Source organism: Ovis canadensis, chromosome 6 (genome assembly GCF_042477335.2).
Source record: "Ovis canadensis isolate MfBH-ARS-UI-01 breed Bighorn chromosome 6, ARS-UI_OviCan_v2, whole genome shotgun sequence".
NCBI lineage: Eukaryota > Metazoa > Chordata > Mammalia > Artiodactyla > Bovidae > Ovis > Ovis canadensis.
Window position 1 is genome coordinate 81,126,180 of NC_091250.1, and position 288,358 is coordinate 81,414,537.

The following is a 288,358-nucleotide window of genomic DNA, read 5'->3' on the forward strand; positions in this document are numbered from 1 at the left end:
TTAAGAAAACTAGATTTCTCTGGAATGTCCAAGAATAACGAGAAGAATATGGGTGTAGGATTTTGTTCTTGTTCAATCACTAAGTTATGTCAACTCTTTGCAACCCCATAGACTGCATCATGCCAGGCTCCCTTGTCCTTCATTATCTCATGGAGTTTTCTCAGATTCATGCCCATTGAGTTGGTGATGCTGTTTAACCATCTCATTCTCTGCCACTCTCTTCTGTTTTTGGCCGCAATCTTTCCCAGCATCACCATCTCTTATTCTCTATTTTCTGATCCATTCAAATGTATCATTCAAAATAAGCACTAAGAATCATAGAACTAAGACAAGGGACTATTCATTTAAACATTGGGGCGATGAAGGCAATAGCAACCTGATTTTTCCCTCCCCACAGTTTCCCAATCTCCCAAGGCAAGAATCTCTCCAGGAAAAAGCATCATCTCCCACAGTTGTTTTTGTTGTCAATAGATGCTGCTGCTGCTGCTGCTGCTGCTGCTGCTGCTGCTGCTGCTGCTGCTGCTGCTGCTGCTGCTGCTAAGTCGCTTCAGTCTTGTCCGACTCTGTGTGACCCCATAGACGGCAGCCCACCATGCTCCTCTGTCCCTGGGATTCTCCAGGTAAGAATATTGGAGTGGGTTGCCATTTCCTTCTCCAATGCATGAAAGTGAAAAGTGAAAGTGAAGTCGCTCAGTCATGTCTGACTCTTCGTGACCCCAGGGACTGTAGCCTACCAGGCTCCTCCGTCCATAGGATTTTCCAGGCAAGAGTACTGGAGTGGGGTGCCATTGCCTTCTCCACAATAGATGCTAGGGCTATGAATCATTTGAACCGCATTTTGCCGCTTAACTCTCATTTCATTGGTTTGCTATATGTGGCTAACTTTTCTTCCTCTAGTTATAGTAAGAACTATTCGCATGGCTATTCCTAATCTAATTCTTTCCTTTGACAGTTACAGTTTGAGTTCAAGAATGTGAGTGATTGGCAGTCTTTTACTTCCCTACCCATGAATAATCTTAGACTCCATTTCTTGGTTTAACCTGAAGATAGATATGGCAATTTTACATATTGGTAGTCACGGAGGATGAGCAAAAGTGGTATGTGTCACTTTCTGAAGTGACCTGTAAACTTCTCCTTAACAGTTCGTCTGCTGTTGTAACCATCAGATTGATGAAGACAAGTGTAACAAATGTGAAAGGCATGCGCTGACAGTAGCGTCACAGGTGACAGACAAATCCTGGACACCAGATTACCTTATAGAGGGCCATGATTGATCAAGAATATGAATGTTGTGCTTCATATGAGTAAGAAATATGTTTCTCTTGTGTTTGAGATATTTATTTTGATACGTTGGTCTTGGCAGTTATTGTTATCTCAGGGAAACAAGTATTTTAATTCAGAAAAAGAAGACATGGAGAAATTAACTTTTCTGAGGATCAAATGAAGTGTTCTAAACAAAATCAGAAAGGGTTTTTATTTTTATTTTATTTTATTATTTTTGGTTGCACTGGCTCTTACTACACACAGGTTTTCTCTAGTTGTGACACGTGGAGGCTGTTCTCTAGTTGTGGTGTGCAGGCTTCTCACTGCAGTGGTTTCTCTTGTTGCAGAGCACAGCTATAGGCACATGGGCTTCAGTAGTTGCAGCTTATGGGCTCCGTAATTGTGGTGCATCATGGGCTTATTTGTTCCACCGCATATGGAATATTCCTGAACCAGGGATCAAACCTGTGTGCCCTTCATTGACAGATAGATTGCTACCCACTGCACCACCATGGAAGCCCAGAAAGTATTTCTAAGAGGATCTGAAATGTCTAAGATATTAGACACATCATCTTTCAGTGAAGGCCTTCCTTTAGGAATAATAAATCTTCCACACTTGCTGGAAAGTCATCTTAATTATCAGGTCATTGACTGTCGAGAGATTTAGCAGGAACTGATAAAATTGGGTTGTCAGAAAAGAAAAAATAGAATAAAATTATTAATAACATTTGTTTGACTAAATGAGAGAAATATGTTCACATAACTAAAAAAAAATATGTTTTGCTTTTAACATGCTTTTAAAATCATGGAATCCTGATTTTACATTTTGGGATAATAAGAGATAAAGTCATGTTTATCTGATTATATTCAATTAAATATTGTCTATGATATTACAGATTTACAAGAGGCATTTGTGATATTCAGTGAGGTACATTATATGCTTACTTATTTGGGCTTTGAATTGAAATTTACTCAATATACAGCCCACACCCAGTTCCATCTAAAAGCTAATATCTTACATAAAAACAAGGAAATAACATAAGAAATCAATAGAAAGAAATGAGGATTACAAGGAGATTAGAACCACAGATTCCAAGTCAGGTGTTCTGGAAAATATACAGAAGTAATATGGTTCTTCTTTTCTCACTAGCATGTCACAATTTCAAAGAATAGAAAAGTAAATCAAAGAATAGAGCATAATCAGTTGACACAAGATTACAAGATTATATTATTTTGTTTGGGAGAAGGACCAGTGAAGCATCCAAGAGGTAATATAACATAGGAATTAACAAAGTTTCAACATTTGAATGGTCTAGAATGATTCTGTCTTTACAATTTATTTCACATCATTAAAGTTTACTAATTTCGTATATAATATTGACTAGAAATGATACATATCTCATAATATCTGTGAGATATGAATGATAAAATGCAGGCATGATACACAAAGAGCATTTGTACATTGCAAGCTATCAACAAATGTTAGACATACTTTCTAAATAATTTTTTTTTCTAATTACAAACTTAATACAAAAAAGTTTATAAAATATAGAAAATACATAAAAACACAGTACAATAATAGTAATGATTCCTTGTTGAACATTGTCAAATTATCAGACTCTTTTAAAGAATTTTCCATGTTTAATTCATTTAATCTTTAAAAGATATTCAATACAAGTACTCTTGCCTGAAAAATCCCATGGATGGAGGAGTCTGGTAGGCTGCAGTCCATGGGGTAGCTGAGAGTTGGACACGACTCAGTGACTTCACTTTCACTTTTCACTTTCATGCATTGGAGAAAGAAATGGCAACCCACTCCAGTGTTCTTGCCTGGAGAATCCCAGGGACGGGGGAGACTGGTGGGCTACTGTCTATGGGATCACACAGAGTTGGACACGACTGAAGCGACTTAGCAGCAGCAGCAGCATATATGGTTATATATTTTTTTATATGTATTTGCTCTATGTACAAAACATATTGTAATACTATACTACAATTATTTTATCCACTTATATTTGAATATTGAACATATTATACCTAATGACTCTCACAGCTCTGATTTTTTAAAGTTAAAATATGTATTTAATGAATATTCTTAAAAACTGTAAAACCTCATGTATGATTTGAAATGTATGCAGTGAAAATAAATGCATTGCAAATAGTGGAATGAATCTTGACAAATCAGTATTTTGACATGTAGAAATCACAGTTCTTTTGTACAATCTTCTACTTCAAGCATTTAACAAATAATTGTAGAACTTCTCCAAGGTATTCAACTTGCTTGACTGTTAAAGGGCTTATTCTGACATCTTATTCAGAGATGCTATATTATTCATGATATGTGTAGAATTCCTTGTCTTTGCCCTGAGGGATTGTAAGGAATCATGCATCATGATTAAAGAGAAATTGAACAGTTAAATCCTTAAATGCATGTGACAAGATGTAAGACTACTCCTCTACATTATCCAGACTTGGCTGGTTGCCAGTGATATTCAATCAGATGGAGACTTCTGGTAAGATGCATTGCCTCTGAATTAGAAGGTCCATATTATAGCTCATGATGAAAATACAAATGTCAGTTGAAGTGATCCAAGTCTTCTACGTTGCTGACATTACTTTTCCTTTATGATTCAAGTAATATTAATAGCTCTTCATCTACTCAGTTGGGCATTGAAGACTCTTCTTTTATCTTCAAAATGCCTGGAAGCCTGCTGTAGACTGAGAAAGTTGTTTTTCTTCTCATCACCTCTTCTCACCACCTGTCTCTTCTTTAAGGCCAAATTGGACCCATCAAAATATTTTGCTTAAACACAAGTGCTCCGTGCCCAGTCACTTAGTCATGTCGGACTCTTTGCAACTTCATGGACTGTAGCCCGCCAAGTTCCTCCCTCCATTGGATTTCCCAGGTAAGAAAACTGGAGTGGGTTGCTGTTTTCCTCCTCCAGGGGATCTTCCTAATCCAGGGGTCGAACCTGTGTCTCCTGCATTGGCAGGTGGATTCTTTACCACTGAGCTAGCTGGGAAGCCCTTAAACACAAGAACATTTGACTTGAAAGAAAAACACCAATACAGTATACTAACACATATATATGGAATTTAGGAAGATGGCAATGACGACCCTGTATGCAAGACAGGGAAAGAGACACAGATGTGTACAACGGACTTTTGGACTCAGAGGGAGAGGGAGAGGGTGGGATGATTTGGGAGAATGACATTCTAACGTGTATACTATCATGTGAATTGAATCGCCAGTCTATGTCTGACGCAGGATGTAGCATGCTTGGGGCTGGTGCATGGGGATGACCCAGAAAGATGTTATGGGGAGGGAGGTGGGAGGGGGGTTCATGTTTGGGAATGCATGTAAGAATTAAAGATTTTAAAATTTAAAAAATAAAAAACTAAAAATAAAAATAAAAATAAAAAAATAAAAATTAAAAAAAAAAAGTAAATAACACTTTCCATTAGTCCTGTAAGCTGATTATATTTAGCAGTTTTAAATTACCATTTTTCTTTTTTGCTTCCTTTCTCCATTGCATTGCTTTTTCATAATCCTTTATATTAAACAAACAAAAAATCTATAATATAACTTAAATTCAGCCACAAAAGTACTTATTGCTTTCTTTAAGGTTTGTTTACAACCTATCTTCCCCAGGGTTGATGTACTACTGTGGGGATTTAGCTATGTGCACTTCAAAGACCTAAGAACTCTTAGAATCATTTCTAAAATACTATAGTAAATGTATTACTTAAGAGGCCTATGGTCCTGACACAACTTACTTGTATTGAATGTCAATTATGCTATTCATTAGCTGATGACATTGGCAGATTATTTAAATTTTCTTCCTTAGCTATGGAATAGAAATAATAGGATCTATATGATAGGGCTGTTGTGAGTTGATTTTTATAAAGTACTTAGTGCATGGCACATAAGAAACACCTGTGTGTATTGATTATTAATATTATTATAATAATAAAATTATTCCTAAAAACTATGTATAAATATTTTTATGAAGTACCAAAATAAAGGAAAATCAGAGTAATGTGGTCTTGGAACCAGGAGGGTTTTGAATCCTAGCCCCTTTACATGTGTGAGAGTTTAGGCTATCATATAAGCCTGTTGGGCTTCAATTTCCTCAATTATAAAATGGGCACATTATTTTTACCTTAAGTATTGTTTCAGGGGTCCAAAGATGTACTTACAGGCATGTTTCACAAGTAAATACACTGAAAACTCCCAATAAATATGCTTCTTCTGTTTGTTTTGAGACCTGAGTGGAACTTGTTTTTTATAGCCTATAGTCACTTGACAAGGGTAAAATAACCAGTGTTCAAGGAGCTAGTAGATTAGAGGTAGAGGGACAAAATGAATTATCTCACCTAAACATGTCACATTTTATTTTACACTCCTGCTCAACAAAGCGACAGAAAAGCACAGTGTCGAATCTTTAAAAGAATGAACTCTATTGCACAAATAAAACATGACACATTTTATTCCTGACAGTTTCTCTACCACAGCAAGATTTATCCAAAAAGATGAATATAACTCAGGTTGATAAGATTTACCCTGGTGACACTGGATTAAAATAAAAGTTAAGCCATAAGTTGTAATCACAAGGATTAAATGTATTTCATTTTAGGAAAAGACAGTTGAAAATATAATTTGATCTTCCAATTATTTATTTACTGATAACTTCAGTCGTTGTGAAAGATATGATTGGAGAGAGCCAAAGAATGGTAAAAATTCAAATCACATTATTTACTTTTTCTAAAATAATATTTTTAATTAAAAATACATTTCTAGATATTTCAGAACTTTTATCTATTTAATCATTTGTTGATTATTTACGCTAAAGGAAAAGAGAGAGATTATATCAAATATCATCTAAAACTGCATTTAAATACTAACTTTTTGCAAGAGAAATAAAAGGATGATCAAACATTCACAAACACACATTTTTGATGTTAAACAGATACAACTGAAAATCAGGCTCTGTTGTTTCTTTAAGATTCAAATAATGAGTCAATGAATGAATGAATGAGTATAAGCTGAAACCCATAACACTACTTTTCTTTTTTAATTTCTAAAATTACACCTAGTTTCATTTCTGAATGAGAGAAAGAAGAGCAGGAATATCTTTGGGGCTCTGAAGTTTCTAAAAATTCTGAATAAGGAGAAATCTTTACATCAAATTGCCAACATCCATTGGATCATAGAAAAAGCAAGAAAGTTCCAGAAAAACATCTACTTCACTTTACTGACTACACCAAAGCCTTTGACAGTGTGGATCACTGCAAACTATGGAAAATTCTTAAAGGAATAGGAATACCAGACCACCTTACACACCTTCTGAGAAATCTGTATGCAGATCAAGAAGCAACAGTTAGAACTGGACATGGAACAATGACTGGTTCCAAATAGGGAAAGGAGTATGTCAATGCTGCATATTGTCACCTTATTTAACTTATATGCAGAGTACGTCACGTGAAATAATGGGCTGAATGAAGCACAGCTGGCATCAAGATTGCTGAGAAAAATATCAATAACCTCTGATTACCAGATGGCACCACCTTATGGCAGAAAGTGAAGAGGAACTGAAGAGCTTCTTGATGAAAGTGAAAGAGTAGAGTGAAAAACCTGACTTAAAACTCAATTCAAAAAACCAAGATCATGGCATCTGGTCCCATCACTTCATGGCAAATTGATGAGGAAACCACAGAAACAGTGACAAACTTTATTTTATCGGGCTCCAAAATCAATGCAGATGGTTACAGCAGCCATGGAGTTAAAAGACGCTTGTTCCTTGGAAGAAAAGCTATGACCAACCTAAACAACGTATTAAAAGGCAGAGACATTAACTTGATGACAAACGTGCATCTAGTCAAAGCTATCGTTTTCCCAGTATGGGAAATAATATATGGATGTAGGAGTTGAACCATAAAGAAGGCTGAACACCAAAGAATTGAGGCTTTTTGAACTGTGTGGTTGGAGAAGACTTTTGAGAGTCCTTTGGACATCAAGGAGATCCAACCAGTCCATCCTAAAGGAAATCAGTCCTGAATATTCATTGGAAGGACTGATGCTGAAGTGGAAACTCCAATGCTTTGGCCACCTGATGAGAAGAGCTGACTCATTTGAAAAGACCTTGATGCTGGGAAAGATTGAAGGTGGGAGGAGTAGGGGATGACAGAGGATGAGATGGTTGGATGGCATCACTGACTCAATGGGCATGTTTTTTAACAAGCTCCAGGAGATGGTGCTGGACAGGGAAGCCTGGCGTGTTGCAGTCTATGTGGTCACAAAGAGTCAGATGTGACTGAGCAACTGACAGACAAAATATTTATCTCCCTTTTGTGAATAATAGGCTTCCCTGGTGGCTCAGAGGTTAAAGCATCTGACTGGAATGCAGAAGACCCAGGTTTGATCCCTGGGTTGGGAAGATCCCCTGTAGAAGGAAATGGCAACCCACTCCAATACTCTTGCCTGGAGAATCCCATGGAGGGAGGAGCCTGGTAGGCTACAGTCCATGGGGTCGCAAAGAGTAGGACAAAACTGAGGGACTTCACTTTCTTTCACTTTGTGAATAACACTATTCCTCCATGATAGAACCTAAGAATTCACTTCTTTCTCTGACATATTTTCTTTTGATGTCATCTACTTTTATTGTTTTAGGGAGTACTGATTTTCTGATCATTTCCAAATCTCTAACTCTAAGATTGTTCAAACTCTAACAGACCTCAAATTTAGTAAGAACAAATCATTACCTTTCCTTTCCAGTCTATGCCAACTCCAACGTCTTGCTACTAGGAGCCCTTTCCCGAGCCTTGTTCTCCATTATCGACACAAAAATCAGTGGTATTAGAGCAGAGTAGGAAGTTCAGTCCACAATTTGCCTTAGACAGCTATTAAAAAGTGACTAAAATGACAGCCTAAATTTACTGTTAATTGAAGATAACTAAAGAATACAATAAATAAAACAATAGAATGGGAAAAACTAGAGATCTCTTCAAGAAAATTAGAAATACCAAAGGAATATTTTTGCAAAGATGGTCACAATAAAGGACAGAAATGGTATGGCCCTAACAGAAGCAGAACATATTTAGAAGAGGTGGCAAAAATACACAGAAACTCTACAAAAAAGATCCAGATAACCACGATGGTGTCATCACTCACCTATAGCCAACATCCTGAAATGCAAAGTCAAGTGGACTTTAAGAAATATCACTATGAACAAAGCTAGTAGAGGTGATGGAATTCCAGTTGAGCTATTTCAAATCCTGAAAGATGATGCTGTGAAAGTGCTACACTCAATATGCCAGCAAATTTGGAAAACTCAGCAGTGGCCACAGGACTGGAAAAGGTCAGTTTTCATTCTAATCCCAAAGAAAGGCAATGCCAAAGAGTACTCAAACTACCGCACAGTTGCACTCATCTCACATGCTAGCAAAGTAATGCTCAAAATTCTCCAAGCCAGGCTTCAACAGTACGTGAACCACGAATCTCCAAATGTTCAAGCTGGATTTAGAAAAGGCAGAGGAACCAGAGGTCAAATTGGCAACATCTGTTGTATCATCGAAAAAGCAAGAGGTCCAGAAAAATATCTATTTCTGCTCTATTGACTATGCCAATGCTTTTGACAGTGTGATTCACAACAAACTGTGGAAAATTCTTTAAGAGATGGGAATACCAGACCATCTGACCTGCCTCTTGAGAAATCTGAATGCAGGTCAACAAGCAAGTTAGAACTGAACATGATACAATAGACTAGTTCCAAATAGGGAAAGGAGTATGTAAAGAGCGCATATTGTCGCCCTGCTTATTTAACTTCTATGCAGAGTACCTCATGTGAAATGCTGGACTGGATGAGGCACAAGCTGGAATCAAGATTGCTGGCAGATGGGAGGTGGGAGGGGGGTTCAGGATTGAGAACTCATGTACACCCATGGCTGATTCATGTCAATATATGGCAAAACCAATACAGTATTGTAAAGCAAAATAAAGTAAAAATTAAAATTAAAAAATTAATAAATTAAATTTTAAAAAATGCTTGTCTAGCTTAGAGAATGATAGACCTTTTTTAAAAAAAAATTTTAATTAAAATATAGATGAGTTACAAAAAAAAAAGATTGCTGGAAGAAATATCAATAACCTCACATATGCAGATGACACCACACTTATGGCAGAAAGCTAAGAACTAAAGAGCCTCTTGATAGAAGTGAAAGAGCAGAGTGAAAAACTTGGCTTAAAGCTCAACATTCAGAAAAACTAAGATCATGGCATCCAGTACCATCACTTCATGGCAAATAAATGGGCAAACAGTGGAAACAGTGACAGACTTTATTTTGGGGCTTCCAAAATCACTGCAGATGGTGACTGTAGCCATGAAATCAAAAGACGCTTGCTCCTTGGAAGGAAAGCTATGATCAACCTAGACAGCATATTAAAAAGCAGAGACATTACTCTGCCAACAAAGGGCCATCTAGTCAAAGCTTTGGTTTTTCCAGTAGTCTTATATGGATGTGACAGTTGGACTATAAAGAAAGCTGGGCACCAAAGAATTGATGCTTTTTAACTGTGTTGTTGGAGAAGACTCTTGAGAGTCTGTTGCCCTGCAAGGAGATCCAACTAGTCATTCCTAAAATAAATGAATCCTGAATCTTCATTGGAAGAAGTGTTGCTAAAGCTGAAACTCCAATACCTTGGGCACCTGAAGTGAAGAACTGACTCACTAGAAGAGACCGTGTTGCTTGGGAAGATTAAAGGTGTGAGGAGAAGTGGATGACAGGGGATGAGATGGTTGGATGGAGTCGATGGATATTAGTTTCAGTAGGCTCTGGGAGTTGGTGCTGGACAGGGAAGCCTGGCGTGCTGCAATCCATGGGATGACATAGAGTCAGGTATGACTGATTGACTAAACTGAACTGAAAGAATACAAAAATCTTTGAAACTTGAAATATATTTTATTACAAAAGAAGATTTTAATGAACAGGAGTCACCATTTTTTTTCAACACACCAGGGAGTTGACTCTTACATGATTATTTTAAGTGACTCAAATATCATCAAGCCTGAAATAACTGAGGAGGAAAATATATATCTACATGTGTAGATATTAATTTGTATGTATTATTTGTTAGATATTCAAATTCCAACTTCAATATTTACTAGCTCTATGAATGTAGGAATTAACTTTTAATTCATTTGAATCTTAGTGTCCTTGCCAAAAAAGCAATAAAAGGTGATAAAAAATGATAAAAATATTAAAATAAACCAGGGGAAAATATTTAGAACTCAAATCAATTTTGTGTTTGTATTCAATTTTTAAGTTATAAATGTGTCATTCATATTAGAAAGAATAATTTAATTATGAGAAAAACCAATAAGTAATACCAGAAATATATTTAATATATTAAATAGTCAGCAATAATTAAGTTTTAGCCATATGCTCTATTGGAGTACTATGCATTATGCTCTACACACATTGCCTCATTTAATTCTTTTAATAATCCCATGAGGATAGATATCATTATTAACCTTATTTTGTAGGGGAGGAATCTGACTCTTCCTGAGGAACAGAGAGGCTAATTAATTTGTTCAACATTAGACACATTAGTATTAAACATAGATTAAAACTAGGAACTGTCTGAATAAAAGACCTAAATTACTCTGGTAGATTGACAATTCCAATAGAAAATTTATAAAGGAAAAAAAAATGCAATTTTAAAGAATATCCCTCTTTTCCTTTATTATTTTGACACACTTACTTGCAAAGCCACAGCTTATTTAACCGGAAATCTCCACCAGGTCTACTCCTGATCTTGTGCAGCTGAATACATTCTTAGTTGTTCAGTGGCTCAGTCATATCTGACTCTGCAACCCCATGGACTGCAGCCTGCCAGTCTCCCTTGTCCTTCACTATCTCCCAGAGTTTGTTCAAAGTCATGTCCACTGAAGCAGTGGTGCCATCTAACCATCTCATCCTCTGTCGTCCCCTTCTTCTCCTGCCTTCTGTCTTTCCCAGCGTCAGGGCCTTTTCCAAGGAGTCAGCTCTTCATGTCAGGTACCCAAAGTATTGGAGCTTCAGCATCAGTCCTTCCAGTGAATATTCATGGTTGATTTCCTTTAGGATTGACTGGTGTGATCTCCTTGCTGTCCAAGGGACTCTCAAGAGTCTTCTCCAGCACTAGAATTCGAAAGCATCAATTCTTTGGCACCCATGGTTCAATTCTCACATCCATACATGACTACTGGAAAAGCCATAGCTTTGAATATGCAGCCTTTGTCAGCAAAGTGATGTCTCTGCTTTATAATATGTCTAGGTTTGTCACAGCTTTTCTTCCAAGGAGAAAGAGTCTTTTAAATTCATGACTGCAGTCCCCATCCACAGTGACTTTGGAGCCTAAATAGTCTATTCACTGTTTCTATTTCTCCCCCATCTATTTGCAGTGAAGGGATGGGACTGAATGCCATGATCTTAGTTTTTTGAATTCTTATCAACATACAAATGTAATGAAATTTCTCCCATCATTTTTTTTAAAATTTTGATCTTTTTTTCTTAAAGCTCCTTTTCTTTCTCTACTTGTTTATGTCCCATTGATTGGTACATCTTTGGAAACAAAACTCTGATGATAGATATTCCATGTATCCAATTTCTTCTTTAATGTTTTCTCTCTTGAATGTATTCATCTGGCTCTGACATTTCCACTCTTCAGAAACTACTTATCCAGGTTGACCATAACCTTCACTTGGCTAAATTCAGTGTCACTATATTAGACCAATCTGTATCATTTAAGAAAGTACTCCTTTTCTAGATAAATCTTCTATTGGTTTTCAGGATACATTACACTCTTGATTTTTCTACTTCTCCTAACATAATTTCTTCTAATTCTCTTTGGTTTCTTCTTCTTATTATCAGTCACTTAATGGTTGAATGCCCAAAGGCTTAGTTTAGGAACATTATCTTTTCTATCTAAAGTCAGCCTCTTGAATATCTCATCTAGTCTCATCATTTATATGCTGAAGGCACTCATTGTGCTTAACTGCAACTTTATGCCCATTAATTAGTAATTTCCCATTTCCTTCTTCTTTTAGCCCCTAAAATCATCATTGTACTCTTTGATTCTATGAATTTAACTTTTTGATACTTCATTTAACTGGAATCATGTAGTAGTTATTTTCTGTGTCTCACTTATTTCACTTAGCATAACATTCTCAAGATTCATGCAGATTGTCACATATTGCAAAATTTCCTTCTTTTTAAAGAATGGATGTATACATTCCATTATATGTATGTATCACATTTTCTTCATCTGTCAACAGACATTTAGGTTGTTTCCTCATCTTGTATATTATAGTGCTGCAATGACCATGAAAAAGTTAGTATTTCTTTGAAATCTTTAATTTGATTCCTTTGGATAATTTCTCAAGAAGAAGTGGAATCGCTGGAGCATATGGTCCTTGACTTCGTTTCTCTCAAATCCATCAAGGAACCTATCAGGAAATCCACTTAGATGTATCTTCAAAATATACTCTGAGATTTGGGACATGTGAATTTACAATTTTCATCAAATTTGGAATGTTTTCAGTCACTGTGTCCTCAAAAATTTTTTTCTGACCCTTTCTGTTAGATTTTATCCCATAGCTGACTTTTGCTCTTTTAGTTTTTAAATTCTGTTTCCCCTGTATGTTTTATTTGAATTAGTTTTCACTGCTTTGTCTTTAATCTTTTTAAGCCTTTTAATGCTGTTAACCCCATCCAGTGTATTTTTCATCTCAGATAGATTTCTTTATATCTAGAAGTATGATTTGAATTTTATGTATATCTTCTGTGTCCCTACTTAACTATTTGACATGGACATGACAGAAAGTTCCATGGACAGAGGAGCTTGGTGGGCTACAGTCCATGGGGCTGCAAAGAGTCAGACACAACTGAGCAACTGACACACACACCATAGTTATAATGTTTCTTTCTGCTGTTCTAAAATTCATGTCAGTTTTTATTGGTTGATTATTCTCTTCACTATGGGCTGTATTTTATTGCCTTGAGAAATATTTGATTGAATGCCAGATATTTTGAATTTGTTAATCAAAATTTCAGAATCAAAAACCTGATTGAAATAAAGAGGCATTTCTTTGGGGTTTGTTAAGACCACAGCCTGGGAGATAAAGCTTCAAAAAGCACTTAAATTTTGTTCTGTGCTGTGTTGTTCTTAGTTGCTCAGTCATGTCCAACTCTTTATGACCCCGTGGACTGTAGCTCACCAGGCTCCTCTGTCCATGGGGATTCTCCAGGCAAGAATACTGGAGTGGGTTGCATGCCCTCCTGTAGGGGATCTTCACAACCCAGGGATCAAACCCAGGTCTCTTGCACTGCAGGAGAATTCTTTACCATCTGAGCCACAAGGGAAGCTCAACAATATCCTAGTCTTGCCTGACTCTTTGTGACCCCATGGACTGTAGCCCGCCAAGCTCCTCTGCCATGGGAATTCTTCAGGCAAGAGTACTCGAGTGGATTGCCATGCCCTCCTCCAGGGATCTATCCAACCCAGGTCTCCTGTATTGCAGGAGGACTCTTTACCATCTGAGCCACCAGGGAAGCCTAACTGGACTACAAAATGAGAAAGGTTATAAGGGCAAAACCCCTAAAGCCACAGTTACTTGAGTTGTGTATAACAAATTGTAATTGGAACGGGCAAGAAGTAAGAGTGCTTGTTAAGCAGGGATTATACCCATGTATGTATGCTCACTTGTGTCTGACTCTCTTGTGACACATAAACTGTAGCCCGCCAGGCTCCTCTGTCCATGGGACTTCTCTGGCAAGAATATGGGAGTGGGTTTCTGCTTCCTTCTTCAGGGGATCTTCCCAACCTAGGGATCAAACCCATGTCTCCTGCATTGGCAGTCAAAAGCAGAAATTGGTGGCAGCTTAAATGGTTGCTGTTATGAGTAAACAACCTTGAGACCACAAGACTGCAGGTAGTAGATGTTCTTTTAAGACCAGTTGTCAGTGTCCTTGACTTTGGTACAGTTCACAGAAAGTTCGAGTTCTCAGTGGTGAAGGGACATGTCCAAGACCAAATGCTCAATGGCCATCCAACTCTGTTTTGTATTCCTGAACCATGATTACTCCATTATGATTTCAGTCTGCCTCAATTTTCACCTTGTGAAGTTCTGGATTCTTTTGCATTCCTATAAACCTTAAGCTTTTTTCTGGGATGTAGCTAATTTATTTGGACACAGTTTGATTATTTCAAGTCTTGCTTCTATGATTTGTTAGGTAGTTATTGAACAGAGATCAATCTATAGCTAATTATCTAAGTACTAATGCAAGACACTTACTTCTTGGAAGAAAAGTTATGACCAACCTAGATAGCATATTGAAAAGCAGAGATATTACTTTGCCAACAAAGGTCTGTCTAGTCAAGGCTATGGTTTTTCCAGTGGTCATGTATGGATGTGAGAGTTGGACTGTGAAGAAAGCTGAGCACTGAAGAATTGAGGCTTTTGAACTGTGGTGTTGGAGAAGACTCTTGAGAGTCCCTTGGACTGCAAGGAGATCCAACCAGTCCATACTGAAAGAGATCAGCCCTGGGATTTCTTTGGGAGGAATGATGCTGAAGCTGAAACTCCAGTACTTTGGCCACCTCATGCAAAGAGTTGACTCATTGGAAAAGACTCTGATGCTGGGAGGGACTGGGGGCAGGAGGAGAAGGGGATGACAGAGGATGAGATGGCTGGATGGCATCACCGACTTGATGGAAGTGAGTCTGAGTGAACTCCAGGAGTTGGTGATGGACCAGGAGGCCTGGAGTGCTGTGATTCATGGGGTCACAAAGAGTCAGACACGACTGAGCAACTGAGTTGAACTGAACTGAATGCAAGATCTTCCTGAGTTCTCTATTCAGTGCTCTGAATTATGAGTTTTTCTGGTTCAGCTTCTGAGAATAGGCATTGAGACCATCCTTGTATGAGAGCTGGAAAGTGTTCTCTCTATTTGGATCCTCAAGCTTGAGTGATTTCTCATACATTTGCTGTAATGAGTAATTCTCAGAATACTCCAGATATCCCTCTGCATTTCTTTCTCGCTGTGCAGCTCTCATATTTTTGGTAGTCTACTCTAAGAACTATAGTTAGCTTGTTTTTTCTGGAATCTCAGCTCTTCTTCAATTCACAGAATTCTCAAGGCTCAGCTTTAGTGGTCCCTCCTACACTATGGCTTCTAAACTCTCTCAAAGCTATAGAGCTCACCTCATTTCCTTTCTGTCTCTCAGGGATTACTGTCCTCCATTGTATAATGTCTAATGTTTACAAAAATGTTTCTGTGTATATTTAGTCTGATTTTTTTTTTTGGACATTTCAGATATGGGAGCAAATCACAGCCCTGTTAACTCCAATTTCAATAGGGACTGACATTACCCTTCGACTTTTGCAAAAAAAAAGAAATAAAAAGAGGGATGTAATATTTTTAAATATAGTCACAAAGAACATATATGTGTTTCTTAATACAATACAGACTTTTTGTACATCTTAAAATTATTTCATATAACTTCATTTTCATATTTATTCTTACACTGTTTATATTATTTAAATCTTTATAAATTATATCAAGAAAATTTACATTACTTTGAGTAAGTTAAAGTAAATTAGAAATAATAAAATTATATTTTCTTACCTTTATTGGATAGACCAATTACATTTGGTCCTTAAGGATAGAAAGGAAATATGTTATCACTTGCAATCTGAAATATTTAGATAGAAATTGTTTTTTAGATAATTAAAATTAGCTTTCATCAAGATATGGACTCTTGTCAACTAATCTTGATATCTAATATTGAATGGCACTTGGGCAATTTACCAAAATCATGCCCAATTTAAATTATTTTGTAAAATCCCAGCTGACACTGATATGAACAACTATGAAAAAGGATGATTAATTTTCAGTCACCAACAATATATAATGTCTTGCTTTATTTGTCATATTACTGACTCAAAAAAAATTTAAAATGACTTCATTTAATTTTCTTATTCTTATGTAAGACCATTTGGAAAATTATAAAAGAACTAAACAATACAGACAATCAAGAAAAAGGAAGTTAATTGTCTATTTTGATTGGTATTGTCAAGACAAATTAATATTTTATAAACTAAAAATGAATGCTTTCTGAAGATTCAGTGGAAAGTCCACTTAACTTGGAAGAGAAAAATAAATTTGAGCACAGTTTGCATTTGAGCTTTGGCAGATTACTTAAATATTCTGAGCAGAAGTATTCTCATCTATAGCATCACATTGATTGTTTATATAAATTTGCTATGAAGAGTAAATAAGATAATACATTTTTCAGAGCTTTACTCATGCACATTGATATAATCACTTTGCATTGTTAAATATTACAATATTTATATTGCACTATTTAACTTTAATTAAATATACTATAAGCCTGAAGTTTATATTTTCTGTGAAAGATTAACAAAATTCCACTTATCCAGGGTTAGTTTGGGACTTTGGAAAGGTCACGTATGCACTGCTATATTTAAAATGTATAACCAACAAGGACCTATTGTATAGCACATGGAACTCTGCTCAATGTTATGTGCCAGGCTAGATGGGAAGAAGATTTGAGGGAGAATGGATATATGTATATGTATGGCGGAACCCCTTTGCTGAAACTACCACTACATTGTTAACGGAATATACCATAAAACAACATAAAAAGTTTAAAGTTTGGAAGAAAATTTATACTTCTCCAATTAAAAACAGTTCTTTGTGACATGAAGTTTTAAATATAATTCTCAATGTCAATGAATAGTAAACAATACATGTTCCAGTTTTGAACTGTCATTTACATTTTAACAAATAAACAATATTCAACATTCTGCACTTTACATTGGAGGTTATTTAGGCTCTAAATATATATGATATATACTGCTATAAATATATTTTAAGTATTGTTGAATATTTCTAGATGCTAAAACTATAACTTGGATGGAAATAAAGACCATAAAAAGAAGTAATTCACAAACAAAAGACAACCAAAACAATATGGGACAAATTTGCCTGGGGATGTAATAGGCTAAGGAATTTTAATATAACTAGAGGCTACATTAAACATTATTTTAATGCATATATGGGCTCCCAAGAGGAAGAAAAATTCCTATGTAATATCTTCCCTACATTAAAAGCAAACACAAATAAAAACCAGTCAGCTAAAAGGTGAGGTAGCTTAGAAGAAATACTAATACCAAATCAGAGACTCAACCTTGAACTTGGGTTAAGGTGATGACACTAAACCTGTGTATTTTATGTTTAGTTCTTTAAAAGAATCAAAGTTATCTCATGAAAGTAGTATACTTGGAGGCCTGCAGGAGCAAATGCAAACTTTCTCTGGAAAATAATAATACCCAACCTATGTCCTCTGTGATCCCACAGATTAAAATTAAAATTGTTGAACTCATAAACAAAGATCACTAAACACTTAAGAGAACATGAAACTATCAGAGTCAGAAAAACAAATTGAATATTCCTATTAATTTATATTTCTATAACACTTCAGATAATAGAGTATAAAATAGATAATAAAAGTAATTAAATAGAAAGCAATAGAAAGTAATTAAATTTTCATTCTGAAAATAAAAGATAAGAAAACACGCAAAAAATAAGTAGAAAAACATAAATAGAAAATTTCCCAGAGATATATAAAAATAAAGCAAGAAAAATTAAAAAATGTAACCCATAAACATTGATATAAAAAAATTATTAGATGAAAAAACTGAAGAAAGCTGTAGTGAATTGAAAGATCTAAGGAAATTATCCAGAATTCAGTGCAGAGAGGCAAAGAGAGGAAATTATGAAGTAAAAACAATAATGTAAAGAATAGAGTGTGATATTCTAATGCATATCTAATCAGACTATTAGAAAACTTAGAGAAAATGAAAGAAATCTGATATTTGAAAAGAAGATAACTGTGTATGCTGTAGTAATGATGAAAGACAAGAATCCACAGCCATGGGAAGTACAAGATATTCTCAACAAGGTTAAAAAAAGAAAAGAAAAACATGTATAAACTAGAGAATATTAAATGCAAAGAGATGGTCCAAGAGAAAGAAGTAATATTTTTTAACATTGTTTCATTTATTTATTTGGCTGCATAGGGCTTTAGCTGTGGCACATGATGTCTTCACAGTGACCTGCAAGACCTTTTGGTGCAGCACATGGACTCTAGTTGTAGCGCACGCGCTCAGTAGTTGTGGCGCCCAGGCTTAGTTGCTCTGTGGCATATGGGCTCTTAATTCCCAACAAGAGATCAAACCTGCGTCTCCTGCATTGCAAAGTGGATTCTTCACCACTGAACCTCCAGAGAAGTCCCAGAAATAAGTAATATTGAAATCAGACTTATACCAGAAACCGTGTAAGCCAGAGAACACAGGAAAGATTATGAAAGTTTGAGAAACATCTTTAAAGAAAAACATATATATACTAATAAAGGTGATACAAGTATATTTTGGGGAAAGTTACTACCAACAGAAATACATGATAAAACTATCTTTTCAAAATTTAGAAAAAAAAGAAAATGAATTAAGATATGAAATAGAAAAGAAGAAAAATAGAATGCATTAGAAAATAAAAGACATAACTATGAGCAAAGAAAGAAATCATTTAATAGAAATTTAAAATGAATTATAATGAAATTATTACACAGAAAATTTGTGGACTGCAGTAAAACAATATTTTGAAGATAATATATGACCCTCAGTGCTTACATCAAAAGAGCAGAGAAACTCAAAGTTAAAAATTCCAATGTTTAAACAAAGAAGGTAGCAAAAAAAACAAAACAATAATACCTGAGAATTACTGGGAAAAAATAAAATAATGAAGATAATACCAAAATTACAAAAAAGAAATATAGGTGAACCTCCATTTTTAGCAGATGGGAACCCACAGATATGGAGGACAACTATAGATATATGCATGTAAATAGACATGATCTCCAAACCCGAAAGGTATTTGTTCTTATAAAATATTAATAAAATTAGAAAACTTCTGGTTTAGATTGCTATCATAATAGAATCCTTATTATTAACTAGGTATTTGGTTAATAATTGTTACCTTTTTCAGCATCTCTGGCAGCTAGTTTTGCCCTTGAGATTAAGTTCTGGGCAATTTCATGAAAGCAGAATCTCCCTTAAAAGACGGTTGGCACCGAACAAATGTCCATTTTTCTTCCTCTTTTTTGCTTCTCTTATGGCTAGAAGGAAACACGATGGCTGGGGATGAAGGAGCTATCTTAGTCGATGAAGTGCCTTTGGAGTTAGAGACAAAGGAGGAGTACACAGTGATCTAGAAGAAGATAAATGCCTATGGACTTGGGGAGCAAAGTTTATATCTGTACTGATATACTTGCATTCCAACCTAAACAGAAGTAAATTACTATCTTTGTCTCATTTGAATCGCTGTTATTTTGTGCCTGCCTAGTCAGTCACTCAGTTGTGTCCAACTCTTTAGGCCCCATGGACTGTGGCCCACCAGGCTTTTCTGTCTGTGGAATTTCCCAGGCAAGAATCCTGGAGTGGGTTGCCATTTCCATCTCCAGGGAATCCTCCCAATTGGATCTGCCTCTCTTGTGTCTCCTGCATTGGCAGGCAGATTCTTTACCACTGCACCACCTAGGAACCCCCATTATTTTTAGTCACTGCTAACTTGCTGACAAAGATCAAATTTTGCAGGAGGGAAAGACACTTACAGGAAATTGTTGCCGTAGTTGCAATCCCATGGACTGAAACTCGTCAGGGCCCTCTGTCCCTAATGGTCTTCCAGAGTTTGTGCAAATTCATGTCCATTGAGTCAGTCCATCTAACAATCTCATGCTCTATTGTCCCCTTCTCCTGCCCTCAGTCTTTCCCAGCATTAAGGTCTTTTCCAGTGAGTTGGCTCCTCACATCAGGTAGCCAAAGCATTGGAGTTTCAGCTTCAGCATCAGTCCTTCCAATGAATATTCAGGGTTGATTTCCTTTAGGATTGACTGGTTTGATATCCTTCTTGTCCAAGGGACTCCCGAGAGTCTTCTCCAGCATCACAGTTCAAAAGCAAAAATTCTTTGGTGCTCAGCTTTTTTTATAGTCCAAATCTCACATCCATACATGACTACTGGAAGAACCATATCTTTGACTATATGGAAGTTTATTGGCAAGGTGATATCTCTGCTTTTTAATACACTGTCTAGGTTTGTCATAGTTTTCCTTTCCAGGAGCAAGCATCTTTTAATTTTATGGCTGCAGTTACCATCCACAGTATTCTGGAGCCCAAGCAAATAAAATTTGTCACTGCTTCCACTTTTTCCCCTCCTACTTGCCGTGAAGTGATAACAAGAGATACCTTCTCTTTTTTCAATTAAAAATAAGGTGAATCATCAATTAAGAGTTAATTGGGTTTGAAAGGATGAAGTTAAAGTTCTGATCAGAAAGGAGAGATCATCATTTCAGAAATTAAACATATCAGGGAACAAGCTAGTACTGACAGAGAATTTTAAGTGGCCTCCTATAGTGGTGACAGTTATTTAAAAATTGCACCAATTTGCCAATAACTTTTGTCCAACATGTGTTAAGTGTTCAAACTGAAGTACAGAGAAGGCTGATAGTTGGGGGGGGGGGGGGAAATATATATATATATATATATATATATAGTTTTACCAGGAGACTATTAAGGATAGAATTGTGACAAAAATTGAAAGTATTTGGCGGATATTTATTATAATACATGGAACACAGGAACTAGATCAGTATAAGGGAAAAATAAGAAGCGAGGAAATGATGGAACTTAATGAAATCTAGGAATTTTGTAGATATTCAGGAAGAGATATGCACGTTTTGAAGTGCATTGTCCAAAAGTGAAATTATTTCATTCAAGATGTTTTAACTTCTTTCCAAGTGCTCAGTTCAAAGACTTTCCCTCCTGTCACCTGTAACTGGTGAAAACAGGACTGGAAAATTGGAGAATAATTGCCGTAGGCAATTACAGATAAAAGCAACGTAGTTTAATAAGAAAATTTTGAACATTTTCAAAAACTAAGGAAAAAAAATGGTCTTCAAAGAACCTCTTTTCCAATATCTATATAAAACATCTTCTAGAGGTATAAAACTACTCTTGCCCAAAGAATTATGCTAGAAATTAGTGTGACTACACATAATATTAATAAAAATATAAGCATTCTCATTATCCAAAATCTCTTTAAGTGAACTCACAAACCCAGTAGACTTGGATATATATTTTTCAGATTCTTATGGAGAAAATTGTATCCCTACCTATCTAAACTCTTATTCCTTGAACTCTCTTTGATATTTGAAATGGGGGCCAAATATATCTCCATATTAAGGGAATCCATTTAGGTATATGTGCCGCATTTTTCTTTCAATCTTCAATCTAAAATTGTTATTCCAGATGGCGATCCTAAGATGGCAGAGAAATAGGATGGGGAGACCATTTTCTCCCCTGATAAATTCATCAAAAGATCATTTGAACGCTGAGCAAATACCACAAAACAACTTCTGAACGCTGATGGAGGACACCAGACACCCAGAAAGGCAGCCCATTGTCTTCAAAAGAAGGTGGGACAAAATATAAAAAGTAAAAGGAAAGACAAAAGAATTAGGAATGGAGACCGGTCCAGGGGAGGGAGTCGTAAAAGAGGAGAAGTTTCAAAACACCAGGAAACCCTCTCACCAGCGGGTCTGCGGGAAGTTTTGGAATCTCAGGGGGCAGCATAACTGGGAGGAAAAAAATAAATAAATAAACCCCACAGATTACGCACCTAACTGCAACCCTCAGTGGAGGATTAGCCCAGATGCTTGCATCCACCACCAGCAAGTGGGAGCTGAACAGGGAGGCACTGGCTGCATTGCTTAGGGTAAGAACCAGACCTGAATGCCCTGAGGGCAATCTGAGGCAACTAACCTGAGATAGCAACACAAACCATGGGATAGCCAGAGAGAGAAAAAAAAAAAAAAGGAAAGAGAGAGAGAACTTTCCTGTGAAAAGCTCTAACCTAAGGCATTGCTGCAAGAGGCCATCAGAGGGCAGACACACTGAAACCATACTCACAAAAAACTAGTCAGTCTAATCACACTAGGACCACAGCCTGTCTAACTCGATGAAACTAAGCCATACCCGTGGGGCAACCCAAGATGGGCGGGTCATGGTGGAGAGGTCTGATAGAATGTGGTCCACTGGAGAAGGGAATGGCAAGCCACTTCAGTATTCTTGCCTTGAGAACCTCATGAACAGTATGAAAAGGCAAAATGATAGGACACTGAAAGATGAACTCCCCAGGTCAGTAGGTGCCCAACACGCTACTGGAGATCAGTGGAGAAATAACTCCAGAAAGAATGAAGGGATGGAGCCAAAGCAAAAACAATACCCAGCTGTGGATGTGACTGGTGATAGAAGCAATGTCTCATGCTATAAAGAGCAATATTGCATAGGAACCTGGAATGTCAGGTCCATGAATCAAGGCAAATTGGAAGCGGTCAAACAAGAGATGGCAAGAGTGAACGTCGACATTCTAGGAATCAGTGAACTAAAATGGACTGGAATGGGTGAATTTAACTCAGATGACCATTATATCTACTACTGCGGGCAGGAATCTCTCAGAAGAAATGGAGTAGCCATCATGGTCAACAAGAGTCTGAAATGCATTCAGTTCGGTTCAGTTCAGTCGCTCAGTCGTGTCCAACTCTTTGCGACCCCATGAATCGCAGCATGCCAGGCCTCCCTGTCCATCACCAACTCCCGGAGTTCACTCAGAGTCACATCCATCGAGTCAGTGATGCCATCCAGCCATCTCATCCTTGGTCTTCCCCTTCTCCTCCTGCTCCCAATCCCTCCCAGCATTACTTCGACGCAATCTCAAAAACGGCAGAATGATCTCTGTTCGTCTCCAAAGCAAACCATTCAGTATCACGGTAATGCAAGTCTATGCCCCAAGCAGTAATGCTGAAGAAGCTGAAGTTAAACGGTTCTATGATGACCTACAAGAACTTTTAGAACTAAAACTCGAAAAAAGATGTCCTTTTCATTATAGGGGACTGGAATGCAAAAGTAGGAAGTCAAGAAACACCTGGAATTAAATACAAATTTGGCCTTGGAATGCGAATGAAGCAGGGCAAATTATAGAGTTCTGCCAAGAGAACCTACTGGTCATAGCAAACACCCTCTTCCAACAACAAAAGAGAAGACTCTACAAATGGACATCACCAGATGGTCAACACCAAAATCAGATTGACTATATTCTTTGCAGCCAAAGATGGAGAAGCTCTATACAGTCAACAAAAGCAAGACCAGGACCTGAATGTGGCTCAGATCATGCACTACTTATTACCAAATTCAGACTCAAATTGAAGAAAGTAGGGAAAACCGCTAGACCATTCAAGTATGACCTAAATCAAATTCATTATGATTATACAGTGGAAGTGAGAAATAGACTTAAGGGCCTAGGTCTGATAGATAGAGTGCCTGATGAACTATGGAATGAGGTTTGTGACATTGCACAGGAGACAGGGATCAAGACAATCCCCATGGAAAAGAAATGCAAAAAAAGCAAAATGGCTGTCTGGGGAGGTCTTACAAGTAGCTGTGAAAAGAAGAGAAGTGAAAAGCAAAGGAGAGAAGGAAAGATACAAGCATCTGAATGCAGAGTTCCAAAGAATAGCAAAAAGAGATAAGAAAGCCTTCTTCAGCGATTAATGCAAAGAAATAGAGGAAAACAACAGAATGGGAAAGACTAGAGATCTCTTCAAGAAAATTAGAGATACCAAGGGAATATTTCATGCAAAGATGGGCTTGATAAAGGACAGAAATGGTATGGATCTAACAGAAGCAGAAAATATTAAGAAGAGGAGGCAAGAATACTCAGAAGAACTATACAAAAAAGATCTTCACGACCCGGATAATCACGATGGTGTGCTCACTCATCTAGAGCCAGACATCTTAGAATGTGAAGTCAAGTGGGCCTTAGAAAGCATCACTACGAACAAAGCTAGTGGAGGTGATGGAATTCCAGTTGAGCTATTTCAAATCCTGAAAGATGATGCTGTGAAAGTGCTGCATTCAATATGCCAGTAAATTTGGAAAACTCAGCAGTGACCACAGGACTGGAAAACATCAGTTTCTATTCTAATCCCAAAGAAAGGCAGTGCCAAAGAATGCTCAGACTACCACACAATTGCACTCATCTCACATGTTAGTGAAGTAATGCGCAAAATTCTACTAGCCAGGCTTCAGCAATAAGTGAACTGTGAACTTCCTGATGTTCAGCTGGTTGTAGAAAAGGCAAAGGAACCAGAGATCAAATTGCCAAAATCCGCTGGATCATGGAAAAAGCAAGAGAGTTCCAGAAAAACATCTATTTCTGCTTTATTGACTGTGCCAAAGCCTTTGACTGTGTGGATCACAATAAACTGTGGAAAATTTTGAGAGAGATGGAATACAATACCACCTGAACTGCCTCTTGAGAAATCTGTATGCAGGCCAGGAAGCAACAGTTAGAACTGGACAGGGAACAGCAGACTGGTTCCAAATAGGAAAAGGAGTATGTCAAGGCTGTATATTGTCACCCTCCTTACTTAACTTATACGCAGAGTACATCATGAGAAACGCTGGCCTGGAAGAAGCACAAGCCGGAATCAAGATTGCCAGGAGAAATATTAGTAACCTCAGATATGCATATGACACCACCCTTATGGCATAAAGTGAAGAGGAACTAAAAAGCCTCTTGATGAAAGTGAAAGAGGAGAGTGAAAAAGTTGGCTTAAAGCTCAACATTCACAAAACGAATGTCATGGCATCAGGTCCAATCACTTCATGGGAAATAGATGGGGAAACAGTGGAAACAGTGTCAGACTTTATTTTGGGGGGCTCCAAAATCACTGCAGATGGTGACTGCAGCCGTGAAATTAAAAGATGCTTCCTCCTTGGAAGGAAAGTTATGACCAACCTCGATAGCATATTCAAAAGCAGAGACATTACTTGCAGACTAAGGTCCGTCTAGTCAAGGCGATGGTTTTTCCAATAGTCATGTATGGATGTGCGATTTGGACTGTGAAGAAGGCAGAGCGCTAACGAATTGATGCTTTTGAACTGTGGTGTTGAAGAAGACTCTTGAGAGTCCCTTGGACTGCCAGGAGATCCAACCAGTCCATTCTGAACAAGATCAGCCCTGGGTGTTCTTTGGAAGGAATGATGCTAAAGCTGAAACTCCAGTCCTTTGGCCACCTCATGCGAAGAGTTGACTCATTGGAAAAGACTCTGCTGCTGGGAGGGATTGGGAGCAGGAGGAGAAGGGGACGACAGAGGATGAGATGGCTGGATGGCATCACCGACTCGAAGGACATGAATCTGAGTGAACTCCAGGAGTTGGTGATGGACAGGGAGGCCTGGCGTGCTGTGATTCACAGGGTCGCAAAGAGTCGGACACGACTGAGTGACTGAACTGAACTGAAGGCACTGCTAGGCCTGCTCACAGAAAAAAGGGCTGAGCAAATACCAGAGGAAAGCTAGCTGGCAGTGGACCAGCCCATCCCCCGCTGGAGGCAGGGAGAAAGGCTGGCGTTAACCAGAGCTGGAAGGCTAGGGGCATACCTGGCTCCAGAGATGGCATCCTCTACCAAACTGCAAGCAGGTTCCCAGTTGCTAACCAAGTCTTCCTGGGATCCTCGATGGTTGACATCTGCCAGAAGGGTCGCAGCCAGAAATCCGTTCCCCAGAGGAGACACACAGCACACCTGAAACAGTGCTCCTGCCGAACACCCAGGAAATGGAGTGGCTGGGACAAGGGAGGTGATAAGACGCACCACCCTACCTGGGGAGAGTGTGCCTGACAAACACCTGGTCACCTGAGCTGCTTGGACCTGGGAAGGGCACAAAACGCAGGCCCAACCAAGTCTGTGCCTTTGTGGAATACCCGACAACCTGAACATGAGCGGCTTAGACCTGGGAAGTGCATGTAACCCAGAATGCTTTAGACATTTCCCCTGCAGGGCAACCTGGACCCTGAGCAGTGTAGACCAGGAAATCACACAAGCCGGGAGCTGGGACAAACCCAGTGTGGCCCAGACACTGCAAGCACTTCCTACACATGCCAGTGATATTTGTTTGCAGTGTTTCTCCCACCCCACAGCACAATTGAACAAGTTAGCCGAAATAAATGACCACCTTCATCCCCTTGTGTCAGGGTAGAAGTCAAATACTGACGAGCCTTGCAAACAGAGGAAGCCAAAATAAACAAAGAGGGAACCACTTTGTAAGTGACAGATGCACCAGATTAAAACCCTGTAGTTAGCACTGGCTACACTGCAAGGGACCTATAGACCTTGAGAAAAAGTATAAGGTGAAACAAGGAACTATCTGAAACTGAACTGACTCCACACTGCCTTCAACAGCTCCAGAGAAATTCCTAGATATATTTTACTATTATCATTTTTTAATTCTTTTTTTAATTTTTAAGCTCTTTATTACCCCTTTAATTTTCATTGTTAAAACCTATCACCTTACCAAAAAAGACCCTATTTTTAAAGCAAATTTCATATATTTTTTAAATAACTTTGGTGATTTTTTTAAAATATTGTATTTTTGAGAGACTAGATTTTTAATCTTTGCTTTTTGGTATTTGTTATCAATTCTGAACCAATAAGAATCCAATCTTCAGTACTCATTTTTACTTAGGCGTGTGATTACTGTCTTGATTGCTCTCTCCCCCTGTTGACTCTCCTTTTTATCCTCCAGGTCACCTCTATCTCCTCCCTCCCCATTCTCTTCTCTACCCAACTCTGTGAATCTCTTTGGGTGTTCCAGGCTGTGGAGAACACTTAGGGAACTAATCACAGGCTAGACTGATCTCTCTCTTTTTGACTCCCCCTCCTCTCTTCCTGGTCAACTCTATCTCCTTCCTCCCTCTTCTCTTCTCTATGGAACTCCATGAACCTCTCTGAGAGTTCCAGACTGTGGAGAGCAAATAGGGAATTGATTACTGGCTAGATTGCTCTCTTCCCTTTTGACTTCCCCTCTTCTCCTCCTGGTCACCTCTATCTCCCTCCTCCCTCTTCTCTTCTCCATGTAACTCTGTGAACCTCTCTGGGTGTCCCCCACTGTGGAGAATCTTTTCACCACTAACCTAGATGTTTTATCATCAGTGTTGTATGGATGAAGACGTCTTGAGGCTACCGTAAGAATAAGACTGAAAGCCAGAGGCAGGAGGCTTAAATATAAAACTTGAGAACACCAGGAAACTCATGACTCCAGGGAACATTAATAGACAAGAGCTCATCCAAAACCCTCCATACCTACACTGAAACCAAGCTCCACCCAAGAGCCAACAAGTTTCAGAGCAAGACACAACAAGCTAATTCTCCAAAAATGCAGGAACATAACCCTAAGCACAAAAATACAGGCGGCCAAGAGTCACACCAAACCCACAGACACCTCAAGACTCACTATGGACACTTCATTGCACTCCAGAGAGAAGAGATCCAGCTCCACCCCCCAGAACACTGACTCAAGCTTCCCTAGCCAGGAAACCTTGACAAGCCACTCATCCAACTCCACCCACAGGGAGGAACATCCACAATGAAGAGGAACCACAAACTTCCAGCATACAGAAAGGCCACCCCAAACACAGCAACCTAAACAAGATGAAAACGCAGGGAAATATTCAGCAGGTAAAGGAACATGATAAAAGCCCACCAAACCAAACAAAAGAGGAAATAGGGAGTCTACCTGAAAAAGAATTCAGAATAATGATAGTTAAAATGATCCAAAATCTTGAAAACAAAATGGAGTTACAGATAAATAGTCTGGAGACAAGGATTTGAGAAGATGCAAAAAATGTTTAACAAGGACCTAGAAGAAATAAAAAAGAGTCAGTCAGTAATGAACGATGCAATAAATGAGATCAAAAGCACTCTGGGGGAAGCAACAGTAGAATAACTGAGGCAGAAGATAGGATAAGTGAAATGGATGATAGAATGGTGGAAATAAATGAAGCAGAAAGGAAAAAAAAATAATTAAAAGAAATGAGGACAACCTCAGAGACCTCTGGGACAATGTTAAATGTACCAACATTCGAATCATAGGAGTCCCAGTACAAGACAAAAAGAGAGGCCATGTGAAAATACTTGAGGAGATAATAGTTGAAAACATCCCTAAAATGAGGAAGGAAATATCCACCCAAGTCCAAGAAACCCAGAGAGTCCCAAGCAGGATAAACCCAAGGTGAAACACCCCAGTTCAGTTCAGTTCAGTCACTTAGTTGTCTCCGACTCTTTGTGACTCCATGAATTGCAGCATACCAGGCCTCCCTGTCCACCACCAACTCCCGGAGTTCACTCAGACTCATGTCTATCGAGTCATGATGCCATCCAGCCATCTCATCCTCTGTCGTCCCCTTCTCCTCCTGCCCCCAATCCCTCCCAGCATCAGAGTCTTTTCCAGTGAGTCAACTCTTCGCATGAGGTGGCCAAAGTACTGGAGTTTCAGCTTTAGCATCATTCCTTCCAAAGAACACCCAGGGCTGATCTCCTTCAGAATGGACTGGTTGGATCTCCTTGCAGTCCAAGGGACTCTCAAGAGTCTTCTCCAATACCACAGTTCAAAAGCAGCAATTCTTCAGTGCTCAGCCTTCTTCACAGTCCAACTCTCACATCCATACATGACCACTGGAAAAACCATAGCCTTGACTAGACGGACCTTTGTTGGCAAAGCAATGTCTCTGCTTTTGAATATGCTATCGAGGTTGGTCATAACTTTTCTTCCAAGGAGTAAGTGTCCTTTAATTTCATGGCTGCAGTCACCATCTGCAGTGGTTTTGGAGCCAAAAAAAAAAAAAAAAATTAAGTCTGACTCTGTTTCCCCATCTATTACCCATGAAATGATCGGACCGGATGCCATGATCTTCGTTTTCTGAATGTTGAGCTTTAAGCCAACTTTTTCACTCTCCTCTTTCACTTTCATCAAGAGGCTTTTTAGTTCCTCTTTACTTTCTGCCATAAGGGTGGTGTCATCTGCATATCTCACTTGGAGAATTTTGAGCATTACTTTATTAGCGTGTGAGATGAGTGCAATTGTGTGGTAGTTGGATCATCCTTTGGCATTTCCTTTCTTTGGGACTGGAATGAAAACTGACCTTTTCCAGTCCTGTGGCCATTGCTGAGTTTTCCAAATTTGCAGGCATATTGAGTGCAGCACTTTCACAGCATCATCTTTCAGGATTTGAAATAGCTCAACTGGAATTCCATCACCTCCACTAGCTTTGTTCACAGTGATGCTTTCTAAAGCCCTCTTGACTTCACATTCCAGGATGTCTGGCTCTAGGTGAGTGATCACACTATTGTGTTTATGTTGGTCTTGAAGATCTTTTTTGTACAGTTCTTCCGTGTATTCTTGCCACCTCTTCTTAATATCTTCTGCTTCTGTTAGGTCCATACCATTTCTGTCCTTTATAGAGCCCATATTTGCATGAAATTTTCCCTTGGCATCTCTAATTTTCTTGAAGAGATCTCTAGTCTTTCCCATTCTGTTCTTTTCCTCTATTTCTTTGCATTGATCACTGAGGAAGGCTTTCTTATCTCTTCTTGCTATTCTTTGGAACTCTGTGTTCAGATGCTTATATCTTTCCTTCTCTCCTTTGCTTTTCACTTCTCTTCTTTTCACAGCTACTCGTAAGGCCTCCTCAGACAGCCATTTTGATTTTTTGCATTTCTTTTCCATGGGGTTAGTCTTGATCCCTGTTCTTGTATAATGTCACAAACCTCGGTTCATAGCTCATCTTGCACTCTATCAGATCTAGTCCCTTAAATCTATTTCTCATTTCCATTGTATAATCATTAGTGTTTTGATTTAGGTCATACCTGAATGGTGTAATGGTTTTCCCTACTTTCTTCAATTTAAGTCTGAATTTGGCAATAAGGAGTTCATGATCTGAGCCACAGTCAGCTCCCAGTCTTGCTTTTTTTTTTTTTTTTTTTTTCTTTTTGACTGTATAGAGCTTCTCCATCTTTGGCTGCAAAAAATATACTCACTCTGATTTCAGGACACATGTTAATCAAATTAATGAAGATCAACCACAAAGAACAAATATTAAAAGCAGCAAGGAAAAAACAAGAAATAACTCACAAGGGGGTCCCCATAAGGATAACAGCTGATCTTTCAATAGAAACTCTTCAAGCCAGAAGGGAATGGAAACACATACTTATAATGATGAACGAGAAAAACCTACAAACCAGATTACTGTACCCAGCAAGGATCTCATTCATATATGAAGGAGAAATCCAAAGCTTTACAGACAAGCAAAAACTGAGAGAATTCATCACCACCAAACCAGCTCTTCAACAAATGCTAAAGGATCCTCTCTAGATAGGAAACACAGAGAAGGTGTATAAACTCGAACCCAAAACAACAAAGTAAATGGCAATGGAATCATAGTTATCAATAATTACCTTAAATGTAAATGGGTTGAATGCCCCAACCAAAAGACAAAGACTGGCTGAATGGATACAAAAAACAAGACCCCTATATATGCTGTCTACAAGAGCCACACCTCAAACCTAGGGACACATACTGACTGAAAGTGAAGGGCTGGAAAAACATATTTCATGCAAATGGAGACCAAAAGAAAGCAGGAGTAGCAATACTCGTATCAGATAAAATAGACTTTGAAATAAAGGCCTTGAGAAGAGACAAAGAAGGACACTACATAATGATCAAAGGATCAATCCAAGGAGAAGATATAGCAATTATAAATATATATGCACCCAACATAGGAGCACCACAATATGTAAAGCAAATGCTAACAAGTATGAAAGGGGAAATTAAAGTAACACAATAATAGGGGGAGACTTTAATACCCCACTCACACCTATGGATAGATCAACTAAACAGAAAATTAGCAAGAAGATTGATAAATAGAAAATTGATATCTATAGGACATTTTACCCTAAAATAATGAACTTCATCTTTTTCTCAAGTGCACAGAGAACCTTCTCCAGGATAGATCACATCCTGGGCCATAAATGTAGCCTTGGTAAATTAAAAAAAAAATGAAATCATCACAAGCATCTTTTCTGATCACAATGTGGTAAGATTAGATGTCAACTACAGGAGAGAAAAAAAAACTACGAAAAACACAAACACATGGAGGTGAAACAACACACTTCTGAATAACCAACAAGTCACAGAAGAAATCAAAAAAGAAATCAAAATATGCATAGAAAAGAATAAAACTGAAAACACAGCAACCCAAAACCTATTCAGTAAAAGCAGTACTAAGGGGAAGGTTCATAGCAATATAAGCCTACCTCAAGAAACAGAAGAGAAATCAAATAAATAATCTAACTCTACACCTAAAGTAACTAGGAAAAGAAGAAATTAAGCACCCCAGGGTTAGTAGAAGGAAAGAAATCATAAAAATTAGGGCAGAAATAAATGCAAACGAAACAAAGGAGACCATAGCCAAAATCAACAAGACTAAAAGCTAGTTCTTTGAGAAGATAAATAAAATAGACAAACCATTAACCAGACTCATCAAGATAAAATGGTAGAAGAATCAAATCAACAAAATTAGAAATGAAAAAGGAGAAATGGCAATAGACAACACAGAAATACAAAGGATCATGAGACTACTATCAGCAAATATATGCCAATAAAATGGACAACTTGGAAGAAATGGACAAATTCTGAGAAAAATATAACTTTCCAAAACTGAACAATGAAGAAATAGAAAATCTTACCAGACCCATCATAAGCACAGAAATCAAAACTCTAATCAGAAATCTTCCAACAAACAAAAGCCCACAACCAAATGGCTTCTTAGCTGAATTCTACCAAAAATTTAGAGAAGAGCTAACATCTATCCTACTCAAACTCTTCCAGAAATTTGCAGAGGAAGGTAAACTTCCAAACTCATTCTATGAGGCCACCATCACCCTAATACCAAAACCAGACAAAGATGCCACAAAAAAAGAAAACTGCAGGCCAATATCACTGATGAACATAGATGCAAAAATCCTTAACAAAATTCTAGCAAACACAATACAACAACATATTAAAAAGATCATACACCATGACCAAGTGGGCTTTATCCCAGGGATGCAAGGATTCTTCAATATTCTCAAGTCATCAATGTGATACACCACATTAACAAATTGAAAGATCAAAACCATATGATTATCTCAATAGATGCAGAGAAAGCCTTTGACAAAATTCAACATCCATTTATGATAAAAAGCCCTCCAGAAAGCAAGCATAGAAGGAACATACCTGAACATAATAAAAGCCATATATGATAAAGCCACAGCAAACATTATCCTCAATGGTGAAAAATTGAAAACATTTCCTCTAAAGTCAGGAACAAGACAAGGATGCCCACTCTCACCACTAATACTCAACATAGTTTCAGAAGTTTTAGGGAGGGAGGGAAAGATGGCGGAGGAATAGGACGGGAAGATCACTTTCTCCTTCACAAATTCCTCAAAAGAACATTTCAACGCTGAGCAAACTTCACAAAACAAATTATGTAGGCTGGCAGAGGACATCAGGCAACCAGAAAAGCAGACCTTTGTCTTCAAAAACAGGTAGGATAAAATATAAAAGACGAAAAAGGAGACAAAGGAGGTGGGGAGGGAGCTCCGTCCCGGGAAGGGAAGCCCGTCCTGGGAAGGGAATTTTAAGAAGAGAGGTTTCCAAACACCAGGAAACACTCTCCCTGCCGAGTCTGTGGCGAGCCTTGGAAACACAGAGGGCAACATAACAGGAAGGAAAAATAGATAAATAATTAAAACCAACAGATTACAAGCCCAACAGTAACTCCCCCAGCGGAAAAGCAGCACAGACGCCTGCATCCGCCATTGGGAAGTGGGGGCAGGGCAGGGACGCGCGGGAGGCGCGGGCTGCAGAGCTTTGTAAGAATCGGGCAGGAACGCCCCACGCGCAACCAGAACGACCTAACCTGGGCTAGCAAATCAGACTGTGGGATAGCTACCACGCGAAAAGCTCGAACATAAGACCCCGCCAGGACCGAGCACAGAACAAAGGACGGAACGGAAAAAGCCGGCTGCAGACCATCCCCCGCCGGGGACAGGCAGCCAGAGCCGTAAGGTCTGGAAAGGGGCAACTGCAGGCCCGGAGAGACTTTGCTTACCTAACTGCAAGCAGGCTCCTTTGCTAAGACTTCTGGGGGAGCTGGACAGTCACAATTTGCCTCACGGGGTGCGCCAGCAGTCCGCCCAGAAAGCTGAGCAGCAGCGGCAGAAAAGGTGACAAGCCGCGGCGACCGCGCTCGCCAAACTCCTGAGCTACTCGGACCTGGGAAGGGCACAAAGCGCAGTTCCAGCCGAATCTGTGCCTCTGAGGGCTGCCTGAGCGCCGAACCTGAGCGGCTTGGACCGGGGAAGTGCACGCAGCCTAGGGCCGGCCCCAGACGGTTCCCAGCTGAGCATCGTAGAACCGGAGCGGTTTGTGCGCCGCGAGAAAGGACAGGTCAAGCGGAGCAGAGATACTGTGTGCACACGACAGTGCTATTTGTTTGCAGCATCCCCCCTCCCCACAGCGCGACTGAACTAGTGATCCTAAAAAACCAGCAAACAGAAGAAGTTAATCAGAGGGAACCACCTTGGAAGTGATCCCACACGGCCCATAATACCAGAAAGGGCAAGATATATATATATATATATTATAATATTTTTAAAAGCACTCCTTTTTTTTTTTTTGCTTTTTTTTCTAACTTTTTTTTAATTGTTGTCTTCTATTTCTCCTTAAATTTTTATTTCTATAACCTATTATTACTAATTTTTTTTTAAAGACCTTTTTTTTTTTTTTTTTTTTTTTAAGGCAAACACCATATATAGTCTTTGGATGGTTGTTGATGGTTTTTTTTTTTTTTGATTGTCTGTTTGTTTGTTTTTTAATAATTCTTTTTTTCTTTCTTCCTTTTTCCTTCTGCTTCTCTTTAATATTGTATCTTTGAAAATCCAAACTCTACTCTAGATTTTTAATCTTTGCTCTTAGGTGTTTATTGCCAATTTTGTACATTTAAAAACCCAAACTTCACTACCCCAGTTTACCTGAGAGCGAGATTACTGGCTTGACCACTCTCTCCTCCTCTGGACTCTCCTTTTTCTCCACCAGGTGGCCTCTGTCTCTTTCCCCCCCCATCTCTCCTCTATCCAACTCTGTGAATCTCTGTGTGTTCCAGACGGTGGGGAACACCTAAGGAACAGGTTACTGGCAGGATTTGTCTCTCTCCCACTCATTCCTCTCTCTGATCCTCCTGGTCACCTCTGTCCACTTCCTCCCTCTCCTCTTCCCCGTATAACTTTGTTAATACCCCTGAGCGGGCCAAACTATAGAGCGCACATAAGGAAGTGACTACTGGCTAGTTTGCTCTCTTCTCTTTTGATCTCACCGCATCTCATTCCAGTTACCTCTAACTACCTCCTCCATCTTCTCTTCTCCTTATAACCCAGTGAACCTCTCTGAGTGTCCCTCAATGTGGAGAAACTTTTCATCTTTAACCTAGATGTTTTATCATCGGTGCTGTATAGATGGAGAAGTCTAGAGGCTACTGTAAAAATAAAACTGAAAGCCAGAAGCAGGAGGCTTAAATCCAAAGCCTGAAAACATTAGAGAACTCATGAATTCAGGGAACATTAAGCAATAGGAGCCCATCTAATGCCTTCATACCTACACCAAAACCAAGCTCCACCCAAGGGCCAACAAGTTCCAAAACAAGACATACCACGCAAATTCTCCAGCAACACAGAAACAATCCCCTGAGCCTCAATATACAGGCAGCTCAATATTATCCCAAAACCTTTGATGTCTTGTAACCCATTACGGGTTACTCCACTGCACTCGAGAGAGAAGAAACCCAGCTCCACCCGCCTAAACTCCAACACAAGCCTCCCTAACCAGGAAACCTTGACAAGCCACTGATAGAACCCCACCCAAAGTGAGGAAGCTCCATAATAAAGAGAACTCCACAAATTACCAGAATATAAAAAGGCCACCCCAAACGCAGCAATATAACCAAGATGAAGAGACAGAGGAATACTCAGCAGGTAAAGGAACAGGAGAGCTGCCCACCAAACCAAACAAAAGAGGAAGAAGTAGGGAATCTACCGGAGAAGGAATTCCGAATATTGATAGTGAAAATGATCCAAAATCTTGAAATCAAAATGGAATCACAGATAAATAGGCTAGAGACAAAGATTGAGAAGATGCAAGAAAGGTTTAACAAGGACCTAGAAGAAATAAAAAAGAGTCAAAATATAATGAATAACGCAATAAATGAGATCAGAAACACTCTGGAGGCAACAAATAGTAGAATAACGGAGGCAGAAGATAGGATTAGTGAAATAGAAGATAGAATGGTAGAAATAAATGAATCAGAGAGGAAACAAGAAAAACGAATTAAAAGAAATGAGGACAATCTCAGAGACCTCCAGGACAATATGAAACGCTCCAACATTCGAATTATAGGAGTCCCAGAAGAAGAAGACAGAAAGAAAGATCATGAGAAAATCCTTGAGGAGATAATAGTTGAAAACTTCCCTAAAATGGGGAAGGAAATAATCACTCAAGTCCAAGAAACACAGAGAGTTCCAAATAGGATTAACCCAAGGCGAAACACCCCAAGACACATATTAATCAAATTAACAAAGATCAAACACAAAGAACAAATATTAAAAGCAGCAAGGGAAAAACAACAAATAACACACAAGGGGATTCCCATAAGGATAACAGCTGATCTTTCAATAGAAACTCTTCAGGCCAGGAGAGAATGGCAAGACATACTTAAAGTGATGAAAGACAATAACCTACAGCCCAGATTACTGTACCCAGCAAGGATCTCATTCAAATACGAAGGAGAAATCAAAAGCTTTACAGACAAGCAAAAGCTGAGAGAATTCAGCACCACCAAACCAGCTCTCCAACAAATTCTAAAGGATATTCTCTAGAAAGGAAACACAAAAAGGGTGTATAAACCCGAACCCAAAACAACAAAGTAAATGGTAACGGGATCATACTTATCAATAATCACCTTAAACGTAAATGGGTTGAACGTCCCAACCAAAAGACAAAGACTGACCGAATGGATACAAAAACAAGACCCCTCTATTTGCTGCTTACAAGAGACCCACCTCAAAACAAGGGACACATACAGACTGAAAGTGAAGGGCTGGAAAAAGATATACCACGCAAATAGAGACCAAAAGAAAGCAGGAGTGGCAATACTCATATCCGATAAAATAGACTTTAAAACAAAGGCTGTGAAAAGAGACAAAGAAGGCCACTACATAATAATCAAAGGAACAATCCAAGAAGAAGATATAACAATTATAAATATATATGCACCTAATATAGGAGCACCGCAATATGTAAGACAAATGCTAACAAGTATGAAAGGGGAAATCAACAATAACACAATAATAGTGGGAGACTTTAATACCCCACTCACACCTATGGACAGATCAACTAAACAGAAAATTAACAAAGAAACGCAAACTTTAAATGATACATTAGATCAGTTAGATCTAATTGATATCTACAGGACATTTCACCCCAAAACAATGAATTTCACCTTTTTTTCAAGTGCTCATGGAACCTTCTCCAGGATAGATCACATCCTGGGCCATAAATCTAAACTTGATAAATTCAAAAAAATCGAAATCATTCCAAGCATCTTTTCTGACCATAATGCATTAAGGTTAGATCTCAATTACAGGAGAAAAACTATTAAAAATTCCAACATATGGAGGTTGAATAACACACTTCTGAATAACCAACAAATCACAGAAGAAATCAAAAAAGAAATCAAAATATGCATAGAAACTAATGAAAATGAAAACACAACAACCCAAAACCTGTGGGACACTATAAAAGCAGTGCTAAGAGGAAAGTTCATAGCAATACAGGCATACCTCAAGAAACAAGAAAAAAGTCAAATAAACAACCTAACTCTACAACTAAAGCAACTAGAAAAGGAAGAGTTGGAGAACCCCAGAGTGAGTAGAAGGAAAGAAATCTTAAAAATTAGGGCAGAAATAAATGCAAAAGAAACAAAAGAGACCATAGCAAAAATCAACAAAGCCAAAAGCTGGTTCTTTGAAAGGATAAATAAAATTGACAAACCATTAGCCAGACTCATCAAGAAGCAAAGAGAGAAAAATCAATAAAATTAGAAATGAAAATGGAGAGATCACAACTGACAACACAGAAATACAAAGGATCATAAGAGACTACTATCAGCAGTTGTATGCCAATAAAATGGACAACGTGGAAGAAATGGACCAATTCTTAGAAAAGTACAATTTTCCAAAACTGAACCAGGAAGAAATAGAAAACCTTAACAGACCCATCACAAGCACGGAAATTGAAACTGTAATCAGAAATCTTCCAGCAAACAAAAGCCCAGGTCCAGACGGCTTCACAGCTGAATTCTACCAAAAATTTCGAGAAGAGCTAACACCTATTCTCCTCAAACTCTTCCAGAAAATTGCAGAGGAAGGTAAACTTCCAAACTCATTCTATGAGGCCACCATCACCCTAATACCAAAACCTGACAAAGATGTCACAAAAAAAGAAAACTACAGGCCAATATCACTGATGAACATAGATGCAAAAATCCTCAACAAAATTCTAGCAATCAGAATCCAACAACACATTAAAAAGATCATACACCATGACCAAGTGGGCTTTATCCCAGGGATGCAAGGATTCTTCAATATCCGCAAATCAATCAATGTAATTCACCACATTAACAAATTGAAAAATAAAAACCATATGATTATCTCAATAGATGCAGAGAAGGCCTTTGACAAAATTCAACATCCATTTATGATAAAAACTCTCCAGAAAGCAGGAATAGAAGGAACATACCTCAACATAATAAAAGCTATCTATGACAAACCCACAGCAAACATTATCCTCAATGGTGAAAAATTGAAAGCATTTCCCTTAAAGTCAGGAACAAGACAAGGGTGTCCACTTTCACCGCTACTATTCAACATAGTTCTGGAAGTTTGGCCACAGCAATCAGAGCAGAAAAAGAAATAAAAGGAATCCAAATTGGAAAAGAAGAAGTAAAACTATCACTGTTTGCAGATGACATGATCCTCTACATGGAAAACCCTAAAGACTCCACCAGAAAATTACTAGAGCTAATCAATGAATATAGTAAAGTTGCAGGATATAAAATCAACACACAGAAATCCCTTGCATTCCTATACACGAATAATGAGAAAGTATAAAAAGAAATTAAGAAAACAATTCCATTTACCATTGCAACGAAAAGAATAAAATACTTAGGAATATATCTACCTAAAGAAACTAAAGACCTATATATAGAAAACTATAAAACACTGATGAAAGAAATCAAAGAGGACACTAATAGATGGAGAAATATACCATGTTCATGGATCGGAAGAATCAATATAGTGAAAATGAGTATACTACCCAAAGCAATTTACAAATTCAATGCAATCCCTGTCAAGCTACCAGCCACATTTTTCACAGAACTAGAACAAATAATTTCAAGATTTGTATGGAAATACAAAAAGCCTCGAATAGCCAAAGCAATCTTGAGAAAGAAGAATGGAACGGGAGGAATCAACTTGCCTGACTTCAGGCTCTACTACAAAGCCACAGTCATCAAGACAGTATGGTACTGGCACAAAGACAGACATATAGATCAATGGAACAAAATAGAAAGCCCAGAGATAAATCCACACACATATGGACACCTTATCTTTGACAAAGGAGGCAAGAATATACAATGGAGTAAAGACAATCTCTTTAACAAGTGGTGCTGGGAAAACTGGTCAACCACTTGTAAAAGAATGAAACTAGATCACTTTCTAACACCGTACACAAAAATAAACTCAAAATGGATTAAAGATCTAAATGTAAGATCAGAAACTATAAAACTCCTAGAGGAGAATATAGGCAAAACACTCTCAGAAATAAATCACAGCAGGATCCTCTATGATCCACCTCCCAGAATTCTGGAAATAAAAGCAAAAATAAACAAATGGGATCTAATTAAAATTAAAAGCTTCTGCACAACAAAGGAAAATATAAGCAAGGTGAAAAGACAGCCTTCGGAATGGGAGAAAATAATAGCAAATGAAGCAACTGACAAACAACTAATCTCAAAAATATACAACCAACTTATGCAGCTCAACTGCAGAAAAATAAACGACCCAATCAAAAAAATGGGCCAAAGAACTAAATAGACATTTCTCCAAAGAAGACATACGGATGGCTAACAAACACATGAAAAGATGCTCAACATCACTCATTATTAGAGAAATGCAAATCAAAACCACAATGAGGTACCACTTCACACCAGTCAGAATGGCTGCGATCCAAAAATCTGCAAGCAATAAATGCTGGAGAGGGTGTGGAGAAAAGGGAACCCTCCTACACTGTTGGTGGGAATGCAAACTAGTACAGCCACTATGGAGAACAGTGTGGAGATTCCTTAAAAAATTGCAAATAGAACTCCCTTATGACCCAGCAATCCCACTTCTGGGCATACACACCGAGGAAACCAGAATTGAAAGAGACACATGTACCCCAATGTTCATCGCAGCACTGTTTATAATAGCCAGGACATGGAAACAACCTAGATGTCCATCAGCAGATGAATGGATAAGAAAGCTGTGGTACATATACACAATGGAGTATTACTCAGCCGTTAAAAAGAATTCATTTGAATCAGTTCTGATGAGATGGATGAAACTGGAGCCAATTATACAGAGTGAAGTAAGCCAGAAAGAAAAACACCAATACAGTATACTAACACATATATATGGAATTTAGGAAGATGGCAATGACGACCCTGTATGCAAGTCAGGAAAAAAGACACAGATGTGTATAACGGACTTTTGGTCTCAGAGGGAGAGGGAGAGGGTGGGATGATTTGGGAGAATGGGAATTCTAACATGTATACTATCATGTAAGAAGTGAATCGCCAGTCCATGTCTGACGTAGGGTGCAGCATGCTTGGGGCTGGTACATGGGGATGACCCAGAGAGATGTTGTGGGGAGGGAGGTGGGAGGGGGGGTCATGTTTGGGAACGCATGTAAGAATTAAAGATTTTAAAATTAAAAAAAATAATAATAAATAAAAATAAATAAAATAAAATAAAATAAAATAAGGCCTTTCATTTGCTATTCAAAAAAAAAAAAAAAGAAGTTTTAGCCACAGCAATCAGAGAAGAAAAAGAAATGAAAGGAACCCAGATTAGAAAAGAAGTAAAACTCTCAGTGTTTGCACATGATATGGTCCTCTACATAGAAAACCCTAAAGACTCCACCAAACAATTACTAGAGCTAATCAATGAATACAGTAAAGTTGCAGGATATAAAATTAACACAGAGAAATCCCTTGCATTCCTATACACTGACAATGAGAAAAGAGAAAGAGAAATTAAGGAAACAATTCCATTCACCATTGCAACAAAAAGAATAAAAAAAAAAAACTCAGAAATAAATCTACCTAAAGAAAAAAAAGAGCTATATATAGAAAACTATAGAACACTGATGAAAGAAATCAAAGATGGCACAAATAAACGGAGAAATATACCAAGTTCATGGATTAGAAGAATCAATATAGTTAAAATGAGTATACTACCCAAAGCAATCTATAGATTCAGTGTAATTCCTATCAAGCTACCAATGGTATTTTTCAGAGAATTAGAACAAATAATCTCACAATTTGAATGGAAACACACAAAAAAACTCAAATATCCAAAGCAATCCTGAGATATAAGAATGGAACTGGAGGAATCAACTTGCCTAACTTCAGCCTATACTACAAAGCAACAGTCATCAACACAGTATGGTACTGGCACAAAGACAGAAATATATAGTTCAATTGAACAAAATCGATAGCCTAGAGATAAATCCATGCACCTACGGACACCTTATTTTTGACAAAGGAGGCAAGAATATACAATTGGGAAAAGACAATCTCTTTAACAAGTGGTGCTGGGAAGACTGGTCAACCACTTGTAAAAGAATGAAACTAGAACCCTTTCTAACACCATACACAAAAAATAAACTCAAAATAGATTAAAAATCTAAATGAAAGACCAGAAATTATAAAACTCCTAGAGGAAAACATAGGCAAAACACTCAATGACATAAATCACATGACCTACCTCCCAGAGTAATGGAAATAAAAGGAAAAATAAACAAATGGGACCTAATTAAGCTTAAAAGCTTTTGCACAACGGAGGAAACTATCAGCAAAGTGAAAAGATAGCCTTCAGAATGGGAGAAAATAATAGCAAATGAAGCAACTGACAAACAACTAATCTCAAAAATATACAAAGCACACCTGCAGCTCAATTTCAGAAAAATAAGCAACCCAATAAAAAAATAAGCCAAAGAACTAAACAGACATATCTCCAAAGAAGACATACAGGTGGCTAACAAATACATGAAAAATGCTCAACATCACTCATTATAAGAGCAATGCAAATCAAATCACAATGAGGTACCATCTCATGCTGGTCATTATGGCTGCTGTCCATAAGTCTACAAAGAATAAATGCTGGAGAGGGTGTGGACAAAAGGCAACCCTCTTACACTGTTGGTGGGAATGCAAACTAGTACAGCCACTATGGAGAACAGTGTGGAGATTCCTTAAAAAACTGGAAATAGAAGTGCCTTATGACCCAGCAATCCCGCTGCTGGGCATGTACACCAAGGAAACCAGACTTGAAAGATACACATGTACCCCAATATTCATCTTAGCACTGTTTACAATAGCCAGGACATGGAAGCAACCTGGATGTCCTTTGGCAGACAAATGGATAAGAAAGCTGTGGTACGTATACACAATGGAATATTACTCAGCTATTAAAAAAAATTCATTTGAATCTGTTCTAATGAGGTGGATGAAACTGGAGCCTATTATACAGAGCCTATTTTACATCAGAATGAAAAATACCAACACAGTGTATTAACACATATATATGGAATTTAGAAAGATAGTAATGATGACGCTATATGAGAGACAGAAAAAGAAAGATAGATATAAAGAACAGACTTTTGGACTCTGTGGGAGAAGGAAAGGTTGGGATGATTTGAGAGAATAGCATTGAAACATGTATATTATCATACGTGAAATAGATCGCCAGTCCAGGTCTGATGCATGAGACAGGGTGCTCAGGGCTGGTGCACTGGGATGACCCTGAGGGATGGGATGAGGAGGGAGGTGGGAGGGAGGGTCAGAATGGGGAACACATGTACACCCATGGCTGATTCATTTGAATGTATGGCAAAACCCAGCACAATATTGTAAAGTAATTAGCCTCCAATTAAAATAAATTGATAAAAAATTAAAAATAAAATTGTTATTCCAAAGATATTGTACTATATTACTGAAAAAGTTTATAAAATATTTTACACTGTTCTCCACAGTTTTTCTTCACCTTTCATTTCTAATATGTGATTTATTCAGAGATATCCTGCTGGGTTCAGTCTTAGAAATTTTCTGCCTCTTCAAACATTTCTAAGCCATTTCACTTAGATTCTTCATTTGGCTATTTTTTATAAGGCAATCTTGAAAAAATATTAGAACTACAAAGAAAATCTGTGATTCTGATTTTTTTTTCATGCAAAACGGCTCATCAGATTTTCAAATAGCCAATATGTCAGAAGTCATTTTCAAAGAGTGGTATTTAATGTGTAGAGGTGGTCAGGTTTGGCTGAGATTGCTACTATTAATCAGTACCTATATCTCTTTTGTATTTCCCAGGTGGGGTTCATTAGCATCGCCAAGTGATTTAAATTGTATAGGTTATTATGAGCATAATTCCAGATGGTTGAAAATCTGCAGACAAAGGAAGATCATAAATTTGTAATATATGATTGTGGGAGTTAATTTCATTCCAAGTGGAATTAGGATTCTTGAAATTGACATAAGCTTTAACCTTTTGTTATTTCCATTAAAAATAGAAGGAAAAGCTCACTTATGCATAATGTATAGATCCTGAAGAATTATGGACTTTGAGAATTTATTAAAGGCATGATTTAAAATGAGCTACAGAGATCACAAGCATCCATAGGAACTTAGCTTCAGATACATTGGACAGAGCCTAAAAGATAGTTAGATACAAAATGAATACACTTCACATCAATAGGCATTGTCCTGTGCTTTTTAGATATAATAACTTATTTAATGTTAATGAGACTGGAAAGACTCAAAGACAAATAACTCTGGAGAAATGTAAAAATAATTCACAGAAGAGGCTACAGGCAAAGCTGTATCTTTAAGTCTGAAAGGAGTTTCAGCAGGTAGAGATGGATGGAAGATAGGGCACCTGCCAGGGAAAAAAGAATCATATTAAAGTCACAAAGAATGAATACATAAACCCATTTGGAGGTCAGGAAATTATCCACTGCAGATAGAGGATAAAGTGCTTGAAAGAAAGAGTGAAGAAAAATAGTTTAAGAAAACAGGGTCTGTAATTTAGGATGTGGTCATATTATGAAGGACCTTTATGTTTAGTTTGAGTGCTTTCCTTGAAATGCATTAGCTATTAGGCAGCACTCTGACATGATTACATTTAGATTTTAGAAATAATCCTCTGCTGGGGAGATAGCAGGTGGAGAGGAATGGAGAGAAACATGGCACAGAATTTGTTCAAGAAGCCAAAGGAAGGAGACAGAAACCTAAGTGAAGGCAGCAGCATCAGGGGTGAAGGAAAGGGAAGGTCTGAGGCGCACTCCAGAGAAAGAAGCAACAATTTTTTTTCAACGGGACTCAGGATATATTTTTTTGTTGACAAGAATTGATGATGTGAGCAGGGAAAGAAAAAAATATACAGAAATAACAGTGACTAAGCATTTCCTTGACCTACTCCAATATTCTTGGGCTTCCCTTGTGGCTCAGCTGGTAAAGAATATGCCTGCAATGCAGGAGACCTGGGTTTTATCCCTGGATTAGGAAGACCCCCTGGAGAAGGGAAAGGCTACCCACTCCAGTATGCTGGCCTGGAGAATTCCATGGACAGTATAGTCCATGGAGTCACAAAGAGTCAGACACAACTGAGTGACTTTCATTCACACTTACTCTAACTACTAGTGTGGTCATGGCTTCCCAGAAGGTCAGTAGATCAGCACCTAAGATATCTTTCTGAGTAGGTGGCTCTGCACTCAGGTATTTGTATTTGTTAGGTGGTACGTATAAGAATTTTCATACATTTGAAGGTATTAATGCATATGTTTCCAAAGAAAATTTCAAATGCCTTTCTCTTAGAAATAGCTTAACAGAACACAAAATAAAACAGAACAATAAAACTAATTGGGCAGAAATAGGGTGAATACAAAAGTCACTTTACATTCACTGGCAAACCCTGGCAGTCAATCACATGTTGCTCAGGCAAATCTATTTTGTTAAATGAAGACATTGACTATCAATATGGAGGTATTCAATATATATGATTTCCCCCCTAGACTCCACTACTATTACTTATTAAAAAAATATTTCTAGAACACTTGCCTGTGTATAAAATACTGGAGATTGATCACATACATTAGTCAGACTACATCTTCCAGAAACTACCAAGATGAAAATCCTTATGAAAGAACCAACAACCTTCTGAAATATTTCTCCTCAGTGAATTTGCACTGTGACCTGACATTTATTACTGACACATCAGAGATAGATATTTTGGGGTTGATTTATAAGTAAAGTGCCTCATGCAATCCGTCTTGAAGTTTATAGATCCAAACTCAAGATGCCAGAGCAATTATTGCCAAAATCTTCAAAAATTACACTGATCAGTTTATTACTTTTTGATTTTCATCTATCACAGGAACTTTGGAAATTAATGAAATGATAATGCTACAGAGTTATGCAAATATCCCTTGAAAAGGAGAGATCTAATGGGTGAATCATACACCTCAAGGGAACCACAAATACTCTTAGCTTATTAGTCATTCCTTTATAAGCAATTGTGTTTCTGTAAATTAAAAATGATTTTTGTTGTGTACTGAAAATTTTTCTCTCAGTATACAACAAGATGATATTAATGAATATAAAACAAAAAATTAGATCATCATATTTGCATTTGTTCCCAGGTTTTGCTAACTGCTGTGTATCTCTGTAAATAAATCTTGAATCTACTTAAGTGCTCTTTGTAACAGGAAAAACTTTTAATAATGTCAGTGTATTTTTATAACAGCTTCCAATGTACAGCTAAATAAGTTAGTCCTATTAAACATGAGCACTTTGTTAAACTTTTATTAAAGAGGAAGATACAGCAAAGATTATACCCTACTCAGAAACTTGGGCAAATCAGTAAAAATTATTTTTCATATAAACTTATTTATATCTTATACTTATCAAGTTTTATTTACTTATTTATATTTATACTTATTAATTTTACTTCATATAAACAAACTTATTTCATATAAACAAACTTATTTAATAAAGAATTTAGTACAATATGTGGTTGTAAGTATCTAGTATAAGTTGTGATTGAATTTTAGTTTGAAGTATTTAATAAATGTTTCCTGTATATCCCTTCTCTCAGACATGTTTCCTTGTCCCCTTTATATATCGTAGATTTTATATATCACTTCATAAGCAATCAGAAAGACTATACATGGACAGAAATCCACGTGTCCAAGCAAGATTTTCCACCCTCAGGAAATAGGGCTGCAGAGCTGGTGCTAAAGTCCCTTCTTTACCTCTTGCTTGTATGACACTGGGAACATTCTTAACTGCATTGTGCCTCAGACTTCCTACTGGTGAAATGGGCATAATGTTAGATGTTATCGTTCAGTCATTAAGTCATGTCCAACTCTTTGTGACCCCATGGACTGCAGCAATTCAGGCTCCTCCATCCTTCACTATCTCCCAGAGTTTGTTCCAATTCATGCCCATTGAATTAATGATGCTATCTAACCGTCTCATCCCATGCCTCCTCCTTCTCCTTTGCCTTCAGTCTTTCCCGGCATCAGGATCTTTTCCAATGAGTCAGCTCTTTGCATCATGTGGCCAAAGTATTGGAGCTTCAGCTTCAACATCAATCCTTCCAGCAAATATTCAGGGTTGATTTCCTTCAGGATTGACTGGTTTGATCTCCTTGTTGTCCAAGGGACTCTCAAGAGTCAACAGCATCACAGTTTGAGGATGTCAATTCTTCGGTGCTCAGCCTTCTTTATGGCTCACCTCTCACATCCATACATGACTACTGAAAGAACCATAGCTTTGACTATAAAGAACTTTATTGGCAAAGTGACATCTCTACTTTTCAATGTGCTGTCTAGGTTTGTCACCGCTCTCCTTCCAAGAAGCAAGTGTCTTTCAACTTCATAGTGATTTTGGAACCCACGTCTGTCAGTGCTTCTGATTTTCCCCTTCTATTTGCTGTGTATAATATTAGTACCTGCCTCAGTTTTCTATGATATGAAATGAGGTGATTCAATGAAAATTCTTTGTAGAAGTGACTGTTCAAGTAACTCTAGGTTAATAAATGTTGGCTATTGTTGATAAGAATTGAACTATGGACACAGGAAAAGAAAATGAAAAACCTAAAAATCTAAATAATGGGATGGATAAATTCCTGGTAGACCAAGAAGACCTCTCCATCAAAACTACCTGAGAGCAGAATGGGAAGTCTGCTACCTGAAGGTAGAAGCAAAACAATTTTTTCTTTTACCACTGAAATCTCCTCTGAATTAGAAATAAAAAGTCTGTACTAGTATCATTAGTCCATATAGGAACTCCCCAGAAAGTTGATTGGAAACTGGAAAATGGAAATGATACCTGTACATTGCATCTTGAAAAATTTAATTCCCAAAACTTGAGTGTGGATAAAGAGAAAAAGACCTTGGGTAAGAGTTCCTCCTGGTGATTGTATAGCAGTACCAATACTTTAATACAATATAATACAGCAATACCAAAAATTCTAACATTTATTAAGCAGTCAATATATACTGGATGCTGTATGATACCTAATTCAAGAAGTATATGGTATTAAGTATGTAGGTGCTATTTAGTCCTGAATATTCATTGGAAGGGCTGATGCTGAAACTGAAGCTCCAATACTTTGGCCATCTGATGTGAATAACTGATTCATTAGAAAAAGCCCTAATGCTGGGAAAGATTGAAGGCAGGAGGAGAAGGGGATGACAGAGGATGAGACGGTGGGATGGCATCACTGACTCGATGGAAATGAGTTTGAGTAAACTCTGGGAGTTGGTGATGAACAGGGAAGCCTGGCATGCTGCAGTCCATGTGGTCGCAAAGAGTTGGACACAACTGAGTAACTGAACTGAGCCGAACTTCCATCTGCAACCTTGGTAATTTACCTATATCCAATGATACTGTCAACAGATCATTGAAAATTCTCTTGGTAACAGACTCATACAATCTAAATGTGAAAGTGGTTAATAAAATAAGAGCAACCACGATGCTAATCTATGACAACAAAAATTATTTATAGATGCAAGAACATTCCTAGTGTATACATCCAGCACCTTGTCTCATTTTAGGCAAACTTAAATGAAAAGCCAAAAACTGATGAAGAGTTAGCTCAGTGTGTAAGTGCAGTATTGTGATGTATAAGAAAAATAAATATTTGATCTTCAGAAGACCAAAACATATTTCACACATGTATTTGGTCTTTTCCCATAGTTCCTGGCCCAAAACCCTTGCAGTTTCCTAAATGAGCCACGAATTTGTCTTTTTTTTATGTTAATAAGGTGACTTTTGGACCCCCACCTAAGTATGAGGGCTGGTTGCCAGGGGAACCAATCTTGTGATTAGAGGGTTGGAACTTTTGGTCTTATCTCCCTGACCTCCAGAGATGGGAGAGGGGGCTGGAGAGTGATTTGATTGCCAGGGGCCAAAGCTGTAGTTAGTAAAGCCTGTGTAATGTAGCTTCCATGAAAACTCCAAAAGAGAAATTTTTGAGAGCTTCAGGATTGGTGAACACATGGAAATTTGGGGAGAGTGATACCCTAGGAGAGAGCATGAAAGGACCCTGCCCTTTCCTCATACCTTGCTCTGTGTATCTCTTCCATCTAGGGGTTCCTGGACAATAGTCTTTCATAATAAACTGATAATCTAGTGAGTAAAATGTTTTTATTATGTTCTTTGAGCTGTTCTAGCAAATTAATGGAATCCATGGAGGACGTCATGGGAACCTCCAATTTATAGTCAGTTGATCAGAAGTATAGGTAAAACATGGACTTGAACTGGCCACTGAAGTCCAAAGAGGGGGTCACTGAAAGCTACAATCTATAGCAGTTTCATCAGAAGTACAGATAATAACCAGAGCTTGTGATTGGCATCTGAAATACAGAGAATGGATGAGGGGGCACTCTTGCTGGACAGAGCACTTAACTTCCAAAATCTGAAGCTAACTCTGGGTAAATAGTGTCAGAATTCTGCTAAATTCTAGGAAACCTGCCTGGTGTACCAAGTATTGCTTGTGGGTGTATGAGGAAACCACCCCACAGCTAACAAACACATTGGAACTGGTATCAAAACACCCAATTTAGTGTGGACACAGAACAAAGGAATACAATATGTTGACTATTAACCTAAATTAGGCTTACTTTTGGAGAAGGCAATAGCACCCCACTCCAGTACTCTTGCCTGAAAAATACCATGGACGGAGGAGCCCCGTAGGCTGCAGTCCATGGGGACATGAAAAGTCAGACATGACTGTGCGACTTCACTTTGACTTTTCACTTTCATGCATTGGAGAAGGAAATGGCAACCCACTCCAGTGTTCTTGCCTGGAGAATCCCAGGGACGGAGGAGCCTGGTGGGCTGCCGTCTATGGGGTCACACAGAGTTGGACACGACTGAAGCGACTTAGCAGCAGCAGCAGACTTACTTTGCTGCAGCCATATGACAGTAGGAATGATTTTGCCTATACTCAGGATATTCAGATATAATTGCTAAGTTTCTCTCTTTTGCAGTAGAACAAGGATGTGTAGATGTTTACTTCCATAGGGTCCACTTCTGTAAGGCTTCATTGGCAACCAACAACACTCTGATTGAAATTTGTTATTTTGTTATGCTAAAACTTGCAATCAGGTTATATTCTTGTGCATACAGTCTGAAAGACAAAATATTTTGTCTCTTAAATATGAACTTGGGACTTCTTTTTTGACTTTAGAGTTTAATTTTCAGAGGAAAATTTTAATTCTTTGATTCTCAGTATCTAAGAATTTAAGGTACATACCTAATTGAGTTTTTAAAGTTTTGACTTGATGCAAAAAAAAAAAAAACTCTAGACCTAAAGTAAAATATTGAGTTAATCATCTGATTAGCAATATGCCTTCAATTAAGAAGCTTATTGTGCCCTATGTGAATTTACTATGCAATTCTTAGAATAGCCTAAGAATAATAATTATAATCACATAAAAAGTAAAAGCAAATGCAGCTGTGATCTGTTTCCTTAGAAGCTCAGCAAGACATATCCCATTTTTCTTGACTTTTAGTCTACGATTTTTAAACCATAAATAACTTCTTTTTGTACATTAGATTTAAATATGCATACTCATTCATCTCATTATTCTTAACCTGCATGAACAGCTGGATTTTTTACAAAAACAGAACTCTCTTTTTCTTCTACCCCAGAATGAGATGAGGGGATAATTTAAACATTTACAACAATATTTAAATGAAATGGCAAATAGGCAAGACGTAGATGCCTTTCTGAGCCTTCTACTCGAGCAGCTACTTGTTTTTCAGTCGGCAGAATGCTGTGCTCCTCTTAATGAAGCCCAAGTGTTTTGTATTGCTTGCCCTATAATTTTCTGGACAGCGTGAGTCAACAGAGAACTACACACTTCATTATCTTTTCAATGGACCTGAAAATTATTTGTTTAAAAATCTTTCCCACTGTCATTTTTAGAGGTGTTTGCAAGAATGATTGTTATAGATTTCCCTGTAATTATAATTTAAGAGTTGCTTCACATTCATTCTCTCCTATATATCAGTAAGAAACTGAACTTGAGGTTTAAAAATCACATCTTCTTTGGCTTTGTTTCTTTTCCCAAGAGTAGTCTGTTCTTTATTCATCAATATTTTGGTTCACAAACTACTCCCTTCTCATGAATTCATTATTCCCTTTTCATTCTCATAAGAGCACTTCATAGAGCATCTTCTGAGGGACAGATCGTACCATGCCCTTAATTTCTCTCTTCACTACCCACAAAATCATCACATAACAGTGCTGGAAATTTATCTAGTATGTAGAGCATTTCACTCCTGATGTCTTTTGATCTTGAAGAAGGCTATCGTTCTGGGGTCTTTTTTCTTTTTTGCCATACTTGCCCAGAGTACATTTCTAAAGTATTTTGCAACTCAGTTCTCCAAATATTTCTACTATTTTAAGAGTTTTAAAGAAATTCAATCATGGTCTATATATACAAAATATTTAAACCCTAGCCCAGAGTATCCAATCCCTTCTTTATTCTATCTAGATCTACACAACTGCTAATGAAATAAACCAATTTGAAATACCGTTGATTCCTAACATTATCATATTTTAATATCTGCTGCTGCTGCTAAGTCGCTTCAGTCATGTCTGAATCTGTGCAACCCCATAGACGGCAGCCCACCAGGCTCCTCTGTCCCTGAGATTCTCCAGGCAAGAACACTGGAGTGGGTTGCCATGTCCTTCTCCAATTTTAATATCTAGTACATTACTTTTTCTTCTCACAAAATAAATTCCTCTTCCTGTTATCATCTTTCCTTTCCTTATCTTTCCACAATGTGGCAGATAAAAGTTCTTGTCCCTGCCTTAAAGAAACTGGCACCCATCATCTCAAATCACTTTCTTTGCCATACCAATTTACACTAAAGAGCTTAAAAGGCAGCACCAAATTCACCTACCTACATTAGGATAGCAGGAAGGTAACAGGAAATGAGTAGACATATAAGTGAAAACCTTTTTTTCTGATGCTTATCAGCTTTTAATTTTCAAAAAAAAAAAAAAAAAGAAAGAAAAAGACCTGTTTGCATTAAAAAGTTTGTGATTTTTTAAATTCTGTGTTTTATTTGGAGCAGCCTTTATTTATACTACAGTAGAATTTAATGCTTTATCAAATTTGATGGAATTGTTTCTCAACATCTACTCCGTTATCCTCTGATCATCATTTTCAGACTCTCAACAGCTAGAGTTCTAGATTTGATTTAGATTCGGCCACAAGCAGATAAACTTGAAATGTGAAAACCAAAAGAATGAAAGGCATTTCCTGCTCCGCTGTTTATTCCAGTGAAGCACATTCCAGAAGATTTGGGATTTTTTTACAGTGATATTAGCAGTAGTCCCACGCTTCCATCTTCATAGGTCTGGAAAGCGTGTCATAGATATTTTCCTGATAATGATAATAATAGTGATAATTAATGATAATGGCAGTTACTTGGTTATGATAGTTGATTGTGGTGGTGGTATTAGTTCTGGCACCTGTCACTCTCTGCTTATAGATGAAGTGACAGCTCCTTGGGCTTCGCTTGTGGCTCAGCTGGTAAAGAATCTGCCTGCAATGTGGGAGACCTGGGTTTGATCCCTGGGTTGGGAAGATCTCCTGGAGAAGGGAAAGGCTACCCACTCCAGTACCTTGGCCTGGAGAATTCCATGGACCATGTAGTCCATGGGGTCCGAAAGAGTAGGACTCGACTAACCAAATGTCACTTCACTGCAGCATAGCTCTGAGAGAATTTACTAACCTGGAGCGTCTTTCTACAGTCTTCCATTGAGTCTCTATACAATTCATATATGATAAGAAATCCATTTTTGTTTTCTTTGGTCTGCATCTTAATAGTGACTGATAAAACAACTTGATGGCAAGATGGTTTGAAAGTAGCAGATTCTTGAGGGAATGAAAAATTATAGTTGATTAAATAACCTGGTTTAATTTTAAGCTGGCAGTGTTCCTACTAACATGAGATAGCTATGGGTAGTCTATGTCATGCAGTGTTAACGGGTTACTTGAATTATGAGAGGTAGTATACAAGATTATTTGAAGTAATAAATTTTAGAGCTATACAGCTTATGTTTGAATTCAGGTTCTACCATAAACTGGCTGTGTGGTTTGTAGTAAGTTATTTCATTTATCTGCATCACAATCTCCTTATCTCTATGATAGTACTAACTTAAAATTTTGTATGAAGATATATATATATATATATATATATATATGTATATATATATATATATATATATATATAAAGTGTCCAGAAAGATGTCTGGTAGGGAGTGCTTTTTATTAATTAAAAGTATTATCATTACTATTACTTTTTGGTAGTTGTTAATTGTCAATAATTGTGAGCTCTAAAATTATATTCTACATCCAAGCTAACAAGTTAGCCAGCCAAATTTTCTGAAAACTAGCAAAAAAACAAGATTCCTGGGTCAGAGACAGTTTTTTACTGAAAGCAAAAGCAACAGCCAGCATGTCCTGATGTTTGCAAGTGTTTCTTGAGGCCCCAATTTCTATAGAACAACAAAAAGAGATTCAAAAAACACCTGCACAGTGGGTTACATTATAAGAGAGGAACTTCAAGCTCAGAGGCTGAATCTTTTTTAATAGGCAATAAACCTGCCTGACTTATGCCTCAGAGAAACATATTATCTTTATCATACTGGGTTGTAAACAACTTGACTGTGCTACTATCTTTATCTTCCAAGGCTGTTTGTTATACAATTGTATTTGAAAAGAGTCTAGGACAAAGGCAGCCAGTGTCTTTGCTGACAAGATGTAGTGAAATGTGAATGACTCATGGAGAATTGTTTCAAAAAGATTTGCCTTTTATTTCTACACCATCTTGGCTTCTGGTGAATTTTTCCATGAGTATATGCCACTTTGTTGATAAATTTAACTGATCAAGGCTTGGATTATATCTGTTCAGTTTGTCTCACACAACATTTAAGAAGGGCCATCACCAACTCCTCTTTCAAGACAGAGGATGAAACAAACTTGCACTCCTGACCATAACCGTGGTCTCCCAGGTTCTCAAACACAATCACTGAACAAATCCCCTAAACCACCAAGAAAGCCAGGAATTTTTTTCTCTGTAAATGTTTGTATTAACCTCTCTCCTTGTCTTGAGCAGTTTATCTATGTAGAACAGAGTGTGTTAACAATTGCACAGACTCTGGCTTAACCCTCAAGGGGGCAGTAAAGTTGAGGATTACCTGAATGTCCTTTTGAGTCAAGGAAATGTCATTGATCATTTCAGGGAAAGTCAGGAAACAAACTTCCTACTACCTTTTCTAATTGTATGCCTCCCATTATAGGAATAAACTGTCCTCAGGTTATCTATAAATAATGAGCTGGTTCTCTCTCAGGAAACCCCTCGAACAATCAAGGATAACCTCATTTTGGAAAGAGCTCTATAATCTGAGGGCTAAATGATCTACTGGCAGTGTTTCCTAAAATACTTGAAGGTCTCTAAAGTACAATTCACCATGTTTTAAGGAGGAAAGGAAGTTAGTGTCTGGTTTCCCTACAAGAATTATAGTCCTGGAACACATTTGGTCCATGTGGAAAGAAAGTGTGATTTGCAGTTGTCAGGACAGTCCAACTGGGACCTATGTAAACTGAGGGGCACAGGTTAACAATGCATCCAGTGTGGCTGAGAACAGAAGAAACATAAAATGTTTAGAGGAACAGAAAAGTTATAAATATGAACCATAGCTTCATCATCAGTTAGAAAACAATGAACAGAAATACTTACTCATAATTTCTTTCTTGATCTGTTACATATAGATATACTTTCTTGCTTTTTTCTCTTCCTTTGGATCATATTTCACATAGCCTATGGTTGTAGGCATAGGCTTTATGCCATTATAGAATGTCAATATAGAATTTTGACTGTATTAATGAATATTGTGAAGAAGAAAATGGCAACTCACTCCAGCATTCTTGCTGGGAAATCCAATGGACAGAGGAGCCTTGTGGTTACATCACAGGGTCACAAAGAGTCAGACACAACTTAGCAACTAAACAACAATAAGCCATCTCTGGGGCTTCCCAGGTGGCTCAGTGGTAAAGAATCCACCTGTCAGGCGGAGACATGGGTTCAATCCCTGGGCTGGGAAGATTCCCTGGAGAAGGAAATGGCAACCCACTCCAGTATTCTTGCCTGGAAGATCCCATGGACAAAGGAGCCTGGTGGGCTATAGTCCATGGAGTTGCAAAGGAGTCAGATATGACTGAATGACTAAACAGCAAACAAAAAAATGAGTATTAACACTGAACACCTTCCAGAGAAAGTTTATATCACTGCTGGATTTTTTTTTTTTTCCTTTTAGAAACGTGCTGAAAATATTTTTTCCTGTTCAGTGATATTTATTGTTTGGTCGCTGAGTTGTGCCCCTTTTCAACCATCCGGCTCCTCTGTCTATGGGATTCCCCAGGCAAGAATACTAGAATGGGTTGCCATTTCCTTCTTTGGGGAACCTTCCCAACCCAGGGACTGAACCTGTGTCTCCTGCTTGGCAGGCAGATTCTTTACCTCTGAACACTAGGTAAATCCTTTGTTTGATGTTAGCTTGTTATTTCTATTGTATGGTTTCTTTTTCTTTTTGTGTGTGTGGTAGAGTTAAATATGGAAAGAAGAATACTTTTGGAATTTGAATAGTCAAATGGGTAACCTGACAGTCAAAGACTTCCTATATTTTCAAGTGTGAAAGATAAACATTATACAACTCAAGTTCTGGCTGATTTAAGTTTGACAAATCAGATGCAATTCTGTGAGATTTGGAAGACTGATGCAGTCTGAAGAATGTGCTTCTGTTGTTTCAGCTGTTTCTGTTAGCAAGCAGAGTGCTAATGGCAGGTGATTTTACTGTGGCAATGTTAGCAAACGTCCCAGTCACTAATCTTACAGATATTAAAAAGGAAGCAGGACACAACATCAATTTTCCATTAAACACTGTATGTGGCACAATGTGGTTCTGGACCAAAGAGCATCATATTAGCTTCCTGATTGAGATATTCTTGATGTGGTTGTGGTGTTTCACAGGTTAGACCAGTCATTTCTTAATCATAGAAGAGACAGCAGCTTAGCTGGCCTCATACTAGAGTGAAGATATTGAAAATTTTCCTGTACGTTTATCTCATATTCTATTTTATTAACCTTCTGAACAAATCTGTAGCATCTTTCTAAAACTCTATAATAAATTATTACCTGCTTAAAATGGGTATAGTGGGCTATTTTCTACAACTGAAATTTGATTACATAATGGTTAATATATTTTCTGTAGACACCTTTAATGTCTTATAAGTACAGCTCATAGAAGGTAAATACCTTTCATGTTCCTGTATATTTTCTTCTAAAATAATCTTCAGTAATTCTAGTTCCTTCAAAACTAAAATCAAAATAAAGCCATTACATTTGATTGCTTTGAGTTATCATCCTACTCAGCCACTGGATTTTTTTTAACACTTTCTTATTTCAGAAACAAGCACAACGCTTATAAAGATATTTTCAGTTTTCCCATGAGTAGTTAATTACAAATAATTTTTAATAGCAAATATGAATGTGATGGCCACAGCTACATTTTGATGTCTGCAATCTTAAGATGTTTTCTGTGATTCTGTCCTATTATTCAGTTGAATAAAAGAAGGCACAACTATCACAGACAATGATGGCAGATTGAATGTTGTTGCCACGTCGTCAAGATGAAGCCATTCCCCTCTGAGCTTTCAAGCAAAATCTGGCTGAAGTCAAATGCTAGCTTTTCTTTTTAGAGACTCTTCCAGTCAGGTAGTCTGCTAACATGTACTGAAGACATTGTGTATACAGAGAACTGAAGTCTGCAACAGAGCACAGGAAAAGCTGTTACAAGAACATTGTTTTAAAATGGTGACTCTGACTAGACCTTACTCTTTTATATGACTGAGGCTATATGCAGAAAATTAATCAAACAAAATCTCAGGGCAGCATCTGAAGGCATTCACTTGATTCAGATTCCTGGGGTTCCTTCCCTACTGCTCTGCCCCAGAGCATGGCGTTTCATCCTGGACCTTTCAGGGGATTAACATGTGATATTTGTGAAGTTTTACTAAATATCTAAATAATTTATGCTCATATGAATTCTTTTCAAGGCAAGATAATTATAGAATTGCTGTGTAATTTAATGGAAAGACTATGGAATTTAAAATTCAGAATATTATAAATGTGGTTTTAGGCATGTTACTTAGCCTTAGCCCCAAAGAAATTATCCGGAATGCAGGACAGAGTTAAAGGCATGGAAACCATAAGAAGACATTTAATGAAAATGGAGGATAAAGTAAGATGATATAATATATATCTAATGGGCACTGTGGGTCTTCCTAACTGGTGCAGTGGTAAGGAAACCTCCTGCCAGTGTAGGAGGCACCTGAGATGCAGGTTCTATCCCTCCATTAGGAAGATCCCCTAGAGAAAGAAATGGCAACCCACTCCAGTATTCTTGCCTGGAGAATCCCTAGGACAGAGGAGCCTGGTGGGCTACAGTCCATGGGGTCAGAAAGAACTGAAAACAACTGAGCAACTGAGCATGCATGCCATGGGCACTCCAGAAAGAAAAGAGAAAGAGGATAGAGAAGAAAGATAGTTGTTTAAAGAGAGTATAACAAAAAAAAAAATTCAGAACTGATAAAAAGTAACAGTCCTCAAATTCAATGAATCTCACTGAATTTCAATTGAAAGTTTTGAAAATGATGGGCATAATCCTCATGGATAAGAATATTATAGACTAATGGGGAAAACACATATTGAGTAATCATGAGCAACATAAGAGCCCAGTGATGAGCACAGGGGCATGAAATCAGGCACAAGTGTTCAACAAAGGTGATATGTATTTTCATGCAAAGTCCAGGTCAGTGGGAACAGTGTGGAAATAGTACTAGCTTCACTACATAAATAGGGTATGCAACAGGACTTCTCTCCTTCAGTGCAATGCCTATTAGCATGATAGTTGAGAAAAGCAAGCATGAAATAATGTGGAGCTTAATTTTGCCTGACATAGTTTTATAGTGTTAGCAAACTTTGTCTATGCTTTGCTCCAATCAAATAACAAATTGTTACCTCATATTTCAATTCTATTGTTATTACAAAATTAGCTATAACTCTATCAAATTCAAAGTACTAAAGTTCAATATTATAGAAATTGTAATAATGTATGCTTAATAGCAAGTCATTAATAATGACATCCTGTATAAATAGAACTTCATTCTTTTGAGTAGAAAGTGAAATTATAAAATCATTATTTCAGAAATTAGTACTGTAACACTTTGAAATATGCTAATCAAATGAGCTTATATTAGATATGTAGGATGTGATCACTATTCTAGTATCAAAATTTATTATGTGAAATTCTTTGAATAAAGAAGCAGTAATATACTGAATGCACATTTAGCTATAAAATTTATATTAAGGGTAAATGGCAAATCTTATTTTTTGGAAACAGGGAAGACCAAGTCATCAAATTTTAATTGTTATTTCTCTTTAGTCAATTTCAACTTTATTTCATCGATTATGAAAGTGTACGTGTTAGTCTGTTCATAGAATTCTCCAGGCAAGAATGCTAGAGTGGGTAGCCATTGCCTTCTCCAGGGGATCTTTCAGATTCAGGGATTGAACCTGGGTCTCCTGCATCGCAAGCAGATTCTTTACCATTTGAGCCACCAGGGAAGCCCTCAACCATTACACCTAATATTACTGTTATGAAGCATGCATTATGAGCATAATGGGTAATGAAGATAGGAATATATTCTAGTTCCATGCTTGGTAGTCAACAGGAACTTGATTTCCCTCATTTACAACACATGTTTCAATTCCACTCCAGTTCTGTTCACCTCTTCACCCTCTTGTTCTGACCTTGTTCCTACAGGTTTGAATCTGTTGATTGTTTGTAATTCTCCTGCAATATTATTTGCCGGAATAATTTCTGTTTGATGCTAATCATCAGTATCTTTCCAGTCCTGGATCATTCAAGACAGGAAACAGAGAAAGTAAAACTTTTAACTCCATAGAACATCCTTTGAAACCTCAGTTCCTCTGTTTCTGAATCTGTTAGATTTTGACTTATATTTGAAATGTAAAAAAAAAAAAAAAAGTTTTTAAAAGCTGAACTTACAGTAATGGAAATAGAATAGTGGTATCATAGTCTTAAGCATAGTGGGAAAAGGGAAATAAATAAATAAGAGTAATGGTTGTGACGGGCTGGGAGCGGGAGTCATGAGGAGCTACAGTTTAACTGGCTACGGTTTCAATTTGCAAGATGAAAGGTGTTCAGGAGATAGTGGTGTGATGACTGCACAACAATATAAAAATGTACTTAATACTGCTCAACTGTACACTTAAACTGTTCAGTTCAGTTCAGTCACTCAGTCATGTCTGACTCTTTGCAACTCCATGAATTGCAGCATACCAGGCCTCCCTGTCCATCACTAACTCCTGGAGTTCACTCAGACTCACGTCCATCAAGTCAGTGATGCCATCCAGCCATCTCATCATCTGTCGTCCACTTTTCCTCCTGCTCCCAATCCCTCCCAGCATCAGAGTCTTTTCCAATGAGCCAACTCTCCGCATGAGGTGGCCAAAGTACTGGAGTTTCAGCTTTAGCATCATTCCTTCCAAAGAAATCTCAGGAATGATCTCCTTCAGAATGGACTGGTTGGATCTCCTTGCAGTCCAAGGGACTCTCAAGAGTCTTCTCCAACACAACACTTCAAAACCATCAATACTTCAGCGCTCAGCTTTCTTCACAGTCCAACTCTAACATCCATATGTGACCACTGGAAAAAACATAGCCTTGACTAGACGAACCTTTGTTGGGATAGTAGTGTCTCTGCTTTTCAGTATGCTATCTAGGTTGGTCATAACTTTCCTTCCTAGGAGTAAGAGTCTTTTAATTTCATGGCTGCAGTCACCATCTGCAGTGATTTTGGAGCCCCCCAAAATAAAGTCTGACATTGTATCCACTGTTTACCCATCTATTTGTCATCAAGTGATGGGACCAGATGCCATGATCTTCGTTTTCTGAATGTTGAGCTTTAAGCCAAATTTTTCACTCTCCTCTTTCACTTTCATCAAGAGGCTTTTTAGTTCTTCTTCACTTTCTGCCATAATGGTGGTGTCATCTGCATATCTGAGGTTATTGATATTTCTCCCAGCAATCTTGACTCCAGCTTGTGCTTCTTCAAGCCCAGTGTTTCTCAAGATGTACTCTGCATATAAGTTAAATAAGCAGGGTGACAATATACAGCCTTGACATACACCTTTTCCTGATTTGGAACCAGTCTGTTGTTCCATGTCCAATTCTAACTGTTGCTTCCTAGCCTGCATATAGGTTTCTCAAGAGGCAGGTCAGGTGGTCTGGCATTCTCATCTCTTTCAGAATTTTCCACAGTTTATTGTGATCCACACAGTCAAAGGCTTTGGCACAGTCAATAAAGCAGAAATAGATGTTTTTCTGGAACTCTCTTGCTTTTTCCATGATCCAGCGGATGTTGGCAATTTGATCTCTGGTTCCTCTGCCTTTTCTAAAACCAGCTTGAACATCTGGAAGTTCATGGTTCACGTATTCCGGAAGCCTGGCTTGGAGAATTTTGAGCATTACTTTACTAGCGCGTGAGATGAGTGCAATTATGCAGTAGTTTGAGCATTTTTTGGCATTGCCTTTCTTTGGGATTGGAATGAAAACTGACATTTTCTAGTCCTGTGGCTAATGCTGAGTTTTCCAAATTTGCTGGCATATTGAGTGCAGCACTTTCACAGCATCATCTTTTGGGATTTGAAATAGCTCAACTGGAATCCCATCACCTCCACTAGCTTTGTTCATAGTGATGCTTTCTAAGGCCCACTTGACTTCACATTCCAGGATGTCTGGCTCTAGATGAGTGATCACACCATCGTGATTATCTTGGTTGTGAAGATCTTTTTTTGTACAGTTCTTCTGTGTATTCTTGCCACCTCTTCTTAACATCTTCTGCTTCTGTTAGGTCTATACCATTTCTGTCCTTTATCGAGCCCATGTTTGCATGAAATGTTCTCTCGGTATCTCTAATTTTCTTGAGGAGATCTCTAGACTTTCCCATTCTGTTGTTTTCCTCTATTTCTTTGCATTGATTGCTGAGGAAGGCTTTCTTATCTCTTCTTGCTATTCTTTGGAACTCTGCTTATAATTTTCCTTTTCTCCTTTGCTTTTCACTTCTCTTCTTTTCACAACTATTTGTAAGGCCACCCCAGATAGCCATTTTCCTTTTTTGCATTTCTTTTTCTTGGGAATGGTCTTGATAAGCCTTAGGGTGACCCTATACAGGGTCATTGTGAAATCCTTCTGTAAATTGGTTAGGGGACAGGCACAATGACTTTTCAATATTGATAAACTCTTTCATTGTTCTATTTATCTGGCATTCCATGTATATTTTAATTAGAAAATAAAACTAGATTTCAAACAGTAAGTGCATGAGCAATTCAAAATTGATATGCTTCAATTATCAGTTTACATTTTTTCATTATACTACATCTTAAGACATGATTTAGAAATTCTCTATATTGATTTTTATTGATTCATGGAAGAAATGTTGTAACATTTCAATCATTTATGGAATAAGGTATTTCACAGAAGTGAATTTTCCAAGTAAATAACCCTAAGCAATTAAGTTCCAAATTTTAATCAAGCTTAGAATTTTAAAAATATCCATTTCGCTGGTTTCTCAAGCCAGAACACTGGATAGAATTAACATTTTCTCAAGTGCTATTTTTACTGCTTACATCAGGTTTTCAATTTTTCTAGTTTTCTATCTGTAACTGAGAACTTCCAAGAGTTAATACTGGCCAAAGAATATAAAACATTTTCCATCTGAGTGCAACAGTCTTCAAGGGCTATCAATTTTTGAATCTTACTGCTTTGTCAGCAGTTTCCTTGATTTTACAGTTGAAAGGTGAGGCAAAACTTCTAAGAAAACCCTTTGTAACCTCTGTTTTCACTTTCTGAATTGTTGAGGGCAAAGATGACATAAATGCTTCCATCCATAGCATGTTTTAATCTACATGAATTTGACAAAGCTTGGACAAGAAATTTCTATTGGGGAAACTACTTAGTGGTATTGACGAATGGGATTTTATACTGGCTATTATTTAAATGAGATGTGAATTTGAAGGTTAAATATTCACCTCATTATTTAAGTTGAATATACTTCTTTTCAGGAAAAACGTTTAAAAAATGTTAGGATAAATAATTTTTAAAACATTTAATTAAAATTATATGCTGAAAATGACAATTAGAATGTATCTTTTTAACATATATACTCACATTGTTTATAACTAATTCCAGGTCTACAGGGTACAAATTAAGATTAAGACTAATTTTAATTAATTGATTACTTTGGCCACCTGATGTGAAGAACTGACTCACTGGAAAATCCACGATGCTGAGAAAGATTGAAGGCAGGAGGAGAAGGGGATAACAGAGGATGAGATGGCTGGATGGCATCATCAACTAGATGGACATGAATCTGAGCAAATTCCGGGAGTTGGTGATGGACAGGGAAACCTGGCATGCTTCAGTTCATGGGATCGCAAAGAGTTGGACACAACTGAGTGACTGAACTGAATTGACTAGTTAATTGATTAAATAGTAAAAGAATGAATACTTTATTACACAAGGTTTGACAGCTTCCTTTGAATTCATTATATTATATAAAAACCTAACTTGTAACATTCATTACTTTTATGTTTGTTTTCCTTGATTAATATAGACTAAACTAAAAGCTACAGAAAAAGCAAGAAGTGTTCATAAAGAAACAGATTAGAAAAAGTCCATGATAGGTTTATAAAATGAAAACGTATTCATTCATGGCTATAGAGCAGAATTATTTGGGGAGTCTCATAACCCCTCCTCTCTCAAGATTCTGACTAGGGTAGAACCAGTGCTTTTGAAAAGTCCTCAGGTAATTTTAAAGTGTGGCTAGGGTTGTGAAATACTGTATGAGAACTTACCATACTAATAAAAACTGCCTTGTTATTTTAACTTTCTGACATTTAAAAACATTTAATTTCAGTGATATTAACAATAATAACAATGATTTAAAGAAGAAATAATTTCCATAATATTGCATTAAATTAAGGGAATAGATTCAACAGGCTGCAAGATTTCTGGTTAACAAATGGAATGATGAACTTGAGTCTATCTAAATAAAAGAAAATCATTTATTTTATTTAAGTTTCATGTAAATGTGACACATTTATGATAGAAGGGAGCTAATTATCTGGGTGAACTTTCATGTTTTCCATAGCACCGCTTTCTTAAAGTGTTAAACAAATCAATGTTAACTATTCATGATCCTCCCCCCTAAAATTTCAAAGAAGATTTGGACTTTTTATCTCACCCTATAACCTTTTTATTTAAAAAAGAAGGTTAAGAAACTGATAACATTTAAAATCACTACTATACAATTTTAGTGTTATATCCCAATATAAAAAGTCACATTTACAGTAAATTCAATTCTTATAAGCAAACATGTAATGAATGATTAGAGTACAAAAAAAAAAACCACAATTTTCAGATCAAATATATTTAAATTAATTTTAATAAGTACAAAAAAGATAACATTTAGCATTAATCTGCATGTGATTAATTAGGAATTTTTAAACAGCAAGCCTACTGACACATTCAATAAAGGTCAAATTATTTTACATACAAAAAATAGTGACTTTTCCCAGTTACAGCAAGGTCACAAATTACAAATATTATTAGCTCTAGAATGACTTTTTTCAAACTAGAAAACCTACCATACAAGCATATTGTCACCTTAAAATCTCAGATTAATGAATGCTCAGAGTTTAGTGTTGGAACCTTGTCATGCATTCTCTATGCATGTAGTTGTATTTTTAATATGTAGCAAGAGGAAAGCATTCCTTTCCATTTTGTTTTTTACTTTTCTGATTTAGCAACAAATATGAAGCTTTCTTGTTTCCATGCATGTGACCTCTAATGGGAATATTTCATGAAAGGTCACAATCCTATTTGGAGCACGCTAAAACCTGAATTTTTATCTGCTCAAAAGAATCTTTAAAAAATTAGATACCAATAAACTTGAAATCAATTGTGGAGCAGGTGTCCAAGATCTATAATCTAGCACTTATCCATGGATGGTAATGTTTAATTCATGAAAATTGTAACTCAAAGTTCAGTTTCATTTAGGTCTTTCCAATCATATGTTAAACTTCTTCACATATTATGCTGGGTTTAAAACACAGCCAACTGCTTCAACTATTGTGTTGAGTATTTAAAAGTAAATAATTGGGGACAAATCTTTAAGTCATCATCCCTAAAGTAATTCTGTGTCTAACACCTTTGTTTTGCTTTCCTGATACCATTTGTTTTCACAAATCAATTTTGTTAGAGTTACACTTATTTATCCAATAATATAAGCCTACTTTGGCAGCATGTTGTGGTAAACTAAGTCTTATAAACAAAGCATAAAAACCATTTTTTTATACCAACTAAGCTAATTTAACACAGTGCCAACACCAACATTTATATGGTGTCAGACTAGACTTCTTTCTATAAATAGTAATTTGTAACAAACTGATGAAATCAATAAATAATCCTTGAAGTTCAAGGACTTTGAATGTCACAGAACCAATAAGATAGCAAATAAATTATCTCCAACCCCTAAAGTAACTGTCATTTTTTTTTAAGAAATGAGAAAATAAAGGGGGAAGTGCTTAGTATTTTGTGTGCTTAATCAACTTCAATCTTTTTTTATACATTATTATACCTAATAGACCAACAAAGATAAATATAATATATTCCCAGAAACTAAACTGCAACCAAGGTTAGAGAATAGCTACTTTCACAAAAAATGGATTCTTAGTTGCTTTACAATTCAAAAAAGATATAGAACTAATCAATCACATATATAGATGACTTGTTATTTGCAAATGATCAACAGGATATTAAATGTAATAGAGGCTTTAACAAACTCCCATTGAGAAACTTGAAATTCAAAGATTTTTTTATCTTATCTTACAAGCACAATTGTTATATTATTTTAAATTTAATGGCTCAAAAGAGCCAACCAAAAATACATCAGAAAAATGTTTACACCTTTGTAGAAAGGATATTTCTAACTATGTGGGGCTCAAGACTAAGTTCCAGTGAATAAATTTGTTGGATCTATTGAAAAAAAAAATTCTATTGACTAAATTAATTACCAATTTAAAAAGAGCTACATTTGGAAGTACATTCATTATAAAAGAAATTGTTTCTATTTCATAAATTTGTTTACATTTCTCAAAATATTCTTTTATACTTGGAAAATACACACACCACATACACCCCTATTTCTAATCAAAGCTAAGGCCTTTTTAAAGGTTCTTTGAGAGTATTACTATAAACTGACACCTAAGCCTATTCCTTGGCATTTCCTACTGGCAATCTTAATTTATATATTAACTTCATCATAGAGAAAATGATTTGAAGTGGAGTATATAAGTATTAAAAAAAGTTCTTTATATAAACTGGCAAAATAGAATATTTGACCTAAATAAGGTTGAAAACTGTGATCTAAATATGTTGGATAATTAAGAATTTTTGAGAAAGTGATATAAACTTATAAGAAGTAGATTTTAATTACCTTTCCAAAATGCCTTTCACATGAACTTAATCTATCTTAGTATTTTGATCATGATGCTTACCTTGATAGACTCATGATTGTTAAATATCTCTGTATATACTTATGTATGTATAATTTCTCACTTTTCTTAGGACTTAAAAAGGGAAAGAGCCTCATTAGGTTTAACTAGCAATAAACATTTTTCAAGTAGGTTTTTCTGTTTGAATTATTTTCCCTTTTTTTGAGGTCTTAAATTCATTTTTGAATTTGATGAAAATATGAGTGTACAAATATTAATGAAAAAGATTAGTATCTTTCATATAAATGTTGAAAATGCAAGATTATGGATATTAAGTGTTTTATTAAATATTGAATTTCATTTTTAAAGCATGAATTCAATAGAGAAAAATATCATTATTTGTCTTATCCATACTGTTATGAGTGATTTTGATACAGTGTCTCTGGTCTCTAAGTATGCAAGTGTTAAAAAATAACCACACCCCTTCCCAGTTTTAATTTTATGCTTCTGGATACTTTGGATTAAGAAGAGGTAAACCCAAGGTTGCCAGAGACCTAAATTAAAAGGAAAATAAGTGCATTACAGGGTAGCAATCAATCAACTCATAATTTGAAATTCTGATTCTTTTCTATAGGCAAAAAAAAAAAAAAATCTGAGAATTGCTTCAAAAATATGCAGATGGATATAGGAATGCCAGAAGACTCATAGCAAGAAAACCAATATAATAAAGCTATTAATAAGGTCCCAAATTTCAAATAAGTCATAAATATTTTGGTATTTCACAGGCACTGTCTGAGTGTAATAAGTATGAAGCATTTGAAAAAAAAATTTTTTTTGATAGATGCTGAAGAAACATGACTTTGCAGAAGGTGGACCTCACATTAGAATGGTGACAGGCTATGTCAAAGTACAATATCAACAGACTCCATATAGCTTTGGGGCCCTTTTAGGATCTATGACATCATGGCAGAGTTGAGTTCCTTCAACCAGCCATATGAAAAGAGCCATATCATGAAAATTTTATATATATGCCAAAAAAGTATAAGTGAAATGATAGCTTTTGTGCTCTTTTTAAATAAACAATGAACTAATTAAAAAAAAAATTGGAAATGTGGCAATAGGGGATCACTTATCCAAACCTGAGATAAATTCGAAATAGATCCCTGAAAAGACTGCTAAATATTAAGACTGGCACTTTAAAAATCACTGAAGTTTAAAAAAATTATTTAATGGTTTTAATGGAAATATATTTATATTATATATCCATTTTCTATTCAAACAAATATAAACATAAATAGAAGAAAATAGCAAAACAGCCACCATCTTAGCACACTCATGATCTCATAATTCATTAATCAATTCTCAGTGATAAATTAACTTATATATTATATTTGGTCTTTGATTTAAAGTCTTTTACAAGAATGAGATGCACTTTGATTTTCAACTAAATTCTATGTACATGATATGAGTGGTATTAACATCATACCCATGGAATGGAAAATAGTAGCAGGTAAAAAATATTTGTTGAACAAATATTAGCTTAATCAGAGCAGTAACTATACAATAATGAGATTGTATCTCTCTATATGTACATGTATTTATCTACATTTTGTACATACCATAATTCTTTATGTTAATATACAACTGTATAATGATATTATGGGCCAAAAGATATCATGGGCCCAAAATATCATGGGCCATGATATTATGGGCCAAAGAGACCATTGTTACTTTATTTAAAATGTTTTCTGAATTATGAATCTTATTTTTTAATCTTATTTTTAATAAATCCATGTCACTTTTATTTTGTGTTTTTAAAAGGATTCATCAAAGGGAGAATAATTGTAAAGACCCTTGTTCTATAATTTAAGATCCTTTACCATGGTGCATCCTCCCTCTCTCCAGCAAGACTAAAGCTTCTGCAATTTATCTAAACTTTAAAATGCTAAGAAATGTGTTATATAAAAAAAAATAGAAAGTTAAAGAAATAATAGAAAACCCTGATCCACATGACTGGACTATCTCAACTGTCAGGATGTTATCAGGCTCAAATAAGATTTTAACAATTGAAACTAAAAATAAAAATAACAGTAATGATAACTTTTCTGGTCAATCTACCATAAATTTTAATAAATAGGTACCATCAATGTAGGAGCAGCCTTTTGCAAAGGTATAGATGAGTTTTTTCCTGTTGTCCTACAGAAACTGCTATTTACAAATATTTTTACATATGTACATATTTATAAATTTATAATGTATAGTCACACATTAAGGGGGAAATGCAGAACTTATAAGAACAATATTTTAAAATGTTTAATAATACATACCATACAAAGCATTTTTATTGCTTGCCTTCAAGCATTGTGTACTGTCTTAGACTACTGCACCCTTCCCTAAACCACCTGGAAGAGCTATGATATATTTAAATGTGTAAGAAAATAGGATAACTTCCATTGCAGTATATGAATAAAGTACACTTTAAAAAACTATTTAGATGACCAAAACAGTGCTTTGGAAGGGAATTAAACAAATACATTTTTGGCTCATGTAACAAGTTTATTTTATTAAAGATTATGGATTACCTTTTGTGAGGGCAAATTTTTAATGTCAAGGCTGTCTTCATGGCAAATTCTGTTAATAAGATGCATTTGTGACCTTGGTATTAATACAATCATGCAAAGCACATAACAGAATCACACTGAAACAAAAAAAAATGAATAAAATAAAAATTATAAATGAGGCAAAGGAATAGCAGTTTTGGCTATGATTTTGCTTGTTTCCATAAGATAACTCCTTTTATTGATTTTATGAACATACCTATTTATGCACTATACTGAAATACTGTACAAAACTGCAAGAAATGCCACTATTTGACTACTTATGTCTCTACAAAAACACCATCATAAAGGTGTATCTATTAGTAAAAGTCAACTAATAACTGCTAATGTATATGTGAGTCAAGAGGATTTTAAGTTTGCCCAAAATGTTGAGTCTAATAACATGAGACACAATTAATAATTTCTGTAACATATATCAGGGGCATAAAGAGTATTTTAAATTCTAAAAGGAAAATGAATTTTGCTCATTAATAATTAGTAATTATATAAAATTGAAAACTGTGGTTTCTAATTTAGCTAAATATTTGTGTATATATCTTAATTGAGCTAATTGTAGGTGTGTGTGTTTTGTTTGTGCATGTGAACTAATCCACAATCTGTTGGTGATGCTTTAAAGTTTCAGTTTAAAAATGTTCAACTCTTACCAAAACCTCTTCTCATATACAAAGCTGCAAATTTGAGTCAGAGAAATTTAAAGTTGCAATTTACAAAAGCAGAATTTACATTAATTCTTATCTGAAAGAGCTGCTTTCAAGACAGAAAAATGTGCCAATTAACTGCCCTGTTCTTTGTAATTAGTTGGCTTCTGAGTCCTGATGAAAAGAAGCCTTAAGGCAGAATTTGCAGTAAACAGGAAAGGAGAGAATCGTATAAGTGCTCGTATATACTCTGTGACACCTATGAATTCTCACTGATGGGAGTTTTTGGCACAATTTTCTAATCCAATATGAATGTTGCTCCACAGCAGCCAAACTGGATGTCTTTTCCAGTTTCCAGCACCAAGAAAATTTAGCTGATCAATTTCAATACAACACATACCTGGAAATACTAAGACCTATTTATCATCTTTTTTTTTTCTAATTTAAGGTAGTTTCCAATGATTAAAATAATCAGGAGGATTTCAATTATTACTTTCAAATAAACTCTGATGTGAAAAATGTGATGACCATGGCATTTCAATAGTTATTAAATCCTAGGCATACCGAACATCTTGTCAGGGTGATTCATAATTATTTGAATTTGTCATGCCGTAGTATGTACACGGCTATAGATACTAAAGAGAGTAATTAAAAGCTAATTTCAAATCTCTAGTTTTTCTTCAGATGTGTGCTAAGCTTCCAATTATATTAGCGGGGATTCTGAGCACTCGAGAAGGGAACTGACGTTGCAGATAGGAGGTTCTGTTATTTAGAGGAATTCATCTTGGAAAGACAATGTTATTTTACTTTATAATTAGGTAACAGTAGAAAATACTCCTATGTAAGACCTAAATCAAAAGGGTCCATAAAGGGTGGTATAGGATCTCCATTTTCATTGCTGTTAGAATAAGAGGAAATAAATCAGATCACCTGAAATCTACTTTAGACCAATTTTGAGGGTAAATCTTTTAAAAAGGCAATGGCTCATTGGGCATGGGGTGCCTTCTGCCATGAGTTAGCAAATGCGTGTCTCCATTAGAGGTCTATAAGCTATGATGCTATATACATACTGTACATGTTGGTTCACAAATTAGCAGTTATTAGTCAGACTGTACAACGCAAAACAAAACAAGTTTAATGTTGCTATACATCTCAAAGACAACCTGTGCCTAGAATCAAGGACTGACTCCTAATACAGGTTCTCTGTTTAAATATGTGGCCCAGTAAACTAAATTAAATGTACCAAACAAAACTGGGAAAACTATTCTAGACATTCTGTCAATTTTGCTGACGCTATTGAAGGTCTTCTTGGCTTCGGCTGGCTTGTTTTCTGGTTTCTTGTTGGGTTCTGGCGTGGTTGCGCTCTTGGAGATGGTGGAGAGAACCGGGTCTTTTGAAAGATTCGGGGCATAATTGGCAACAGCCACTGCATAAGCGTTGTTCTGTATCATCACAGAGGCTTTTTCTTTTTTCTAGTGAAAAAACACAAGAATTAACAGAATGTGGATTAAGACTTCTTAATATTTTCCAAACTCCAGTTTCAAATCCTGAAGAAAAGTATTGCGATAAGCATCATTATACATTAGAAAGAAGGAATTTAGGGAAATAAATGAAGTTAATTAAGTCCTAAAACCACAAGGGTGAGGAAATCCCCTGAGTAAATCAACAGTACCATTTTCCTGGAGAACCATTTCTTGTTGTTTACATAGAATACTTAAAAATACAACTTTAACAAAATGATACAACATTTTTGACTCTTATATGTTACTGAAATATTTGTTGAATTAATGAGTGAATGAATAAATGAAATATAGAAATAATTTAACAAGAGGAATGATCATCTGCAGTGAATGCTCTCAAATTTTGCACTGAAATTTAATTTCTTTAATTTCATAATAGGATATCTTCCCTTCATATCAAAATCATATTGGAATGCTTTTACTCAACGGTAGAAAATTGTATCCATATACAGATGGTAGGGTAATAAATACTAAAGACATTAAAGGAACATGAAACACAAATGTTTGGATTTCTGCCTAGCTCACCTACATCCTGTTTCTCCTTAAATTTCCCTGTCCAGTTCTCACCCACTCTGGTCTGGGCCACAGTTTTCTCCTGCCAGAACCAAATAGCATTCCTTTGTGTTTTTCCAGTTGGGAGATAATTAGTCAAACTACAGCCCCCATGGGGATTTTTTGACTTAAATTGGATGGTGTCATTTCTGAGCTTAAGTCTCATTTAAGAGACCGTCTCATGGAACTTAGAATGAAATCAACACTTCCTACCATGGTGTATTTTTTTTATTCATTATACATCAGTCTCATAGAAATCACTTGTATTCAGAGGATTTTTTTGCTTGGTGCCTTTAGCTATACTACCTCTGATAGTGACAGAGTATAAAGTAAGTAATAGGGATTTACTATTTACTAGTAAGACAGGGATAAAACAAGTAATTAAATAGTTAATCCCACTAAGGAATTGTGAGTAAAGAAAAAAGTGTGAGATCCCTGCAAGTTAATGATCACTCTAGAAAGCAGGTTGGCTTAACCACAAAACCAACCAGGCTTGCTTAGCAAAACCAAGCAACAGAAGGAAGAGACATGCCCCCAAACAATTAAACAATTGTGGCATGAGACCCACATCCTGCCCAGTGAGCTTAATAAATTCATGATTCCCAGGACACACTCCTCTGAATACACTAAAAACAAAAATATAAGGAAAGGGTAACATTATACTAAAACCTGAGATGAGTTACCATTTTTAGCTCGTGTTGCCAGCTTTTATCCATTTCCACTGTGCCATGACAATCCAGGCTTGATCATGTAGGGACAAGAAAACTCCCCTTCTTGACATGGAGGAGGAACTAATTACGGAAATAACATGGCTATTCAAAAAATGAGGAATAAGGTGACCTTCACCCTCTCCCCACTCTTCCTTTGATTATAAAACTAGCCCACTAAGTCCTTGGGGTATGGTACCCTCTCACCTGCCCACTTTTAAGTCTCATGAACATCTTATTCTAATGAATCACTTCTTATCTATCACTTTGCCTTTCACTGAATTCTTTCTGGACATAGACATAAAGAACTGGAGCTCCTCAGAACATCTGAAATGCCACCTACTGGTTTTACTTCCTCATCCTGGAATGGCTTCTCTCTATCCCATTTTCCCTATGATCAGTCTCCTCTCATATTATGGTCTTGGTTTAAATGTTATTTCCTCCAAAAGGATCCTCTAACCACTCTATCTAATGCCATCCTTGCTCCCCATCTATACTCTTTCAGAGCACCTAGTTTATTTCCATCATGGCATTTTTCGAAATGAGTAAATTCTTTCTTCAATTGTGTGATTATCTGATTGACACTCTTCTTTTCTTATTAGAATCTAAGGTCAGTGGAAGTTGGTGCTGTATCTGTCTTCTTCACCATCATAACCTTAGCCTGATTCCTTCTATGAGGTAGGCACGTAGCATATCCCCAAATTAATGAAACCTGAAAATATTTACTCAACATTAAATAACACTATTTAATAAAACCTGAAAAGCTATGTAACTGTAGCTCTGTACTAATATAAACACACTATTAGTTACCTGAATGCAAACAAATTTGAGGTAGCAATGAATTAAGCAAAATAGTACATAGTTGACCTAGAACAATTGAACTAGAACAGAATTTTGAGTGTCAATATTTTGAATAAGTGAGTGAAAGTCACTCAGACATCTCTGACTCCATGACAATACAGTCCATGGAATTCTCTAGGTCAGAATACTGGAGTGGGTAGCCTTTCCCTTCTCCAGGGAACCTTCTCAACCCAGGGATCGAACCCAGGTCTCCTGCATAGCAGTCAGATTCTTTACCAGCTGAGCCACAAGGGAAGCCCAAGAATACTGGTGTGAGTAGCCTGTCCCTTCTCCAGGGGATCTTCCTGACCCAGGAACTGAACCGGGGTCTCCTGCATTGCAGGCGGATTCTTTACCAATGGAGCTATCAGCGAAGCCCATTTAGAGGACCAATTGACCTACAACAGAATTTTGAGTATCAATATTTTGAACAAGAATTCTCTAAATGTTCAAGTGAAATTAAAAAAAGGTGTCTGAAATTTCAGGAGGGTCTGTAAACAGGCCTGCATTTTCTGTTCTTCACTGTCTGGTTTCTCCCTCACCTCTTTCCCTTGCTGATAAGGCATTCTTCCAGACTTGCTAGGAGCATAAAAGAAAAAGGCTGAGAGATTATCATTCGTAGCTTTATGAAAGTTATAAAATGTCTTTTCCCATGTTACATATGGGAAAGCATATAACTGTAGTAAAGATAACTAACACCTTATGAGCACTAGGATATGTCAGGTTGAGTGTTAAGCCTAACATATCATTGGTGACAAGATTCACTACTGGCTAAGAAACAAGTTCTAGGTTGTAACTCCAAGTTACACAATCAGAAATGGAAGCTAAAGAGGCTTTATGACAGGACCAGGTCTCCTGTCTAACAAGTGACTGAAAAAGTACACAAACTTAAATGGGTGTGGTTTCCAAGTCTCTGCTTTCAACAGCCTGATATGTGACTTTATCTTTGGGGAAGCTGTGTGAACCCTGGGAGTGCTTCTTCTCAAAACATTTCAACTGGAGTTTATATCACTAGGTCAGTATTCTAAAAGACTTTAACCCATATGTCTTTAACCTATGAAGTTCTAACATATAGTGTTTATATTATTGCAATTATATCTCAGTATCACTTCAGATGACATCTAATTGCAGTTATACAGAATTTGGACCTTGGGAATGTTTTTTAAACTCTCCTTGCTTCAACTTCTAGTTTTAAAAGAGAGATAATTATACCAAATCCATACTGAACTGTTGCGAGGATCAAATTTAACTAATGTGCTTTTGAATTACATTGAAAACCATAACCATTTAGTGGAGTGTGGAGCTGATTATGGGCTTTCCAGGTGGCTCAGTGGTAAAGATCTGCCTGCAGTGCAGGAGGCTTGGGTTCCATCCCTCAACTCAGGGTTGGGAATATCCTCTGGAGAGGGAAATGGCAACCCATTCCACTATTTTTGCCTAGGAAATCCCAGTGGAGCCTGGTGAGCTACAGTCCATGAGATCGCAAAGGATAGGACATGACTTAGTAACTCAACAATAACAAAGATGATTTTGCGGAAGAGAGATGTTCAAGTTGGGTCAGGAGTTATGGTATAGGGTTAGTCATTTATACAACAAAAACATAAAATGTAAAATATCCTTTGTTGTAAGAGGAATCTATAGATAGAAACTGTACTGCTGTTGCTGCTAAGTTGCTTCAGTAGCATCCGACTCTGTGTGACCCCAAAGCCGGCAGCCCACCAGGCTCCCTTGTCCCTGGGATTCTTCAGGCAAGAACACTGGAGTGGGTTGCCATTTCCTTCTCCAATGCATGAAAGTGAAAAGTGAAAGTGAAGTCTCTCAGTAGTGTCCGACTCCTAGCTACCCCATGGACTGCAGCCCACCAGGCCCCTCTGTCCATGGGATTTTCCAAGCAAGAGTACTGGAGTGGGTTACCATTGCCTTCTCTGAGAAACTGTACTAACTCTTACCAATACCATTCCTGCCCTCCACTTGAATTCCCTTCAATTGTACATAAATACACAGGAGACACTAAAAATATTTAAGAAACTCTAGAGCAGAAGCATCAACAAATCAGAACAGATGCTCTGACCAGTCTGAATGGACATCAGCTATAAAAACCCATAAGGGCTGTATTAGTCTATATCAGCCTAGTTTGAATTTTTTATATCTGTATGTTGATGTTTTTTTTATTTTATCCCAACCAGTGATAGACATTAAAATAAGCAGTGTTAAAAATCATTTTAACATATGTTCAAAACTTTTCTTATCATTCCAAAGGACAGAATTTCATCATACTCTCTCTACACTGTTCAAAGCATAGCTTCAATTTCTGAATGTCAGTATAAACTTCAAAGGTAGACTCAAGAGCTCAAAAAGATGATGGGTTTTGGCTTCAAAATGTTCCCTTGTAACTTGGAAACTTGAGTATTTTCAAATCCAGTAGGAAGGAAAGTACAACAGCCATGAGTACTATTTCTAGTTGAAACTCAGTAGCTGGCACCTATAATTTCATACCAATTTACTGAATGAAGGTCAGGGCATCTCATAGGGCTAAACATCTATTCCTAGCCACAGCTCTGTTAAGCCTTTCTAACTCAGACTCTTACAAGACCTTGTTTTCAAGGATATAATAACTCCCCTTCATTACATTTGAAAATGATTATCACAAATCTTTCTTAAAGCAGATTGCTCCTACAGATTTAAACTTTAAAACATGGGTATGGGGCGGAGGGGGGGGGGGTGGGGAACTGTGAAAATCATAGCTGACTTCTACTAATTCGTAATTTAATTCTCCATGCAAGATAAGTTGCTTCAGTCATGTCCAATTTTTTGCAACACTATGGACTGTAGCCTGCCCAGCTCCTCTGTCCATGGGGATTCTCCAGGCAAGAATACTAGAGTGGGTTGCCATGCCCTCCAGGAAATTTCCTGACCCAGGGATCAAATCCACGCCTCTATATCCCCTACATTGGCAGGTGTGTTCTTTACCAGTAGCACCATCTGAAGCCCAACTTAATTCTAAGATCTTCTAAAGCAGAGTACATAGATTAAGTCCACATAACATGTTCTATTATTGTTATTTGTAAGACACAGATCTGCTAGAAATAGTATCAAAGAATATTCATACCCTAGGCCATTACTAGTAGATATTACCTTGTCCTTTTCATTACTAAGTGAAAGTGAAGTCACTCAGTCATGTCCGACTCTTTGTGACCCCATGGATGGTAGTCTGTACCAGGCTCCTCCATCCATGGGATTTTCTAACTTCTATTTAAAAGAATCAAGTTTACAGACATCATGCTATGAAGTCTTCTTTGAATATCAGGCAAACCTCTGATCAAGCCAGATGATCAGCATGCTAACTACTTGGGCCACATCATTTTGACCCCACATACCAATTTTACTTTATTTATTTCAAGCCTTGACTTATGCTAAAATCCTGAGACCCTTGAAAACAAACAGGGCAATGAATTCTATTGTTACATGAAAATACTCACTGCCACGAGATATATTTTTTAAGCTTGTGTCCCTAGATAAATTTTGTTTCGAGAACTAGGTCAGCCCTGATAGCTCATATTATCTAATTGCTTACAGACTAATTTTACTAATTCCATATGTCTACTCTAAGGTTCTTAGGTAAGTCACCTATACATTTTGATGAATAAGGCCAGATATGGCTGAAAATGTAGGTAAAGAAAATAAAGTTAAGTGTGAAGAATAAAACCAAATGGAAGCAGAATGAGGGAAATGAAGGCAATCTGGCACTGCTCATTTCTATTAATTTTAAGTGACTTCATTCATTTTGCCACCAATACAGGGATGATTATCTCACCAGAATTCTTACCCATTATATTTCACCAGCCTTCTCCACCTATATATGCCACATATACTTAAGACATAAAATATCCAAAAATGAAATCAGGTTACTTTCACTCCCAATCTAATCCTGTACATCCTCCTAATCTGTGAATGATACCCTAAACTGTATTTCCTAACCTGTGAATGATACCACAATTGAGCTAGCGGCTGATAATCAAGCCACACCGGTCCCCTAGTAGGGTCTGTTTTATACTGTCTCAGCTCAAAATCACATCTATTGAGACATAATAACCTACTGCAAAAGCACCCCTTCTGTGTGCTTCCACACACCTCAGTGCTTGTCTCTATAGTGGCACATGAAACACTTTCATTTCTTTTCCTCTTTTACTTAATTGTAAGCTCCTTGAAGGCAGAGACTGGGCAATGCAGAGCTTCTAGCAAGTTCCTGGCACAGTGCAGGCTCAAAAAAATGTTTGCTTCATGATAAATGAATGACATCTACTGGAATGATATACATAAGTATATTCAATGCATATAACCATATATTTTGTAGAGTACAATAAGTATTTATTAGATTAACAGAAATGGATTCTAATAGTGTGCTCAACAATTATATTATCTAATTATCCCTAAAGTCCTCAATTGCACCATTTATAGATGTAGAAGACTAGGAAATTAATAAAATAAGCTCAATTGAAAAATGACACTCAAATTTCAACATATGTGAGGAAATTGTTTTACTTGTGATTGAGACATATACAAGAGAAGTGGGAAAATATGGTTATACACTAAAGCAGTAAATGATTTATTTTTACACATTATCCAGGGAAAAAAGAAAATTATGCTGCTATAGAGTCTGTTGATGCTGTTACTTAAGTGGAATGAGAAGGAATTATAACATATACTATTAAACTTTCTATTTCTTAAAGGATATTTTATAAGAATCAGAATATCCTGAGGTTATTACTTATTAGAGTGTCCAAATAAATACTTAAAAGTTCAGTCTGGGAAACTCCTGATTATAAAAATCAAAATGTCTCACACCATTGTGGCAAATCAATCTCAGTTTTCTTAGAGTATTAGATAAAATGATGCATTAGTAAATTGAGTAAACACTTTAGCTAAAATGTAGACACTTAGTACTGAAATGACCTGCATATAAATGAAAATAGCAATCACAGTTTCAGAGTCGGAAAGAATCTCACAGAGTGTTCCTTAGCATAAGGAAATGGAGCTCTCATAAATATAACACTAAATACAAGAGTTTTTTGGAGAAAACCCCAAGTTTCCAAAGTGGCAAATCTATGCTCTTTCTATATACAATGTTGCTTTCTTACAGTCATTGCGGCTACTAGAAAGCCCATTATTTGTAAAAAAACAACATGCTCGCTGATTAGATAATGGTATTGTTAACTGTCTGCTAACCATCCTAAGAAAAGTGATACTTACAGAAGATTGTTTGAAGGTTATACAGTCCATCCACTTCTCTAAGTACTCTAAAGTCTTTCCTTGGATAAAATTGTGCCATGGGAAAGCTATATACTTGGACCATATTAGCTTAGCTCCTTGAAGAATTGCCTTCACTGAGTTGTAAGTTAATGTAATGCCTTCAGCTTTTATTGAAGGGGACTACAAGAAACATCAATATGAAATTAATTACTGCATTTATTGGGAAAATGCTGACATTACTTGCAATAGCACCTGACTTTTTCTAATATAGTGGTGGCTTAGTTGCTAAGTCGTGTCCGACTCTTGCAACCCCATGAACTGTAGTCTGCAAGGCTCTTCAGTCCATGGAATTCTCCAGACAAGAATACTGGAGTGGGTTGCCATTTCCTTCTCCAGGGGATCTTCCCGACGCAGGGATTGAACCCGGGTCTCTTGCATTGCAGGCAGATTATTTACCAACTGTACAAGGGAAGCCTTTTTCTAATATAAAATCCATATTATATTGTTTCAAACAGAGAATTCAGTATAGGATTTTTTTTTTTTCTGAAGAAATTTATACTTCTATTTTTTTTTGTTAAAGGGAAGTAAGCTTCCCCCTATGGTTCATTCTCATAGCCAAAAAGCTTAGAATTTGAATCTTGGCTATTCTAGCTATGGACTGGGCTTACTGGGTAGCTCAGCTGGTAAAGAATCTGCCTGCAATGCAGGAGACCCTGATTCAATTATTCTGGCCTGGAGAATCCCCATGGACAGAGGAGCCTGGCGGGCTACAGTCCATGGGGTTGCAAAGAGTGGGACACGACTGAGTGACTAAGCACAGCACACAGCACAGATATGGACTACAGTTAATATTCTGGCCCAAATGGTGGACATATTTGCAGTCTATTTTCCTTCACCCTGATTTTCTACTTCTATTTATATAATATCATAATAATTTAAGTACATACATTCGTTTGATAGACTGTCTGAAATGCTTTTGGAACAAAGGAGGATCTTAAAAAATACAAATAGATGAATAAAAACACTTGAAATATGATGCAATGTGATTACCATGGAGTGAAATCCAAAATAATGGCACAGTTCAGGTTAGTTTGGATATTATGGTGCTATGCCTGTGTTTTCAGTAATTTAATATATAGTGTACATCCAAAGAATATGCTTTTCTTGGCCAGTGTAGAACCACTGACTCATATTTAGAAATAAACACAGTCTTAAGAGAGTAAAGGTATATTTTAAAAGTTAATTCAAAAAGTTATGTGCTAAACACTATGTTAGGTATCAGCAGAGAAATAGCAAATAAGACAAAACCATTCTCCTCTATATCATATAACTTACTGATAGCTTTGTTTACAATAAAAGTATAATGAGGTTATATGAAAGGAATTTGTGGCAAGCACTGTAAAAGCATAATCAGTTCAGTTCAGTTCTGTTCAGTCTCCCAGTCATGGTGGCAATTACACTCAATTGGATAGATCTTGGGGAATAAATAGTTACTCAGTTAGGAAAGAAAGGAGAGGGCATTTTAGCAAGAGGGATCAACACATCTGATGTCATGGAGATAGGAAGAGGCATGGATAGTTGGGGATGTTTTTAATGGCTAGAGGAAGAATGAGCATGGACTTCAGATCTGTTCAGTCTTGGATTCGCTATTTATTAGATGTGTGATCTTGAGCAAATAACTTTACTTGAGAATCCTATATTCCTCATTTTGACATGGAGATATTCCCAGGCACATAGTAGTAAGTGTACAATAAACAGCAAAATATTTTCTTATCATTCATGATGTAAACAAATGTATCAGAAAGCTATATATTTGGGCCATATTAGCTGAGATAGCTTGAAAAATTGCTTTCAGCAATTCACTAAAGAGCTAAAAAATAAACGATCATACTTCTGTTTTAGAAAGATACCTCTGGAACTACTGAACAGAACGGATTAAAACGAGACATGATTAGAGATAATGAGGAATAAACAGACTGAAAATAATGAAAGGTGGTAAGGGCATGGCCTATGGACATACACATAGGAAAATGGACATTTGACAGCTGGTTAGATCTCAAGGGATGCTTTCAAGTTGTCAGTATGTGAAACTAGGTTTTGCCATGAACTGAGATAAATATGAAAAAATAGGCACTTAGGACATTTTATTTTTTGGTTGCTTGCTGTTTCTTTCATCTTTTAGAAGAGATATGCAAAGCTTGAAAAATCATGTTCATGAAGAACATGGGTACCTATCGGATACATGAACCTGAAAGTTAAAAGAAAGGGTATAATAACTGTGGAAAGTAAGATAAAGGTGTAGGCTGTGGTTATGATTTGGTTATGCTTAGTTATTTTACACCACATTTATTGAAAACTAATATGTATAGTAAGCCCTGTACAAAGGGCCAAGGATAAATGATTTATTAAATTAAATGTGGTCATTGTTACCATAAACTGTGAAGGAGCTAGGACTTAAGCATGCAATTATAAGCTGTAATAAAGAATGAAATGTAAAAGAGCAGGACACTATACATACTTAAAAAATGATCTAATTTTTCAGGGGTCAGGGGAGCAAGTGTTCAGAAATTTCCTGAGGATCGGGCTTCCCTGATAGCTTAGTTGGTAAAGAATCTGCCTGCAGTGCAGGAGACCCCAGTTTGATTCCTGATTCAGGAAGATCCCCTGGAGAAGGGATAGGCTATCCATTTCAGTACCCATGGGCTTCCGTTGTGGCTCAGTTGGTAAAGAATCTGCCTGCAAAGCAGGGGACCCAGGTTCAATCCCTGGGTTGGGAAGATCCCCTGGAGAAGGGAACGGCTACCCACTCCAGTATTCTGGCCTGGAGAATTTCATGGATACTATAGTCTATGGGGCAGCAAAGAGTTGGACACAACTGAGCAATTTTCAATTCACTTCACACTGGTATTGGTGCTGAGGATGAGTAGGTTTTATCTATTTAGAGATAATAAACAGTAGACAATGCATAGTGTGGCTGACATTCCCACAAGCATTTACAGTAAAATCCTTAAAATGAGAATCACGTAGTAATAGCAAGAACAAAAAAATAAATTTAAATGACCATCTTTGGGGATAAACAAGAGCAAATGCTAGGTGGACTGGACATACTCCAAACTTAGGTAAAGAATCTCAAAGAATAGAATGAATAGTGGCAGCTGTCAAGATTTAAGGAAGGAAGGTGATATTCTAAGCCTTTTTTTAAAGGCCTGCCAGAAGAGAAAAAGTTGCTGATTTGGACTTGAAATAGAGTCTAGGAGTATAACAGTATTCAGTGGGTTCAAAGGGAATCCCTTGAGAAAAATGAAAAAAGTATCTGATTTGAAAATGTAGAGGCTGGAATCCTTCAGCTACAGGACAATAAATGGAAAGATAACCTGGTTACAGTGAGCTGAAAATTAAATTGAAAGTGAGAACATACATTTTACAAGCAACGCTTTCAAAAGCTTGAATGGAAAAAGAAGAAGAATGGGGAATCTGAGGATCAGGGAATGGGTGATAGAATCTGGAGAGAGTTTTGCTTTTGCCTTTATGGTAAATTAAGTATATTAGGCATCATCAGAAATTTACAGGAAGCAGGTGAAAAAGAGAAGATGGCTTTGAAGAAGTAAGAGAAGAAAATAATAACTGATGGCTTAATACTGAAAAAAGAACAAGAGGAAAAGGAATCAAGAGATAAGGTAGCAGAATTAGTCTTGAGGAAGGTTCCGGAAGAATTTGGGAAGTTGAAAAATTAGATTCTTTCATATATGAAAAGGCATAAATAAGTGAAGTTGAATTATTTGATCCTGAACTAAATTTTTAGATCGATAAAGTTTTGTTAACTAATTTAACACCTGAGGCAAAAAGTAGTGTACAATCTTGTGCAAGATCACAGAGCAAGATAAGCTTTGTCTTCTAATAGAGGGCTCAAATGTAGCTTGAAAATGAAGCAAATGAGTTTATTTATCTGTTTGCGAAAACTAACCTTAAAGATCATCAGAGCACAATCTATATATAAACTGTATGTTAAATACATATTTCATTTTTCAAACATACAATATTAATATGAATCTCTGAGTGATTATCCTCAGAGACAAATTGATACTTGCCAGTTAACAAACCTTAAATAACTTTTTATATATGCTTTTCATTGACAGATCATTAAGTGTATTTACTCATGTTTACTAACTCCAAAAATGGCTTTCTCCAGTCTGGTTCAACTAAAAGCATCCCATTTTGGCCTATGGATAAAACCTTTGTATTTCAGGAAAATTACTGTTTTCCACCTAATTAAATCTAAGGAAAACTAAAACAGAGTAAATTGCACTGATTTTTTTTTTTTAGGCAGATGTGCTAGTTTGAGGCATTCCACTACGTATCCTTTTAGTTTTAAGAACCTGGTTGTTTCCAATAGGAAAAAACCTCCCAAAATGTATTTGAATCATGAAAATGGATGAGTACCCCCTGATAAATTTACCACTGTAAAGTATTAAAAGATCTTCCATGTAGGCAAAGAAGTCTTGCCATTGGTATTACACTGCCAGATTTAATGGCAAAAATCAATTTATTCTTTTATTCAACAAAACTTTCTGCAGTGCCTACTAATTGCCTGACACTGTGTTTGGCACTCTAGCTATGGAAAAGTGGTTAACAACAAGCAAGGAGCTTGATGTAATGTTCCCTTTAATTTAACCACTGAACTTGAAATACTTATAACTTAAATAATACAAATTTTGTTAGTTGTTTTCCTGCAAATTAGGTTGGAGCATAAATGATTTCAACCAAGATTTATCTGCACTATATGTGATCTAATATGTGGGTAAACAAATCTAGTATTTGTCTGTCACACTATTGCTTTTAGAATGCATTATCAGGAATCTGATTTTTTACGCATTTATAGGTACTTGTATTTTCCAAGTTCAGGGGTTGAGAAGGCATATTATTTGATATGCCAAATCACAATGTCAATTTGATTGGCACCTCAATGCATTAAAAATAAAGCATCAATATATTTTTACATGGATTTACATCACAAACTGCTATTTATCTTTTTTGATGTATTTGCAAAGCATTTTATCTTCAAAAAATGTTAGTATGAAAGTGCATGTGTAACTTATATAACTTAAAAGAAGTAACTGCATAGATAGCAATGAGAAAGCAGTATACTATATAGGGAATGAAAACATAAATCAACAATAAAATGTGATGGGAAAGGTGAAATAACCTAGAAGTTAAAGCATAGAAAATTAATCAGATTTTCTTTACTATTTACTCATTGACTATTAGTATACAAGATATAGCTTATAAAATGAAATAAATCAGCACTTGTTAAAACTTTTACAGTTTACAAAGTTAAGGGAAAAGACTATAATATCAATGGCAATATCACATAAATTAGAAAAAAAATTATATTCAAATAACTGAAAAGGAAAATCAGCAAGTATATTGTTCCAAACTTAATGGAAGGGTATTCAGGTAAATACTTTGTAGAAAAGAAACCCTCCAAGTAGAACTTTTTATTATTATTGAGAAAACTTTATATCTCATTGTGATGTATACAAAGGCTCCTCTTAAGGCTATTTATCAATGCACAAAATTCACACTTCCTTCAGTACCTGAAACCGAAAAATAGACATCAATAATTTCCAAATCGCTTAATCTTAAAGATAAATATTTTTTTTCTCTTGTGGACTAAATGAGCAACTGAAAATGTCTACGCATTCCTACCTACTTACTTATTCCATACAACATGGGAGAGATTACAATCCTGTGAGTTCTTTTACATCCAAGCAACAGAGATGATACCCCCATCTCTGAAGAGTAACTCTGAAGAGTAACTCAACCCACTGATAGGGCCTGAGATTCTATAATTGGTAAACTTAGTGCCCACTTTTCTTTTCCAGATCTTTTTACTAGAAAGTGGTGTGGTTAAAGGCATGAACTTAATGGTCAGGCAGATCTGGGTTTAAGTAAACATTAACTTGTGTGAACTCGGGCAAGTAAACAACTTCACTAAGCTATACCTTCTTCATAAAAAAAAAAAAAAAGAGAGAGAGAGATTAAAAAGAGATCCTAGTTAAAAAGTTGTAAAGATTATATGAGAGAGCATATGTAGAAAACTTAGCAAGTGCTTGACACACTGTCAGAGCTCAACTGATGCTAGGAAGTGGCTTTAACAGAAGTAATAATACCAGCACTCCTAAAGGATTTCAGGCAAGAGCATACTTTAAAAGAAAGCTTTATGTTTGAATGTTCTTAATGTCAAATTTGAGGTACAGTATCTGTTACAAGCTAAATGGGTTGAGGGATTCGCTTAATCACAGTTAGAAGGAAGTTCTCACTTACCTTGTCATTTACTACACTCTTTCCATCCCAAGCCCATCCTCTTTTGGTGAAGTAATTGACAGTTGCAAATTCAATTAGGGCAGAGAACACAAATGCATAGCAAACAGCAATAAACCAGTCCATGGCAGTTGCATAAGCCACTTTGGGGAGGGAATTCCGAGCACTGATGCTTAGAGTTGTCATTGTTAGAACAGTTGTTACTCCTGCAAAAAGATAGGAAGCAAAAACATCAACAAATACCAGCACGACAGCACTGGAAATTTTTTTTTTTCCAAAAGGTACTTTCATTGCCACCTTTAGCCACTAGAAAAGCAAACAAACAAAAGTTTCTGAAAGAAAATACTGCAAAGTTAATTATCATAAATGGTTATTATATTTTTTTGAAGTGATGACTCTGAAATGCTTTGCTTTCTCATTTTTGTTTGTATGAATCTCCTTTTCCACTTAAGTACCACTGAAGTTATAAAGACTGGTGAAATTGAAGTAGAATTTCTGATGAGGAAAGCAGGTACTTGAAATTGACCCATTTCCCATTAACATTAATTTAAAAAATCCTTCACAAAGCTTCACATTAATTTGTTCATCATTTATTTGACTCATTCTAAGCAATGGACCAGTCATCCACACTAGTGATCACAACAGAACTGTGATTAAGAAGTTCTTCATTCTAAGTATAGCTAGGCTAATTATGAAATTTCCTAGACTGGCTAGTATTGTGAGGATGGAATTTCTTTAATAATGAAGCTTGGGCTTCCCTGGTGGCTCAGAGGTTAAAGCATCTGCCTGGAATGCAGGCGACCCGGGTTTGATCCCTGGGTTGGAAAGATCCCTTGGGGAAGGAAATGGCAACCCACTCCAGTACTCTTGCCTAGAGAATCCCATGGACGGAGGACCTGGTAGGCTACAGTCCATGGGGTCGCAGAGTCGGACACGACTGAGTGACTTCACTTTTCACTTTTCTTTCTTAGAATCTACAGAAAAATAAAACAAGCAACTAAATAAGCAACCTTATAAAATATTAATCACTAATTTTAAGGAGTAGTTTGTACCTCCATTGTTTTAAAGAATGTTGTTCAGCGAAATCACAATGGTTAGGTAAAAAGAAAGCAATAACTCAGAAGACAGTCACAACATCAGCAGTCAAAATGTCTACAGTTACCTGCTTTATCAGAGATTCAAGAGAGGATTAATTATGTACATGCATGCAGGCATGACAAGTCTCTTCATTCGTGTCTAACTCCTTGTGATCTCATGGACTGCAGCCTGCAAAGCTCCTCTGTCCATGGGATTGTCCAGGAAAGCATACTGGAGTGGGTTGCCATGCCCTTCTCCAGGGCATCTTTCCAACTCAGAGATCAAACCCATGTCTCTTACGTCTCCTGAACTGACAGGAGTGTTCTTTACCACTAGTGCCAGCTGGGAAGCCCAATTATGTACACGGAGGATATATTAAATTAAAATAATTAAAATGTTGGTGAAATGTTCATTCATATAATGAAATTCTTTTATATTTTATTTTTTACTTTCCCTTAGGATAAATAAAGCAGCTTTTTTCTCACTTACCATAGAGTTAGCAATTCAAAATACCAATAATTCCATTTAATTATGAATGAATGAATCTGGGAATATGATGGTAGTAGTAAGAATGAAAGGTAGAAAGATAAATCTAGGTAAAAATAAATTTAGCTCACCTGCTGCTGAGTCAATATTATAAAACGTATTTAAGAAATATATTGTGTTAACATGCAACAAACTGTGAAAGATTTTAGATGGTGTTTGCTTTTGAGAAATTGGTACAGTACAATAATTAAATAGAATACAAGACAGTTATACCCACACATACAAACAATAACCTATCCCCCCATGCACACACACATATATAAATGCAATTGACATGAAAATAAATTTAACTTCATTAGCAGTCAAGGAAAAAAAGCAATAATGAGATGCTTTTAAAAACAGTATTATCAGCAAAATGTTAGCAAAACTTTGAAAGACTGATATTATCCTGGCATTGAAGATGATGTGGATTAATGAAATTCTCTTTAGGGATTACAAACTGGTGTACTACATCTAAGAAATCGTTGCCTAATCTGAGGTCATAAAGATTTAAGCCTATATTTTCTTGTGAGTTCTATAGTTTTAGATCTTATATTTAGGTCTTTGGTCCTTTTTGAGGTGACTTTTGTATATGGTAGATGTCCAGATCCATTCTTCTGCATATGGATAGTCAGTGGTCCCAACACCACTTGTTGAAAAGACTTTTCTTTCCCCATTAAATGATCTTATCACTGTTGATGAAATCAACTGATCAAAGATGGGTTTACTTCCAGACTTTCAATTTTTCTTTTTTTTCAAACTTGAAACTTTGTATTTTATACTGGGGTATATCCAACCAGTCCATTCTAAAGGAAATCAGTCCTGAATATTCACTGGAAGGACTGATGCTGAAGCTGGAAACTCCAATACTTCGGCCACCTGATGTGAAGAACTGACATTTGAAAAGATCCAGATGTTGGGACAGATTGAAGGAGGGAGGAGAAGGGGACAATAGAGGATGAGATGGCTGGATGGCATTACCAACTCGATGGACATAAGTTTGAGTAAGCCCCGGGAGTTGATGATGGACAGGGAAGTCTGGGGTGGTGCAGTCCATGGGGTCACAAAGAGTTGGACATGACTGAGTGACTGAACTGAACCGAACTGATGCTGGGAAAGACTGAAGGCAAGAGGAGAAGGGGACGACAGAGGATGTGATGGTTGGATGGCATCACTGACTCAATGGACATGAGTTTGAGTAAGCTCTGGGAGTTGGTGATAGACAGGGAAGCCTGGCGTGCTGCAGTCCATGGGGTCACAAAGTGTCGGAAACAACTGAGTGACTGAACTGAACTGATAGCCAATTTACAATGTTGTGATAGTCTCTGGTGAAAAATGAAGGGATCCAGCCATATATATACTGGACTTTCAATTCTATTTCATTCATCTACATGTCTGTCCTTATACAAAATTCACAGTTTTGATAATATAGCTTTAGGGTAAGTGTTGAAATTGGGAAGCATGAGTCCTCCAAGTTTCTTATTCTTTTTCAAGATTATTTTAACTATTCAGGGTCCCTTATACTTCCCTATGATGTTATGGTCAGTTTGCTCATTTTTTCAAAAAATGTCCTTGGAATTTTGGTAGATATTGCATTAAATTCCTTGTTTGGGGATATATTGCCATATTAACTATAATAAATCTTCTAATCCCCAAATGTGACATATCTATCCATTTTAATTAGACATATATATGTCATCTCCATTTATTTAGAACTTCAATTCCTTTCTGCAACATTTTATAATTTTCAATTTATAAGTTTTTCACCTTTAAACTTATATTTATTTATAGATATTTTATTCTTAGGCTGTTATATAAATAGAAATACCTTTATTTCCATTTTAGATTATTCATTGCTGGTGTATAGAAACAAAGCTGATTTTTTTGTGTGAATTGATCTTCTACCTGACATTTTCCTGACAACATTATCTCTAACAGTTTTTATGTGGTTTATTAAGAGTTTTCTATATATAATAATATGTGACTACATATAGAGTTTTATTTCTTCCTTTCCAAATTGGATGCCTTTTATTTGTTTTTCTTGCCTAACTTCCCTGGCTAATGCCTGCAGTATGATGTTGAACAGAATTGGTGAACGCAGACATCCTTGTCTTGTTCCTGATGTTAGAACTAAAGTTTTACTCTTTCACCTCTAAATATTCTCTTTATTGGGTTAAAGAGGTCCTTTTCTAGGGCTAGTTCACTGACATTTTTTTTATCATGAAAGTATGTTTTATGTTTTTCAGAGTCTATTGAGATGATGGTGTGTTTTTTTCCATATTCCATAAATCTATTTGGGATTATTACATCGATTGATTTTTGTATGTTTAACCAACCCTACTTTCCTGAGGTAAATGACACTTGGTCACAAGTGTGCAATCCTTTTTATATGTGGCTGGTTTCAGTTTGTTAGTTTCCTGTTGAGGACATTTGAATCTATATTCATAAGAGAGATTGATCTGCAGGGAATTTTTTCCTCTTGTGATTTGTCTGGATTATTGAGCTTCTTGAATGAGTTGATCTGTATTTTTCACTAAAGCTGAAGAATGTTGACCACTGTTTTTCAAATATTTTAATCCCTTTATCCCTCTTCTCTCCTTCTGTGACTACCACTGTACATATATTGACATGCTTGATAATATGCCACAAGTGTCTTAGGCACTGATTATTTTTCCTCATTTTTCTTTTTTAACTCCCTGTTTCCCATACTTAAAAGAATCTTAACTGACTTATCTCTGAGTTCACTGATTTTTTCTTCTGATTGCATAAACCTACTATTAAGTTCCTCTAGTAAATTTTTCTTTTCAGTTATGGTACTTTTGAATTGCTGAATTTCTATTTGTTTACTTCTTAGAATTTCTATTGATTTGATATTCTATGTTTGATGAGGCATCATTAGCACACTTTCATTCTTTAGACATGGTTTCCTTTAGCTGTTCTATTGTATCTAACGTAGCTTATTTAGTCTTTGTCTATTTATTGCAACACTTGGGCTTCCTTAGGTACAGTTTCTAATGAATTTTTTTATTTTTTAAAATGGTATATACTTTTAAAATTTGCAGACCTTACATTTTTGTTGTAAACTGGACATTTTGAATACTGTAATGTGGCAATTCTGGAAATTATATTCTTGCCATTTCCAGGGTCTTTTTCTTTTTTTTTAGTTTTTATTTTTACTTTATTTTACTTTACAATACTCTATTGGTTTTGCCATACATTGACATGAATCCACCATGGGTATATACAAGCTCCCAATCCTGAATCCCCCTCCCACTTCTCACCCTATATCATCTCTCTGGATCATCCCCATGCACCAGCCCCAAGCATCCTGTATCCTGCATCAAACATAGACTGGCGATTCATTTCTTACATGATAGTATACATGTTTCAATGCCATTCTCCCAAATCATCCCACCCTCTTCCTCTCCCTCAGAGTCCAAAAGTCCACTCTACACATCTGTGTCTCTTTTGCTGTCTCGCATACAGGGTCATCATTACCATCTTTCTAAATTCCATATATATCTGTTAGTATACTGTATTGGTGTTTTTCTTTCTGGCTTACTTCACTCTGTATAATAGGCTCCAGTTTCATGCACTATAGAGAACAGTGTGGCGATTCCTTAAAAAATTGCAAGTAGACTGCCTTATGACCCAGCAATCCCACTGCTGGGCATACACACTGAGGAAACCAGAATTGAAAGAGACATGTGTACCCCAATGTTCATCGCAGCACTGTTTATAATAGCCAGGACATGGAAACAACCTAGATGTCCATCAGCAGATGAATGGATAAGAAAGCTGTGGTACATATACACAATGGAGTATTACTCAGCCATTAAAAAGAATACATTTGAATCAGTTCTAATGAGATGGATGAAACTGGAGCTGATTAGCCATCTTTTTCAATTATCTGTCTTTTTCAATTGTGACATTGTATTTATGAACTCTGTTTGTATAGTGACTTTTCTTAACCAATCTTGTAAATCTTGTATTCTTTTCATTTGGGACCACTGAAGTCCCTGTTTTCTTAGCCTAATGGCCATCTAATGATTGGACAGACTTTCTGAAACCCTTGAAAGCATAAATTTATCTGTCTTTGTCAGGTGATTCTGTATGCAGGTTGGGGTATGTCTTCAACATTCAGCCACACAGTTGACAACTCTGCCTTAGCATCCACTTCCTGCTTGTATAGAGGCTCAAGGTCAATGAGAGGGGAGTGCTTTGGGCTTTCTCAGTCATTTTTGGGTATTCACATAACTCTGTGTATCCATGTGGCCTTCTAGATTCTAAGAAATACGTAGGTGTCTTTCAAATCACTTACGTACAATTGATTCCCCAGCTTTTCTTCTTAAATTTTTTGGTTAGCCTATTTTTTGATCCAAAAGTTATCCATTGCCTCTGGCAGAGGCAGCTAAAATATTTGTCTGTAAAGCCTTTCATTGGTATCCCTCAGGTAGTGATTTTGGCACTGGAGGGGATTCTGGGTCAGGTGAATAAAAAGAAGCTTTTTGAGAAGATCTTCCAGAGAAGCACCATACATATGAAGTGATGAGAATTCTTTTTAAATGATTTCCTCCTGTACCAGAAATTCAAGCTTTATTTTTAAGACTACCACTTAGGTGGGGAGTGGATATGAGACTAGGGTAAGTTTCAGTACCACAAAGATTACTATTCTTATGAAGATTCTATGATTTTTCTTGAATAAGTGTACTCAGGGTTGCAAACTGTTGGCTGATTTCCAAATTTTTGAAAAAGTTGATTTTAACAGTTTTACCAGTTTCTCATTGTTTTTATGATGATGTGGGATTTTAGTATTTCTTACTCCACCTTTTTTGTTGATATCACTTCAAACAACTTGATTGGGTCTCCCCTCAGGCCCAGGAATTATTTTTCTAGATGAGCCAGGGCAGGATGAAATACTGGTTATCTGTGTAGTTCTGTCCTCAGAAGGTCTTACAGTCAGATTGCTGGGTTTGAATTCTGGCTCCACTAATTGCTGCCTGTGTGATCTTGAGTAAGTTTCTCAACTATTCTCCTTATGTTCCATATCTTCAAAGCAGATCTTTAGATTATATCTACTTCAGAATAATGTTGTGAAAGTTAAATATGTATTTACCACAAAGTCTGGGACATTGTGGGAATTTACTAAATGTCATTTATTTTAATTCTCTTTTTGTTGCTATTAATACTATCAGAAACCTACCTTACTGCAGAGACAGCAGAAAAATATTTAAAGATAAATGATACACAAGGCTCCTTATTATGAACACTGCTTGTAAAAGTAAAAAGTTGGTAATGTTAGCAACCAGTGATTGGGAAATAGTTTAATAAATTTTTTAATACCTACATTAGTAATACCACAACAATAAAATTGGGATAACATTGACTATAAAAAATCTACAATACATTTTTCTTAAAAATGTTTCATGATTCAGTTTTCATGAAAGTTTATGCACAGGAATTTGTGCATCAATATAGATATACTGCATGAACTTACTAAATAAAAAAATCAAAAAGGACATTCATCTTAAGTTACCATGTTCAGGAATAAGATAGCATGTGGTTTGGAATGATGAACTAGAAACTTTGTTTCTATTTCAAGTTCAGTTGAAATAGAAAAAAATCAGATTTTTTCTATGATTTTATTTTTTAATTATTTAATTACTTTAATGTACAATTCATTCCCCGGGTTTTCCTCTTAAATCTCTTTGGTTAGCCCATTGTTTGATCCAAAAGTTATCCATTGCCTCTGACAGAGGCTGCTAAAATATTTGTCTGTAAATGCTTTCAGTGATTTTTCTATTATTTAATTTATTTGGTATTTTATCAGATAAACATGAAAGGACAAAATCTCTAAGGGTATTATCTAAGATAATCATATTGATATTAGTTACTTTGGGGAATTAACATTGAGGGAAATTCACTTTTTTCCTGAAGTGACCCTTCTTTGCTTCTATGATAAGATAAAATGCAAAATTTTTAATTTAAACAGGAGATAATGACTTTTAATCTTTTCTAATTCAACAGTAAATTTGGGGGAATGACAGATACATTAATGTGGAGTAACAAAGAAAAATCTACAAAAAATGCATATTCAAATTATGGCAAACCATAAATTTAATTATGATTCTGAGTCCATACCATTAGCTTAAAATTAAATTTGTGTCTAGTCATTCAAGCCAATAAAATGTTATAGCAATTTCAATATAAATCTTTTTCACCATATTTAAATTGCCCCTGTATCTAAATTTTATTTTCTTTCATCTGATTGTGGAAACTTGACATGAAAATTGTTAACACTGATTATAAGCTTTTCCTCCTTCCCTCCCTTCCTTCTTTTTTCTTTATACTGTAGGGATAAGTTTCTCATGAGCCAGCTTTTCTCTCTGTTAGTTCAGCCTAGTCTGTCCCATTACACTGTAGATAGAAAAGCTAAGCATTCAAAAGTTGCACTTCCCTAAAAAGTTCACAAACCTCCCACATGCCCATCTCCCAGCAGTGGGCATTTTCTTGTTCCTGGTAAGGCCTCCATAAATGATTGTTTCCACGACATTACTTTAGCAGACTGTGTCTTCCCTTATCACCTCCGAGGGACCACTGAAACTCAGTGCTTCTTTGGGAAGCCTAAGTTTCTTTTACAGTAAAATAAAAGGCAAGTAGTTTATAAGGCACTTTCAGCACTAAAATATTATGCATATATGTGAAAAATATGTGACCATTCCTCAGACAATATCTAACATATAGCTATTTTACATTCTGATTTTATTCTGCATAATATTTCTTATTCCAACTTGTACATGCTGAAAACCTCAGTTCTTTTTTTAATTTTTTTTAATTGGAGGCTAATTACTTTACAATATTGTATTGGTTTTGCCATACATCAACATGAATCTGCCACAGGTGTACACGTGTTCCGCATTCTGAACCCCCCTCCCACCTCCCTCCCCGTACCATCCCTCTGGGTCATCCCAGTGCACCAGCCCCAAGCATCCTGTATGAACCTGGACTGGAGATTCATTTCTTATATGATAATATACATGTTTCAATGCCATTCTCCCAAATCATCCCACCCTCACCCTCTCCCACAGAGTCCAAAAGATTGTTCTATATATCTGTGTCTCTTTTGCTGTCTCGCATACAGGGTTATCGTTACCACCATCTTTCTAAATTCCATATATATGCATTAGTATACTGTATTGGTATTTTTCTTTCTGGCTTACTTTACTCTGTATAATAGGCTCTAGTTTCATCTACCTCATTAGAACTGATTCAAATGTATTCTTTTTAATGGCTGAGTAATACTCCATTGTGTATATGTACCACAGCTTTCTTATCCATTCATCTGCTGATGGGCATCTAGGTTGCTTCCATGTCCTGGCTATTATAAACAGTGCTGTGATGAACATTGGAGTACATGTGTCTCTTTCAATTCTGGTTTCCTCGGTGTGTATGCCCAGCAGTGAGATTGCTGGGTCATAAGGCAGTTCTAGTTCCAGTTTTTTAAGGAATCTCCACACTGTTCTCCATAGTGGTTGTATTAGTTTGCATTCCCACCAACAGTGTAAGAGGGTTGCCTTTTCTCCACACCCTCTCCAGCATTTATTGCTTGTAGACTTTTGGATCACAGCCATTCTGACTGGCATGAAATGGTACCTCATTGTGGTTTTGATTTGCATTTCTCTGATAATGAGTGATGCTGAGCATCTTTTAATGTGTTTGTTAGCCATCTGTATGTCTTCTTTGGAGAAATGTCTGTTTAGTTCTTTGGCCCATTTTTTGATTGGGACGTTTATTTTTCTGGAATTGAGCTGCAGGAGTTGCTTGTATATTTTTGAGATTAGTTGTTTGTCAGTTGCTTCATTTGCTATTATTTTCTCCCATTCTGAAGGCTGTCTTTTCACCTTGCTTATAGTTTCCTATAAATGGAACTGAAAGAATGGAATTGGAGGAATCAACCTGCCTGACTTCAGGCTCTACTACAAAGCCACAGTCATCAAGACAGTATGGTACTGGCAAAAAGACAGAAATATAGATCAATGGAACAAAATAGGAAGCCCAGAGATAAATCCATGCACCTGTGGACACCTTATCTTTGACAAAGGAGGCAAGAATATACAATGGAGAAAAGACAATCTCTTTAACAAGTGGTGCTGGGAAGACTGGTCAACCACTTGTAAAAGAATGAAAATAGAACACTTTTTAACACCATACACAAAAATAAACTCAAAATGGATTAAAGGTCTAAACGTAAGACCAGAAACTATAAAACTCCTAGAAGAGAACATAGGCAAAACACTCAATGACATAAATCACAGCAGGATCCTCTATGACCCACCTCCCAGAATATTGGAAATAAAAGCAAAAATAAACAAATGGGACCTAATTAAACTTAAAAGCTTCTGCACAACAAAGGAAACTATAAGCAAGGTGAAAAAACCTCAGTTCATAGTAGCTGAGTAAATTGTGTCAAAGTAAAGAAATCCTATGTGTTGAGTGAGAATATACACCAAAAGGAGAAAATCAAATTGGGGAAATGATTTCACACAGAGAATGAGACTGTGGGCTCCATGGCCAGATACCTGAATTCTAATTCTGTGACCTTAAGGAAGTTCCCTAGCCTCTTTGTTCCGCAAATTTCCTCATTTGTAAAGTGGGGATAGGTAGTGTTTTCCCAATGTGGGTTAGATCCCTGGGTCAGGAAGATCTCCTGGAGAAGGAAATGGCAACCCACTCCAGTATTCTTGCCTGGAGAATCCTATGGACAGGGGAACCTGGGGAATTACAGTCCATGAGGTCAGAGTCACACATGACTGAGTGACTGAGACAGCATGCATCCTGCTGTTACAGCAACCACAAGAGTTATCACATGTGAAAGAATGCCTCTTATTATAAAAAGACACCTAGTGTAACATCACTCTGAAAGGAAAGTTAGGACAGAATCAGAAAAATAAAACCCTCAAATTGTCAAGAATTTTCAGTCAATTAAAAAATAACTGGTGCATGGGGATGACCCACAGAGATGTTATGGGGAGGGAGGTGGGAGGGGGGTGCATGTTTGGGAACACATGTAAGAATTAAAGATTTTAAAATTAAAAAAATATAAATAAATAAATAAATAAAATATTTAAAAAAATCCTTGAGACGTTTATACCCATCAGATGCTTATAAGTGAGCATTTGTGGTTAGGGTGTGGGGTGGAAGTTAGGAAGGAGAAATTTCAGAAGCCAAATAGGCACAAAAACTGGAATAAAACAGAAACTTAAAATTGTTTGATACCACCTGCTGGTTGCTGGTAGAAATGGCAAAAACTACAGACTTCTGGTAACAAAATGTTGGATTCACCACTCCACCCCACATTCCCCTTGAGCCCAATGGACAAAACAATAATCACTCCTTCCCCCAAAAATGATAATAATAATATTGACAAATACAGTAGAAGCACACTATGAAATTTGTTGTTGTGTTGTTGCTAAGTTGTATCTGACTCTTTTGCAACCCCAGAGCCCACCAGGCTCCTGTGTCCATGGGATTTCCCAGGCAAGAATACTGGAAAAGTTTGCCATTTCCTTTTCCAGGGGATCTTCCCGACACAGGGATCAAACCTGTGTCTCCTACCTTGGTAGGCAGATTCTTTACCACTGAGCCACCTGGGAAGCCCCACACTATGAAAGATTGCAATTTTATTTTTAAGGTTGAAATTTTAATGCATAACTGTACTACTACATCTGATGGGCTTCTCAGGCGGTGCCAGTGGTAAAAATCCCACCTGCCAATGCAGGAGACTAAGAGACATGGGTTCGATCCCTGCGTCGGGAAGATACTTTGGATGAGGGTATGGCAACCTACTCTAGCATTCTTGCCTGCAGAATCCCATGGAAACAGAAGCCTGATGGTCTATAGTCCATAGGGTTACAAAGAGTCAGACATGACTAAAGCAAATAAGCACCCACACACGCAACATCTGAATAATAAAAAAGTTGAAACTTCCATATATTAGAGGCAGAAATTATACTCAGACAACATATCATTGTCGTAATATCTAATTATCTCAAACTCTATTAATTTAAAATTTTTGAACTTGGAAACTATTGACTATGATCTAGAACATGTTTGAAAGGTTAATTATAGTGTACATAATACTATGAGGGATTTACAATATTTTTTTATGTTTACCTGACTTATCATGGATTTAATTAATCTAAAACTCATATCCCTTTCCCCAAACCCTTTTCATCTTTATGTCCCTTGGCAATCTGAATGAAGCCATTTTTATATTCCAGGCTGAAATGGCAGTGACATGGATAGTTTGTCAGTCTGCGCAACATTCAGTTTCCTTTACTAGAATTTTTTTTTCCCTTTCACACATCCCTCTATTTTACTACTAAAATCCTGTTCAGTTCAGTTCGGTTCGGTCACTCAGTCGTGTCTGACTCTTTGCGACCCCATGAACCACAGCACGCCAGGCCTCCCTGTCCATCACCAACTCCCAGAGTTTACCCAAACTCATGTCCATTGAGTCAGTGATGCCATCCAACCATCTCATCCTCTGTCATCCCCTTCTTCTCCTGCCTTTGATCTTTCCCAACATCAGGGACTTTTCAAATGAGTCAGCTCTTCGCATCAGGTGGCTAAAATATTGGAGTTTCAGCTTCAACATCAGTCCTTCCAATGAACATCCAGGACTGATTTCCTTTAAGATGGACTGGTTGGATCTCCTTGCAGTCCAAGGGACTCTCAAGAGTCTTCTCCAACACCATAGTTCAAAAGCATTAATTCTTTGGTGCTCAGCTTTCTATAACTCTCATATCCATACATGACCACAGGAAAAACCATAGCCTTGACTAGACAGAACTTTGTTGACAAAGTAATGTCTCTGCTTTTTAGTATGTCTTAACAAATTATTGAGCACCTACTTAGTGCCAGGTAGTCCAATGGCACCCCACTCCAGTACTCTTGCCTGGAAAATCCCATGGATGGAGGAGCCTGGTAGGCTGCAGTCCATGGGGTTGCTGAGGGTTGGACACAACTGAGCGACTTCACTTTGGCTTTTCACTTTCTTGCATTGGAGAAGGAAATGGCAACCCACTCCAGTGTTCTTGCCTGGAGAATCCCAGGGATGGGGGAGCTTGGTGGGCTGCCGTCTATGGGGCTGCACAGAGTCGGACGTGACTGAAGTAACTTAGCAGTAGCAGTTCTGTAGCACTGAGAACACACCAATAAATAAAAGAGCAAAGATTCCTGCACCCAAAGAATGCACACTGGACCAGTACACACAGCTCAACTTGCTCTTTCTGTAGGACTTCACCCATAAAGGCAACTATGACCTGGTCCTATGCATACCTCTATCATATCACATCTTTTTTGAATTTTCTATTGGTTTACATGACTGTATAGCCCCCCTAAAATTCAGGGATTAGAGTTTGTCATCTTCTCCCCAGAATGTAAAAGGGTGCATAACAGAGGCTAGGAGGTCATTATACAGTTTTTAAAAATAAACTATTCGCCCAATGATCTGTAACTGATAAGCATTTACTCATTAGGGTAAAAGCAAGAAATCTATTCCTTCTTTTATAAAGCGAGCAGGCACTGAGTTCCCATTCTGTGGTGGGCACTGTGGAGCTGTGCATAAAATGCAAGCCAAACCAAATCAGTTGTGTATTATATACATATTTTTAAAACAACACAAAATAATATAATATCACAGCTGGGTCTATGATGAACTATAACTGGGTGAACTACCTAGACTGGGAAGAAATATGGGGATAAGTTGGAGGGGTCATCAGGCAAGGCTGAAGAAAGACTATGCACAGGAGGCCAGCCCAGCCCAGAGACATGAGGAAACATGGCATTGTGAGGAATGGAGAGAATCCTGCAAGGTGGGAAGACAGAAGAGGAGGGTTTTGTGAAAAGGAAGTCAAGGGGAAAGCAAAGGTCAGACCATCCAGGGCCTGCTTGATGCTGTTAAGATAATAATGACTTCTCAAGAGCACTGCCAAAGCTTTACAGAGTTCAGGCTAAACTGGTTAGTGACATGATCAGTATTTCTTGTTTAAAAGATTACTCTGGCTATTAATCTTCCATAGTTAACTAGGCTCCTCTGTTCATGGTATTCTCCAGGCACGAATACTGGAATAGGTTGTCATGACCTTCTCAAGGGTATCTTCCCGACCCAAGGATCGAACCTGTGTCTCTTGTTGGTTCTGCATTGGCAGGCAGATTCTTTACCACTGTGCCACCTGAGAAGCATTCTATACCTAAGGTGACTGGTTTTATCTTCTCTAGCTTTTTTTTTCAAATATTTTCTCTTTGCCTTTAGTTTACTGCTGTTTGAATATGATATGAGTGTGTTTTTCTTTGTTTTGCTTTGTAGATAATTATCCTTTGTGGTGAAGAGGAGCTAAAAAGCCTCTTGATGAAAGTGAAAGAGGAGAGCGAAAAAGCTGGCTTAAAGCTCAACATTCAGAAAACAAAGATCATGGCATCCAGTCTCCTCACTTCATGGGAAATAGATGGGGAAACAATGGAAACAGTGTCAGACTTAATTTTTTGGTCTCCAAAATCACTGCAGATGGTGACTGCAGCCATGAAATTAAAAGATGCTTACTCCTTGGAAGGAAAGTTATGACCAACCTAGATAGCATATTCAAAAGCAGAGACATTACTTTGCCGACTAAGGTCCGTCTAGTCAAGGCTATGGTTTTTCCTGTGGTCATGTATGGATGTGAGAGTTGGACTGTGAAGAAGGCTGAGTGCCAAAGAATTGATGCTTTTGAACTGTGGTGTTGGAGAAGATTCTTGAGAGTCCCTTGGACTGCAAGGAGATCCAACCAGTCCATTCTGAAGGAGATCAGGAATGATGCTAAAGCTGAAGCTCCAGTACTTTGGCCACCTCATGCGAAGAGTTGACTTATTGGAAAAGACTCTGATGCTGAGAGGGATTGAGGGCAGGAGGAGAAGGGGATGACAGAGGATGAGATGGCTGGATGGCATCACTGACTCGATGGATGTGAGTCTGAGTGAACTCCAGGAGTTGGTGATGGACAGGGAGGCCTGGCGTGCTGCAATTCATGGGGTCACAAAGAGTCAGACACGACTGAGTGACTGAACTGAATTGAACTGAGCTTTGTGGACCTATCGTTTAGTCATTAATATCTGGCAAATTTCAGCCACGATTATGGCAAATATTTCTTCTGTTCTCACTTTATTCTGATATTACAATTATGACTCTGTTACACCTGTTGAAATGGTAACACAGTTCCTGAAAGCTTTGTTCTGTTTTTGTTGTTATTTATTCAACTGACTTTCTTTCTTGGTTGAATTTCAGTTTGAAAGTTGAAATTTCTAATGATCACATACTAGCTAATCAATTCATTCTTCAGCGTTAGAGTTGGTTGATGAGTCCAGTAAAGTCATTCTTCATTTCTATCACTGTCTTCTTTATTCCTATCATTCCTTTTGATTTTTAGAGTTTCCATTTCTCTGCTTTTATAACCAATCTCTTCTTGCAGGTTGATTACTTCTTCCATTAGAGGTACTAACATATTAATCATAGTTACTTTAAATTCCTTATTTTATAATTCCAACATCCCTGTCATGTCTGAGTCTCTTTCGTTGCTTTTTCTCTTCCAACTGTGTGTTTTTCTTAATGTTTCCCTTTGGCATGCCTTCTAATTTTTAACCCAAGTATTAGTAAAATGTAATTGACATACATCACTGATAATTTTTTGTTAAAAGCTGACCATGTTAATTTGGGTAATAGGGACTGACATAAATAGACCCTCAGGATAGGATTTAAATTAATCCGGCTAGACGGTTGTGTTTAATGTCTGCTGTCATTATAGGTGCCACCGGATTCAAGGCTTTTTTGTTTTCTTGTGGCTTCCACCCCTGACCTTGGACTTTCCTAGCTACTCCTCTCCCAGGGAGTCTGGGAGTCTGTAGCTTCAGCTCTTTCTGCTATAAGCTGCTGCTATTCTATAGGCATCTCATTGGTGTGGTAGTAAGGTGTACAGAAGGGAGACTGAACTATTAATAAAATCTGATTGATCTCAGGCTTTTAGGCAGCCTGTGTCTCAGACTGTAACATCATAAGTGTTTCTCTTCTGGTATGGTTTTATTCCCCCTTCTCCTTCCTCCTTGCAGTGGCTACAGCATACCCAATCTATTTCCGTGATGCTCTGATCTCTGGTGATAGTATTTCATTTTCTCATATCTCCTTAGGTGAGAAAGTAAGACTAGAGCAGCTTGAGTGGGAGGAATGGCCTCTGTCAGCTGGGATGAGGCTCCGGCCAAGACCTTTTCCCTGGACACAGGCTTTGTTTATGGAAAAGGCTCTGGGTATGTTTCAAAAAGATTCTCCTTACCCCTTCCTCTGCTAGTGTTAAGAATGGATATATCTCAGATCTTTAGCCTGAGAATCTAGTGGGATTTCAGGAGGTAAAATCCTATGAATATGTGGGGCTCCTTCAAAAGTTGTGGCTTCACTAGCTTCTTACTCTCACATGAGTACATGTTCAGTATCTAACAATTATGAAAATAAGCATTTAAATACCTCTACCAGTGTATGCTGTTAAGCAACATCTCTTCCAGGTAAAAAGAAAGTCTTAGCTGTGTCTGTAGATGTGTCTGCCTCTCCCCAAATTGGGATAGCAGTTTGCCTGTCAGCTCAATTCTCCTATGAATGTAATAGAAGTCCTTAATTTTCATTTGTTCAGTTTTCTCCAGTTGTAAAGATGGGAGTGACAGCTTGCAAGCTCTTCACATGTCAGTGATGAAACCTGAAGCTCAGTGCCTTGACTTGAATACATGATTTTTTATAATTTCCCATGTTATTAGCTATATATCTGTGTTTTGTTTTTCTTGCGGGTTTCTGGTTGTGTTATGGGTAGCTGAATTTGACAGTTAATCAGAAGAGCTAGGTAATGTTTAGCAATGTAATGAATCAGTATAATACAGACAATCTTCTGGAAGTAAATAATGAACTAATATCAGCAGATGACTGATAGTCAACAAGGCAAATTCATAAATCTCTGCATTTGGCCAGTGCCATTCAATGTGAAACAGATGCTCTAACAGTTCATTGTGTTCCTGCTAACTGAATCTGAAGGGGGAACTTTGAAAACATATGAAAAATGAGTTATAATAAAATGACAGAGTATTGTTACATCACTGAATCTACTTCATTTAAAAATAGGTTGTTAAATAGGACAATTCAAGAAACAAACCAAGTTTTTAATTATATGCACCTGATGTATTCAGTTAGGTTGCCTAATATTTGTTCCCCCACTAACTAGCTTGATCATATTTTTAGCAAAAATATTACTTATAAAATCTAGCCAAATTATTTAATGCTTTTAGTATAAGCATAAACAAAATCATACTGAAGTTTGAAACTAAGAAGAATATTCATACAGTAATGTTATTGATCCTAATTTAACATTTGTGAAACATGTTAAATTAATAAAATATTAAAAACTTTCATGATACAGATGGAAATGTATTTACAATCAATATTAATGTGTAAGTCAGTTCAGTTCAGTTCAGTCGCTCAGTTGTGTCTGACTCTTTGCGACCCCACGAATCGCAGCACGCCAGGCCTCCCTGTTCATCACCATCTCCCGGAGTTCACTCACACTCACGTCCATCGAGTCAGTGATGCCATCCAGCCATCTCATCCTTGGTCGCCCCCTTCTCCTCCTGCCCTCAATCCCTCCCAGAATCAGAGTCTTTTCCAATGAGTCAACTCTTTGCACGAGGTAGCCAAAGTACTAGAGCTTCAGCTTTAGCATCATTCCTTCCAAAGAAATCCCAGGGTTGATCTCCTTCAGAATGGACTGGTTGGATCTCCTTGCAGCCCAAGGGACTCTCAAGAATCTTCTCCAACACCAGAGTTCAAAAGCATCAATTCTTTGGCACTCAGCCTTCTTCACAGTCCAACTCTCACATCCGTACGTGACCACAGGAAAAACCATAGCCTTAACTAGACGGACCTTAGTGGGCAAAGTAATGTCTCTGCTTTTGAATATACTATCTAGGTTGGTCATAACTTTTCTTTCAAGGAGTAAGTGTCTTTTAATTTCATGGCTGCATTCACCATCTGCAGTGATTTTGGAGCCCCAAAAAATAAAGTCTGACACTGTTTCCACTGTTTCCCCATCTACTTCCCATGAAGTGATGGGACCAGATGCCATGATCTTCGTTTTCTGAATGTTGAGCTTTAAGCCAACTTTTTCACTCTCCTCTTTTACTTTCATCAAGAGGCTTTTTAGCTACTCTTCACTTTCTGCTGTAAGGGGGGTGTCATCTGCATATCTGAGGTTCTTGATATTTCTCCCGGCAATCTTGATTCCAGCTTGTGCTTCTTCCAGTCCAGCGTTTCTCATGATGTACTCTGCATATAAGTTAAATAAGCAGGATGACAATATACAGCCTTGACATACTCCTTTTCCTATTTGGAACCAGTCTGTTCCATGTCCAGTTCTAACTGTTGCTTCCTGACTTGCATACAGATTTCTCAAGAGGCAGGTTAGATGATCTGGTATTCCCATCTCTTTCAGAATTCTCCACAGACTATATATGTAATATATTCACCATATACTATGTACATACTATTTTATATATATATATATGTAAAATGTTATATATATAGTATTTTAATTAGATTAATTAAATATTTATTTAAAACTGTTTCAATGATCATACATCACTTAATCCCATTTCCCTAGTCATTGAATTCTGTGGAGAAAACAGCTAGTATCAGAATATCTTTGTGTTTTTATGTATTTAACCCAAAACATACACAAACATACCCATTCATATGTGTGTATCCACACAAACAGGTGTATTTTCTTCAAAACTATATTAATTCATTCAATAATAAAATATGTGCCAGACACTATTCTAGACCTTAGAGACATAGTGAAAGTCGCTCATCATGTGTGACTCTTTGAGACACCATGAACTGTAGCCTCTGTCCAAGAAATTTAGCAGGCCAGAATACTGACATGGGTAACCTATCCCTTCTCCAAGTGGATCTTCCTGACCCAGGAATTGAACCGAGGTCTCCTGCACTGCAGGGGGATTCTTTACCAGCTGAGGTATCAGGGAAGCCCTTAGAGATATAAAATAAGCAAAAAAGACGTGATTCTTACACTCATAGTCTGTTTGAGGAGAAGCGAAGATAAACAAATATATATATATATATGTATGTGTGTATATATATATATATATATATATATATATATATATAATGATATGTTGTTGTCTAGGAATAGTCAGGGTGCTCTCTGATAACTTAGAAGGGGCATTGAACACAGACTTGGAATATTCACTGATCCCCATAGCTTGAGGTTCCACCACCGATTCCCCAGAGTTCTTGAATATTCATGTCCATATATGTTTGTGTACAAATAGCTGTGAAAAGAAAAGAGGCGAAAAGCAAAGGAGCAATGGAAAGATATAAGCATCTGAATGCAGAGTTCCAAAGAATAGCAAGAAGAGATAAGAAAGCCTTCTTCAGCGATCAATGCAAAGAAATAGAGGAAAAGAACAGAATGGGAAAGACTAGAGATCTCCTCAAGAAAATTAGAGATACCAAGGGAACATTTCATGCAAAGATGGGCTCGATAAAGGACAGAAATGGTATGGACCTAACAGAAGCAGAAGATGTTAAGAAGAGGTGGCAAGAATACATGGAAGAACTGTACAGAAAAGGTCTTCATGACCCAGATAATCATGATGATCTAATCACTCATCTAGAGCCAGACATCCTGGAATGTGGAGTCAAGTGGGCCTTAGAAAGCATCACTACGAACAAAGCTAGTGGAGGTGATGGAATACCAGTTGAGCTATTTCAAATCCTGAAAGATGATGCTGTGAAAGTGCTGCACTCAATATGCCAGCAAATTTGGAAAACTCGGCAGTGGCCACAGGACTGGAAAAGGTCAGTTTTCATTCCAATCCCAAAGAAAGGCAATGCTAAAGAATGTTCAAACTACCACACAATTGCATTCATCTCACATGCTAGTAAAGTAATGCTCAAAATTCTCCAAGCCAGGCTTCAGCAATACATGAACCGTGAACTCCCTGATGTTCAAGCTGGTTTTAGAAAAGGCAGAGGAACCAGAGATCAAATTGCCAACATCCACTGGATCATGGAAAAAGCAAGGGAGTTCCAGAAAAACATCTTCTGCTTTATTGACTATGCCAAAGCCTTTTACTGTGTGGATCACAATAAACTGGACAATTCTCAAAGAGATGGAAATCCAGACCACCTAACCTGCCTCTTGAGAAATCTGCATGCAGGCCAGGAAGCAACAGTTAGAACTGGACATGGAACAACAGACTGGTTCCAAATAGGAAAAGGAGTACGTCACGGCTGTATATCGTCACCCTGCTTATTTAACTTATATGCAGAGTACATCATGAGAAATACTGGGCTGGATGAAGCACAAGCTGGAATCAAGATTGCCGGGAGAAATATCAAGAACGTCAGATATGCAGATGGCACCACCCTTATGGCAGAAAGTGAAGAGGAGCTAAAAAGCCTCTTGATGAAAGTGAAAGAGGAGAGCGAAAAAGTTGGCTTAAAGCTCAACATTCAGAAAACGAAGATCATGGCATCTGGTCCCATCACTTCATGGGAAGTAGATGGGGAAACAGTGGAAACAGTGTCAGACTTTATTTTTTGGGGCTCCAAAATCACTGCAGATGGTGGCTGCAGCCATGAAATTAAAAGACACTTACTCCTTGGAAGAAAAGTTATGACCAACCTAGATAGTATATTCAAAAGCAGAGATATTACTTTGCCGACTAAGGTCCGTCTAGTCAAGGCTATGGTTTTTCCTATGGTCATGTATGGATGTGAGAGTTGGACTGTGAAGAAGGCTGAGTGCCAAAGAATTGATGCTTTTGAACTGCGGTGTTGGAGAAGACTCTTGAGAGTCCCTTGGGCTGCAAGGAGATCCAACCAGTCCATTCTGAAGGAGATCAACCCTGGGATTTCTTTGGAAGGAATGATGCTAAAGCTGAAGCTCCAGTACTTTGGCCACCTCATGCAAAGAGTTGACTCATTGGAAAAGACTCTGATTCTGGGAGGGATTGGGAGCAGGAGGAGAAGGGGACGACAGATGATGAGATGGCTGGATGGCATCACGGACTCGATGGACGTGAGTCTGAGTGAACTCCGGGAGTTGGTGATGGACAGGGAGGCCTGGCGTGCTGTGATTCATGGGGTCGCAAAGAGTTGGACATGACTGAGAGACTGAACTGAACTGAAGTGAATAGTTATATGTAATATATATAATATATAATTATATATATAATATATACATATATAAAGTTATGCATACAAGATAAGGTTAGAGTTAATTCTTAGAAAAGGTATTAAGGTAAGCACCAACTAAAGACCATTCTCCAGAGTGAGCAGGTAGGAAAGCAGATAAGATAAAATGAAAGTACCCCTCCATCCTTTCTCTCATTTAACAGTTTTGGTGTAAGATATCTAAGGTTAATGAAACTGCTGTGGTATCAGAGACTTAGGGTTCCTCTTTCTTGTTTCTCTGTCATTTTTATGGTAGCATCCATGTCCTTGAGGTTGAAGAGGGCTCGCCAGCACTTGGCCTGCATTCTAGCAAAAGAGAGGGGAGGATGGAGAGGCCCATGGATTCACGTTAAGAGCACAAACTGAAAGTTCAACACTTAACTTTTACTTGTATGTCTTTGAGAATTTAGTCATATGGCCACATCCAGCAGTAAGGAAGGCATGGAAATGAGTGGGAATGTACATCAAATCAGTGTAGTCTCACCTTGATATACACAACTAGAATCAAGACCTGCAATGTTCTGTAAGTTATTAGGAAATAACTAGTCATCTCTGACAGATGAGGCCTGTGATGGTTCAGGCACAGACTATATAAATTGTCTGAAAAACTGGGAAAAGAAGAAAGGCGTATTTTATATTAACCCTCTAAGATATCAAACTATCTGCTAAAACAAAACTTCTGCATACATTGGCCTCCTGGAAAGCATTCCATTGTGTTTGCTATGCAAATACAGCTTTGAGACAGTTCCAAAGCTCACTTCCCAATAGTTTGGTCCTATCTAAGTAGGGATTCGAGAGCATGTTCTGTCTTTTGACCACTCTTCTTTAGTTTTCTCAGTGGGCTACTCTTTACCACCTGTCACTGAACCGCTCAGATTTCACAAGGTACCATAACTGTTCTTCCACTCCTCATACTTTACTGTTCTTCTGGGCAATATAATTTACTCTGATTTCCTGCTCTGTTCTCATATGATAAATATCTTTAAGGATATATTTCATGAACTCCAGTGACCATCTTCCTGATATCTCTAACAAGCTTCAATACCACTTTATTAAGCCTCCTACATGACATTAATTTTTAATTAAAAATCTATCCAGTCTACCACATGCCTGCCACGTTGTTAGACAAGAGTATACAAAAAACATGAATTATATGTTCTCAGAGAATGTAATCTACTGGAAGACAGATAATTAACAGGCAAATTGCACAGATGGTGTAATAATAAGTGATAGAGACATGGCTGCTCTGAGACTACCTAAAAATTACCTATCCAAGATTTTGGGGTCAGAGAAGGCTTCCTACAGGAAGTGGTATAGCAAAGGAAATTTGAATAATCTGAGGAATAGGTTCAAGGAAGAAAAAACATGTTCCTGGGTCTGATGTAGGTCAGTGGATAAAAAGGTACACTCACAACAGGTTAGGCTGGGGAGGCCCCTAGAGGCCAAATAATCATGGTAAGGCTTTCAGTCAATGACTATAATGTACAGTCATAGAGAAGTTTCATACAGGAGAGGGTTATATAAGTAGAACTGAGTTTTAGAAAGATTACTTTTGCCACACTGTGTAGAGTGGAATGAAGAATAGTAAGACTAAGGTCAGAGAGGCCAGATAAACCTTATACAGTGACCCCTCACTGAGAAGTTCCACAGAAATTTCAAATTTTAGCCTTCACAACTACATCTATAATCTAAACCAAAACTTATCACATCTCCCATAATTCTTTATCATAAAATGATGTTACATTTATCTAGGCCCTCAATAAGAAATCCGGCAGTACTCTGCAATGCTTGTATTTATCTCCCCTTCGGATTCACTACGTCCTGCATATTCTCCCTCCTTAGCTTCTCCCAAATCCATGACTCCTTCTCCACCCATGTTCATTCAGGCTTTCATTATTTCTCACTTGGATTATATCAACTTCCTCTTAAATAGTCATCCTCTATAACTCATACCATTTCAATCTATTTACACAGTATTTCTCATAATTGTCTTGCCTGAACTCAAAAGCATCCATTTTACTCTCTAATTAAAATATATTTCAAGCAGTATCCCTGGCTTTTGTTGTGATTGTTCAGTTGCTAAGTCATGTCCGATTCTATGTGATCTCATGGACTGCAGCACACCAGGCTTCCCTGTCCTTCACTATCTCCCAGAGTTTGCTCAAATTCATGTCCATGGAGTCAGCGATGCCATCCAACCATCTCATCCTCTGTCACCCCCATCTCCTCTTCCCTTCAATCTTTCCCACCATCAGGGTCTTTTCCAATGCTCAGCTCTTTGCATCAGGTGGCCAAAATATTGAAACTTCAGCTTAAGTCCTTCCAATGAATATTCAAGGTTGATTTCTTTTAGGAATATAAGCTGTACATAAACTGGCCTCTGTTTAACTGTTCTTACAAACAAAATAATTTCATGCCTGAGATACACTGAGCAATAATCTTTTATTCTTTATATGCTCTGTATTGCTCTTTATAATCATGTACCCTCTGCTTAGAATATTGCCTTTTCCATTATACTACTTTCTAAGCTTGACTTGACTTCTTTCCTGGGGGCCTCTCTGATATTCTCAATTTTTACTGCTTCCTTCTTTGTGCTCTCACTTGATTTTGGAATACTTCTCTCTCTTCACATTTATTTATATGTCCCTCCAACTCCTCCATACTCTGAGCAGTTTGTAGGCATCTGGAAATGCTACCACTGCAGATGGTGACTGCAGCCATGAAATTAAAAGACATTTACTCCTTGGAAGAAAATTTATGACCAACCTAGATAGCATATTCAAAAGCAGAGACATTACTTTGCCCACTAAGGTCCGTCTAGTCAAGGCTATGGTTTTTCCTGTGGTCACGTACAGATAAGAGAGTTGGACTGTGAAGAAAGCTGAGTGCCAAAAAATTGATGCCTTTGAACTGCGGTGTTGGAGAAGATTCTTGAGGGTCCCTTGGACTGCAAGGAGATCCAACCAGTTCATTCTGAAGGAGATCAGCCCTGGGATTTCTTTGGAAGGAATGATGCTAAAGCTGAAGCTCTAGTACTTTGGCCACCTCATGCGAAGAGTTGACTCATTGGAAAAGACTCTGATGCTGGGAGGGATTGGGGGCAGGGGGAGAAGGGGACAACCCAGGATGAGATGGCTGGATGGCATCACGGACTCGATGGACATGAGTCTGAGTGAACTCCGGGAGATGGTGATGGACAGGGAGGCCTGGCGTGCTGCAATTCATGGGGTCGCAGAGTCGGACACGACTGTGCGACTGAACTGAACTGAACTGAATTCAGATTCTGACAAAAGTAAATACTTATATGCCATTGTTTCATCAAATGAAATAATTAAAAATCTATGAATAGTAACATTAGGGGACCATATTTAGAAATTCTCAAAGAAGGAACAAACAGTTTAAGAAGCTAATAAACATTAGAATGAAACAGAGGTTTCATCACTACATTGTACCTATGAATAGAATATAAAAGTGATATAAATTGATGCAAAAATCGTGTATTCTTACATTAGTTCAGATAGGATTAAAAAGTATCACTTCAGAACAACTACTATATGCCAAACATTATTAAAAGAACTTTTTTTGTATTAATTTGTTCAATTCTCACAACAGCCCTGTGAGTTTGATAGCATTCTCATTCTCATTTACAATTGAGGAAACTGAGGCTAAGTAAAGCTGATATCTTTCTGAGGATCACACTGTTAACAAGTGGTTGAAGTAGGATACGAACCCAGGCAGACTGCCTCAAAAGTCCACACTCTTCACTAAATTGTACTGCCTAATCCATAAATGGTCTTCTCTTTCAAAGCCAACTATATGTCCACATTACGCAATTTTCAGTATAATGAATCTAACCCTTGTGTTTACTACTTCAGCTCCTAACAGGTTTACACTTTTTAAAGCTATATCATGCATTAAACTGTTTCTACTGCTCAAGAAGTGACCATGCTATGCACAGAGACTGTGTGCACTAGAATCAGGCACAGATTTGGATTTTGCTTCTGCCATAGCAGCTATGTGAATTGGCTAAGATTTAGCAATTTCTCCATCCGTAAAATGAAAATGTTATTTTTCAGGACTGGGGAATCATTGAAAGGATAAGGTGTACTATAAATGCCTAGTGTATAAAATCATCCATCAAATGTTAAATTATCCTCCCTTCTTTCTCCCTTTCCCTATCACATTCTCTCTCTCAGCCTCAGTGGCTTTATCTCTAAAATGGGAACTACGCTACAACTTGAACATTAAATAATACATGCAAATATCTCATTTGGAACCTGTCAGATAAAGAGCCTTATAGCTTCCCTGTTGATTTTGAGTTCTTTAGGTCCCCATGTATAGATAAAGCAGCTAAGAATCCAGACCAAGGATGCAAGAGTCCCATCTAGTGGTGATTTAAGAAAAAAATCAAAAGACAAGTAGGGATTATAACTGCTTAAATCATTGCTTAGAAATCCTTGGGCTATTTTTTTAGTTATTCATTTCCTACTTTGAGAAATAATTTAATGTGGCTCACAGGAAAAGAGAAAGGAAAGCCTTGAACTGGATTCTTCTTTGTTCTTCCAATGTCCAAAATCTCTTCAGAATAGATTTCTGGACTTACTAAACTCTTTGTCTATCTGGCTGAACTACTGTGTTCCTGGATTTCTTAAAGGCTGTGATTCGATTCTTCACTTAGCCATGATTTGTTAGCCTAATGCTATCAGAAGAATTTAGTAGTGTCATTATGACTTTAAGACCGATCTTTTGCAAGAAACATCCATCAATCAAAGTCTTTTATATTTGAGAGATGACTTCCAAGAAATCTTGCATGGTTTATATCTAATCTCAAATGTTATCAGAAATGAATTGGAAGTTCTGGTTAGGGAAAGGCTGGATTTAACAATGGTTGAATATAGCCTTTATGGGGATCTCTATACCTCTATTCCATTATTCAGGAAAATTCAATCCAGTGTAACTACTACATACCACAGTAATTGTTATGAACTGCAAGTCTGTGTTCCTCCCCAAATTCATATGCTGATATCTAATCTCTGGTGTGATGGAGGTGGGACTTTGGAGAGGTAACGTGGTCATGAAGTTCGGGTCCTCATTAATGAGATAGTGCCCTGATTAGAGGAGGTCAGAGAGTTAGCTCACTCTTTCTGCAGTGTGAGGATACAAAGACCCCATCAAGCAGGCATCCTGATATACAACTTTCAGTCTCCAAAACTGTGAGAAAGAAATTTCTGTTGCCTCTTAACCACAATCTATGGTACTGTGTACAAGAGTCTAAGCCTAAAATAGTAATATTCTGATTTCATAAGTTTAAAAGAAATTAATATATTCAGTATGATGACAATAAAGCAATGAAAGAACAGACTACAGAAAGCACTGAGTATGAACTCCCCACTGTTATCAAATCTTTTTACTATTTCAATCTTGTAATTGTATTGTCATAAAATGCATTGTGCCTGTTCCAATTTTAATAGTTTTGGTGATTTCTTATAGCTCCCTGAGGTGATTTAACTAGGGAGATATTATGCTACTTGTGATAAATAATGCATCAATAAATAATTTTTATCAAAAAAAGTCACCCAAGTAGAAATCATTTCCTTGAAAGACTAGGAGATATGTGAAAAAATAATAGTTTTAATTTTTTGAGTGTTTAAAAACTGAGAATAAATATGAACTCAAAATCTTGCTATAGTGATACTATTTAATAACCTAAAACTGCTTAAATAGTAAAATAATCATAGTAAAAAAAATCTATTATTTTCCATTTTGTTATTTCAAAGCTCATGTGAAGGAAAAAAACTAAACACAAAAACTAAAAATAAAAACAAAACTATAACAGTAACAACCCCCCTTGAAACACCTGATATCTCCCTTATATATTCTATAAGGTTATCAAGCTTCCACAGATGAAATCCAGGACAAAGTATAAGAAATGGTTTTACAGAATACTGTCAAAAGCAGTAATCAAATTCTCACTCAAATTAAAATTAAACAGGAGTTTCTAACAACTGAGGTTTATAAGTAGCGGTGGCTCAGATGGTAAAGTGTCTGCCTACAATGCAGGAGACCTGGTTTTGATCCCTGGGTCAGGAAGATCCCTTGGAGAAGGAAATGGCAACCCACTCCAGTACTTTTGCCTGGAGAATTCCATGGATGGAGGAGCCTGGTGGGCTGCAGTCCATGGGATTGCAGAGTCAGATGAGACTTCATTTTCACGTTTAATGGGGCTTCCCAGGTGGCTCAGTTGCAAAGAATCTGCCTGCCAAGCAGGAAACATAGGTTTGATCACTGAGTCAGGAAGATCCCCTTGAGAAAGAAATGGCAATCTACTTTTGTATTCTTGCCTGGGAAATCCATGGACAGAGGAGCATGGCGGGAAGAGTTGAACATGATTTAGCAACTAAACAAAATAACATACTTTTAAAGACCTGGATTAACTATGCTAATTTTGCTTAAAAATGTAGCATTATGAAACCAGGACAGGAATGAATTTTGAAAGGTCACTTAATGTATTAGTTACTATACCATAGTCTGATAGTATCAACTTCTGGGCAGGAAAGAGATCAAAGAATCTGAAAAACTTCAATAAGCAGCTGCTAATACCAATAATTAAAGAAAGTGAAGTCGCTCAGTGGTGTCTGACTTTTGGTGACCCCTATGGGCTGTTGCCTACTAGGCTCCCTGCTCCATGGGATTTTCCAGGCAAGAGTACTGGATTGGGTTGCCATTTCCTTCTCCAGAGGATCTTCCAGACCCAGGGATCGAACCCGGATCTCCAGTATTGCAGGCAGATGCTTTACTGTCTGAGCCACCGGGGAAGATTACCAATAGTTAACTATTTTGCAATTCTGAACATTCACCTCAAGCTCTGGTCTATGTTTATTAAGCCTGATTCTCAAACAGAAATTACCCATGTTTGAAGCAATCACCCAGGAGATTTCTGATTTCAAATTCTGAAAGTGAAAAGAAAAAGAAAAAGTAATTTGATGGCAGAGATCAAACAGTCAATCTTGAGGGAAATCAACCCTGAATACTCTTTGGAAGGACTGATGCTGAAGCTGAAGCTCCAATACTTTGCCACCTGATTCAAACAGCTGACTCACTGGAAAATATCTTGATGCTTGGAAAGACTGAAGGTAGGAGAAGTGCAAAACAGGGGATGAGATGGTTGGATAGCATCACCGATTCAATGGACATGAACTTGGGCACATTCCAGGAGATGGTGAAGGACAGGAAAGCTTAGCGTGCTGCAGTCCATAGGGTCTCAAAGAGTCAGACATGACTTGGCAAATCAACAACAAAAGAAAAAGTGAGAGCATGTGAGTGAGAGAGCTGTAAGGTCAAATTCTTTCTTTGCTACTGACCTGCTGTCTGATAATGGAGTAATCTAATACTTACAGGTTTCAAAGTTCTTGTCTAGAAAGTGAGGATAATCACTTTCTTAGCTGGGGATACTTTTTTCAGAATTAAATACTGATTACATCAGAAATATCTAACACAGTATATGACCCATCAGTTCAGTTCAGTCACTCAGTCGTGTCCGACTCTTTGCGACCCCATGAATCGCAGCACGCCAGGTCTCCCTGTCCATCACCAACTCCCGGAGTTCACTCAGATTCACGTCCATCGAGTCAGTGATGTCATCCAGCCATCTCATCTTCTGTCATCCCTTCTCCTCCTGCCCCCAATCCCTCCCAGCATCAGAGTCTTTTCCAATGAGTCAACTCTTCCCATGAGGTGGCCAAAGTACTCGAGTTTCAGCTTTAGCTGAAATTTCATTCCTTCCAAAGAAATCCCAGGGCTGATCTCCTTCAGAATGAACTGAAGTCCATTCTGAGAGTCCAAGGGACTCTCAAGAGTCTTCTCCAACACCACAGTTCAAAAGCATCAATAGAGGTGCTCTAAACACTGTTTAATTTTTTTTTTTCTCATCACTATGACCACATAGATTTCAGTATCAGAAATATGATTGGATAATCTGCCCTTATAACTTGAATGGTCATAACTGACTTGAAGTGATATCTGCATGTCCTGAAAAAAAATCTTAAAAAATTCACTGACAAAATAACAGCATATACTTTTCATTCCCTTCCTGTGCACTTAATAATAATTTATTCTCCCCAATTACACTGAAGCAGGCTACCTATTTTCCTGAAACAACTTCTAAACCTAGCCCTAGTCTAGGCCCAGCAAGGCTTTCGAAGTTTCCTTGCCATGGCTTATTAATGTATTTTTCTTCAGTCACTTTCCTAATTGGCAGTGGCTGACTGGATGAATCTCTGACAGCGGGGAGGAAGGCGGCTGGTGGGCTGGCAGCTTGCTGATTAGCATGTGCTACCTTGTGCCAAAGTCAATTCTGGGATGCCAGGTGTGCCTCCTGTTAGCACTCCACAGCCCATGCCTTGTGGAAGACAGAGATTTGGAACGAGTTTTGCAGAGGCTGTATTCACCCTGCACAGGCTTTCTGTGTATTGGTTTCACATCCTGCAACCACCCAGGCATTCTACTCCTGCTCCACTTGATCCCCGCTTTCCAATTAAAACTATCCATGTCTCCTTCTAAGGCTGCCCTAATTCTTTAGCCTAAATAGGCTGAAGCTGCATCTAGATGAGTTTATGATTTTTCTCTCTTGTTAACTTTTTTCAGCTTTATTATGGTGTAACTGGAAAGTAAAATTGTCATATATTTAAAGTGTACAGTGTGATGAAATGATATACATTATGAAAGGATCCCCACCATGGAGTTACTTTAACTCATCTCACATATTTACCGTTTTTCTTTCTTTTTGATGAAGACACAGGTTCAATTCTCTTAGCAAATTTCAGTTACGCAAGTGTTATCAACTATAGTCATCATGTTATATGTTAGATCCTCAGACCTTCTCCATCTGTAACTGAAAGCTTGTACCCTCCTCTCAGCCTCTCCCTAGGCCCCTATCCCCTGGCAACCACAATTCTGCTCTCTGTTTTCATTAGTTTAACTTCCTCTTTGCTTGGATTTATTGCTCAGTTCTTATGGAATTCTCTTTTCTATTCCTGCATGCCTTGATCTATAGACCACTTGGATTTATATCACATTCTACAGTATCCTTGGTTCTCAGAAAGTACTCAGGCTTGCTATATATAAAACAATAAAGGTACATGTTCACTTTAAGATTTAATAAAATCTGTACACATATTGTTTCAGGGATCCTGTTAGCATCCCAGTGAGGTAGACAGCATAAATTTTACATCTATTTATAATGGAGAAAATCTAGACTTCAGAGAGGTTACATGCTTGTTTAATCCAGAAGTGACATCAGGACCTGGCAGAAGCTTTCTTCCTTCCTGGTGCAATGGTCTTTCAAACAGGTATTTAAGCACTCAACATTATTAGTTGTTTTATTTAATAAATTTATTTTTATTAGCTGCTTTATTACTATATTGATTACTTCAGATCATGATTATCTCTTTATTAAACTACAACAAACTCATTATTAAGTGACTTTCTACCCAGTAGGTGACTGGTTTCTTAAAAGTTGAAGTGGAATGTTCTTATCTGCCTTTTTTTTTTTTTTGGTTGCCTATAGTATGTGTTTCATATAAGTACACAGAACCCACTTTCTATATAACTTTCCTGGATTAAATGAAGAAGCATTTTTCACTCACCAATTCCAGCTCCAAAAGAAGATAATTCTAATATTAATAGCTTGTTGGGCATGCTGGTAGAGGGAAGAAATCCCCCAGAGTAGGACTAATGTTGAGACCTATGGGGAATTAGACAATGATGAGGTAAACAGGACAAAGGGAATGTAAGCAAGGGGGAGGGGAGGGAAAAAACTAGAGATGATATTGATAAAAATATGAAGAAAGCAGATATATTGATAATTCAAAATAATCTGATAATTAGATATTTAAGATTTGTTTTATAATATATATTGTTAATATTGGATTTTAACCATAGCTAAAGAGAGGTAAAGCCTTTGCTTTCAGCTTCTAGTACATGATTACTACACCTGGATTGAAAGTCTAGGGGCTTTAGCCCACTGAATAGTGACAATGAATGTTGGCTAACCTATTATAATGGTAAGTTTTACTTGTTTATTTTTTCCCCTGAACCCATGCAACCTTCTTTTGAAAACAGCACTCTGATTCCTTAATTTAAAAATTAGGAAAGTAGCCTACTTACACTTTTAGTCTATATTGCTTTGCTAACCTCTCACTGAACTCACAAATGTATTTATATCTATCTATCTGGGCTTCCCTGGTAGCTCAGTAGTAAAGAATCTGCCTGCCAAATGCAGGAGACTTCGATCCCTGCACTGAAAAGATCTGTTGGAGAAGGAAATGGCAATCCCCACCAGTATTCTAGCCTGGGTAATCCCATGGACGGAGGAGTCGGGTTGTAAAGAATCAAACACAACTGAGCAACTAAACAACAGCAACAACATTCTATCTATCTAAACCGTCTTCCCTTTACTTATTGCCTCAGTGTAATCTACTTAATTGTCTATCAGTTTAAAAACAGGTAAAAATAACTGCCCTCTTGAAATTTAAATTCTTGTGGGAGAGACAAACTAAACAAAAATGTATTTTTCTATAAGATACTGGAAGATGATATGGGCAATGGAGAAAAACAAGGAACAGGACCAGTGCAAGCAGAAGAGTCGGGATTGGGAAGTAGTTCACAATTTTAAGCTGTCAGTGAGGTCTCTTCACAAAGATGACAGTTAAGACAAAGCCTGAATGAGATGAAGGAATTAGCCATTTTGGAAAAGAGAAATTCAAGCAGAGGGAAAAGATAAACCTTTGAGGTGAATGACTGGCATATTCATGAAATAAGAAGGAAGCCAAGTGGATGCCAGGGGAAGGGGAGGGTAGAGGAGGGGTGTCAATCTGTCCATGATGATTGTACCAGGGATAAGAATGTGATCCATGTAACTTACTAACCAGTAAGACTCAATTATGGGACTTGATCCACATCTTCAACTATATGTCCTGTGGATATCTGTACAAGCTCATGATTAATTAATAATGAAGTTAACAAAGAGGCTTAAATCAGCTTGACTTGCATTTCATTATACCAAAATAAAGGAGATTTGATTAAAAAACTGAACACACACTGGCATATTTCACTTAAATACAGGAATATCAAAAATTCTGAAATTCCCTTCAAACAACTAAACACTGATGACATGAATGTCAAAGAAGCTGGATTATTGCCCAGATAGGTCTTTCCTAAAGATTTATAGAGTTCGTAAATCCTGAAATATGCCATCTTGTGATATTGAGCCTAAGCTAAAGCAAGAGCTGATGACTCTTTACATATTTATTGATATGAAGGAGAGAAGTATTACACAACAAATAGTAACAATAATAGCAATGACTTCATAGAATTTACTGTATGTCAGAATTGTTCTAAGTGTTCTGTGTGTTTATGAATATATTTGTGGGTGTGTTAATTCCCTAAACTATCTCATGAGGTAGATACTATAATTCTATTTCTACAGAGCTACAAAATTAAGGTACAAAGAGGTTAAAAAGACTTTCCATAACTTTCCTAATTTGGTAATAGTACTGTCAGATTTTGAACCAAGATACAAGCATTCCTTGGAGATATTACAGGTTTAGTTCAAGACCACCACAAAAAGTGTGTATCACAATAAAACAAGTCACATGGAATTTCTGGTTTTGCCGTGCCTATAAAAGTTATATTTATACTATACTATAGTCTTTTAAGTGAGTAATAGTATTTGTTTTTGTTTAATCACTCAGTTCAGTTCAGTTCAGTCGCTCAGTCATGTCCAACTCTTTGTGACCCCATGAATTGCAGCATGCCAGGCCTCCCTGTCCATCACCAACTCCTGGAGTTCACTCAGACTCATGTCCATTGAGTCAGTGATGCCATCCATCCATCTCATCCTCTGTCATCCCCTTCTCCTCCTGCCCTCAATCCCTCCCAGCATCAGTCTTTTTCAATGAGTCAACTCTTCGCATGAGGTGGCCAAAGTACTGGAGTTTCAGCTTTAGCATCATTTCTTCCAAAGAAATACCAGGGCTGATCTCCTTCAGAATGGACTGGTTGGATCTCCTTGCAGTCCAAGGGACTCTCAAGAGTCTTCTCCAACACCACAGTTCAAAAGAATCAATTCTTTGGCCCTCTGCCTTCTTCACAGTCCAACACGCACATCCATACATGACCACAGGAAAAACCATAGCCTTGATTAGATGGACCTTAGTCGGCAAAGTAATGTCTCTGCTTTTGAATATACTATCTAGGTTGGTCATAACTTTTCTTCCAAGGAGTAAGCATCTTTTAATTTCATGGCTGCAGTTACCATCTGCAGTGATTTTGGAGCCCCAAAAAATAAAGTCTGACACTGTTTCCACTGTTTCCCCATCTATTTCCCATGAAATAATGCGACCGGATGCCATGACCTTCGTTTTCTGAATGTTGAGCTTTAAGGCAACTTTTCTACTCTCCTCTTTCACTTTCATCATGAGGCTTTTAGTTCTTTTTTGCTTTCTGCCATAAAGGTGGTGTCATCTGCATATCTGAGGTTATTGCTATTTCTCCCAGTAATCTTGATTCCAGCTTGTATTTCTTCCAGTCCAGTGTTTCTCATGATGTACTCTGCATAGAAGTTAAATAAGCAGGGTGACAATATACAACCTTGATGTACTCCATTTCCTATTTGGAACCAGTCTGTTGTTCCATGTCCAGTTCTAACTGTTGCTTCCTGATTTGCATACAGATTTCTCAAGAGGCAGGTCAGGTGGTCTATTAATCCCATCTCTCCTCATGTCCAAATCTTTCATGACCCCACGGACTATAGCCCTCCAGTCTCCTCTTTCCATGGGATTTTCCAGGCAAGAATATTGAAGTCGGTTGCCATTTCCTTCTCCAGGGGATCTTCCCAACCCAGGGATAGAACCCAAGTTTCCTGCATTGGTAGGCAGATTCTTTACCACTGAGCCACCAGGAGAGCAATGTCTTAGGTTAAAAATACTATTGCTAGAAAGTGCTAAGCATCATCTGAGCCCTCAGTGAATTGTAATCTTTTTACAATAGTAACATCTAGGAACACTGATCACAGATCACCATAACAACAATAATAATAAAGTTTGAAATACAGTACAAATTACCCAAATGTGACACAAAGTGAGCAGACACTGCTGCAGAGATGTCACCAAGGGACTTGTGTCATGCAAGGTTGCCATAAACCTTCAAAATTGTAAACAATGCAACATCTGCAAAGTACAATAAAGCAAAGCACAGTAAAATGAAATAAGCCTGTGCTCTGGTCCAAAATATGTACTCTCAATCATTTCATGATCTTCATAGGAAACATATTTTTTTTTTCCTATTGTAGTAGAAACCACTAGCTGCCTATCTTATATTTAGTCAATCCATATTAGAACACTTAATTTATTCAGGGTGACAATTTCTCTGACTCTCTGTTTACGAGACCAAGTTAGACTAAAAGTATATGAATAGAGATTATTTGAAGGGACTTCTGGGAAAGCTCATTAATTGCAAACACAGAGCTAGAAGATGCCTTTTGCCCTTTTTTCTTACATCTTCCTGTTTCCTGGATATGAATGTGACACCTGCACCACCAACAACCTTTTTGACTCAAGAAGCAAAACTCCATGCTAAGGATATAAAAGAAGAAAAAGAGAAATAAACTGACTGCCGGATGCCTCTGGTGTTAACCATATCAGTCTTGTAGCATTTACTTGAGGATTTCTTTCACATGGAAAAAAAATTTCTCATATAAGACATACTTTGGATTCTCTGATATATAAATCAAACTGAGTCATAGAAATGTGTGATCTAAGTAGAAACATGAGCAATCCAACCATATCCCTTTTGGAGGTTTAATTATTCCAAAATTCATATAAGAGAGGAAGATAGTTCAGTTCAGTGACTCCGTCATGTCCAACTCTTTGCGACCCCATGAATCGCAGCACGCCAGGCCTCCCTGTCCATCACCAACTCCCGGAGTTCACTCAGACTCACGTCCATCGAGTCCGTGATGCCATCCAGCCATCTCATCCTCTGTCGTCCCCTTCTCCTCCTGCCTCCAACCCCTCCCAGCATCAGAGTCTTTTCCTATGAGTCAACTCTTCGCATGAGGTGGCCAAAGTACTGGAGTTTCAGCTTTAGCATCATTCCCTCCAAAGAAATCCCAGGGCTGATCTCCTTCAGAATGGACTGGTTGGATCTCCTTGCAGTCCAAGGGACTCTCAAGAGTCTTCTCCAACACCACAGTTCAAAGGCATCAATTCTTCGCCACTCTGCCTTCTTCACAATCCAACACGCACATCCATACATGACCACAGGAAAAACCATAGCCTTGATTAGACGGACCTTAGTTGGCAAAGTAATGTCTCTGCTTTTGAATATACTATCTAGGTTGGTCATAACTTTTCTTCCAAGGAGTAAGCGTCTTTTAATTTCATGGCTGCAGTCACTATCTGCAGTGATTTTGGAGCCCCAAAAAATAAAGTCTGACACTGTTTCCACTCTTTTCCCATCTATTTCCCATGAAGTGATGGGACTGGATGCCATGATCTTCGTTTTCTGAATGTTGAGCTTTAAGCCAACTTTTTCACTCTCCTCTTTCACTTTCATCAGTGAAAACTCTGAAGTTTTAGCATTTGAACTCCCTGTACACGTTTACCAAACATATACCCTAACATATATTTGTTATTTGGTTCTAGATGGATAAAAAACTCTCTATTCCATACTGAATGCAATATTAAGGTGAAAATACCAGGACATATTTCTTACATATAAAGTCATTTATATACGCCTATGAAAGAAAAAAGAAAGTGAAAGTAGCTCAGTTGTGTCTGATTTCTTTGCAACCCCATGGATTTTACAGACCATGGAATTATCCAGGCCAGAATACTGGAGTGGGTCAGTCAGTCAGTTCAGTCGCCTAGTTGCATCCGACTCTTTGCGACCCCATGAATCGCAGCACGCCAGGCCTTCCTGTCCATTACCAACTCCCAAAGTTTACCCAAACTCATGTCCATCGAGTTGGTAATGCCATCCAGCCATCTGATCCTCTGTCGTCACCTTCTCCTCCTGCCCCCAATCCCTCCTAGCATCAAGGTCTTTTCTAATGAGTCAGCTCTTCGTATAATGTGGCCAAAATATTGGAGTTTCAGGATCAGCCCTTCCAATGAACACCCAGAACTGATCTCTTTAGGATGGACTGGTTGGATGTCCTTACAGTCCAAGGAACTCTCAAGAGTCTACTCCAACACCACAGTTCAAAAGCATCAATTCTTCGGCGCTCAGCTTTCTTCACAGTCCAACTCTCACATCGATACATGACCACTGGAAAAAACATAGCCTTGACTAGATGGACCTTTATTGGCAAAGTAATATTTGTGCTTTTCAATATGCTATCTAGGTTAGTCATAACTTTTCTTCCAAGGAGTAAGCGTCTTTTAATTTCATGGCTGCAATCACCATCTGCAGTGATTTTGGAGCCCCCAAAAATAGTCTGACACTGTTTCCACTGTTTCCCCATCTATTTGCCATGAAGTGATGATGAGACCAGATGCCATGATCTTTCTGAATGTTGAGCTTTAAGCCAACTTTTCCACTCTCCTCTTTCACTTTTATCAGGAGGCTTTTGAGTTCCTCTTCACTTTCTGCCATAAGGGTGGTGTCATCTGCATATCTGAGGTTATTGATATTTCTCCCGGTAATCTTGATTCCAGCTTGTGCTTCTTCCAGCCCAGTGTTTCTCATTATGTATTCTGCATAAAAGTTAAATAAGTAGGGTGACAATATACAGCCTTGATGTACTCCTTTTCCTATTTGGAACCAGTCTGTTGTTCCATGTCTGTTCTGTTGCTTCCTGACCTGCATATAGCTTTCTCAAGAGGCAGGTCAGGTACTCTGGTATTTCCACAGTTTATTGTGATCCACACAGTCAAAGGCTTTGGCATAGTCAATAAAGCAGAAATAGATGTTTTTCTGGAACTCTCTTGCTTTTTCCATGATCCAGCAGATGCTGGCAATTTGATCTCTGGTTGCTGTGCCTTTTCTAAAACCAGCTTGAACATCTGGAAGTTCATGGTTCACATATTGCTGAAGCCTGGAGTGGGTAGCCACTCCCTTTTCCAGGGGATCTTCCCAAGCCAAGAATCTCATCCAGGTCTCCTGCATTTCAGGTGGATTCCTTACCAGCTGAGCCACAGTATAGTCATATATTCATAGATAAACTTACTCAGAAATGTGAAAAATGATTTGGCTTCTAATATACAAATAATAATTGTAAACTCATGATTATTCTTATTTATAGGAAGTCTTGACAGATGTTAAGAAACTGAAAAGACAAGAAGCCACAATTTCACGAAATAAGCTATATGTTTACACAAATACAAAATGAGTTTTGTACTTGCAGATATACTGCTTAGTCACCAGAGCCTTGAAAGCATTAAACCTGAGGTTTAAGATTGAAAGTTTCCCAAGTGCTTTCTCATACCAGTGGCAACAGAGGGCAACTGTCTCATCATGAAGGGAGTTTTGTTTGTGTTTTGTTCAAGAATACCCCAAGCATCTAGAACCATGTGATAAATAAGTAGTCGGTAAGTGTTGGTATTGAATGAATTGGGCAAGAGCACTCAGAGAAGGCTAAAGGAGGCTTTTATCACCTATTGTTGCAAGATATGTGGGCAGAGCCTTTGAAGAAATAGCTTTGAAAAATATCAAGCTGCCTCTACAACCACAAAATAAATGCAATACCAATACAATGGAGCAACGATTCTAATATCAGAATTATGCACATTTTAATCTCAACTCCTCTACCTGCTGTCTTGTTTGCTATTTTTTTTTTATTCATGGCATGAAGCCAGACCTCAAAAGTTGAGAAATTTGTATCTCCAAGGGCATATTAATTTCTCAACTGTGTAACAGTGGGGATTTTTTGTTTGTTTTTAAACTTTATCCATCAAAAAAAAAAAAAAAAAAAAAAGCTCCGGAGGCAGGAGGAGAGCAGATGATCATCATCAGCTTGCAGACCTTGTAGACCTGGCTGTGGACCTGGCTGTGGACTTAGACAGAGACATTTGGGGAGGACAGATACTTGCTTAGGTAACTGCTGGGCATCATCATCAGATGATATTAAGACTCAAAAGGAGGCAGAAAGATGAAGGGTGAAGTGAAGGATGGAATGAGAATAGGAGGCTGACAGGCTTCAAGTATCATTCTGGACAGAACACAGGACTTTTATTGTTTACTTGTACACACATATACATGTAGTACTTCCCTGTAGGCTTTACAGAAAAGAATCTGCCCGCAATGCAAGAGCCCCAGATTCAACCCCTGGGAAGACATCCTAGAGAAGAGAATGGCAACCCACTCCAGTATTCTTGCCTGGAGAATTCCATGGACAGAAGAACCTGGCAGGCAGGAGTCCATGGGGTTGCAAAGAGTTGGACACAACTGAGTGACTCACACACACACACACACACACACACACACATACATGTATACCCACATGGAATTATATTTATCACAAGCTTTACACAGAGTAACTCATAGAGATAATACTAAGAATGCTTTTAACATCTAACAGTTTACATTTACATGAAAATGTCTATTGTTAACCATTCATATAAAATTTAAGAATTCAAATATAGCCTGGATTTTTAACTTTATATGTTATTTTTATAACCAATCTTTTGAAAATTTTGCATATTTGTTACAGTTGAACCTAACAGCCTTGATCCTAACACATTCTGTTGATTAAAAATTAAATATTTATTCACCTATTCATCTCTTTTCTATACTTAGGTAGTCTTCTATTTGCATGTTTTTACTGAATGCATCTATGTGATTTATGCTATGAAATCTGTCTTTATTTACCACAATGCAGTATTTTATTTTCCTTACAATCTTTATTAAATGAATATTTCATTATTTAATTTCATTTAATATGCTGTATATTTACATATAAATTTAGATCTTCCTGGAAAATCAGTTCTATCCTAATCATTTCCTTTCTGTTTTTAATTATTATGTAATTTTTCTAAAAATGTATTTTGGCCATTATTTGTGCTCTGAAATCATGTAATATTGCTTTTCAAGCCATTCAAATTGAAATTTTCTCATATTTTTGGCCACATCCATTTTTATGTCCTTGTTTCAATAACTGGCAAATTTTGAAATAGGTATCTAAGATGTCTAAATCCTCAGAAATTCTTGAGGTGCTCATTCAGTGCTGCTTCTTTTCCAAGCCATGACTTAAAGAATGTTTTATGGAAATGAAAGTCACATAATATACAATTAACCATTTTAAAGTGTACAATTCAGAGGTATTTACTCATTCACAGTGTTCTGCAACTACCACCTCTATCTAGTTTCAAAACAGTTCTAGCACCCTGGGACACCCAGTTCTTACTATGTAATACAACCCATTTTACCCTGTATCCACCTGCTGGCAACTACAAAACTGCTTCTTGGGTTTGCCTATGTTGGATAATTCATATGAAAGGAAGAAAAAAATATGTGACACTTTTCATCCACTCTCTTTCAATTAACATAATGTTTTTGGGATTCATTCATGCTGTAGCGTCTTATCAATATTTAATCCTTTCTAAATGCTGAAGAAACTGAAGTTGAAGGGATCTATGGAGACATACAAGACCTTCTAGAACTAACACCAAAAAAGATGTCCTTTTCATTATAGGGGACTGAAATGCAAAAATATGAAGTCAAGAAACACCTGGAATAATAGGCAAATTTGGCCTTGCTGTACAGAATGAAGCAGGGCAAAGACATAGAGTTTTACCAAGACAACGCACTGGTCAGAGCAAACACCCTCTTCCAACAACAGAAGAGAACACTCTACACATGAACATCACCAGATGGCCAACACCAATATCAGATTGATTATATTCTTTGCAGCCAAAGATGGAGAAGCTGGATACAGTCAGCAAAAATAAGACCTGGAGCTGACCGTGGCTCAGATCATGAAACCCTTATAGACAAATTCAGACTTAAATTGAAGAAAATAGGGAAAACCACTAAACCATTCAGATATGACCTAAATCAAATGCCTTACAATTATACAGTGGAAATGAGAAATAGATTTAAGGGACTAGATCTGATAGACAGAGTGCCTGATGAACTATGGATGGAAGTTAATGACATTGTAAAGTAGAGAGGGATCAAGACCATCTTCCAAAAATAGAAATGCAAAAATGCAAAATGTCCATCTGAGGTGGCCTTACAAATAGCTGTAAAAAGAAGACAAGCAAAAAGCAAAGGAGAAAAGGAAAGATATACCATTTGAATGCACAGTTCCAAAGAATAGCAAGAAGAGATAAAAAAAGCCTTCCTCAGTGATCAGTACAAAGAAATATAGGAAAAAAAAAAAACAGAATGGGAAAGATTAGAGATCTCTTCAAGAAAATTAGAGATACCAGGGAAACATTTCATACAAAGATGGGCACAATAAAGGACAGAAATGGTATGGACCTAACAGAAGCATTAGATATTAAGTGGTGCCAAGAACAAACAGAATTGTATAAAAAAGATCCTCATGATCCAGATAATCATGATGGTATGATCACTCACCTAGAGACAGACATCCTGGAATGGGAAGTCAAGAGGGCCTTGGGAAGCATCATTACAAACAAAGCTAGTGGAGGTGATGGAATTCCAGTGGAGCTATTTCAAATCCTGAAAGATGATGCTGTGAAAGTGCTGCACTCAATATGCCAGCAAATTTGGAAAACTCAGCAGTGGCCACAGGACTGGAAAATGTAAGTTTTTGTTACAATCCCAAAAAAAGGCCATGCCAAGGAATGCTCAAACTACCCGACAACTGCACTCATCTCACATGCTAGTAAAGTAATGCTTAAACTTCTCCAAGCCAGACTTAAACAATATGTGAACCATGAACTTCCAGATGTTCAAGCTGGTTTTACAAAAGGTAGAGGAACCAGAGATCAAATTGCCAACATCTGCTGGATCATCAAAAAAGCAAGAGAGTTCCAGAAAAAAAAAAAAATCTATTTCTGCTTTATTGACTATGCCAGAGCCTTTTACTGTGCGGACCACAACAAACTGTGGAAAATTCTTCAAAAGATAGGAATACCAGCCCACTTGACTTTCCTCTTCACAAAAAAAGATCTTCACGACCAAGATAATCACGATGGTGTGATCACTCACCTAGAGCCAGACATCCTGGAATGTGAAGTAAAGTGGGCTTTAGAAAGCATCACTATGAACAAAGCTAGTGGAGGTGATGGAATTTCAGTTGAGCTATTTCAAATCCTGAAAGTTGATGCTGTGAAAGTGCTGCACTCAATATGCCAGCAAATTTGGAAAACTCAGCAGTGGCCACAGGACTTGAAAAGGTCAGTTTTCATTCCAGTCCCAAAGAAAGGCAATACCAAAGAATGTTCAAACTACCACACAATTGCACTCATCTCACATGCTAGTAAAGTAACGCTCAAAATTCTTCAAGCCAGGCTTCAGCAACATGTGAACCAGGAACTTCCTGATGTTCAAGCCGGTTTTAGAAAAGGCAGAGGAACCAGAGATCAAATTGCCAACATCTGCTGGATCATGGAAAAAGCAAGAGAGTTCCAGAAAAACATCTATTTCTGCTTTATTGACTATGCCAAAGCCTTTGATTGTGTGGAACACAATAAACTGTGGAAAATTCTGAAAGAGATGGGAATACCACACCACCTGACCTGCCTCTTGAGAAACCTATATGCAGGTCAGGAAACAACAGTTAGAATTGGACATGGAACAATGGATTTTTCCCAAATAGGAAAAGGAGTATGTCAAGGCTGTATACTGTCACCCTGCTTATTTAACCTATATGCAGATTACATCATGAAAAATGCTGGGCTGGAAGAAGCACAATCTGGAATCACAATTGCCAGGAGAAATATCAATAACATCAGATATGCAGATGGCACCACCCTTATGGCAGAAAGTGAAGAGGAACTAAAAAGCCATGAAGTGATGGGACCGGATGCCATGATCACTTCATGGCAAATAATTGGGGAAACAGTGGAAACAGTGTCAGACTTTATTTATCGTGGCTCCAAAATCACTGCAGATGGTGACTGCAGCCATGAAATTAAAAGACGCTTACTCCTTGGAAGAAAAGTTATGACCAACCTAGATAGTATAGTCAAAAGCAGAGACATTGCTTTGCCAACAAAGGTCCATCTAGTCAAGGCTATGTTTTTTCCAGTGGTCACATATGGATGTTAGAGTTGGACTGTGAAGAAAGCTGAGTGCCAAAGAATTGATGGTTTTGAACTGCGGTGTTGGAGAAGACTCTTGAGAGTCCCCTGGACTGCAACGAGATCCAACAAGTACATTCCAAAGGAGATCAGCCCTGGGTGTTCTTTGGAAGGAATGATGCTAAAGCTGAAACTCAGTACTTTGGCCACCTCATGTGAAGATCTGACTCACTGGAAAAGACTCTGATGCTGGGAGGAATTGGTGGCAGGAGGAAAAGGGGACGACCGAGGATGAGATGGCTGGATGGCATCACCGACTCGATGGACCTGAGTTTGAGTGAACTCTGGCAGTTGGTGATGGACGGGGAGGCCTGGAGTGCTGCAATTCATGGGGTTACAAGGAGTTGGACGCGATCAAGTGACTGAACTGAACTGAACTGACTTTCCTCTTAAGAAATCTGTATGCATGTCAGGAAGCAATAGTTAGAACTGGACATGGAACAATAGACTGTTTCCAAATAGGAAAAGGAATATGTCAAGGCTGTATATTGTCATCTTGTTTATTTTACTTATATACAGAGTACATCATGAGAAATGCTGGGCTGAATGAAGCACAAGCTGGAATCATGATTGCCAGGAGAAATATCAGTAACCTCAGATATGCAGATGACACCACATTTATGGCAGAAAGTGAAGAAGAACTAAAGAGCCTCTTGATGAAAGTGAAAGAGGAGAGTGAAAAAGTTGGCTTAAAACTCAATATTCAGAAAACTAAAATATGGCATCTGGTCCCATCACTTCGTGGCAAATAGATGGGGAAACAGCAGGAACAGTGACAGACTTTATTTTGGGGGGCTCCAAAATCACTGCAGATCGTGACTGCAGCCATGAAATTAATAGGCGCTTGTTCCTTAGAAGAAAAGTTATGACCAACGTAGATAGCATATTAAAAAGCAGAGACATTAGTTTGTCAACAAAGTCTGTCTAGTCAAGGCTTTGGTTTTTCCAGTGGTCATATATGGATGTGAGAGTTAGAGTATAAAGAAAGCTGAGTGCCAAAGAATTGATGCTTTTGGACTGTGGTGTTGGAGAAGACTCTTGAGATTCCCCTGGAGAGCAAAAAATTCCAACCAGTCCGTCCTAAAGGAAACCAGTCCTGAATCTTCTATGGAAGGACCGATGTTCAAGCTGAAACTCCAATACTTTGGTCATCTGATGCGAAGAACTGACTCATTTGAAAAGACGCTGATGCTGGGAAAGATTGAAGGCAGGTGGAGAAGGGGATGACGGAAGATGAGGTGGTTAGATGGTATCACCAACTCAATGGACATGAGTTTGAGTAAACTCCAAGAGTTGGTGCCAGACAGGGAGGCCTGGTGTGCTGCAGTGCATGGGGTCGCAAAGAGACACAACTAAGCAACTGAACTGACTGACTGACTGACTGATAGGTGACTGATATTCTACTGTAAGTATATACTATATTTTGGTTATCCATTCATCTACAAAGGATATTTGGATTGTTTCTATCTTTTGATTATTAGGAATAATGTTGCTATAAACATCTGTGTACAAGTTTTTGTATAAACACGCTTTCATTAATCTTAGGTAATACCTAGAGGTGAAATTGTTGGATCATATGTTAATTCTATGTTCAACTTTTTGAGGAACCTCCAAACAACTGTCCACAGAAGCTATACCTTTTTATACTCCCCTTGCAATTTATGAGAGTTTCTGTTTCTCTTCTTTCTCATCAGTACTTAAGTCCCTTTTTTCTTTTGGTTTATTCATTATTATGGCTATGCCAGTACTCTTGCCTGGAAAATCCCATGGGTGGAGGAGCCTGGTAGGCTGCGGTCCATGGGGTCGCGAAGAGTCGGATACGACTGAGCAACATCACTTTCACTTTTCACTTTCATGCATGGGAGAAGGAAATGGCAACCCACTCCAGTGTTCTTGCCTGGAGAATCCCAGGGACAAGGGAGCGTGGTGGGCTGCCGTCCATGGGGTCACACAGAGTCGGACACGACTGAAGTGACAGCAGCAGCAGCAGCAGCAGTATGTATAATATGTATTTTATTGTTGCTTTTATTTGCATTTCCTTAAAATACAATGATGTACATTATTACTTGTGTTTGTTTGCCATTTGTACATTTTGTTTAGAAAAAAGTCCATTTGAGTTTCTTGTCCATTTTCTAAAATCATGGTTTTGGTCATTTTGTTTTTGAGTTGTAAGAATTCCTTATTTATTCAGGATATTAAACCCTTATCAGATGTATGAAATGCAATTTTTTTCTCCCAAATGTAAGTTGTCTTTTCATATTTTTGATGATGTTTGAGATATAAAAGTTTTCATCTTAGTGAAATTCACTTTATCTGTTTTTCTCTGTTACCCATGATTTTGATGTCAAATCTAAGAATCCACTGTTAAGATCCAAATTCATAAAGACTTATCTGGCATTTTCTTCTAATAGACCCTGTATTGTCTTCTAATAGTTTTACAATTCTCAGTTTTACATGAACGTTTTATACCTGTTTAATTGTTGTGTCAAGGAGTGAAGTGGGACTCCATCTTCATTCCTTTGCACCTGGTGGTCATCCAGCTGTCCCAGCACCATTTGGTAAAAAGAATACTATTTCCCCACAGAAGGGTCTTGGTACCCCTACTGAAAATTCATTAGTCATAGTTGTTTGTTTCTGGACTCAGTTTTATTCCATTGGTCTACATGTCCATCCTTATGACACTACCACAGTGTTTTGATTAATGTAGCTTTCTACTAGGCTTTGAAGCTGGGTAGTATGAGTTCAGCAACTTTTTTCTTTATTGATACTGTTTTGGCTATTTGGAGCCATTTGCGATTTCACATGAATTTGAGGATTGACATTTCTGCCCCAAAAAGCCACTGGATTTCTTACAGGTATTGAATCTATAGATTGCTTTGGGGATAATTCCTATCTTAATGGTACTATCTTCCAAAAAGAAAAAAAAAATGAGATATCTTTCCATTTAGTTAGGTCTACTTTAGTATATTTCAGCAAAGTTTTATAGTTCTTAGTGGACAAGTTTTTACCTACTTGGTCACATTTGTTTCTAGATATTTTATTATTTTGGGCACCATTATAAATGAAATTATTTTTAAATTATTCATTTCTAATATTGAGACTAAAATTGATTTTTCACCACTGATAATAAGAACAGCTAATAGTTACATAGCATGTATTAAATGCCAGGCATTGTTCTAAGAGCTTTACACATGTCCAGGGTCTCAAAACACTATAGTCTATAAGACATAGTTACATTATATTAACATGGCCTACAAGGATGTCTCATCTAGGCCTCAAACTACATTTCTATCTGTATGCATATCCACTGACGCTGAAACAGCTCACTGTCACTGAATACACTATGTCCTTTCATCCTGCTATATTACTGCATACTTCATCCTTTTTTGACTAGGATTTTTGTCCCATCTTATTCATCTGGGAATCTCCTACTTATCCTTCAAGACTTAGTTTGAATGTTAACTCAGCTACTTAATCAGCCCTCTTAGGGAACTTCCACGCTGCTGTATATTTTTAATGGCTTGCATGTGTCTCTTTTATAATGCTTTCATCTTGTGTTGGCATTAACTTTCCTGCTTATTCTGGTGCTCTCCACCACAGCAGATTCTCAGTAAAGCCTTCCTAAATGAATGAGTGGACCAAATACACAAAGTGGCCTACTTTGTTACAAAATGTTCTCATCTTAATTCATATGTCTAAAAAGCAGTAACCAAATTTCCCTGCATGTTTTAAATCAAGAAACTTAATTTTGTTATTAAACATACTAGTGATAGGGAATGAGGGATCTCTTTCTCTTTCTTCTCCCCTTCCTCCCTTATTCTCTCTCATTTAAGGTACTAAGGTCATCTTTGTTTATCTAAAAACTAATCCCCCCCCACCACCAAAAAAAACCAACAAATAAAGTAAATATAAAAGCTTAGAAATATGGTACTGTTGAACTTTATATTAAAACCTCTAAAAATATTCTTCTTATACTAATATGAAATGAAGTATTGATAAGCAAAATGATTTAACAGAAAGAAGATAGTATACTTCAGATTTGAGAACTGTTTATATCCTTGTCAAGAATGGGACACTGACTCTGTATTTTACTTTCCTGAGCCTCAGTTTCCTCATCTACAAGGCAAAGCCAAATACTCCCTTCTCTGTACATGACAAACTACTGGGGTGAGGATCAAGAGACAGAATGCTTTTGAAAGTATGCCATGAAACAAAATGTGCTGTACAGCACAGTATGTAGTTAGTCACTCACCAAACACTGTTCTTGCAGGCACAGATTCTCTGTTAAGCCAGAATGACACTTGGGAGAGAATGACAGTCATGATGCAAGGCAGATATGTCTGAATCACAAAATATCCAATTTTTCTTTTCAAGTGGAAATGAGCTGTCATTACGGTATATTCACCTAGAAGAAAAATTTAAGAAGCTTAAGAAACTGTAGTAGTCAATAGTTTGAACATTTTGGAAATGGAAGGGATTAGAGAAAAAAAAAGTCCCTGATTTAAAAATGCAAAGAATTCATCCCATATATGGCATGGAAAATATATAACATTAAAATGCCATTTAGCATAGCAATAGTATTTAAAAGAAAATTTTTATATGATCAAGGAATTTGCATGGCTTGTATACAGTATGGTTTTTTATTTTTCTCTCTAGGTCATGCTTACTGACCAAAGGATAGAGGATTCATAAGTGCTCTCTGAACATACATTATCTTAGTTGCTCAGCTCCTCATCCTTTTTGGTACCACCCTCAAGCCTTTGCTTTAATTGTTTTCCAGTCTAGCCCTACTTAGGCTCTTTGTGGTATTGATCTCTGGCCACATCTCTAAGATTGATCTTTTTGCCCAGATTTTAATCCTATCACCAATTCTGAATTTACCAGTCTTAATGTCTTCTCTAATATACTGGGGTCAGTTCTGTCTGATCCTCATAGCTACCTTCCATTCTGCTCTCTGGGTTTACATCTGCCAGATGTGAGATCATGAGTTCATACAGCTGTGTTTTCTTAGGGAGGGTTTCAGCTTTCCCACAGAGGCTAGTAGTAATTATTTATAATCAAGCATTGAATAGTCATAACTCATGTAGGATAGGGGGAAAAGAATTAGAATATGAGGGAAATTGTAACACTGATAAGGTAAAATTGGCTCGTCTCAAAAGACAAGTTAGATCAGTGTTTTTTTTTAAAACTTTAATGCACATCTTGGAATCGCCTTAAAATCTTGTTATAAAGAAGATCCTGACTTAGTAGGAGTCAGGCCTGAAAGTCTCAATTTCTAAAAAGCTCCCAAGCACTATCTATGCTACTAGTTCTTAGACCTCAAGAGAAAAAAGGTTTTAAGCAAACTGATACATTTCCAATGGCTTTAACCCATTAACTTTCTTAGGAATTGGCTTTTCTTTAGACACATTTTTTACTGACCTGTACTAGACTTAATTGTCTCCTTCCCAATTGATTGGCCCAGCAGATCATATTGATTTAACCTAGAGCCATCAGGAGCAACTTGTACAGAATCAGACGCATTGTATGTCCAAATGTAAGTAACCTCTGAGGTTGTATACGCATCTGTAGGAAATTAGGGAAAAAAAATCTTTTTAAGCATTTTAGTAAGAATCATCAATAATAATAACATCAAAGGTTGTATATTTCATAGAATTATTGTTTACTATAAAACTGATGTTTAAAGATCATACTTTTAGGGTAAAAAGTGTCTTTGAAATTTCAATAAGAAGGGTGTGAAGCAGATCAAGAGAGGCAACCATGACCGTAAGGATATTTTCACTGCAACCACTTTGAGCAACAAAGATCAAATATCTCTTTAGAATCTGCAAAAATCACTGGGCTCTGAGATGGTTAAAATGTCTTCCATATTCCCAAAGTAACAGATGAAGGCATTGCAGTAAACAGGTTACAAATACCCAAGGCCCATTTAACTAGTTAATTTAGAAACAGCCACTGCTCATGAAATAATAACTGTATTCCAAAATGACATTGTTCTCTGGACATAACGGTAACTTATTTCCATGTGAGAATATTAGTGATATATATTGTATTTAAAGTATTATCTTTGTAGTTAGTTTTGTAGACTTTTCTTCAAAACCTTCACCTAGTTAAGAATTAAATCACTTAGCTATCATGATACAACACATTTCATTAGACGAATGAGAATTTTGCTGAATATGTAAAATGACTCAGAATGCTATAGTTTCATAAATTGAAAACACTTTAAAACATACTCATTTTAAAATTAATTATTGCACACAGACCTCACTGGGACTATACTTGCATAGCATCCTAATTAAGCTGTATATTGGCAGGAGGAGACAGATCACGTACAGACCAGATGTAACTTTCTGATTTATTTGGCCAAAGATACAGGACTTAGCTGAAGTGAGATGACTGTAAAGCTGGAGAGCAAGCAGCGCATCTTGTCTCAGCACTTCTCTGGCTCTGGCATTTCCCTTGCGCCTATATGTCCTGAGGGGGAACAGGCAGAGTTTCTCCACAGTTGAATAAGCAGACAATTCTGGCTGTCCTACTGACCTTCCGAAGAACTTCTATGCACTTGTGCTCATGGGAATATTTAGAAATATTAGTTACTTCTGGTCCCTGAGCAAAACTCAGCATCATAGTCACATTTTCAACTGAAGGAGAGAAAGAACCAGCTGTCTCCAGCTGTCTGCCTCTAGGTCTTCAGGACACTGGAAAGCTCATTTACCTGCCACCTATACATTTTCTAGGTTAATACCATTGTTCTGGGGTGGTTCTGGTACTTACCTGGAATGAAAGTCTGTGACCACAAGTCCATTCCCACTTAAGCATTAGTTACAATAAAGTTATTGTTGTCTCTTATTCACTGCTTGATCTTTCAATGACATACTACAATGTGTCTGCTTTTCTGAATGTCACTAGTAAAGGTTAATATCAGTGAAAGACATGTACACACCTACATCCACAAGTAAATCACATTATGCAAAATATTTTTGTGAAATAGCATTCTAAAAATATGTGTATTTGTATTATTTATATATATATCATATCATTATGTTTGTATATACATATATTTAATAGCAAATATCTTCCTATAGTTTGCATATGAATGAATTCAGTTACTCTAAAATCTAAATTTCTATTAATTAATTTCAATTAGTCATTGATGATTTTGTTGTTATATATAATTAAGTAATCTTAGTAATGTGTATAACCAGCAATGCATTCTCAGATTATCAAGTGGCTTGTTTTGAGTACATATAATGACCTTCTCTTCAATAAAATTTCAAATGATACATAATTTAATAAACTGAAAAGACATCACATGTTCCACTTTATATCAGAAGACCTCAGAGTACTCAGCAGTTGTAGATCTTAATACATATAAGGTTTTATTTTAAGCAATTATAATAATTCCACTTTTGAATTTTGATGTTTACCTTTAAACATAAATAAAAGAAAATAAAACTCTGCAAAATGGAGAAATTTTTGAGAAACTAATAAGAGACTGATGGGAGGGACTCCTTCTTACTCATAGCTATACTTTTTGCACTGTCATAAGGAAAATGCTCTTGCTTCATTCTTGCTAGATTAATCAGGAAACATATAACATTTTAATTTTGTTATTTACTATTATGAAAGATGGAAATCTGGATGGAAGCTCAAGAATATGTTAAAATGACTGATCCTTCCCATATCTTTTATAAAAAGAAATTATTTCATTTGTTAGGTAGGAATATGTTTTTTAGATTTGGGGTCTGGCAAGAAAAGAGAGAACAGAAAGTTATGCAATGCAGATTTGAGGCATTTTCTGGTCCACAAACACACATATAAACTCAGAGACTGTTGTGATTTTTCAGTGACGTATAAAAGGAGAAAAAGACAAATTTCTTTATAAATTGCATGTCTAGATTAGGTTCCATTACATAATTTTACTTAATTTAAATCAATAACCCATTTTGAATCCTAATCTGAAATAAGGAGTAAAGGCATACTAACAAATCCTTAATATTTGATAACCAAAACAATACCAAAATCATTTTAATTATTAATTTTTTCCCCAAAATTAAAATTTATTTTAGGATGATGCCCAGAGTACTTTTAGATTTCCATTCAGGAAGTTTTAGATCAAATTAAATAGTAAGGAATTGTATAAAGATGTGAAGCAGTAGCAAAAAGCAAAACAAAATTGAATTCAAAATTGTAATTTAGTAGAAAAGATGCTTCTTTTATTTGAGGATAATGATAAAACTCCAGGAATTCCATCACTTGTGGGAGTCAAGGAAATTCTTTTAAACAAGTGAGAAGTAAAGGATTAGAAGAAAAGGCCATGGCCCCTTCTGCCAAAATTTGTCTTGCCAACATTTTAAGTTTTGGGTTGGCCTGTTGGTCCATATTCCATACTGCTGTCTATACAATTAACTATCTATGTCCCAAGTATGTACTATTGGCAAGGATAAATAAAATAACATGCAACTTTTTAAAAACTCTATGTGTCAGAAAATAAATATAGAGAAAACTAAGTGCAATTCAAAAAAAAATGCCTAACAATAAGCTCTATGTGCAACACTTCTAGATACAGAAAACCATATTCGCAAGCACACAATACTACATTTGTCTGAAGATGCACTATTAAGACATGTTAAATTTTCATTTAAAATATTTTCAGGTGTATCTATTTCATATTCAGGATTGAGACATCACTTATGTTTAGTATCTTAATGGCACTAACTTGTCCACTGCAAAATGCCTTTCCTTCTTAGATCATTACTGCATCTTCAATAAATACTTTCTTTGGTATCAAGACTTTTCAATTATCTAGTTAATACAATTTATGCAATGCAAATGAGCTTTATTTTGCTGCATCTAATGTAGTTCCCTAGCTTAATGTTTACTTGGAATAACATGATTGACTATCTTAAATAATTTTCGAAGAAGTGCTAGTATTGAAGTAATAGTTTACATGACAGGAAATGAAGGCTTTGTAATTATACAAAGAGGAGATTCTCAAAGAAAATTGGGAACTGACACCTTTTGTAATATAGAACAGAACAAATACAATTGAACTTATCATTCCATAAAACTATGATCATCAAAATAATCAGAGGGTTTTGCATTTGTATTGGCCATCATTCTTCCTTATTCTTCATTTGATACAGTCTGTGAGCAGAAGGTACATTATTTAGTCATACATATTTTTAATCAGCTGAGAGAACTGCATTTCTGTTCAAGAGTGTGAAAAGTCAGAAGCTGCTCAGAATGGACAAAGACGGGGTGCTAGAAAGAGCATGGTTTCTGAAAAGATCAGGCTATAGAACACCCTCACAAAAGAGAGAAGCTGCTTAGCCGTGTCCATGAATTTATCCTGAACCTGCCCTGAATGCCCTGTGGGGCTAGGGAGATGATTTGACCTTCCCTCTTTTCAATTATTCTGGTAGAGCTAATGCTTCTGGTTGACATACAAGATACAACCTCAGTGACCTAACAACAGCCAAATGCACAGTGCCTTTTCTGAAATACTTTTTGTACACAGAAAGTGCCCACATGGCGCAATCTTGCTCCATTGACTCTTTCAAATGTATTTTAGAAAAAAAATCCCTCTATTACTAGAAAGTAAAAAGATAATTATAGAGATCCAGCTTCATTTTTCTTTTTTTTTCACTTATTCTCTGCTGCCATTTGTGTCAGGCTGATCACTAAACAACAGAATCTATCCTTAACATTTTTACTCTCAGTTGAAAAAATAACCCACTTTATGTTGCATTTTTAATGTATTTGCACTTGAAAAAGGAGGTAAACGATAATAGTCCAAAACTTCAAGTAGCTCCCACTTTTCCATATGTATAAAAATATAGGGTTTTTCAATTAAACATGATAATTAAGATATAATGATATTTGAGAATACAGGAGGGCTAGCCATTGATTACTTGAGGGGAGTCAGTATATGTTTTGTTTCTACATCTTGTTAGAAAAGCATTAAGCATCCCATCATATGAGAAGGAAGTACACAATTAAATTGTGATACTGACCATCTTTGATTTTATTGACCCAAAACATGTACCTCCATCCCCATACTTACAGCTGCCAAATTTCAGAGGACATGAGTGGGCATCCATTGGAAAATCCTCCAAGTGCATTGGACATTCAGCTTGAACTGTAAGCCTAAAAGTCAAAATTCCACTCTTTGTTTAAGTAAATTGGCAAGTCAAGATAAATCACTCCTTATTGTTGTCAATAGAATTAATGATGAATGATGAGGTAGGACCTTCATCATGGCATCCGATTAGGCTAATTCAAATTTAAATATGCTTTTGTTCTTTCACATTTAGACAATCGTTCAGAAGATATTAGCATCAATAAAATCTGAGCGCAAGTAACAAAACCTAATTAAAAATACACTTTACTTAAGCATTTCATACTCTGTGGTTAGTTAAGAAAAAGTTATGTACATGTTTTTGAAGGTTATTTTCCCATTAACTTCAATATTAACATCTGAAATCTTAATGAAAAAAATCTCTATCATAAAAAGAAAGCTATTTTCTCACAAGGTTCCATCAATAACCATATAGCGAAACTGATACAAGAACTGAACTAATGCCTTGGGGAAGTACCCTTTAAAATTAATAAATTGTAAATGAACATTATATACTATATATAGATACATATGAAAGTGAAAGTGTTAGTTGCTCAGTCATGTCCTATGCTTTGCAACCCCATGGACTGTAATCAACCAGGCTCCTCTGTCTGTGGAATTCTCCAGACAAGTATACTGGAGTGGGTTACCATTTCCTCCTATAGGGGACTTTCCCAACCCAGAGATCGACTCCAGATCCCCTGCATTGCAGGTAGATTCCTTGCCATCTAGGCCACCCAGGACGCCCATAGATACATATATATGCTAGTCTCAACAAGATATTTCTAGGATATATATATGCATCTGTCTTTATTTATATCTGTAAATACATACATCAGTTCAGTTCAGTCGCTCAGCTGTGTCCAACTCTTTGTGACACCATGCATTGCAGCACGCCAGGCCTCCCTATCCATCACCAACTCCCGGAGTTCACTCAGACTCACGTCCATCAAGTCAGTGATGCCATCCAGCCATCTCATCCCCTGTCGTCCCCTTCTTCTCCTGCCTCCAACCCCTCCCAGTATCAGAGTCTTTTCCAGTGAGTCAACTCTTCACATGAGGGGGCCAAAGTACTGGAGTTTCAGCTTTAGCATCACTCCTTCCAAAGAACACCCAGGACTGATCTCCTTTTAGAATGGACTGGTTGGATCTCCTTGCAGTCCAAGGGACTCTCAAGAGTCTGCTCCAACACCACAGTTCAAAACCATCAATTCTTCGGCACTCAGCTTTCTTCACAGTCCAACTCTACATCCGTACATGACCACTGGAAAAACCATAGCCGTGACTAGATGGACCTTTGTTGGCAAAGTAATGTCTCTGCTCTCTGGGTTGGTCCTAACTTTCCTTCCAAGGAGTAAGCGTCTTTTAATTTCATGGCTGCAGTCACCATCTGCAGTGATGGTGAAGCCCAAAAAAATAAAGTCTGACACTGTTTCTACTGTTTCCCCATCTATTTCCCATGAAGTGATGGGACCGGATGCCATGATCTTCATTTTCTGAATGTTGAGCTTTAAGCCAACTTTTTCACTCTCTTCATTCACTTTTATTAAGAGGCTTTTTAGTTCCTCTTCACTTTCTGCCATAAGGGTGGTATCATCTGCATATCTGTGGTTATTGATATCTCTCCCGGCAATCTTGATTCCAGCTTGTGCTTCTTCCAACCCAGTGTTTTTCATGATGTACTCTGCATATAAGTTAAATAAGCAGGGTGACAATATACAACCTTGATATACTCCTTTTCCTATTTGGAACCAATCTGTTGTTCCATGTCCAATTCTGTTGCTTCTTGACCTGCATATAGGTTTCTCAAGAGACAGGTCAGGTGGCGTGGTATTCCCATCTCTTTCAGAATTTTCCACGGTTTATTGTGAGCCACATAGTCAAAGGCTTTGGCATAGTCAATAAAGCAGAAATAGATGTTTTTCTGGAACTCTCTTGCTTTTTCCATGATCTAGCAATTTGATCATGTTGGTGATTGATCTCTGGTTGCTCTGCCTTTTCTAAAACCAGCTTGAACATCTGGAAGTTCACGGTTCATGTATTGCTGAAGCCCGGCTTGGAGAATTATGAGCATTACTTTACTAGTGTGTGAGATGAGTGCAATTGTGCGGTAGTTTGAGCATTCTTTGGCATTGCATTTCTTTGGGACTGGAGTGAAAACTGACCTTTTCAAGTCCTGTGGCCGCTGCTGAGTTTTCCAAATTTGATGGCATATTGAGTGCAGCACTTTCACAGCATCATCTTTCAGGATTTGAAATAGCTCAATTGGAATTCCATCACGTCCACTAGCTTTGTTCGTCGTGATGCTTTCTAAGGCCCACTTGACTTCACGTTCCAGGATGTCTGACTCTAGGTGGGAGTGATCACACCGTCGTGATTATCTTGGTTGTGAAGATCTTTTTTGTACAGTTCTTCAGCGTATTCTTGCCACCTCTTCTTAATATCTTCTGCTTCTGTTAGGTCCATACCATTTTTGTCCTTTATCGAGCCCATCTTTGCATGAAATGTTCCCTTGGTATCTCTAATTTTCTTGAAGGGATCTCTAGTCTTTCCCATTCTGTTGTTTTCCTCTATTTCTTTGCATTTATATACATATATATACATAAATATATATATATATATATCTTAGAAATATATTTTTGAGACTAGACTGGTAATCAAATTATGGACAGAAGTCCATAATTGTTGAATTATAAATGTTAAAAGAAATATATTTTGTATCTTCAAGATCACATTAAAGAGTAACCATAGCAAATTTATTACAAAGAAAATTATCGATTTTTTCCATTTTGCACAAAGGTAAAGTAGATAAAATAGGTACTAATTGGAAATTACAGGTGAATCTCTTATGATGACCAAAACAAATGTGACCAACAATTTAATTTTAATGTATGTATTTCTAAGAGCTTCCCAGGTGGCTTAGTGGTAAAGAATCTGCCTGTAAATGCAGGAAATGCAGGAGATGCGAATTGAGTTCAGTTCTAGGTTGGGAAGATCCCCTGGAGTAGGAAATGGTAACCCATTCTGGTATTCTTGCCTGGAAAATTTTGTGGACAGAAGAACCTTGGGGCAGGGGGGCCCGTGGTGCTATAGTCCATGGCGTTACAAAACGTCAGACATGACTGAGCACAGCACAGCATATACTTTTAAGAGAGTATTTAAGTAGAATTCTATGCAACTTTTTCCAAAATCCCAAATTTCCAAGTATTTTCTTAATTCACAGGACTGATTAATGTGTAAAACCAAGCAGGATATGATACCTGTATTATAAGATTCAACAAGAGAAGCAGAATGAATAGCTAGCTTCCATTTTAGACAATGGTCATTTAGTAATGAAAACTAAAAAAAAGTTTTTTTCTTTAAAGATCAGGACTGCATATTGTCCCTTTTTAAATAACTTTCACAACTGAAATTTACCACTTAACATTTCACATGAAATAATAACACATCAAGTGCCTGGAATACACATCTGTCTATATATAATGCTGACAAATGTTATTTATTTATACAAAGTCTTTATCAAATTTTACATTTTAGATTATACATCATTTTACTAGATTTGTAATCGTTTTCCTTGTTATATAACATTTTAAAAGATTAATTTGTGAGAAGAGTTAAAATGGAATAGTTGCTAGAGTCAACAACTATATATTTCTTTAGAGAATTTTTAAGATTGTATCATCTGAACTTGGAGTTACAAGGGATTGCTGAAGTTATAAAAGAATTTTTTCTTTCCTAAGGAGGTTCAAAATAGTAAGTGAAATTTGCTAAAAAAAGGACTTAAAATTTTGAAAAACTAGTTCATGAGATATTAAAAATAAAACTTCATGCTAGTATAAAGAACATTTTAAACTGTACTGTTAAAATTTTACTTAACTCCATCTAGCATGAAAAGCAAATTGACAAAAAAATAAATAATTTTTAACAGCTAAAGCAATTTTTAACTTTTAACACACTAAAATGAGATTGAAACTCATAAATACTACTTTACCTTTGCTTTTTAATATTCAAGGATTTATAGAACATATCTGGTTATCTCAATAATCTGTTATAAAGGCATTCAACTTGCTAGTACTTGATACCTAGTTTGGCTGGTTGGTTAATACACAGATTCCTCAGTATTAAAAGGCAACATATCAGATCTAAACATATACCTCATTGTGTAAAGCAGGGTCCCATCATCCTGGATTCGGAGAAGCTTATTTGGCATTGTCATATTGTGTGCCACCGATTTCTTCCCATTGTGAAAAAAGGTATCTGGAGTCCAGATTTTGCTGGCCATTAAATTGTTGAGTCGAAGGATGTTCATAGGACCTTTAAATTTTAATCGTTCATCTTTCCATTTTTGTCGAAAGAAAACATCTATTGTATATTCCTGAAATAGAAAAAAGAATTTTTGAAAATAATAATTATTTTAGATACAAGGATACTATAAAATTAGAAAAAAGTAATAATATAGTTTAAAAACAGAGAAAACTATTTTGAGAAGTGAATTTTGAAAAATCATTCCTTTATATTTATCAATAATTATTGCCATTTACAAAAGGATAAAGCATGTATATACACACAATTAGCTACACATTATGAAAAGAAAATGAGAAATACTTTCTCTGACCTCTTTCAGTTAAATAAATTCTTAGTCAAACTGCTTTACTGCACTGTCTGGTTTAAAACTACTTGGAGAGGGGGCATGCTTGGGCAGAGTCTGAGTGGATTTGTCCCAAATTACTTAATCACTTATCTCAAGAATGAATAGGCAGGCAGCCTGATTCTCAGTAGCAAAATAAAAAAGGAAGGGAAAAACAGCAACTCTTAAACATACACACTGTCAGATTTAAATGACATTTTCTGTTGCCAAAGAAACTATAAAACATCTTATCGCTTTTCTAACCCTAAAAAAATGATGAGATATCATATTGTTAACAAGAAATTATAGGAGATGATGATTTTAATAAAGTTTATTTTATGAATTAGTTGTAATGAAAATACTTTGACAAGGTATTAGAATACTAAAAATATGAATACTTTGCAAACAAACACCTCAGGTTAAAATGTACCTTTAAATATTCATACAGACCAACTATTGATCAATTCCTCTGTTATCATTCTTCAATACTTTAAGTTGATTTATTCAATCTGTCTCTCTCTCTCTTTCATCCTCTCTTTACCATTCCCCACCTCCCTTTTCTCATTCTCTCTCTGTCCTTCCTAGGATAAAAGAATGTATACATTTTAAATATGTACAATTCACAATTGTGATCAATACTGACAATTTATTGGATATTAAAATTTCGGTCAATATATGTTTGTGCAAGCACTTTCATGATAAATAAAAAAATGTTCAGTTATGCCTCTGATACTGGAAATTCAGAAACTGTCCTTTGAGTACAAAGCCACAGTCATCACATGTTTGAAAATAAACACCTTAGCAATTGGCAATTTCACTCAACTAAAATTGTCTGTTTAGAAGAAGACATTAAAAAGGTCACATACTTATGACAATATCAGATCATTTGTACAAATCTCACTTAAGCAAATGATTCTGAACAATTCCTCAAAAATTGAATGGATAAAGATAAGTAGTCAGCCACAGGTAATGATATATGGACAGAAGTAAAGAGTGGCCCTGTGTCCTAAACCTTAGTAGAAAATATCATCACCTAATCTACCCTCTTGATGAAAGTGAAAGAGGAGAGTGAAAAAGTTGGCTTAAAGCTCAACATTCAGAAAACGACGATCATGGCATCTGGTCCCATCACTTCATGGGAAGTAGATGGGGAAACAGTGGAAACAGTGTCAGACTTTATTTTGGGGGGCTCCAAAATCACTGCAGATGGTGACTGCAGCCATGAAATTAAAAGACACTTACTCCTTGGGGGAAAAGTTATGACCAACCTAGATAGCATATTCAAAAGCAGAGACATTACTTTGCCGACTAAGGTCCATCTAGTCAAGGCTATGGTTTTTCCAGTAGTCATGTATGGATGTGAGAGCTGGACTGTGAAGAAGGCTGAGCACCGAAGAATTAATGCTTTTGAACTGTCATGTTGGAGAAGACTCTTGAGAGTCCCTTGGACTGCAAGGAGATCCAATCAGTCCATTCTGAAGGAGATCAGCCCTGGGATTTCTTTGGAAGGAATGATGGTAAAGCTGAAACTCCAGTACTTTGGCCACCTCACGCGAAGAGCTGACTCATTGGAAAAGACTTTGATGCTGGGAGGGGTTAGGGGCAGGAGGAGAAGGGGACGACAGAGGATGAGATGGCTGGATGGTATCACTGACTCGATGGATGTGAATCTGAGTGGACTCCGGGAGTTGGTGATGGACAGGTAGGCCTGGCATGCTGCGATTCATGGGGTCGCAGAGTTGGACACGACTGAACGACTGAACTGAACTGAGCTCAATTTTAAAAAAAAGATTAAAAGATGAGTTTTAAAATTTTATTTATTTATTTTAATTGGAGGATAATTACAATATTGTGATGGCCCCTGCCATACATCAATATGATTTGACCGTAGGCATACATGTGACCCTATAAGTTTTTGCTATCTGGTATGTTTTTATGTAAATGTTTCTTGGCAAATGTGGTTTTGCCAAATCCATGTCTGATGCGAACACATTGGACATTTACTTGTTCAGTAAATGAATATATTTTATAACTTTTTATAAAACTTCAAATTTTCTATTTCTATAAAACTATGAGATGTTTATCTGTTTCAGAAATTCTTGCTAATAGTAGGAAACCTTTGCTATAGACCCCTCACATGGAGATACTCAAGGTTTCCAAACAGTAAGCTTCAAGTGAGCTCCTTTTTTTTTTTTCTTTTTTTTAACTTTTTTATTTTGCATTGGAGTATAGCCCATTAACAATGTTGTGATAGTTTCAGGTGAACTTCAAAGAGACTCAGCCATAAATATTTTAAAACTATTTTTAAGAACACTGTTTTTGAGACTTCAAAGCATCCAAAGTGTACTCTGCCATCCTAGGCGAAGTGACTGTGCATTTTTCTCCTCCTCCCCACAACCAGGCACATTCATGTTACACTCTAGGCAATTTTACAATTCCTAACCTTGCCATTCCTCAGATAAAGCAAGTGCTCTACCTGCCTGGGTCATGAACTCAACTCTCAACCACATTCCCAGTCCCCTGAACACCTGGAAGAAACAGTCTGTTTATCTTTACTACTTCATAAAGCTTTCCATTACTACAACATCCTATACTGCAATTATACCTTTGTTCTTCTTCTTATATTTAAAATCCTTATCTAAATATAAGAAGTAAATGAAGTTTTGCTAGTAAATAATATATATTATGATACTGGTACTCTCACTATGTCCATTCCCACTAAATGGATAGTCATGTGGGTAAGTCACCCTATGGGAAGAGAAGCTAGAACAGGGAACAGTCAAGGGATGCTGATCTCATCTACATTCAGTGTACTGCAATTTGTACTCAAGTAAATTTTCAAGTTATAATATCTAGTTTTGATTAAACTAACTCTAGTGAAAATAAATTGACTTTAAAAATCACTGCTAAGTGATACCATGGATTAAAGAAAACACCAATAATTATACAATCCAAGTGGACAACAAGAAAAGGGGATATCACTTCTATGACTAATATGAGTTCTTCTTTCGTCACATAAAAATGATGAACTAATCCACTCTACAGAGACATATGCAAAAGCAAATTTATAATTTTCAGTAAAGATAATTAAAATGTGAGTTTAAACCCACTGTATTTAATGATGAGCTTCATCTGAAGCACATGTTGTACCATGAAATCCTGGTTAATGATAGTATAGTTCAGTCCCTCAGTCGTGTCCAACTGTGACTCCATGAATCGCAGCACACCAGGCCTCCCTGTCCATCACCAACTCCAGGAGTTCACTCAGACTCACGTCCATCGAGTCAGTGATGCCATCCAGCCATCGCATCCTCTGTCGTCCCCTTCTCCTCCTGCCCCCAATCCCTCCCAGCATCAGAGTAAGGACATTGCAAATACTAAGTTGTTTTGAAAACCAAACACCCAGAATATGAAGATGTATATCCAGAATTGGTGGATGGGTTTTATAAAAATTGGCATGATGGTTCAGTAACCAGTAACCAATAATACACTTTTTAAACATGAATTTATTTCTCTTTCTGTACCTATAGCAGTTATTGAGACAAGTATTAAAATGATATGAATTTAGAATCAGATAATTGCTATATTATGAACTATTTAAGCAAGATAGAAAAAATAAAGCACATTTAAACATAATAATTGTTAAAATATTCTCAGGAATAAAAATATTAGGTAGAGTAAAAACAAATCTATTTTAATAATTACATAATGATTATTCTTGAAAATGATATGTATTTAAAATTAATCTCATTCTAATTTCTGATTTTGTGCTTCTCAGAATACTTCAATGTATTAGTACAAAAGCATATAGATATGTAAACAAATAAGTACAATTGATTCACTCGTTTTTGTGGTTTTGACTTCAGGATTAAAATAGAGGGAAAGGAGACATTTCAATTGAATAATATGTACTGCATATCCACTAAGTTACAACAGGATTTCCAAACAAATTATTTGCATATTTAATTTGATATATATATATATATCTCAAATTAAATCACATATAATTCACATTCACAGTATTTAAAAAGAATATTCTTGAAAGGTTTCTTAAAATAAATCTCAAGTTTGTCATGAATATACACTAATAAAATAATTACTTGATTTGTGTGTTGCAAGAAAATTGCCAGAGAAGTACAAACAGTACAGCTTCTTCATACAAAGAAGACTTGGTCCCTTGAACCAAGGTTCTAAAGAAATAAATAACATCAAGATCAACTACAAAATTGCTCAGAGAAAACACAAATAACTAAGGAGCAAATTTAGAAAGAAACTAGAAAGTTTCATAAGGACATATTAGCATGCAGCTATTCTCTGGCTGGTGTACAGGACACATGAGACTGTTGAGACGAAAGAGTTGAAGAATCCAAACACTTGAAGATTTGAGAAACTCTTTAAGGGGAATTTAATCAAACATCTCTGTTTTATAGATGGATTTATAAACAAATTTAGTGACTGCCCTGTTTCCAGTCATGCAAGGGACAGAACTCAGACAAGGATGCATTTTCCAGCCCAATGTCGTTACTGCCACTAAGTATTATTTCCATCAAATGTACTGCAAATAAGGACATCACTCTCTATTGCACCGTTAATTGGATAAATATGATTTCAAGGACACGTTAACTTAGTGAAGACAGCATATTCCTTACTGCTTGGCTACATTAATTATAAGCCAGGGCTTGTAGCCAATTTCTGAAGAATTTTATCTACTCCAAAACATGACCAAATTGCAGGACTGCTCTTGGAGTGATTTCTCACTTACTTTGATTTACTGAGTGTATTTTAAAGCACCAAAATTTATTTCATTATACCCTTTTGCTATTAAAGGATATTCTCCTTAAAGTTTCAATCTGTTTTTTATCATGAAGAAAAATGAGGCTTATAAGGCAGGTATTCAGCAATAAAGGAAATAACACCCTGAGACTATACAAGAATGGTAAGTTCCAACACTTTCAGCTGGTACTCAAAGGGGTTGGAATTAAGAATCTAGCCTGGTATTAGCCCTGCAAAAATTGCAAAAAGTAAGAAGCTTAAGAACAGATCAGCAGTGTCAATAAACCCAATTAGTACCCATCATAAAACCTTATTATGCAAAGAAGCTCAAACAGACCGCAGATCACCACAGCTACTGCATTTTGGGACTATTGTATGGGCAAGATGTCTGGGCTTTCTCTTTGGATCTAAATGCCTGGCAAGTTTACAAATTAGAAACTGTTGCTAAAGATTCAGATTCTAACAGTAAATGATTTAAAATATCTAATCAAAAAACTTAAAACGATTAATAGTTAAAATATGACCATTGCAATTCATTTTGACACAATGTATTGTTTAAAATTCATTGCAGCCTTATTAACAATGCAGCAGTATTTCTGTTTCACAGGTAGGGAATATTTCAGAAGTCATATTCATTAAAAAAAGAGAAAGAAATCCAACATTTGAACTCAAACCTTATGTTTCCTGACACTATGTTCTTTTTGTTGTGCCATATATAAAAACAATCCTTGGAGGTGGGACAGAAATTTCCTTCTTTATAGACTAAAAAGTAGACTCCAGTCAAGTGTCATGGAAAGTTACAGGAAGAATTTAGTTCCAGGTTGAGAATCAGAGTTTTGAAATTGTCAAAATCTTCTTTCTATATTTAAAACTGACTCAAACACAAGATGGAAAAATAACAACAATAATAAGCTGAGTGACATGAAATAGATGTTAAGTGCATGGGCTCATATGTCAAGTAGACCAGGGTACTTGACCTTGAGCACGTTACTTAATCTCTCTTTATTTCAGCTGACTTACCTGTAAAACAGTGGCAATTATACAACTTATTTCTTCTAAGGATGAAGTGGGATAATACATGTAAAGTTCTTAGAAATAGTTTGGATTTCAAAGAAGGTAGCCTGGTATAAATCACCTTTGCAGTAGCCTTCTTCCCCAACACCCCAAACTCTAAAAAGGGTGGCCCGACAAGAGAATGACACCCATCAGTAAAAGACCACAAGGCAAAGTGCCAGAGGCAGAGACTAAGTAGGACGTCCCAAGAGAACTATAAAGGAATAAACCAGCTGTGCTTTTGGTGTTTTGGATAATAAAGAGGTCACTGAAAGGAAATCACATGCATGCCCCATGAGAGGTCCTGCGTTCATCTAACTGCCATACAAATGTCACTGGCTGCCAAGAGAGAACTACCTACAGAACGGCTAAGTAAAAAGATATTTCCTAATGTCCCAGTTCATCCCACCCTCTTCTCCCCACCCTCGTGGCCACATGTCTGTTCTCCATGTCTACGTCTCTATTTCTGCCATGGAAACAGGTTCATCAGTACCATTTTTCTAGATTCCACATAAATGTGTTAATATATGATATTCGTTTTTCTCTTTCTGACTTACTTCACTCTGTATGATCGACTTTAGGTCCATCCACATCTCATCAAATGACCCTATTCCATTCCTTTTAGTGGTGGGATGGGAGGGTGGGAGGGAAGTCCAAGAGGCAGGGGATCTATGTATGCATATGGCTGGTTCACTTCAGAGACTAGCACAATTTGGAGCAATTATATTCTGATTTAAAAAAAACACACACACACCTGAAAAATGTTTGCCAATAAAAGAGATATTTCCTTCCTTTTTATAATCTTCCTTTTCATTGCCTCAACTCTAGAAAGACCCAGAAAGAGGAGAAGAATAGTCGATCACAGCCCACCAGCCACTATGCAACCCTTACCTGTGACTATAGCTGAGAAGAGGAGACACGCTCTAAATGACATAAAATATTGATATTTAAATCGGACTGGACTGAGCTCTTTGATATTTGAAAGTGAACAGAAGCTACAAGGGGCACCCAAGATATTACATGATATGAGGAAAGAAGATCGATAGAATGAAGTGCTGTTAAGTTTGCTTTTGAATTTCTAAAGCCCTTGGGATGCAGTCCAAAGGCTTTCTTATAGCCTCCAAAGCCCTGCAATGGTCTCTCCCTCCTTTAACTCTGCAGTCTCATGCCTAGCAATTCTCCATACACTCTGCCTATAGCAATATTGGTACTGCAGGGCCTCATGTGTCGTGCTTCACCTTACTACCCAAACTCATGGAATTCCCCTGCAGTCTCTTGCGTATCAACCTCTACATCTGGCAATGTTCACTCCACATTGAGAACAAGGACAATGACCACCTTCTTCAGTGCATCACCGGTATCTAACTGCCCAGAACATAGGAGGTAAATGCTAATTAGTCCATGAATAAACAAATGAGAGGAATCACTGGGAATTAAGTGTAATAACAAGGATTCTGGGCCATAACAGCTCAAACGGTACACAAGGAGAAAGGCATCAGCAGGGGCAGATGGTAGCACAATCCCCTAATCCTTACATTCCCAAGTGTGCGGTGTGAATGTGTATGTGTATACATGCCTATGTGACTATACTAAACTAATCACAGTAAGCTGTTTTTCTATATAATATTTATGTATTAAAATATACTGACACATATCAAAAAAGCCATGAAATAACAAGATCTGTGGTAACCGAAATCTACTATGTTTCAAGTTTGATTTGGAGATGCTTTTATGGAGTTTTGGGGCAAATAGCTATAAGGCCCTTCATGATTTGGTTCTAAGTTGTTTTCTCCTCTCCCCCAAATCCCAAAGAGCATTCTAGGCTTCAGTCACACTGAACTTTTTAAAGTTTACTAAATTCATCAAGCTCTTTCACTTTGTGCTAAAACACTCATCCTGTTACATAGCTGGCCAAACTTTGTCCTCTGCTGTCTTTTTTTCCTAGAAATCTAAGCTGAGCAGAGAAGAATTGATGCTTTTGAGCTGTGGTGTTGGAGAAGACTCTTGAGAGTCTCTTGGACTGCAAGGAGATCCAACCAGTCCATCCTAAAGGAGACCAGTCCTGGGTGTTCTTTGGAAGGACTGATGCTGAAGCTGAAACTCCAATACTTTGTCCACCTCATGTGAATAGTTGACTCATTGGAAAAGACTCTGATGCTGAGAGGGATTGGGGGCAGGAGGAGAAGGGGACGACAGAGGATGAGATGGCTGGATGGCATCACCGACTCGATGGACATGAGTTTGAGTGAACTCTGGGAGTTGGTGATGGACAGGGAGGCCTGGCGTGCTGTGATTCATGGGGTCACAAAGAGTCGGACACGACTGAGAGACTGAACTGAACTGAACTGAACCCATATGCTCACTACTACCATATCAGTCCATAAATACTTCAATAAAAACATGACCACACTGTTTTAAGATTGATGATTTTTTCCTTAACTGTCCCCCCTACTATACTGTGAGCAACACAAGGGCAGCTCTGCTTATACTTAAGTATTCAGCTTACGAAACTGACAGATATAGAGTGTGTACTTAGCAATCTGGTTGAAAAGACCAAACACAACTCATGCCTTCTAGTAGCTCAGGCTGCAATAAAGAAAAAAGACATGCAGAGTTTTATAATCCAGCATGCAAGTTCATCAAAAAGGAGTCAAAGTCATGTTGTGGAGCATGGGGATCAGAAGGATTGACTCTGCTTGGAGTAGCCTAGAAAAACATCAGGGAGGATGAAATTTGAGCTTGGCTTTGAATAAATGAAAGCTCTCCAGTTGGCGAAACAGGAGGGAAGGCATAACAAGAAGAGGGAAAAACATTTGCAAGGCCACAGATTTGTTAAAGATAATGGCAGGTTCTGAGAACAGTGAGAAGTTCAATGCAACTTTAAAAAAAAAAAAAAAAGCCTGTCTGACAGTCATAATGCCTTACAGCTATTGCCCTCTGCCTTCCCTCCTCGCCTCAACCACGTGGCTTCAAAATGTTGCCTCCACTCTTTCTCCATTTCCTCACCTCCCACATGCCTCAACCCACTGCAATCTGGTTGCTTTTACCGTGATCAACAAATATCTCTTTGTTCTTCATCTAATGACACAGCTAAATCCTTTCCTTGGCTTTACCATAATTTATGACACTGTTGTTTCTCCCTGCTTTTATAATGAATGCTCTCTTGCACTGGCATTAAGACCACGTTCTCCTGGTGTTGTAGTTAACCCTTGGGAAAGTGCCCATGCCACCTCAGACCTTCTGTGTTTGGCAGTCATCTACGTGTAATGGTTTCTCCTGGAGAACGGAGGGGCATACACCAGTGATGGTGTCTATTATTCCTCATGGCATATAAATTCTGCAGAGTTCTCCCTAAAAGACAGGCCCCACCCTTGTAACCTTGGGATAGAACATATAACCTGCTGCAAGTTTTATTTTAAAAATCACTTCATGTCCAGAAGCCACAGTTGTTTGTTATTTAGTTTATACAAAAGCATAGGGAAGTAGAAAGGACTGTTCTCCCCAGAGGCAGTCATGTGAACTATGGCTGCATGTGCTTAGTTCCTATAACCCTTCTTGCTGCAGAAAAGTGACTTTTCTGGCTGGAGTCAAACCACCTTTATCTGCATTCTTTTCTGTAACTTTTACCCCACTCCCTAAATGAGGTTTTACGAAGGGTAAAACCTGTGGGTTCATCCCATTACCAAATGAACCATACCTCCTTCAGGACACAGAATCCTACCTGGACAGAGGGCTGTAACTGATACAGATATCTGACTACTGAACATCATTGCATCTGATAAGGAAGGAAAAGCAGTGCTCTCCAATGTAGATTATTAAGGTTCAAAGCACAGTCTAGTTGAGAGAAGGGAATGCTCCTCCATTCTGACAGACATCCTTGGTTTCTCCTTCTCAGTCTCCTCTACAGTCTTTTTAATCCTCCCCTATTCTAGAGTTTCTGTAAAAGCATGATTACCGTAGCACTCTAATCTCTTTCCTTGTACAAGTTCATGTATGCCCATAGTTTCAGCTTTCAGATGACTCCTGTGCCATCTGCACTCTAAGCCTTTCTCTCGAGCTCGATCTAAGCCTGCTACCTAGACATCGCCAAGTAAATATCTTACAAAGACCCCAACCCAATATGTCCAAAACATATTCATCACTCAGACACAAAAACAAAAGCAAACAAACTTTTCTTCCTATGTTCCATATCCCAGTGAATGGTACCATCATCCATCCAATGCTCCCAAACCTTTATCCTATATTTCTCCTTCAACCTCTACCTCCAATAGGTCACCAAAACTTTTCAATTCTATCGCATCCTTTAAATCTTTTCAGTTTTTTGTTTTTTTTTTTTTTCAAATCTTCAGTCTTTCTACCTGACCCAGTCTGCAATCATTTCTTGCCTGGTATATAGAAGCTTTCAAACAATTTTTTCCTTTTCTCGCCCTCTAATATAAATTACTAGATTGCAGAAAATCTGACTCTTCACATGCCCTCTATATTACCCCACCCTCAAACACAAAAACAAAGTAAACAAAACTTTCCTTCCTATGTTCCATATCCCAGTGAATAGTACCATCATCTATACAATGCCCCCAAGCCTTCAACCCTATGATGGTTTTTGGCTTCCCTCAACATAGAGTTCGGAGAAGGCAATGGCAACCCACTCCAGTACTCTTGCCTGGAAAATCCCATGGACGGAAGAGCCTGGTAGGCTGCAGTCCATGGGGTCGCTAAGAGTCGGGCACAACTGAGCAACTTCACTTTCACTTTTCACTTTCATGCATTGGAGAAGGAAATGGCAACTCACTCCAGTGTTCTTGCCTGGAGAATCCTGGGGACAGGGGAGCCTGGTGGGCTGCTGTCTATGGGGTTGCACAGAGTCGGACACAACTGAAGCGACTTAGCAGCAGCAGCATAGAGCTGAATACCTCAACCTGTTAAAAGGCAGACTGTCATGTCCTACAACAAGCAATTATGATTCCATAGATCTTAGAACGAGCCTAGGAAATAACTTTTAAAATAAATACCTCAACTGATCCAAACACATTTATATGAATCTTATTATGAGGAAAATTATTAAAAACTCTAGCTAGGAGGGTGCTGAAAAACACGGGCTGAATATTCCCTAAATCTAATTCTCATGCTTCCAAAATATCAATAACTTTACAGTAGTCAAATTCTACATTCTGGCTTTAAAACGAGTAGATATTATTAAATTACCTTTGATCTATAGTATTTGCCACATTTTTAGCAGTTTCCTTATTTAGACACATTTCCAAATGTCAATTTCTGATAAGGATTAACACCTTAAACTCAAGATCAATTTTTGGCCAAATATCAAGATGTAATAATTCTCTAACCTCCTTATGATGTAAACTCAGTTCAGTTCACTTCAGTCACTCAGTCGAGTCCAACTCTTTGTGACCCCGTGGACTGTGGCACGTCAGGCCACCCTGTCCATCACCAATTTCCAAAGTTTACTCAAACTCATATCCATTGAGTCGGTGATGCCATCCAACCATCTAGCCTCTGTCGTCCCCTTCTTCTCCTGCCTTCAATCTTTCCCAGAATCAGGGTCTTTTTAAATGAATCAGTTCTTTGCATCAGGTGGCCAAAGTATTGGAGTTTTACCTTCAAAATCAGTCCTTCCAATGAAGATTCAGGACTGATTTCCTTTAGGATGGACTAGTTAGATCTCTTTGCAGTCCAAGGGACTTTCAAGTCTTCTCCAAAACCAGAGTTCAAAAGTATCAATTCTTCAGCGCTCAGCTTTCTTTATACTCCAACTATCACATCCATATGTGACAAGTAGAAAAACCATAGCCTTGACTAGATGGACCTATGTTGGCAAAGTAATGCCTTTGTTTCTTAATATGCTGTCTAGGTTGGTCATAACTTTTATTCCAAAGAGCAAGGGTCTCTTAATTTCATGGCAGCAGTCACCATCTGCAGTGATTTTGGAGCCCCCAAACATAAAGTCTGACACTGTTTCTACTGTTTCCCCATACATTTCCCATGAAGTGATGGGACCAGATGCCATGATCTTAGTTTTCTGAATGCTGAGTTTTAAGCCAACATTTTCACTCTCCTCTTTCCCTTTCATCAAGAGGCTCTTTAGTTCTTCACTTTCTGCCATAAGGGTGGTGTCATCTGCATATCTGTGGTTACTGATATTTCTCCCTGCAATCTTGATTCCAGCTTGTGCTTCATCCAGTCCAGCATTTTTCATGATATATTCTGCATATATGTTAAACAAGCAGTGTGACAATATACAGCCTTGACATACTCCTTTCCTGATTTGGAACCAGTCTCTTGTTACATGTCCAATTCTAACTGTTGCTTCCTAACTTGTATACAGATTTCTCAAGAGGCAGGTCAGGTGGTCTGGTATTCGCATCTCTTAACAAATTTTCCAGAGTTTGTTATGGTCCACACAATAAAAGGCTTTGGAACAGTCAATAAAGCAGAAGTAGATGTTTTTCTGGAACTCTCTTGCTTTTTCGATAATTCAGAGGATGTTGGCAATTTGATTTCTGGTTCCTCTGCCTTTTCTAAAACCAGCTTGAACATCTGGAAGTTCCCGGTTCACGTATTGCTGAAGCCTGGCTTGGAGAATTTTAAGCATTACGTTGCTAGCGTGTGAGATGAGTGCAATTGTGCAGTAGTTTGAGCATTCTTTGGCATTGCCTTTCTTTGGGATTGGAATGAAAACTGACCTTTTCCAGTCCTGTGGCCACTGCTGAGTTTTCCAAATTTGCTGGCATATTGAGTGCAGCACTTTCACAACATCATCTTTTAGGATTTGAAATAGCTCAACTAGAAATCCTTCACCTCCACTAGCTTTGTTTGTAGTGACGCTTCCCAAGGCCCACTTGACTTCACTTTCCAAGACGTCTGGCTCTAGGTGAGTATCATACCATCGTGATTATCTGGGTTGTGAAGATCTTTTTTGTATAGTTCTTCTGTGTATTCCTGCCACCTCTTCTTAATATCTTCTGCTTCTGTTAGCTCCATACCATTTCTGTCCTTTATTGTGCTCATCGTTGCATGAAACGTTCCCTTGGTATCTCTGATTTTCTTAAAGAGATCTCTAGTTTCCCATTCTATTGTTTTCCTCTATTTCTTTGCATTGATCTCTGAGGAAGGCTTTCTTATCTCTCCTGGCTGTTCTTGGGAACTCTGCATTCAGAGGCGTATATCTTTCCTTTTCTCCTTTAATTTTTGCTTCTCTTCTTTTCACAGCTATTTGTAAGGCCTCCTCAGACAACCATTTGCCTTTTTCCATATCTTTCCTTAGGGATGGTCTTGATCCCTGCCTCCTGTACAAGGTGACAAACCTCCATCCATAGTTCTTCAGGCACTCTGTCTATCAGATCTAATTCCTTGAATCTATTTGTCACTTCCACTGTATAATCATAAGGGATTTGATTTAGGTCATGATATTAACTACTGAAATACACAATATCCCAATAACTTCTGGGGTTTCTAAGAGATAATGTACTCTATGTTTTCATAAGACAGACAATTATTTACCCAAGGGGATTTATATGATCAATAAACCAAGGTTTCCATTTACCTGACTTCCTCCTTTTAATGACCTAATGGTAAACCCTAGATCAGAAATCTTGGTATGATTTCAAAGTGTCCATTGTTTAAGCTCTAACCCTAATACTTATCAGTCCAAGAGATAACCACTTGTGATGAGGTTCTTAGTCTAGGTTTCAGTGCAATAGTTGGTGGCTGTACCACTATGTCTGAAGAATATGCTCACATAGCGAAAATGCTTACTAGAATGGGAAAAGATCTCCTATGCAGACCAAATAAAAAGGGAAAAAACACACACTGAGGAGTTATAAATTGCTCAAATGTGCAATTAGATACTATCTACTCTGTGAGTTAGCTCCTAGTACATTCCCAAGTTTACCTTCTTACTCATGAATTTTTTTAAAGTTGAATTTTTGTAAAAAATCAACTTAATTGCAAACACTGTAATTAGAATCTTTAATTATAATTTAGGTCTGCAACTTTCTTTGGGCAATTATGCTAGTTAATGATTCTGAGACAGCAGTGTATATGTGTGTGTTGTGTGTGTGTGTGTGTGTGTGTGTGTGTGTGTGTGTGTGTCCTTGCTCCTTTGGGTCTTAATTCTTTTTGCTAGGCTGCTTTTTTCCTCTCAGGCTAATGTCACAACAAATCTGATCACTGACCTACACAGGCAGACTTAGGAGTTTAGGTTCTGCTACTGAGTATGCACATTGCATAGAGATAAGAGTATCAGCTAAGTCTCCCAAAGTGAACTTAAATTTATTTTTTACTATTTACCTATTAAAAAACTGCTTCTGTAAGATATGAATTAGATACCTTCATATCCAGTTTTGTGTATAGGCAGTAATAACATGAGTATCCTGCCCCTCTGTATCATAATAAATTTCTTTATGTTTAGAGTAGCACTCATAAGTTTCATTTCCTGACCTGGCCATCCATGCTAACATGAATTCAAACTTTTGCTCTTTATGTTCCTTGCTTTCCAACAAAAGTAATATCAGTTGAAAATCATTCCATGTGAACAACATGAAGGCCAAATCATGTCTATTTCACATGTGCGGAAATTAAGCTCTGTCTTCTCTAACAGATTTACAGTATAAGGGAGTATCTGTGTCTGTGTTACACATGTATATAGATTAAGCAACTTTTATTTTCTTCTCTAGATTTGGGCAAACATCAAACAGTAGCTGTTCAGTGATCAAACTATCTCTGGACTCTCCCTCAAAATCCTCTTCATATTACATACATGATATACACCTCTTATTAGTGAATGACCCTTCAGTTCCAAATTCATCCTCTTTTCCCTTTCTTTGAGACATGAGAGAAGCACTCTGTACACTCTGCTCCTTCATCAGCTCATGTAATGTTAGGCCTTGTCATTAGAGGATACTGCCACGGTTTTAGCAAAGAAAGAGGGCTTTCTTTCCTGGTTCTCTTCCTGGTTTAGCTGCATTGTTATCCTTTGGTTCAGCTTCAAAGGACTACCATGCTGTGAGTTTTCAGCCAGCAGGCACGATATTCCTCTGACCAGCTTCAGCATGTACCTTCATACGTTTCTTCACTGGCTGTTTCTTCACCAGGGGCAGGTGTATCCTCCTCTAGCCACAGAGTCCTCTCTGGTGAGCTCTAAATCTTGGGCTTGGGGGAAAGGACTCCCTTCCAGTCCTGAGTTCCTTCCTTGTTCATGATGCTTACCCGAGAAGCAAATGCTGCACTTCCTGCATTTGCTAAATCTACATTGCTTAGAATCTCCTTTTACATTTTTATTTAACCATCTTTTCCAAATTAATAATTCATTTTATTAAATTTTCCCTGTTCTAATTACTGTTATGGATTCTCTCCTCTAACTGGACACTGATGATAGAGTATGTGCCCAGTTGATGGTCTCGCAATTAATAAGGCTGCCCTCAGCCGACTATTGGTAGGAATGAGTAAACAAGGCACATAAAGATGAAGTTCAAGTAGAAAATTTGACATGACCAAAGAGAATTCTATAGGACGATATTAGGTTAGGTGATTCGAGGACAATATATGCTAGCAAAAAACATCTAGGGCCTTGAGAAGCTCAAGAGGGTGCAGAGATATTAAATATATATTTCATTTTAGGGTAATTTATAGTGTATAGAAGTGCATGTGCTCACATACATACACACATAATCCAAAATACATAAAATAAAACAATATATGATTTTTTAAAAATGCAAATGTTGCCAACTCAATGTTGCCTACTCAATTCAACCTATAGAGTTTGCGCTAAATAAGTCTGCACTAAATGAGTGCATTTTCACATTTAATGTAATCTGTGGCAGTATCCTCTCAAATATGAAAGCTTATCTTGAGACTGTTAATTTTTTTTTTAATTCTTGGGCTAAAGTCACTAAAAAGACCAACATTCTAAACTTAATTCAGATATGAGAGACTTTAAATTTGCTCTGTTGCTAATGACAACACATTTAACATCAGCTACCAGCTTTTATTTTTTATTTATTTTTGCATATATCTTATTTATATTTATTTCATTTTTAAGAATCATAGCAGCAGACAGGACCACAAACACCCAACTGCTAGATGCATGACTGCTTTATCGTGACAGCTTCGCTCAGACACAGTTGTGTCCCAGTTCTGGACACACTGTCCTTAACCTTACGTGTTCAGCTTCACACATCAGCATTCCCTGCCCTGGGTTTCAACTTGACATCAGTAGATTCCTTCTGCAAATCTTTGATTCTTGTAGGACAATTAAAATGTTTTTTCCCATTTTCTTATTTGCATTTTCCCAGAATTTAGGATTTTAAAAATATATAAATTTACCATCAAATGCCTGGAAGGAGTTCCTATATGGAAACACTAAATGATGACAGTTTCTTTTAAAAAAAAAATTCAGCTTTACTGAAGTATAATTGACAAAACTATATAAGATATTTGAAGGAATGATAGTGACAATTTGATATACATAGTAAAATGACTCCCCCTGTCTAGTTAGGTAACACATCAATCCCCTCATATTTACTTATTTGTTTATTTGTTTTTGGCAAGAACATTTAAGCTCTACTCTTGTTGTCATTCAGTTGCTAAGTCTTGTCTAGACTCTTTGCAGCTCCATCAACTGCAGTAAGCCAGACTTCCCCGTTCTTCACCATTTTCCAGAGTTTTCTCAAACTCATTTCCATTGAGTCAGTGATGCCATCCAACCATCTCATCTTCTGTCACCCTCTTATCCTCTTACCCTCAATCTTTCCCAGCATCATAATCTTTTCCAATGAGTCGGCTCTTTGCACCAGGTGGCCAAAGCATTGGAGCTTCAGCAACAATCTATTTTTTTTAGTGAATTTCAATTATTCAATACAGCGTTACCAACTGTAGTCACCATGCTTTACATTAGAGCCTCAGTCTTTATTTGTCTTGTAGCTGAAAGTTTATACCTTTTCACCAACCTCTCTTTATTTTCCACACTGACAAACATTTATCTATTCCCTGTGGTATGACTTTTTTATACCACATGAAAATAATACAATGCAATATTTGTCTTTCTCTGTCTGGTTTATTCACTTAATGCCTTCAAGGTCCATCCATGTTGTCAAAATGTCAAAATGCCAAAATTTTATTCTCCCTGCATGATATATGTACATATATTAATATATATCACATCATATTTCCATATCTTGGCTATTAGAAAAATGGTGAATAAAACAGGAGTGCAGGGAATTCCCTGGTGATCCAGTGATTAGGACTCAGTGCTTTTACTGCCAGGGTCTGGGTTCAGTCCCTGGTCAGCGAACTAAAGATACCACATGCTACACAGGGTGGCCAAAACAAAACAGAAAAACTAATGTAGATTTCCCTTGGGGATCTTGTTCTCATTTTGGATGTATACCAGACATGGATTACTGAATAATATGGTAGTTTCATTTTTAATTCTTTGAGGAACATCCATACTGTTTTCTATAGCAATTATACTAATTTATAGTTTCAATAATAGTGCATAAAAGCTCCTTTTTCTCCATATCATTAACAACATTTATCTCTTGCCTTTAAAAAAATTTTTTGAGGTATAGTTGATGCCTATGTTGATGTATATGTTTCATCCATACAACATAATGATTCACAATTTTAAAGTTTATACTTCATTTTAAGTTATCATAAATACTGTCAATATTTCCTGCGATATGCTATACAATATATCCTGATAGCTTAATTATTTTACACATTGTAGCTTGTATTTCTTAATCTTGTACCCCTATCTTGCCCCTCCTCCTTTTCTTCTCTCCACTGGTTACCACTATTCTGTTCTCTACATGTCTGAGTCTGTTTCTTTTTTTGCTATACTCATTAGTTTATTTTATGTTATAGATTTCACAAATAAGTGGATAAGTGATATCATGCTGTATATCTCTTGTCTTTTTGATGACAGTCATTCTAACAGGTGTGAGGCGATATCTCATTCTGGTTTTGACTTACATTTCCTTGATGATTATTGATGGTGAGTATATTTTCATGTATCTGTTGGTCATTTTCATGTCTTCATTGAATAAATATCTATTCAGTTTTTATTCCTTATTTAAATTAGATTGTGGTTTTTGTTTTGTTTTGTTTTGTTTTGCTATTGAGTTGTGGCAGTTCTTTAAATATTTGGGATGATAACCTCTTATCAGATACATAATTTGCAAATATTTTCTTCCATTCTGTAGATTACCTTTTCAGCTTATTGATTTATTTTGCTCTGTAGAAGGTTTTGGTTTGATACAGTCAGTCCTACTTGTTTATTTTTGCTTTTGTGTGAGGTTTAAAAAAAATCATCACTAAGACCAATGTCAAAGGGCTTCTCTCTCATATTTTCTTCTATGAGTTTTGATTTCAGGTATTATAGTCAAGTCTTTGATCCACTTTGAATTGAAGCTACTAGCTTTCTAAATGTTTCAGTAATCCCAAAGAATGGTCAGAACAAAAGGAGGAGAGTTAGCTTAATCCATTATCACCACTGGAAAAGAGTCACTTCATACATTTTGCCAAAAATACATGGCTGTTTGTCTAAAACCCTCAAGTAGCAAACATTACGTGTCTAGGAAAAGTACATATTTTGATATATATATATTTTTTTTTTGAGGTAAAATAATTCACTTTGCAAAATGAACAAACAAAAACTTTAACACCATTCTATTAGCACCAATATTCACTACTCAAAATCTACAACACGGAAAACTTTGATATTTTGGGGTCCTATACCATTTGCCTTTCTTTTTTAGCTGGTAATAAAACACCAAAGGTAACCATATTAAGAACCATAATTTATATAATATTTTGCTATTCTTTCAACTGTGCTTGGCACAATTCTGTTTCTCTGCACTTGGCTCCACATAGAGGTCAGGTGTTCATTCTCACTGTGTCTCTAATTCATGGAGGCATTTACTAAGACAAGCTGCACAGAAATACTAGCTTTACTGCCAACTAATGTAGAAGTTGAAGGCTTCCCTGGTGGCTCAGACAGTAAAGCATCTGTCTACAATGCGGGAGACCTGGGTTCAATCCCTGGGTCAATAAGATTCCCTGGAGAAGGAAATGGCAACCCACTCCAGTACTCTTAGAAAATCCCATGGACGGAGTAGCCTGCACCAGGCTACTCCATCCATGGGGTCACAAAGAGTCGTACATGACTGAGTGACTTCACTTTCACTTAATGTAAAAGTTGAAGTTAGAGGGAAAGCACTTAAGGTTTCACATATTACTTTGAAAGAACTTCAAAGATCTACAGTGTTTAATATCAGTCATCTCCCAAACTGATAGCTTGGTTGGTAAAGAATCTGCCTGCAATGCAGGAGACCCTGCTTTGATTCCTGGGTTGGGAAGATCTGCTGGAGAAGGGATAGGCTACCCACTCCAGTATTCTTGGGCTTCCCTTATGGCTCAGCTGGTAAAGAATCCACCTGCAATGCGGAGACCTGGGTTCAATCCCTGGGTTGGGAAGATCCCTGGAAAAGAGAATGGCTACCCACTTCAGTATTCTGGCCTAGAGAATTCCATGGACTGTATAGTCCATGGGGTCACAAAGAGTTGGACACAACTAAGTGACTTTCACTTTCACCCCTCTTGTACTTGACATCTTCAGCCATCTAAGCTCATCACATTCTCTGACTGTGAGGTCAGAGAAGTGGCTCTGGGTGGAAGAAAACCATATTTTTGTGATAAAATTGGCATAACTAACTCCTAAAGGAAAGGTAGGCATGTCCCAATAAATCGCATAAATTACAGGAATGTAAATTGATGCAGTCACTACAGAAAACAGTATGGATATATATGGAATTTAGAAAGACAGTAACGATAACCCTGTATGCAAGAGAACAAAAGAGACACAGATGTATAGAACAGTCTTTTGGACTCTGTGGGAGAGGGAGAGGGTGGGATGATTTGGGAGAATGGCACTGAAACATGTATAATATCATATATGAAACGAATTGCCAGTCCAGGTTCGATGCAGGATATAGGATGCTTGGGGCTGGTGCACTGGCATCCCTGAAGGATGGTAGGGGGAGGGAGGTGAGGGGGGGGGGTTCAAGATGGAGAACACGTGTACACCGGTGGTGGATTCATGTTGATGTATGGCAAAACCAATACAATATGGTAAAGTAACTAGCCTCCAATTAAAATAACAAATTTAAATTAAAAAAAAAGAAACCTTGCTCCTGAAAAGAAAAAAAAAAGAAAACAGTATTTAGGTTCCTCAAAAAACTAAAAAGAGTTGCCATATGATTCAGCCATCCCACTCATGGAAATACATCTGGAAAAAAGCAAATACTCTAATTTTAAAAGACACATGCACCCCAATGTTCTTATCAGCACTATTTAGAATAACCAAGACATGGAAACATCCGACATGTCTGTCAATAGAAAACTGGCTTAAGAAGATGTAACACACACACACACACACACACACACACACACACACAATGGGATAGTACTCAGCCACACACACACAAAAAAAAGAAATATCACCATTTATGTGAACAGGGATGGACCTAGAGAATTTTATACTTAAGTATAAAGTGAAGTAAGTCAGATAGAAAGACAAATATTGCATCATATCACTTATATGTGGAATCTAAGCAATAATACAAATGCATGTATATACAAAACAGAAACAGATTCACAAACATAGAAAACAAACTTAAGGTTACCAAAGGGAAGGTGGGGGAAGGATAAATGAAGAATATATGATTAACAGATAAAAACTACTATACATGCCATAGGTAAGCAATGAGGATTTACTGTATAGCTCAGGGTACTGTATTCAATATCTTATAATAACCTATAATGGAAAATAATCTGAAAACAAAGTAACTGAATCATTAGGCTATACACCTGAAACTAACCCAATATTGTAAATTAACTATAGTATAGTTCAAAAAAACTGGCCAATCTTGTTTATGAGCATCTGCAAGAAAGGAAAACCTTCAGTTTTAAACCCATGTTTATCCAGATGGAAAACATCCATGCTTGTCATCCTTCCCCATGGGATATCAGATAAAAGGAAGAAACTGGGGAGGATGACATGATGGAGGATGGCCAGGCAAAGCCTGGGACAAGGGCATCTCCTCTAATTCTCATTCTCTGACAGCAAGAAAGGTGGATGAAAAATTATTTATACAAAAAATTTCTATAGTACAGCACTACAGGTAGCAGTAGAAGTTGCTTCAAGTAGACTAATAAAATTATTATGCTCAACCAAGAATTTAGTGATGATTGGTCTAGTGTACTGATTTCTAACCCAACAGACCAATCTCCCTCTTCTACTGGTCTCATTTTAAAGAAAAATAAAGACCAGTTCCATAGAATTCAAGTGATAAGATTCTAGTTTTCTTAGATTGATTTATAGGTATCTATTATAAATGAGGACTGTTTGTTGCTGTTCAGATGCTAAATCGTATCTGACTTTTTGCAACCGCATGGATTGCAGCACACCAGGCCTCCCTGTCCTTCACTATCTTCCAGAGTTTGCTCAGATTCATTTCCATTGAGTTGGTGATGCTATCTAACCATCTCATCCTCTGCCACCTGTACTCTGTTTATTGATATGACCAGTATGACCAGAAATCCACCTTATTCAATGGCAGTAGAAGGTTTCCATTTGTAACACTGATCATGACCACAACCTGTAAGAAGCAGTTATCTATGAAACTGTACAGACGTATGGAAGTCAAGTAGGGATTTTAATCTTAGAAAGTGCTTCTCAGTAATATAATTACTTTATTTAAACAATTATTTGCCACACTGTAGCTGGGTAGAAAGCTTTGAAAATAATATAAAATATAGAGTTAATCTGACCACTTAAGTTACAATGGTACACCATTCTACAGGCAGATTAACAGTCTTAACTCTCCATATATTGGGGCAGACTAAACAGGCACGGGGCTTCCCTGGTAGCTCAGATGGTAAAGAATCCGCCTGCAATGAGGGAGACCTGGGTTAGAGCCCTGGGTTGGGAAGATACCCTGGAGGAGGGCATGGCAACCCACTTTCGTATTCTTGCCTGGAGAATCCCCATGGACAGAGGAGCCTGGTAGGTTACAGTCCATGGGGTTGCAAAGAGTTGGATATGACTGAGTGACTAAGCACAGCAAACAGGCAAAACAGGCATGAGACAGATACATAATCTATAACACTAAAAATATGTGTTTATTTTGAATTATCTCCCATACTTCCCATTATACAAAGTAAAAATATTATGCAAAACTTACCATATCTGTATCTGAGACAGGGCCAAAACTGGTCACATAGATGTTAGTGAAGACTTCGGTAATACTGTCTGGTATGAGAGAAAGAGATTGAATATAGATATTACATTATGAGAACCAGAGGCGAGAAAAGGGGTCAAGAGCATGGCATGGTGAGAAAGTTCTGTGATAATCAGGAATATTGCTGTTTTCTTTCTTTTCAACGTTCACAACCAACAAATATAGCTATATGGCTTAATTACTCCCTAGGGTCTCACAGTCCTATATGCTAAATACCCAGAAAAATTATGAAATTCTTTTTGGAAACTATACCTGACTGGAGCCTTTTGTTTTGAGCTCAGAATGATTTCTCAGAAACTATCTTAAATGTACCAGTATAGAAAATAAAATACACTTACTATCTTTACTGCTTGATACAGTCCTAAAGTTGATCATTAAACCAAATATTTCAGATAATATTTCATGATGGTAGAGATTTAGTTTGTAGACTGTAAACTACTGTATCTTCTCAATAATGCACAAACACATTGCTAATCACTATACATAAATATAATTCATATTAATATAAAAAGGTTTATCATTCAGTGACACAAAAAAGCAAATAACATTCATTAATCACAAGGATTACTTCCAAAAAAGATTGCTTTTAAATGTATTTAAGAATGCCTGAACTGCTAAAATTGAATTAGATTTGGAAGTTATGTAACTTATAAAGTATAGCATAATTAACTGGATTGCTCTGCTAAACAGGTGATTTAGATTTTTGATTTTCAAATAAGCCAAATGGCGATGGAGGAAAGCTCAAAGTAAAAAAAAAAAATTAAAAATAAAGCCCTTTCAATATTCTTATAAGAAAAAAAATAACATCATTAATTTCTACCATCATGAACTTAATGCACAACTGCTAAGTGACGTGTAATTCTACACAAACAATATCATGAAATATTTTAACATTATACTGGACATTAATTCACAACCATAAGACAGCAAACTAAGTTTAGGATAGAGTATCTACTAAAGCAAAAGTAAAAGAATTTTGAAATAACAGAGTAGACTGTTTACTCTTCAAAGATCTTAAAATATAATAAACTGCATGACAAATCTGTGAGATAGAGTCTCTGCTATCATCCCAATACACTTGAACACTGACATATGGAAAGTTAAGGAAATGTGCCCCAAGACACTTGTGCTCTGTAGGGTAGACAGAGTCAGGTTTTAGGACCCATGCAATCTGGCTCCTGAGCACGGAAGGTAAACAAAGTATTGGATCTCAGTTAAGAATTAATTTAAAACTGTTTTATTATTAATGACATATTCTACTCTCCACAATACTCTGTGCCAAAGCCTAGTATGGTGTTCCAAATAAATATATTCATTCAACTTTGTTATTTTATATACTATTTTATTCCAGAAAAATGGTACTCACGAAATTTTGTTTTGAAACTCATCTATAAAGTTAATTCCCAGCTGCCACCTGCCCCCAAATATCTGTACAGGGTCTGTTCCATAGCTATACAATTTGTTCAGTCACATAGGTCTCTGTTCTCAGAAGAGTCCTGTACTTGGTCTAATGTTCTCTTTCCACTTCCCTGAAATTCTTAATTATGTTCTGAATAAAGCACGCTACATTCTCATCCTGGACTGGGTCTCACAACTTAAATAGCTGGTCCTGAGTCTGACTTATATATGTTTTTTCCTCTTACTCATACCAAATCAATCATACTCTCACATTTACTCAAACAACTGAATAAAATTTTAGTCATTATAGAAATTGACTTAAAATGTTCCAGAGGAGAGAAATTAAAATGTTAAGGTAGTCTTCACCCAAATATATGCAAATGGAAGTATTCTCCTCAGTCTGGAGTTGTTAAGTTGGAAAAGAGTGATGATAAAAATACATGAAAATATTCATGCTAAGAATATGAAAGAATACCTACTTACACACCACATGCCAAGTAAAAAGTAAGGTAGAATATGGTCATCCTAATGAATGCAATGAGGTGCCAATTAAGAATCTAAAGAGAAAAAAATAAGATTACCCTCAAAGCTCTAAGCAGTAAGAGAAACACCTCAAGAAACAGAACACAGGTATGCAAAGATGCCCTAAAGAAAATGATTTTAAAGTTCGTTGACTTCATAAACACAGTTAAAGAACTTACACATTGCAAAGGATATTCTCCTGTTATGCATATTTGAAAAAAGCAGAGGAAAATAAAGTGTCTCGAAAACTAGAGATTAGTCTTCAAAGGCAACTTACACCCCTGTGAAGAAATGAGTTATGCAGTCACTGCTGCTAAGAAATACAGTAATCTGAGGTATGGAATAGTAACTGAAGTTAGAGACCTGGGAGCCATCAGTAAAATAAAAAAATGTGTGCAGTGACCAGTTTGGAGAGAGGGAATTTCTACAAGAGGAAAAGGCTGGAGTGACTTTATACACTCTTTGAGAAGCTTGATTGTGAAAGAGAAGGGGAGAGTCTAGCAACAGGGGAAGGTGGGGGTAGAGGAGAGAAAGTTTTTTGCTTGCTGGTTTAAGGTAGAAGATAGTTAAGTATCTGCCAATGCAGACAGAAGGGACTAAGGGAGCAGCTGAATTTTTAGGAGACAAGATCAATAAAAGAGAAATATTCCTGAGTAAGCATGTAATGCATTCACTAAAAAGGCTCACAATATATACATGGAGGGAAGGAGGAGGGACTATCCTTAATTATGTCAAGTGAGAAGAGTTGAAATAAACGGAAGTAGGTTTTCAGGTCTAGAGGCAGGAAAGTTCCTGGAGAGGAGAGAAATTCTGAGTTACATGCAAAATATCGGTTCCATCACTTTTACTAAAATAAATGATGATTCCAAGTCAAAAGTTTGATAGTTTAAATAATTATATTAACAACATTTACAATAGTATACATCCATAGAAGACCAAGGGAGCATCTGTTGCCAGCCTTTTGTCCATATCCCCTTGACAATCATGATTCCTCGCCATGCTGGGATGTTCTGCTGTGAGCTCCTGTGATTCTCTCCTTGAGGGCTTTTCCTGGCTGCACAAGGCAGAAAGGAATTGCAGAAAAGTCTGTGCTCCTGAGAACAGCCATCAACAAATGACTGATGAGTTGGAGGAAATATAACTCAACTTTATCTCTCTCTCAATGGACACAACTCTCAGGCATGCTCTACACCATTTCCCAGATGACCTCCATGGGATGAAACTCCAGCTGTGCTCAGCAGTAACCTGCTCATGATGATACCATGCTTTGGCTGTCCTCCCTGGACATTTTGTCCTTCTTCAGCTAGTGCCTGTTGATATCACTTCCCAAATGATTGTGTATCAAATATCATTCACTTACTCTAAGAAGAAAGGATAATAATAATTAAGGACTTGGGAAATATATTAGTTGTATTAAAAGATATTAATTAATTGGAGCTAATCATCCAAACAATAGGCTCTACTGTCTTCACCCCTGCAATTTTGATATTAATGGTAATATTAAGTAGTATGTGAGCTCACAATACAAAGAGTACAATCAAACTGTAGATGACATCTCTTCAGAAAGATCAAGATGCTAATAATTTTGTTCACCATGTAGCACAAATAGACTGTCATGCACACATTTTAAGACAAGTTAGACATTGCTGTGTTTTGCTTTACTCTCAGAAACAACAAAGACATTGTGCTTCCTGGGATTATTCCCAAAACACCTACATGTGCCATTTGTCATCAGTCAAGTTTGTTCAAGTCAACAAATACTTTCTAAGTTATTTTTGTTTACATGGCACTCAGTGTTCCTATTAAAAGTTAGAAACTTAGAACCTGATAATATTATTTGTCATCATTCTACCACAAAAGAATTGCTGTTCCTTACCCAAAATCTTCCTCCAAGTAGATATTCAACACATGTTTGATAAATACAGTGCCCATAAAATCAGAAAGAGTTAAGAAGAATAATAAAATCAGTATGAACTGTGTTTTCATACAATCACTTTTCATGGTAGTTCTAAGTTTTGGTCTTTGATTCCTTGTGATGATTTGGAAACATGAAACATAAACATACATTGAATACATGAAATTTCCTCTAAGTATGAGGTTCCTGATGCTTTTAAATTTTTGAATTTTTATATATTCTGTTTGTTCTTCTAGTTGTTTATCTATCCTTTTTATGCTATAATTATACTTTAATTTTTTTTTTAATTTTATTTTTTTACTTTACAATACTGTATTGGTTTTGCCATACATTGACATGAATCCACCACAGGTGTACATGAGCTCCCAACCCTGAACCCTCTTCCCATCACCCTCCCCGTATCGTCTCTCTGGGTCATCCCAGTGCACCAGCCCCAAGCACCCTGTATCCTGTAGCGAACCTAGACTAGCGATTCGTTTCTTACATGATAGTATACATGTTTCAATGCATTCTCCCAAATCATCCCACCCTCTTCCTCTCCCACAGAGTCCAAAAGTCTGTTCTTTAAATCTGTGTCTCTTTTGCTGTCTCACATATAGGGTTATCATTACCATCTTTCTAAATTTCATATATATGTGTTAGTATACTGTATTGGTGTTTTTCTTTCTGGCTTACTTCACTCTGTATAATTGGCTCCAGTTTCATCCACCTCATTAGAACTGATTCAAATATATTTTTTTTTAATGGCTGAGTAATACTCTATTGTGTCTATGTACCACAGCTTTCTTATCCATTCAACTGCTGATGGACATCTAGGTTGCTTCCATGTCCTGGATATTATAAAGAGTGCTGTGATGAAAATTGGGGGTACACGTGTCTCTTTCAATTGTGGTTTCCTCGGTGTGTATGCCCAGAAGTGGGATTGCTGGGTCATAAGGCAGTTCTAGTTCCAGGTTTTTAAGGAATCTCCACACTGTTCTCCATAGTGGTTGTACTAGTTTGCACTCCCACCAACAGTGTAAGAGGGTTCCCTTTTCTCCACACCCTCTCCAGCATTTATTGCTTGCAGACCCTTGGATCACAGCCATTCTGACTGGTGTGAAATGGCACCTCATTGTGGTTTTGATTTGCATTTCTCTGATAATGAGTGATGTTGAGCATCTTTTCATGTGTTTGTTAGCCATCTGTATGTCTTCTTTGGAGAAATGTCTATTTAGTTCTTTGGCCCATTTTTTGATTGGGTCATTTATTTTTCTGAAATTGAGCTGCATAAGTTGCTTGTATATTTTTGAGATTAGTTGTCAGTTGCTTCATTTGCTATTATTTTCTTCCATTCAGAAGGCTGTCTTTTCACCTTGCTTATAGTTTCCTTTGTTGTGCAGAAGCTCTTAATTTTAATTAGATCCCATTTGTTTATTTTTGCTTTTATTTCCAGAATTCTGGGAGGTGGATCATAGAGGATCCTGCTGTGATTTATGTCAGAGAGTGTTTTGCCTATGTTCTCCTCTAGGAGTTTTATAGTTTCTGGTCTTACACTTAGATCTTTAATCTATTTTGAACTTATTTTTGTGTGCGGTGTTAGGAAGTGATCTAGTTTCATTCTTTTACAAGTGGTTGACCAGTTTTCCCAGTACCACTTGTTAAAGAGATAGTCTTTAATCCACTGTATATTCTTGCCTCCTTTGTCGAAGATAAGGTGTCCATAGGTGTGTGGATTTATCTCTGGGCTTTCTATTTTGTTCCATTGATCTATATTTCTGTCTTTGTGCCAGTAACCATACTGTCTTGATGACTGTGGCTTTGTAGTAGAGCCTGAAGTCAGGCAGGTTGATTCCTTCAGTTCCATTCTTCTTTCTCAAGATTGCTTTGGCTATTCGAGGTTTTTTGTACTTCCATACAAATTGTGAAATTATTTGTTCTAGCTCTGTGAAAATACTGCTGGTAGCTTTTCTTGCCTGGAGAATCTCAGGGACGGGGAAGCCTCTTGGGCTGCCGTCTATGGGGTCATGCAGAGTCGGACACGACTGAAGCGACTTAGCAGCAGCAGCTTGATAGGGATTGCATTGAATCTGTAGATTGCTTTGGGTAGTATACTCATTTTTACTATATTGATTCTTCGAATCCATGAACATGGTATGTTTCTCCATCTATTAGTGTCCTCCTTGATTTCTTTCATCAGTGTTTTATAGTTTTCTATATATAGGTCTTTGGTTTCTTTAGGTAGATACATTCCCAAGTATTTTATTCTTTTCATTTCAATGGTGAATGGAATTGTTTCCTTAATTTCTTTTTCTGCTTTCTCATTATTAGTGTATAGGAATGCAAGGGATTTCTGTGTGTTGATTTTATATCCTGCAACTTTACTATATTCATTGATTAGCTCTAGTAATTTTCTGGTGGAGTCTCCAGGGTTTCCTATGTAGAGGATCATGTCATCTGCAAACAGTGAGAGTTTTACTTCTTCTTTTCCAATTTTGATTCCTTTTATTTCTTTCTCTGCTCTGATTGCTGTGGCCAAAACTTCCAAAACTGTGTTGAATAGTAGTGGTGGGAGTGGGCACCCTGTCTTGTTCCTGACTTTAGGGGAAATGCTTTCAATTTTTCACCATTGAGAATAATGTTTGCTGTGTGTTTGTCATATATAGCTTATATTATGTTGAGGTATATTCCTTCTATTCCTGCTTTCTGGAGAGTTTTTACCATAAATGGATGTTGAATTTTGTCAAAGGCCTTCTCTGCATCTATTGAGATAATCATATGGCTTTTATTTATCAATTTGTTAATGTGGTGAATTACATTGATTGATTTGCAGATATTGAAGAATCCTTGCATCCCTGGGAGAAAGACCACTTGGTCATGGTGTATGATCTTTTTAATGCCTTGTTGGATTCTGATTGTTAGAATTTTGTTAAGGATTTTTGCATCTATGTTCATCAGTGATATTGGCCTGCAGTTTTCTCTTTTTGTGGCATCTTTGTCAGGTTTTGGTATTAGGGTGATGGTGGCCTCACAGAATGAGTTTGGAAGTTTACCTTCCTCTGCAATTTTCTGGAAGAGTTTGAGGAGGATAGGTGTTAGCTCTTCTCAAAATTTTTGGTAGAATTCAGCTGTGAAGCCGTCTGGACCTGGGCTTTTGTTTGCTGGAGATTTCGGATTACAGTTTCAATTTCCGTGCTTGTGATGGGTCTGTCAAGATTTTCTATTTCTTCCTGGTTCAGTTTTGGAAAGTTGTTCTTTTCTAAGAATCTGTCCATTTCTTCCACGTTGTCCATTTTATTGGCATATAATTGTTGATAGTAGTCTCTTATGATCCTTTGTATTTTTGTGTTGTCTGTTGTGATCTCTCCACTTTCATTTCTAATTTTATTGATTTGATTTTTCTCCCTTTGTTTCTTGATGAGTCTGGCTAACGGTTTGTCAATTTTATTTATCCTTTCAAAGAACCAGCTTTTGGCTTTGTTGATTTTTGCTATGGTCTCTTTTGTTTCTTTTGCAATTATTTCTGCCCTAACTTTTAAGATTTCTTTCCTTCTACTAACCCTGGGGTTCTCCATTTCTTCCTTTTCTAGTTGCTTTAGGTGTAGAGTTAGGTTACTTATTTGACATTTTTCTTGTTTCTTGAGGTATGCCTCTATTGCTATGAACTTTCCCCTTAACACTGCTTTTATAGTGTCCCACAGGCTTTGGGTTGTTGTGTTTTCATTTTCATTCATTTCTATACATATTTTTATTTCTTTTTTGATTTATTCTGTGATTCATTGGTTTTTCAGAAGCATGTTGTTCAGCCTCCATATGTTGGAATTTTTAATAGTTTTTCTCCTGTAATTGAGATCTAATCTTAATGCATTATGGTCAGAAAAGATGCTTGGAATGATTTCAATTTTTTTGAATTTATCAAGGCTAGATTTATGGCTCAGGATGTGATCTATCCTGGAGAAGGTTCCATGAGCACTTGAGAAAAAGGTGAAATTCATTGTTTTAGGGTGAAATGTTCTATAGATATCAATTAGGTCCAACTGGTCTATTGTATCATTTAAAGTTTGTGTTTCTTTGTTAATTTTCTGTTTAGTTGATCTGTCCATAGGTGTGAGTGGGGTATTAAAGTCTCCCACTATTATTGTGTTATTGTTAATTTCCCCTTTCATACTTGTTAGCATTTGTCTTACATATTGTGGTGCTCCTATGTTGGGTGCATAAATATTTATAATTGTTATATCTTCTTCTTGGATTGATCCTTTGATCATTTAGTAGTGGCCTTGTCTCTTTTCACAGCCTTTGTTTTAAAGTCTGTTTTATCTGATATGAGTATTGCTACTCCTGCTTTCTTTTGGTCTCTATTTGCATGGAATGTCTTTTTCCAGCCCTTTACTTTCAGTCTGTATGTGTCCCTTGTTTTGAGGTAGGTCTCTTGTAGACAACATATATAGGGGTCTTGTTTTTGTATCCATTCAGCCAGCCTTTGTCTTTTGGTTGGGGCATTCAACCCATTTACATTTAAGGTAATTATTAAGTATGATCCTGTTGCCATTTACTTTATTGTTTTGGGTTCCGGTTTATACACCCTTTGTGTGTTTCCTGTCTAGAGAATATCCTTTAGCAATTGTTGGAGAGCTGGTTTGGTGGTGCTGAATTCTCTAAGCTTTTGCTTGTCTGTAAAGCTTTTGATTTCTCCTTCATATTTGAATGAGATCCTTGCTGGGTACAGTAATCTGGGCTGCAGGTTATTTTCTTTCATCACTTTAAGTATGTCTTGCCATTCCCTCCTGGCCTGAAGAGTTTCTATTGAAAGGTCAGCTATTATCCTTATGGGAATCCCCTTGTGTGTTATTTGTTGTTTTCCCCTTGCTGCTTTTAATATTTGTTCTTTGTGTTTGATCTTTGTTAATTTGATTAATATGTGTCTTGGGGTGTTTCACCTTGGGTTTATCCTGTTTGGGACTCTGGATTTGTTGGACTTGGGTGATTATTTCCTTCCCCATTTTAGGGAAGTTTTCAACTACTATCTCCTCAAGTATTTTCTCATAGTCTTTCTTTTTGTCTTCTTCTTCTGGGACTCCTATAATTCGAATGTTGGAGCGTTTCATATTGTCCTGGAGGTCTCTGAGATTGTCCTCATTTCTTTTAATCCGTTTTCCTTTTCTCCTCTCTGATTCATTTATTCCTACCGTTCTATCTTCTATTTCACTAATCCTACCTTCTGCCTCCATTATTCTACTATTTGTTGCCTCCAGAGTGTTTCTGATCTCATTTATTGCATTATTCATTATATATTGACTCTTTTTTTATTTCTTCTAGGTCCTTGTTAAACCTTTCTTGCATGTTCTCAATCCTTGTCTCCAGAATATTTATCTGTGATTCCATTTTGATTTCAAGATTTTGGATCATTTTCATTATCATTATTCAGAATCATTTATCAGGTAGATTCCCTATCTCTTCCTCTTTTGTTTTATTTGGTGGGCATTTATCCTGTTCCTTTACCTGCTGGGTATTCCTCTGTCTCTTCATCTTGGTTTTACTATGTTTGGGGTGGCCTTTCTGTATTCTGTCAGTTTGTGGAGTTCTCTTTATTATGGAGTTTCCTCACTGTGGATGGGGTTGTATCAGTGGCTTGTCAAGGTTTCTTGGTTAGGCAAATTTGTGTCAGAGTTCTGGTGGGTGGAGCTGGATTTCTTCAGATGTCAATGGTTTTGGAGTAACTTGAGCTGCCTGTATATTGAAGTTCAGGGGTGTGTTCCTGTGTTGCTGGAGAATTTGTGTGGTATGTCTTACCCTGGAACTTGTTGGCCCTTGGGTGGTGCTTGGTTTCAGTGTAGGTATGGAGGTGTTTGATGAGCTCCTATCAATTAATGTCCCTGGAGTCAGGAGTTCTCTGACGTTCTCAGGATTTGGACTTAAGCCTCCTGCTTCTGGTTTTCAGTTTTATTTTTACAGTAGCTTCAAGACTTCTCCATCTATACAGAACCAATGATAAAACATCTAGGTTAGAAATGAAAAGTTTCTCCACATTGAGGGACACCCAGAGAGTCTCACTGAGTTACATGGAGAAGAGAAGAGGGAGGGGGGAGTTAGAGATGAGTGGAATGAGATGAGGTGGGATCAGAAGAGGAGAGAGCAAGCTAGGCAGTAATCACTTCCTTATGTGTGCTCCACTGTCTGGACCGCTCAGAGATGTTCACGGAGTTATACAGAGAAGAGGAGAGGGAGGAAGGAGACAGAGGTGGCCAGGAGGATAAAAGAGGAAAATGAAAATGAGAGAGACAGATCCAGCCAGTAACCAGTTCCCTACGTGTTCTCTACCATCTGGAACACACAGAGATTCATGGAGTTGGCTAGAGAAGAGAAGGGGGAAGGAGGAGACAGAGGCAACCTGGTGGAGAAAAAAAGAGAGTCCAAAGGAGGAGAGAGTGGTCAAGCCAGTAATCTCACTCTCAAGTAAAAATGGGTACTGAAGATTGGGTTTTTAAAGGTACAGAATTGATAACAAATACCAAAAAGCAAAGATTAAAAATCTAGAGTAGAAGCTGGATTTTCAAAAATACAATATTAAAGAAAAGACGAAGAAGAAAGAAAAAAAAAAGTCACATGAATTATTTTTAAAAAACCTCAACAACCACACAAAAAATATATATGGCGTTTGCTTTAAGAACTTAAAATTTTAAAAAATGTTAAAATAAAATTTAAAAAAAGAAGAAAAAGAAAAGAAGAAAAAAACAAAACAAAACAAAAAGAACGATCATAAAAATAGTAAAGGTAAATCTGGGACTTTTCTCTGGTGTTATTGTGGGCAGTGTGGGGTCAGTTCATTTTCGGATCGTTCCCTGGCTTATATTTCTTAAGATCTATACTTCCAAGGTGGTGCCCTCTGTTTTAGCTTCTTCTGTTTGCTGGTCTCTTCAGTGTCTGTTTTCCGCCCTTACACAAGGGGGACAGCGGTGGACACTTTTTTTTTAGGCTCACTTGTTCAGTCGTGCTGTGGGGAGGGAGGGATGCTGCAAGCAAATAACACTGGCATGTGCTCACAGTGTGTCAGCCCCGCTGGGCCTGTCGCCACTCACAGCACACACCACTCAGGCTCTAGGTTGCTCTGCCAGGAACCATCTGAGGCCAGCCCTAGGCTGCATGCACCTCCCCAGTCTAAGCCACTCAAGCTCAGGCACTCACATAGTCCTCAGAGGTGCAGACTCGGTCGGGCCTGTGTTTTGTGCCCTTCCCAGGTCCGAGCAGCTTGGGAATTTGGCGAGCGTGGTCGCTGCGACTTATCACCTTTCCCATCCCTGCTGCTCAGTTTTCTGGGTGTACAGCTGGCGCCCCTTATTAGCCCCTTATTAGGTGACTGTCCAGAACCCCAAGTATTCTTAGTTAGCAAAGAAGCCTGCTTGCAGTTTGGAAGGTTTTCTAGGGCTTTGATTGACCCCCTTCCAGCCCTTCCAGCTCTGGCTGCCTGTCACCGGAGGGGGATGGTCTGCAGCAGGCTAATTCTATTCTGTCCCTTGTTCTGTGTGCGGTCCTGGTGGTGTCTTATGTTAGAGCTTTTCGAGCAGTAGCTATCCCACAATCTGGTTGGCTAGCCCAAGTTAGTTCGCTCTGGTTATGCTCGGAGCATTCTGGCCCGATTCTTAAAAAGCACTGCAGCCCACACCTCCCTGCCCAGGCCCCGCTTGCTAGTGGCGGATGCAGGTGTCTGCGCTGCTTCTCCGCTGGGGAAGTTACCGTTGGGCTCATAATCTGTTGCCTTTAATTATTTATTTATTTTTCCTCCCTGTTATATTGCCCTCTGTGCTTCTAAGGCTTGCCACAGACTCGGCCATGAGAATGTTTCCTGGTGTTTGGAAACTTCTCTCTTTTTAAGACTCCCTTCCAGGGACAGAGCTCCCTTCCAGGGACAGAGCTCCCTCCCTACCTCTTTTCTTTTTTTTCCATCCTTTATATTTTTCCTACCTGTATTTGAAGACAATGATCTGCTTTTCTGGGTGCCTGATGTCCTCTGCCAGCATTCAGAAGTTGTTTTGTGAAGTTTACTCAGCACTGAAATGTTCTTTTGATGAATTTGTGTGGGAGAAAGTGGTCTCCCCGTCCTATTCCTCGCCATCTTAGGACTGCCCCATATCTTTTATTTTTATTTGTCTTTTATCTTTTATTTTTCCTCCTAATGAAAATGCATTGATTTAAAAAGTATAGCCCATCTGGGGATCCCAAACAAGACTCAAAGGCTTCCCTGGTGGCTCAGATGGTAAAGAATCTGCCTGCAATATGGCAGACCCAGGTTCGATCCCCGTGTCAGGAAGATCCCCTAGAGAAGGGTATGGCTACCCACTCCAGTTTTCTTGACTGGAGAATTCCAAGGACAAAGAGGCTTGGAGGGCTACAGTCCATGGGATTACAAAGAGTCAGACATGACTGAGAGTCTAACACTAGCACACTTAAACAAGATTAAGTTGTCTGCATGTTTATGGCCAGGATACAAAGTCCTCAAAGGATAAACTAAATGTAACCCATCATGACAGTCATTGATTATGGGTTTCAAATCAATCTGATTTTGATATCACTGGAGAGTTTATCTATCTTCAACAGGATTTGGGACTGTTCTGGTCCTTAGAACCATTGGCAGGTAGAAGATTTGTCTCTCTATTTGAAATGTCCTCCTTTGATATGTTAGGATACAGCTTACTTTTGTGAGGAAGCTGAAGACATTCTTCTCTCCCCAAAGCACTAGTAAAGCAAATCAAACAAAAAAAGGAAGAGGAGAATGAAGGCACATTGATTCTCATGGATTTAGGGGGACCGTTTGGTTCAATTAACAAAGAGCTACTCAGGGTTTACTAAGTACAGTCCAGAGACATCCCCTGCCTGAGAGACAAGGGAGAGAATGTTTCCAAAGAGAGGCTGTTAGTGGTACCAGGAGCAATTTATGTCCTCGAGGTAATGCTTCATCAAGTCATGGCTCCACGCTCAGTTTGGGACTCTGACAAGGGAAAAAAACGAAGAATTCTTGAAATTCTCACTTCTGCTATTACATGTTAGATTCTCTTATGAATTACATGTTAGATTCTCTTATGAGGATATTCTATTGCCCCATCCTATACCAAGTTGTTAAGAATGGCATCCAGAGCACATCAGATTCCCTAGAACCCTAAGAGGTCAAAGTGCAGCCTGGGCACAGGTTATTAGAGATCTAGTGTCCCTGGGTTAGTTAGAAACATGGAGATTATTAATCACCATCCCTATTTGACTCTATTTCCAACTCTAAATGACTCTATTTCCTACAGTTCTTGACTTTTCCTCCCTTCTCTAAATTGTTCTCTAAGAGCTAATAGAAACCAGCTTACCAACTAAGTTATGAGAATTTATAAACTATGCTGATATAAGTTTACATTTTGTTATGACCAATCTAGATAGTATATTCAAAAGCAGAGACATTACTTTGCCGACTAAGTTCTGTCTAGTCAAGGCTATGGTTTTTCTTGTGGTCATGTATGGATGTGAGAGTTGGACTGTGAAGAAGGCTGAGCACCAAAGAATTGATGCTTTTGAACTGTGGTGTTGGAGAAGACTCTTGAGAGTCCCTTGGACTACAAGGAGATCCAACCAGTCCATTCTGAAGGAGATCAACCCTGGGATTTCTTTGGAAGGAATGATGCTAAAGCTGAAGCTCCAGTACTTTGGCCACCTCATGTGAAGAGTTGACTCATTGGAAAAGACTTTGATGCTGGGAGGGATTTGGGGCAGGAGGAGAAGGGGACGACAGATGATGAGATGGCTGGATGGCATCACGGACTCGATAGACGTGAGTCTGAGTGAACTCCGGGATTTTGGTGATGGACAGGGAGGCCTGGTGTGCTGCAATTCATGGGGTCACAAAGAGTCAGACACGACTGAGTGACTGAACTGAACTGAATTGAACTGAATACATATTAAAAAATAAATATTCTCATGCACAATATATAATGGGAACTCCCCAGTGACTCAGAATGGATTTTTTAGAATCCACCTGCATTGCATGAGCTTCAGGAAATGCAAGTTTGATCCCTGGGTCAGGAAGATTGGGACTAACAACCCACTCCAGTATTCTCACCTGGAGAATTCCATGGATAGAGGAGCCTGGCAGGATACAGTCCTTGGGACTGCAAAGAGACATGACTGAAGCGACTGAGAATGCATGTAAGCCAACATATAATGATAAACTTTTACCTTTTTAACATAAAGAATTATTTTATAAACCAACATAAATGGAGTATTCTTAATGCATTAAGGACTACAAATCATATATATGTATACATATTTTATATATATATATATATATATATATATATATATATATATATATATATATATTTCTAATACAAGGGATTCCAAGAATTTCCCTATTCATTTTCTTTACTATAAAATAAGGTGCTTAAGTTAAAGTATGCTAGTTGGCTTTTTCTTTAATGACCTTTTCACCATCCTCACAGAACACTGCTGCAGACAGTGATATTTTCATTTACTCTGCAGAATAATTTTGCAGTTCTTTTTTACTACTGTGTAGAAAGAAAGTATTTAAATGAAATATAAGTACAGACATTGAAAATACAGTTTCAAAGGCTCATGTAGGCCATGGCTTCAAATATTCAAAAATCTGCTTCCTCTGTTTCTAGACTTGGTAAAAGTCACCATCATTTTGTCAGCTGTCAAGCTTATAGTCTTAGTCTGAACTTCTTCCTCATATTCAGCATTTTATTGCTGACCAGGTTCTGCTGACTCTATTTCCTACAGTTCTTGACTTTTCCTCCCCTCTCCATCCTCACTGGCAATGACATTTGGAATGGCCTCTTCTAGCTTTACTGCTTCTAGTCTCACCAACTCCTATATAGCCTCCATGACACTACTAGTGAAAAAATATGTGATGTCTCTTCTCTGATCAAAAGTTTCTTCAATGACCGTCCTTTCTCTAAAGACCATGTTTGAAAATCATGGCACAGCACATCAGCTCTTTTGTGATCTTTGTCATCTTTCCAATTGACCCAATCTTGCCCCACATGGTATATCTCAGCCATAACCATACTCAATTTCATGTCATCTTCTTTCAGTTTTTTGGGGGGGTGGGGGGATAACTTGCTCTTTACATAAAATTGTTGTTGTTTAGTTGCCAAGTCATTTCAGACATATTTGCAACTTTGAGGTGGATTGTCAGGCTTCTCTGTCCATGGGATTTTCCAGGCAAAATGATGAAGTGGGTTGTCATTCCCTTCTCTAGGGGATCTTCCTGGTCCAGGGATGGAACTCATGTCTCCTGAGTCTCCTGCATTGGCAGGTGGGTTCTTTACAGCTGAGCCACTGGGGGAGCCTTCTATATAAAATGTCCTCTCATTTAAACTTTGTTCTTAAAAAATAAATTCAAATAACACTTTCTCTATAAAGTTGTCCTTGCCATCGCTGGGGTATGTAATAGTCTTTCTGTTGGTTCCAGAAGCTTTTATGTCATCAAATGAAACATTCAAATCATATTGTAACTTCTAATGCATGAGGAGTTGTTACATTGCTGTGTGTTTTCCCACTCTACTAATGACCCAACAGCTCCCAACAGTTTGCTCTATATAAATAACATAGACCTTCATAAAGCATCACAAAATGATAATCACAGAAGATTATGATCAAGGATAAGGCCATAAAAATCCTGCCATACTCAAATATGAGATAAAGTATTACCTTTACACCCATGGATAACCTCGGATAAATTTCACATAGGAAAAGTATTGTGATGGTAGACGGTAGAATTAAATTAATTTTAAATGGGGAGAAATTAAGGCAAGTTTTCAGATTTAGATGTTAAAAGCATAAAAATCATTTGCTTTTGTTTCTAATAGAGTTCAGTTCTCATATTCAACAATCCAGTATTTTTCATCTACAACATCCTAAACGTAAATGCATGAAGAGACTTCTTGGTAGTATTACAAACTTTTGCTATCTTTCCCTGAATCTCTTGAAAAGAGAAAGTGAAAGTCACTCAGTTGCGACCCCATGGACTATACAGCCCATGGAATTCTCTAGGTCAGAATACTGGAGTGGATAGCCTTTCCCTTCTCCAGGGGATCTTCCCAACCCAGGGATCTAACCCAGGTCTCCCACATTGCAGGCAGATTCTTTACCCAGTTGAGCCATGGTGAATCTCTTGGATCAGCTTCAGAAAGAAACTCTGTACTTATAAAATGGAGCTTATTGATATTCTAATTTGATGATAGTATCAATTGCTTCTTAAAAATAAATTTGGTCTACATTAGTATAACAGGAAAAAAAGAAATCTCCTAAAGTAATTAACTTCATCACCCATCACTGGGATGCTGTTTCCTGACATTGTGTGCTTTGGAAAATGTTATGATTACTCTACACCTAACATGTAATTAGGAACTTTTAGAAACTTATATAGCAACCCTTAAGTACTCGTCCTATCACTTGAATTCCCATTGTATGATAATAAAAGGAACTTATCACCTATTAAGCATTTACTATATGAATGGACTGGGTTAAATTTTTATATACATTTTCATGATCACCCTGTGAACTGTGCATAATTATATTCATTTTACCTCATCTAAATTCAACAGCTACTTAGAGAGAGAATTATACTCAGACATTTTTTTCTGGCTTAAAAATTCCATGCTAACAACCATTCCAAAAATAAAATGCCATTCAAAAACCAATGAAACAATTTTCAATTTAATTTAATATTTTTTGGTATCTTGAGTAGTGCCAGTAGAATCACATCTTATAAGCATTTATTACACTCTTGTGATGTACCAGTCTCAAGTTACATATTTGAGGAAATATAATAATGTATAAAAAATTATAAAGAAAACTACCAGTTAAACAGTCAGTGCTACTTTTACGAAATATAAAGTCATTTCAACTTTTTATTGTATCATATATATGATAGAATATATGTTTCATATTAGTATGTATACATACCTATATTTATATATACATGTGTGTATGGTTTGGGTATGTGTGTGTGTGTGTGTGTGTGTATATATATCTATATCTATATCTATATCTATATCTATATCTATATATATATATATATATGGCTTCCCTTGTAGCTCAGTTGGTAAAGAATCTGCCTGCAGTGCAGGAGACCCAAGTTCAATTCCTGGGTTGGGAAAATCACCTAGAGAAGGAAGTGGCCCATTCCAGTATCCTTACCTGGAAAATCTCACAGACAGAGGAGCCTGGTGGGCTGCAGTCCATGGGTTCGCAAAGAGTCACGCACGACTGAGCAACTAACACTTACTTACATACATATACATATATACATAAATATGTTGGTGTGTGTATATAAGTATGTGTGTGATACATGTATATATTTCTGTATATGTATGTATGTACACTAATATGTAAATTTTAGTGTTGAACTGCCCCATATGTAAATCAAAAGCCTTATGTCATTCTATCTTAAATCTGGAACCTTTCTAAAATTAACTTTTATTAGAGTATAACTTCTGAATAAGGCTACATGTAAAAAGATACTGAGAGATTGATAAATAAATTTTCTTTCTTTCCTCCTTTCTTCCTGTTTCTCTTCCTTCAAAAAAGCTGTCATTGAGTTGATTGTTACACTGCATATTGTAACAACACATAGATAAAAGACATAAAGGACATAGTATGTAATCATCATGGTCTTAGAGAGGAAACAAACAGGTAAAGAAATGATTGTGTATGAAGCATGTATAAACAATAAAAATAATCAAATACACTTAGTTGTGGTGTCAGGAGGTAGAAGGTAGCTGATGGTATGAAGATCAGTGAGTCAAAACTGGGAAGCTGGGGAAGGCTTCATGAGCTATCCTTTTATTTATAGTATATGTTTCTTTCTAAATTTTTAAAACATTTCAAATTGCTTTATTTTGCACTCAAAATTTTTCACTTCTATCATTTCCACTCATTCCCCATAGTTTCAACTCACTTCTCATGGTCTTACAGTTACTTGCTTCACAGCTGAATTCTACCAAAAATTTCGAGAAGAGCTAACACCTATCCTACTCAAACTCTTCCAGAAAATTGCAGAGGAAGGTAAACTTCCAAACTCATTCTATGAGGCCACCATCACCCTAATACCAAAACCAGACAAAGATGACACAAAAAGAGAAAACTGCAGGCCAATATCACTGATGAACATAGATGCAAAAATCCCTAACAAAATTCTAGCAAACACAATACAACAACATATTAAAAAGATCATACATCATGACCAAGTGGGCTTTATCCCAAATGCAAGGATCCTTTAATATCCACAAATCAAACAATGTAATACATCACATTAACTAATTGAAAGATAAAAACCATATGATTATCTCAATAGATGCAGAGAAAGCCTTTGACAAAATTCAACATTCATTTATGATAAAAACCCTCCAGAAGCAGGAATAGAAGGAACATACCTCAACATAATAAAAGCTATATATGACAAACACACAGCAAACATTGTCCTTAATGGTGAAAAATAGAAAGCATGTCCCCTAAAGTCAGGAACAAGACAGGGTGCCCACTCCCACCACTACTATTCAACATAGTTTTGGAAATTTTGGCCACAGCAATCAGAGAAGAAAAAGAAATAAAAAGAATCCAGATTGGAAAGGAAGAAGTAAAACTCTCACTCTTTGCGAATGACATAATCCTCTACACAGAAAACCCTAAAGACTCTAGCAGAAAATTACTAGAGCTAATCAATGAATAAAGTTTCAGGTTATAAAATTAACACACAGAAATCCCTTGCATTCCTATACACTAACAATGAGAAAACAAGAAGAGAAATTAAGGAAACAATTCCATTCACCATTGCAACCAAAAGAATAAAATACTTAGGAATAAATGTACCTAAAGAAATAAAAGATCTATATTTAGAAAACTATAAAACACTGATGAAAGAAATCAGATGATACAAACAGATGGAGAAATATACCATGTTCATGGATTGGAAGAATCAATATAGTGAAAATAAGTATACTACCCAAAGCAATCTATAGATTCAGTGTAATCCCAATCAAGCTACCAACGGTATTTTTCACAGAACTAGAACAAATAATTTCACAATGTGTATGGAAGTACAAAAATCCTCAAACAGCCAAAGCAATCTTGAAAATGAAGAATTGAACCGGGAGAATCAACCTGCCTGACTTCAGGCTATACTACAAAGCTACAGTAATCAAGACAGTACGGTACTGGCACAAAGACAGAAATATAGATCAATGGAACCAAATAGAAAACCCAGAGATAAATCCACACACCTATGGACATGTTATCTTTGACAAAGGAGGCAAGAATATACAATGGAGAAAAGACAACCTCTTTAACAAGTGGTGCTGGGAAAACTGGTCAACCACTTGTAAAAGAATGAAACTAGATCACTTTCTAACACTATACACAAAAATAAATTCAAAATGCATTAAAGATCTAAACCTAAGACCAGACACTATAAAACTCCTAGAGGAAAATATAGGCAAAACACTCTCTAACGTAAATCACAGCAGGATCGTCTATGACCCACCTCCCAGAGTAATGGAAATAAAAGCAAAAATAAACAAATGGGACCTAATTAAACTTAAAAGCTTCTGCACAATGAAGGAAACTATAAACAAAGTGAAAAGACAGCCTTCAGAATGGAAGAAGATAATAAAAAATGAAGCAACTGACAAAGAATTAATCTCAAAAATATACAAGCAACTCCTGCAGCTCAATTCCAGAAAAATAAAAGACCCAAATAAAAAATGGGCCAAAAAACTAAACAGACATTTCTCCAAAGAAGACATACCGATGGCTAACAAACACATGAAAAGATGCTCAAATCACTCATTATCAGAGAAATGCAAATCAAAGCCACAATGAGGTACCATCTCACGCTGGTCAGAATGGCTCCTATCAAAAAATCTACAAACAATAAATGCTGGAGAGGGTGTGGAGAAAAGGGAACCCTCTTACACTGTTGGTGGGAATGCAAACTAGTACAACCACTATGGAGAACAGTGTGGAGATTCCTTAAAAAACTGTAACTAGAACTGCCATATGACCCAGCAACCTCACTGCTGGGCATACACACCAAGGAAACCAGACTTGAAAGAGACACGTGTACCCCAATGTTCATGGTAGCACTGTTTATAATAGCCAGGACATGGAAGCAACCTAGATGTCCATCAGCAGTTGAATGGATAAGAAAGCTGTGGTACATATACACAATGGAGTATTACTCAGCCATTAAAAAGAATACATTTGAATCAGTTCTAATGAGGTGAATGAAACTGGAGCCTATTATACAGAGTGAAGTAAGCCAGAAAGAAAAACACCAGTACAGTATTCTAATGCATATATATGGAATGTAGAAAGATGGTAGTGATAACCCTATATGGGAGACAGCAAAAGAGACACAGATGTATTGAACAGTCTTTTGGACTCTGTGGGAGAAGGTGAGGGTGGGATGATGTGAGAGCATACCATTGAAGCATGTATATTATCATATATGAAACAGATCACCAGTCCAGGTTTGATGCATGAGACAGGGTACTCGGGGCTGGTGCACTAATATGACCCAGAGGGATGGGATGGGGAGGGAGGTGGGAGGAGGGTTCAGGATGGGGAACACATGTACACCCATGGCTGATTCATGTCAATATAGGGTAAAAACCACTACAATATTGTAAAGTAATTGGCCTCCAATTAAAATAAATTAATTTCAAAATAAATAAAAAATTTTAAATTGCTTTATTTCACACTCGGAATCTTTCCTTTCTATCATTTGAACTCATTTCTCATGGTTTCAACTCATTTCTCATGGTCTTACGGTTACAAGTAAACAAGTAAATAAATACATAAATGTAATGATTATTAACTCTTATGATAGGCCCCTTTGATGCAATTATAGGAGATCTAGACTTCTAATTAGGGATAAATTCTAAGACTACAGCATAGGTTTTAGACTTCAAAGTGAGGACAGAAATGTAGCAGAAAGAGCTTAACAAAAAAGATTCACTGGATGAGGACATAAATGAAAGGTTGAACAAAAAATGATAACTATGAAATTACATTGATGATAGAAGTCTCTGGTGGTCTTTCAAAACTGTTTTGACTGCTACACCTACATCTTCAGAAAGCACTCAATTTAATGCAAATTCTCTTGTGAATCAAAACATTGTTTTACTTTGTTTTAGATCTTTCCCTGAATCCTAACTATGTTTACATATTTTTCAGAACATTAATTTTTTTTTATTTTAGACATTTACTACTAAAGAAGTAGAGATATGACAAAAAATTTTACAGTCAAAATTTTTAAAGTCATAATATTTGAAAAGATATATATATATATATATATATATATATATATATATTTGCAAGACTAATGCATGAAAAACTGAACTTTCAAGGACAGTAATTACAGACCATATTTGAAATTAAAAATTAAATCTACTTTTTATTAATCTATAGTATACCTTTGATTGGGCTTTCCCCGTGACTCAGCAGTAAAGAATCTGCCTCCAATGGAAGTTTGATCCCTGGATTGGAATGATCCCCTGGAGGAGGAAATGGCAACCCACTCCAGTATTCTCACCTGGAGAATTACATGTACAAAGGAGCCTGGCAGGCTACTGTCCATAGGGTTGCAGAGTTGGATATGACTGAAGCAACTTCGCATGGGCACACATACTTTTTATTTCTCAGCTTTGATCATATCTCTTTCATAAAATATTTCATGTAAATATTCACTTTGCTTCATTTCATTTTTGATTTGCATTTAAATTTTATCTTTTTTTCCTTCTCTGGTCTCATACACTGTTATGAGTAGTTAATTTTCCCCATTGTCCTAAATTCAGTTTCCAGCACCATTTCCAATAAAAGTATTTGTGATATAAACTTGCAGCTTGATACATTTGGGGTTTTACCAGAAAATGATTCCTACTCTTGTCTACCCTTTCTTGTTGCTGCCATTCCTGGTAGACTTTTAAACTGTGGCTGCAGCTCTCCAGGAGGTTTTAAAAGGCAGCTGTGATATGAATATAACCCCAGCTCATAGATCAGAAAAATTCACCCCATGTTTGCCTTCATTGAGCTCAGAACATGGGACTCTCAGCCTTTTGCTCTAAGGGCAGAGAATCATTGATAAATGAGCTTTTATACCTCATGCAAGAAAAACACATCCAGTTAGATTCACAGAGACAGATATAGCTAAAGCAACATATTAAAAAGTGCCCTGATACTCGGTTCACCCAGTTCTCCCATTTGTAAGGAGCTGACACTACGTTTCTGAACTTTATTTACAACTGTTGGGTCTCAGTAGTTTGCTTATATTAGTGATTATGATTAAAAAAGAAAAAAAAAAAACAGAAATACTAAGTAAGCTATGTAATTTATTTTTCCTTTGGTCCTTCCAGAAATAATAATGTTTGCTTCTTTTCTCAGTGTGAAAGTTTTTATAACACCAATCTGTAAATGTTCACATGAATATAAATCTGACACAGAAATGAAATATATTATTTCCAGAAAGTATTGTGGCAGTCCTCTTTAGCTTCAAAGAATATATCACCACACAAAAAGAAGAACCAAGACCCTCTTTGCGGGTTCAGAAGAATTGAGCCCAGGAAAGGAAAATTTTAGACAGACTTTTTAGACTTATTTAATGAGGCAATTTTGTCCATGTCCATTGACTGTACAGCACCTGTTTCTGTATGGCCAGAGAACAATAAAGCCAAGTATTACTAAGGCTGCATAAGAAGAGGGACAATTTTCTGCAATCAAGAAGGCTGTGGTGAACCATATTGATCTTGGAGAATGCCTGGAGCAGAGTGCCTGGATCAGATAATTTAATGGGGAGCGAAGAGGAAGGCCAGACCTAGACCAGGCTGTAAAGTAAAAGATAGTCTCTGAAAGGTAATATTATCCTTTCATGCCTGATTGTTTTCTCTGACCAGTAGAACTGTCCCCTTACCCCTCAAAGGTTCAAAAACCATTTATTTAGCACCAACTGAGTACGTGTCATTTTTGCAGTGCTATGGAGACTTACAAATTCTTTGTGCAGGTTACAAACACTTATAAGTGAGTTCACTGTCTTTTTTAGTGTAAAAAACAAAAAGCCATAAATTGTAAAATGATAATTGCTATTCAGTCACTAAGGTGTCTGTTTGCGACTCTTTGCAACCTCATGGACTTGAGCCCTTTAGGCTTCCTTGTCTTTCACTATATCCTAGAGTTTGCTCAAACTCATGTCCATTGAGTTGGTCATGCCATCCAACCATCTAAATACTTAACGAAATCCTTGCTGATGCTTTGGGTAAAACCTTGTAATTATATTTGAGATTTTTCTTTCTTTTTTTTCTGGAATGGGTGAATTTAACTCAGATGACCATTATATCTACTACTGTGGGCAAGAATCCCTTAGGAGAAGAAATGGAGTAGCCATCAGAGTCAACAAAAGAGTCTGAAATGCAGTACTTGGGTGCAATCTCAAAAATGACAGAATGACCTCTGTTCATTGCCAAGGCAAACCATTCAATATCACGGTAATCCAAGTCTATGCCCTAACCAGGAATGCTGAAGAAGATGAAGTTGAATGGTTCTATGAAGACCTATAATACCTTCTAGAATTAACACCCAAAAAAGATGTTCTTTTCATTATAGGACACTGCAATGTAAAAGTAGAAAGTCAAGAAATACCTGGAGTAACAGGAAAATTTGGCCCTGGAGAACAGAATGAAACAGGGCAAAGGCTAATAGAGTTTTGCCAAAAGAACGTATTGGTCATAGCAAACACACTCTTCTAACAACCAGTAAACACACTCTTCTAACAACCAAAGACATCACCAGATGTCCAACACTGAAATCAGATTGATTATATTCTTTGCAGCCAAAGGTGGAGAAGCTCTACACAGTCAGCAAAAACAAGACTGGGAGCTGATTGTGGATCAGATCATGAACTCCTTATTGCCAAATTCAGACTTAAATTGATGAAAGTAGGGAAAACCACTAGACCATTCAGGTATGACCTAAATCAAATTCCTTATGATTACACAGTGGAAGTGAGAAATAGATTCAAGGGGTTAGATCTGAAAGACAGACTGCCTGAAGAACTATGGACAGAGGTCTGTGACATTGCACAGGAGACAGGTTTCAAGATCATCCCCAAGAAATAGAAAGGCAAAAAAGCAAAGTGGCTGTCTGAGGAGGCCTTACAAATAGCTGTGAAAACAAGAGAAGAAAAAAGCAAAGGAGAAAAGGAAAGATATACCCATTTGAATGCAGAGTTCCAAAGAATAGCAAAGAGAGATAAGAAAGCCTTCCTCAGTGATCAGTGCAAAGAAATAGAGGAAAACAGAATGGGAAAGACTAGAGCCCTCTTCAAGAAATTAGAGATACCGAAGGAACATTTCCTGCAAAGATAGGCCCAATAAAGGATAGAAATGGTTTGCACTTAACAGAAGTAGAAGATGTCAAGAAGACATAGCAAGAATACACAGAAGAACTATACAAAAAAGATCTTCATGACCCAGATAATCATGATGATGTGATCACTCACCTAGAGCCAGACATCCTGGAATGTGAAGTCAAGTGGGCCTTAGAAAGCATCACTATGGACAAAGCTAGTAGAGGCGATGGAATTCCAGGCAAGCTATTTCAAATCCAAAAGATGATGCTGTGAAAGTGCTGCACTCAATATGACAGCAAGTTTGGAAACCTCAGCAGTGGCCTCGGGACTGGACAAGGTCGGTTTTCATTCCAATCCCAAGGAAAGGAAATGCCAATGAATGTTCAAACTACCACACAGTTGCACTCATCTGACATGCTGGTAAAGTAATGCTTAAAATTCTCCAAGCTAGGCTTCAACAGTACATGAACCATAAAGCTCCAGATGATCAAGTTGGTTTTAGAAAAGGCAGAGAAATCAGAGATCAAATTGCTGACATCAGTTGGATCATCAAAAAAGCAAGAAAGTTCCAGAAAAACATCTACTTTTGCTTTATTGACTAGGCCAAACCCTTTGACTGTGTAGATCACAACAAACTGTAGAAAATTCTTAAAGAGACTAAAATACCAGATCACCTGACCTGCCTCTTGAGAAATCTGTATGCAGGTCAGGGAGCAACAGTTAGAACTGGACATGGAACAAGAGAGTGGTTCCAAATCGAGAAAAGACTATGTCAAGGCTGTATATTGTGACCATGCTTATTTACCCTATATGCAGAGTACATCATGAGAAACGCTGGGCTGGATAAAGCACAAGCTGGAATCAAGATTGCTGGAAGAAATATCAATAACTTCAGATATGCAGATGACACCACCCTTATGGCAGAAAGTGAAGAAGAACTAAAGAGCCTCTTGATGACAGGGAAAGAAGAGAGTGAAAAAGTTGGCTTAAAACTCAACATTCAGAAAACTAAGATCATGGCATTTGGTCCCATCACTTTATGGCAAATAGATGGGGAAACATTGGAAACCATGACAGACTTCATTTTTTTAGGCTCCAAAATCACTGCAGATGATGACTCTAGCCATGATATTAAGAGAACCTTGCTCTTTGGAAGAAAAGTTATGACCAACGTAGACAGCATATTGAAAAGCAGAGACATTACTTTACCAACAATGGTCCATCTAGTCAAGGCTGTGGTTTTTCCAGTAGTCATGTATAGATGTGAGAGTCAGACTCTAAAGAAAGCTGAGCGCTGAAGAATTGATGCTTTTGAACTGTGATGTTGGAGAAGACTCTTGAGAGTCCCTTGGACTGCATGGAGATCCAACCAGTCCATCCTAAAGAAATCAGTCCTGAATATTCTCTAGGAGAACTGATGTTGAAGCTGAAACTTCAATACTTTGGCCACCTGATGTGAAGAACTGATTCATTTAAAAAGACACTGATGCTGGGAAAGATTGAAGGCAGGAGGAGAAGGGCATGACAGAGGATGAGATGGTTGGATGGCATCACTGACTCAATGGACATGAGTTTGGGTAAACTCCATGAGTTGGCAATGGACTGGGAGGCCTGGTGCACTGCAGTGCATGGGGTCACAAATAGTTGGACACTACTGTATGACTGAATTGAGCTGCCTTTCTCTTTCATACCCACATCCAATCCATCAGGAAACCTTTTGGTTCTGTTACAGATTTTCAATCCTGCCATCTTTCAAAATCTCTACCCCTTCCACCTTGGTCCAAGACATTGTCATCCCTCACCTGGATAACAATAGTCTACCAGCTTCCATCATTCTCCTCAGTCTATTTTCATTATATCACTCAGAGTCAGTCTTATACAACATGAGAAAATGGGTCATACCATACCACTATTTCAAACTCTGAAACAATGACCCACTTCATTCAGAGAAAAACCAAAGCTCCTATAATGGCCAACAAAATGATGTAAGTGATGTCAGCCATCCTCTCATTACATACCTAACTTCATCATCTTCTATCAACTTGGCCTCCTTGTTTTGGACATACTTCCACCTTAAAGCCATTGAACTGACTGCACCCCTCCCCACTGAAGAATGTTCTTGTCCCAGACACCCAATAGGTGACTCCCTCAACCTTCTTTCAGTACTAATGGAAACAGCAACATCTCAATAAGGCCATTATTGATGACCTTATTTTGTTGTTGTTTAGTCGCTATGTTATGTGTGAGTCTTTTGCGACCCCATGGACTGTAGCCCACTTGGTTCCTCTGCCCATGGGATTTCCCAGGCAAGAACACTGGAGTGGACTGTTATTTTCTTCTCCAGAGGATCTTCCTGACCCAGTGACTGAACCCATGCCCCCACTTAGCAGGAAGATTCCTTACTGCTTAGCCACCAGGGAAGCCCAATGACCTTATAGAAACTGGAAAATGCTCATCTTGTCTTCGTTTTTCCCACTACTCATTTCCCTGCTCTACTTTGTTTATTTTTATTTTCTCCATAGTATTTATCACTTATTGTCATACTACATAATATTCTTCACTATGTGTATTTCTTCCTGCTGTATTCACAAAGATGTAAACTTAGGGGCACTGATAATATTCCATAGGATTAGAACAATTGCTGACACATACTTCACACGCAATGAAGACTTATTAAAAATAAATACATGTATGAGTAAACGAATGAATGAAAAACAGCTTTTACCAAGTATATACTACATGCCAGGGCTCTGCTATGTGTTTTGCATGTATTATCTTATCTTCTATCATAAAACATTAGGAGCTAGGTATTACTCCAAATGCCGAAGCTGACATTTGGAAAAATGCGTTACTTGCCCAAGGTTACACAGCAGATAAAGAGCAAAGCCAGGATAGAAACTCATGTCCAACTAAAACCTAGGACATTAACCACTGTGATAGTTGAAAATAAACTCTTGCTTCACTACACAATTCTACATAATCCAAAATTCTGTTATGTGTAGGAAAGGATATAAGATTTCTGGACTGGGAGGCTGAAAGTAATTGTCACGAACTATGTTATTCCAGAGTCTAATCCTAAATTAGAAAAGCTTTCAAAAATAAGAAACTGGCTCATATTTTCTATAGAAAGAAAAGCAAAAAAAAAAAAAAGAGGAAATGTGTGAATTTTAATGTGTTATCCTTTCACTTCCTTTCATCATATCATGATTCTCAACTCTCCCCTGAGAATTACTCCTAAGTTTATCTAATGCCTGACCTCTGTTCTTGACCTTTGATTAACACAACACCCAAATCATCTGGTAAATTCAGCATTTTCAAATAAGCTGAAAGTGAAAGTCACTCAGTAATGTCCCACTCTTTGCAACCCCATGGACTATAGTCCATGGAATTCTCCAGGCCAGAATGCTGGAGTGGGTAGCCTTTCCCTTCTCCAGGGTATCTTCCCAACCCAGGGATCAGACCCAGGTCTCAAATTGCAGGCAGATTCTCTACCAGCTGAGCCACAAGGGAAGCCCAAGAATACTGGAGTGGGTAGCCTATCTCTTTACCAACAGATCTTCCCGATCCAGGAATTGAACCAGGGTCTCCTGTGCTGCAGGCAGATTCTTTACCAAATGAGCTACCAGAGAGCTAGGTGACTTTTAAAGATCGTCAAAACTGTTTGTTTGGAAGAATGCAAAGCAGCCAACAAGTGGAACTTCAGCTGTTCTCCGTGGTTCCTCTTGAATTCAGCTTTGATCTCAAGAATCAAAACACTTGGTCTTATCTTGTAATTTCTCTCACTCTAGGAGTCAGCCTATACTTATGTGCACATTATCTTATTTCAGATTCGAATCTATCATCTAGTCTTGACCCATCTATGTCAGACCTGGCACTATTTGTATCTCAGATTCCAAAATTTCTTTGGAGGATGTCTGTATATAATTAAACACACTAATTCACTTTATACACACCATACAGGCAGCTATGAACTAAGTAGACTCTTAATATGCACATTCTGATAAAAATATCCTAGTCTACTCCCTTCCAAGGCACCCTCCACCCACGCCAACACTTTGCTTTCTCATTTGCCTGGTGAGTCATATCAGTGCTGGCAATTTATATTAAATATCTTCAATCCCAATTTCTTGTTTTCTTTTTTGCCACTATTCTGTTAACCTGAATAATCCTTATATTTGCAACTGTTTGCTTCTTATGGTATAAACATGGAGGAATGAATAGCAATCCATTGAGTCCTGGCATTTCAATGCCCTGGACAATATTTTTTTAAATTAAACATTCATCATGCTTTAAAAATATTCCAACAGATTGCTTTACTAAATGGTGCCTTAAACAGCAGTTGTCCCTCTCTTTGTGAGCTCACTGAAGAGATAATATATCCTTTGGGGTCAGGCGATGCTCCATTTTCCCCCCAGTAGAACTTTTAACCGCAAATAACTTTTGTTAAATGGAGTCTCAAATTTCTCTTTAAATCAAAGTTATTATTAAATTAAAGAAAACAAGAGAAGGGTTTTTCATGTGTATGAAGTGTTCACTTTAGCACTTAGTGCAGGATAGCGTATTTAAATGCATAGGATTCCTGATCCTCACTGCCAAAGATCCTTCTGGGCACAAGAGCCTTCAAATAATCAGGACCATGTTAGGCTCAGCACTGTCAGAGCATGATTGGAAGAAAATGCATTACAATTTAAGAAGCACACATTGTCTGCCTTGTTTATAATTTACTTATATTTTTCTGCATTACTTTGAAATCAACTAGGTTAGTTAGGATGGCAGTTCAATTGTAAAGTTCTTATAGCTCTTTCTAAATATATACTTCATCAGTTTATCAGACCACTGATAAATGTCTTTAAATGTGTTTCCATTCCTCATTCGTTATTCTCATGATGGCGATGTACGTATTACCTATTCCAAGAGTCAACAGGCCTCATCTCTGTCTTCACTGAACCTGCTGAAATGTGACATCTTGTGCCTCACGTCAGGTGCCAAGATCATATAACTGGATCATGACACTCTGTCCTTCTGCCCACATCACGCCTCATGAAAGAACACCATTTCCTTCAAATTCATCCGTTAAACTCTTAAAATCACTTTCTTCAATCACTGCTCTACTGTGTGCCTGGGCAAAACCTTAGTAATTCTGGAACTCTTGGAAAATCAGAATCAGCTTTCTACTGCTCTACTTGTCATCTCTTCTCCCAAGACCTCATTTTATTCTCTGGTCCAGTCCTTCTCTGTGGATTTGCCAAAGTCAATCTGCTTGTTGATTTATTGACTTTCTGGAAATCTATCACTCAAGAACCTGCTTGCCTCTGCCTCTTCACATTTTTGCCCAGGCACAAATAGGCTTGGCAATTTGTGGGAATCAAACTTGCTGAGCAGCAAGCAGCCACCAATGTTCAGCTTCCCAAATTTCTGGCATCTAACAGCTCCTCTCCTTAATGTTTACCAAGCAATCACAGTGTTCATGGAAGCTCTATCCAAGCAAGTATGCCTTTGAGGAGTTGAGTCTGCACATCAAAATCACTTCTGAGACTCACATAAACCCAACTGTCAAAGGACAATCAAGAACAAATCTAATGGTTTCAGAATTATCATATTATATTATGCTGAGGAGGCAAAAGGAACTGCCACCCTGTAGAAGTTTGATCTAGTATTACAGAGAACTCTTACTCCTCCCTGTTCCCCACAGTTTCCTGGGAACAATATTGAAATAACACTTCCAGCCCCATTCCCTACACAGCCATGCCTCCCTGAAAGAGAATTGTGACAAGTGGGATTAGGAGAAGGAACTGAACGTATTCAGCTCTGCCACAACGTTTGGTTTAAGATCCAGCTGCCGTAGGAGAGATATGTCCTGTGTTCTTGCTTCCTGTGGAACAAGAGGCATCAGGCATGAACTTGTCATCCAGATACAGAGTTGAAAATGTCTCTTTTTTGATTATACTATTGGAGTTCCACACAGATGAAAATGTGACCAGAAGAATGTGTGTCTATCAGCAGAACCCAATATGCCTTGGGGAAAGTATAGGAAGGCTGACCGTGACCACACATGCAAGCCACATTTTTAATCTAGACTGGTCAGAAATAAAACTGATATTCTTACCTCCATTCATCTGGTTCTTTTGACCAATTTTTCTGTGATTTTATGAGGGGAACCAAGGAGTCTTCTTACTAGTCTCATAGACTCTTAACAGCTAAAGATAACCAATTTACACAGGACTTTTTACCCAAAATGTTGAGTTTCAGTTGACTAGGGCTATGTGAAGTTTAAAGACTTTGATCTGAATATGAATTCTGTCATTTTCTCTGTATAATATTCAGTTCAGTTCAGTTCAGTCTCTCAGTCATGTCTGACTTTTTGTGACCCATGAACTGCAGCACGCCAGGCCTCCTTGTTCATCATCAACTCCCGGAGTTCACTCAAAACCACGTCCATCGAGTCAGTGATGCCATCCAGCCATCTCATCCTCTGTTGTTCCCTTCTCCTCCTGCCCCTAATCCCTCCCAGCATCAGAGTCTTTTCCAATGAGTCAACTCTTCGCATGAGGTAGCCAAAGTATCGGAGTTTCAGCTTCAGCATCAGTCCTTCCAATGAACACCCAGGACTGACCTCCTTTAGAATGGACTGGTTGGATCTCCTTGCAGTCCAAGGGACTCTCAAGAGTCTTCAACACCACAGTTCAAAATCATCAAATTCTTCAGCACTCAGCTTTCTTCACAGTCTAATTCTCACATCCATACATGACCACAGGAAAAACCATAGCCTTAACTAGACGGACCTTTGTTGGTAAAGTAATGTCTCTGCTTTTGAATATGCTATCTAGGTTGGTCACAAGTTTCCTTCCAAGGAGTAAGCGTCTTTTAATTTCATGGCTGCAGTCATCATCTGCAGCGATTTTGGAGCCCAAAAGATAACGTCTGACACTGTTGCCACTATTTCCCATCTATTTCTCATGAAGTGATGGGACCAGAGGCCATGATCTTCGTTTTCTGAATGTTGAGCTTTAAGCCAACTTTTTCGCTCTCCTCTTTCACTTTCATCAAGAGGCTTTTTAGCTCCTCTTCACTTTCTGCCATAAGGGTGGTGTCATCTGCATATCTGAAGTTATTAATATTTCTCCTGGCAATCGTGATTCCAATTTGTGCTTCTTCCAGCCCAGTGTTTCTCATTATGTACTCTGCATATAAGTTAAACAAGCAGGGTAACAATATACAGCCTTGACATACTCCTTTTCCTATTTGGAACCAGTCTGTTGTTCCATGTCCAGTTCTAACTGCTGCTTCCTAACCCATATATAGGTTTCTCAAAAGGCAGGTCAGGTGGTCTGGTATTCCCATCTCTTTCAGAATTTTCCACAGTTTATTGTGATCCACACAGTCAAAGGCTTTGGCATAGTCAATAAAGCAGAAATGGATGTTTTTTTCTGGAACTCTCTTGCTTTTTCCATGATCCAGTGGATGTTGGCAATTTGATCTCTGGTTCCTCTGCCTTTTCTAAAACCAGCTTGAACATCTGGAAGTTCACGGTTCGCGTATTGCTGAAGCCTGGCTTGGAAAATTTTGAGCATTACTTTACTAGTGTGTGAGATGAGTGCAATTGTGCAGTAGTTTGAGCATTCTTTGGCACTGCCTTTCTTTGGGATGGGAATAAAAACTGACCTTTTCCAGTCCTGTGGCCACTGCTGAGTTTTCCAAATTTGCTGGCATATTGAGTGCAGCACTTTCACAGCATCATCTTTCAGGATTCGAAATAGCTCCACTGGAATTCCATCACCTCCACTAGCTTTGTTCATAGTGATGCTTTCTAAGGCCCACTTGACTCCACATTCCAGGATGTCTAACTCTAGGTGAGTGATCACACCATTGTGATTATCTGGGTCATGAAGATCTTTTTTGTACAGTTCTTCCGTGTATTCTTGCCACCTCTTCTGAATATCTTCTGCTTCTGTTAGGGCCAGACCATTTCTGTCCTTTATCGAGCCCACCTTTGCATGATATGTTCCCTTGGTATCTCTAATTTTCTTGAAGAGATCTCTAGTCTTTCCCATTCTGTTCTTTTCCTCTATTTCTTTGCATTGATTGCTGAGGAAGGCTTTTTATCTCTCCTTGCTATTCTTTGGAACTCTGCATTCAGATGTATATATATTTCCTTTTCTCCTTTGCTTTTCACTTCTCTCCTTTTCACAGCTATTTGTAAGGCCTCCCCAGACAGCCACTTTGCTTTTTTGCATTTCTTTTCCATGGGGATGGTCTTGATCCCTGTCTCCTGTACAATGTCACAAACCTCAGTCCATAGTTCTTCAGGCACTCTATCAGATATAGTCCCTTAAATCTATTTCTCACTTCCACTGTATAATCATAAGGGATTTAATTTAGGTCATACCTGAATGCTCCAGTGGTTTTCCCTACTTTCTTCAATTTAAGTCTGAATTTGGCAATAAGGAGTTCATGATCTGAGTGACAGAATGATCTCTGTTCATTTCCAAGGCAAACCATTCAATATCACAGTAATCCAAGTCTATGCCCGAACCAGTAACACTGAAGAAGCTGAAGTTGAACGGTCCTATGAAGACCTATAAGACCTTTTAGAATTAACACTCAAAAAAGATGTCCTTTTCATTATAGGGGACTGGAATGCAAAAGTAGGAAGTCAAGAAACACCTGGAGTAACAGGCAAATTTGGCCTTGGAATAGGAATGAAGCAGGGCAAAAACTAATAGAGTTTTGCCAAGAAATGCACTGGTCATAGCAAACACCCTCTTCCAACAACACAAGAAAAGACTCTACACGTGACCAGATGGTCAACACTGAAATCAGATTGATTATATTCTTTGCAGCCAAAGATGGAAAAGATCTATACAGTCAACAAAAAAACAAGACCAGGAGAAAAGGAGAAAAGACACTGTCGGATCCTAGAAAAGACACTGTCGGGACCATCAAATATTAGCAGATGATTGAAAGGTGTCATATCTTTCTTTACTCAGTGTGCTGCTGAAACAACACATATACAATTTCCTGTTTCTAATATGTTTTTAATGCACCAAATAGGGGAAAAAGTGGGAACAGCAACAGATTTTATTATCCTGTGCTCCAAATTCACTGCTGACAGTAAATGCAGCCATGAAATTAAAAGATGTTTGCTCATTGGAAGAAAAGCTATGACAAACCTAGACAGGGTATTAAAAATCAAAGACATCACTTTGCTGACAAAGGTCCATGCAGTCAAAGCTATGTTTTTTTCAGTAGTAATGAACAGATGTGAGAGCTGAAACGTAAAGAAGGCTGAGAGCCGAAGAACAGATGCTTTCAAATCATGGTTCTGCAGAAGGCTGTTGAGAGTCCCTTGGACTGTAAGGAGATCAAACTAGTCAGTCCTTTACTGGAAGGTCTGATGCTGAAGCTCCAATACTTTGGCCACATGATGCAAAGAGCTGACTCATTAGAAAAGATCCTGTTGCTGGTAGTTCTATTTGCAATTTTTTAAGGAATCTCCACACCGTTCTCCATAGTGGCTGTACTAGTTTGCATTCCCACCAACAGTGTAGGAGGGTTCCCTTTTCTCCACACCCTCTCCAGCATTTATTGCTTGCAGATTTTTGGATCGCAGCCATTCTGACTGGTGTGAAGTGGTACCTCATTGTGGTTTTGATTTGCATTTCTCTAATAATGAGTGATGTTGAGCATCTTTTCATGTGTTTGTTAGCCATCCGTATGTCTTCTTTGGAGAAATGTCTATTTAGTTCTTTGGCCCATTTTTTGATTGGGTCGTTTATTTTTCTGGAATTGAGCTGCATAAGTTGCTTGTATATTTTTGAGATTAGTTGTTTGTCAGTTGCTTCATTTGCTATTATTTTCTCCCATTCAGAAGGCTGTCTTTTCACCTTGCTTATAGTTTCCTTTGTTGTGCAGAAGCTTTTAATTTTAATTAGATCCCATTTGTTTATTTTTGCTTTTATTTCCAGAATTCTGGGAGGTGGATCTTAGAGGATCCTGCTGTGATTTATGTCTGAGAGTGTTTTGCCTATGTTCTCCTCTAGGAGTTTTATAGTTTCTGATCTTACATTTAGATCTTTAATCCATTTTGAGTTTATTTTTGTGTGCGGTGTTAGAAAGTGATCTAGTTTCATTCTTTTACAAGTGGTTGACCAGTTTTCCCAGCACCACTTGTTAAAGAGATTGTCTTTACTCCATTGTATATTCTTGCCTCCTTTGTCAAAGATAAGGTGTCCATATGTGTGTGGATTTATCTCTGGGCTTTCTATTTTGTTCCATTGATCTATATGTCTGTCTTTGTGCCAGTACCATACTGTCTTGATGACTGTGGCTTTGTAGTAGAGCCTGAAGTCAGGCAAGTTGATTCCTCCAGTCCCATTCTTCTTTCTCAAGATTGCTTTGGCTATTCGAGGTTTTTTGTATTTCCATACAAATCTTGAAATTATTTGTTCTAGTTCTGCGAAAAATGTGGCTGGTAGCTTGAGGGAAAGATTGAAGGAAAGAGGAGAAGGGGGTGGCACAGAATGAGGTGGTTAGATAGTATCACCGACTTAATGGACATGAATTTGAACGAACTCCAGGAGACAGTGAAGGGCAGGGAAACCAGGAAGGCTTCAGTCATGGGCTTGCAAAGAGTTGCACATGACTTAGCAACTGAACAACAAGAACAACAATATTTTTAGGGTGTCCACTTTCACCGCTACTATTCAACATCGTTCTGGAAGTTTTGGCCACAGCAATCAGAGCAGAAAAAGAAATAAAAGGAATCTAAATTGGAAAAGAAGAAGTAAAACTCTCACTGTTTGCAGATGACATGATCCTCTACATGGAAAACCCTAAAGACTCCACCAGAAAATTACTAGAGCTAATCAATGAATATAGTAAAGTTGCAGGATATAAAATCAACACACAGAAATCCCTTGCATTCCTATACACTAATAATGAGAAAGTAGAAAAAGAAATTAAGGCAACAATTCCATTCACCATTGCAACGAAAAGAATAAAATACTTAGGAATATATCTACCTAAAGAAACTAAAGACCTATATATAGAAAACTATAAAACTCTGATGAAAGAAATCAAAGAGGACACTAATAGATGGAGAAATATACCATGTTCATGGATTGGAAGAACCAATATAGTGAAAATGAGTATACTACTCAAAGCAATTTACAAATTCAATGCAATCCCTATCAAGCTACCAGCCACATTTTTCACAGAACTAGAACAAATAATTTCAAGATTTGTATGGAAATACAAAAAACCTCGAATAGCCAAAGCAATCTTGAGAAAGAAGAATGGAACTGGAGGAATCAACTTGCCTGACTTCAGGCTCTACTACAAAGCCACAGTCATCAAGACAGTATGGTACTGGCACAAAGACAGACATATAGATCAATGGAACAAAATAGAAAGCCCAGAGATAAATCCACACACATATGGACACCTTATCTTTGACAAAGGAGGCAAGAATATACAATGGAGTAAAGACAATCTCTTTAACAAGTGGTGCTGGGAAAACTGGTCAACCACTTGTAAAAGAATGAAACTAGATCACTTTCTAACACCACACACAAAAATAAACTCAAAATGGATTAAAGATCTAAATGTAAGATCAGAAACTATAAAACTCCTAGAGGAGAACATAGGCAAAACACTCTCAGACATAAATCACAGCAGGATCCTCTAAGATCCACCTCCCAGAATTCTGGAAATAAAAGCAAAAATAAACAAATGGGATCTAATTAAAATTAAAAGCTTCTGCACAACAAAGGAAAATATAAGCAAGGTGAAAAGACAGCCTTCTGAATGGGAGAAAATAATAGCAAATGAAGCAACTGACAAACAACTAATCTCAAAAATATACAAGCAACTTATGCAGCTCAACTCCAGAAAAATAAACGACCCAATCAAAAAATGGGCCAAAGAACTAAATAGACATTTCTCCAAAGAAGACATACGGATGGCTAACAAACACATGAAAAGATGCTCAACATCACTCATTATTAGAGAAATGCAAATCAAAACCACAATGAGGTACCACTTCACACCAGTCAGAATGGCTGCGATCCAAAAATCTGCAAGCAATAAATGCTGGAGAGGGTGTGGAGAAAAGGGAACCCTCCTACACTGTTGGTGGGAATGCAAACTAGTACAGCCACTATGGAGAACAGTGTGGAGATTCCTTAAAAAATTGCAAATAGAACTACCTTATGACCCAGCAATCCCACTTCTGGGCATACACACCGAGGAAACCAGAATTGAAAGAGACACATGTACCCCAATGTTTATCGCAGCACTGTTTATAATAGCCAGGACATGGAAACAACCTAGATGTCCATCAGCAGATGAATGGATAAGAAAGCTGTGGTACATATACACAATGGAGTATTACTCAGCTGTTAAAAAGAATTCATTTGAATCAGTTCTGATGAGATGGATGAAACTGGAGCCGATTATACAGAGTGAAGTAAGCCAGAAAGAAAAACACCAATACAGTATACTAACACATATATATGGAATTTAGGAAGATGGCAATGACGACCCTGTATGCAAGACAGGGAAAGAGACACAGATGTGTATAACGGACTTTTGGACTCAGAGGGAGAGGGAGAGGGTGGGATGATTTGGGAGAATGACATTCTAACATGTATACTATCATGTGAATTGAATCACCAGTCTATGTCTGATGCAGGATACAGCATGCTTGGGGCTGGTGCATGGGGATGACCCAGAAAGATGTTATGGGGAGGGAGGTGGGAGGGGGGTTCATGTTTGGGAATGCATGTAAGAATTAAAGATTTTAAAATTTAAAAAATAAAAAACTAAAAAAAAAAATAAAAAAAAAAATAAAGTAGCTTAGCAGTAAAGAGTCCATCTTCAATGCAGGAGATGTGGACTGGATTCCCAGGTCAGGAAGATCCCCTGGAGAAGGAAATGGTAACCCACCCAGTATTCCTGCCCAGTATTCATACCGTCCATGGGATTGCCAACAGTTGGACATAGCTTAGTGACTAAACAACAACAGCAGTTTTTTAAAAGTTCTGGTAAATTCTGTCATTGTTCAGAATTCTATTGTTTTCAAAAATAATTACTTTAAATATGGAAAGACACCTCACATAGTGATTTTTATTTTGATATTATAATATATTAATAAAATGAGAAATGAGAGCATGTTAGATTTATAGGAGCAGTGGGAGCTCCACTCACATCCCTAAAAATCGAGGGACAGAAAGGAGAATATCCACTGGTGGAAGAAGATTCCCTGCTGTCCTCCTAGTTCCGGGAGCAGCGAAACTAAATAAAATGTCTTCTGGTTCCTTAGGACTCTTGATTCGTTCAGGAACTCCAAAAGTAATAAAGACAACACTCCTTAAAGCTTGAGAAAAGAAACTTAAGATAAAAACAAAACACTATTTGGCATGGTACAGGTTCACTTACATTCCATCCAACAAGAAAAGCATAGTTTGGAAATAGAACCAGGATTTAAAATATGTACATGAAATCATTGTAACAAAACCACAAAACGCTACTAAGTATTGGAATTGTTTCTACAATTTTAATGACTGTAACTGTCTGCTTACAGACACTTAGAGTCATTATTAAGAGAAGAGAAAGTAAAGTCTTAGCAGAATTACATGCAGTAAAGCAATGGTTTGCAAAAGGATAAACGATGATAAAGTTGAAATGGTTTATTCAATTACTAAGCATTTACTGACTGATACTCTCTGCAGGATTTTATTAAGTGATGTGTAGATTAAACAGTTATGATTAGTTCCTATGGTTCAAGAAATTAATAATCTACTCAGGAAGCTAAGACATGTACAGAAAGCACATCTTCCCTATTTAAGCAAAATTAAGCAGTTTGTACCCATTTGCCTATGTCAAAAAACTTTGAGACAACCCTATTTTTCTCCTCTCACTTCATCTTGTCTAACAAGTTATATTTCTATTACCTACAAGACATATCCCAAAACAGATGTTTCTGAAAATGAATAAAGCTGCAATAAATAAGAGAGATGATAAGGGATGGATAATGAATGTAGGGAATGAAAGAATAAAGTATTTCAATAAGTCAGAGAGAAGATAAGTGGCAGGGGGAATATTAAGAATTAGTTCTTTATATATATATTACTATATATATATAAAACAGGTAAATGACAAGGGCCTACTATATAGCACAGGGAACTATACTCAACATCCTGTAATAACCTATAATGGAAAGCAATCTGAAAAAGAATTATCTCTCTATATATGTATGCATACATATGTATATATAACTGAATGTATAACTGAATAAATTTGCTGTACACTTGAAACTAACACAATGTTGTAAACTAAACACGTTAAATGAGTGAAAGTGTTAGTCCCTCACTCATGTCTGATTCTTTGAAACTGCTTGGACTATAGCCACCAAACTCCACTATGCATGGAATTCTCCAGGCAAGAATACTGGAATGGGTAGCCATTCCCTTCTCCAGGGGATCTTCCTGATCCGAGAATTGAACCTGGGTCTCCTGCACTGCAGGTAGATTCTTTATCATCTGAACCACCAGGGAAGCCCCAAGCTTCAATTAAAAAAAAAAAAAAAAAGAATTAGTGGAAACAGCTAATCAATAAGCATCAGTGGACAGCCAGGAGATGGTCATACCTGCAGAGGTCTCTAAACTAAGAAAAGACTTTAGAAACATTTATACACAAGGCCAGATGAACCTGGAAAAAGATGAGACCGCTATAAGGAATGAAAATGTAAGCAAGAAATAGCTCCACACAGTAAAGGAGAAAGAAAAGAGGTCATCAGAGAGAAGAGAGGCAGAAACACACTAACACTAACTAAAAAATATGACTAGATAATGGCCTACTTGAGAATATGTAATGATATAAAACTAATTTAAGGAACAATTTAGCAATGGAAGGCTTAAAGAATAAAATTAACTTTATTATATAGAATTTCCAATGTGTAATAGTTTAGCCTTTCAGCTATAAAGTTAATATTCTGAGAATATTTCAAAAGACATTTAATAAAGATACAAGAACAGTAACAACCCTAAAATGGTTTTAAAAGACATCTATTCAATATAGGCAAGAGTGACAAAAATAAAATTAAACATTATGAAGCTATCAATAATGTACTTTAAAAGTCACTCACTTTAGAATATATAATTTAATTTGTATTAATGACAATTTTGAGCCCATACCTGACATCTAAAATACATCCTTGTAAATAACTCAACTTTTCCAGGACGATTGTAAAGGAAAAATGCATTCATGTACAATGGTTTAAAACTACAATACCCATAGCCAGTAATCTTGTCACATAAAAACTAAAATGAAATGTCTTTATCTCTTGCCAAGGGCTCATAAATAAAATATTTTGTAGATCAAGTGTCACATCAATGCCATATCTTATCCTGTAGATGGCCTGTTATCAGCTCCATGAAATGTTCATTCCTGCACAATTAAGGGGCATGTAAGATGTTTCCCAGGTGGTGCAGTGGTAAAGAATCTGCTTGCCAATGCAGGAGACACAAGAGACAAAGGTTTGATCCCTGGGTCAGGAAGATCCCCTGGATGAGGAATGGCAAACTGCCACAGTATTCTTGCCTAGAAAATTCCATGGATGGAGGAGCCTGGCAGGCTACAGCCCATTGTTACAAAGAGTCAGAAATAGCTGGGCACACAAAATGCCAAAACTTAGAGAAATCTAAGTTCAAATTTGAGTTATACTCTAACAATTTTGTGACCCTGTGGATAAGTCGTAGGTTGCACATGCTGCAGTTTTTCTTACAGATGGGCTCAGTCTGACTACGTTCTTATAAGAATTAAATGAAATGATGTCTGGAAAGTGTACTGTGCTTGACACAGACTAAACACTGAAAAAAAAAAAAGGTAGATTTTAAATGAATAATAGCAATTGTATTCATTTTATCAATTTTCCTGGTGGCTCAGTTGGTAAAGAATCTACCTGCATTGCTGGAGACCTGAGTTCCATCCCTGGGTTGGGACTATCCCCTGGAGGAGGGCATGGCAACCCACTCCAGTATTCTTGCCTGGAGAATCCCATGGACAGAGGAGCCTGGCGGGCTACAGTCCAAACGGTCACGAAGAGTCAGACACGACTGAGAGACTAAGCACACACATACTTCAAGCTATGTGTGGACCGTATTATGTATTCTTAGTTTTATAGCGTTTAAGGGCTTCCCAGGTGGTGCTAATGGTAAAGAACCCACCCGTCAATGCAGGAGACATAAGGGATGTGGTTTGATCCCCAGGTTGCGAAGATCCCCTGTAGGAGAGCACAGCAACCTACTCCAATATTCTTGCCTGGAGAATCCCATGGACAGAGGAGACTGGTGGGCTACATTTCAGGGTCACAAAGAGTCTGACAGTACTGAAGCAACTTAGTACCCATGTATACAACAAACTATTACAAACTTCAGAGCTTGAAGCAACATCTATTTAGCAAATACAGCTTGGCACAGCTAGATTCTCTGTCTAGGGCATTCCCTTCTGGATACTCTGGGGAAGGATCAGCTTCCAAATTCATTCAAACTTTTGACCAAATTCAGTTCCTTGCAGCTGTAAAATAAAGCTCCCCATTTCCTGCTGGCTGCCATGCCTCATCTCCTAGAGGTTGTCAACATTCCTTGCTGCATGGCCCTTTCCAGCAGTGAAGAATCTCCTTCACATCAAATTCCTTTTGTATTTCAAATCGCTCCAACTTCTCCATCTCTGACCATCTCTGACCTCTGGAACCAGATTAAAGGGCTCATATGATTACATTCAAAGATGAGATTGTTAAATAGTATCACTGACTCACTGGACATGAATTTGAACAAGCTCCAGTAGATGGTGAAAGACAGGGAAGCTTGATGTGCTGCAGTCCATGGGTTTGCAAAGAGTTAGAAGTGACTGAGCAACTGAACAACAACAACAACATGATTGTGTCAGGCCCTCCCAGATAGTTTCCCTTTATTAAAGCAAAATGCCATATAACAAAACTTAATGATGGGATTGTTGCCTTCATAGTTCCAAGGATTACAAAGGACTTATAAAACACGCAGCAGGAATTGTGGGGACTATCTTAGAATTCTATCTTCCACAGTAGTCGTGTTAACAAGTCTTAAAAACTGGCTATTGTATAACACTTTCAATCATTTAAAAGTTATCTTTTTTAAGGTCTGAAAAAATCATATGTAATTATGATTTGAAGCCTAATAGAAATGCCTTAAGTTATTATGCCATTAATGTTTAACTACATCTACACCCAGGAGATGCAACATATTTAAGGGAGTGTGAATTTTCAAAGAAAAGTCACAAGAAAATAGACTGTAGTTAATTTGTCTACTCATGGTTTCTCAGAAACACTGTATTCCCTTGTTTTGTTTTATACTTCCTCATGTAATCTTGAAAGCTAGCTTTAATGTAATTCCAAAGTGTGACAAAGAATGTCATGCCATTCACAGATTATGACAATCTTCTGCAACAAGCTGGAAAGGCACTCCTCAAAAGGAGACGTTTAATCATAGTTAACCTAGGGTAAGTAGTTAAAGATCACCCAATTCCATGAATTCTGTTAGAAAACAATTACTACTTATTTCTTGTTTTTAAAGGCTCTCCCATTTAAATTAATTATTTCCTAAACTGTAAGCAAATCTCCACATTATAACATATTTGCAAGAATCAAAAGGGAACAGGGAAGTTGGCTGTTGTATAACACATACTTTTATGGGAACATTACACACATAATTTCCTTTGATCTTTCTAACATTCTCAGGAATGTTGGTTATTTTATACCTATTTTACCTATGCAGAAACTGAGGCTCAGAGAAGGTAACTAGTATGTACAAACACCATAGATTTTTCAGACCAGAATATAAACCTAAGCTTATCAGACTTGATAAGTTGCTTTAGTCGTGTCTGACTCTTTGTGACCTTATGGACCATAGCCCACCAGGCTCCTCTGTTCAGGAGATTCTCCAGGCAAGAGTAATACTGGAGTGGGTTGCCATGCCCTAATCCAGGGGATCTTCCAAACCCACGGATCAAACTGGTATCTCTTATGCCTCCTGCATTGGCAAGCAGGTTCTTTATCACTAGCGCCACCTGGGAAGCCCTGGATACACTGTACTGCCTGGTAAAATTAGTGATAGTCGCTCAGTCGTGCCCGACTCTTTGGGACCCCATGGACTGCAGCCCACCAGGCTCCTCTGTCCATGAGATTTTCCAGGCAAGGATACTGGAGTGGGTTGCCATTTCCTTCTCCAGGGGTGGTAAAATTAATATGGGCCAAAAGATAAAAAGGAAAGTACATCTAGGAGAAAGGGTTCTCACATTTTTCAAAGCTGAAGTTTATATGACTGATTGCATTCCTGCATTATTAATTCCACAAATAATCTAAGTGCCAACTTATTATGTATCAAGCAATGCTGAAATGATTTATCTAAACCACATGATCTTCTTCTGTCACTTTCTTTAGTTATTCTTTAGCATAATAAAAGCAAAAGCTGTGATTCACATCAAGTAAGGGGTAAACCCCAGCAGAGAGCCAAAGCTTCTGGCTTCAATTCACCAATGTCCTAAGAGATTGTACGTTGATTGTATAAACAATGTCCTTTCTGCCCTTTTGCATCTGAACCCAGATCCAATCCAAGGTATATGTCAGAGTCAAGGTTGTCCAAGAAATATGATAATGAGACTCCCCTAATCAAATAAATGTGTGGGATTGCCAACCATCCCTCACCTTCCAGAGGCATTTAAACTGGGCCCCCAGAGCAGAGATGTTTTCATTGCAATTCACTGCCTCTGTTGGTTTTGGGGTTCTTGATTCCTGATTTATCAGATAAAGGTTCTGGAGAAACATTCATTGGTCAGAATGCACATTGTATCACAAAATAATTATGTGATGAAGGGCAAATAATTGGTCTCTGGCTCTCATTTTCATAATGAGAGAAAAAAAGTGGAGATCATCAAATTACTACCTGTGGGACTAATAATGAGTATTAAATCATAGGTAAGCTGCTTAGCATATTACCTGGTATATGTTAGATATTATTATTATTGATTCATTACAATTAGGATCATGTTATAATGTTATTAGATAGTCTCTTCAGGACAACTGAACACTTTAAACCACCCATATGAAACTAATGATGGTTTCGCATAATCTCAACATAAAGAAAGAGTCAGTTGCTCAGTTGTGTTCAGCTCTTTGTGACCCCATGGACTGTAGCCTGCCAGGTTACTCTGTCTATGGAATTCTCCAGGCAAGAATTTTGGAATCCCTTCTCCAAGGGATCTTCCTGACCCAGGTAACAAACCTGGGTCTCCTGCATTGTGGGCAAGTGTTCTCATTTTGGGTTACAATTCAGTGCTGAATGCCCTACAGAAAATAAAACCTTGGTTCACAATCATCCCATATACAGTCCCCCCAGTTCAGCAACAGCAAAGGCCACTGAATTAGTCCTTCCACTATATTAAATCCACGCTCATCCTGACAACTCTAATTCTATGTGTTATTGAATTTAAGGTCGAGTACAGCAACTGAACCTATGTATCAATCAATATTGTTTTTGAGAAGAGTGACCCATTTTAAGAAATGCTGGAGGTCAAAACTACTGATATTTAAAGATAAAACTCATTGTTAAATGCCTAAAATGTATACCAGAACCCAAAATAAGGAGCTACCCAAAGTATCGATGTGTCTATGTATTTGTATGTATATGAGCATTGGATTCACATACATAGTCAGTTGGCAATGAATTCCGGGTATTCTGCCAGGCACTGAAGACATAGTAGCAAACTAGAAAGACAAGGCCTCTGTTCCTCTTCAATTTATTTCCACTCTCCCTGGCACAGAGATTGCAGGCTAACACTTCAAAGATGACCTCATTTTAAATCCCTGCAATTCAAGCTCTAGCTTTCCAGCCCAAACAGAGAACCTCTTTATGCCTGGGAGTTGGGGAAGAAGGTTTTGAAGGTATATCAAGTCAATCTGTCAAACCAGCATAACAGTTAACTCATAAACACGCTAAGCATGTTAACCACAAAACATAGATTCTGAATTATATCTTAAAATAAAATATGACCTGTATCACCAAGTGGTGCATATTATCTGTCACTACTAAATATGAGTGACATCTAAGAAATGGGTACTTCTCCTTAAGAATAGTGTCAGTAAGCTGCCAAATATCTCCAATTCTTCTGCTTCTAATTAAATGTTAGAGTTGTATATCTCTGAACCCATGAAGTTAAGCAAGTCTATATGCTTTCCTTTGAGCAAAGAATTAAGATGTGATTTTGTGTCACATCCAGGCAGAAACTTTAAGTGATAATTTGCTCCTGATCACATCTTTTTCTTGTCACAGTGACAAGTAGTATTTTAGATGATGTAGATCCCTCAGCCTAAGAACCTAAGGGAGGATGAAGTAGGACAGCCCAATCTCTACACACCTGTCCCACCACTGGGTCATGAACAAGATAAATAAGAAAGAAACAAAGCATGTTTTGAGTTGAGAGGTGTTACTGCAGCATAAGCTGGTTAATTCAGATTGATACACCCAATAAACAGAACTCCGACACTGTAAACTGAGAGCCAGCTCAGAACAGTGATACACAAAAGCCCTCTTCAAAGTTATTAAGGAATATGCTAGCCAGACTCCTCTGGTGATGGACCAATCTTACTACACACATTCATACTCCCTCTTTAACTAAAAGGTTTCAGGTAAAGAAGTCCTATGAAAGAAAACGGGAAGACTAGAAATCTAAAGACAGATAAGTCAGTACAGCATTTGGGCCACTTGCATCAGAATCAAGAACTGTTGATGAAATGCAGATGTCTGGGCTCAAACCAAAATTCACTGACTATTTGAAGATTTTATAAATTTGTATTTAACAAATTCTCCAAACTGAGTCCTTCAGACCCTTCATGAGAAATCTTGGTTTAGGATCAGGGCCTGAGAACTATTAATATTAGAATTAAAATTGATTGGTCTTTAAAATGAAGAAACATCCCCTAGAAATTGGTATTTCCAACAACTTGTTAAAAATAACTGGAGTATCCAGCAACTCTAATCACAAACACTTCTATAGCAATAATCATATGAAACTCAACCCTTTTTTTTTAAACAAATGATAGTTCAGTTCTTCAGTTGTTATGATGCTAACCCATTCTTTTACCTGCTCTGCCCAAGAAAAGCATTAGAATTTTGGTCCTCTTGTTCTGGTTTCTGGAAGCTATGTTATTCATACTGGAGTTTATGTTCTGGGAAGTGGGGAAAAACACAAAGCCACTGAAGAGTATTAAGCAAAGTGAAAGTGGCTCAGTTGTGTCCAACTCTTTAGGATCCCATGGACTGTAATCCATGGAATTCTCTAGGTCAGAATACTACAATGGGTAGCTTTTCTCTTCTCCAGGGCATCTTCCCAACCCAGGGATAGAATTCAGGTCTTCCACATTGAAGGCAGATTCTTTACCAGCTGAGCCACAAGGGAAGCCCAAGAATACTAGAGTGGGTTGTCTATCCCTTCTCCAGCGGATCTTTCCAACCCAGGAATCAAACCAGGGTCTCCTGCATTGCAGGCAGATTCTTTACCACCTGAGCTATCAGGGAAGCCCTAAAGCCCTAAAGTTAAGCAAAAGAATCACATGATCAAATCTAGTTAAAAAGTAAAAATCTGCCAATATAGCAAATTGGATAAAGCCAGGGTTATACACTGAAGTGTTTTAGAAGACAGCATATCATTTACTTGCCAGGCAGGTAATATGACTGAGTGACATGAGCTGAATGAGATTTCTGGCTATTAATAAATGTAGAAGACATACCTCCTCTAATAGGGGAAGTTGTTACTTAGTTTCAGTTGTTGTCAACAACTCAATTTCTAATTCTGGCATCAGGTATTTTGGCCTAGGATCAGCAAATCTGCCATTTTGAAAGAGAAAGAAATCCATGATTTTATTAGAAATGTCATGATTTTTAAAGATTTTAAGCTAATTATTTCTTTAAAAACAAAATCAAGCTAAGCAATCAGGTTGGTATTTATATATTCACAGACAGCAGGCAGAGACTGAAAGAGAGTAAAGAGAATTTGAAAAATCATTCTGATTTTTAGCTTTCACAGCTTGACAAATGGGGATTACCAATAACCATGCAAGAGAACCACAGGGGAAAAAAAAGCAGTTTCAGGTGGCAAAATTATGAATTTAGTTTTCAGAAGTTTGAGAAATGTATGAAAGGACACAGATCATCACTAGTCTGTTCAACTACTCAACAAATATTATCATTACTGTCTACCTTCTGGAAGTGCCACACTTAGCACCAGGCTAGAACAACAGACAAGGAGTCATAAATCTCTTATTTAGTGAACTTAGAGTCTAATAGGTCAAATGCAGAGTTAGAAAAAGTATGTTGATATGATGCCAAGTATAGTAATGGGTGATTAGTTCAACAGAGATGTATGTGTGTGAGGGAATGGCAGTCACATAGCAATACTAGAAAGTAAGACATCTAAGCTGGAACCTGAAGAAAGGAAAATGCATTCCCAGTAGGTTCAACAGCTTGTTGGGCTAGAGAAAGTGAAATGCATTAAAAAATAAAAACAGAAACAAGGTCAGTGAATCTAAGCCGCTTCATGAAAGATGGCATCAAATAGGGAGTAATGAGACCAGAAAACTGAACAGAGGCCAGAGACTGTAAAGACTGCTACATTAAATGATCTGAACTTGATCCTGAAAGTAGTGAGTGGTCATAAAGAGAGTCATCCGGGCAATAACAAGCAAATTTACATCAGAAAATAGCATTGGGATGAGACAGAATCTACATATAGGTCAATATCTGTGTCTATGGAATTGAATGAAATTCTTGTGGGAAAATCATAAAGTGAAAAGCAGCAAGAGTTAACAGGGCTGACTCTTGGAGAGCACTCACATTCCAAAAGAGAGAATATAAAGAGGGACCAAAGACTGAAACAGATGAAACAGGTGGAGAGACTAAGAATTAGGAAAGAGGAGTGAGTTTCAAGAGCCAGTAGATCAATGATAAACAGAGTAGAGAAGACAAAGAGGGTGAGATTGAAGAGATATGGCCATTTACATCAAATATAGAGAGCATGCCCAGCAATGTTTAGAACACTGGCAAACAAAATTTGGCACACTTATCACTACCTCACTTGTACCAGTCACTTCCTAATCAACCTTGCTCAGCTTTAAGAGAAGCTCTTAGTTGATATTTTCATGCCCTGGAAGTACCTAGTTTTATACAAACTCCTAATTGCTAGCAGTTGAAAGACCAAGCAGCCCTTGTTCTCAGCTGGCCACATTTTTGAGGCCTAGCAGCCTTATTCTGCTAGCTTGTATTCAGGCCCATACTCTGTCTCTCTATTTCCTTACAATGAAGAAAAAATTGGCTTCAGATGTCTGTTCCAAAAACCTTATTTTCTACTCTATTTGACTTGAAACAAGTCACAGAATGATGGAGAGATTCTAGAAGGAAGGGGCACTGCAGGTCATTGACAAGAGTTCCCTTACTTCCTGTTTTGGAAACTGAGGCACAGAGATAATATTGGGCCTTTTATAAAAATAAAGGGCTTTTCACCTATAAACTAGTGTGTTTATGCTCTTGTATACTCCTTTGCCCTCACAGCCTCTTCCAATCAAAACAAAGACCCTTTCCCCTCTTTGCATCTTTAAAATTAAAATACCATTAGTTCTTTAAAAACGTGGATCCTCTGGGTTATAATCTGTTTTCTGTCAAGCACTCTGATACAAACCATAATATTTTTAAAAGGAAATAATACATTTCATCTATTCAAAAAGATTCTGAAGCAGCTTAAATAGAATATAAAATAACTGAAAGAGAAACCTCTATTATTTTTCCATACTTAAGATAGCAAAACATTATTTACTGCAATACTATATTCAGAGTTAGATTAGTTTTACAATCAATTATTTTATAATTTGAATCAGATTGTACAATCTGTTATTTATACTGAATTAACTCACAAGTTCTGTGTCAACAGATTTTTTTCCCCATACACCTAGCTAACTGTAATACCCAACAAATTTTTTGAAACAGAGTTCAAATATCATCATGGCTTTATCACAAATTAGTTTTAAATTTTAAATATAGAGATAGGGATATATTCTTATTTACATAGAGTGTGACAGAATTAGACTATACTGATAATTAGATGTGCTTAGTCGCTCAGTCGTGTCCGATTCTTTGTGATCCTATGGACTGCAGCCAGCCAAGCACCTCTGTCCTTAGGGATTCTCCAGGCAAGAATACTGAAGCAGGTTGCCGTGTCCTTCTCCGGGGGATTTTCCCAACCCAGAGATCTAACCCAGGTTTCCTGCATTGCAGGCAGATTCTTTATCATCTGAGCTACCAGGGAAGATAACTGGATAGAGAAATTGTATTTAACACTATACCTCATATCCACAGACTTTAATGGCCAATCTAGGATCAATATTTACTGGCAATTTTGTATTGACAAATGAATGAATTTATGGCATGAGTAGGAATTAATTAAAAGGAATGAATTTATCTATGATTACATGCTGATAAAAAGTAAGGTTTATCATTGCAAACTTTAGAAACATAATTTATGAAGTCCTAATTGGCAGAGCAAACCAGTAACAGTAATAATAAAAACAATAACAACTGATAAAAACTACCATGATATTCTTCTTTCAACGATGTTTTATTATTTTATTCCAATATGATGGGGCGAAGTTTCTTTTGTTCCAATTAGCATTAAATTCACACTAAGATAAGTCATTTGGGATTATGATATCCTGGGCTGATGTCTTCAGAGAGAAGTATGTAAAGTGTCACACCACCCTCTCTGAGCGAGTGGGGAAAACTGGAAAAAATGACAAGTTGCAAAACAATCCCCTAAAGGGAAAGAATTTGATGAAGAGTCACTTTCTGCCCCACTTACCTTCATATCCACTCACTTAAACATGCACCTGAACACTTTTCCTTATCTGCTGATAGATTTTGCTTAACTTCCCAGCTGTTCCCAGGCAGAAGCAACAGCAGCAGAAGTTGCAGCTGCACCCAAAACTGGTAGCAGTGAGATATCTGAGAGTGAAATGTCTCTTACTAAAAGCTGTCCCCAGAAATGACAAAGACTAGATTGGGTGTGGCAGCAGCTAAGGGAGAGTGGCCAAGGAAGGCACATCAGTGTAACAAGCAGATCCGCATCTACACACAAGTATCTCCAACCTGACTCAGCACCTGAGCCTGACGGGGCTTCTCATCATGTCTGTATTTCACAGACAACAACATAAATCCTTGGTGACCCTCCCTGCTAAGGCTGAGTCAGACTCTCAGGTTGGTGGCAGCCAAAAACAACTCCAAGAGTTCTTCAGATTATCTGGGAGGCTTGAAAGAATGAAAGAATTCTGCTACAGAGATGTCTCCTCACTACTTCACCTGCCTGCTGTTCTCCTTTAAGAATTCAGACACTATTGTTTGGATTTACATGTTTTAAGAATAACAAGTCAAGTTTTAGTATTTACTCTATTTTAAATGGCAGCATACCACAATAGTAGTACTACTGATCATATGATGCAATGTATGGTTTTCTTGCTAGTTCTGTTTGATCTTGTAATTCTGTAATCATTACTAAGGTAAAAGCTACTCAAAACGATAAATGGATACTCAGTTTTAGTTTTCAGTTATCAAGGGATGTTGTTCTCTTAGTAACTAATGCTCTAATGACAACTCCTTTTGAAATAGCTCTACACTCATCCCCATTGCATTACAATATTTTTTATCATGTAAACCCATCCCATTCATTCTCTTAAGATTTTAGAGTTTCTCTTTCTTTAGTAGCTGTTGGATGATTCCTTTGCTATTCTACAATGCACAATCATCAGCCTCACATTTTTTGCTTCAGTGATTATCCTCTCACATGCCCTAGATAACTAATTAAATCTACCTTCCCATATTCCCCTCCATCTAACCTGAACACCAGCCTTACAATTCCATTTCCTTTTAATTAAGACTTTCTTTCTCTTGGTAGCCAAAACTTCAACCTTCCTTGCAAACCTGGCTGGCCTTTTAGCCCACTATTTCCTTTTTTGAGAAATTGGGGAGGTCCTCTATGCACTCAAGCTAACAAAACTGAATTTGTTCCATTTACCTTAATTCTCTGCCTATGGCTGATTTGCTTAATTTTCTTGTAAAAGCTTCATATTATTGAAAAATGTGGACCCTCCAACCCAAATACCTGAGTAGTATTTCAGCATTTTTGCTTCAAAATCCAAAATCTTCTCATGAGAAAATAAGAGTAAATTGGAAGCCTCTCATCATTTTGTAAAACATTTCATGTCATTTGTCTTTCTCCTCCAAACCACTTCTCCAATTTAAGTCTGGAGTTCTCTTCTGTCCGGGAAAGTTTTTCAAACACACATACCATTCTAAAAGCACCAGATCCTTTTATCTTGTTAATGGAAGTCAAATTCCCTCCAAGTACTTAGTAAAATATTTATGTACCACTACGAAACATAATCTAGACAATGGGTTTGGGAATGCACTTAAGAGGTATTTATAATTTTTCTCCTTTCTTCAATCTTCCTTAAATTTGAGGTGTAACTCTATTCCCGTACTCGATAGACAAGATCCAATTGTACTATTCATTATATCATATTCCTCAGATATTCATAGAATTTATGAATTACTAACCATCTCCACAAAATAGCTGAAAATAACAGTATTTTCTTTTTGACATATTTTTTCCTGTGGACCCTATATCAGAAAAAGAAAACCTTACTTTTGCTTTATTATGTTTTAAATCAACTTGGTAATATCCTGACTGAACATTTCCTGTTAAGAATATTGAAATATTTTTATATGGAAGGAGCCACACATACAACTAGGACAACCTTTGTGCTACATTTTGCATTTATTCCCCTAAAAAGGAACCACCATCCTGAATCTTAACAAAGATAATTATAAAAAGAAAGTTCTTATAACAGAGTACTGTATTTTTTAATTTTGTTAAACCAAGAAACCATTTTTTATGTTTTTCATGTGCATGTTTTAAATATCTAAATAAACAAAAAGGAATGCAAAAAATAAAAATTGACATTACTGAATTCATATTAAGATAGAAATGAATTCATACTTTTACATATGCTAATTTGCTTAAAAATTATAATAATAACATGCTGCTGCTAAGTCACTTCAGTCGTGTCTGACTCTGTGCAACCCCATAGACGGCAGCCCACCAAATAGAGAGACATCAAATCTACTCTAAAAGTTATTTAAAATGCAAAAGTCAGTGGAGAATTTGAGGGAATCTCTATGTATCTTATAAATTGATAACCTTAATTTGATGAGCTACTATATGAACTCTTAGATTTAAACATTAATTTTATTATTATTATACTTTACTACTAATCATAAGATCTGTCCCTTGAGGAATGAGGGTATCACAAGTTAAAAGCAAGTTTCTAGAATTCTGTGCTGGGTCAGTAACATTAAAATTCAAAGAAAATTAACTAAATCCTCATAATATTACAACTCCTGTCATTTTTTTTTAATTTCACAGTTCATGTCTACTTGTTAACTGATCTGCAGCTCAAAACATTAGGATAAGGCAGAACAGTTTAAAAAGAAAACTGAGAAACATTCAGAAGCTTCAACTGGAATTAACACTTACTTTTCTACCTCTAGGAAAGCCACTCTTGCCACAAATACCCTCAGCATCCCTGTTACAGACACAGATCTTACTTTTCTGTGGCTATCACAATTCTTAGCTTGACAGCAAATGTATCAGAAGTCTCTCTTCTCTGTATGAGAAGACTTACAGTCCAATAAAGAAAAACATAGGGTGATTATTCAATGCTCTTAAAAAGGAGAGAATAAAGAAACCAACATTAAGAAACTCAAAAAGCATAAAGAGCCAAAATAAGATGTGATATATTTCTGCAAAGATTCGGTCCTGTTTGCCATAGTATTGAACATTTTCAACATTTCCAACAGGACCCAGCAAACTGTTGGCCCTTGGTAAGAAATAATGGAATGAATGAACTACGCCTACAGAGACAGAACTTGGCTAACTCCAGTTGTACAAGTAGAAGTGATTTCTTCTCTATATTTTAATAGCATTTTCTGATAATGGAATATGCGTTTACTGTTTCAAGTTATTTTGAGAATCACACTGAACCTACCTTATCAGCCCTCCAAGGGATTTCAATTTGCTAACATCCGCTGGAGCATCAAAAAAGCAACTATCTACTTCTGCTTTATTGACCATGCCAAAGGCTTTGACTGCATGGACCACAACAAACTGTGGAAAATTCTTAAAGAGATGGGAATATCAGACCACCTGACCTGCCTCCTGAGAAATCTGTATGAAGGTCAAGAAAACAGTTAGAACTGGACATGGAACAACAGACTGGTTCCAAATTGGGAAAGGAGTACATCAAGGCTGTATATTGTCACCCTGCTTATTTAACTTCTATGCAGAGTACATCAGGAGAAACGCTGGGCTGGAAGAAGCACAAGCAGGAATCAGGATTGCTGGGAGAAATATCAATAACCTCAGATATGCAGATGACACCACCCCTATGGCAGAAAGTGAAGAGGAACTAAAAGCCTCTTGATGAAAGTGAAAGAGGAGAGCAAAATTTGGCTTAAAGTTCAACATTCAATAAACGAAGATCATGGCATCTGGTCCCATCACTTCATGGCAAATAGATGAGGAAACAGGAGAGAAACAGTGACAGACTTTATTTTTTGGGGCTCCAAAATCACTGCAGATGGTGACTGCAGCCATGAAATTAAAAGACACTTGCTCCTTGGAAGAAAAGGTATGACCAACCTAGACAGTGTATTAAAAAGCACTGAAACATGTATAATATCATATAAGAAATGAATTGCCAGTCTAGGTTCGATGCAGGATACAGGATGCTTGGGGCTGGTGCACTGGGATGACCGAGAGAGATAGTATGTATGGCAAAACCAATACAGTATTGTAAAGTAAAATAAAGTAAAAAAAAAAAAAAAAAAGAATTTTGAGGAAAATTCCTAGCCTACACAGAAGGAACCCCTCCTCCACTTTGTTTTTTATTAAAGTCCATTAAGGGGAATTTTTTTTTTTTTTTTTTTTTTTTTTTACTGTTGAAGGAAATGTTTCATTAACATGTTACATAAAGTTTCCTTAAGAGTAGGTCATAGGGGTGGGGGTTGAGGGGGGTCAATAACATTGTGTTAATTTTGGCTTTGAGTGTTTTCTCCGTAATTTGTCAGTAAAGGTTACTTTGTCTTCTGGGAAAAAATAAATAAATAAATAAATTAAAAGCAGAGACATTACTTTGCCAACAAAGGTCCATCTAGTCAAGGCTATGGTTTTTCCATTAGTCATGAATGGATGTGAGTGTTGGACTATAAAGAAAGCTGAGCACCAAAGAAGTGATGCTTTCGAACAGTGATGTTGGAGATGACTCGTGAGAATCCCTTGGACACCAAGGAGATCCAAGCAGTCCTTCCTAAAGGAAGTCAGTCCTGAGTATTCACTGGAAGGACTAATGCTAAAGCTGAAACTCCAATATTTTGGCCACCTGATATGAAGAACTGACTCATTTGAAAAGAACCTGATGCTGGGGAAGATTGAAGGTTGGAAGAGAAGGGGACAACAGAGGATGAGATGGTTGGATGGCATCAACAACTCAATGGACAGGAGTTTGAGTAAGCTCAGGGAGTTGGTGATGGACAGAGAAGCCTGGCATGCTGCAGTCCATGGGGTCGCAAAGAGTCAGACACGACTGAGTGACTGAACTGAAGTGAACGGATTTTATCCCCTGGAGATCAACACTACACCTTGTACATCTTTATATCCTGCAGATTGTCTGGCATGTCATAAGTCTTCAACACACGCGTTAGGGAACTAATTTCATTTGTCTCTTTTCACATTAACACACTGAGAAATAATGAACTGCTAACTAGCCAAGCTGTTCACTTGGCCATTTCCACTACCAATATAGATTTCCCAACATGATTGGGCTGTATCAATCAAAAAATAACACCAACACAAATGGATCAGTCATGCCTATGGTCCAATTTATCCACTGTGCATTAAGGGGTGAAAAAGTGAAAAACGCTGATTGCACCTGAGCGTAAAAGCCGGTGAGAAAACAACACATTGAGCAAGGCATACTTGTGCCTGAAAGAACAAAAATAACAATCCCTCAAAATTATGACTAAGGGCAATGCCTTTCTAGCTGCAATGGCTGAAAGAAGCTGCTATTAACCAAAACCATTAAGGGGAAAACAAAGCTTTATTGTTGGTTCAGTAAAACAGAGAAAGTGGTCTCTGGGTCACTCACTTAAGTGATGCTGCCTTAAATTTTGTAGGAGATGCTGTTTGGGAAGAAAGTGCCACCATCCAATCTAACGCAAGCCATTACTGTCATGTACTCACTCAGTCTACCTTTCCTATAAAATAATCACAAGCTATATATATATATATATATACACACACACACATACATATAATTAAAGCAACATGCTGAGAAAGAGTTCTACAGAACCTCATTCTAACCATTTCTGAAGAAACCTGTCTTAGCACCATCCCCTAACAGGGAGTGGGCAAGCAAAACACAGCTTTAGAGTGAGGGTGTACAGATACTCAAAGATGTTTCTTAGTCTGCTTCAAAATATTAAAAAGAATCCAAAAGCCTGCATATTACATTACAATGTGTCTAGTTTAAGTTAGCATAGACAATTTCTATGCAGCAGGGTGAGTACAGGCCCTACCCAAAGCTGAAGAAACTGATTTTGAAAGTCATGTCCACAGTTTCCAGCCTCCCAAACAACATCCTGAAGAACTGAAGCTTTCAAACTGTGATGCTGGAGAAGACTCCTGAGAGTCCCTTGATGAGAAGGAGATCAAACCAGTCAATCCTAAAGGAAGTCAACCCTGAGTATTCACTGGAGAGACTGATGCTGAAGCTGAAGCTCCAATACTTTGGCCACCTGATGTGAAGAGCTGACTCACTGGAAAAGACCCTGATGCTGGGAAAGATTGAAGGCAAGAGGAGAAGGGGCGGCAGAGGAGGAGATGGTCAGATAGCATCACTGACTTAATGGACATGAATTTGAGCAAACTCTGGGAAATAGCGAAGGACAGAGTAGACTGGCATGCTGTCCATAGGGTCATAAAAAGTTAGACATGACTTAGCGAATGAAACCAACAAAACAGCACCCTACTTCAGGGAGCTAGTATCTTTCTATGTTCTGTGTTTCACGCCTCCCACAAAACAATTTTCAGTAAAGAAGAAATGAAAAATAATTTGATTTCTATCATTTATACATTTATCCAAAGCTACTTACACATTTCCCAGGTGGCCCAGACGGTAAAGTATCTGCCTGTAATGTGGGTGGGAGACCTGGGTTTGATCCCTTGGTTGAGAAGATCCCCTGGAGAAAAGCATGGCAACCCATTCCAGTATTCTTGCCTGGAGAATCCCATAAACAGAGGAGCCTAGTGGGCTATAGTCCACGGGGTTGCAAAGAGTCGGACATGACTGACCAACTAACACTTTATTTACACATTTACACACTTAGGTGAAATCATCCCAATTTATTTTCATTTTATCATTCTTGAATTAATCAAACACAATGTCTCCTGTAACTCTGAGCCATACTTAAGTGGGTGGAGAAGATCTGGTGGCAGAGAGTGAAAGAGGCTTTAAAATCATCTTAAGGCTGAGAAGGTTATCCTACTCCAGCAACTCTGGGGGCCTCAGAAGGCTGAGTCAGGACAGAGGGGAGGCTGGATGCTCCACTGCCTGATGCTCTTTCGGAGCATTAGCCCCATCACAGCTGCCGAATGAGGAGATGCTGAACATCATAGTTTTCAAGCGGAGGCCTGATACAAGAAGCTTGCCCTGCCTCCATCTGAGACAAGAACTTCTCAAAGGCTCAATTGTTTCCTGTCTGCCCAGCTTGTCCCCTCCCCACTTTAATTCCAGATCATTTGCAGTGTGCTATCTCCTAATGTCTCCACCATCCTTCTCCCCTTAAGATGCTGTTAAATATCAGGCATGCACTCTGTAGCTGCAACACCCAGAGCTTGTGCCATTCAAGTTCCTGACACATCCCAGCCTAGGATCATGGACCTGCTCTCAGTTTTATGTCCCTAAAGCCATCATCTGCATCATATAGTGAGGTCATTTTATAAATATAATTTTGCTCTTACAGGCAAATTCATTATCATGAACTGATGATGTCTAATTGATACATGTCATGACAACATGGCACAGTTCCTTTTGTGATTGGTTTTGTTTTCAGTTTCTTTTCAAAGTTTTCAAACTTTTCAAAGTTACATATATTAATACAAAGGTATGCTCCAAAATAAAACTAACAGCATAAAAAACAAAAAAATACATCCTTTCTTTAATATTGGGTATATGTGCCACACATTTATCCTTTTTTATAAGTCTCAGTTTTCATAAATTAAGGGAAATACTGATTGATGGCCTCCATTACATTCATACTAGAAGTACAACCAACAATAATAGCAATATCTACAAGTATTGAGTTCCTACTCTGTCAGAAACTCCAAAAAAGTTCACATTAAATTCTTAACAAACCAATAAGTCAGATACATTTTACAAATACAGAAACCAAAGCAAAGGGAGGCTGAGTGAAAAGTTTTGTAGTTAATATAGTGTGGCAACAGAATTCAAATTCAAAGATGTTGCTGTTCAAAGGTACTGATCCTAAACCATTTCTTTACAAAGTAATATCATGCAATGTTGAAATCATACTCTCTCTTAAGTTCTGGAAGAGACCAGATTTTTTTTTGTACTAATTTTTGTCCACTGAATATGTTATGTTTTAGTTTTATAAATCCAAGAGTAGTAAAATGCATAGAAACATCCATCTCTACAGCTGGAGGAAAACTATCCAAGTGTGAAGTTGGAACCTGACACTCAGACCCTAACTGTATAATCTGACATCATGTTCTTCATGGCCTTAGCATAAAGCTTCTTCAAGTTTTTAGAAGACAAAACAAAGCACTAGAGAAAAGATTCTATCTAGACAAGCCCCTTAAAACAGCTTATCAAAATGCAGTTAAGCACATGGTACTCAATCTAGATTTTCCAGACTGAATCTATAATTTAGATGCCAAGCTTTGTCATTTCTAATAGTTGTCACTGTTGAGCACTGTGAATGTTAGCTGTCATAAATATATGAGGCCTGTCTAAACATCCATCTTCTTAGTGACCCTATAAACATGGTCCAAAAAAAAAAAAAATGTTGCTCCTTTGATTCAGCTAACAATTTGAAAGCCTCTTATGGAATGTGAAAACTCATAGGTGGTACCCAAGTTGTTAGCTCCAATGAATAAAATGAAGAAAAAAGGAAAAACTGATTCAGCGGTTAGTTTTAGCTAGTCTGAATATATGGTCTTGATAGATATGTTTCCAGATTTACAGTGAAGTATGGAGAAGGCCATGGCACCCCACTCCAGTACGCTTGCCTGGAAAATCCCATGGATGGAGGAGCCTGGTAGGCTGCAGTCCATGGGGTCGCTAAGGGTCGGACATGACTGAGCGACTTCACTTTCACTTTTCACTTTCATGCATAGGAGAAGGAAATGGCAACCCACTCCAGTGTTCTTGCCTGAAGAATCCCAGGGACGAGGGAGCCTGGTGGGTTGCCGCCTATGGGGTTGCTCAGAGTCGGACACGACTGAAGCGACTTAGCATGCCAACCAAGGGGCTTCCCTGATAGCTCAGTTGGTAAAGGATCCACCTGCAATGCAGGAGACCCCAGTTCAATTCCTGGGACAGGAAGATCCACTGGAGAAGGGATAGGCTACCCAATCCAGTATTCTTGGGCTTCCCTTGTGACTCAGCTGGTAAAGGATCTGCCTGCAATATGGGAGACTTGGGTTCAATCCCTGTGTTGGGAAGATCCCCTGGAGAAGGGAAAGGCTACCCACTCCAGTATTCTAGAGTAGAGAATTCCATGAACTGTATAGTCCATGGAATCACAAAGAGTTGGACACAACTGAGTGACTTTGACGTGAGTCTGAGTGAACTCCGGGAGATGGTGATGGACAGGGAGGCCTGGCGTGCTGCGATTCATGGGGTTGCAAAGAGTTGGACACAACTGAGCGACTGAACTGAACTGAACTGAGTGACTTTCACTTTCACCTTCAAGCCAACCAAGACCTACCAATATTTTCTTCATCTGTTTTCAAGGATACCACCTTCTAAGATGATGTTCTCCTTGAAGAACTCTCCTCTATTATTCCTAACAAAAATAATAGCTATCAATTGTACCCCACATCATATTTTCTTAAAATTTTTAATTTAGTTGAACCATGCCATTATCCTTGTGACATAAATAGGCTAAGTGGAATCTCTTCCTCCAATTTCACAGATGAGTAGAGTAAGTCACAGATGGGATTAATGAAGTCACAGATGGGATTAATGAATCATCCAAAGACACACAGGTGATTCAAAGAAGAATCATAACTACCATAAGGCAAGAGCTGGAAAAACTGGTGTAGTAGTTGTTTCTGTTCAACAAAAAGTGAACCTAATATGCTGATGCTGACAATGAAAGATCAGTAAGGTAAGGAAATATAACTGTGCAGATGATTTTAAGGATAAGGTAAGTTCTATAATTTATTCTTTTCATGAAAGCATACTAAATAAAATTAAAATTCATTCAAGAAATATTTAATTCCACACTTTCTATGTTTCAGGCACTGATATAGATGCTTGAGGACCAGATAACAAAACAGGTTGAAACCCCTACCTTCACTGGCCTGAATTCTAGCAAAAGAGACAAAATAAGCAATTAACATAATGATTCAAAAATTATTTTGTGTATTAATAAATAATAAGAGCCAAATTTAAAAAGGGAAAAAAAGCTGAAACTGAGTAAGAAGGATCAGAATTGCTAGAGGATGAACATGTTGTAGTATTTATTTTATTGGTCAGGGTAGGCGTCATTGAGAAGGTGAGATCAACGGATACCCAAGGCAGAGAAAATAGAGGAAAAGCTCCAAGGAATATGCTAGTGTCTTCATGGAACAGAAAAGATGCCAATGTGACTATAGTAGTCTTAGCAAGAAGGAGAATGGTGTGAGGAGAGGCCAAAATAGGAAGACAGATCATGCAAGGCCTTGGAGGCCATCAGAAGACATTTGTGTATTATTTTGACTGAAGTAGAAACCATTGCAGGATTTTGAGCAGTTGAGTAATGTCTTTGGGCCTACAGGTTAAAGAGGAACCATAGTTCTGTACAACTTAAATGTTTATAGTGCTAGATGTAAATTATACCTAAATAAAACTGGAAGAAGAAAAAGATTAATTAATCTGCCTGCATAAATCTGCCTGCAATGCAAGAGATCCAGGTTTGATCCCTAGGTCAGGAAGATCCCCTAGAGAAGGAAATGGCAACCTACTCCAATATTCTTGCCTGGAAAATTCCATGGACAGAGAAGCCTGGAAGGCTACAGTCTATACAGTCAAAAGAAGTCAGACATGACTGAGCATCTAACATTTCACTTTATAATTGATTATTAAATATTTTAAAATTTTATCATTCAATATATTGTATAACTTTCATCAAGTCCCAAACAGATTTCTCTTTCCTATATACTCATTTACATTTCATTACTAAGGAAATATAATAATAATTGAGTTTAATTATCCAGATTATTCATCAATAGAGATGTTCAGTTTGAAATATTGACTCAAATCCATTCCCCCTTATTATTAATTTCTGGGACATAATGATACAAATAATTTCCCAGAATTTTTTATTTGAAATAACATATGGATGTTCAGGATAATTTTGAACAGAGAGGAAACCACAATAATAACTGAAATTTACAACACTGTATTTACTAAGGTTTCCAAAGCCTTCCAGTTATTATGTATTAACTCTCTACTATAGGCCAATCATGGCTAAATACTTTGCACATATCATTATAATTAATATTCATCAAAAACCCTAATAATAATCATTGTAATCCAATTTTATAGACAACAGATGTGTCCCCAGAGAGATAAAGTACTGAAAGGTCACAGGACTGCTCAGTACCCCAGTTCAGAATTTACCTAAAATCTCCACAGTTTAAAGTTATGTTCTCTTCACCAAACCACACCACCTTCCTGCAGCATGAGGCTCAACATATACCCTCAACATTCCCAACTCAAAGGTCAGCCAGATGTGAGTAATCCCATTTTACAGATGATTAACTGGTCACAGAAAAGTTAATCAAGCAATCAACGTTTATTTTATGGCTACCATATGCAAATCAATATTTAGTTCCTGAGAGTGAAGAGGATTTATGATATAATATCTTGCCTCAATAAGTTTACAATCTTGTTAAGGTAACAAAAGACACATAAAAAGATAATAAATAATCCAAGATAGCACATAATAAGTACCAAATGAGATACAGAGCCAATGACTGCTAAAGAAATTCAGCAGAGAGAAAATTGAATCTGGGTATTTCAATTCAATCAAGAGTGCACTCAAAAGGACCCATGTTGAGGTGGTCATCACAGGAAAAGTTTAGTTCAGCAGAAAGGATGAGGAAGAATGATTCCTCAGAGGAATTATTCCCCAGAAAGAGTTAATATGAGAAAACACCAAGGGTGGGTTAGTCGCTCAGTTGTGTCCAGCTCTCTGTAACCCCATGGACTGTAACCTGCCAGGTCCCTCTGTCCATGAAATTCTCCAGGCAAGAATATTGGAATGGGTTGCCATTTCCTTTTCCAGGGGATCTTCTTGACCCAGGGATGGAACCTGGGTCTCCTGCATAGCAGGTAGATGCTTTACCTTCTGAGCTACCAGGGAAGCCAGCCAAGGGAGAAGATGTGAATGGATTATCAAGAGAAAATGGATAGATGTGTTTGAAGTGCAGGATGCATGAGTGGCAAAGTAAAAATGAAGCCAGAGAAGTAAACTGTAAATATTTTGATTGTCAAAGTAGGAACCTATGGAAGGAGCAAAGGAATTGATTGTGTTTAAATGATAGTACCTGGCATTTGCTTTGGTATACACTTTTATTTCTGTAATCCTTTCAACAAACCTATAATATAGAAGGTAAATATGTCATTGTAAACAGAAGGAGACATTACCTGGCCAAGGATGGTTTTGAGTGTGAAGATGAGCAGGAATTCTAATCTAGATCAATGTGCGTGCAAGGGCTATACTCCTTCCACTTCCCCTTCATCACTGTCTACAGAAAGCAATGGGGAGCTATAAAAGGCATTTGATCGAGAGGGGCTTCCCTGGTTGCTAGCTGGTAAAGAGTCCACCTGCAATGCAGGTGACCCTGGTTCAGTTCCTGAGTTGGGAAGATCCTCTGAAGAAGGGATAGGCTACCCACTCCAGTATTCTTAGGCTTCCCCAGTAGGTAGCTCAGTAGGTAGCTCAGACAGGTAAAGAATCCTCCTGCAATGCAGGATACCTGGGTTCAATCCCTGGGTTGGGAAGATCCCCTGCAGGAGGGCATAGCAACCCACTCCAGTCTTCTGGCCTGGAGAATCCCAATTGACAGAGGAGCCTGGAGGGCTATAGTCCATGGGGTCACAAAGAGTTGGGAGTAACTAAGTAGGCAAGACAGGAGGGTAATATATGAGAAGTATTGACTAACAGAAGACTAATGTGACTGAAATATTAGCACAATGTCAGAGAAGGACTGGGGAAAGAAGTCACCAGGCAAGAAGCTGACAAGCCACTTCGTCTACTGCATTAACCTACAGAATGAGTGACAAGGATTTATATTCAAATGCTGCTAATGGAAGTAAAAAGAATGGAAGAGGTATTTAAAAAGAAATATGAAGAGAGAAATGGCAACACCCATGTCCTTTAACAGGTAGTTTTTATGTTCCAACTATATGCTGATAGTATAAATATTTCTCCTAAAAACTCACAGACAAAATCCAAGATCTAGCTCAAATATTTTAAGTTTTTTTGACAGCACATGATTTATTTAAAAATAATAAAATCTATACCTTGGAAAACATATCTGCCTTAGTGCAATCTACCTCTCAAACCACCATCATGAACTATGACAGCCTCATGCTAGGCACACATCTATTGTACGCATTTGATATTAGCTCCTTGCTATATATATTAACATGGACAGTAATGCCTTATATTCATGGTCATTAGGCATGTCAATTACTAAGGAAATACTTTTTTCTGTTAGTTTTTACTTTTAATAGACTAAATGTATATTAAACAATTGAATTCTCTCTGAGAGACAGAACACACCATACTTCTGACATTATTCCTTCCCAGTACTTCCCTTTTAAAATGCAAGGCACCACTCAGGATTCAAGTCCAAAACTAGTAGCAATTAAATGGCATATTACTTAAAACAACTTGAATCTTTTCCAACTATTCTGACTCCTGGGCAATGAAAATCACACAATTGCCAAATATGTATAGAATTAACCATCTTTTATATTTTCCAAAGACAATATTGACATGGACATCCAGGTATTTAGTCACTACACATCTCTTCAAGCAATTTAAAAAGGCAAAGTTGCCAACCAGGTAATAATCAGGCTAACTATATACATCTATGGTCAGAACAAGCATTCAGCTAATTTGTCTTAATTTTGAATTAGTTATTAAACTGAATATCCTAATCAGTATAACATACATTTGATAAAATGTGTGCATTCACACATCTGCACACATATATGTGTGTATGTATATATACATGTACATATATACATATATATCATATTAGAACTGATGAGTAACAGTATTTTCACCCAGAATTCTTTTAGGAATTACACATCTACCCTATTTACACCTAATATCCTTAGTATCATCCAACTACGCTAAAGGATAATTAAAAATTAACTTATTAGTCAAGCTTAATTTCCGTTACCTGTTTGGAAAAAATAAAACAGATTTGTTTTTCTGAGTTGAGAAAAAACATTTAAATTTGATTTCAAACTGTGCCCCAGGCCAATAACTTAGGTCTATAGCTAAAGTAGATCCAAAATATCTTTGAAAGTTTCAAGAATGCTAAACAGAAGCTGTACCTTAGAAAAGTCATACGCATGTGTAAAGAAATATCATCACAGAATCCTAATATTTGCTAAAATTCAACCCAGACACTCCTTTACATTTTTATGTTTCTCATTTCTACACATCTATACCAATGTGAAAATAGGCATCTGCAAAATTCAGTGAAGGAAATCAAAGATACTGAGCAAGCATATCTGTCCAACAATGTCACACTTTCACATACTATACTCTAAGTTTGAAAAACTTAGCTGTTATCAATAAACTAACTTAAAAACTATTCATGCACAAAGTCTGGGTTCTATATGACTTCAGGTATTCTGTAAAAGCTATGTTAAATACATTTTGTCTGTATAAAAGTAATCAGAGATAGTTATTTCATATACCCTATTTTCTATTATCTGTGTTTTTTCAATACATAACAGTGGCATTCATGTATCAAATGTATTAAAATATAAATACTACCTTTAACTTTTAAAGGCATTACTTTGTGTTTAAGAAAAGGAAAACTATTTTTACCTCCCAGTCCTGGTCTAAGCCGATTATCGTAACCATCCAGAAGTCTGTCTAGAATTCTTGTAAAGATGGTAATGTTATTTTTAGCCTCATCTTCTTGGATGTTAGCCAGCACCAACCTAAACAGATAATTTTACAAGCTGATATATATATACATATGTGTGTTTTGCAAGTGCCAACATGCTCTTCTTCCTTGATTTGAATTTTAAGGCTCCTTAAGCTATTCGTGCCACCCATATACTCCTTTTTTTTTTCAGTTCTATAAATACCAGTGTGTCAATGAGGAAGGTAAACAGTCTGTTGTAAATGGGTAATAAATACTAGATTATCAAAAGTGTGAAATCAAAATTATTTCAGATTCCTACCACTCAGCATATTGGTAGAACTATTCATTTCTTTCTAAAATCCATTCCCTAGGATACATTATGACTGAAGATGATCACATGCAGACAGTATTAGCAATGCTATTCTGCATTTAGAAAGGTACAAAAGCCAAAGGGATTCCTGAAATAACTCTTCAGGGGTCTGAATATTAATTGGAAAATAAATCACCTCCTTGGAAGCACAAAATTTCTCTATCTTCCTCAGAAATGTCTTTTCTTTTCATGTCTTTTTCTCTTTTAAAGCAAGATGATTTTCTAACTTTGGGTATACCTCCACCCAATGGCCAAGTGCAATATAGACATCAGGGAAACTCCACTGGCTGTGTTCCAGGCTCCAGTGTAGCCAAGGAGGTGGAGGTGGGCTCTGAAAGGATCAGCAGAGCACACAAGAGCTGCAGATAGCCTTGGAGGAGTACCCCTCCGACTGACTGGCATCTATGGAGAGCGAGTAACAGAGGTCATCCAAAGATTAACATGCCCAGCTACTTCGTGTGTGTGTGTGCGCGCGTGCCTGTGTGTGTGTGTATGTGTGTGAGTGATATAAATTTGCAGAAAGAATAAATGGTCTTAAAATACCACCGGAAGAGGGTTAGAAGCAGTGGTTTTCTCCATTATTTCTCCAACAGAAAGCCAGAGACCTGATTTTGTGACATCCAGCAATTTGGTGCAGTAGCAACTGGATGTATAAAACAGAATGTCCGTTTTCACTGCCATTTTTTTCCCCTCAGAATGATTCAGAGATTTAAATTACTGGTCCAAAAAAAGAATCATTTATATAATAGAATAAAATACTGGCATGAGCATTACTGGTCAAATATAGAACAGAAAATTAGTAGAAGAAAAATATGGTTAAGTTCTGAGGATTTTCAGTGATTATTAACTGACCACGGTTTGTTCACTCCTTTAAAATCAAAGAATATATGTAATTGCATTCTGATCAAGGTGCATTGTCCAAAATATCATTGACAGAATTCATTTGCATTTAAATGATTGTACAACTAGTAGCTAAAAATAGTCTAAATACATGAACAAATTAGTAGCAAACTTCAAACAAATATTCTCTTCAGAGAAAATATTAAAATTGTGGTATGAAGAAACATTTTTATATTATATAAGCAAATTATTTCATACATTGAGCCTCAAAAGTTTCTATATTGCCTTAAACTAATCTTAATTAAAACTAGTCACTAAGATAATCATAAAGTTCCACTTAGGGATTTTCACTGGAATGTGTTTTTTAATTAATGTCACATTTTCTTTCTAAAGTCAATATTAAGATATTAAATGAGGAGCTATTTTACAAATAAAAATACACCTTCATAAAGAAATTTCTTCTCAAGTCTAAAAAATATTTTCATTCTTTAACAATTACTGAGACAGGAAAATTAAAATTTAAAAGGGAAATAAAAGTATTATAAAATCATAAATACTAATTTTTTAAGGAATTGTTACATAGACATTCATAAGAATCTTAGATTTTATTAACTACTCTGGTATGTTGAAAACCATATCCTAAATTTAGGCACTAAATAGAAGATGCCCACTGATGATAAAAATCAGAAAAGACAGCAATTAAGATGAAGTTGTTGAAAACAACAGAAATTAAAATTTATATTTGTAGAATATAGGCAAAACAGAATTTGTTACATTTTCAAAGTAATACTGTTTATGGCAGAACCATCTCAGGAATAAAAGATTTCTAAATCAGTAACAGAAAAGTTATTAATAAATCAAGGTTTTGTTTTATTGCTTGTGATTGTGAAGTTGTATACTACCTCCACCTAGAGGTTTCAGATTCACACATCATTTAGTTTTCTATGTTGACTAAAAGATCCGAGACCATTTAAGCAAAAAAGGAAAAGAGAGAAAGAAAAAGATTAAGTTACCACAAATCATTTAGGTTGTGCTTTTCTGTTTGGCTTAAAGGAAAATTGATGGCCTCTTTATTGAATTGTGGTGTTATTACTATCACATATAACAATCACTTCAATTATTTGCAAAAATATGCCATCCAAAGAGTATTCTTTCCTTCTGTGATTTTTTTAAAGAAAATGTTGTATTCACGTTTGTATTTTATCGCTGCAAACAAGAAGCAGCAAACTTTTAATAGTCTTTGCCACTTTACAGTTCCGTTTCCTGGTACTACCTTTTTCATTAGAAATGGTCCTTCAAAATACTTCAGCTCCTCATAAGCCACCTCTGTCTGCATTGATGGCATTCAGGAAACACACCTTTACCCTGAATTTAAAATGGCAAAACAGTAAATAACTGTCTCACCTGGCTGGGTCCCACGCCAAGAAAACAAAAAGCAGCAACTGCATATTGGAGCTGTTCAGTTTCGTCTTCATCGCCACTCTTTGTATAATCATGGAAGAAAAACAAAATACACTTAAAATTACATTCAGTCATGCCATCCAAATAGCCCAAAAGAATGTCATTTCATCTGGGAACTGGAGTTAAAGCAATAGAGATGATTCCAGTGGAGTGTGTATGGGATGTGATGATGATTGAAGGACGTTTGTTTGTTTGTTTGTTTTTCCCCCACTTGCTTTTTTTCTCTTGACAGAAAGATGACCAAATAATCAGACTTTGCTCTGCCAGGAACTTCCCCCAGCCCCATCGTCAGCAAACGCTGTTTTGTGGTCACACACGTAAAAAGAATACACGGGACCCTGCACTGACATATGAGCTAGAGAAAATAATGGGTAGGAGAGGAGAGTGTAAAGGGGGAGGAGAGACGGGTACTTCCTGCCACAATCCCCCAACCAAGACCACCCCCGCATTCACCAAGAGAAAAGCAAGGGACAGCCAGCCCACTTTTTTCGATTATTATTCTTTCATTACAGTGAACTGCAGTTCTCACGACTTCACTACTTGACTCCCTTTCAAATAAAAATCGAATAAAAACACCTCCCTCCCTGCCCATTCACGGTTGTCCAAGACCACATCTTGGAGGCAGCCGGGTTCGGATTAACTGCTGCGAAACGACGCGTTTGACAGCTGCTCCGGAGCCGAGGACCACAGCCGAGCCGGAGCGTGAGGCTCCGAGATCCAACCGAGGCAGGCGGGCAGCGGCGATCACGGTGTGCAAAGTTGAAGACTATAAAAGAGCCAGGCTAACGAGCCGGGCGGCTCCGATCTTATTAGAGTTGCAAATAGGCTTCTCGTGAGGAGTATCGACATTATTTTTTTAAATATGCTGGGGCGGAGGGGGCGACCTGAACCTCTTCGGTTTCCAGGGAACATCGGAGAGTGGAGGGAGGGGAGATGAGCCAGGCACGGGAAGCCAAAGGTAAACGGGGAGGCAAAGATCCCTATTGGGACCCGCGTGTGCGACCTTACCTGAAATGGCAAGCAGAACTGGTGTTTTCCTCCCTTTGCCCTGATCTTGAAGAGATAGGAAACTTGAGAGAGAGACTGACTGCAGCAACCCGGCGAGCCGGGAACGATGGGCTGGTGGGAGCAGGAGAGCGCGAGGTGCGGCGGCGGCGGCGCGAGGAGTAGAAGGAGGCGAAGGCGTCCGTAGTGGCGGTGATGGGCGGAGGAGAAGGAAGAGGAGGAGGGGGAAGCGTTGGCAGGGGCGGGCGGGGTAGGGGGAGACGCTAGCAGAGGCGCGGTGCGCGCAGGCAGCGGCGGGCACGAGCCCCACGCCTAGAGGAGGAGGAGCCAGGCCCCGGAGGAGGGCTAACGAGTTTCCCGGGAAAGCAGGGACCCCCGCCCCCCAGCCTCTCCCAGATAGCGGGGAGCCGCGGCCGCCCGCCGGGCACCTGCCGCGGCACAGCCCCAGGCGGCGGCTAGCGCCGGGGTGCGCCCGGAGCACCGCTCCCCGCGCCCACGCCGCGCTGGAGTAGCGGAGCCCACGCGCCGCCCAGCACTGCGCCCCGCGGCCGCCCTCCGGGGCTCCCTGGAGGCCCCGAGGTTCCAGGTGGGGGGATGCCGGCGGGTATTGGTACGGCGTCAGGGTCCCCGTGTGTCTGGACTGGCCCTAGATCCCCGCGGCCTCGCCCTGCCGCCCGCCCCACAACGTGCCCTGGCTCTGGAGCGACGTGTCTGTCTAGGAGAGGTCGGGCTCCCGCTGGAGGGCGAGGGGGCTCTTCACGCCTGGACTTGGCCATCAGCGCATCCACGCCGGACCAAGTTCAAGGCAGGTTGCTTGGAATCAGACAGCAGGAAGTTTCTTTGATTTCCCCGAGCCCCCTTGATGTACCACTCATTCCTTCACAGTCCTGCCATCAGGACCAATTTCCCTTCAAATCTCTGAGGGCCGGAGATTTCCCTGGAGCTGGTCTGTCAAGTCCATTTACCCGTTATTGAGAGACTCGCTCACTCTCAGTGGTTCTTTTACCCCAATATCTTCTCACAATCGTCCTCCCCACCTGGTGATCAAGCTCAATCAACAACTCTGAAAGAAGTTTACGTCCTTCCCACCCCACCCACCTCCACCCCCAGCAAAAAAAAGAGAGAGAGAGAGAGAGAGAGAGAGAGAGAGAGAGAGAGAGAGAGAGAGAGAGAGAGAAAGAGAGAGACCGGCGACCTGCTGTGCTTTTGCTACTTCTGTAAATTCTTTCTTCAGTGGAGGAAAGAGGACGGGTTTTAAGGTTTTCACACCCTTTAAGGGTTCCTGCTGGCTACAGACCTGCTGTAATTTCAGTCCCATCGTATGGTTTCAGCACTGTGTGAGCCTCATTTCTTTTTACCTTACAGTATCTGAGGCTATCGAATTCAAAGGTGCAACTTGAACAACAAAAGAGACATGTTCCTCTTTGTACTGCACGTCAAGACAGAATATTATATACACCCTACTAAGGCAAAGCAGAGAGGGTGTTCGTCTTTTCGTGAAGTTTTTATAAATGTTAGACATTTTAAAAGGAAAAAAATATGTTGATATGTTGTTATGTTGATAAATATGTTGATATGTTTCTGTCCTTTTGCATTCAGAGTCTGTATATGCCAAACACTTCAATAGTTAGCTATGAACCCAAAATTCAAGTGGATTTCCTAGATGGTGCGGTTTTCCTAACAACAGGCACTTCTACAGAAAATTTTAGCTTTGCTTTGAAGATTATGTGAGGAGAGTAAAACCTTTACATTGTAAATATTTCAAGCTGTTCTTTTTAACCTATTAATCACCACTTTCTGAATGACCATTTAATAAGCTACAGCCTAAACAAACATTTGCTCTAGTTAGCTGCCTCTGTGAAGAATGGAACACCACCCAGCTTTCTCGCCCATCATTAATATTCCCTTCCTGACTTGCTCATTGTAGAGTCTAATTGAAATTCACAAAGATAAAAAGCATGCCATTTAAAACCTTGCAACTAGGGAATCCAAACATCTAGTTGATCTGAACACTTCATTTCTTACTGTATTTTCCTATTTTTCATTTCTATGAGTCAATCTTCATTAAAATCTATCACTTTACCATTAATATTACTACTAAATTGTTTATATTTTAATAATGGAAGTTGAACAGCCCATGGTTTCTTTCCAACTTTAACTGATTGCTGCACTACAAAATTTCTCTTTCATGGACATAGAATTTTTGTAAATATCTTCATAAGTTATTTTCCTACTTACCACTATAGTCTTTTCCTTGGATGCTAATGATGAATTATGGATTTTAACATTGTTTTAACTCAAAATTTGTGTTTATTGAAATTTGTTCTAAAAAATAACCTTTACCAAATATCCTTGGTAAATTTGTAATCTCATTGCCATAAATACCCATTAATGTGGAAGTTCACAGAGTTCAAGCTGTTTAGGATAATTTTCACCATTTGCTTTAAAAAGAAAAAAAAACACTGTATGCTACATCAGTCAATAGAATTGGATTTACACTTACTTGAGAGAGACTCAGGAAAAGCTAGATTCAAAAAATTCATTATAAAACCATGATTTTTAGTTCTTCCCCACAAAATGCTTTGCAATTTTATTGAAGCCGAATAGCTATGATTTAAAGGAACTGAAAATCAGAAAAGCTGATTGCAAGCAGCAGACCTCTACTTTTATTGTTATATCTACATTGATATTTCACGGTGTTACTATTTCAGCCAAATTTCTTCTAGGATTGTCCAGCTTCCACAAATATCTGACAAACCCAGCCTGATAGCTTTCTTTCCTCTCTGTGATGGAGTGAAGTGCATTGCCCATGATTCAAGAGGCAGCCTGGATAGGTCATGACTAAGCTCTTCCTGCCCACTCCTTGAGGAGCAGGTCCTAAGGCAACCAGCCTTGCAGAAGTGTCAACTGATTGGTAGCCAGTAAATCCATCCCTGCCCAGGCTAAGGCTGTGCCAGACCTTCTCTTTGAATGTGTTTGAATTACTCTCCCACCAAATGGATTTAGGGGGTCACTTCTTATAGAGTTCCCATCCCTAAGAATCCAATCCCTAAGGAGATTTCCACAGAAAAAAGAAAATGAATAATTGGGAGATCATGGTGTCTGAATTTGTTTCCAGATATCTCACAATATTGTACAGTTTTAAAATTCATTTAAAATTTAAAATTCACAAAACTGTTCATGTTTTTTAGCAGATATTTTGTAGAGCTTCCTTTTTTAGGACTCAGCTATATTGAGACTTGGCACTACTGCTCCAGGGAACTACTACTCCATAATCTATATATAGGGGACATCATGAATATTTAAATTCTATACCATAATGTGTGTGTGTATATATATATATGTATACATAATACATGTGCATATATATGATGCATACATATATGCATACAAATATACAGATATCTATCTGTAGAAAGATACCTGAATTAATAAAATAAGCATAAGGATTTTAATGAGAATAGCATTTATATAATACATTTCCACAAAATGCTTTCAGTCTCACGACCACATGATTTGATCTTAGTGATTTTTGAAGAGAAGGACCAGAAGTACTTCAACAAGAATAGCATCTCACCATATTTACAAATTTTAAAATAACAGCATGTATTTCATATAATAAATTTATATACATTTACATTCGTATGTGAGTCATTCATTCAAATGAGAATATGTATTTGTGAAAGTTGGGAACTAAAGAACTAATAGAATTAAATACTATTCTGTACTTTTCCCCAGAATACTTTACTATTGATTTCAGAGTGTGCTGTCTGTTCTCACATATTCACCACATTATCATTCAAAAAAAAAAAAGATTCAAATACTCATTTGGTAATTCTCAAGTGAAAATTATGTCTTGGTCAAGCTCCATTTTCCCTGTAAGTTGAATTTATATAGATGGTTTTAACATGTCCAGTAGACTCCAAGAATTTGCAAGAAGAGACAGCTGGAAAGTGGGAGTAACTAGCCTTCTAAACAAATAATTCCAAGACTACTCTGTTACATTAATGTATCTAGGTCACATTTCATTAGAGCTAAATATATCACATATACTAGCTAAGATAAACTAAGCACATTACCTTCTTCAAACAGAGTAATTCCATGTTTATTAAATAATTTTACAAATTTTCTTCCAACTTGCAAATCAAACATATCAGGCATTCAAGATATCCTAGTGATTTCTATGATTTTAAAATCTAACTACTGACATCAGACACATATGCAGAGTAATTTGCAAGGAAATTCTTTTGCTATCTCTTTGTAAAATTACAGATAGAATTAACTTTCACGGTATTCAACTGCTTCCTAAAACAAAGGAAATGTTCCAGTAATGCAAGCCAAAAACTCCCTCATTGGAAAATATACTGGGCAGTTCACTGAAGGATAAACTGCTACATGATTTCCAGCTTTTGCCTGGGAGGCATGTTCCCTAAATAATAATCATTGTAATGAAAATAAAAGTAAACCTATAATGTCTTCATTAATACAAAAGCTTAGATCCCATTATAAATACTTTGCATGTATTTACTTAATTAATCTTCATAAGTATTATTCCCCCTTCACTGATGCAAAGCTTGTGGCACAGAAAAAGTAAGCTAGCTCAGAGTATTCCAGGAGGGAAGCCAGGAGTAGAGCCCAAGGAATATGTTTCCAGAGTCTCCATGCTTAACTATTACACTGTATTACCTCTACATTGGTCTTTAACAGCCAAAATTTGAGTTTCTTTTATGTAGTCTCACCACTGAAACTTTCAACAAAATACTTAACTGTTGATATGCTGGTGTCTTCTTAGTAGTGTAAATCTGTTAATAACAGCCATATATTTATTTAGCAAGTTTTACTGAGTGTCTGCTATGTACAAGACCCCATTAGGAACCACTCAGGATATAAGGATGACTAAAGCATGGTCCCTACCCTCTGGGGTGCTTACATCAAATTGAAAAGTCCTGAAATAATGTATGCTGTTGACAGTAAACAAATTAATGACCAAAGCCTACACATGTACTCTAAAAACTTTATGTTTCTAAAATAATACTACTTTTACTATGTAGGGGCTTCCATGATAACTCGGTAAAGAATCCACCTGCAATGCAGGAAACCCCAGTTCAAATCCTGGGTTGGGAAAGATCCTCTGGCTACCCTCTCCAGCATTCTTAGGCTTCCTCTGTGGCTCAGCTGGTAAAGAATGTGCCTGCAATGTGGGAGACCGAGGTTCAATCCCTGGGTTGAGAAGATCCCCTGGAGAGGGAAAGGCAATCCACTCCAGTATTCTGGCCTGGAGAATTCCATGGACTTTATAGTCCATAGGACCGCAAAGACTGGGACACAGCTGAGTGACTTTCACTTTCACTTTACTGGGTAGTAACAGACAACATAAGAAAAAAAAATGCAACATGGGGACTATTCCCTTTAATAGTTTACAAATAGGTTCTTATTATTAAGAATATGATTAAGTACCTTTCATGAAACAAAATAAGCCACTTAAGAAGCCCCGAGGACCAAGTTTAAATCCAGAATTTAAAAATCTATTTTATATGAATATAACACCTCATCAGACAAAACCATGCACAGGAAACCAGTAACAATAACAATATCAGTAGATAGAGGAGTCCAGGACCTAGTGTGCATACATTTCAGGTAGGATAAGATTGGTCTCAACAAAGGATTATTTCAATATCATTATTTTAGCATCAAAGCTCTTTGAATATGAGAGGAAGAGAGGATATACGTATCATGAAGAAATAAGTGTAATACAATCAGGCTATGAGTATTTCATGGTCAGAGAGACTTGAAAGAGAAAATAGAAACCAGTTATTTCTAAGAAAAAGTGAATAATACCATGGCAAATTAAATATGAATATCACATAATTTTGAATAGTAATATTTAGACCATTTCTCCTTTCTAGAGATCTCTTTTATTTGCCAGAGCAGCTTGCTCATAGATGCCCAATAAATAATTGCTTAGTTTTTTGTAGAGTTAAGCACTTTGGAACACAAATTGGGAGCCTTGGTTCCAGAGTTTAAAATGCCATGAACTTCAATAGTCATAATACACGGGTAACTCTCCAAGTTCTCGCCATCTCTCACAGCTCACTGTACATCACTGTGTACACTGTACAACACCTTGTCTTTTCATAAGGTCTCTCCTCTGATGTTCTCTATCTGACCACCAGCCTCCTACCAAAATCCTGAAAACGGGGATTCATTCTCAACTCTTTTTTCTCAACTCTTCTCCCACACACAAGCATTTACTGTTGATGAGAAAGTACCTCCCATCTATTCCCATCATCTGATCCACTCTACCCCTTACCAATCCCACCACCTGAGCTCTGTACTTTACAAGTGCAGTGCCAATACAGTTGCCATTTACAACTGCAGTTCCAATATACAGTAGCCAACTAACCACTTTCTCAGCCTCCAATCTCAGTTTTCCACAGTTTGTTTTCCATAGGCCAAGGAAAGGCCTTCCAAAACCAATTTGATAGTGTCTCTCAATCATTTAAAATCATTTGTTGATGACTTATAAGGTGAAAACTCTTTTGGGCATGACATCTGATCCTTCTGACCCTTGTTCATGTCTCCAGCTTCCACTATGGTCTTTCCACAAACATCTTGTCACACACATGCACATGAGCACACGTGCACACACATGCACACGCGTCCATAATTAGCACTCATTTTCCACCATCATCCCGTTCTCTATGCTCCCTTCAAAGGAAAATGTTTCAATTTCTCTCAACAGCCAGTAGTTTAATGTCTTTATGTTTTGGTTGTTATGGCCCACTCTCTACCTGGTGAGAACTTCATGAAAACTATTTCTGAAAACTGAAAACTATTTCTTACCTGTCCAGATACAATTATTCAAACCATCCTTCTGTGGCTCTGCTGAACTTAACACGGGCATTTTACACGAAACCTGGACTATCTCATTGGATTTATTTATTAACTTTTCTATCTCATGCCTGGGAGCCTCATCTTTAACCAAGCATATATAATCTTTCAGAAAATTCTTGAGGAATAAATGAAAGAATGAATCAGAGAATGAATGAACAATGTAATGAATAAGTGAGAAGATACATGAGCATCTGTGCCTTCATAAGTATATGAGAGACACAGTACTTTTTCAGAGGAAATGAGATGCAAGAGAGTAGTGGCTAAGTGCCTGAGACTCTGGTGCTAAGCACTTAGGTTCAAATCCTACTTCTACTACTTAGCCACTGTACAATCGTGGATACATTTCTTAGGCTAACTGTGCTTTAGTTTTCTCACCTGTAGAATAAAGGTAATTGTAGAACCAACTCCATAGGGTCTGTGTGAGTGTTCTGAGTCAATACATGGGCACAAAAGACCTGGATCACTGACAACACTGTGCAGTGTTTGCTGATATCACTCGTGTATTTGAAAGCCCTTTTAGTTCACTGCCTCAGTGTTTAGTAGGTGAGATGTACTGACACTCTTCACCATTGAATTACCAAATGTTTTTATTCTTAGCTTTCCCCTGTTTGTTTCCATCCATTCTTTCTCACTATCATTCAGGTTCCCACCTTCACAGAAGATTCAATGAGAGCCCTTCTCATATACCCACATTCTCTTACCTCACCTTATTTTTGTTCTCATAAATACATGGTTTCCCTCATTTTCTCTCTTTTTCTTTTTTTTTTCTGTCCTCCTTTTAGTATACCATGCCCTCCTTTTTATTCCAGCTCAGCCTGCATTTCCATCTTTTGTTAGTTCCCTAATGTCCCCTTTTCCTCCCTCTTTCTTGATATTTATATATAGCATAAGTCTGCTTTTGTGCACACACTTGTCTTAGCATATGGAGAAGGTGTGTTTATAAGAGTACATATAGGCAAGGAAGTGCTATTTCATCCAATGGAAATGTGAGTGTCCCTGCTACAAATGTATGGGCAACTCTCTGTGTTTCTGTGTGTAGATCTCTATAAACCACACTATTAAATCCACTCAAGTGTATTGTGTGTGTCATTATAGGAACTGAATACAAAAGTCAAGTGACATTCTTTTTTGAATGGGCTACTGATTTTCCTGCAATAAAAAATTGCCACATGTTGGATCTTTTGTTTAAAAGAGACCCATATGTGTAACATTCAGACAGCCAGAGACACTAATCAATACAGAAGCTTCCGGCCACCCTGCCAGTCAGACCCTGGATTAAAACATGGTTACAAGTTTCTATTCTGTTTTTGTGACTTACAGATCTCTAATATTATCATGCTACTCAGCTGGAAGAGAAAAATGAGAGACCTTTTTGAATTAGAAGTTAGGAGTTAGCAATTTATCCTTACATTTTCAGAGGAGCTATTTTAAAAGAGGGTTATGGCAGACATTAGTGCTGGCCAGCAAATAGTGCCAGTTTCCAGTGTCGATGTAGGAACAGACTGAATGTCCTTATTCTCTTTGAAATTAGACATGACAATGGAACTTTCTCTGACCAAAGAAAGTTGAGCAAAAGAAACATGGGCAGTTTTCAGATGGAGGCTGGGTGAACCTGTTTTCATTCATCCTCCATTGTCCGGTTGTTGCCAGTGGTGTTCCAAACGGTAACTCAGTGGGTCCTTAATGGGGGCAACAAAGACCAGAGCTCCTAGCTAACATACAGAGCAAACGAGAAATAAATATTTGTGTTTTAAGACTCTAAAAATTGTTATGGTGTTTAACCACAGAATACCTTGGCATCTCTTGATCAATGAAGGATGAAGAGAAAAGGACATTGTATTGTATTTTCTTTTCAATATAGAATATTGAATGACAAAATATTTTCTGTCAGGGATACTTTCTTAAACCCTTGAAATCAATGATTATTAATTCAAAATTAATTAATTTGAATTAATAATTGCTGAGCCAAAGTCTGAACCAATGGATTTCTTTGGTTTGGGGTCATATTTGTTCTTTCTATCTTTTAACTGTTCTTTGCTTGCTTTCTTTCTTCACCTAAACACTCAGATGGGGTGAAACGAAGTCTGAAGTGGTTCTTAACAAATAGTTCCTCTGAACCTCCGCTTCGTCCTGCCCCAGAGCAGCACGGACGCAGGAGTGCTGTTGATGGGAATGGAACGTGGTGTTCAGCAGAAGCTGAACTCAGTGGGTTTCAGTAAAAGCTCTGATAAACAAAATATTTGTCAGATCCCAGAAATGGGATGGAAAAATGACAAAAAGAGAAGGGGTTAGAAAAAGAGGCTGACTAGGACAGTGACTGGTCTAACAGCAGTTAGGTGTTAACGTGAATGAGAAGACTGGTTCTGATGAAGAATTCATGTTAGGAATCTAGTTCTGTGTATCTACTACATTAAAAAAAAAAAGAAGAAAAGAAAAGAAAGAAATTAACTCTGGCCTGAATAGAGTGAGACAATTTGAAAGCCATTTCCAGAGATTTCCAAAAAGGAAAGACAAGTTAGTCACTGATCTTAATACAAATTCTTTTGTTGTCATTGTAGAATTCACTGGAGCAAACATTTCTAGGTTCAAATTGCTTTTAGCTAGTCAATCAACATCATTCAAGTACAAACCACTGCAACAATTTAACATGCAAATCATATGAAGAAAAATAAACTCTTCTTGAATAAGTTCTTGAGGGACCAGAAGCTATGATTTGTCTCTCTTTTTATCCCTCACTGTGCTTCTCATACTGTAAATGCATGATAAGTGTTAGTAGAGGAATATAAGGCTCTGTTAAGGAGTTCATATATGTTGTTCACTGAAGCTCATCTCTTCTCCCTTCATCCATTTTTGAGCCTCACCAGCCTGGTCTCCATGCAGTGGTCTGAATAATCTGTCCAAAATCTGGATCTGGTCATGTCACTGCCTTACTTAAAATCCTTCACATATTTCCTATGAAAGTGAAAGCGTCATTCACTCAGTCATGCCCAGCTCTTTGAACCCCATGGACTGTAGCCCACCAGGTGCCTCTGTTGCATGGAATTCTCCAGGCAAGAATGCTGGAATGGGTTGCCATGTCCTTCTCCAGGGGATCTTCCCAAGCCAGAGACTGAATCTCTGTCTCCTGCTTTGCAAGCCGATTCTTTGCCATCTGAGCCACTGGGATAATAACATATATATCATAAGGTCAAGACCAAAATCCTTATTGTGGCCAAAGGTACTTCTAGACGTCTTGATACCTGCCTGGTCTTGAACCGTTGCTTCCTCTGCTTCATCAACTTCAGCCTTCTTCAATTCTGAGAAGGTACCAGGCTCCCTACTGCCATTTTTCTTCCTGCCGTTGGTCATTGTGACAGATAATTCCTCTGCTGAAAAGTTCTTACCCCTTCCACCCACTTGATTTGTACCAATTCATCCTCCATTAAAAAAAAATAAATAGGAAGGACTTCCCCAAGAAGCTTTCTCTGACGTAGCCTCCCCATTTCTCTACGTTAGGTTCCTCAGTTATACGTGCTTTCTCTTAGAGAATTTGTCTTTGATATCATTATGTGTAATTATTTGGTTAAAATCTATCCACCAACCATGCTGTGGGTTCCATGAGTTCAGAGACCGTGATTATTTTCACTTAGTATTGTACCTGCTGCAGTTAGTTTACTGCCTGATGGAGACAGTTGTTGCAGCAAATAAAGGGATAAACACGTGTGTAGCAAACACAGGATTGCATATACACTGTTGTTTTCAAAATCAGCATCTCATACCCATAAATATGAATCTGTGGTTTAGTAACTTGGATTGTTGCCACATTCACAAAGAGTCTGCAGAAAATGAATAGTGCAGCATCATGTCACTGCCTCTCTGCATTTATGAAAAGCAAGAAGAGGGGACACTTAGTGTTGAGACTGAGCAGGGAATGGGGATGGCTGAGGGAGATAATTCAATCAAGATACACCAGAAAAATGAAATGATAAGAAAGATAACCATGTATTGGTTCAAAATAAGGCAAGCTGTTTCTGTTCATCCAGCAGCATTTGGTAGTGGTGGAAGCCACTGGACTCCTGATGTCAAAGGATAGGACCATATGTAGGATACCTAGGATCTAGTCTTCTAGGATTCATCATCCCACCTTATCTTACCTTAGTATCGTCTGCCCAGAATGGGGTGATTTATCCTTATTTAGCTTAAATGCAGGACTAATTAGCAGCCCCATATGAACCATCTGGATGTGGGATCTATAAGTATTCTAAAAAATTTTACCACAAAGTCATTGCAGGGATGGATAATAAGATGCCTTTCATTTCTTATATATTCATCTCATGAAAATTCTCATTATCTGCTAATAGACTAATTTCCCTAGGAATTGTGTTACAAATGGAAATTTTCTTTTTGTATACTAAATCTCAAGCTCTTAAATCAAATGAACTGTCTATTTATCTGTCCCATATCCCTAGAAATTCAAGTGTATGCTCAAAGAAGTGCATTTTACATAATAAAAATATAAAATGAAATTAATATTGCACGTTTTATATACATATGTTTATAGCATGATCTGAACTAATCAGTTTGGAGAAGGGAATGACAACCCACTCCAGTATTCTCGCCTGGAGAATCCCATGAATAGAGGAGCCTAGCAGGCCACAGTCCATGTGGTCGCAAAGAGTCGGACACAACTGACGCAACTTAGCATGAACTAATCAGTTAAGATTCAAGAATCAGTAAATTAATTAGCTGCTGCAGAAATCTGGCCTGCCACCCGTTTTCATATAGAAAAGTTTACTGGGTCATAGCCATGCCCATTTGCTAGGTATTGTCTAAGAGCTGCTTTTATGCTACTGTGCAGATGGAATAGCTGCAGCAGAGTCTATGTGGCCCACAAAACTTAAAAGAATTCTATCTCACCCTTTATGAGAAACCATTTTCCAATATCTGAATTAAACTCAAAGAGTTACACTTATGATCTGAGCAGCATTTTAGAAAAATTGAGCCCTGTAACAGGATGCCTCTTAGATGCCTGTGTCCTAAGTCACTTCAGTCATGTCCAATTCTTTGCAACCCTATGGACTGTAGCTTGATAGGCTCTTTTGTCCATGGGATTCTCCAGGCAAGAATACTGGAGTGGGTTGGCATGCCCTCCTCCAAGGGATCTTCCCAACCCAGAGACTGAACCCATGTCTCTTGTGACTCCTGCGTTGCAGGCAGCTTCTTTACTGCAGAGCCATGGGTGACACCCCCTATGGCTTTTACATCCCTTTCTTAAACAATTTCTATTTGGGAAGTACTTTTCTATCTCCTACAGGAATATGGTTCAATTAGCATCAAAAAATGCCTTGGTGAATTGAACAGTTATGCTTTTTTCAAAAGAATTGAAAGATACTTTTATATACAATTTATAGAATAGAAAGCACTACCCTAGATCCTATTTAAAATTAAAGTCAGAAAAAAATAAGGTGAACACCCTCAAGGATACCCTTAAGAAACTTGAAAGAACATGAGAGCTGCACTGAAGACCTAAAATAAGAGGTCTGGTGTGCGGTGTGCAGCCTCCATTTAAGTGAGTGTCCTTCCCCTGCGCTCCTTTATGTCTGCTTCTTGCATTATCATACTGTATCACAAAAATATGTTCACCTGTCTCCCCAAGTGGAATGTGAACTCCCTGAGGATTGGAGTTAATGATTTATTTCTGTGCCCCATTCTGTGTAGCACAGTAATGAGTTCTCTGTAAAAATTTGTGGAAAGCATAAAATGACTTATGGTTAAATGGCTATGTCAAATAAACATTGCTATTCTGCATGATTATACCAGTGACTGGTTGGTTATAAGATACTGAAGCAGGTTGACTTGGAGAGGTGAAAACATGTGTTTTGTGGAGATATACTTCTTACTGATGATTCTATGAACACTCATGTTGGCGTTAGCTCTTCTTGTTATTTAACAGAGGAATTTCCTGGTGTGCCAGCACAGTTTGTCTTTAGGCCCAGGATTGTCCTAAACATTTCTACTATTTAACACACAAAGTGTACTGAACTAAACAATAACAACAATTTATATCAATTGACGTTTTATCAAAGTACCTGAAAGTGGAGACAGAGTGAAATTGAATTTAATCAAGAGCAGATTGGATTCTTTATTCAGGTATCATTGCCTGCCTGATCCAACAATTGTCTACAAAAGCAAATTCTAATTTATTGGTCTCTCTACAGATGATTGTGAACTCTTGGGCATTGATTTTTCTATGAGTAGAAAGTTATGAGTAGAAATTATGAGTCTTTGAAGGGGCTTCCCAGGTGGTGCTAGTGGTAAAGAAGCCGCCTGCCAATGCAGGAGATAATAAGAGATGCATTTTCCATCCCAGGTTTGGGAGGATCCCCTGAAGAAGGGCAAGGCAACCCACTATAGTATTCTTGCCTGAAGAATCCCATGGACAGAGGAACATGGCAGCCTACAGTCCCATAGGGTCTCAAAGCGTCAGGCACGACTGAAGTGACGGCACACACACACACATGCATGAGTAACTGAACAAAACATGAAGTGGCTGTGGAAAGAGAGAGAGTTCCTTTAAATGTACAGAATGAACACTGATTTACTGCATGAAAATATCAGTGCCATGACTAAACTCTTCTTAACACTAGTTATGAATAAACAAAACTTTGGGGTGCTATTTTGTTTCTGTAATATTTTTTACCTGTTATTTAACTACTCCTGAGGATGGATCCCACCCTAAGCTCTGAAAATAACTAGAACAATGTAGTCTTCTGAAACCAATTTATACAAACAAGATGTCAAGTCAACCTAGTTGGGGTTTCTGGAAACAATTTCTACAAGGTATCAAGTCATTCTTGTTGAGGTTCCATTCTATCTTTATGTTATTGTAGTAACAGAGTCCTTTGGTTCAGATTAATTTCCAATCAATTCTTGGTTTCAGTAATTGGGAGGTACTTAATACCTAACTCCTGTTCCAGTTCCCTCTTTAATATCCCCTCTCTTTAAATAATCAGTAACTGCTTTGTTTCTCCTAGTCTTCTTGGGACCTCCATCACAGTCTTAAATTCTGTGCTGGAATTCTGCTAGAATCTTCCAGCTCTGTTCTCATTTCCTTATTATTCTATTTCTTTACATTTTCTTACGGTTTTATCTAACAATGAAAAAGGACCCAGCCTCTTAAATAAAGAAGGCTGACAAAATTTAATGGATAAAGGAGTGTTCTGACTTTAGAGAATCATAGACTCAAGTATTAACAAGGGTCCTTAAATGCCCTCTAAACCTATCCTGTCATCACCCACTTCTACCTAGGACCATGTCTGGTCTATTCAAGATTCCATTGACTATATTTATGAAGTGAACTAGGAAATTAGTGAAGAATCCTCTCATTACCATCACCCAATAAGCTGGTTTGTTCATTATATTTCCTGGTTGTGAAAGTGAAGTCACTCAGTCATGTTCTACTCTTTGTGACCCCATGGACTGTAGCCTACCAGGCTCCTCCATCCATGGGATTTTCCAGGCAAGAGTACTGGAGTGGGTTGCCATTTCCTTCTCTAGGGGATCTTCCCGACCCAGGGATCGAACCCAGGTCTCCCGCGTTGTAGGCATACGCTTTACCATCTGAGCCACCAGGGAAGTCCTGGTTGTAATTAACTTTAAATATTGCACTATCAGTGATATGGCATATGTGTATGGACAAGTTAAACTTAACTAACACTCTAGAGGGAGTTAATTGGCCTCAGAAATGTCTCAATATGAATCAAACCCTTTGGGTTAATTAATTTGCATAAGCCTTATAAATAATAACTTTTGTTGATGATAGCAATGGGATTTGAGATGTACCAAAAGGTAAGAGGAGTTTAAGAGGAACTTATGTCCTTGCATGAATAAGACACAGGAAGGCCATGCTCAGTACCAGTAAATGCCCATGGCCCAGCATGCCATGTCTAAGGCCTTTGACCATGAGACATCTTCCCACTGGATCCACTTACAAAGACTGCAGATCCTGCCATTACAACTTTTTGTGTGCCATTCAGACAGCATTTTTCATAGATGATGCTGGTCTATGAAGCTGAGGGCTAAAGAATGAATCTCTCTTAACTGAGCTAAAGAAGTTCTGTGACTATGCCTACTTATTAATAATAAGAATATCTTCTGTTGGGCAGACTTTGGCTTAAGATTTTATTTCATTGTGGCTTAACATCTGATGGAAAAGTTATAGGACAGGAGCTGCCTCTAACCAGGGGTAGTTACTGATGTTTATCAAATGACTTTATTAAAGATGAACTTGTTTTTGACATGCCTAAGCAGTTTGGAACTGTTCACAGGAACTATAGAGCTTGAAGATGAAAAATACAAGGAGTGAGCAGCTGGTATTTAAGAAAATGTTGCCAGGGCTTTAAACTTGGCACAGTGCTAAAGGAAGCAACAGTGACATAAGTTGGCTGGAGTGGGTACAAAAAGATTACTCACATCTGAGCCTAAACTCTTGAACTTGTATAAGACCTCCCTGGGAAAAGGAATTTATACTATAGGTAGGAGAGCTTGGGCAGAGAAGGCAATGGCAACCCACTCCAGTACGCTTGCCTGGCAAATCTCATGGATGGAGGAGCCTGGTAGGCTGCAGTCCATGGAGTCGCTAGGAGTCAGACATGACTGAGCGACTTCACTTTCACTTTTCACTTTCCTGCATTGGAGAAGGAAATGGCACCCCACTCCAGTGTTCTTGCCTGGAGAATCCCAGGGACGGGGGAGCCTAGTGGGCTGCCGTCTCTGGGGTTGCACAGAGTCAGACACGACTAAAGCGACTTAGCAACAGCAGCAGCAGCAGCAGGAGAGGTTGGGAAAGAAAAGGAGCTTTATTTCTAGAACACTTTTTGAAAATATGGAAAGCAACTCTTGAATATGCTTGTTGACAGTGTACTGTGTTGTGTTTAGTCACTCAGTCATGTCTGACTCTTTGGGGCCCCATGGACTATAGCCTGCCAGGCTCCTCTGTCTGTGGGAATTCTCCAGGTAAGAATATTGGAATGGGTTCTCATGCCCTCCTCTAGGCAATCTTCCCAACCCAGGGATCGAACCCAGGTCTCTTGCATTGCAGGAAGATTCTTTACCGTCTGAGCCACCAGGGAAGCCCATGAACACAGGAGCGGGTAACCTATCCCTTCTGCAGGGCATCTTCCCAACCCAGGAATCAAACCAGGGTCTCCTGCATTACAGGTGGATTCTTTACCAGCTGATCTACCAGGGAAGACCATACCTGTTGGTATACAAGTCAAAGACAGAGATATTTTAAGTCTTAGCATCCATCCCCAGAAAAAGCTCACCATGGCACAAGCTATCATGAGTAGACGGGAACTGAAATAGTACAGATTTACAGCCATGGCTCAGAGCTCAAGAGGAAGATGAAAAGTTAGCAAGTCTAAGCTACTAGCCAAAAAAGTCATTAGATTCTATTAGATTCTCTATTTTCAGGAGGGCATGATTAATGAGTTAATAACCAGGGTTGGGAAGGCTAAAACATTGTAAGAACAGGAAACCAAGCACAGCGTTGTACAATCTGGCTCTGGGAATTCTGCATTGCCCCCACTCACAGACCAATATTTACATCAGAGTCTATTTGGAGAAAATTAATGTCCAGTCTCCTCTGTTCTGTTGCTCTCCATCTTCTCTTTCTGAAACCCTCAGGCTGAAACCCTGCCTGCAACAACCTGGGTGCCAAAGAAGAGGAGCGACTATGACTGACTTTATAATCTTTAGTCAATTACCTAAGAATTCTATCATATTTGACATGGTAGAAGTAAAGAGTTTATAAGGGCTTCCACAGTAGCCTTATAGCCAATGCAGGAGACACTAAGAGACGTGGGTTCGATCCCTGGGTCAGGAAGATCCCCTGGAGTAGGAAATGCAACCCACTCCGGTATTTTTGCCTGGAAAATCCAATGGACAGAGGATCCTGACAGGCTACAGGTCACAAAAGATTTGGACATAACTGAACAAGAGCTTTAAAGTCTTTTTTTCAACTTAAAACAAGTAGTATATAGTCATGTTTTAAGAATTTGGTTAAAGATGTAATTTTTCATTCACTTATTAGTCATCCAAAAAAAATGTAAGTTGATACTTAGTCCATGTAGTGCATGGGCTCTGCATAAGTCCAGACATATGGCTGTATGGTCCAAGATATTTCCATTTATTGGCTAATTAAAATAAGCAGTTAATTTATAATGTTATCAGCTATCTTTGTAAAGAACTGTTCTTACTGAATTTACCAAATCTTCAATTAACTTCATGAAGAGCAATGTAGCAAGCAGTGTTCAAAGAAAGTTAAAGAGAGAAAGAGACAGAGATTCTTAATTCATTTCGGCTGCAGTAATGCAGCCAAGTTCTCCATTTTTAGTAAAACTTAGTAATAACTCACATTTATCAAACCTCTGCACTACACATGACACTATTCAGAGAACTTCAGATAGACCGTCTCACCAGTTTTTCATAACAGCCCATTCAGATATTAGCTCCGCTTCAAAGATTAGGAGAAACAGATTCAACCTGGCTAAGTTATTCTCTCAAGGTGACAGGGCCACCCAGAGTTGCATCATGATTTTCATAAGCCCTATGCATTTTTGCCTTTGTGGGCCCTGTCTTCAATAGAAAGATAAAATGAAATATAAATGATAGTAATAAGTTAAAAAGGAATATTTGTTAAATTCATACATAAAAAGACAATTATGCAGGCTGAATTCAGTATTACATGTTCATTATTCTCATATTAAATTGCTTTTGCTTTTTCTGTTTTTAAGAGTTCAAAATTAAAATAGACACGACATCTACTGTGCCTAAAAAGTAAGTTGGCCCTGCAGATCCAAGATTCATACTCAGATCTATGGAGTAAGTTAGAAAACTGAGCTTGCACTTTTCCCCCTCATACTGATCATTATTAAATACCCAACCTTACCTTCTTTTCCATTTCGTCCAACCTTTAAAAAAAAAGTACTAATGTAACTTAGGGTAAATTCTATGAGATTGTAGAATTGCAGTTTTTTTGCTTCCAAGATATGACACTCCAAAATTAGATTGGGAATGTAAAAAGAAAATTGTCACAGCATTTGTAATGCTGAAAAGTGAAAGGAAATGTTTTTTTCATGATCATTTGAACTCTTAAAGCCATAAAGAACAAAGATGCCTAACCTATCTTTATCATTCATTTCTGTGTTATTGAACCAAAACTGCCTGCAGGTGCATGCGGCTATTTAAAGGGAATTGTAAATTGCTTTCTTATCTTACTAATGTAGTAGGGTTGTATAAATAGTTGCACATGGCAGATAATTAATATGCCAACACATTATTGTGCTTACGAGCATCTGGATATCAACTACTTGGCAAAGCAGCCGAAAGAAGTTATTGCTAACAAACTACTACAGAGTCATTTGCAAAACGCTGAGTGGTGAATATTCAAGTGACAAAAGGAAGATTTAAGTTAAATATGGAAATTCAAAGACGAAGTATGTTTTGCAATCAAGAGATAACGTACTTAATATTTCTTGGAACCTCTTCTGTTTTCCTTTTGATACTTCCTTATGGACTTCTCTGGTGGCTCAGATGGTAAAGCGTCTGTCTACAATGCTGGAGACCTGGGTTCGATCCCTGGGTCGGGAAGATCCACTGGAGAAGGAAATGGCAATCCACTCCAGTGCTATTGCCTGGAAAATCCCATGGACAGAGGAGCCTGATAGGTTACAGTCCATGGGGTTGCAAACAGTCGGACACGACTGAGCCACTTCACTTTCATGGAATAAGAAGAGAACAATGCATACATAGAAATACACATATTATATAAACTGCACTTTTTCTACTTTACAGAAAAGGATTACGAAACATTGGAAATATTTATTCCTGGGAAAGCACACATATACACACATATACATATGTTTATTATACCATATTCTTTAAAATTTTAAATAAATTCTAGGATACTTTGGCACTCTTTTTCTTGTCAGGCAGACTGAAATCTGTCCACCCACAGAGAAGGCTAAATTGCCTAAAGCCCTCACAAACTGTGGCCATTTTTCTCTATTATATACCACCTTGGAGGTAGATAGCACTCCTATTTGATGCTCATTGCAACATCCAGGCCATTCTCTTTCCTACTGTCCAAAAAAACCCAGCTTCTTTGAAGTTACTGTCTTCAGTATGTAGCCTCTTATACCCTCTTGCTGCTAATATTTCCTCCCTTTCATTCCTTTTTTCTAGTACCTCAATTCCATCATTCCAGAGATATGTAAGACCTAGTGACCCAGAAAACAAATAGGAACTAAAGAGCCTCTTGATGAAGGTGAAAGCGGAGAGTCAAAAAGCTGGCTTAAAACTCAACATTCAGAAAACTTAGATCATGGCATTCAGTCCCATCACTTCATGGCAAAGAGATGGGGAAACAATAGAAACAGTGACAGACTGTTTTCTGGGACTCCAAGAATCACTGTGGATGGTGACTGCGGCTGTGGAATTAAAAGATACTTGCTCCTTGGAAGAAAAGCTATGACAAACCTAGGCAGTGTATTAAAAAGCAGAGACATCACTTTGCCAAGAAAGGTCTGTATAGTTGAAGCTATGGTTTTTCAAGTAGTCATGTATGGAAGTGTGAGTTGGACCACAAAGAAGGCTGAGTGCCAAAGAACTGATGCTCTTGAACTGTGCTGGACAGCAAGGAAATCAAACCAGTCAGCCCTAAAGAAAATCAACCCTGAATATTCCTTGGAAGTACTGATGCTGAAGCTGAAGCTCCAATACTTTGGAAACCTGATGCAAAGAACTGACTCCTTGGAAAAAAAAAAACCCTGATGCTGGCAATGACTGAAGACAGGAGGAGAAGGGGGCGATAGAGGATGAGATACTTGGATGGCATTATCGACTCAATGGACATGCGTTTGAGAAAACTCTTGGAGATAGTGAAGGACAGGGAAGCCTGTCACATTGCAGTCCATGGGGTCACAAAGAGTCTGACATGACTGAGCGACTGAAGAAAGCAGCAAATTTTCCCTCAAACCATTTCATTGACCGCACTTTTTAAAAATTTATTTATTTTTAATTGAAGGATAATTGCTTTTCAATATTGGTTTGATTTCTGCCATACAGCAACACGAATTAGCCATTGGGGTCACACAGAGTCAGACACGACTGAAGCAACTTAGCAGCAGCAGCAGCATACATACGTCACCTTCCTCTTGAACCTCCCTCCCATCCCCCACCCTTTGCTACCCTTCTAGGTTGGTACAGAGCCTCAGTTTGAGATGTCTGAGTCCTACAGCAAATTTCCATCGTCTATCTATTTTATGTATTGTAGTATAGATGCTTCCATGCTACTCTCTCCATTCATCTCACCCTCTCCTTCCTCTTCCCGGCTCTTGTCCATGTCTGTCCTCTATGCCTGCCTCTCCATTGCTGCCCTGCAAATAGCTTCATCAGTACCATCTTTCTAGATTCCATATACATGCATTAATATATATTTGTTTTTTCTCTTTCTGACTTACTTCAGTCTACATGATACACTCTAAGTTCATCTGCCTCATTGGAACTGACTCAAATGCCTTTATGGCTGAGTAGTATTCCATTGTATATAGGTACCACGGCATCTTTACCCATTCATCTGTCAATGGTCATTGACCACACTCTTGACTTTTCTTACCTCACTCAGATCCCAAAATGTATCTTTATATCCATTGCCCTACCTAGATCTCTTCACTTACCCTTCTCTTATTTTGTTGAGCTAATTTGGGAAAAAAAAAAAAAAAAAACCTGTTTAAATGCAACTCTCAATATATTTAGCACTGGCAACTGAGCAGTTTCACATGCCTGGAGAGAAACACAAAATGTCATGCCCGAAACCCTCATGCGTACTGTTTCAGGGCAATTTCACTATATTTCTTTAGATAACTTTCATCTTTCATTCTGCTGCATGATATTTCATACCCTCTTGTCTCTCCTCAGACACCCACAACCACTTTCTGCCTCAATCTCTGCTTGTTATGTTGCTTTTCGGGGAAAATAGAAGCCAAAAGATAAGAGGGAGCTTTTACACACTCCCATCTTCCACCTGTACATTGGCCTCTGTTCCATCCTGTCTACTCAAGGACACAACTTCAGTAAGTTACCCCAAGTGCTGCAGAGTGTGAATTTTTGCCTGAATACAGGCTCATTCCCATTAGACAATCATACTATAACATACTTCATTAAAAATAAGCAGACAATAATCCAAATCCTTCTCTCTTTCTTCTTCTCGAATACAGAAGGGAATCCTTCTTTATTCTACTACGTACTTGATGTTTAGTGGCTAAGTCAAATCCAACTCTTTTGAGACCCCGTGGACTACAGCCTGCCAGGCTCCTCTGTCCATTGGACTCTCCAGGTAAGCATTGGAGAATGATTGCCACTTCCTTCTCCAGGGGATCTTCCTGACCCAAAGATCAAACTTGTGTCTCCTGCATTGGCAAGTGGGTGCTTTACTACTGAGCCACCTGGGAAACCTATATTCTCCTATAGCTAGTGCCTAATCAATTTGCTTCTCTTTTAGCAATCAGTTCAGTTCAGTTCAGTCACTCAGTCATGTCCGACTCTTTGTGACCCCATGGACTGCAGCACACCAGGCCTCCCTGTCCATCACCAACATTCAGAGTTTACTCAAACTCATGTCCATTTAGTCAGTGATGCCATCCAACCATCTCATCTTCTGTCATCCCCTTCTCCTCCCACTTTCAATCTTTCCCAGCATCGGGGTCTTTTCAAATGAGTCAGTTCTTTGCATCAGGTGGCCAAAGTATTGCTTTTAGCAATATTCTTCAGAAAAGATTCTATCCTCAAATTTTCCATTATTTGTCTTTCAGGTTTTTTTTCTAAATTGATTTTTTTTGAAGGATAATTGCTTTACAGAATTTTGCTGTTTTCTGTCAAACCTCAACATGAATCAGCCATTGATATTGGACTCGTATCGGCCCTTTTAAAAAGAGCTCATCTCGGTGAAACCAATGGCCTGCACATTGGTATATGTAAGGATCAGTTACCTCTCAGAATTCACTTCCTGCCTCAACAGCATTTGAAACTCGCTCACAACGATCTCCTTGCAATACTAACTTTACCTGACCTCTAGGCAGTACTTTGTCTAGTTAGAGCCTACTTCTCTGGCCATCACTTCTTTGTCTGCTTTGCTGAATGTTTCTCATCTTGTCTACCTTCAAACTTCAGACTAACCAAGACTCTGTCCTCAGACTGTATTTCCTTACTCTCTATGCTCACTCTGTAGGTCACCTCACCCATTTGTGGCTTTAAATACCATCTATGTACTGACCCTCTATTCTGTGTCTCTAAGTACAGTTCCTGAATTCCAGACTCATATATCTATGTTTACTTGACATTTCCATTTGGGTATTTAGTAGGCACAGCAAGTCAATCATGTCCAATACTGAACTCCTGGTAGTCATTCCCCAGATATGTTCTTCACATGGTCCTCTCCAGCTCCAGAATGAATACGTTCATTCTTTACATAGTTCGTATCCAAACGGCAGAGTCTTTGTTGCCATGCCTCTTTCATCCAATCTATCTGCAAAACTTCTGTCCTTATCCCCCAAATATTTAGAATTCTTCCCATGATCACTAACTCTACCATTTAGTCTGAACTAAATTCTATTAGTAGTACTATTAAAATTGCTGGTAAGTGTTTTCTCTACATCTCTCCTGGCCTCTCTGCATCTATTCCCTACAGACCCACATCTCTGTGTAAGAGGTGCTTCTGCTTTCCTCCCAACCACTCAGAAACTAAGCTAACTGCACAACTGGATCTCAGGAGATAAGGAGTAGACCCTAGATCTCTCTCTCTGTGTATATATATATATATATATATATATATATATATATATATATATATATGTATGTATGTATGTATATGTATATATGTGTATATATGTATATGTGTATATATATATGTGTATATATATGTGTGTGTGTGTATATATATATATAAACATATATACACTGGTTAGAATTATAATTCTAACCAGTTTTGTGAATTTACTTCCTAAAGTCACTTAAATGATGTGTCCAACCAGAGTAATATATGCCACTGTTTTTCAGTTGCTAAGTTGTGTCCAACTCTTTGCCATGCCATGGACTGAAACAACACCATTGTTGTTTCCTGTCCCTCACAGAGTAATATATACATTTGATTAAAACCTCCAATGTTAAAGAGATCTGTACTGAAGTTTAAACATACTTCTCACTCCTAAGTTGCTCCATCTCAGAGGCAAAAATGTTTCAACCTTTAACTATTTTCTGTAACAGTTTTCCCTCATATTCCAGCAAAATGCACATATTCTTATTTTCCAGTTATTTGATTTCAAATGTTATCTACAGATTTCCTGCTCTGAGGGTATAGGTCTCTTACAACTCAACCCTACTCTCTATCTCATCAGTCCTATTTAATTTTATCACTATTTCTACTTGAATGAATAAATAGTGCATACATGATTATAGCTAGGTAAATATTTTTCCCTAGAGAGCCACGTAGGGTAATTCTTATTCCATTTTGTTTCTTTTACAGTATTTTCTTTTTCTCTAAAGTTTTAATTATCTTGCACTTTCTTGATTATATCCTGAAATGTTTTTTTAAACACTCATGGTGTCAGAAATTCTACTGAAGCTATCTCTCTCTCTCTACTTCTTTTTTAAAAAATTAGGTATTCCGGTTTTATTGAGAAATAATTAACATGCGTTACTGTATAAGTTTAAGGTGGTCAGCATGATGGTTGATTTACATATATTGTGACATGATTACCACAATAAGTTTAGTTAACATCCATCATTTTATATAGATAAAATAAAAAGGAAAGATAAAATAAAAACTCCTTGTGAGGAGTTCCAAGGATCTACTCTCTTAATAACTTTCTTATGTATCATACAGCTGTGTTAACTGTAGTCTTCATGTTGTACATTACATCCCTAGTATTTACTTACCTTGTAACTGGAGGTTTGTATTTTTTGACTATCTTCTTCTAATCCCTCCTCCCCTTAACAATTAGTTCCCTTAAAGACCTCCCTGCTAGAGTCCTTATTTTCCTGTTGATAGAATTTTTAATGCAAATATTTATCTAAGTTTCATTTGATCACCTATAACAAAGAATGAGCTGTATAAGAAATTACTTGATCAACTACAAAGAACAAAAAATGCATTATATTATTATTACTAAACTAAGAAGAACTAAAGAGCCTCTTGATAAAAATGAAAGAGGAAAATTAAAAATTTGGCTTAAAGCTCAACATTCAGAAAACTAAGATCATGGCAACTGGTCCCATCATTTCATGGCAAACAAACGGGGAAACAATGGAAACAGTGAGAAACTCTGTTTTGGGGGGCTCCAAAATCACTGCAGATGGTGACTGAAGCCATGAAATTAAAAGACACTTGCTCCTTGGAAGGAAAGCTAAGACCAACTTAGACAGCATATTAAAAAGCAGAGACATTATTTTCCCAACAAAGGTCCATCTAATCAAAGCTATGGTTTTTCCAGTAGTCATGTATGGATGTGAGTTGGACTATAAAAAAAGCTGAGTGCTAAAGGATTGATGCTTTTGAATTGTGGTGTTGGAGAAGACTCTTGAGTGTCCCGTGGACTGCCAGGAGATCCAACCTCAATCCTAAAGGAAATCAGCCCTGAATATTCATTGTTAGGACTGATGCTAAAGCTGAAACTCCAATTCTTTAGCCACCTGATGTGGAGAACTGACTCCTTGGAAAAGACCCTGATGCTAGTAACGATTGAAGGTGGGAAGAAAAGGGGGCGACACAGGATGAGATGGTTGGATGGCATCACGAACTTGATGGACATGAGTTTGAGCAAGCTCTGGGAGTTGATAATGGACAGGGAATCCTGATGTGCTGCAGTCCATGGGTTCCCAAAGAGTCGGACACAGCTGAGTGATTAAACTGAACTGATAACTACTATCATTATTAAAGTTGTTATTCTCATGTTATCAAGCCAGCTTCACAAATACAAGATTCTAAATTGAAGACTGCAGAGAGGGAAAACTCTTCCATCAATAATTGCCCAGCCAACCCAGATTAGTATCTGGCTGGTAGGCAGTATAGTATTTAAAGAACACAGTCTTTGTAATAGAAAGACCAGGATTTGAAACTTGGATTTTTTTCTAAAATACATTAGCTGTTGTAACAAACCCAGGAATAAAACAAAAATTCACCTCTAAATACTGTTTTTATTTTCTCCTGTAATTTGACTTGCATTCTAGATTGCAAAGTTCTGATTTTTTTCCAGCTAAGTATCTTGAGAAACTTTCTCATTTAGGACACTGTGGGAAACTAAGAGAAACACCATCTGTTGACATTGTGAAAACAGACACCACAGGATAGGAATTTGAACATTTTCTTTTTTTAAGATTATTTATTTAAAATATTTCTTACTCTTCCTCTATCTTATTCTAGCCCCTTTGTTTGCTGAGGTATCAAGTCAAAGCTAGCACATTATGTATGGGAAAAAATTGTTAAGAAGATTTACTTCATTAGTGAGTTTCCTAAAGGATATGCTCTGGAAAAATGTCTTAAGTCCCTTCTCAGGAAGCACTTCCATAATATTGCTGTACACACTGGCTGCCCTAAAACTCACTCCATCATTTTCACTGCTGCTCAGTAAAATGTCAATTTTAATTATCCCTAAGCCACTTCTATCCAGCCGTTCATTTTAACTTCTAATCCCTGGAGTTTTTTGCTGTTGATATAATCAAGAACTATTGAGTTCAGTGACAAATTTAAAAAATTAACTTATTCAACATTATTGAAAAGACAGCAAATTTTTGTTATCTCTCACTCAGGATTATTTTTCTATAGAAATCCAAAAGTTTGGGATTTTGTTTTATCTTATTTTTCTTGTTTGTTTTCAGGAATGCTATCAGTATCTCCTCTTGGAGGCCATACTTAAATAAAACCAGGCTAATATTCAAATGTATTTTCAAAATAGTGTTCCTATCTTTTACCTAATAGTAAAATGACTTTCTGCCATATTGATCATTTCTTTTCATTAGGAATTTCTCCTGAGTTTGGGAAGGAGAAAAAACAGCCATGCTTGCTGATAGCTGGTCACAGGCACCTGTTAAAATATGAATTGGTACTCATAGCCTCTAGTTCTTCCCCTTTACAAAAGAAAGTTGTTTGGAAAAATAATCTGATAATTCTCTGACCCAAAGGTAAGAAACAGAAAAATGCAGATCATTCAGCCTGATGGATTCCCTTGCTGGTAGCACGGAGGGTATAAGACAGGAGAGACTGGAGCCACTGGACAGCACTGAAGGCTGAGCATAACTCCTTCTTATGACAAGCTCCTCCGCTTAGTTTTATTCAACTCTTCTCCAACTTTCTGTGAGAAATGATAATAATAATAAGTACTACTTGACATTTGCAAAGTACCATATTTTTTTCATTTTTCATTTTGACTCACTCTGTGGAAGACAGATTAATTTATCCCATTTACAGAGGAGGAAATTGAGACATGAAAAGATGAAGTGAGATAGTGTGAGATATTTACCTGGAAGGATTGATGCCTGAGTGTTAAATCACATCAGTCATGTTCTACTCTTTGTGACTATGAGACTGTAGCCTGCCAGGCTCCTCTATCCATGGGCTTCTCCGGGTATGAATTCTGGAATGGGTTGCCATTTTCTCCGCCAGGACATCTTTCCAACCCAGGAATTGAACTCACATCTTCTGTGTCTCCTGCATTGGCATACAGATTCTTTACCACTGAGACACCCGGGAAGGATTGATAGAAGGATTAAATAGGATTAATATAGTACCAGGCTTAAATATTCAAAATTAGTACCTTACAGGGGACTAAGATAAAGCTCAGATTAGAGCTGAACTCTTTTCACTAAACTATGTAAAACTTGATTAACACAGATTTTCAAATTAAAATATGTTTTTCTACACAACTAGACACAAATACATTCTATCTTGAGAATTTGAAAATGAAACAGGAACCATCTATTTTTCTTTGTAGTTTTTTCTATTTCTCTTCTTCTGAATTGATTTTCTCCCTCTCTCTATTTTTAGAACATTTAGCTGTTTCACTTGTTTTCTAAATAAGAATTTTAAATTACATTATTTATATAATGTTTTTCAAAATTAAAATAAGAAACATAAATATTATTGATTTTATACTGTTAAAGCCAAATTCTTAAAGTGTGCCATACATATTTTTAACTTTAAACTTTATTAATAATTGGATGAAAAGTTCAGAAAGACACTGGTCAACTGACTCTTAACAGTTTCATCATAATAAATTATTTTTGTCTGGGATGTTTTGCAGCAACAATGCCCTTTTAAGCCACAAATGTATACATTCACACAAACACCACTATAATTAGAAATCAGAGCTGTGCTGTGCTTAGTTGTTCAGTTGTGTCCAACTCTTTGCATGTCTTACTATTTGCAACCCCATAGACTGCAACCTGGCAGGCTCCTCTGTCCATGGGGATTTTCCAGGCAAGAATGTTGGAGCTGGTTGCCATGCCCTTCTCCAGGGGATCTTTCCAACCCAGGAATCAAACCAGAATCCCTGATTTGTAGGTGGATTCTTTACCAGCTGAGCTACCAGGGAAGCCCATAAGAAAATCAGTAGTAGTTCTAAAAGTCAGTTTTACAGTGCATCTAATAAAAATGATACCTACAATTCTTAAATACTTTAACTTAAAAAATACATGTGCATTTACTTGCCAATATATATAGAGAAAGGCCAATGGAGCATTTTCTTTGAATTTAAAGTTTTATATTATCTGTCTTACATGAATCATATATTCAATATACCGTTTAGTTCCAACTTATCTATTTTTCTTTCTTTATGGATTTCATTTTTTATCCTTCCTTCCTGTCTTCTTTTCCTTCCTCCTAGTATAATGAGAACTTGAAGAGACAAATAAACTAATTTCAATTCAAAACTTATTACAATTCAGGTCTTGGTTCTAATCCTTCATTAATCTTTATAATTTCACCCTAGGTTTTAGTTATCTTATTAGCGAACTGAACTCAGATCTACTTGCCTGAGTAGACAGCAAAGCCAGTCTACTGACACTTATCTACTGTCTGTGGTGAAGGAATATACAGTGTTTATTGCAGGGTGACAAGCATGGAGAATGGGTAGCTAATGCTCAGAAGACCTGAACTCCCCAGTGGCTTTCAAGGAAGAATTTTTAAAGTCAACATTTGGCGTGGGAGTTGCAGGTCATAGACTTTCTTCTGATTGGTTGATGGTGAAGTAACAGAGGGATGTTTTGGGATCTTAATCATCAACCTTCTGGTTCCAACCAGTCTGCAGTCTACCTGTTCATGTTCAGTATGTAGTCACCATCCTCCAACTAGGTAGGAGTCTTAGTTTCTGCAAGACAACTCAAAGACATGTGTCAGATTATGCCTCTCTCTAGAGGAGAAACTAGGACTCTGCTTTACGTCTGAACTATTTAAGCTATCATTGTTTTGATTGCTGGACTGCTTTTCCTTTATTTCATTGTTCCCTCACTTTCCTAATTAGTAACTGCCTGAATCTGCTCTTTGGAACTCAGGAAAAGTTGTGAAGACTAAAACCCTTTTCTATAATAAGAAACAAGGAACACAGAGGAGTTTTTGTACCCTAGTGAGCCCTGTACAGTCCTGTTCAGTCTCCTTTTTTTTTTTTTTTTGATTCTCTTAAATACTGATGGGAACGGGGTGAGACAAGAAAAGGAATAAAGTTTTGGGTAGAGAGATAATTATCAACTCAGCAGGGTAATTCAGTTTGGAGGACTTGGATTTAATCTTTCCAACATGAAATCATCAGAATTATTTTAGCAACCTATATTCATCAACACTTAGCAATGCAGTATATTCTATTTTCATATTATATCAATTTACAAATATTTCAAGTTAAGTATTACCCTAATAAATGCAATTGCCATATACAATTGGTTGGGAGCAAACACTATCTTGAGAAGCATCTTAATCCAAGAAAGAGCAGAAAGGCACAGATTACAAACAGAAGACTATAGCTGGAAGCAATTGCTGACTAGGGTCATGAGTCAATGCATTTTGAAGGAAGAACGAAAAACATTCAAGCCAATTTTTAAGAGACCAGTTACGAAAGCATTTTCTGTAACTATTTTCAAAGCATTTATGACTTTTTAGCAAAAATGAACTTAATAAGTAAAATATTCTTCAGAGACTGGATTTAAATAAACCTAATGCACACAGTCCAAACATCTGGGCCATCCACAATACAGCTCCATACCTATGTTTTAAGGCAAACTAAATGTAGGTAAAGTAATGCTCAAAATTCTCCAAGCCGGGCTTCAGCAATACGTGAACCGTGAACTTCCAGATGTTCAAGCTGGTTTTAGGAAAGGCAGAGGAACCTGAGATCAAATTGCCAACATCCACTGGATCATGGAAAAAGCAAGAGAGTTCCAGAAAAACATCTATTTCTGCTTTATTGACTATGCCAAAGCCTTTGAATGTGTGGATCACAAGAAACTGGAAAATACTGAAAGATATGGGAATACCAGACCACCTGACCTGCCTCTTGAGAAACCTGTATGCAGGTCAGGAAGCAACAGTTAGAACTGGACATGGAACAACAGACTGGTTCCAAATTGGAAAAGGAGTACATCAAGTCTGTACATTGTTACAGACATATTTAACTTCTATGCAGAGTACATCATGAGAAAGGCTGGGCTGGAGGAAGCACAAGCTGGAATCAAGATTGCCAGGAGAAAAATCAATAACCTTAGATATGCAGATGACACCACCTTTACGGCAGAAAGTGAAGAACTAAAGAGCCTCTTGATGAGAGTGAAAGAGGAGAGTGAAAAAGTTGGCTTAAAGCTCAACATTCAGAAAACTCACATCATGGCATCCAGTCCCATCACTTCATGACAAATAGATGGAGAAACAGTAGAAACAGTGACAGACTTTATTTTGGGGGGCTCCAAAATCACTGCAGATGGTGATTGTAGTCATGAAATTAAAAGACACTGACTCCTTGAAGGAAAGTTATGACCAACTTAGACAGCATATTAAAAAGCAGAGACATTACTTTGCCGACTAAAGTCCGTCTAGTTAATGCTATGGTTTTTCCAGTAGTTATATATCGATGTGAGAGTTGGATTATAAAGAAAGCTGAGCGCCAAAGAATTGATGCTTTTGAACTGTGATGTTGGAGAAGACTCTTGAGAGTCCCTTGGACTGCAAAGAGATCCAACCAGTCCATCCTAAAGGAGATCAGTCCTGGGTGTTCACTGGAAGGACTGATGTTGAAGCTGAAACTCCAATACTTTGGCCACCTGATGTGAAGAGCTGACTCATTTGAAATGACCCTGATGCTGGGAAAGATTAAGGGCAGGAAGAGAAGGGGATGACAGAGGATGAGATGATTGGATGGCAATACCGACTTGATGGACATGAGTTTGGGTAAACTCCAGGAGTTGATGATGGACAGGGAGGCCTGGCGTGCTGCAGTTCATGGGGTTGCAAAGGGTCAGACATGACTGAGCAACTGAACTGAACTGAAGTGTAGGTAAGTTTGTTAACAACTGATAAAACAACATTTCTCACAATAGACCATTTAGACATCACTTTATAGGTTGTGGGGGCTTCCCTGGTGGCTCAGAGGTTAAAGCGTCTGCCCCCAATGCTGGAGGCCCTGGTTCAATCCCTGGGTCAGGAAGATCCCCGGGAGAAGGAAATGGTAACCCACTCCAGTATTCTTGCCTGGAGAATCCCATGGATGGAGAAGCCTGGTAGGTTACAGTCCATGGGGTCGCAAAGAGTCGGACACAACTGAGCGACTTCACCTTCACCTTCACCCTTATTGGTTATGGAGCTTGAATGTGTGAGTTCCACTTTCAGTATTGCTAAAACATAGTTTAGACAACCAGATCAATCTCATTTTTTTGGAGGTTTACATAAAATGGGAAGAAAACATTCAAACCAAAAACAAACAATGTCATTACTCGATGTTGCTATTTTCCTTTTTCTACTTCTCTGACATTACTTACTCTTAATTATCCTCAACAGCTGCATCCTCTTCCTGACCTGTAAATATTGGAAAACCTCCCATCTCATGTCTCCCCTTCTTTTTCTATAGTTAATCCCTAGGTAAGTAGAAGTGATGCCATGGCTTCAAGCCCTCATAACCCTCAAATTTAAACCACCAATCTTACCCATATCCCTGAAATCTAGGACATTTCATTCCAGTGTCAAATAATCATCATGAACTTAAAGTCCCATAATAAATTCACGATTCCCTGTCCACTTCAAAACCAGCTCCTCCCTCCTTTCTCCTGCCTGTCCCATAGGGCTACATATCTCACTAAATAATATTAACATTCTACCAGCTGTTCAGGCCAAAACTCATGAAGCCTCCTTTGCTTTCTCTTTTTCTCAGCCTTGAGCTCATCTCTCCATATTTCCCATTGGCTCACATTCACAATGGATCTAGAAAGCAACGACTCCCCATTCATTCTACTATTAATCTCCTAGTCCAAACTACCATCATTCTATGCCTGGATTAAGGTGACTTGCCTTTGAATTAGCCTGTTTTTACTTTTGCCTTCATCCTGTTTACAGTTTACAGAGAAGTCAGAGTAATTCTTTTAAAAATAAATCATATCCAGTCAGCCCACTGTTCAAAACCATAAGTGATTTCCCGTATTAAAATAATGTCCAAATATATTAATATATGGATATGTGTGTATATGTCAGAATAAGATCCAGGACCCTTATTATTGCCTTCAAGATCCTACAATGTCAGATGTCCATAGTTATTCTCACCATGCTTCCTTCCACTTATTTTGCAAAAGCCACAAGATTCTTCTTGCTACTTGTCAGGCACACCACAAATGCTGTCTCCAGCTCTTGTATTTGCTGCTCTCTGCCTTGAATATTCCTTCCCCAGACGTCCCCTGTCTCTGATCAACAATTGCCACTTTAAAAAAAATGACCACCTTAAAAATGGAATCTCTTGAAACTTTCTGTCCTTTTATCATTTGTACTTTTTTCATGGCAGTTTTCACTATCTGGCACTGCATTACATATCTATTTGATTATTTTTCTGTCCAAATTGAGTGTAAACTCCTTGCGAGCAGGATTTTATCTGTTTGATTCACAGATGAATCCCAGATTTTGAAGCAATGACTAGCATACAGTAGACATTAAATAAATATATTTTGAATGAATGAATCCAGAGATAAGAAGGAGCAGGACGTAGAGCACTTAGAATGCCTAATTTAGACTACAAAGAGGAAAAATCCTAAACAAAATGTCCTTGACTTCCTATTGGTATCCCCTTTCATGGAGGGTCCAGCAGAACTCCAATTCTAACCAAGAACCAGAGTGGTCCAAACTAAGGAGCCAAAAATGAATGAGGCATTTCTAATGGGCATTGAATCCTGACTGTGAGCTGGTGTGCTTTGTTGTTCAATTGTGTCTGACTCTTTGGGACACCATGGACTGTAGCCCGCCAGGATCTTCTATCCACAGGGATTCTCTAGGCAAGAATACTGGAGTGGGTTGCCATGCCCTCCTCCAAGGGATCTTCCCAACCCAGGAAACAGACTCAGGTCTAGCTGGACACTTATCTAAATATTGAGCTCTCAGAGATTATTTAGAAATGCTTCCTGAGTTCCAAAAGTTTGTTGATGAGAAAAATATACAAATAAATACAATGTACTCTGGTAAGTAAAATAGTAGAAGAATAACTCTATAAATATTTTATAAACGTCCAAATTGGAAAGGGCTTATACTGAGCCAGATACATCTGAGTCGGAGAAGACGTCAGAAAAGATTCTTGTGCTAAATTAGTCTGTTATCTAAAACTCTGTATATAAAGTATGTCTTTTAACTTCTCAAAAATTGACTTAATGAAGAATAATAATTTATTCTTAGAAAGTATAAATTATTCTGTAGAAAACTTTATTCTAATTAATATTCTTTCCCCTTGACATATTAGACACAAATAGTTTTCATGTTGATCTATATAAAGGAAATGTCACAAAAGAATAATATAGTCATTGAGGCACAACACATGTCAGAAATCTGACATATTCTGAGTTAATTTTTTTTTAATGTTTACACAAAACTCACCAAGCATCTGAACAGTGACTTTGGGTGTTGGATGTGTAGTGTTCAGCTCAATTGAGCAGATGATATAGGTTGAAAGAGATTTTAAGAAAGAAAAACATGAGTGAAAATATTTTGCTGACATTACTTTTTCTAATCTTTGAGAGACTACTTTTAAGAAGTGGTCTATCAGAAACAAAATTATTTCCATGTGACATTAGAACAACATTCTGTGTTTTTGTTAGTATATACTCACCTTAATTACTTTGTCTATGCATTTGAAGGAAAACTTCTATAAACTGATGGATAAAGATAGTATAAATAAACCTAACTAGGATTATATTATAAAACAAGCATTTTGAACTGTTTCCTCCATTCCACCACCCCCGCACACACACATGGTGCCCATATATACACATGCTCACACACACACACACATACATTTTACCTGAATAATTAAAATGTTTGCAATAGCTTTAATCTTATATTGAGTAGTTTACTGTGCCAGAAAAGTCCTAAAATCTCTAAAGTTCTTGTACACATTCTCTCAGCTGATAACTACAACTTTGACATGTAAAATCAGAAACCCTTCTTTCTACTATTAGAAATTAATGTTTCATTCATATATTCCAGGTAGATGAACACATATTCAAACTCATCCCCCAGTACAACTGATTGGCATGAAAACTCTTCTAAGGGTAAGTTTTGACACAGTTTTGGGCCTCTGGAAGGTTTAAGGTCAACTGGGTAGGTGAAAGAAAGGAACAGAAGGAAAAAGTGAGGATAACTGAACATTAAGATCTCTCTTATAAGTTGGCTAAAGAAGGCATCTAGTCTAAATTTTATTACTTTAAAAAGATGTCCTAGAGAAACCTCAGAGCTTAGTCATAGTCAATATTTTAATGCAAACAACATATATAATTTATGGTCATTAAGACTATTAAAATGTTCTGGCAGAGGATTCCAACAACTGATGAGCTGGATAGAATTCTCCAGAGTTCGAAAATGCATTAGCCTATTCGATCTTTTGAAAACAAATAAGAGACAGAGGCACACTGCCTACCTTTTAGAGAGGGGTCATTGCTAATATTGTGTTTGGATCTAAGGCTAACAGTTGGCTGTTTGGCTAGTAGACATTTTCATTTTCAACTACCAAGAAGCTTCAGTTTTGACCAGAATTCTTTTGGAGCCAAGAATCAGTGTAGTAGTATTACTCTTTCTTCCATTTATTGCTTTGCAGGTGGACAGGTATTCTAGTTTCAATTAAGAAGACCAGAGAAGAGATCTACTAGGGGCTTCTGGAAAAGCCGTCTTCACTTCAAGTTACCGAAGAAGAAATGATTCTTTTTCTCACACTAAACACAGGTGGTGTCTTCAACAAAGAGATGAATCTGTAACAGTCATTTTGCAATTAAAAAGAGACTCAGCCTGGGGGAATTACACTAGTATAGTGGGAGGTGTGATACAAGAAATTTTGCCCCAGATAACTATCACTTATTTACAAGATTAACTAAATCTGAAAGCATTTGATCTCTGAACTTCTTATTTGTTTTTTGTTTGTTTGTTTTGCTATGATTGCTTCCTTATTATTGAAGCCTTTTTTGTTATTTGCAGCCAAAATCATGTTATCTGTATAGAATCAAAGAAAAGAATCATGCACAGCAATAGTTCTACAAATGCATTATTAAATTACAAGGCACAAAACCCAAGTTTATTCAGTATGCTTCAAATTGAGAGCTCTTTATTCCTAATTCTCACAAGCAGATAAGGAAATACACTGCAAATGTATTGTAGCTGCTGAGTGACTCAGCCTGGCATGTTGCCTGTCATGAATTGTGTGCTGCTGTGAGTACCTCTCATCAAATATTCACCCCAGAAGTGTAAGTATGTGCATTCAACAGGTATTTATTAGACACTCATTATTGAAACTAAGGATGATATGGAATATAGCAGAAATTTAAAACGAGGTCTCTGCTCTCACGATGCTGACCAGCAAGCTCAAAAAACAAGGCAAGAATGAGCTAAAAAAAAAAAAAAAAAAAAAGGTTGTCAGAGATAGCACAAAGCCAAATGCTAAATAGATGATGTCAAAAATAAGTCCCACGGACTGAAAAGAGAGAAAAGTAGCATAATTTGGAGCACTCATTAGAGTTGATGGAGTTTACATTAGTTCTATTAGACAAGATTAATTGATTAATCAAAATTAATTAATTAATTAATTAATTGATTAGACAAGGCCTATTAGACAAAAGTTCCAAAAAACATCTATTTCTGCTTTATGGACTATGCTAAAGCCTTTGACTGTGTGGATCACAATAAACTGGAAAATTCTGAAAGAGACGGAGAATACCAGACCACCTGTCCTGCCTCTTGAGAAATTTGTATGCAGGTCAGGAAGCAACAGTTAGAACTGGACATAGAACAGACTGGTTCCAAATAGGAAAAGGAGTATGTCAAGGCTGTTTATTGTCATCATGCTTATTTAACTTATATGCAGAGTACATCATGAGAAACACTGGGCTGGATGAAGCTGGAATTAAGATTGCTGGGAGAAATATCAATAACTTCAGATACGCAAATGACACCACCCTATGGCAGAAAGTGAAGAAGAACTAAAGAGCCTCTTGATAAAAGTGAAAGAAGAGAGTGAAAAAGTTGGCATAAAGCTCAACATTCAGAAAACTAAGATCATGGCATCCGGTCCCATCACTTCATGGCAAATAGATGGGGAAACAGCAGAAACAGTGTCAGGCTTTATTTTGGGGGGCTTCAGAATCACTGCAGATGGTGACTGCAGCCTTGAAATTAAAAGACACTTACTCCTTGAAGGAAAGTTATGATCAACCTAGACAGCATATTAAAAAACAGAGACATTACTTTGCCAGCAAAAGTCAGTCTAGTCAAGGCTATGGTTTTTCCAATAGTTATGTATGGATGTAAGAGTTGGACTATCAAGAAAGCTGAGTGCCGAACAACAGATGCTTTTGAACTGTGGTGTTAAAGAAGACTCTTGAAAGTCCTTGGACTGCAAAGAGATCCAAAGGAGATCAGTCCTAAAGGAGATCAGTCCTAAAGGAGATCAGTCCTGGATCTTCATTGGAAGGATTGATGTTGAAGCTGAAACTCCAATACTTTGTCCACCTGATGTGAAGAGCTGGCTCATTTGAAAAGACCCTGATGCTGGGAAAGATTAAAGGCAGGAAAAGAAGGGGACAACAGAGGACAAGATGGTTTGATGACATCACTGACTCAATGGACATGAATTTGAGTAAATTCTGGAAGTTGGTGATGGACAAGGAGGCCTGGTGTGCTGCAGTCTATGGGGTTGCAAAGAGTCAGACACAACTGAGTGACTGAACTGAACCGATTAGACAAATACAATAGGGAGATTCAGGAAGGGAGAGGAAAGATTTTTTAGTAATATTTTTTGTGCATGATACCTTATTGGATACCATGATTGGATACCATATTGCTCTCTAGAGAGCAAGGTATCTCTAGAGGACATAAAGCAGAAAAATGATGTAAGAGAAGAATCAAAAATAAGAGAGACACGCAAATTTTGACTGACTCTGGAAGTCTTGAACATCAAGCTAAGAAATCTGACCTTGACTCCATAAGTAAGAAGATTACTGGTGGTTTTGAGGAGAGAAGTATAATACCATGGTGAAAACATTCTTCTTGCAGGAGAAATCTGGCATCTTGGTGAAGGACTGGAAGAGAAGAATGAAGCAGAATGTCAGTGAATAGGCTATTGCAAAAATCTGTTCTTATGAGGAAAAGCTATACTCATAATACACATCATTAAGCAATACTGTCACTTAGAACTAAATTTACTTGAATGAGATTGACAGTTCAATCTCAAGAAAACCTGGCGCAAGGTATTTGATACTATGGAGATTAATAACAAGATGTTGAATGTTTTTTTCTCTTTTGGAAACTATCATTATTTTGATACAGTTTCATGTTCAATGAGTTTTCAGTTGATACAAAGATGGAAATGGAGATCAATGGCATATGGCTCCTCATTCCATTGTTGCTGTTAATTTATGAATGTGGGATCTGCCCAGAGTAGTCAGTAACCTTCAATAGCCAAGTTGGAAAACAAGGATGTCACTTCTTCCTAACAAGATTTTTGTTACTACTTATAGCCTTTAATTATGATATTTGTTCAGCCTTTCATTATACCATCTTTATGAAATTCATTTATTCATCCAAACATTTATTCATTCATTTATACTTGTTATCCATAAATACTTATATTTGTGGATATACTCAATAAGTATATTGAGTATATACTGGAGATAGAATGCATGCTCTTCTATGGGCATTTGTGTTTTATAGGGGAGTTGTGTAAGATTGAAAGGCTCACATGTTTCAGAGAAGTTAGCTTTTGTGTGTGTGTGTGTGTGTGTGTGTGTGTGTGTGTGTGTAGTAAAAAGCACATAAGGAGAATAGGGCAGCAGAGGATGAGATGGTTAGATAGCATCACTGACCCAATGAACATGAATTTAAACAAACTCCTGGAGACAGTGAAGGATAGAGAAGCCTGCAGTGCTGCAGTCCACGGGGTTGCAAAGAACGGACATGAATAACAACTGTTAGCGACTGAACAGCAATAACAAAAAACACATAACATGAGATCTGCCTTCTGAACACATTTTTAAGTACTGAATACAGTAGTGTTACATATAAGCCCAGTGTGGTACAGCAGATCTCTAGAGCCTCTCCATCTTGTATGATTGAAACTCTATACCCACTGAATAGCAATCTCCCCATCTTCCCTCCCCTCAGAAAGAAATTGTTTTTAGTGGGAAAAATTCAACCTATGAAAGAGATAAGAACAAGAGACAAGTTCCCAGTCCCATCTTAGTGTGTTTATGGAATGATGAAGTCAGATGGTAGATATAATCAGATGGCAGGCCTCAACAATACAATAAAGTGAATTCTGTTTCTCTTCCCCTTGCATGTCTGAAAATACCAAGACGATGGGAGTTGCAATGTTTTTTGTTCATATAGAAGATCAGTTATTACCTTTATGTATAGCTTTCATTTCTATAAGCTTCCTTTTTAAAACATGCAAGTGGTGAATGGGCTCATGAAAAGATGCTCAGCATTGCTAATTATTAGAAAAATGCAAACTGAAACCTCAGTGAACTATGACCTCATGCTGGTAAGAGTGGCCATTGTTTAAAAAATCTAAAAATAACAAATGCTGGAGACAATATGGAGAAGATGGAAGCTTCCTACGCTTTTGATGAGAATGCAAATGAGTGCATTCACAATGGAAGACAGTTTAGAGGTTCCTTAAAGAGTTGCTATAAACATTCTTTTAAAAATCAAGATATTAATGCAACCTAGATTCAAATATATTTCACTTAATCCTTATGATCAATATTTTTATAAGAATTTATATTTCACTTAATCCTTATCTTATGATCAATACTTTCACAAGAATATGAAAAATGAAGTCAGATTTCACAGCAATTTCTATATAGCAAGACAGAGAACATAAAAATAAATCCAACACAAAGCACTGTAGAATGAGCATTTTATAAAACACATAGAAAATAAAAATTAAAGATGTTAAGAGAAAGAAGAAATACCTTTTCCCCTGAGGATAGAGATGAAGGCTAATGTGAATAATTTTTTATTTGTGTTGTTTCATTACTGAGTTATCTTGTGCATTGTAATCTTTGAAGGAATATAATTTATTATTATTTTTTTTATAATGAGACATACAACATTTCATAGTGTAATGATTCAGAAACTACAGATCAGATATGTTAAGAGCAGAAGATGAGACTGAAGATGTTAGAATGAAAAGATAACTAGGAGACCAGGTCTTGGAGTTGTTCTGGAATGGCATATTTTAAAAACATGTACCTTTGTAAATGGGCAGAAGACAAAGTCCTGAAGTGAGTTATCTTAAAGCAAGGTAGAGATTGGAGAATACGAGAGAGATCACACCAATTTCTTACATAAAACAAGCAAGGTTGAGAAATCGACCTCCATTTTCAAAAGAAAAGAAAATGTGGTAATCTGAAAGATGTGGATAAAGGAATTGAATTGGGGAGGTGGAGAAAAGACATTTTAGAATATTCATTACTGTGAATGTGTTGACAAATCTCTAAGATATGAATGATGTACTTTTCATTGAAGACCCAGCTAAAGCCAAATAGCACAGTTCAGTCCTGGTAGTCAACAACATTGGGGAAATTCCTTGAATTGATTACGGGGACATTCCCTGAGTCATCTTCAGTGCTCCTAAGGTAACTGAACCATTCTTCTACGGATGAAACTGCATGAAGTTATACTTGCATTTCTCTTCTGAATAAACATACAATATGATTATGTAAGTGTAGGAAATGACTCAGAGCCTGTATCCATGAGACTGAAAGTCTTAGTTTTGAAATGGTTTATCTCTTTGATTAGGTTTTATTAAAGATACACTTAGAGTACTGTCTGATCATGATCATTAGTTTGATGAAAACTATCCACTGGATAAAAGTCAAAAGCAAAATTAAAAATATAGTTATCAGATCAGATCTTATCATAGTCTAACTAGTTACAACATGGTGAGTTGGCAGCTTACTCCTAAGCACTAGGGTCACAGCTCTGCCTACTGAGTTAGTGCTACCTGGACATCCCATCAACTCTTCAAATAAAAGATATAAAAAAACATTCATTGATTATCTTCCCTTCTCCAGCTTTTTTGCTTCCGGTATTCACAACTTCTGTTGATATCATTCTTACTCCAGGCATTCAAGCTAAAAATCTCAAAGTGATTTCCTATTCTTTTGTCTTGACATTCATAGCCAATATGCTGTCAAATTCATCTGATTTTGCAATAATAATGACAGAGAAATGAGCAATATTTTTTGAGCCCTGACTGTGAGCCAGGCTCCATGCTAAAACTTTGTATGTATTATTTCATCAAATTCTCACCTTCATGCAAATCTGTAAGCAGTAGCTTTGTTATATTCATTAGTAAAATGAGATGGCCAAATATATGCAATTGGTATGGATGGCATCTATTTTCCTCAGAGGACCATGCACCTGCAAAAGCTGGAAAGTGTTGAGTGACTGAGGAAAGGAGATATCTTTCCTAAAGGATAGTAGGGACTGGGCTAGAAACACAGGAGTAGCCAGACTGAAAAGGAATTTGAGTCTTATGCAAATAAGTTTGACTTTTGGCCTGGAGTCACATGAGCTTGACTTTTGGTAGAGGTGGGGGTGGGTGGAAGGAGTGTAAACTTGAAGGCACACCATCTGTTTTTACAATGTTTTGATAATATTCTCTGAAGAAACAAGCTGTCTTTATTTCTGGTTCATATCAACATGATTAAGGAAATTAGAATGCACAGCAAGATCAGATAGATTATCCTGCTTCGAATAGCTCTATGGTTAATGTGGACTCTGAGACCAAAGTACTTGCAAGAGTTGAAAAAGTATCAAGGTGAGGGAAGCATCGAAAGAACTTTAAACAAAAGCTGCTGAGTCGCTTCAGTCATGTCCGACTCTGTGCTACCCCATAGATGGCAGCTCACCAGGCTCCTCCGAACCTGGGATTCTCCAGGCAAGAACACTGGAGTGGGTTGCCATTTCCTTCTCCAGTGCATCAAAGGAAAAGTGAAAGTGAAGTTGCTCAGTCATGTCCAACTCTGTGCAACCCCATGGACTGCAGCCTACCAGGCTCCTCCATCCATGGGATTTTCCAGGCAAGAGTACTGGAGTGGGGTGCCATTGCCTTCTCTGAAGCAAAAGCTAGCAATGTATAATTATTTACAAAATATAAAAACAATAAAGAATGGCCTAGAAGTAGTTGCTTTAATGAAATATGATAGCCAAGTCAACCTATTATGTATAATTAGTAGATAATTTCATTAAATATTTTGGAAATAAACAATTTCTTATCAATCAATAGTGTTTTTGATCAATTTGATAAAAATCTCTGTTCAACCTTCTTAGAAATCTCACTCTTTTAGAAAAATCCAAACATAAATTATCTTCACTCTTTTAGAAAAATCCAAACATAAGATGTCTTTGCACATGTGTTATTATTTATATAAGATGTGAAATCAAAAAAAAAATCAAAATATCTCAATTAATCTGCAACCCCACATTTTATATTCTAAATAAGGATTATTTTTCTTTTAGGTTTTATTTTTTTTCTTTTAGGTTTTATAAAAGCAGTCTATTAAAATATTGCAAACACAATGATGGGTTTGTTGACTTTACCAAAGCAAAAGAGTTAGCTGTTATACCAACAAAATGAGTTTTGGGGGGACTAGCAAAGAAATTGCAATTTGGGACAAGCAAACTATGGGGAATTGTAGACAAGTCCAGAGACCAGAAAAAGAGTCTTGTTTTTATAAACAGAGAGGACACTGCAGAGGGTTGTGGTCGTTCTTGGGTTGCAGGCAGTAGGCAGCTTGTTGCTGGCTTGGAGCAATCACTCTTCCTGCTGATATCTGTTAGCTGCCATGAAGGCTAGGACTTTGGCTGCTCCCCCTTCAGGGCTTCCTGACTTTATTTAAATAAGTTTTCCTTTATTCATTGTTACAGACTAAGCACAGAACAGTTTATTACAAGAATACTTTCAAAGCACCAAGTAGCTTCTATTGGGAGATTGAAAAATAACTTACATACATTACAGAATAACAGTTCCTGTCTTGCATTCCATGCATGTGAGAAAGAAGTCTGAAGCCCAGAAATGCATGTATTTGGAAGACCAAGAATTCGATGGGCATGACATTTTCTAGCCAGATAAAAATACACATGCATATGTCTGTATGACTCATTCCACACAACTCAAAATTGCTAGAGAGTGGGTGTAGCTACGAATATTACTGCACAATGTAGTTTTCAAAGGGGAAAAAAAAAAAACAAATTTGGCACTTCCAATCTCCCCGAGTAACTTTAGATTAATTGAAATTTTAATTAATAAAATGCTCAACCTAAAATATATTAAAGACATGTCAAGTGCTAGAGAACAAATGAGGGAGAATGAATAATAGAAAACCAAAGTGGTAACTGTTCTATAAATGCACATTTTTTGGTCTGTCTGTCTGACTACATTTTAACTAAGTTAGGCCATGTCTCAGCCAGTAAATTGAAATAGACAATTGATTTATTTTTTGCCACTATTTCAATTTCACTGTATTTCATATTTAAATGGAAAGATCTAGATTGTCCAAATATTTTTTTTTCAATTTCAAACATCTCTTTGTAAATTGTGCTTAATTATTAGTTGTAAATAAGCTAGGTTTAATAGATTAAAAAAATAGTAGCAATGGGCTTGACAGCTATCGTTTTCCCTTTGTGTTCTCCTAAGAGTTTCCTTATGCCAGGTACTTTGGGAAGTGATTTAACATGCATTATCTCTTTTAAACCTAAAAGAAAAACATGTGAACTTTTTATTATTTTTGTGGATAAAGAAACAAATAAACAATGTAAACAATGTAATGTATTCTACACAGCTAGTAAATGACATAGTCAGTATTCAGTCCTAGGTTTTCATACTAGGTCCTTGTCTAAACTAGTGTAATACTGAGTATCTCTAAAAATGATTGGTTCCATTTAGTGAAGACTATTGAGGGTGAGGGTCATTGGGCTTCCCTGATATTCAGTTGGTAAATAAACCACCTGTAGTATAGGAGACACTGGTTCGATTCCTGGGTCTGGAAGATCCACTGGAGAAGAGGTAGGCTACCCACTCCTGTATTTTCAGGCTTCCCTTGTGGCTCAGCTGGGAAAGAATCCTCCTGCAATGCAGGAGACCTGGGGTGGTCTCTGGGTTGGGAAGATCCCCTGGAGAAGGGAAAGACTCCCATTCCACTATTCTGGCCTGGAGAATTGCTTAGACTGTATAGTCCAGGGGATCACAGAGAGTTGTACATGACTGAGAGAGTTTCATGTTCACTTTCACCTTTCTTGTAATTTTTTTGTAAAAAAAATAATGTAGCAAAACCAGTATGATTTCATTTTTTACACAAAGGAGCATGCAAACATAGCAATGTACAGAAGCTGTGTAGGAAGCATGTTGTTAGAAAGTTTATAAGTGGACTAAACTTTATGTATAACAGAGCCCAGCACACAAGTTTTTCTCTTTGTAAATTACTTCATCAAAATTTTTAAAGATTAGATGGTTATTAAAGATTAAGTTCAGCTAGAGCAATAGTGAATGAACCTACTTCAGGAGGCCATGGGTATGTGAAGGAGAGAAAATAGGACCAAAAGATAAAAACAGGCTCCATGGTTCATTTCAGCACATCTTAATTGTCAATGCCAGTCACTGCAGCTTTTGCAACTGCTATTGATTATGAAATTGGCATCCTGAGCCAGAAAGGCTTCACTTGCTGTTCTGCCATACTTTGTACTGACTTGGGCATAACTGAGCTTCAATCAGCAGATATTTGCTTTGTGCATGTTGAATATAGCAAAAACCAAATAAGAAAGCAACATGACTTTTCTCTAACACTGTAACCTTCTAACTTAACCTAGTAGCCTTCATTCGCAGATCTGCAAAATATTTCACAATGCTCTGACTTCTCCTGGTATCATACAGCTGTGTGTGCCTGTAGGCTAAGTTGCTTCAGTCTTGTCTGATTCTTCGCGACCTTATGGACTATTGCCCGCCAGGTTCCTCTGACCATGGGATTCTCCAGGCAAGAACACTGCAGTTGGTTGCCATGCTATCCTCCAGGGGATCTCCTGACCTAGGGATGGAACTGGTGTCTCCTGCAGCTTCGGCACTGCAGGTGGATTCTTTACTGCTAAACCACTAGGAAAGTCCCTTTACATAGCCAAGTTAATCTAAATAATGAGTTTAGCTTTTATTATGAGTCAGATTTGAATTCCTCTGTTGTTTTACAGTTGCTGTTCATTCCGCAGATTGTAAATACTCCCCAGATTGTAAATATAAGCTTATTAAGGGCATGATGTGTCATATTAATTCATTTATTTGTGCATACAGACACTATTTTATTCATAAAAAGGATTCATTATCATAAAATTATTTACTGTTAGTGCATCCTTTTCCTGTTTTAAATTAGAATGAGTTACTCAACCTTCCTGAGCTTCAGTTTTCTCACCTCTATACTGTAGACAAAGTGAATTATAATAATGTTGAAAATTATATGATGAAATTTCTGAAAAGTACCTCAGACGTGATCTGGGAGGTTTTCAGCACATGGTGGTTCCTGCATTTCTTTCAGTAAGGTCTTGGTAAATGCTGATTTGGATGTTAACAACTGGTTAGTTTTATCAACATGGCCAAATAAATTTTCTGTTTAGACATAACCATTTACTTCTCAAATTCCTCAATAAAATTGGTCTTTAGAAAATGAAAATAGATTTTGGTCACTTAATATAGTCAGGAAAAAGTATTAAATACATCATAGAAAATACTTTCGGTAAAGGAGAGAAGGAAATTATGAGGTTCAAGGCTAGAGGGAACATAACACAAGTGGGACCTTGCACTGATCAGTGATAATAGTGCCACAGACTAAGAATTATGACTTATTTCATCTCCCTTTTTTAAGAAATTGGGAGGGTAGAGGGAAAAGAAGCAACAACAAACCACAAAAACACATTCATCTTGTGTACAGGCACCAAAATTTTATAAATATTCATATGTAAGTAAATATAGTAAATACAGTTGATTCTAGAACAAAAAGTATTTGAAATGCATGGGTTCAATTATGAGAATTACTCTCAATAGTAAATTTTACAGTACTATACCATTGATGGCTGGTTGAATCCTTGGATATGAAAGAACAGTGGAGAGTGGGCTATTAAGTTACACACAGATTTTGACTGCTTGGAGGGTTAGTGTCCCAACCCCTGCAAAAGCCTGTACTTGTTTTTATGGAGAACATACACTCACTTTTTCTCTCTTTATTCTTCTCTCTCTTTCTGGTTATTCATGTTACTGTTAAGGGTGAGCAATATAGTGTGTTTAAATCATGGTCTTTAATCTGCACAGCTATTTTGGTCTCACTGGTACTTACCTTCTACTCTTCCCCAGTCTGCAGATATAGAAGACAGACTTGCAACTCTCACTTTCGTGTGCTCTAAACAATGACATGTATCAACTTTATTGAGGAAAAAGTGATGTTTTCTAACATGAAATTTAAACTAGAGAGTGAAATGTATAGATTCCATCACAAAAGATGATTTGTACTCACATGAAATATTTTAAGCTCAATATATCTTTAAGATGGAAATACTTCCTTGTAAAGACTTAAGTCTGAAGTTCTAGTGGCATTCCATTATTTATCATGAAGAAATCAAAATATCATGGAAATCAGGTGGTGTGGGTATTGAGTTAAGATTATTTAGAATAAAAAGGAATGCACTTATGTAAAATATGTTTTGTATCTCTTTGAAGAGATTTATAAAGCCAAACTTCATGATCTACATTGTATATTGATAAAATTACCTCATTTATTACCTTTGTAGAAATAAAAATCCTAGATTTCTACTCTATTAAATATAGTTTAAGGTATGTTCTTCAGCAGAAAAGTACTGTGTGTAGAAGCATGGTAGCAAACCTTCTCTGAGGACAGTTTCCATCATAGCTTCTTTTATGCTGCGCTCTTAGAACACAACATCTAGGGGACCAGATACTTAAAACAATGAGCAATGCTCACTGGTTCTCACATGTCAGTCAAAATAAAATCTTAAATATCCACTTTCAGAGTGTGAAGAGATCACTCTGTCCATAGAACATACCTTGAATAATATTCCTATAAAAATATATTTTAAAATATAGAATTTTATATTGTGCCAAAGAATAGCAAGGGGAGATAAGAAAGCCTTCCTCAGCAATCAATGCAAAGAAATAGAGGAAAACAATAGTATGGGGAAGACTAGAAATCTCTTCAAGAAAATTAGAGATACCAAGGGAACATTTCATGCAAAGATGGGTTCAATAAAGGACAGAAATGGTATGGCCCTAACAGAAGCAGAAGATATTGAGAAGAGGTAGCAAGAATACACAGAAAAACTGTACAAAAAAGATCTTCACAACCCAGATAATCACGACACTGTGATCACTCACTTAGAGCCAGACATCCTGGAATATGAAGTCAAGTGGGCCTTAGAAAGCATCACTATGAACAAAGCTAGTGGAGGTGATGGAATTCCAGTTGAGCTATTTCAAATCCTGAAAGATGACACCGTGAAAGTGCTGCACTCAATATGCCAGCAAATTTGGAAAACTCAGCAGTGGCCACAGGACAGGAAAAGGTCAGTTTTCATTCCAATTCCAAAGAAAAGCAATGCCAAAGAATGCTCAAACTACCACACAATTGCACTCATCTCACGCGCTAGTAAAGTAATGCTTAAAATTCTCCAAGCGAGGCTTCAGCAGTATGTGAACCATGAACTTCCAGATTTTCAAGCTGGTTTTAGAAAAGGCAGAGGAACCAGAGATCAAAGTGCCAACATCCAATGGATCATGGACAAAGCAAGAGAGTTCCAGAAAAACATCTATTTCTGCTTTATTGACTATGCCAAAGCCTTTGACTGTGTGGATCACAAAAAAACTGTGGAAAATTCTGAAAGAGATGGGCATACCAAACCACCTGACTGCCTCTTGAGAATCCTTATGCACATCAGGAAGCAACAGTTAGAATTGGACATGGAACAACAGACTGGTTCCAAGTCGGAAATGGAGTAGTCAAAGCAGTATATTGTTACCCTGCTTATTTAACTTATATGCAGAGTACGTCATGAGAAACGCTGGGCTGGAGGAAGCACAAGCTGGACTCAAGATTGCCAGGAGAAATATCAAGAACCTCAGATATGCAGATAATACAACCCTTATGGCAGAAAGTGAAGAAAAACTAAAGAGCCTCTTGATGAAAGTGAAAGAGGAGGCTGAAAAGTTGGCTTAAAGCTCAACTTTCAGAAAACGAAGATCACGGCATCCGGTCCCATCACTTCATGGGAAATAGATGGGGAAACAGTGTCAGACTTTATTTTGGGGGGCTCCAAAATCACTGCAGATGGTGACTGCAGCCATGAAATTAAAAGATGCTTACTCCTTGGAAGGAAAGTTATGATCAACCTAGACAGCGTGTTAAAAACCAGAGACATTATTTTGCCAACAAAGGTCCGTCTAGTCAAGGCTATAGTTTTTCCAGTGGTCATGTATGGATGTGAGAGTTGGACTATAAAGAAAGTTGAGTGCTGAACAACTGATGCTTTTGAACCGTGGTGTTGGAGAAGACTCTTGAGAGTCCATTGGACTGCAAGGATATCCAACCAGCCCATCGTAAACGGGATCAGTCCTGGGTGTTCATTGGAAGGAGTGATGTCGAAGCTGAAACTCCAATATTTTGTCCACCTGATGTTAAGAGCTGACTCATTTGAAAAGACCATGATGCTGGGAAAGATTGTGGCAGGAGGAGAAGGGGATGACAGAGAATGAGATGTTGGATGGCACCATTGACTTGATGGACATGGCTTTGGGTGGACTCTGGGAGTTGGTGGTGGACAGGGAAGCCTGGTGTGCTGCAGTTCATGGGGTCACAAAGAGTCGGACAGAGCTAAGTGACTGAACTAAACTGAACTGAATGGCAGAATGCAAAGAGGAACTAAAAAGCTTCTTGCTGAAGGTGAAAAAGGAGAGTGTAATAGATGGCTTAAAACTCAACATTCAAAAACTAAGATCATGACATCCACAGCCATTATTTTATGGAAAAATAGAAGGGGAAAAAATAAAAACAGTGATTAACTTTATTTTCCTGGGCTGCAAAATCATTGCAGACAGTGACTGGAGCCGTGAAATTAAAAGACACTTGCACCTTGGAAGAAAAGCTGTGACAAAACCAGACAGTGTATTAAATTACAGAGACATCAGTTTGCAGACCAAGGTCTGTATAGTCAAAGCTATGGCATTCCAGTAGTCATGTATGGATGTGAGAGTTTGACCATAAAGAAGGCTGAGTGCCAAAGAATTGATACTTTTGAACTGTGGTGCTTGAGAAGACTCTTGAGAGTTCCTTGGACTGTAAGGAGATCAAAGCAGTCAATCCTAAAGAAAATCAACCCATATTCATGGGAAAAAAACTGATGCAAAGAGTGCACTCATTGGGAAAGACACTGATGGTAGGAAAGATTGAGGGCAGGAGGAGAAGGGGGAGACAGAGGATGAGATGGTTGGATGGCATCATCAACTCAATGGATATGAGTTTGAGCAAGCTTCAGGAGATAACGAGAGACAGGGAAGCCTGGCCCACTGCAAATCACGGGGTCCCAGAGAGTAGGACATGACTGAGCAACTGAACAACAACAATGGCTCCTTTTCAGGGAAGAGACAAATTTAAATCAAGGTTTTATAAATGTATAAAATCCAAGGTATTGATTTAAAGTTGTATGTGTTTTAATCATTAGTTTATTAATCACTTATTACCTCATTTCTTAAAATCAGACACCAACTTGTTACTAGGCTTCTACACTATTTTAGTAAAATTCACTATGTAAAGAGAATGACAAATGGGTGAATTTATTTCACATAACCATTATATCTATTACTGTAAGCAAGAATCCCTTAGAAGAAAGGGATTAGCCATTATAGTCAACAAAAGAGTCAGAAATGTAGTACTTAATTGCAATCTCAAAAATGACAGAATGATCTCTGTTAGTTTCCAAGGCAAACCAATCAATATCATAGTAATTCAAGTCTATGCCCCAATCACTAATAACAAAGAAGCTCAAGTTAAACAGTTCTGTGAAGACCTACAAGATCTTCTAGAACTAACACCAAAAAAAAGATGTCCTTTTCATCATAGAGGACTGCAATGTAATAGTAAAAAGTCAAGATATACCTGGACTAACAAGTAAGTTTGACTTTGGGGTACAATATGAAGCAAGGCAAAGGCTGCCTCTTGAGAAATCTATATGCAGGTCAGGAAGCAACAGTTAGAACTGGACATAGAACAACAGACTGGGTCCAAATGGGAAAAGGAGTACATCAAGGCTGTATATTGTCATCCTGCTTATTTAACTTATATGCAGAGTACATCATGAGAAATGCTGGGCTGGAAGAAGCACGAGCTGGAATCAAGATTGCCAGGAGAAATATCAATAATCTCAGATATGCAGATGACACCACCCTTATGGCAGAAAGTGAAGAGGAACTAAAAAGCCTCTTGATGAGAGTGAAAGTGGAGAGTGAAAAGGTTGGCTTAAAGCTCGATATTCAGAAAATGAAGATCATGGCATCTGATCCCATCACTTCATGGGAAATAGATGGGGAAACAGTGGACACGGTGTCAGACTTTATTTTTTTGGGCTCCAAAATCACTGCAGATGGTGACTGCAGCCATGAAATTAAAAGATATTTACTCCTTGGAAGAAAAGTTATGACCAACCTAGATAGCATATTGAAAAGCAGAGACATTACTTCGTCAACAAAGATCTGTCTAATCAAGGCTATGGTTTTTCCAGTGGTCATGTATGGATGTGAGAGTTGGACTGTGAAGAAAGCTGAGTGCTGAAGAATTGATGCTTTTGAACTGTGGTGTTGGAGAAAATTTGAGAGTCCCTTGGACTGCAGGAAGATCCAACCAGTCCATTCTAAAGGAGATCAGTCTTGGGATTTCTTTGAAAGGACTGATGTTGAAGCTGAAACTCCAATACTTTGGCCCCCTCATGTGAAGAGCTGACTCATTGGAAAAGACTCTGATACTGGGAGGGACTGTGGGCAGAAGGAAAAGGGGACGACAGAGGATGAGATGGCTGGATGGCATCACTGACTCAATGGACATGAGTTTGTGTGGACCTCGGGAGTTGGTGATGGACAGGGAGACCTGGTGTGATGCGATTTTTGGGGTAACAAAGAGTTGGACATGACTGAGTGACTGAACCGAACTGAACTGAAAGGCTTAGAGTTCTGCCAAGAGAACTCACTGGTCATAGCAAACACCCTCTTCCAACAACACAAGAGAAGACTCTACATGTGTATATCACCCGATGGTCAGTACTGAAATCTGATTAATTCTAATCTTTGCAGCCATAGATGGAGAATTTCTATACAGGTAGCCAAAACAAGACCAGGAGCTGACTGTGGCTTAGGTCATGAACTCCTTATTGCAAAATTCAGACTTAAAGTGAGTAAAGTAGGGAAAACTACTAGACCATTCAAATATGACCTAAATCAAATGGCTTATGATTATACAGTGGAAGTGAGAAACAGATTCAAGGGATTATATCTGATAGAGAGAGTGACTGAAGAACTACTGATGGATGTTTGTGACATTGTACACAAGACAGGAATCAAGACCATCCCCAAGAAATAGAAAGGCAAAAAGGCAAAATGGCTGTCTGAGGAGGCCTTACAAATAGCTAAGAAAAGAAAAGAAGGTAAAGGTAAATGAGAAAAGGAAAGACATACCCATTTGAATGCAGAGTTCCAAAGAATAACAAGAAGAGATAAGACTTCCTCCATGATCAATGCAAAGAAATAGAGGAAAACAATAGAATGGGAAAGACCAGAGATCTGTTCAAGAAAATCAGAGATACCAAGGGAACATTTCATGCAAAGATGGGCACAATAAAGGACAGAAATGGTCTGGACCTAACAGAAGCAGAAGATATTAAGAAGAGGTGGCAAGAATACACAGAAGAACTATACAAAAAGATCTTCATGACCCAGATAATCTCAATGGTGTGATTACTCACCTAGAGCCAGACATCTTGGAATGCAAAGTCAAGTGGGCCTTCGAAAGCATCACTATGAACAAAGCTAATGGAGGTGATGGAATTCCAGTGGAGCTATTTCAAATCCTAAAAGATGATGCTATGAAAGTGCTGCACTCAATATGCCAGCAAATCTGGAAAACTAGGCAGTGGCCACAGGACTGGAAAAGATGAGTTTTCGTTCCAACCTCAAAGAAAGGCAATGCCAAAGAATGCTCAAACTACTGCACGATTGCATTCATCTCACACACTAGCAAGGTAATGCTCAAAATTCTCCAAGCCAGGCATCAACAATACGTGAACTGAGAACTTCCAGATGTTCAAGCTGGATTTAGAGAAGGCAGAGGAACCAGAGATCGAATTGACAACATTTGTTGAATCATTGAAAAAGCAAGAGGGTTCCAGAAAAACAACTGTTTCTTCTTTATTGATTATGCCAAAGCCTTTGACTCTGTGGATCACAACAAACTGTAGATAATTCTTAAAGGTATGGGAATAACACACCACCTCACTAGCTTCCTGAGAAATCTGTATGCAGGTCAAGAAACAGCAGTTAGAACTGGAGATGGAACAAGAGACTGGTTCCAAATCGGGAAATGACTACGTCAAGGCTGTATATTGTCATCCTGCTTATTTAACTCACATGCAGAGTGTACCATACAAAATGCCAGGCTAGATGAAGCACAAGCTGGAATCAAGATTTCCAGGGGAAATATCAATAACCTCAGATACTGAGATGACACTGCCATTACTACAGAAACAAAGACGAACTAAAGAGCCCTTTGATGAAAGTCAAGAGAAGAGTGAAAAGCTGGCTTAATGCTCAATACTCGGAAAACACAGATCATGGCTTCTGGACCCATCACTTCATGGCATATAGATGGGGAAACAATGGAAACAGTGACACACTTTATTTTGGGGGGCTCCATAATCACTGCAGATGGTGACTGCAGCCATGAAATTAAAAGACACTTGCTTCTTGAAAGGAAAGCTATGACCAATAGTATATTAAAAAGCAGAGACATTACTTTGCCAACAAAGGTCCGTCTACTCAAGGCTATGGTTTTTCCAGTGGTCATGTATGGATGTGAGAGTTGGACTGTAAAGAAAGCTGAGCGCTGAAAAAATGATGCTTTTGAACTGTGGTATTGTAGAAGACTCTTGAGTACCTTGGACTGCAAGGAAATCCAACATGTCAATCCTAAAGGAAATCAGTCCTGAATATTCATTGGAAGGACTGATGCTAAAGCTAAACTTCCAATACTTTCTCCACTTAACGTGAAGAACTGACTCATTTGAAAAGACTCTGATGCTGGGAAAGATTGAAAGCAGGAGGAGAATGGGCCAACAGAATGAGATTGTTGATGGCATCACTGATTTGATGGACATGAGTTTAAGCAAGCTCCAGGGGCTGGTGATGGACAGGGAAGCCTGGGGTGTTTCAGTCCATTGGATCACAAAGAGTTGGACACAACTGAGCAACTGAAATGAAATGAAAGAGAATGCATTTGTACAGTCAATATATTGATTTGAGACTATTAAGCATAAAATGATACATTATTGTACTAGATTAATCATAAGGAATAAAGTATTCTCTGTAAAATTATGATTTATAATTACACAATTATGCTGTAAATTTCAGAGCTTACTTTATGCCAAAGCCTTTGACTGTGTGGATCACAACAAACTCTGGACAATTCTGAAAGAGATAGGAATACCAGACCACCTGACATGCTGCTTTGGAAACCTGTATGCAGGTCAGGAAGCAACAGTTAGAACTGGACATGGAACAACAGACTAGTTTCAAATCGGGAAAGAAGTCTCTCAAGGCTGTATATTGTCACCCTGCCTATTCAACTTATGTGCATTGTACATCATGAGAATCGCTGGGCTGGATGAAGCACAAGCTGGAATCAAGATTGCCAGGAGTAATATCAACAACCTCAGATATGCAGATGGCACCACCCTTATGGCAGAAAGTGAAGAAGAAAGTGTCTCTTCATGAAAGTGAAAGAGGAGAGTGAAAAAGTTGGCTTAAAGCTCAAAATTGAGAAAACTAAGATCATGGCATCTGATCCCATCACTTCATGGGAAATAGATGGGAAACAGTGGAAACAGTGGCTGACTTTATTTTGGAGGCTCCAAAATCACTGCAGATGGTGATTACAGCCATGAAATTAAAAGATGCTTACTCCTTGGAAGGAAAGTTATGACCAACCTAGACAGCATATTAAAAAGCAAAGACATTACTTTGTCAACAAATGTCTGTCGAGTCAAGGCTATGGTTTTTCCAGTGGTCATGTATGGATATGAGAGTTGGACTTAAAGAAGGCCGAGCGCCAAAGAATTGATGCTTTTGAACTGTGGTGTTGGAGAAGACTCTTGAGAGTCCCTTGGACTGCAAGGAGATCCAACCAGTCCATCCTAAAGGAGATCAGTCCTGGGTGTTCATTAGAAGGACTGATGTTGAAGCTGAAATTCCAACACTTTGGCCACCTAATGCAAAGAACTGACTCGTTTGGAAAGACCCTGATGCTGGGAAAGATTGAGGGCAAATGGAGAAGGGTATGACAAAGGATAAGATGGTTGGATGGAAACACTGACTCAATGGACATGAGTCTGAGTGAACTCCGGGAGTTGGTGATGGACAGGGAAGCCTGGTGTTCTGTGGTTCATGGGGCCGCAAAGAGGCGGACATGACTGAGCAACTGAACTGAACTGAACTGATATTGATAATAAGTTATGTGGGAAAGTTTGCATTAATTTGTCCAGAGAATAGTGAGTCTTTTTGTAGTTGACTATAGTAAGACAACGTAGAAGTTAGCATTTACTCAGTAGTCTAGTAACAATGTTTCTACACATGAATATGGATCTCAGATGTTTGGAATTCATGCATGAATACCCCCATTCACTAGACGTAAATTTAGGAACTTCATTCAGATGATCCTGGTAACCACACTTTGAGAAACTTCTGTAGAATCGAACTTACCCACAGAGATTCAGAAATGTGAAAACATGTAAGTGTAAGTTGGATCTATCCGCCTGGATCAGATGTATATCACCCAAGTGGACAGACAGCAATATATTCAACAAAATGCTAATGTATTTGTTAAAATGAAAACCATAACTCAGGCAAAGCAGTACAGAGAGGTCACTAAGGTAGTCAATTACAAACAAAAAGCTGCTTAGAAACTTTAGACTTGAAATAAAATATCTATGGATTCAATAAAATGACATCAAGGTATAAATTGTTAATATCTCACAAAAAACCCTGTAAATTATGCAGAATGGTTACTGCCACCTCCATTTCTATGAAAAAATATGAAAATATAGAAATTTACAAAGGACACAATAATCCTTCACATTTCCATCACTCAGAATTAACAAATGTTAACATTTTAGTATATTTCATTCTTAAATAGCTTGATTTCTTGATTTTTAAATGTACACAATTTACATTATACATATGCTAAATGCAGATATTGTCCCTTAACTTATTAAGATTATAAAGTTACTGATGAAGACACTTTAGTCCCTTCTCTCCTTTACAAAATATTGCAAGCTTTTCCTTGAGTCATGCATAACTGTGAGTCATGCATAAGCTGTCAGAAATAATGTTCATTTACAGTATGGCAACTGTCTGTTGCCATACTGTCACTATCAGCTGTTAACTCATTATGCTGCTACTGTCCATTTAAAATGTATCCAGGGATATTCACAGCATGCATGCTCAGTATAGCAGCCAGAAAGATATTTTATGTTTGTAGATATGAAAAATGATACATGAGGATAAGTTCACATAAAGATATTACACTATTAAGTCATTCCAAGCACATAAAGAACTAAGCAAATAAAAGAATTGGAAATGTCACACTCCAAAAAGAAGAGTAAAATTTAAAAAAAAAAGAGGGATTGATATATAAGATGATATAAAAAGCCTCTTGATGAAAGTGAAAGAGGAGAGTGAAAAGTTTGGCTTAAAGCTCAACATTCAGAAAACGAAGATCATAGCATCTGGTCCCATCACTTCATGGGAAATAGATGGGGAAACAGTGGAAACAGTGTCAAGACTTTTTTTTTGGGGGGGGGGCTTCAAAATCACTGCAGATGATGACTGCAGCCATGAAATTAAAAGACGCTTACTCCTTGGAAGGAAAGTTATGGCCAACCGAGATAGCATATTCAAAAGCAGAGACATTACTTTGCCAACAAAGTTCCGTCTAATCAAGGCTATGGTTTTTCCAGTGGTCATGTATGGATGTGAGATTTGGACGGTGAAGAAAGCTGAGCGCCAAAGAATTGATGTTTTTGAACTGTGGTGTTGGAGAAAACTCTTGAGAGTCCCCTGGACTGCAAGGAGATCCAACCAGTCCATTCTAATGGAGATCAGCCCTGGGATTTCTTTGGAAGGACTGATGCTAAAGCTGAAACTCCAATACTTTGGCCACCTCACATGAATATGTGACTCATTGGAAAAGACTCTGATGCTGGGAAGGATTGGGGGCAGGAGGAGAAGGGGACGACAGAGGATGAGATGGCTGGATGACATCACCAACTCTATGGACATGAGTTTGCATGAACTCCGGGAGTTGGTGATGGACAGGGAGGCCTGGCGTGCTGCGATTCACGGGGTCGCAAAGAGTCAGACACGACTGAGCAACTGAACTGCACTGAACTGAACTCTTAGATGGAAGAATTTTAAAAATTGCATACCTATTATGGTTCTAAAATAAAAGTATAAAAAACCTAAAATGGGGATAATTTTTAAAAGATTTTGGGGAAAGGGAGATTTTTACCTAAATCATAGTGGTCATAGGCAAAATTTGGTGAAAAGGAAAAAGGGAGCTATTCTTTGCAGAGAACACAGTATACACAGTCACTAAAGTAGAAATGTACAAGCTGTTGTAGACCATATCACAAGACGACCTAGACTATGACTCATTAGGTGAGGAGCAGATTTGAAAACTGGGTCAACTGCTTAAAAAGCTCTAAGAATAGGTTTTTTAAAATGATTTTTTGCAGTTAGATGTTCTATAAATCATTGGTCTTATTATTAGATATTATGCATTAGTATTATTTCCATTTCCCTCCATACTTGGGAACTGTTACCTACTCTGTGCCCTCATGATAATTTATAGCATAACCACATTATAGTTTCTATGGGGTTGTGAGGCAAAGAAATGTCTTCACCTTTGTTCACTTAAGACACTGAACTTTTTCTCATATGATTTTTATATGTATATGTATATATGTATATATATATATATATATATATATATATATATAGTTTGGTTTGGTGGAATTTGCAAAAGATGATAGGAATGAGTATAGATTCTTGAACAAGTTTTCATCGTGGTAAAAACCATCCTTCAGAGTCTGGTACCTGGTGGAGCAAAATGTGGAGGTGGAGGGGGAGAAGGGAATCATGGCAGGTAACTGGCAGGTGGCTAATGCCTTAGTGCAGGTGTGAGACGTCAAGGATGAGACTTGCACGGCACAGAGGAAATGAGAAAAAGTGCAACCTGTGAGACAAGGAGGCAGAAGAAGAAGAGCACATTGATCACTTGGATATAAAGTAATGAACAAGAGGGGAACAGAAACAGGCCCTTATTGGGAAACTCATATTAGCTTTTTCTCTTCATTGTCTTTAAAAACAGAAAGGAATAAAGTCAGTCAGGGCACAAATAAAAGTTTAAGAATGAATATGTACATATTGTGCAGATGAAAAATAGAATTAATACATTCAAAGAAAGTGGGATGTAGTTAAAAATAGTAAATTAATCAAGAAGATGATCCGTGAAAGTTGGATCATCTATTACATGTATATATATGTATATGTATATACACAGTCAACTTTCTATATCAAGTGTTCTACATCTGCAGATTCAACCACCACAGATCAAAAATATTCAGGAAATAACTTCCAGAACGTTTTGAAAGGCAGAGCTTAAATTTGCCACATGGCCTGAAACTATTGACAAGTCATTTGCATTGTGTTAGCGTTACAAGTAATCTAGAGATGATTCAAAGCATACAGGAGCCTGTTGGTTGGTTGTATGCAGATACTATGCCATTTCATATAAGGGGCTTGAGTATCCACAAATTTTAGTATACTTGGGTGGTCTTGGAACCAATTCCCCATGGAGACCAAAAGATGATTGCACATCTACATGTATAATAATAACATGTTAAACAATATTTTTATGATTTTGAAGTGTAAGGAATAGAACTCAAAGGAAATTATAATGTTGAGTTAAAGGACATTTAAACAGAAAAATATACATAAAATAAATATGGGAAACATATACTAACATTTATAACTCATGAGTTAGTGCTTATAGGAAAAAATGACTCTACAATTATTTTTTCTTACAGCAACAGAATGAAAGAAAAAAATATTCTCTAGCCACTGTCTATTCTGGCGTCCTATGGAATGACACAGTAAGACATGCTAGGCAATACTAATTTTAATCACTTTCAAGATTGATTTATTTTCAATTTCAAGTTCAGTCTGATGAAAGGTATATTAATGGCAGCTTGAGATTCTGGAAGTAAAGAACACGAGAAGCAGTAATTTAAAGTGTTCTACACGTAGTCGTCTACCTTGACAGGGAAAATGACTATGGGCATTCAATTACTGGACTCCTTTTTTGTTTACACTAATGCTACTTAATTTGAATCTTGTCTGTAGAGAGAGGTGTCCTTTAAATATTTTTTAATATGCCTTTGGTAAATAAAATATATGATGCATTGTCCCCCAGTTAGAATATTGTGACACTGGGCCATTGTCATCATGGCACTAGGAAATGTAAGGTGTATATATAGATGACATTATCAACAACGTGTAAAGCATTTTACCACTTTGCAAAGTTCTCCACATTATTCTCATTTGTTGTTTAACAGTATATCCGTAGCAGTTATGTCTATTACAGTTGATTGAGTGCCTTCTCATGACAGTGCCAAGTGCTATGTAGCACATGCTTTACAACAGAATTTATCAATCTTGGATCAAGAGTAGCATCCTGAGTGTCTTTAAATTCATACAGTACTAATTAAAAAAAAAAAAACTCCCATGTTATTTTGTTAGTAAACAATATGAGCCTCTTCTGAATTATCTGAAAGTTCATTTGATAATCGAATACTAATGTATTTCAGGTCCTGTTTTGGAATTTAAATTTGCAATCACATATTATTTACCAAGTGAGACCCTAAAGAAACAACATTTAATATTAAATGCAATGCTTCTCAAACTGAAGTCCAAAACTGAGACATCTGTAGACATATTCCTGGAATGCTAAATGCTTGGGGTTCAGGTTTCCGTTTCAGAGAACAGAATCCTCTAAAGCTAGTTTTAGCAGAAAGACTTTCAAAAAAGGGGCAAAATTCTATAGCTGATTTGCACAATATGGAGTTTGCTTCCTTCCATGTTTTTTTATTTTTCTGAATATATCAAATCTAGTAAAATAATTTCTGTTTGTAGCTAGGTTAATATATTTTTTAAATGTCATTTGAAAATATAGTATGGAAAAAATACAAAGTAATCAGTGACAATATTCCCAAGACTACAACTTGAGGGAGGAAATCCAGTCTTATTTTTAGAAATAATGGATTGTAGGAAACCAACTATCAGATTAAGTCCTGGAATCTTATTTGCCTTCCTCCTAAAAGTAAAGAGGGCTTCCCTGATAGCTCAGTTGGTAAAGAATCTGCAT

The 288,358-nt window shown here is 37.5% G+C and overlaps 1 protein-coding gene across 1 annotated transcript; it reads right to left on the minus strand.

Moving 5' to 3' along the window:
* Positions 1-67,453: 67,453 nt before the first annotated feature.
* GABRA2 (gamma-aminobutyric acid type A receptor subunit alpha2) lies at positions 67,454-230,562 on the minus strand. Its single transcript, XM_069593055.1, has 10 exons — positions 229,937-230,562; positions 228,872-228,949; positions 226,215-226,330; positions 162,395-162,462; positions 139,837-140,057; positions 135,629-135,711; positions 130,981-131,124; positions 129,812-129,964; positions 83,368-83,570; positions 67,454-69,646 (listed from the first exon to the last, which is right to left on the minus strand). Exons 2-10 carry the CDS (start codon positions 228,940-228,942, stop codon positions 69,350-69,352), a joined length of 1,356 nt encoding a protein of 451 aa, XP_069449156.1. The 5' UTR covers positions 228,943-228,949; positions 229,937-230,562; the 3' UTR covers positions 67,454-69,349.
* Between the last annotated feature and the right edge of the window lie 57,796 nt (positions 230,563-288,358).

Coding starts and splice junctions, on each gene's coding strand:
- GABRA2 (XM_069593055.1), bottom strand. CDS start 228,942: ATGAAGACGAAACTGAACAGCTCCAATATGCAGTTGCTGCTTTTTGTT. Junction 162,463..226,214: donor GCTTAGACCAGGACTGGGAG/GTAAAAATAGTT, acceptor CTCTCATACCAG/ACAGTATTACCGAAGTCTTC. Junction 83,571..129,811: donor GCCTGCAAGAACAGTGTTTG/GTGAGTGACTAA, acceptor ATCTTTTTGCAG/GAGTAACAACTGTTCTAACA.